At 40.5% G+C, this 208941-nt stretch overlaps 2 protein-coding genes across 3 annotated transcripts; both read left to right on the forward strand.

Moving 5' to 3' along the window:
- The first annotated feature begins 2272 nt into the window (after nucleotides 1-2272).
- FPGT (fucose-1-phosphate guanylyltransferase) lies at nucleotides 2273-17443 on the forward strand. Its single transcript, XM_075181927.1, has 4 exons — nucleotides 2273-2380; nucleotides 9546-9713; nucleotides 11612-11704; nucleotides 15674-17443. Exons 1-4 carry the CDS (start codon nucleotides 2308-2310, stop codon nucleotides 17104-17106), a joined length of 1767 nt encoding a protein of 588 aa, XP_075038028.1. The 5' UTR covers nucleotides 2273-2307; the 3' UTR covers nucleotides 17107-17443.
- A 13061-nt stretch (nucleotides 17444-30504) lies between these two features.
- Nucleotides 30505-205014, forward strand: TNNI3K (TNNI3 interacting kinase). Of its 2 annotated transcripts, none has more exons than XM_075181918.1 (25): nucleotides 30505-30613; nucleotides 36205-36313; nucleotides 46227-46312; nucleotides 47696-47793; nucleotides 55389-55499; nucleotides 67407-67505; nucleotides 68996-69134; nucleotides 71190-71334; nucleotides 71407-71511; nucleotides 72845-72939; nucleotides 77538-77687; nucleotides 80847-80933; nucleotides 84023-84079; nucleotides 88821-88913; nucleotides 88999-89056; nucleotides 90886-91080; nucleotides 93542-93646; nucleotides 104071-104123; nucleotides 107052-107104; nucleotides 116345-116477; nucleotides 142917-143026; nucleotides 161178-161237; nucleotides 169823-169992; nucleotides 199104-199183; nucleotides 204599-205014. In XM_075181918.1, the coding sequence occupies exons 1-25, from the start codon at nucleotides 30574-30576 to the stop codon at nucleotides 204673-204675; spliced, it is 2508 nt and encodes an 835-aa protein (XP_075038019.1). In that variant the 5' UTR covers nucleotides 30505-30573; the 3' UTR covers nucleotides 204676-205014. The 2 variants fall into 2 exon arrangements, with proteins under 2 accessions (XP_075038019.1, XP_075038020.1); XM_075181919.1 differs by having other exon boundaries at nucleotides 90886-91032.
- The last annotated feature ends 3927 nt before the right edge of the window (nucleotides 205015-208941 follow it).

Below are 208941 nucleotides of genomic sequence, written 5' to 3' on the forward strand. Positions count from 1 at the left end.
AATTTTACATACACATTTGTGAATGTCACAAGTACTTTAGGGTCTTTGAGACGAGGCATTGAAATACCAAAGCAAGAAAACTGCACACAAACCTGGCGATCTGCAATGTGGTGTGTACACTTATAGCTCTCATGTTTGAATACAGGTGCATACCACAGTGTACAAATTAAACATACTGCAGTACAAAAACTGTAAGGGGTAAATAAATGAAGTTGTGAGTTTCCGGCGGGTTTTAAAAGTAGAGATGCCTATAGCAACCAATCAGATTCTAGCTGTCATTTTGTAGAATGTACTAAATAAATGATAGCTAGAATCTGATTGGTTGCTATAGGCAACAATTCCACTTCTCAAACCCACCAGAAACTTGCAGCTTGATACATTTATCCATAAGAATGTCAGTCATATCTGACTGACATTGATATCTGACACCAGCAGCTGAAATAACGGGTCACTTTCTGGAATATTACTATTTTAGATAAATCAACAGGGCAGTACGACCTTATGTTAAAAAAATGAAGTGTTTTGTTAAAAGCAAGAGCTTGATTCCTCTGTTTATCTGTATGGACCCAATACGGAAACTCCATCTACTTCAATAACCTCACTCACTTTTGTTTTGTAGTATTGTTGAATTCATATCTGTTAAGGCACACTGCACATTTAATGGAGCTTTTGTGAGTTAAATACGCCACCCATGTATGGCAGATAGTGTGAGACTACCCCTCCTCCTAACTTCCCCATTACACAGCTGAGATATAGGTCACACTGTAATCCTCAGTTCTGGAACAAGTTCATGAATAGATCTACAATAAAGTTTTATGGAACACAGAACTCTATTGAGAACTATGGAGGTTTCGCAGAAAGTGCAGACTGTTTAGAGATCCAGCTCTCAGCTCCAGGTAAAGGGGGAGGGAGGATGAATGGGTTAACTAAAGGTGAAGTTGTCCTTTAAAGTTGCCTACACAGTTTATGAGCTGAAACTATTCTTGTGAATGCAGTCTATCAAATCACAAAAAACTGAGTGCCTCATGGACAGATTGGCTGTGGCTTCATAAATACATAAATATAGATATAGATCAGCCCACAAAAGGGCTCCCATCAGTGTGTGCATAACACGTATGACCAGCTGAAGGTGGTCTGATCTGACAATGGTCTGCTGTAAAGACACCAGCGGTTTGAATTCAGCGCCCACGTCTGCCTATGTATAAGCACCTTAAGGCTTTACAGTAACCCTAATACTAATGCACCATATACAACTGCACAAATCATCATCATCATCATCACTGTGGGTTTCCTCCGGGTGCTCCAGTTTCCTCCCACACTCCAAAAACATACTGGTAGGTTAATTGGCTGCTATCAAAATTGACCCTAGTCTGTGTGTCTGTGTTAGGGAATTTAGATTATAAACTTCAATGGGGCAGGGACTGATGTGAGTGTGTTCTCTGTAGAGCGCTGAGGAATTAGTGGGGCTATATGAATAATTGATGATGATCCGAGGACCCCATCTACCACAATGCTCTCCCCAAAGGATTGACTGGCATTAGCCCTCAGGGTCAAGTTCAGTGCTTGATACATTTGCCCACGCTGCAGTCCCCATCTAGTATTATGGGGACTACGGTATTATGATATAATTTGTCTGATGCGAGAGATATCACTGACATCTCCTGTGTTATGCTTTTGTTTAATAGTTAATTTACTTAAAAATGCCAAAACCATGCAGAAAAAGCTGTTTCCACATGCTTTAGGGCTTGATAAATAGGCCCCATTATACTGCAGAGAAGAGGATTTGTATCATAGCAAAGCGGTTCCTAACCAGAACAATGTGTTTCTTGGTTAATTATACATATTACAAAAAAGAAAGTTTTTACATTTACTTAGTGACCTATGTGCTAATTCTCTGTGTGCATTACATTGATAAAGATCCTATTTTTTCTGCAAATATCTTTGCAGTCCTTGTATTCACCTTTACTAATTAAGCCAGAGACATTTGGAAATAATTCTACTGCAGAGCCTATTGGAAAGCAGAGCTGTCAGTCAGATATGCATTCTTCTATAGGACTGAAAGCTCTCCTGCCCAGCCTCTCCCATATATATATATCTCCCATTGCAGAGTGTAGTGTAGTCCTGTCTCTATTAGTCACAGAGGGCCCGCCTCCTGCTGCATGACGTCACCCGCTCTCTGCACTGTCTCAATAAATGAGCCTGAAGGCTTTGCCCTTAACAAATATGGCAGCTCCGGAGATAGGGGCGGGGCTGTGACAGCTGCAGGTTCAGAGGTTACACAGCAGAGTGTGACAGATAGGAGTCAGGATGTGTGATACGGGAGCTGCCAGATTGCAGAGAGAAGCCCACCGTAGGCTGGCACAGTACAGCACTCTCAGAGGTACATATATTAGATAAATATATATATATATATATATATATACACACATACATACACACACACACATACACATACATGTTCAGTCTGTAGCTTCTTCCTGGCAGATTAAATGCAAATTGTTAAATGCAAGGTGGTGGTCTATGGCTCACCTATTGCATATATTAGTTATAGAAACATATCAGTGCAATATTATTATTATGTTTGCTTATGACATACTGGTTGCACGCCATCAGTACATTTATTGAGAATAAATATAATTATTTTGTAGTATGACTCCTCACTGATGATACTAACTTACACATCCCATTACCAGTGTCAGTGATTTGGGTGTGAACAGTGTTTTAAACCACCTTGTTTACCAGTTTATGAGACCCTTTGTGCTCTAGATTCCTGAGGATTTATTGTTTTCGTACTTTCGTCACGTTTCATACAAATATGTCATTAAACATTGGTGGTTGGCAGTAGTTTTTTGGAAAAGTATGAGTAAAAAAAAGAATTGAGTGAGTAGTGTGTAAATATAATACACATTTTCCTTAGCAGGTGTGCAAACTCTTGTGGTATGTAACATACCGTATGTTACAGACAAGTTATCAAACTGTATTAGTTTCTCTGGTGTATCTGGCAGTCTGACTCCTCTTCTCTGTGTGCTAATAGACTGATTCTGCTTTATCCCAATTATTTCCAGTTATTGCAATAACCTGGGGTGACTTAATTAACTACTCCACAGTTCAGCTATGAAAATGTGATCTGCCCACTCTCCGCCAGCCTCTCCTATCAGTACAAATCCATATATTATCAGAAATAGAAAAATAATTTGGATACGTTTTAGCATAAATTAATAGATATCAATCCATCTGTAGTGATTCCCTATTTACTGACTGCAGAATAGGTGGACTTGTGGTGTTTGATAAATAGAATCCCATATCTACCCCTTGAAACTGGCTCTACCGCTCCAGAGAACCATCCCTAATACTAGATCGTAATAAATAGACCCTTTAGAGCCTTTTTTGTTTTATGCAAATTCACCTATTTTACTTTATTGCCACCCCCTTAGTTCATTTAAACTTTTCCATTTTTATCCTAAAATATTTATTTCACTTACAGGTTAAATACGTCATGGGTGTGAGTGCACATGGAGAATGTGTCTGACCTGTCACTCTTATGTATTGTAATATTTTGATTACGGTGGTGTTTCTAGGTATAAAAGAGCACGTTCCGGTATAAAATCAGGGGCAAATGCAGCTATTGTATAGAGGGGTTTACACGCCACACCACCAGTGGGTGTGGCCAGCATGCTTCAGGGCGTGGCTATAATTTTAGACAGTGCTTGGCTGCTCTCCAACTCTTCCTATCCCCATCATATATACGGGCAATGCTGCGTGCACTACTGTTAGGGGCACACAGCTCTCCCTTTACGAGCAGAGCCATGTGAAGCGGGACATACCTCCCAACTGTCCCTACAATCAGGACAAAGTCCTGATTGAGTGTGTCAGAACAGTTGGCAGACTGTCCTGCTCTCTCCTACCTGTTCTTGCTGCTTTCAATACTTGTTGGGGAGAGATGGCTGTGAACAGTGCAGACAAAAACTATCTGCACACAAGCTGCAAAGTGGCTGGTCCTGGGGCAGGGTCCAGCCACCTCAAGCATACAGTATCCCAGGCTGGGAGGGGGGTTTCCAGGCACTAGGAAACCCCCTCTCGGTTTGCCTATGAAAATGCACGCAAAATTTGAAGTTTTCCCATGGGAGGTGTAGTCCGAGGCCTGATCTGTCATCTCAGAGGACAAGCAATAATAAAGTTATTATGTTGGCAGGGCAATGCAGCCCCCCCCCCCCCCAGTAACACCCCATCATGTGCATTCTCCATCACTTGAAGCTCACTTATATCTCATTCTTGTATGTGTGCGTTATAAGAGGCAGATACTCTTTCAACAACTGATCCGCCCAGAATCGGAAACCTACTTAGACCTGTATAATGAGGTCTCAGAGATATTCCTTTAATTCTACCATAAATTATAAACAATTATAATAATAAATTAGCACAGTTTTAATTAATCTAATGCCACAAAGGAGCAGATTTATCAAAGGATGAGACCTAATGCTGACTAAAACGGGTGTTCTTACCGCTGATGGGGCTTGTTTTAGCATTCCCAAATATACTAATAGGGTTACCATTATAACATTTGCAGGGAAAGGCTATTTATTAAGTATCTCATGATGGCGATAAGAAAACAAAAACATAAATATGCTTTATTCTCATAAATGATTTTTTCATCCATTAAAGTTATTTATTTATTTTTTTTAAATATTATTGTTTAAAGTAAATACAATCTATTTTTAAACTATGTTTAATTTAACATTTTGCACAGTAGTGAAACTGAAAGCTCAAATCTGCAAAGATTGGCGCGGCGAAGCGGTACGATGGATCTCGCACTGTGACGGTCGTGTATCATTATAGAGACATTTCTACATGGGTAGTTTTTAAAGTGGACAAAATCACAAAGGTCATTTTTAAAGTTTAGGCTTTAGTAAAGGGGTGTTTTAAAAGAAAATGACCGCCCCGCCTCCACCTAAAGCCATCCACTGAAGGGAGGAGCTGCATTGAGGCATGCCCAGTGTCGAATCTAAATCAGATTGTTCGCCTGTAAGTGTCAGTTTATCAGTTATGAGCTCATCAGCTGGAGAGAATTAAATACACTGCATGATTTGCGTGTACAATAAACTCTGCTTTATTAGTTACAAGTCCAATTCTATATAGCAAAAATCACGAATTACAGAAAACTAGGCCCCAAAAGATTTTAACCACTCATGCTCCCTTTACACCAGGGGTGGGCAAACCTGTCCTCAAGGGCCATATACAGTTCATGTTTTTAGGATTTCTTTAATCATGTACAGCTGAGTTAATCTATTTGGCTGGGTCAGTAATTATCCCACCTATTTCTACAGACAGAAATCCTAAAAACATGAACTGGATATGGCCCTTGAGGACAGGTTTGCCCACCCCTGCTTTACACAGAAGTTTTTACATACTCTCGTTTTCACACAGGAATACTCCCCAGGGGGGAGTCGTTTATCTCCTGTCTGCTATGTCCAAGGTTATAACCATAGTCTTGTGCAAACAATGAATAACTCCTAGAAACTAGCTGTATCTAATCTGTCTTTAAGCTATAAGAGAACAAAATGGCTATAACGCAACAAGATGGCGTCAGCTTAGCAAAATCACATTTCTCACCCAGTATACCAAGCCGGCTTTCTATACTCTGGCGTTGGAGAGAAACCGCTTCGGCTACTTCACAAATGCCAAGAAATATTTCTAGGATGGCACTGGAGACCAGGAATTTTCTCAGACTAGTACTTCTTACGGGTTGGTAGCGCTATTTAGTACATTTGGAGCTTTGTAATGCCCCTTTCCTGGGTGACTAGCTGGGGTAGGTAAAGAAATGTTCTAGAATACTCCTTGCTAAAGCCAGTGACTAGATAAAAAAGTGAAAGAAGATAGGTTATAAGTCCACTTTAATATACTATTTTGAATAGTTTCTGGCTCACTTTAAAGAACCACTAAACCACAACATGAATATTTTTAGATCTGAAGGCAAAACACATTGCTTAGTGTTAATCTGGCAGTCATTGCAGTCACTTGTGTCGTTGTCACATCTCTGGCCCCTCCCCTGTGTCTGAATCCACCAATCCACACAGCGCATTTCCGCAAAGGAAGACTGCAAAGGTGTCAGTCACTCAGTATCTGCTCTGTTAAAGAAGCACCTCCCTCACATGCCAAGCGGCTACCGAGGAGTAAGAGAATGTGGTGGATGGCGAGTATAAACACTCTCGTCCATTTCATGAATATTATTCAGCTCGGACACAGCTTTTAAAATACATTAATGTCAAATGGTGGTTTTAAGTTTTGCATTGCAATGAAGGAGTTAATCTTGGATCCCAGCTGTCTTGGCGCACTTGGGTAATAGCAGTACCTGACATATCCTTATACCTCCAGCAATTACATTCACCTATATACCACAGAGAGAACAGTGTGAGAATAGGTTGTAATTAAGTTTCATTTGAATGCATTTAAATATTCAATGACAGCTACTTCAGTCAATTAAAAGTAGTAGGTTTAGATTCGCAATGTGAGGGTTGCTTGACAGGCTCGGACGCGGCTCCAGAGTAGCTGTAGAATCAGTCGATTTTCCGAAAATTTTTAATTAATCTGTATCTCCGCTTTATTTTTCATGCCATGTGACTTGCAGGTCTCCCAGGGTTACTTTGTCAAAATGAATTCTTTCAACAGACTGTTACTGCATGCAAATGGAAACTGTACAGGCTTCTTGTAATATGCAGCCGAGAGCAAATGACAGTGAACTTGTTGGTTTGCCTGGCAATGTTCTTATGTTTCGCCTTTGAAGTAATATCTCCACAGCCCGGCATCTTTGTGTAAAAATGTCATAAGAACATTCATAATCCGTTGTCATAGATAATTATTTGTGAAATGGCCCGGCGCTCCGCATTGGAAGTTCACCCCTGATTTCTACAATATAAGAAACTATTTGAGCAGCGTAATACTTTTTTTTTTTTCTACTTTATTTGCACTATGAACCATTAGAAAAGTCAGAATAATTACGTGGCTTGATGGCCAGTTTGTCAGGTAAGAGAGAGAATTTAGTAAAGGGCAAAGTATTAAGGTGCTCATAGCGGCACTATTTGGCTGGATGTTCCTGAATTATATACCTAGCGTATTCATAGCTCCACGCCCACAATCCAATTTTAGGTACTGCTCCCCAGAATTCAAACTGCTCCTAGTTTATTGGGATTGTGGGGCTGACTGGAATTGCACATGGATGAAAGAGTGAAAATGTCACTTTAAAGTGCATTATGATTATTATTGCAAATTTGTAAGGTGCCACAGTGCTCCGCAGTGCCGGATGGTGAGGACAACAGGGCATACATAAAACAGGGACATACAGGATAGACGAAATAAATGCAGACATGGAAACAAAGGGTAGGGAGGGCTCAGCTGATTAGATAGATTACGTTCTAATGGGAAGAGGGCACCGCTGAGACAAGAGGAGCGAGTGTGTAGATTAGGACAGCTGTGATAAGGGTGCATTAATATGGACAGTATAGGTGGGAGTAGGGTAAGACATGGGTTTTGAGAGAGGGTCTAAAGATTTGAAGGCTGTGGGAGAGTCTGGGCGTGGTTGGAAATTCCATAACTGGGGAGCAGCACGGGAGAAGTCTTGTAGGTGGGAGTGAGAGGTGGTTACCGGAGACGAGATGCAGATCAGAGATAGATCTAAGAGGGCAGTGGGTGGAAGGGGGAATATTTTGAGATGGGGTTTGAGATGTATGAAGGAGTGATGTCGTTGATGCCTTTGCAGGTGAGGATAAGTGATTTTAATTGGAGTCTGGAGGGATTTATAAAGTGGTGTGGCAGTTGTGGAACAACAACAGAAGAAGGTCCTTCCTATTACCACATTGGGACCCCTCCTTCCTTAATTTCATCATGAGATTGCGGCTTGTGATTGTTCCGTATGCCCACCCCCCACCTCCACCGCTAGTTCTGTATTAAATTGTAATATGTAGTTGGCAGTGTAGATCTACTTCATGCGTACGTGGTAGCATCGTCCATTGCACCTCCCTGTGTCACTGTGTGTACAATCTATGTTGTGTAAACATGTACATTAAAGTTGAATATGATGGAAACGGAAGACTAGGCCATGACCAGAAAATACATGTGAGACATGGTTACTGTAACAACGAATCATACATCACCTCTTATACCTGCTTGAGTGTATGAGCATGTTTTGGCTATATTGAGCTTACCCAGAGCATCATTATCGTTTATTTATATAGCGCCACTAATTCCGCAGCGCAGTACAGAGAACTCACATCAGTCCCTGCCCCATTGGAGCTTACAATCTAAGTTCCCTAACATACACACACACAGACAGACTAGGATAAAATTTGATAGCAGCCAATTAACCTACCTGTATGTTTTTGGAGTGTGGGGGGAAACCAGAGCACCCGGAAGAAACCCACGCAAACATGGGGAGAATATACAAACTCCACACAGATAAGGCCATGCCCCATTGGAGCTTACAATCTAAATCCCCTAATACACACAGACACACACACACAGACCGAGAGAGACTAAGGGCAATTTAAAAGAAGGCAATTAACCTACCAGTGTGTTTTTGGAGTGTGGGAGGAAACCGGAGCACCCGGAGGAAACCCACGCAAACACGCCATGGTCGGGACTCAAACTCATGACCCCAGTGCAGTGAGGCAGAAGTGCTAACCACTAAGCCACCGAGCAGCGACTGTATGTCCCAATCATAGGGACACAACAGCACCAAGAAATGCTTGGCCTGATTTCACACAGCCACAGCTACAACATACTGTAACAATGTGGATGTAAGAACAATCACACAAGTGGACAGATCACAGCCTGCCACACTCATCAGCACAGTTACTTCTTTTGAACACTACGGGGCCGATTCAGTTCTTCGCAATGTCCGTCGGTGCCTCGTGCCATGAGCCTTTGCAGGATGTTCAGTAGGCAAAATATTGCAGATTTTTCGGGCACTATATTACCAGGAAGGGTGCTCAGCCGCACATGGCGCAAGGCCCCTACGGGACTTTGCGCTGAATTGAATTCCCCTCCGATGTGAAAACTGAACTTTTTATTAAGGACAAGAACTGGATTTCGGAGTGGAGCGTTCCATGCATACTATATTTAATACCAATAGAGCCACGGAGGGAGAGCTTCGATATGAAATGGAACTGGGTCTCTTCATTAGCAATTTGCCTCCAGAATTAGAATTTTATTGTTTTTTTGAGCATTTTTGTAAACTGGTATCGAGCTGTAAACACTATAAGACCCTTTAAAGTCATCGTTTTTGTAAAATGCCAAATCTTGTTTTTTGAGGTATGTATAATGTATTGTATGTATAGTGTGTGTGCATATATATAATATTTTTATATATTGATTACTAGTTTAGTACAGCCAGAGCAATGCACAGGTCTCTACCATATACGTTTATACGTTTATTGTATGTCTTTAATGTAATAAGTATATTTATTTTCTCTATAGGTTTCTCTATAGGTTAAAATAAAACAGGAACCTCATGTGCTCATTCCATCTGCTTCTGGCTTGTATTATATACGCAGGTAAAGAAGTAGAAGCTGGGGAATTCTGGGACGTGGTTGTCATTACCGCAGCTGACAAGCAACAAGAGCTGGCCTATCAACAGCAGATAGCGGATAAACTCACAAGACAAGAACTTCCTCTCGGAGTTCGTTATCACGTTTTCTCTGATCCACCGGGACCCAAAATAGGTGAGCCCTTCAGCTATTTTTATAATTGGATGTCTTAAGCCTGGAGCGGTGATTCCATCTGCGGCTTTGTGTCTGCTGCCGTTGCACCCGGCTCGCCAATTAGTGTGTGATCTGAGCCTATAAATATCCAACCATTCCTAAACTGTATTGTTAGTTAGAGAAACAAGCCAGCGTCCCCTCTAATCTGCTCTCTGCAACACTTGGCTTCCCAAATAACTGTCTGGCGCACCCACTGGATACTGGCACTTAATGAACTGTCACCAAATATCTCGACTGTATGAACACATCAGATGTTGTGTATTCCTAGCTGATATTCCCTGCACAGGGCTGCAAAGACTACCTTATACTGTGTGTGTGTATATAAATATATATATATATATATATAATGTGTACACGTGTCATGCAAGTGTCTGTTTATTAACATGTGTAGAGAGGCATGGAAGTGGTTATTGCTGTCAGTGCAGGCTTCTGTTGTGTATCCTTGTGTGAATATTACAACGCATGCAGGTCAGTGTTCCGTGGAGCTGGCAGCCGCATTGCACAAACTTTTATATCTATCTATCTATAGCAATATCAATCTGTTCATTCTGCACACCAGACCTGTTTGTTTGCATATCTGCATCTGTTCATGTGACTGAGAGCAGCTCTTGATGAACGTGCATTATGCGCCCTGTCATGGCAAAAATATATATATATATATTTTATATTGTAACTAGGTTAGGGGAACAAGTGCCAAGTCCTGGGGTAGATGTTAGTGTACAGCAGCAGAGAAGTCACACAAGTCCAAGGTTTTGGTACAACTGGCATTAGCCAGTTTTATTAAACAGAAAGAAAACTTCCAAACAAACACCTTGCCTGTACGGCACTAACTAAACACATTTTGTTCCTGACTATCAAACTAAACGAAAACCTAAGAAGTTCTATAGAGACCCTGCAGTTCCTTTCCCCAGGAAGAGGAGAGACTCGGACTGATTACTATTCCTGTGTCTATATCTATCTATCTATCTATCTATATATAAAGACACTGGAATAGTGTTTTTGGGCAGATGTTAGTCCAGGTGTCTGATCTACATGTTTTAAAAATCAACAGGGAGTTTGTTTTGTATGGGAAGGAGCATTCCAAAAGAATGTGTTCAGCTGTAGGAAAAGTTGGTAAGTGTCCCTGGGGTGTAAATGGAGAGAGAAGGGTGGGCTCCATTTACAAGGCCCAGTCCAGGTCTTCTGTTCCGCCGATCTGACAGCAGACTGATTAATGGTTGTACCTGTGAGGTGTGCTTAACATGGATGTTTAACATTTTTATATATAGTGTGTGTGTGTGTGTGTGTGTGTGTGTGTGTGTGTGTATGTATGTGTGTATATATATATATATATATATATATATATATATATATATATATATATATATATATATATATATATATATTATTTATCTATAATGAGAAAGTGCTGTGGCTTCTGGCACTGGTTGCCTAGTAGATGAATTATATCACAAAATTCTGGACACAAATACATTTCACTGTCATGTGCAGCCAGCTTTTTTAGTTCACCTGTTTGTCATCAAGCGACAAATCTAAAAATGAAACACTTTAAAAAAAAAGACTCCAACAACACTGTAGTATGTGAATGTGGAGAGTTTAGGATTCCTGGGACATGATCATCATATCTGCATGCCACAAAGATTAAAAAAATAGGTGCCTTTATCACCACTATCTACTTCAGTGACACAGTAATGTTCCTCCATAATAGGTAGATATCTCAAGAACTCGTGAGAGCCAAATGTATAGGGGTGACTTAGATCAGTGTAAGCATGTTTGCATATAGCATTAAGCTTCCTGCCTGTTGTTGTCTTCTTATCTCTATGGTAGTGTTTTTTTAATGTTGGTATTTGTCTTGTTAGGAAACGGAGGATCCACGTTGTACACTCTGCACCGCCTGCTGCAGTTATATCCCGATGAATTGGATTCCTTTACTGTAATGCTAATCCACGCCGGTACGTTTGTACATTTCCCATTCTGAGCATGAGCATTACTTTGATAATTTTCTCGTTAAACAGGAAATAATTAGTCAGTACAAGATACTTTTTTTTTTTTTTTTTCAGTCGGTCAATAAAACAAAATCTCTGAAGATTATCTAACTTAACTAATTAAACGCAATCAGTGTGCTTAAATTGAATGGGTCTAGCAATGATTTTCAATTATCCAGACATCCTGGGCTAGGTGAAGAGCAATTTGTCTCCTGATCTTCGTTTGGGTCAGTTTCCAATAACTGATTCATTTTCAAACTTTAAACTTCTACTTACAGGGAACTAGTACCGTAGATACGGTGCGTTATTTGCTGTAGTTAAGTAGATCCTGCGCAAAATATATAATATGAATTGCAAATCTGTGAATTTTGGCCTCTTTGAGCCACTGTACAATGTAAAATTGACAAATGTGTCATTTTCATTTAGCAATTAAATACTCATTTGTCACCTGGGCTTTAATATTTTTGTATCTCTCGTTTTTACCATTATCACAAGATATCAGCGTCTGTCTTTGGTAACTCCAAGTTTTCAAGATTCTACATAATTTACCTTTAAAGGAGAGATGCTCAGGCTCGGTTCCTCGAGAACCGAACACACCCGAACTTAGGGGATCCGAGTATCGAGCCCGGCTCGGCACTGTTGCGCGCCCTCGGAACTGAAAGCGAGGCAAAACGTCATTGTGACGTCATCGGATCTCGCGAGTTTTGAATTCCTTTTAAAGATCCAACATCGAGAGGGGTGGGAGGGAGGGTGGACCCCCATTTTTCTTTTCTGCCACTGCTATGTGCCAATGTGTCTTAGATGTGCTAGGAACTGCCATCTGTTTGTGTCATTGCTCTGTCGCTTACCATCCAGCCAGGTCGCTGCAGTATTTGTCCGAAAGGGTAAAAAAATAATATTGTGACCTGTGAGGTGGTCTAAATTGACTGCAAAATGACTTGAAATTAGTGTTATTGAGGTTTTTTTCTAAAAAATCCAAAACCAAAACACATGAGGGCGGTTTTGCCGAAACCAAAACACGAAGCTAATCCAGATCCAAAACCAAAACCAGTTCACGGGGGTCAGTGAGCATCTCTACTTTAAAGTCTAAGGTCTAATTATGTTATATACTTAAACCTTTTGAGGGTGTAGTGTTTTGGTAGTTATATGTTAATACAGTATGTTTCAGATTTGATATTTTCACAGACTTGCATTGAATGCAAAATGGCACTCGTTTGGCTGTAGCAGAGTACTAATGAAATATTCTTAGTAGCACATTTGTGTATACTATATTAAACTTGTATTGGTCAGTTCATAAGTCAGTAAAATGAATTTATGTACCTTGTCACATTCAGAGGCATGAATAAATCTCTTATATTTAAGATTTAATGTAAGTATTTATAGTCTAGTCTTTAGTTTAAGTTTCATTGCTCATCATATTACAGTTTAGATCAATAATTCCCAAGCACCAACTGAACACCAATACCCCATTCACACTGCTCAAAAGACCTGGGTTATTGCCCAAAGCTTAGGGCTAGAGTTACTAAACTGCGGGTTTGAAAAAGTGGAGATGTTGCCCATAACAACCAATCGGATTCTAGCTGTCGTTTTGCAGAATGTACTAAATAAATGACAGCTAGAATCTGATTGGTTGCTATGGGCAACATCTCCACTTTTTCAAACCCGCAGTTTAGTAAATATACCCCTAAATGGGTCCTGGGGCATCCAGCTGGGTCGGATGCAGGGTTATTCCCGGGTCTGATCCGGGTAGCTGCCAGTGTGAACGGTGAGACCCGGGTTTTGCAACCCAGGTCTCACTGAACACCGTTGAAAAATAAAAAGAAATCATCATCACAAGCGGAGCCAATCAGAATTCATCTTGTGATGTTGCCAGGGATACCCGGGCAGACCCGTGGACACGGTCTACCAGGGGATTTGCTAGGGTGGAAGGCTCTGTCCCCCGTCAATATCCCAGGTTCATATACCTGGGATATTGCAGGGATTGGCAATCTGAAAGGGGTATAAGTGGAAGCAGCCATTTTGTGGGCTGAACCAGTGTTTGAGAGTGCAGCCAATCCATTCACTGGGAATTAGTGACTGTCACGGCTTCCTGGGTCATAGAAATGTGACTGGTCTTTAGTAAAATACAGTATCATCAAGTGAAATTCTGGCATGATTGCAATCTGGTCATTTCATAAGTAATTATTTATACACCTTACTTTGTATGGCTATTTGGACATTTTTATAAACTGGTTTCAGGTTGTCATCTCTGTAGTATCACTATAAAAACCACCCCTGTATGTCATGAATATTGGTTCAGACCACAAAATGGCTGCCACCAGTGTGTGCGGGCAACTAAACATTTCTTGTGATATATATTTCAATTTTCAGCAGCTTAGTTTTTAATATTTGATATTTATAAGGCAGGTTTAGTCCTATATTATTTTACTGAGGTGAAATCCGCACTTCTTGACTTTGTTCTTGCCTGTAACTAATGGAATTAAAATGTTCTGGCGCATCCCGCTGTCCCTTCCACAGCTTGGTCGGGGTTGATTCAGAGTGGCACAAGCACAGGCGTACTTCGCATTATCAAGTAATTTAGTAATACAGAAACTACTGCTTTGAAAATGAGTAAAAATTAGGTTTTCACTTAGAAATGAGAACAGCACATCTGAGGCAAAGAGTGGATTTTATTACAATAATAAAGCTATATTTACACTTTTTTTCATATTTAACTGATATGAAACTGAAATAAACTACATATATCAGTATTTTATTGTCTCATGGGGATAATATACCCCCTGGCTATAAAATATAGGTGTATTAGAAGTCACTGAAGTCGGCACTACGGTTAGGTGAGCGTAGGTGGTTGCCTAGTGCGCCAATAGACATTTTGGGCCTGATTCATTAACAAACGTAAAACAAACGTAATGTGTTTTTTTTTTAAAAACGCACGTCCATCGGGCATACACACAACTGTATTCAACAATAAGCGGGTGTAAAGATACGTTTGTTGATGAATATGGGTCTAGGTCCGCTTTGTTGTAACAGAAAAGACACTGCAGGATACGTCCAATACATATGTGGATTATACAGTACCAAAATTAATGTTACATTTTATTAATATCATAGATACTGACAGAACATTAAAAAATAAAAAAAAAGTTGTTGGGTTTGTTTTTCATTCCCCTCCTCCCCATAAAATACACTTATTAGGTTACTAATGTCGACTGTACATAAAATGCAGCCAATTAACCTACCAGTATGTTTTTGGAGTGTGGGAGGAAACTGGAGGAAACCCCTCGCAAACACGGGGGAGAACATACAAACTCCTCATGGATAAGGCCATGGTCGGGAATTGAACTCGTGACCCCAGTGCTGTGAGGCAGAAGTGCTAACCACTGAGCCACCGTGCTACCTATCACTAGTAATCAGCACTTACAAACAACCTGTAGCTGGTACAAGTGATACGACAGAAAATCATGTGCCTTTGAGATGCCCAGAGCTGGAATCCGACCCCGCTGCCACGCTCTTACTAAACATTGACTACTGGCCCCTTCCCTTTCCCGTTACGCCCAAGAAACCATAGGCTGTAGTTATGGTCTTTTGTGCTTGATCTATGGTTTGGGCATTGCTGCATTCTCTGGTGTATGCTCCGCTTCTGGGCCGGCACAGTGCAAAATTCTGCACGCAACGGCTTCTGCGCTCCTTAATGAATCAGGCCCTGAATGAATTTTAGAATTTTGCTGGTGATATCCGGGTCTCTTCCTGCACTGTCAAGGACAAAAACTGACATAATGTTATAAGAACAGTCCACCGGTTTCCCCTTACTTTTATAATTAATCGATACCATAAACCAAGCAGTATTTTAGCAGAAATAAAAGAGAAATGCTGTATATTTTATTTAATTCTGTCACTGAACCGTCATAGTTTTAATGTTTTTGTTTTATTTTGTAGGTGGTTACAGTCAACGACTACCAAATGCAAGTGCCTTAGGAAAGATTTTCACAGCCTTACCGTTCGGAGACCCCATTTATCAAATGCTAGACCTGAAACTGGCTATTTACATAGACTTCCCAGCCAATATGAACCCGGGCGTGCTGGTGACTTGTGCAGATGACATAGAGCTTTACTGCAGTTGGGATTTGCCGGTTAAGTTTGATAGGCCGGGAATAATAGCTTTGGCTCATCCTTCGTCGATAGAAGTAGGTACCACACACGGGGTGTTTGTGTTGGAGAAATGTGATAATGATTATAACGAACTGCAATATAGATCATGCAGGTCTTATCTTCATAAGCCAACCCCTGAGAGAATGCGGGACAAGGGTGCCGTGGTGAACGACCCAATGAGACCTAGTCTTACCGGAAACCAGGATGACGTGCCGAGTTCAGAAGTAGTTTATACAGATAGCCTATTTTACATGTCTCACAGTACCGTGAGAGTGTTACTTGGATTCTATGAAGAATTAGGCATTATTAAATGTGAAATAGATGCGTACGGGGACTTTTTGCAAGCATTAGGCCCCGATGCAACTCTAGACTACACAGAGAACACGGCCAACGTGTCTAAAATAGAATCACAGCTTAGTGAAGTAAGGAAACAAATCTACTTTCTCCTTAGAGGAACGGATTTCACAGTAATAGTTTTAAATAACTCAAAATTCTATCACATCGGAACCTTGCAGGAATACTTATATCATTTCACTTCTGATGCTTGCCTCCGGGCAGAACTTGGATTACAGTCGAAAGTTTTTAGCATCGTTCCAGATCAAGATGAAAATTCTAATAAAAACACATGTGTCATTCAAAGCATATTAGATGCAAAATGCAAAGTTTCACCTCACACGGTGATTGAATATTCCAAGCTGGGCCCTGATGTATCGGTGGGGGAATACTGTATTATCAGCGGCTCATGCATAAGTATTAGATCTGTCGTTCCAGACAAATCTTTTGTGAGTTCATTATGTCTGATGATTGATGGGCGCTTAATGTATGCAACCATCCTGTTTGGGATTGAGGATAACTTAAAAAGGAGTGTGGGTTCGTTGTCGGATGTGAACTCTCTTCAGATATTCGGCAGAAGCCTTCTTCAGTGTTTGGGGCGCTGGGGAATTGAAGTTTCGGAAGAGCTTTTCTCAGGCGACCAGAAGAGTTTATGGAGCGCCCGGATCTTTCCAGGTTGCGCGACTTCGGAAGAGTCTGTTCTGGCGTCTGTGAAAATGCTAAACGCTGTTCGCGGCCGGTCGGCGGTGGAATTTGGAGGTGTTAGGATGCTGTCAATCGAGGAAATGTTGTCACACAAAAACGTGGAAGAAATGTTGGACTTCAGGCATCTCATTTATAAAGAAATCCTGACTCGGAGACAGATGGAAGCCTCCTCTACTAATTAAGGATGGTTCCTTTGTATTTTAAGAATAAGAGTTGACGAAATACTATAGGCACAGATAGGACTTCTGCACAACTATCGAACACAATACAGTAAGCTCTTGTAAATATGTCACTCTCTGTAATAGAACTTTGAACACCGTGAGCTCCGGGTAAAGAAAATTGAATGATAATATGAATTATTATTATTATTATTATTATTATTATTAAGTCTTGGTTTTGGAAGTATAGAAGGCCACTTCTTGCTGCAATAATAAATGAGATTAAATAAGACTATTTTATAATGTGATGATAATGCTAATTAAACCATTGCTTAATACTGTTTATTGCGTAACGTGAAAAATAAAATAACATTTATTAATAGTATTTATTAATAGTATTTATTTCCAGGAATATTCTCCAGCTATGCTTGTTATTTGTTGTAGATCAGGGATAGGCAACCTTTAGCTCTCCAGAACTAAACGTTCCCTTATGTCCTGTCACCCACTGCTCTGAGTGTGATTTAAATTGAACAAAATATTTCGGTATGTGAGCATGATAGAAAATAAACATTAGCAGAATATGCATTTAATTAATTCTACTTGTATCTTTTAAAATTTAAAAACAAAACAGGAATTTGTCTAAAGATACAGGGCCTGAGTCATTAAGGAAAGTAAGGCCAAAAAAAAAAAGGAGTAAATGTTCTCTGGGACAAACCATGTTACAATGCAAGGGGTGCAAATTAGTTTATTATTTGGCACAAAAGTTAAATACTGGCTGTTTTTTCATGTAGCACACAAATACTTGATAGCTTTATTTTTACACTGAAATTTAAGGTTGATCTAGGACATGCGCTATCCCAAATAGAAGTCTGTCCCCACATTTTAAATTTGCCTTCCCCTCCAATGCAAAATGGTTTTGCCCAGGTGCAAAGTTACTGTTTTTTAATGCTTTGCTCACTTTAAGGACTCAGGCCCATAGGAGCTGATGCAGAATTGCTCGGAAATAGCTGTAATTTTTTTTAAAAAAAACATATGCAAAACCGCGCACTTCTCGAGATGTTTCCGGCTCCATCATATGCTCCTGAGTTACACCAAATCACAATCGTCAGGGGGTTTCTGCATGTATGCATGAGCCTTCTTTACCGTACCGGCGTTTTTATGCTCCTTTTGTTCCCCGTTACTCCTCCCCAGACGTAAGGAGGCACAATTGTCAAGTGTGTGCAACACTGCATGTGCGCTTATTTGTGTGCGTGCTCTTTGTGTTGATGTGCAGCGCAAATCTACATCCAGCTCAACATCCGGTCCACAGCGAGAAATTTGAAGCTCTGTTTAATTTGCTGATATTCTTCGGAATTAGGTGCTACAAAAATGGAAATAGCATTTTTTTCACAAATAATTTATTTCAGGTGCAGTTGTAGATCCACACGTGCACGGGAAATAGCACGCGTGTGCTTCATTCTGTGGTTGCCTTATTGTATAATCTTATCGGACCCAGGAACAGATGTGCGCACTTTCCTTTCCTTCATATTAAACATCCAACAAACAGTAGTGATATTTTGCACAATATTGTTGTAATGTTTTGTGAGAGTAAAAATATTTTTAATAATACTAGATTTTAATGGCCACCCCCGAATGTATAAATTTGATCTTATATTCAGGAGCAAGCTATTATTTTTGAAGCTGTTGCTTATATACATATAAACCCAGGCTTAATAGATGTAAAAGCATAACATTATTATTATTATTTTTATGCAGCAACAAGGGGTGAAAGAGATCACTCGTTACCATTAGTAGTGATTATTATTGATCTTGCCCTCTAAGCGAGTGACTACACCGAAACCATGTCATTAAAATACGCTCCACATCATTACCTAACCATTGGTAACAAACACTCGGGGCTGGAGATAGGGTAGAGAGACGGAGCAGTTCAAATCTCAGATTGGTGCCAAATATGCTTTTTTGAGTAGAACGTTGTGAAGGATGATTTTACTGAACTGACAAACGTTCAGTGCCTGGTGTGATGAGTGGTTTATGCACTGCTGCCCGTATCCTGTCCTGTGGTGCTCTCAGCGGAAGGTTTTTTGGATGAAACTGACATCACAGGTTGAAATGCGCAGTCAGTTAATCCTTTCACTTTGAATTAATGCACGGATATCACAGTCCAGGAGAAGGTGCTTCTGCTTTGCCGTGTTTTTCCCTTGGTGTTCCATGCTGGCAACATTTTATCATTCTGAGCTGTCCTGATCACTGAAGTTCCTTCCAAATGTACCATCAACCCTCTTTTCAAACTCAATGAGAAGTCCTCTTGCAACCATGTGAGCAGTGGCCGGACAATACCAGATCACCCTCCCGTGACCTCTGCTCTTCTAAGCATGGGCAGAGACCAGCTTTGGGCTTCACCATGCTTTTGCACACCACCGTGCATGTTTTGAAGAGCACAGCACTGCCTTTGCTGGACATGTGCAAGACCAGCCCATGCGGAGTGAGATTCACTGTACTGGTCCCGCCCATGCTCAGAAGAGCAAACAATTTCATTTGCCAGCTCACCATTATCCCCTCTGTGTGTCATACTGTGTTACACTGTAGCTACTCTAACTAGTAACACCTATATCAAGCTTAGAAACTAAGTGCCTATGATATAATTACAATTCTATAACTATAAACCTAAACTAGATACAATTAAAACACAATCACAAAAGCTAAAAAATAATAGCCAATGATGCTTCTCTACCTACCAACAAAAAAAATAAAGAAAGATCATGTCAACGTTAAATTTATTCACCTTATTCTAACTACTTAATAACCTTTTGATAACATCCCCCTAAACGCAAAAAGTTAACTCACACAATTTTTTAGTATCTAAAACTCCCTAAAAATCATCATCACCATTTATTTATATAGCGCCACTGATTCCGCAGAGCTGTACAGAGAACTCATTCACATCAGTCGCTGCCCTATTGGAGCTTACAGTCTAAATTCCCTAACATACACAGAGAGAGAGAGAGACTAGGGTCAATTTTGATAGCAGCCAATTAACCTACTAATATGTTTTTGGAGTGTGGGAGGAAACCCACGCAAACACGGGGAGAACATACAAACTCCACACATGGTCGGGAATTGACTCATGACCCCAGCACTGTGAGGGAGAAGTGCTAACCACTAGGCCACCGTGCTGCCTTAATACCTTAACTAATAATCATATGAAGCTAAACTTATAACCCTACTAATTCTTACCTTGTCACCAGCTGATTCTCTCTCAGCCGGCTTTTCTGGCATGGTCTCCAGTGTCTCCCTTATTTCTTCTTGCAGAATCTTTTGTTTGCCTCTCCTTGTCTCCCGTGATTCCATATTTTAGTAGTTTTCTTTAGCATGTCTCTCATGCCAGCGGCCTCGTGCTTCAGCTCTGCCCCTGGCCTTGTCCCCACATCACCTGATGGCCCACTTGTCGTGTCTACTGCCTCCCTCACCTCATGTCCGCACCCATTCTCCCGTTGTTACATGGCCACGCCACCATTTTGCCGTGACCCTGCCCCACTGGTGTGGACAGACACAGTTCTGTGGTCTATTCAATGGCAATAAAAAGTGAATAACTGCAATAATGTAAAGCACTTTGTATAGGCATGAGTATCACAGCGTGACAATAGCTTTGATTGGATGGTGGGGCGGTCCCCTAGAATATAGACTGTTCTGCCTAAATCGCCAGAGTGTTGAGGTATGCTTTAAGTGACATTTACAGCACAAATTTACTGTATTCGTCATTAATCGATCATGCATTTCCTTTCATCTTTCTAATGTGCCCTCAACCAATCAAAACTAGTATCTGATTGGTTGGTACGAATCACTGCACCTTTATGGTATTCACGCCATGATTAAAAATGGCCGATACACGTGCAGTCTGGTTAATGTTCTTGGAAGAGCAGAGATCTGAAAGAAGTGTGACTCTTCTACAAATGTATATGCTTCTCAGACCGATTGTGTCAGGCTCAACTTAGTTCTGTGATGGATTTTGCGGAGAGAATAAAGTTCTAATTGGTATAGAATTGTCTGCGCTGTCATGTCAGTTTAATATTATGTGATGGATTACCTGCAGAATGGCATACAGGCTTTTATTAGAAAGGTGTTTGTGCAGATTAGTGGTCTAGGGAAATAGAACACTGATAATTCTAATAGCTAGCGGCAGGTAATTAATTTTTTTTAATCAAGTTAATGGCAGGAATGTAAGAAATAGGGCAGCATATTACAGTCGTCCACATCAATGCAGCCTCTACAAAAAAGTGTTCCCTAGCACCGGATTCACTTCTCACCCTATGGCACAAATTATTGGAGGTAAAATAGATTATTTCTATGATATTTTGAGAGGGTATTGATCATTAACAGAAAATACAAGCACTGCATTAGGTAACATAGTTGATGAGGTTGAAAAAAGACACCAGTCCATCAAGTTCAACCTATTTTGGATCTCCTGCGATTCCTCACTTATATTTGAAATTGATCCAGAGTAAGCAACCGCCAATCTGTTTCAATCTGGAAAAATCCCTCCATACCCAATATTGCAGTTCTAATTCTCCATGGATCCACTACTATCCTTCATTTTAATTAACTGTCGTAAACCTGGATACACATTTTCGCAAAAAATTTGTCTAACCCTTTCTTAAACATATCTATTGAATCTGCCATCACAACCTTCCCTGGCAGTGAATTCCATATCTTGACTGCCCTTACTGTAAAGAACCCCTTCCTTTGCTAGTTGTGAAATTTCCTCTCCTCTAACCTTAGGGGGTGAACACGTGTCCTGTCTACAGTCCTTGGGGTAAAAAGTTCCCATGAAAGTTCTCTGTATTGACCCTCAATGTATTTGTACATAGTAATCATAGCTCCTCTTAGACGCCTCTTTTCTAAAGTAAACATGCCTAAACTGGTTAACCTTTCCTCATAACTTAGTGACTCCATACCCTTTATCAATTTTGTCGCCCTTCTCTGTAACCTTTCTAGTTCCAAAATATCTTTTTTATAGAGTGGTGCCCAGAACTGTACTGCGTATTCAAGATGAGGTCTTACCAACGACTTATACAGTGGCAAAATTACACTGTCTTCCCTTGCATCTATGCCCCTTTTTATGCATGCCAATACTTTACTTGCCCTTGCAGCTGCTGCTTGACATTGAGCACTATTGTTAAGTCTACTGTCTACGAGCACTACCAAATCGTTTTCTGTTATAGATTTCCCTATATTAATCCCATTTATTTATAAATTGCTTGCTTGTTTTTGATCCCTGAATGCATAACCTTACATTTATCTATGTTAAACCTCATATTCCATTTGGCCGCCCAATCCTCCAGTTTATTTAAGTCCCTCTGTAGAGAAGCTACATCTTGCTCTGATTTTACTACCTTACAGAGTTTAGTGTCATCTGCAAAAATGAAAACTTTACTCTCTAACCCATCACCAAGATAATTAATAAATATATCAAAAAGGAGTGGACCCAGCACGGAACCTTGAGGTACTCCACTTAAAACTTTTGACCAATTAGAAAATGTTCCATTTATCACAACTCTCTGTTCCCTATTCTCTAACCAGTTTTCAATCCAAGTACAAAAGTTGTTTCCTAGACCCAGTTCCCTTATGTGTTCATTCCTTACTTAATTAAAAGATTAATTATTGCAGTATTGTAGAATTTTCAGTAATTTATTCCGCCCTTTTTCTCTCTGAGTATAAAGCAAACAGATCTATCGGAGCCAATCAGAGTAATGAGTCGAAGTTTCTTATAGAGCCAAGTGCTGTTTATCATGGCCAGGTTGTGAATTGGTGTTTCAAAGCTGATTGTTCTATCCCATCCCAACCAGGGGCGGAGCTACCATTAGGCAAATGTAGGCGATTGCCTGGGTTGACAATAGTTAGGGGGCACTTAAAATCCAAAATGAATGACATTATGTCACTCATTCCGTGATATTAGTGCCCCCGGCTCCCAAAAATGGAGCACCGGCCACTGATTTGAAGGAGAAGCAGACAACAGTTTTTTACATGTGAAGTTATTAACTACTGCTCCTCTGTGTTACATTGGGAGCGTGGCGCAATGCAATGATGTCACAGCCAAGCTCCTCCCTCCCAGGATGAGGAGACAAAGATGGCACCTTCTGCATGTTAAGGTAAGATGAAGCAGGGTGCAGATGTCTCTTCCAACTGGGGAGGGGAGCACTGTCTAGACCCCCTAGGGCTTGCAAAGTCCCTAATCCTAACTCATTTCTGTGGGAATCAAATGTAAAGTTCAATTACATTGTTGTTTTATGCTTCTTTTTTCCTGAAACGCTTCTTTAATCTGCATGTATTACACACAGATGAAGCAGACACCTTTTGAGTGGAATGCTCTTGGGAATACATGTCGCTAGCAACAAATGAAATCCCTGAAGCATTTGCATTTAAAGAGTGTCGGGGAAATCAGGAAGACAAGAAGTTTCTTTGAATGACCAGAAGTCCTTTATTAAAGCAAGGTATAAATCATTTTAGTTAGAAGGTAATCTTACACAGAGTGACGGTGCCCTCAGCATTCAGATAACTCTCACAACTTAAATCAGCTCTTTCTATAGCATAGTACCTGAAGAATATTACATGCCTGCCCATTGCATGATGTTTTGTATTATTGTGCGCGCGGTAGTGTGCGCACGCGGAGGAGTGTTCATTACGCCAAAGGTGAACAGTTCTGTTGAATTAAAATTAGTGCTTACAGAACTATTACAGTGACCATTTCCTACTAAGCATCGCAAATCACTGTCATAGCAAATTAAACCAGTGGCAGAGGTAGCCGGCTGAAGAGAGGAGGTTTTAGTACAGCCTGTGGCTTTAATCAAATATAGCTTGTCCGCATTATTTCCCCATGTCGTTCTGTCCTTGTCCTTACAAAAGGCCAAGTTGTTATTCATTTAGAAGGGGAGTTAATAATCTAATTTTTAAAGAACTAGGTAACAGTGCTATACCACCTTCACTGTGATTGGACATGAACACAAATCTAACATGCGGGCTAGATTTACTAAGCTGCGGATTTGGAAAAGTGGAGATGTTGCCTATAGCAACCAATCAGATTCTAGCTGTCATTTATTTAGCACATTCTACAAATTGACAGCTAGAGTCTGATTGGTTGCTATAGGCAACATCTCCACTTTTCCAAACCCACAGTTTAGTAAATATACCCCTATGTCTGGTTAAAATCTTTGACATAATTAACATAGTATGCATAACAATAGTTCGATCCTAAGCATGGGCAATACCTAATGACGTTACCAGAAAAAAAGCAAACAACATGTGTTGTAGCCCTATTCTGAATTCCTAGATTACGGTGACTCAGGTGGTCCTGACAATAGGAGAGAATTGCGTCTCACTGTGTCTAGTGCGGCTTACTGCCCTTTGCCCTGGTATTCTCACCTCTTTACATCCAGGTAACAGAGATAGGTCCGTTACACCTTATAGGCTAGTTCAGACAGAAGAATAAATAACATGTAACCAGTGGCCAAAGCATGAATTGCGCTCATTGACGTAATGTCCGTTTCTGAGCATGCCCAGAGTAATTTCACGCAAGATACTGCGCGCGAAGGGACTTACGTCCAAAGATGAATCATAGTCTGTATTTTGATACTAACAACTGAGCTTCTGCTGCAGATAACCTGGAAAACTGCCTGAATCCTGTGGAAAACAAGGTCATTGTGTGTTTTCTGACATTTCACAACTCATCCCATTGTAATAACATATTAAGAAATATTAGTAATTAACCACTAATGGTTTAAAACTAGAGATGCTCGTGCTCGGTTTCCTGAAAATTGAGCCCACTCGAACTTAGGGGATCCGAGTAGGCTCGCGATCTGGCTCGCTACTTTTGCGCGTCCTTGGATCTAAATGGAGGCAAAACGTCATTGTTACGTTGTCGGATCTCCTGGGTTTTGGATTCCATAGGTACCTCCCTCCCCAGGAGATCCAGCGCCATTGCTCACACAGAAACAGGGGTAGCAGTGTTCTTGTCACTCTCCAGTCTCCAGTGACATTGCTCAGTGCCATTGCTCACACAGAAATATGGGTAGCAGTGTTCTTGTCACTCTCCAGTCTCTAGTGACATTGCTCAGTGCCATTGCTCACATAGAAACAGGAGTAGCAGTGTTCTTGTCACTCTCCAGTGACATTGCTCAGTGCCATTGCTCACACAGAAATATGGGTAGCAGTGTTCTTGTCACTCTCCAGTCTCTAGTGACATTGCTCAGTGCCATTGCTCACATAGAAACAGGAGTAGCAGTGTTCTTGTCACTCTCCAGTCTCCAGTGACATTGCTCAGCGCCACTGCTCACACAGAAACAGGAGGGGTAGCAGTGTTCTTGTCACTCTCCAGTCAAGATCCTTGCACCTGATTAGCAGAGTTTTTACAAACAGTTTGTTAAATATTCTCTGCTAGAATGTATCCAATCAATGATAAGAGACAGAAAGGGTTTTTGCTTACAAAATATACCCTTGCTTCCATTATGCCTATCTGTAGGTATGATTAAAGTCTACAGTGTAAACACTTCAGTTTTATGCTCTGCTCTTTAATATCATTAAAATAATAATACCAATAATTACAGAAGTTTTAAAACTAAACTGCTAAAAGTCACATCGTTTTTAAATCTCATAAGCGGTATTAATCACCCCCCTTCCTCTAGACTCCAATATAATACCGCCATCCGGACTGTAGACAATAAATAATGTATAATGTCTGAGTTATGAGCGTTATCATATCACACTACATAATTCACCTGTGTACAGAATTTAGATCTCTTGTATGAATAATCACTGGTAAAATAAACTCTAATCAATTGTAGAATGAAATTTAATGAGCCTGTATTTCTAAATTATTTATGGGATTAGTCCAGCTCTGTTAGAGCAAACATGGTTCCAGATTATTTAATTGGGAAACGTAAATTTGTCACCCCTGACGGCTACTGTCTGGTTGTGCAGTTCATGTGGATGTTGACAACTGTTTGGATGGTGAATTATGCAGGATCAGCTAGATGGTCTTTAAGCATGGCAGGAACATTCCGCGCTCACCAGGGTGCCCTATCAGCCCAACTGCGCTGAAATGGGTGGACAAATTGCACCCAACAAGGTATATGGTAAAGATAAGCAAAGTCGCAGCAACATTTTTTTGCAAATCGATTTTTGCAGTGGAACGTACCGTTTCTTAGAGGGGAGATTCTGGTGATATAATCTTCAAGTTCCACTTTTTGCTTTACTAACTTTTTTTGATAATCCAAAAAGAAAACACCTATTTCATTCACCTTCATTACATTTGTTTTCATTTCAACATGCTAAAAGTTTACATTTAGGAGTAAAGGTTGCTAGTTTGTGAACTGAACCAATATTAATGGAGAAGTAATAAACCAGCGTTCGGTTAATCCCATATTATACATGGTACTAGCTGCTTGGCAATATTAATTCCCTATATATATACAAAACAAAAGACAGTTGTTACCAGCACTTATCCTATGTAGCAGAATGAAAACATGAGGTATTGGTTCATATTTTGATCAAAACATTTAAGCCTGCATCCCAGCGTCAACGGTACCTCATATGCAGGTCCTATACTGACCTATATCCTTCAAACACCATTAAAACCAGATGCACTGATCTCCCAGGTATAGGGGCTTACATCGAGCAAGGGCTGGCTTGTAGGCCACACCCAAAAGGCCTTATATAGGCCTATGACAGCTGCCTGGACAACCTAAGTGTCACAAGCCGCGGCGGTAGTCACAGCCGCCGCGGCTCGCTTCCTGTCTGCCCCAGCGTCCTGGCCATCACCATGACGACCGGGACATCACTTCCCTCCAACTCCCAACCGTTGCCAAGGCAACGGCCGGACGCCTCCTTAGCGCCGCGTCTCGGCAGCCGGGCGCACATGCGCACTAGGGGCAAATAATCAGATTCAGCCTGTGGCTGAATTAGCAGGCATTAGCCTGCAAGTGTGGATTTCAGGGCTAAGCCCTGATTGGTCTTTCTGAGTATCTGGCAATTAGCCTGCAAGTGTGGGGCAGGTTCTGATTGGCTGTTGGCTGTATTTAAGGCAATGAGGTCTGCTGCCTCATTGCCGGTTATAGTTTCTGTATCCAGTCTGCTAGACCTGCTCTCTGCCTTGTTCCTGTCTATTGGACTTGCTGTTGTTTACCAGTGTATGACCCTTGGCTTGGATTTGGACTTTGCTTGTGAATCTCGTGACCCTGACCTCAGCTTGTATACTGGTACTGTTGTCTGCTGCCGGCCCCTGACCTCTGCTTGGATTCCACTCCGCTTGCCTGGGTTCTCCCCAGCCGGTACACACTTCACGACCCTCTGTCAGTCTGCAGCCCAGTCTGTCCCCACCATCAGGGGCTCCAGTGAACACCTGACTGGCAGAGTAGACTCCGGGTTGTGTTGTGCCGGCTGGAGGGGTTCCTAACACTAAAGCAATATTTTGATTCAAAATCAGAGCAGAATTAAGCCAGTGCTCGATTAAACCCATTCTATACACAGTATAAACTGCACAGCAATACAAATGGCCAACATGTATTAAAACAAAAAGACAATTGTCGGCGCATATCCTTAACCCTGCATATCTGTGTATATCTAGCAAAATGACAACATGAGGTATTGGTTCATATTTTGATCAAAACATTTATGCCTGCATCCCAGCATCACAAGTACCTCAATGAGTGTAGGTCCTTAGTGAAACCTATGTAAGCAATGGTATCACTGAATCAGTTTGTAGCTTTTGATTTAAATGATTGCCTCCTCTGTATGTAGGTGACCTTAATATAATATATATCATATATAATATAAATCTAATGTCCTTAATATATATAAAGCCCTTTCTCATGTGTACATACATTCTATGCACACAGTAAAAGACTGGAGAGATGCAGAAAGGAACGGCTAAAGTAGATCCAAATTTGGATTTAAGAATGGTTGCTTCAAAGCCCTGACTTTAACCCAATGGAAATGTTGTGACGTGACCTGAGTGAGCAATACCAGACAGCTCCATGATATCAACGAGCTGAAGCAATTCTGTAAAAAAGAATGTACCAAAAATGCCAACAGGATGACATCAGGATGTTAGGAATCACAGTGTGTGTCTCTGAAGCATAAATTAGCTGAAATCATAGTAAAGTTTTGGGATGATTAACCCAAGTGATGGCAGAATAGCATAACCCTTAGGATGGAGAATAACAAGATGTATTGCACAGCAAACGCGGTGATAGAATAAAAATAATAACAGCCACAAAGACATAAAAAGCAAAATCACTGAGGTCCAGGTAAACTCAACTTAAAAGCAGAATATGGAGTGACAGTCTTACAGGTAAAAAGCTGAAAGGTGCAATGGTGGAATAGTCCAGTGAGACATCAAAGAGCCAGAATCAGGAATATGAAGAGAGGCAGGAAAACAGGAACACACTGCTGGATATTGGACTAAAAAAGTAGATCAAGATGGAGATCAGAGCAATAATCTGTACATGGGCTCAAATAAAGAAAGACGGAACAGAGCCGGGGGCAGGAAATCAGGTGAAGGAGATTAAACCCTCCCAGGTAAAATGTCCACAGGTGAGATACACAAAATCCAGAACAGCAGCCCCTCTGGTGGAACAGAGGAACTGCATGCCTACATGTTCAAGACACATGCCTAACAGAGGGAGTAACAGGTACATTAAGATTTGATTGAATTCATTGTTATCAGGACTGGTTAACATATTATTGTTAAAGCCTCTAAAACCTGTCTGTTGCAATCCCTGTGCTGTGGATAGTATCAGACACCCACTGAATCTCAAAATATGTTCTTACACTCCCTTGAAAAATGTGTTTTCCGATTTCTTTGTTAGGATATTACATTTATTGCAAAACAATTTATTTACTTGAAAAATACATATATGTTATTTTTTAAAATTTTATTTATTTAACTTTTTGATAAATAAAAAAGTTTTTTAAAAAAATAAATAAAATAACCTATAACTAAAAGTAAAGAAATACATATACTATGACAGTCATTAAATACTAATCTATGACATTTAAATATGTATATGGAACTACTAAAAATAAGATAGTACGCCTAAAAATAATGTATCGTCCCAAAACCTCGCGGTGATGTTTGTACGCAGACACGTGCATGTTTCAAGCAGTTTCTCGACGCACTGGGGAGTGCGCAGTGGCAAAAGTAAAGAGGGTAGTAGTGGGGTCATATTGTCGTAGGATTTGCCAGTGTATCATGGTTTCCGTGAGTACATGATACAGTTGAGTGAAATTTATAATTTTATATTACAAATCTAAAAGTTAAAAACCTGTGGTTACCACTCGCATCCCTAGAAATGCTTCCATGCACCCCTGGTTAAGAACCGCTGTTGGGGACAGGTATATGTCATAGCAACCAGATGCTAACTCATTTTTCTTGTATAGTAAAAAAAAACCCAGAAACATATGGTGTATCAGTTTTTATGAATGTCCCCAAATAAATTCTGGAATAACACGTTTAATAAATGCTTGATAGTATATATGCTTTATGTTATTCCATCATAATCTTTATCTGTTACTTTGATTTGCTAAAATTAATGCAAAAATACAGATTATTTTATAGGGTCCCCAAACTCTATCACCAACGTAATCTTATATCCAGTTCTAAAATACAGCTCTCCATTCTCATGTTTAAATCCCAGGCATGTTGTGGCAATCATAAATTCATATGCTTAACTTAGAAAACAAATTGATCTTTTCAGATAGTCTCAGACTATTACCTAGATTCATCATCTAAGTATATGTAAATAGAATATTGGACAGACATTTAAATATATTCAGTGTGGTTTTAGAATGTGTTTCGCATTGCAGGCACAAAACATTTATTGTACCTAGATCAGGCAAGCAAAATAAATATTATTAATATTCTAATGATACAATACCGGCTCTCCAGCTGTGTGATTTATTGTAGGCTGAGATATATGCAGCAAGTTCTCCTGATTGAAAAACAGAAGCCCCTCTCTCTCTCTCTGGTGTATATCACTTTTTCTTGTCATTAAATGAATGTAAAGTAGGTCAGTTATTAAGCTGAATGATGTATAGATTAATTGCAGAGGCTGATGAGAAGTCTTGTTCTGCAGCATCTAAAGTGACAGCCAGTCTGATATTTATTACCCTAAATAAAATTTGTGTTGACAATTCCGTAAGAATACTAATCATTTTTTTTGCTCTCCCTTTTTTCTCGGAAGCCAAAAAGCAGGCAATTGAATCAATTTGAAGTTGCGCTTAGTTTTAGTTTTTACATAAACTGATTAGTTATCGTCATGGCTTCACACTTGATAGCCCACAGCACTTGTTCTGTCATTGTTGTGTGACATTCCATTTACTAAGCAAGGTTTATTTTTAGCTAGGGGACTATCAAAGTGTGCTTTAGCAGTTGGGACATTGTTCTTGCAGCGTGAATCATATTACCGGGAGTTCTTGGCTGAAAGACAGAACGCTAAAAGCATGGGGAATTATAAATCTAGGCCTACCCAGACTTGCACGGGTAATGTACTATATTTTATATTTCAATATCCGTATGGTTTAGTGAACGGTTTCTGTCTTTTTTATTAAGGGAAGTGAATGTAACTTTCTGTAAAACGTGGATCATCCATGATCTATTCTTTTTTTTGCTTTTATAATTTCCAGATGAATGTATTATCCTGCGCTATACATGGCTACTATCAATTAAATCTATTGTCATTATTTTGCCCTCTCCAATAGGATCCCCGTTATTAGCATAGAGAAGACCCCAACATTTGTCTTTATGAAAACTGTTTTAGAAAGGTTGACTTGAGGCTGTGTTGTCTGTTGGACTTGGGGATGATAAATATGATCAGGTAAATTAATTATGATGACAGACAATAGCTGATTCTGTGATTTAAAAGAGGTTGTCCACGGGAGATAACTTTAATTGACTATAGTGTACATGCTCTCCTGCAACATTGCCTAAATATCTTACTTTTATCCTGCCTGTGCTTTTTATCTGTGTATTCATTAAATTAGACAGAGTTGTGTTTGTGATCCTGGTCTCTAGAGATAACAGTGGCCAAGAGTGAAGCAGACTTGTTGCATATTCCGAAACGATGAATATAAACAACTCAATGATATAAACAAATAGCTAAACAGAATTAAGCTGAAAAAGACTAATAATAATAATAATAGTAATAGTAATAATAATAATAATAATAATAATAATTGTATTTATATAATTTTCTCCCAATCGGACTCTAAGAACTTTTTATTTGCAGAATAAAAACACTTGATACAAAATAAAGATAATAAAATGACATCACGTGCCTATATTTTGCATGCACCAGTTGGTACAGGAACTGCATTGATTTATACATCAAGGTGGCATCTGTGAAGGTTGCAAAATATTGCATCCTCTGATAGGAGAAGCTGGGTCGGTTGGGGCTTTTCTAATTAAATGTGGTCTTGGTGCATCTCTGCACCTCAAATTCAGCCAACAAGCAAAAAACAGATATTTAGTTTGCAGGATGAGATATTTAAATGAGAGAGAGCATTTATGAGGGCATTCCATTGTTAGTAGGTGGACCCTGTGCTTCTTTTCTCACAAAAGTCTTTAGGAGATACCAGTATATAAGCAGTCATCCTAAACTGACAATGGGACATCCAGGCACATGTACTATCAATGGAATATCTGGACACATTTCATGTGGGTAATCCTATAATATCAATCGGACATTCAGGCATATTTCGTGTGGGTAATTCTATATTGTCAATGGGACATCTGGGCACATTTCATGTGGATAATCCTATACTGTAAATGGGACATCCGGGCACATTTCATGTGGGTAATCATATACTGTCAATGGGACATCCGGCCACATTTCATATGGGTAATCATATACTGTCAATGGGACATGCAGGCACATTTCATGTGGGTAATCATATACTGTCAATGGGACATGCAGGCACATTTCATATGGGTAATCCTATACTGTAAATGGGACATCCAAGTACATTTCATGTGGGTAATCCCATACTGTCAATTGGACATCCGGGCACATTTCATATAGGTAATCCTATACTGTCAATGGGACATGCAGGCACATTTCATGTGGGTAATCATATACTGTCAATGGGACATGCAGGCACATTTCATATGGGTAATCATATACTGTCAATGGGACATGCAGGCACATTTCATGTTGGTAATCATATACTGTCAATGGGACATCCGGCCACATTTCATGTGGATAATCCTATACTGTAAATGGGACATCCGGGCACATTTCATGTGGGTAATCATATACTGTCAATGGGACATCCGGCCACATTTCATATGGGTAATCATATACTGTCAATGGGACATGCAGGCACATTTCATGTGGGTAATCATATACTGTCAATGGGACATGCAGGCACATTTCATATGGGTAATCCTATACTGTAAATGGGACATCTAAGTACATTTCATGTGGGTAATCCCATACTGTCAATTGGACATCCGGGCACATTTCATATAGGTAATACTATACTGTCAATGGGACATCTGACCACAGTTCATGTGGGTACGTGCATTTATGAGCATACAAATAAATATGTAATAAAGATATTTAAGCACACAAAATTGACAGGTAATAAAGATGCACCAGGTGTCCCTTTGTCAGAGTGCTCAGGAAGGATGAGTGAGATCATGCTGGTATTGGCTAGACTTCACCAAGAGGCGCCGAGTCTAACAGAGTAGAAGGTATTCACCAGGGATCCCCGCAAGGAGATTTGGGCTTAGCCGCTTCCACCCTGCAGGTCACGGCCCTCTGGGGAAGTTCCCAGTGAGACAGAACAGAGATGTAACTTGAGAGTCTCTAGTAGAATACTGGAGAGAATGAGGCGATGACCCAGGATAGGGCTATCCACGGAGGGGTAGATAGGCAGAGGTCAGCGTCACTCAGGATATGCAGCAAACGATGAACCACAGCTATTACCACTAGGGAGTGGAATGGATCAGCGGAGGTCAGCGGTGCATGCAGAATAGGTAATCGGCGTTGCTCACAGCGATTACCGCTAACGAGTGGAACAGGTAAGCAGAGATCAGTGGTACACAGGATCACAATGAGGAGAAGGGAGCTGCTTCCAGGGCAGGTTAGACTTGAACAACCAGCACTGAAAGGTGAGTGGAGGAGCCTTATCAAGGAATACTGACCAATGACCAGATAGGCCAGGTAACACAGGTGAGGCAGTTGCACAGGCGCAGACTGCTGCTGTCAGGACAGCATGCTTAAAGGGAAGAATTAGGATGAGGGATGGCGTGTCGATCCTCGAGTGGAGATAACAGGAGACCGGTGTGACAACCTTTAGTCTCATAAATAATTTAAGACATAAAGGCTAGAGCTGGAATGAGCATTATTTTAGGAGAAAAATAAAAAAGTTGAAGTTCATTGAAGGAGTAGTTCTAGAGTGAGAGTAGGGAGAACATTGTCACGACATTTCCTACCTTGTTTCACCATGTACAGTTCCAGCAGGACCCGCAGAAGCAGATTCAGACTGAGATTACAGAGGCAGCTCCAGAAGCCATAATGTGTGCGTGCACCTAGGTATATTGGAGGCAGGTAAATAGGAAATGTGTTGCAGGGGTTCATTCTTCCAACTTTGTAAGTGACCTTTAAAATCTGTATCATTAGTCAACATCTAAACCACTTTGCAAACTGTCTGAACCTTAGGGTTGAGGTCATTTAGTATAAAGTACACATCTGTTGGTTGCAACGGTGATGCTTTCCAAGACAGAACATTAGTCAATGTCGCCAGCAAATCTACTGGTGATGGAAATGGTCATTAGCAACAGAGAGGAGAGGACCAGTTTTCCAATCCCAGTTTTGAAGGGGAAGTCTAGAATTTAGATCCACACTTGAGCTAAAAATCCCTAAAGAGCAACCTGTACAAGTAAAAGGAACACATTAATATATCAAGGCAACAATGATGCAACTATATATGTATATCTATATATATATATATATATATATATATATATATATATATATATATATATATATGTATGTATATCTATCTATATATATATATATATGGAATATAAACAGCAGAATGCTTATAAGTAACCAATAGAGACACCTATGAACGGGTTCTTTTATAAATGCAGAGGAATGGACAACTGGGCTTAGGAACTTGTGTTTGTTTCTTCCTTTGTACACATGTATGGAGAAAGAGAAGGGTGGGCTCCATACATAAGGCCAATCCGGGTCTTCTGACCCGCCGGTCTCTAAACAGACTGATCAAGAGAGGCACCTGTGAGGTGCCTGTGAAAAGGCAGCTAGAATATGCAATCATTGTTTTAGACCTGGGGAGGAGCTGAGTTGCCTCCTGAGACACTCTGCTGAGGTGAACACTGATATGTTGAGTGTGTTTGGACACAAGGTCCAACACCTGAGAGAGGGTATCGCTAAATTGTATTAGCTAGTAGCCAGATGGCTAGGATTTTGTTTTTGTTTTGTTTGCAAGCTGGTGAATAAACTAGCTGTGTTTTTTAACCTGAAACCTCTGGACTTGTGTGGTTTACTGCTGCTGTTTGTCGCCATCTTCCCCCCCAGGAGATGGTACCTGTTCCCCTGATTATACTACAAAGAACATAGGAAAAGTAACAGAAATGAATGACTTTTGGGAATGTCCTTCAAGGTTACCCTCTGACAACTCTTCCATGTACATAATTGTCTTCACTTTATTTAAGGCCTAATGAGTCAATCAAGTTTTCAGGACTTAGAAAAGTATTATTGAAGCAACTGGGAGGGTGCTCAAAACGTTTGCACACTCTGTTCAGTTCAGCCAATAAATAGCATGGACCTGATTCGGAGTGAGATGTACTCCCGTATGACTAGCGCGTCTTTGCGTGTTTTCTCACACTGAGCGTGCTCAGGAAGAGGAAGTACACAACACTTTTCAGACCTGCAACTTTTTTGCCACTTACGACTCCTTGCAGCTGAAGAAGCAGGATGGGGAGGGAAGATGTGTTTTAATGTAGGCGATAAACAGTAAGACCATGTTCTAGCAAATTGCAGCCTGGGGTGTAGTCACAGATACAACTGAAAAAGCAGTTTAATTTGCGGATGGTCAAAGGCAGGTATAACTAGTGGATGATAATAAACCATACTTGCCTACTTCCAGTAGGCGACGTCCGAGAGAGGGGCGTGGCTAGAGGGCAGGAGGGGGCGGGGCGCCTTGAATCGCGTCATTTTGGCCCAGCCCCCTCGAGTGAAATGCAGATTTTTCGCGGGGGACAGGGCCAAAATGACGCGATTCCCGGTGAATCGCGTCATTTTAGCAAGTTAATTTCGGGATGCGGGAGAAATGCCAGCTCTCCCGGGAGTCCGGAAGACTGACCCGAATTTCGGGAGTCTCCCGGACTTTCTGGGAGAGTTGGCAAGTATGTGATAAACACCCAAACTAACGAAGGTTTGAGAATGATTCGCAGATGCTTATTAAGACTTTAGTAGTCTCTGTCTCTGCCATAGATTAAGATTTGCAGACCTTGATGTAGCAAAAAAAACAAACATTTTTTCAAGTTTAAATGATGCTTTACAGCAATTACGTTTGTAATATATAAAAAAAAAAGGTTTTCCTATATGCTTGCAAGTTAGACGTAAGTGTCTAAGGGACGTGATTGTTGTCAAGCGGACTCATCTAGATTGTAAGCTTGCGAGCAGGGCCTTCTCACCTCTTTGTCTGTTCTACCCAGTTTGCTTATTAGTTTACTGTGTTTGTCCTCAATTGTAATGCGCTACGGATTATGTTGGCGCTATATATATAAATGATGGTGATGATGAGGATGCTACTCTGAATACGACGTACATGTGCATAGACCTGAGTGCGACTTTTTCAATCGGTTCTGCCTTCGCTTGCGTTTCACTCTGGATCAGTTCTTAAGTGTGCATTAAGATGTGCAGAAATACGTCATGTCTATTGTACCCCACAGAGCTTGCGCTAACTTAAATTATTCAGTCAAACATGCAATTGGAAAAGGGGCGCTGAAACTTTTGCAAGCAACTGTAAGCACAAAGCACAGGGAAGTTATTATAGCTATAATTTTCTGTGATCACATCATTAATCTCTCTTTTATTACAGATGAGTGGAAGAAAAAAGTGAGCGAGTCCTATGCAGTTATTGTAGAAAGACTGGAGGACGACCTTCAGATTAAAGAGGTGGAACAAGCAGAGCTGCGATTGGTGTTCAGGTAAGGGGCAAAGCGTAATATCGCCTTCGCCAAACGTTTTTTTTTTATGTTTATTTATGATTAAACCAAATCCCATTGTTTTGGTTCCTGCACTTCTGATGTTAGAAGTATCTGCTCACAAATTAGACTTTGTATCCTGTGGGATAGGTGCATATAAATTTTTAATGCCGCGCAGTATATCGCAGGCACGCAGGAGCAGATTAATTGGCTGGGGATCTTACAAGACAATTCCTCTTCTTATCTCAAGGCTATTGAGTAACAGAGAGGTTAATATGCAGTCTACATACAGACCTTGACATGCCACATTCCAGAGGTCCAGAACAATGGAGCCGATTCTGCAACATCTTTGATGTTTTAAAGGATATATTTCCTTTTTATCTCACTATAAATGTTTAGTAAAACATATTGGCTTAAGGCATTCTAAAAACCAAACGTAATTTATCTGTATGGTTGCATTTATTAAAAGGGATGATTAGCTTCCTACCTATCTTTTAATATAAATATGGTGTCACATGAATGATTTTGAGATTGTGTACAATTATGAACCCTTAACATAGAATTCCAAAAGCTCTTTTGTTGTTGTAAATGCTGCTTTGCTGTAAATTCTGGATTTTTTTTGTTATAAAGCATGATAATGAGTCAGTCAGATAAAATAATCATTATTTTTTTCCTTTTAAAAGTCGGCGCTACCACTAGATATATCAAGACCGTTGCCTAGAGCACCAAGGTTTAGGGGTGTCGTAAAACGTTGAATGGGCGACGTAATGTCAATGATGTGACTATTTTCACTGCAATGTCCCTGCACCGTGCTTCAACGCCCGGGACTTAAATTAAACATACACTCCTTCATTGGCTGACAATGAAGGATCATCGATAGGCTGGCGTTGCGTGGTGACGTCCAAACCTGACATAGAGGGTGTCAGGATTCCCAATAAAAACCACAGAGAGAGGATAGTGAAACGAAGTGGTTGTTATTAACACCGGTTACACAGGTTTCAGGTTGCAGTACGGTAGGGTATGGCAGAAATAGCTAAAGAACACAGTTCATAACAGATGCAGGATGCGGTGGTCCGCAGGACTTTACCACGAAGTAGCGGAGATGGCACACAAGGTGCGATGGTCTGCGGAGCAAGGCGCTGAAGATTCAGACAACTACCAAAGGATAGTGGAGTAGACACAGTGGCTGTGATGATCTGTGGATAGATGTGCTGGAGATTCAGAGAACAGGTAGCAATAATATGCAGAGCGTTACCATAGGATAGTGGAGTAGACAGTGACTGAGATGATCTGCGGATAGATGTGCTGGAAACTCAGAGAACAGGAGCCAGAGAAAAGGAACAGCAACACAGGTAAATGCAACAGACGATCTGGCAAAGGTTGCTGGGACAGGCATGTTTATATAGGCCAGAAGCAGGTGTTTAAGCTTCCAGCAATAACACGGCAGGTAAGAGCAGTCTAAGTAACACAGTGGCCCCTATGGTGGACAGTGGTACTCCAGGCCGGATACAATATATACAAAGGTCCAACAAAGTACCTGCAGACAGGAGCTGCAGGATGCAGGTCGTGACAGAGGGGCAGAAACCGGGCGCACTGACGCTGCCCAACCACCTACTTGCTCCACATAAAGCGAAAGGCATGGGGAGTATGTGGGGTGAGGGCTGTAGAGGGGTGTCTAGGGCACATTGACCTAGATTGTCACTAAAGCTATATTTATAGTTTACCTAACCTACCTTCTTCCACAAGAAAGTCACTCAACTGACGCCTAGTTGAACAAGCTCTCTCAGGCGTGGTTCTAGAATATCCCATAAATGCTCAGTTGGGTTCAGATCTGGTGATTGAGAAGTCACGTTATATGACTAACATCGGTGTCATGCTCATCCAACCACTAAGTGACCACACAGGTTCTTTGGCTAGGGTTATTATAATTAGCATTGACCTTGCCGTGTAATGGAATGATAGCACCCAAACCAGGCTAGGGAAATGCCTTTCATGACATTATGCAGCCACTAGAATTCGTCACTCAGGGCTGTAGAGTTCTTCAGGCTGATGCCACAGGTACACTGATCTGACCATGTCACCTACATCCACCGCTTGGGCGTACATTGCCTCTGCTCTTTGAACCATTAAACTCATCAACATGCATTTCCAGCTGTGATGAACGGTTTATGCGCTGCAAACTGATGATCTCCTGCTCTGTTGAGGTCTCGCCGGTATTTCTTTTGATGAAAGTGGCTGCTCACACCAGCGGTTGAAAATTCCAGTCAACTTATCCGCAGCTACTCACCTGTTTTACTTTGCACTTTCAATTAATGCCTCACTATCAGGCCCACTCTTTGCTGATGATGTTTTTCCCCCTAGTTCCGTGCTGACTACACCTTAGACACCGTCGTTCGTGAAACAACTGAAGCTCTTTCATCACTGAAGCTTCTGCCAAAACTGCCCCAACAATCGCCCCTCTTTTAAACTCCCTAAATTCTCCATGCCGGCCATAATTATCGACAACCAGGGCAATCCAGCATTTTAATACATGACTGTGACTGTGCTAGGACGTTATTTGTTTAATTACCGCATGAGCATCACCTTAGTGTCCCTCATTTAACCATTTTTTTGTTGGTTTTTGTCACTACCTGTAAACACAAATGTAAAAACATCCAAGACACAAATCGTATCTAGCTCATTGGTCTGCAGGGACGTCTCGATTTTAAAAAGCAAAGCAAAAACACAATAAAAAAACAATGTCTGAAGAGAGGTGGAGGTTGTGGACCTCATAGTCAAATGACGGGTCAGTAAGTGATCAGGGTTACAGATGCTTTATGGGGAGGACTTTGAAGGAGCAATCAACTGTCAGCAAGAGAGGTCCGATATACTAAGTGCATACACGCCAACAGGGGGAGAAGTCATGTGACATGGGGGAAGAGGGCGTGGTGACATTGGCGCATCACCATATCCCCGCCCCCATTATAAAAAGCCAAAATTCACGAAAATGCCATAAGCCCCGACCCCTCCATTCACTGTATCGGCAAATACGGGAGCTTTGCCTACTCTTCCGGGAGCCTCCCGGAAATTCCGGGAGAGTAGGCAAGTATGACTAAGTGTTTCATATATGTTTTTTGAATTTTGAAATTTAATGTTCTCTTAACATTATTGAAAGCTGACACCTTGCTTACTTGCCTTCCGTCTATGTCCAGTAGCCAAAGTGTCATGTACCACTTTGCTTTGTTTTATTTATTTTTACATTACCCAACAAAACATTTAGAACAAACAGTCTCTCTAATATCTACATTATACAGCCTTTTTTTTTTTAATGTTTTCGGAACATAAAACTTTAAAATGCAAAAATGAATAAAGATGCAAATAAAAGCAAGACTTTAAAGTTGGAAAACTGATTATTTATTACTTGTATATCTGTTCTCCGCACAAAATTTACTAGAACAGGGCAATATGCAGAAAGGATTTGTGGAATGTCATGGTTAATTAGATTGTAATTATGTCAGTGAGATATTATTTCCATTAGCGCTGATGCAGATTGTGGCTTAACATTATCTAAACAATTCTTCTTGGCAAGCAAATAAATATTGCAAGGAATTTATTAAAGTTTCAATATGAATTTCCTTCAGATCTGGCAACTTGTTTTACTGGGGAAAAATTAAATTATGTTTAATCCATTTAAGAGAGAGAGAATTCAAACTCTGCACAGCAGTATAATTTGATAGCATTCATCTATTATTTTTTTAAACGGTAACATCACCTTTATCAAAATATATCAGAAATATCAAGATTCTTAGGGGTAGATTTATCAAACCTCCTAAGAAGGAAGAGTTGAGGTGTTGCCCATAGCAACCAATCAGGTTCTAGCTATCATCTTCTAGAGTGTGCTAGATAAACGATAGCTAGAATCTGATTGGTCGCTACGGGCAACACCACCACTTTTCTTTTGTCGAAGGTTTGATAAATCTACAAATTATGGTGTGATTTAGAGTTGTACGTTAGTGCATTTGTACAATGTAAAGATGTGTCCTGGTGCAAAATGATGCACTGCACAAGGTCCCTTTCGCTTAGAGGGTCTGATTCATTAAGGAAAGGAAGGCAAAAAAATGAGTAACTGTCATGAATCGGGGTCTTAGTAATGTTTACATCTCGGCGGTACCATATCACTGTGCATTTCCCTTTTGGTCGTATGCAGAATTCTATCCTGGGACAAGCGTGACTTCTGTCTGCAGTACCGGAGGCTGCCATCTTGGGTGAGAGATTTGCTAAACATCCTGCGAAGTCTAAACACCTGGGGGTAAATGTATTAATGTCCGGATTCTTCAACTCCGGCGTGTTCGGCCATTAAATTTAAAGCGGCGCTGCATTGCAAAGGGAAGTTTCCCTTTACAATGCAGCACCGCTTTAAATTTAATCGCCGAAGACGCTGAACACGCCGGAGTTGAAGAATCCGGACATTAATATATTTACCCCCTGATCTCATCCAGCAATTGGCTTCCTCTGCAGACTTTAAGAGTCTCCTGCTACACTCAGCAAATTGCCAGTGCAACACTTTACTAGTTCCAGATTACTACAGGGGCTGTTTGTTTGCTGTTTCAGTCTGCCTGTTGTATACAGATTTCAACCATCAACCCTTTGTGGGAATTCAGCTTCACCCTGTTTGCTGTTCTATGGATTTCTACCATTTACCCTCTGAGTGAGTTGAGTTTCATAGTGTTTTCTGTTATATGGACTTTTACCATTAACCCTCTGAGTGAGTTCAGCTTCACCCTGTTGCTGTTATATCGACTGCTACCATTAACCCCTTGTGTGAATTTAGCTTCATTCTGCCTGCTGAAATAAAGACTTTGCTTATTTATTCCACGTGTGGATTCATCTTCGTTCTATCTGCTTGTGTACAGATTCCAGCTGCTGCCTTCTGTGTGGATCTTCCTTTCACCAATCTATTCCTGTCTCTCCTACTGGCTATCTTGGGTAGTAGGTTGTTGTTCTGAGTCATCCACATTCTGGAGCCATCTCTGTGTCTCGGGGTATCGACTTCCAGTTCCAGGCCTAAGCCAGGTTCTGAGTTCAGAGTTGTCCAGGGCCAGTTCCAGGTTTGTTCAGGAGGTTGCCACCCCTGTATATCCTCTGCCTGAGTTCTGAGTCTTCCCAGTCCCAGTTGTGGTACTATATTTGTCTGAGTCTCTGAGTTCTTTGAGGTACTGAGCAGGGCCGTAACTAGGACTGTGCGACAGGGGCGACCGCCCAGGGCGCAAAGCTGAAGGGGGGCGCAATTTAGGAATATTTTAGGTACATTTGGTAAAATTGAGGGCTAGGGGGGCGGCATTTGCCTTTCTCGCCCCTAGAATTCTAAGTTACGGCTCTGGTACTGAGTCTCTGGTCATGGGTTCAGGTCCTCCCTGTTCCCACGTCCAGGTTCCAGATTCCAGTCATTTATTCCAGTATGGAGTCCAATCTAGCATTCCTCCTCCTGAAATCCAGTATACAGGATTAGATCAAGCTCTATGAGCAAGACATTCTTCTGGCCTCACAGTTTCCTCTACACTCCAGCCACGGCTAGTCTCAAGTGTCCTGAGACGCATTCCAGAAACCCTATTACAGTGACAGTAACTTTTTACCTTGGCAAAACCATGTTGCATTGGAGGGGAGGTAAATTTAAAATGTGGAGACAGATTTATAATTGGGGTAGGACATGTCCTAGATCAACTTTAAATTTCAGTGTGCAAATAAAGCTATAAAGTATTTGTGTGCTACATGAAATTACAGCAAGTATTTAACTTATGTGCAAAATAATAAAGTAATTTGCACCTCTTGCATTGTAACATGGTTTATCCCGGAGAATATTTACTCCTTTTTTTTTGCATTACTTTCCTTAATGAATCAGGCCAGGAGAGTCAGGTCAGGGGTATTAATATGGTGCAAAATCAGTATAGTGAGGGTGTGCCGAAGCAAGTTAACACAAGTTGCGGTATGTAAACTTTGCACCTACATAAACTGGATGCAAGTGAATGATTGCAGCACCTACACTATCTATCTAGATTTAAGGTTACACGTAGCTTAAGATGTGTACAACTCAAAACAGCGATTTATATGTATCTTTGCTCACACAAAAATGGGGAATTTTTACGTACAGTTACGTATCTAAATGGGTCAAAAATTAAATTTCTATCAATAAGTGCATATCATTACTGCATATTTTCCCATTAGTAAATGACCTCCTCTGTCTAATAATAGGCAATTATATCATTTCCTGGTGCAGTGTTCATAAATTTGCAGCCAATAGTAAATAGCAACCAATCAGAAGTTGGTTTTTAGTTTTCACACTGTGCTAGAAAAACAACCGATATAGGCTTTGGGTACGTGAGTTTTTTTTGTTTTTTTTTTGAAACACGCAGAAAAGTTATTGCGGTTTTTTTGTTGTACTTTTTATTCTGTGATATTGTTCCCTGTGCTTTTTATTGTCTTTTTTTTTATTGCAACCAGAATCCATTTGGGTCTTTGGTTACTTAACAAAAAGCCTGCAGAAAACAGGGGGATAAAAACAGAAAAACACTATTTACTTCCTCAAGTGCACCTAAATATCAGCTAAGTGCAAAGCCCTACACTGGCTCCCAAAATCATAATTCTCGGTCTTTGGAAACAGTCTGATAAAAGACGATGCACATATATTTGTGGGTTTGCAGGTGGTCTGGATATAGTAGAAACATCACTGCAAACTCCAATCTACTTAAACATTAGCACCTGCCCCTTCAATTATTTAAACTTTAATGTTTTTCTCCTAAAACACTGCTCAATTTATCCTCTTTTATGTCTTAAATTAATCATAAGACTGAGCGCACATCAGGAGTGTCTTTATTATGTGTCGCTTTTGTGCCTTTGAAGTCTTCATTCTCGATATAGACCTAGAAATGAAATTTGCCATCAAACAAATCCTATTAAACCTGTTTTTTCTTTAAATAGCTACTTAGGTGACTTTTAAGCATGCATCTGTCATTTCTTCAGCTGTTGCCCTACAAATCATTATGTCCTTTTCAGAATCTCTTTGGAGGGTAGACAAGTATGGTTGCCCGTTATACTCACAGGCTCATGGCATGACATGTGATGGCTGAGGGGGAATAAGGAAGGGGGAGGATTTAAAGTGCAGACTGAGCTCAGAGGGGTGTTCCAAAGCCTCTCTGCTCATTATATCATGTGTCACGTGACTGTGGTAGTCACGTGACACTGTGCAAACTGTACAGAGCTATGAATCATTAATAGCAGCCTGAAGAAGTAAACCAATGAAAAATGGTTTGGCTACGTATGTGTCTTTCCAGTTGGCACAGATCTGGTCTTTCAGGTACTGCACCGTGTAGAGTCACCATTTCATCTGCCCACTGTCCCCTACCATCCATTACCTGTTAACCTGGTGGACTCACACACATGTTGAAGGAGGTCATCAACCGACCCTATTTACCACCGTGATGGATCAATTTAAAACCAGCTATACTCAGATTTTTCTCTATCAAAATGGGGCCACAAACAAAATTGTTGAGCAATTTAGTAAAAAATTTCCATACTGGCCAACCAAATCTGCACATGTGTAGGCCAGTTTAAGACGACATGAGTAGGAGATCACTCTTCTAACTGATGGTGCATGGGTGAAGGTTCCTCAAGGATGATTACTGTGACACAGAAATTTAGTGAATAACTAAATATACACCAGTATAAAATACTAGTAAAACTGTTAAACTAACCACACATTTTAAGATCTGAACAATTTACCCAGTCATCGATTATAGGAACGAAAAATGTCATAGGGGGGCAAAAGGCCAAGGACTACTACAGGGCTTGGAGCCCCTTTTTCTTGTGTTTGGTATTTTGCTTTATGACAGTTGTAACAGTGACTGTAGATATACAAAGACTCCCAATCCTACGTTTCAGGGGTTGGCCAAAAATCAATTTATACATTATTAAATAAATATTATTATTAATATTAATTACCAATTAGAACAATTGCTGTTAGAAAGATAGATACATTCAATTGTTTATCTTAAAACTTTATATTTTTGATACTCATTAACCTAGTTTTGATTCAGATTTTGTTGAAAGCCTAATCTCATTTGATTGGGGGTATTTTTAAATCTATAGTCACTGCCTCACTAGTTATGGTATGTGCTATAAATTTAAATTGCTGTAACTCATGTTTGTTACTGGACGCACCGCACGAAATTCAGGGTAAAAATCAAGTGAATAATTGTTCATCGTCAATATAGGTTATTTATTAAATGTGTATGAACACAATACTTGAAGTTTTTTAAATAAACAAATCAATCAATCTAAATTAAATATATACTAAAGCAATCTCTATTAAAGAACATTTGGTATTTATACTAAGACAATCTATAATTTTAAAAGGTTTTACAAGTTTAGAACAGACAAAATGACTTTAGAAAGGAGCATGAGGGCTTTTGTGTAGAAGTCCATGGGGGGGGGGGGCAGGGGCAAACACAGGATTTGTAGAGGGGGGTTTCCACACCACACCGCCAGTGGGCATGACCAGCATGCATGGGGGCATAGCTATAATTTTAGACAGTGCTTGGCTGCTCTCCAAATTTTCCTATCCCCATAATATACATGGGCAATACTGCATGCACTACTGTTAGGTGCATGCAGCTCTCCCTTTTCAAGCAGAGCCGTGTGAAGCGGGAGGAGGGTCCAGCCACCTCAATTATACAGTGCCCCAGGCTTGGAGGGGGGTTTCCAGGCACTAGGAACACCCCCTCCCTTGGTTTGCCTATGGGGCACAGTCTCTGCCCACCCAACACCGCTGAACCCATGTTTTATGGTTCCATTAATGCAGTCGATCAATAAACACACACATATAAAGATCATGAGAACTAACAAACTGCGTTTTCAGCTGCAGAATAAAATCTGGGTAGATTCTGATCTTTCTTGTCTATTTTGGTGGACATTGAAGACCCACACACTTGGCGTTTTTGGGGCCATCTTGGTCTAAATCAGTCAAACTGGCTGAAAAAATTCATCTGGTGAGTTATTTGCTGAGTGTTCAGCTGTCATTGTGAACAGAGTTCTGTCCGTCTGTAGTCTGTGAAAGTTTTCGCCATTTATTTTGCCAGTCAACCAATGTGGTGACTTTCATGTCCTTTGTGCAGAATAACTTATTTTAGGCTTTACTGAAAATAGATAATACATTGAGTTTCCACGATAGGAAATAGGAAACCTTCTCCTTCAACTAAACATGAATGTTTATACTTCATAGAAGTGGTTTGGTTCTAGGTGTTTCGTGAATCCACCGAAACTACTACATCAGCTACATTAAATTGGGCAACCATTTATTTAAAACTTCAAGGACCGTTAAATCTAAAATATAAATTGCCATTTTTTTAGATTAAGAAAGGCCATTCTAAATAGTGAAGATGTGGGTTGTTGCCAGGGTCAGGTTGGGCTGGGGGGCAGGGGGACATCTGCCCACTGGGCCAGTCCGATAGTGGGCTACCTTGAGCTGGATCACTGGGCCACCTGCATTGTTTTCCTTTAAAATGTTCCTAATTGGCTTCTGAGTCGAGTCTTGCCCTCCGGGCTAAAATCTGCTAGCCCTCCCTTGGTTGTCCCTACAATTGCCCCTAATATACGAGCTTCCCGTCAGCAAAAAAAACCGAGACTATAAAATGTATAAAATATATTATAAAATGTCTGTATATTACTTTCCTATAGATGCCTTATGCACGGAGCTTTAAAATGAGTATTTTCATTTCTTTTTAGTTTAATTCTGCTCAACATTATGCTGTCAATCATTTCCCCTCAGTTTAAACCCATCAATGCTTTACTTTTTCTTATACATGTCTGATTAAAATTCACATAACTAAATAAAATAACACAACCGATAAAGCCTGTGTGATCAGCTGTAAAATCTATTTTGCAGTTCAGACGAAGCCTTCGGCAAAGTCAATTTAAACTATCGAACAGAGAATGGCCTATCTCTACTCCACTTGTGCTGTATCTGCGGTGGTAAGTATGCGACTTTGGAATGAAAAATACTACTTTTATTTAAGATATGAATAAAAAAAAAATAAACACATTAAATGGTAGAATAAGCCGAGCAATCTTTTTATTCAAATGAGTTGTGAGAAGCAGATTGCTGTAGAAACTTTTTTCTTCCGACGTAAAGAGGATTTAACTGACAAGTGAGCGTCAGACTGGAATATATAGGAGCTGAGAGTAAGTCCAATTTCAAGAGCTCACCGTGATAGAGACACAATTGTCTACAATATGGACCTACTGGGTTTCAATGTACGTCACCTATACACAAAATGACTGTTTTTAGTGTGTGTAGGTAATGTGTATATATATAATGATTGCATAATGTGGTTAGTATTTCCCATAATTTCCTTGTATCTAACATGCTATAAGGGCCAACCAGAAATTAAATTGGTAACTGAGGCCTACACACCTAATGACTACAGTTAGCGGTGCACCCAGGACCTGATTAAGGGTTTAGGACGACCTAGACTAGTACACTCATAGCGCCTCCCCCAGTCTTCCACGGAGGGTACACACTGGAGGGTGGTGGCATTATATCGGTGCTAGTCAGTTTTCTGATTGCAATTATCCCGAAAATAGTTATACCGACCTAAAAATGGCGATTACTGATATAAATTGCAACTGTAGAAAACGCAGCCAGTGAGATCCTCGTCTTTTAAAATTTGATTTTCCTTGCAAATTGTTATTCTTCTGTTGAATCACTCTTTCAGTCTCTACACTGGCTGCCTGTTTTCTACCGAATCCAATATAAAATACTTTTACTAACCTACAAGGCCATAAACAAAGCTGCACCAACATACATGTAATCTCTTTTCTCAAAATATCTCCCATCTCGGCAACTCCGTTCTGCACAAGATCTGCGTCTCTCATCCACCCTCATTACATCCTCCCATTCCCGTTTACAGGACTTTTTTTCGGGCTGCACCCACTCTATGGAATTCTCTCCCTCGCACAATAAGACTCTCCTCTGGTCTACAAACTTTCAAGCGTTCTCTGTAAACCCACCTCTTCAGACAAGCTTATAATATTCCTCAACCACCCTCTTAACCTCACTACATTACCCCATTACCACCCGTTACACAATTTCACACAAGACAACTACCCCCTGACCAACATTGTTGTGTGACAGGTCCATTTAGCTTACGAGTCACTTTTACCTTTGCAGTCTGCCTGGGCCAAAATGCAAAATGTAGACTTAACCTCTTGTTTGTTTATTAGTTTACTATGTTTGTCCCCAGTTGTAAAGCGCTACGGAATATGTTGGCGCTATATAAATTATTGATGATGATGATGATGATGATGGCCACAATGAGATTGCCGGTTTTATATATAGAGGTGTTTATTTTGCAGGCAATAAATCGCACATTAGAACACTGATGCTGAAAGGCTTACGCCCATCTAGACTCACTAAAAATGGCTTTACTGCTCTACACGTGGCTGCATACAAGGTAAGTCAAATAGGACAGTGTAATTTTATGTGTTGTGTATATAGCAGCACAATAATAATATGTGTTGGTTTCACTTTTAAACTGTACCAGTCATAACGTTTGAAAAAATGTAACATTAATATTGAAGTATATTCTTCACAAAATCCTGATTGCAATGTACGATTAGTAACACACATACTATTTTTGAGAAAGCAAGTTGTGAAACTATACCCTCCTTCTCTGGTACTTTAGTAAGTTAGCTGTTGGTGCGGGCTGTCAAGTGGGCTGAAATTCCCGTGACACTAATATTCTGTGATCATTTAGAGCCAGCAGTAGACTTCCTATCATTTGATGATGTCAGAGATAGTTTCTTAGGAGCACTGTGAGCTTGTTCCTGCCAGTGAATAAGACAGTAACACTCTCATTAATACTAAAATGGCTAATTTTATGCAGACAGGTTAAAAGTTGAATACAGAATAAATTATATGGTTGTATCTCATGGTAAATCATCATCTATTTATCATCATCTATTTATATAGCGCCACTAATTCTGCAGCGCTGTACAGAGAACTCACTCACATCAGTCCCTGCCCCATTGGAGCTTACAATCTAAATCCCCTAACATACACATACACACACAGACCGAGAGAGACTAAGGGCAATTTAAAAGAAGGCAATTAACCTACCAGTGCGTTTTTGGAGTGTGGGAGGAAACCGGAGCACCCGAAGGAAACCCACGCAAACACGCCATGGTCGGGACTCAAACTCATGACCCCAGATCTGTGAGGCAGAAGTGCAAACCACTAATCCACCGCTCTGCCCACAAAATGTAAAATATGCTTATTCTTAAGTCGTCATTTCAGTCGCTGTGTAATATGTAGCTGTGTACATACATATACAATCTGTGGCCTTATTTGCTAACATTACCTATGGGGAAGGATTAGACCATTTCTGATCTGCCCATCATCATCAGCTATTTATTTAGCGCTACTAATTCCGCAGCGCTGTACAGAGAACTCGCTCACATCAGTCCCTGCCCCATTGGAGCTTACAGTCTAAATTCCCTAATGCACACACACACACACACACACACATACACACACACACACACACAGAGAGACTAGGGTCAATTTGATAGCAGCCAATTAACCTACTGGCATGTTTTTGGAATGTGGGAGGAAACCAGAGCACCTGGAGGAAACCCACGCAAACACAGGGAGAACATACAAACTCCACACAGATAAGGCCATGGTCGGGAATTGAACTCATGACCTCAGTGCTGTGAGGCAGAAGTGCTAACCACTAAGCCATCGTGCTGCACATGATCCATTGAAACTATGGCCATTTAAATCAAGCTCACGCACCTTACTGACACATGGAAAACGAGATTGTTGGCAGTTGTGTCTGTCACATACACACAACTAGGTATTAAACAGATATCTAACCTGGCAGATTATAAATAAACATATTTATGTAAATTGTATATGTATATAAATGTATCCAGGATTTCTGAAATCCAGTTCAGGGCGTCTTTTTATTTTATATGTGACCTGTATGTTTGAACGAGTTTCAGCATAGATCCAGTCAGTTCATTTCCCAGGGGACCTTCATTGACTCACTCACACAACACAGAATGCATCGCTGAGCCAGCAAACCAATTACAGCACATTCACTCTTATCACGATCACATCTGACTACTGAGCTGCAGGTTCGCTGTGACATTTTAAATGTTTCTTAGACAGTCTCTCAGACGATTAAGTAGTAGTAGTACGGCAGATCAATGCATCAGCAGAAAAAAAAATCTTTAACAAAACTGTATGCTGTTTTATATAATTAGGTTCCATTCTCTCATTTTAATATTTAATCAAAATCCTTTTAATCCTGTGCATTATGTTTACAAGTTGCAACACACAAGAGGATTGTGACAGGATAGAACAGAGGCAAAATGTTTTTATAAAGTGTTTTTTGTTTTTGTAAATTGAATTAAAAAAACAATATAATAGTTATATGCTGAAATACTTGTGAATCCTGCCTCCTGGTGGTGAAGGTGATACCTGCAGTAAAGGGTTTATGGAAAAACTTAAAGTGGTTCTCTGCTTATATATTTATTATTTATTTAAATATAACCCCCTTTTTAGAATAGTCTATATTAGTTGGGAAAACTAGGCAAACCTACCATACAGCTATTCCAATGACCTCATTTAAATTTGCTCCTACAGTCGGAATCAGTGTCGGCGTGGCAGCGTTGTTTTGGATGGCGCAGCTCTATTTATTTGCATTCACTGCAAGTGAATGAAATTGGTCAATGGAGGACACTCCCCCAACCACAGGTGCAAGCGCAGGTTACCTCCGCATGTCAAATGTTGACACATTTGACATTCGGTGTCATTGAAGTTCTCCTAATGCCAGTGGGTATTAATAATAATAATAATAATAACAACAACATTTATTTACACAGCGTCAACATACTCCGCAGCTCTTTATAATTGGGTACAAACACGGTAATAAAATAAGACTGTGTAGTAACAGATAGGCAAAAATGTAAAAAGGCCCTTACACTTACCCATCCGTCAATCCAATATTCCTATACTTAATGTTGTTCACCTCTCTGCTCCAACTGTACAACTGTATTACCCTGCAAATCCCAGGTATATTACTGCATGCACTCATTCAGTGGCTCTGGGAAGTTTATTGCAAATTGCAGTGGTCATTTTGGGGACCACAGGCTGCACTAGAAGCATGCAGAGACAATTAGACATTGCAACAAGTTACAAAAAGCCTGCAGAAAACAGTGGGCCTTTTGGCACCATATTGTACTAGTAGTCTGTTCTTCGGGAAGCAGCCAAACACGGACTTTTGGAAGCTAGTGGAGGCTAGTGAGAGGATGCTGGTTGCTGGGAGTTGTGCTCTGTTTCTGATCCCTGGGATCATGGCAGATCTACCCACAATAAGCCATTGAGTGCTGTTACTGGCCTATTGCAGGGATGCAGCTAAAGTTCCAGCTTTAAAACCCAGCCCAGAAGGAAGTATCTTTGGAGTAAAGGAAAAGGCCCAGCCCTAAACACTGCTGATCAGATATCAGCAGAACTCATATGAAGACAGATAAGTTTATGGTTTAATTTGCTTTGCTATGTTCAAGTTATTAACGTGAAACAAGTGAGACATTAAGCTGTGTACTTAAAGCCTCTGACCAGGACTGTAACATTGCTTTTGAGAGGTTATGATACTGACTGAAGGTAAGGTTATTACAGCCAAATCTGCTGTATTTAAAGTTTATCAGCAAGCTGACACAAAGTGCTAAGGATCTAAGAATGAAAAAAATTGTCACCAGAGTTTGTCTATATTGCATCAGAAGTTTGATCCTAATGTGAAACTGCCTAAAATGGTTGCTGAGGAGAAAATTGCAAGTTGTTTAACTCTACAGCTGCTGGCGGAGATCTGCTTATTCCATTAGATGGATTACTAAGTGATGATTTTGTTCCTTACACTGGAAATTGTGTATTGTGCAGAATTACTGTTTCTTATACGGAGTTCAGGAGTCACGGATGCCTCAAGTCGATTACCAGCTGAAACATTGCTTTAACCTGTGGCTTACAATTTACCCCTGAGGGTTCTGTCTATTGTAAACTGACCCTAGTCTACAGTAATTTTTTCTAAAGCATCTAACCTGATCAAGTTAGATTAACCCTTGTTGCATCTGTAATTGTCTAACTCTTTAGCAACCCAGTTGTTATTTAAAAGTATGTTTCTAGTGAAACCCATTTCACTGAAGCACTAGTACTTCACTTCCCAGTGAGATATCTTTATTCAGTGACCTATGTGTTGTAGTGATTTATGTTTGCATATTGCTGATATTGTTGACACAAGATTCCTAAATTATATTTATTTTGTGACATGTTGAATAACATTGAAGATCTTGTGGTATTACTTTCCTATACAATTGATACTTATCTGACTGCTGCTGTGGTAAAACCTTACATCCTGTGTGCCTTGTTTCAGTCCAACATAACTGGGGGTACCCTTGCCTCTCTACCATACCACTGGGCCTGTGGAATTCTATCTTACACTACTTCTTGGTTGCCAACCGTCCATCCTTTACACAGCTTTTATGGAAAATGATTTGACAGGTCTGTAGACATTATAATGAAACATAGTTATATTACATATCTATAATATAAATGTCTAGTGACGTGTGTTAGTCTGTCTGTGTGTGTGTGAAAAAAAAAAACAAACCAAGCTGCAGCGCCACCTGCTGGGCAGAGTTATACACTGACCTATATATTTATTGAAGGAGAAGTGACAGTTGGGAGTGGTTGGTGGTTGCCGGAGGTGACAGTGGGGAGTTTTTAACACCTTAAGTAGCTTGATTTGACTAGAATGCATGAGTATCATGCACGGGGTTAACTGACCTACTAAATTCTTAGTGTGTGTGTGGAAAAAAACCCTCAAAAAGGGCTGAAATTTGGTATACTGACATTATTGACGAGTTGAGGGGTCAAACTCATTTTCGTGAGGTAATTTTACCTCATGAACACACATGTGTACAGTGGCGGATCCAGGGGGTGCGATCGGGGCAATCGCCCCCCCCCCCCCTAGCAGGGGTTTGCTGCCGACGGCTGCACAGTATGTGCAGGTCCGTTTGGCAGTGACAGTGTGCTGCCCGGCTGCTCTGATTGTGTTTTAAACACACTGTCCCTGCCTGTCACTGCCGAGCGGACCTGCACATACTGTGCAGCCCCCGGCAGCCTCAGAAGTCGGAAAGGGGGCGGGGCCTAAATCGCCCTAACATCCCCCCGGGGAACAAACATTTTCTAGATCCGCCCCTGCATGTGTAGCGGCGTGTGTTTGTGTGTGTGTGTCTGTGGAAAAAACTATTTTCTCAGAAAAGGCTCATCCGAATGACCTGAAGTTTGGTATACTGACATTATTTGACAAAAAAATGCATGAGTATCATGCACGGGTTAACTTGTGGGTTTATAAGTCAGGAAGGAAAGTTTAAAGGAAACTAAGGTCTTCAGACCTGTCAAATCCATCAGCAGGCATCTGTACGCTATTTGAACAGCACAGGATTGTCAGATAGGTAGTAGTAAATGAAAATGACCATCGTAATAGGGAGTTTTACAAGGGTGGTGAAGGAGGGAACATTTCTAGGTTAACTAGAGAAGTTTGGGGAATATATGATGGGTTGGAATAGTTCATTGGGGATCTTTTTACAAGAGACACGAACACAGGTTTATTTAAAGAGCCAGTATTAAGGACTAGTAAACCCTACATAATATATTTTTTATGCCCACAACCACACACCCCTGCCTACTCTATAAGTATAACCTTGCCCCTTCTAACCCAATTTTGCAGGGCTTCAATGAGAAGTTCAGCTGGAGTAACATTATTACCCCTCAGCAACAGTCCTGAATTCATGCTGGACTGAATAGCATGTGAGTGTACAATAGCCTGTGTGAACTGGAAAACAAAAACTTCTTCCAATCTTTTGACCAGAAGACAGGTAACACGGATTACTTTACGTGATTTATCTGTCGGAGTCCTGCAGACTTTAATATCTGTACCTGATTTCATTTAAAGGATCAATATAAAGGACTAGTAAACCCTACAAAAAGATAGGTTTTTAAGCCCTCCCTCTTTCAGCACTATAAGTATAACCCTGTCCTCTCCCACCCAATTCTAAAGAGCTTCAGTGAGAAGCCCTGATAGAGTTACATTATAATAGCCAATTCTGTAAATGTACAATAGTTTATTGTGTTGGAAAGATCACCCATCTTACAATCTTTTGAACAAAGGGTGAGTTTCTTAGATTACTTTACGTGACTTATCTGTCGGAGCTCTGCAGTGCTTATTGATAGACACATGCTTAAAAGATATTTGGTATGTACTTGTCAATATCAACTACTATATCCTGATGCAATGGTCTTGATCCCAGCTGCCGTGACCTAAAGACTAGCAGGAGACAGGCTTTCCAACTTGACCAGCCTAGCGTGCACTTGAGACTCCTCCTGTTGCTTTGGCGTGACAATATTACTACAGGTGGGAGTTGGAAACTTAAACGTTATGGGAAATTAATCAACGTGAACCTTGAAAAAGATCTTCCATGAAGCTTTATTTCTTCCCTGGCATGGCAACAGCAGAGTATAACAGGCAATTAAATCAGTAGGAAGTCATCATACAAGTTTTTTGATGGAATGAACTTAATACACAACAGCATTATACTAACATACTTTCCAAAATCAATGTGTGTCTGTATTTCTACAAAGTCATTATGGTATGATATGTTTGGTCAAGCTGCTATCTTTAGAATGTTATATTTACTAACCTTAAGCAATTACCTATAAGATTAATGCATGTTTACTAACCTTGTAAGATTTATATTTACTAACTTAAGCAATTATTTGTAAATTTTATATTTTCCTAGCTCTGCTACTGTTTGTTTCCCTTATCTAATTACCCCAAACAACTCCAGTCTTATGTCTCCTCGCAAAACATACACTCTCTAAAACCTTCCTGTGACCTTCTTTTACAGATCTTTCTACTGACTTGATCAAATTAGAATAATATGTAAAAATTAAGTAGACCTATTTAAAACAAAATGTAGATTAATTATCTATCACGGAACCACAGACCTGTAAAATTGCTTAGGGGGACATGGTGTATTTATGGTTATATGTCAGGACTTTAACATCTGTACCTGCATTAATATAAAGTATAAATATAAAAGACTATTAAACCCTTCAAAAATATATGTTTTCAGTCCTATAAGTACAATACTGTCTCTTCCGCCCAATTGTGCAGGGCTTTAGCGAGAAGCCCTGATTGAGTTGGCCAATCGTGTGAATGTTCACTAGTTAACTATGTTGGAAAGATCATTTATCTTCCAATATTTTGTCCAAAAGGTGAGTTGCATAGATTACTTTACATGACTTATCTGATGGAGCCTTGTGCTTAATGACAGACATATGTTAAAAAGTTAGACAAAAATGTTTTATTTTATTTATTTATTTTTTAAAAAAAAAATTTTTTATTAATGGCTAAAGTAGCCTATTATGAGTTGTTAATTATTTTTATAAAGTTTTTTTTTGTGTGTGTGTATGTTGCACTGTGTTCTGTCGGCAAGCACTGTTTACGCAAAGCGCAATTATACCCAGAGTCAAATGGAAACGTATCTTGGATTTGAATATAGGCGCACGTACACTCAAGTTCCATGCTTGTTTTAAAAATGCAACTTGTGTCCGGGTTGCATGGGAAGAGGAATAAGGCCCACATTGTGTAAGTGTGTCATCAGTCACATATACCCAGAGTTTGATTCTGAATTTTGTGTATTTCTCAGTTTGGGTCCTAGAAATATTTCTAACGGTCCCAGCCAACTCCCAGGAACCAGGAGCTGTGGTAAGCCTCAAGTTAAAGAAATAAGCCTAACCGTTAGCCTGGTAGGACATGTGTAGTCCTGAGGAGGTGAAAGGAATATGTAATAGTTAAATATTTAAAAACAAATGGAATATATTTATTTTCAATTCCAGGACTGGAGATAAAGGATGAGCAGTGCAGGGATATACTTGTCTGCCCTTTGCAGGGAATCGGTTAATGAAATATCTTTTACATTTTTTTAGGATAATGCTGAGCTGCTGACTGCGCTGCTGCATGGCGGGGCGGATATTCAACAGGTGGGATATGGCGCTCTCACCGCTCTGCACATTGCCACCATCGCTGGACATCATGAGGTGACTTCCATATTCTGCTATAATAGATAATTCCATAACAATTAAGCTACACTAACAAGTTGTAATTATGCAGTAAATCCAGCCACACCTGGGCTGATCCTGCTGCTCGGGACAAGCGTTAAAATGACTTTCCAATTTAGCCACACATGAGCCAAATGATCCTATTGGAGAACGGGACAATTAGTCAATAGATGACCACACCCATAGGCAGATGAAGGCTGGACTTACATTCTCAGATATTGTGCGGTGATATTGGGTCAATTTGTCTATAGGAGCCAATCAATACTTGGCTTTGATTTTTTTTCAGTGCAATTTAGGCAATGAAAACATCATCATCATCATCCTCATCATCAACATTTATTTATATAGCGCCAGCAAATTCCGTAGCGCTTTACAATTGGGAACAAACATAATAAAACAATACTGGGTAATACATACAGACAGAGAGGTAAGAGAACCCTGCTCGCAAGCTTACAATCTATAGGACAATGGGAGTTTGAAACACAAGGGCATGTGCTACATCATATTGCACAATGGACCAGCTAGAATGCAAAGGTAAAAGTATTGAGTGGGCTGTGTGTGTACCAATGTTGGTCAGAGGGTTGTTGTCTTGTGTTAGCTGTGTAGAGGGTGGTAATAGGGTAATCTAGGGAGATTAAGATGGTGGTTGAGGAATATCATAAGCTTGTCTGAAGAGGTGGGTTTTCAGAGAACGCTTGAAGGTTTGAAGACTAGAGGAAAGTCGTACTGTGCGAGGGAGGGAATTCCACAAAGAGGGTGCAGCGCGTAAAAGTCCTGTAACCGAAAATGGGAGGAAGTGATGATGTTAAGATGTATCCAGAGCAAAGATAGAACAGTCATCATTATCAAATTATGTCAGATGTATCCGAAGCAAATATATGGTATCATCATTAACTACTTCTCCAGGCCATACAAACAGCTCGGTCCTTGGAAGAAGTTGATGATGATGACTGCTGTATCTTTAATTGCAAAAATAAATAAGTATTAAAAAAGAGCATTTTCCACCTCCCTAAAATTCTTAACCAGCACCAGTGCTATACAGCTCTATAGAGGCTCCAGCCCTGCGCTGACCAGACAAATCAAAATCTTTTCTTTTTGGGTGCACATGTATACCCATTTAGCAATGACCCACACTCCGTAAGGAATGCACCTGATCCACCCAGCTCCTCCCATGAAGATGCAAAAGTTTGCAACCCCCCCTCAGACACCACCACCTTGTTGGACAAGTCTTTGCTCTTTCCCATAAAAGCAACTGCAGTTACGCCCAATTTGAATACGGAAGTTTGAATATCAATATAAAGTGTAGAAATTGTTGCTTATCCTCCTAATATACTTGTATATGAGGACAATCCAATCAACAGTCTCAACATCTTTGACATTTGTCATTGGATTGGATAACATTCCCATAGACATATTACAAGTATAAGACCATGGGTCTGGTGATAGTGGTAAAATACCTCTGTTTAATAAGGGATTCATTGTGGGTATTGCTGCGTGTTATGACAATATATACACAATATCCAGTACATGCCTTTCTTTTCCGATGCTGGAGTCTAGAGAGAGTGTTTGTTGCAGGGTCTATGTTCCCCTACCTTTAACTCCCAAAACAAGAATGCCTTTAGTGACACAGGTAAGTTTCCTTCTGGGATACAAGGAAATGGCCAGTGGTAAAAACAGGAAAATGAAATTGGGGATTATCAAAATTTGTTTTATAAAACAACTTTTTTTGTATTTCAATTTTTAAAAATTAAAAACACATTTTACCTTTAGTTAACCTTCAATGATTGCTCAGCTCTGAATTATACAATTTTTTTATTTTTTTTTTAAGTCCAACACAAACATTAAAATCTGTCCAAAATAAATTTACTGCATAGATTGAAATTTTGGACATTAATTGATGGTTAACCATACCAATTGTAGTTTTTTTTTACTCCAAAATAAAAGCGTTTTGGAGAGAGGAGAGTTCATGTTAAAGGTCATCTATTTGCTCATGAAGAAGGAGAATGAGAGGCATCTAATTTGTCAGTATGCAGCGTGTTTGTCTGAGATATACTGAATTTCAGACTGTTGTATTAAATCATGTGGAAATAAAGGAGACCTGAAGTTTGACCCAGGCCTACAATGTTTTGCCACCCATAGAAATTGATATAGACTATTTAAAAGCAAATGTAGAGGTCAGTGCTTTTCCATTCTCTTCTAAAAGGCTTCAGTACACCTCAATATATTTCAGCATCTCAGTTCTCTGGCTGCTGTCTGATTGGCACTACTTTTAAATATAAATCCCTCAACTATTTCCCATCAGGCCACAATTTTGTATCATTTAAATTTTTAGGAGGAATGGTAAATTTGAACAATGTAGAAAAAAAATATATGTAAATATTAATCCTCCAAATTAAATATGTCAAGATTCTCATCCTGTAACACAATGTAAACTTAGAGAACGTAGAGAAATGGAACATTGCCATGCCAGATGATAAGTATACATGTATATATGTCTGGGAAATGTTTTGTTCAAATTGTATTGCAAACTGAAGTAGGGGTGGATCTAGTCTGTTTTTTAGGATGGGGTAGTTAAAAGAGCCACCCCCCCCCCCCCATTCTCTAATCTTGTCAGGAGCCGTGGCGGCCGCGGGCACCGCCACGACTCAATGCCCCTAGTTCCTGGTCCGGTCGTCAATGCGACGGCCGGGCTACAGCGGGACTCCGAAATCGCTGCTATCGCACCCCTGCCACTCAGTACAGCCGGGCGCTCACACTACTGCCTGCAGTCTAATTAGGCCGCTAATGTAGTTAACTCTGGCCTGTGTGTTGTTTCAGGGCAATGCCCTGATTGGTTGGCTTCAGTGTAAAAGGCAGGGAGGGCTTTGCCTCCCTGCCGGTTATAGCGTCCTGTTTCCAGTACTGTTGCCTGCTCCTGAGCTATTGTTTGGTGTTGAACCTTAGATTGATTTCCTGTGTATGACGTCTGCCTGTCCCTGGATTCTGAACCTTTTCCTGTGACCCTGCCCTATTGCCTGTATCTGGATTCTGAACCTTTGCCTGTGACCCTGACCTATTGCCTGTACCCGGATTCTGAACCTTTGCCTGTGACCCTGACCTATTGCCTGTACCCGTAATCTGAACCTTTGCCGGTGACCCTGACCTATTGCCTGTACCCGGAATCTGAACCTTTGCCGGTGACCCTGACCTATTGCCTGTACCCGGAATCTGAACCTTTGACGGTGACCCTGACCTATTGCCTGTACCCAAATTCTGAACCTTTGCCGGTGACCTTGACCCTGCTGGTACATAACATCTCCTCCGGTGCTCCATCCAGTCCGCAGATCTCTGGCCTGCCTCTGCTCCATGTGCTACCTCCTGTACCCGTGCACAGCCGTGTGAGTATAAACTTATACTTCTTTGAGCTTAAGTCCTGGGGACATCTGAGTACCCGTGAGCAAAACCAGTCTCTACGGGAAAGGCGGCTGCTAAAGGTGAAGACCTCTTCTGCTAGTTCTATGAGTTTATGCCGCACTGGTTGCTGTAACAAATCTCTGTTGCAATACAAATATCAGACCAGCAGTCTTGCGTGGCATTATAATGTAGAGCCCAAATTGATCTTTGTAATACTACAAAATCAGACCCCAAATCTATGTTGGCATTATAATACAGCCCCCCTCTACCTAATCTCTATTAGTGTAAAAATCAGACTCAAGATCTATAGGGGCAAACACAAACAAATTACTTACTGCTTTTATGGTTCCTTACGGTCTCTAAGGTTACTGTACATGTCATGTGACACTGTGATTGGTGGACAGTTCCAGTCATTCAACAATCAGAGTGTGGAAACCTGCCACCAATTAGTGTGCTACTGGGTAGTTACTGTCATACCCAGTAACTGTTAAGCTACACATTGATTGGCTGCATCCTTTAAACTTTAAAGATGGCAGCCTTCCTGTGATTCAGTGCTTGTACCAGAGGTGTAGAAGACAATCTGAAAGAAACAATATTTGAAACAGACTTTGCTGTGAGCTGTTTCCTACATGAACTTCTATATGAGATAAGCTGTTTATAACTTGTTTTTATGTATGCATATTTTATTACCTTTATTGAAATGTGTTATATATTTGAATTCCTGCACCATATGGTGTTTGTTGCCCATGTTTTCCTCCTGAGAATTGTTACTTAGTGAACTTAAAGGGGAGCGAACCACAGATCTTATCACAGATGAGCAAATTTAAATTATACCTTTGGTAAATAACTTTATCATGATTTAATTATTGCTAGGTGAGAACTCAAGTAAAAAAATCTTCTAAACATGGACAGATTTCTTTCTTGTTACAAATTTTTTTTAATTTTTTTAGTTAGACATTACAAAAAGAAAAGTTATTAGATACAAGGAGAGTTAAATTTATGTTCCTTCCTGGTAACTTGTCACTGTTCAGGAGGCTGGATCCTACAGTTTGCCCAGGTTTGCACTACTCAAGTAAAGCGCTGAGTCTAACGAGGAGACGGTATTCACCGGGGACCATCCGCAAGGCGGTTTGGCTTTTGCTGCGTCTAGCACGCAGGTCACAGCCCTCACTAGGAGTACCAGGCGAAACCTCATAGTGGAACATGCAAAGACGGTCAGTAATGGCAGACAACACATAGAGGGGAGTAAAAGAGATTGGCGGACGACACAGGAATGGCGGAGGCGGGGCGAGAGAGGTGTCAACTCTGCAGACAGCAGGTTGCCACTGGAATGGCGGTGGGACACTAGGAAGTGTCAGCTCTGAAGTCAGCAGGTTTCACTGGAATGGAGGTATAGCACTGAAATAGAGTGTCAGCTCTGCAATCTAGGAGCCACTTTTAGCACCTTGGAGGTAACTAAAAGAACAGGCACCAAACATCCAGCGGAGCTGCTTTTTCAAGTTTGGAGCCAAAATGGGAGAAGAGTAGAGGAAATTAATAGGATGGTTGTGCGCATGCGCAGACCGGAATCAAAGATGGCGGCGCCCTGGACGGAGAGTACGGCCAGCGGAGGCAGGTCAGATTGCCAGGGATCGGGTGCATAGCCTGATCGCCGGGCGTGTGACAGTACTCCCCCCTTTAAAGGCGGGCACTGCACACCTACTGCTGTGTTACATCCTCACTCTCCCCTTTTGAGCCTCTTTGGCATATGTATATCCATTAAAGCATGCATATATTGTTCACTCTCAATTTCTCTTTGAATTGCTTCAGTATATCTAAAGGTAAATTGTCTTTGCGTATGTGGATTAAGTGGAATTACATCTTCTACCATTTGGTTACATATTTGGTTCATGCAACACTTGACAAATACTGCAAACACACATACAGAAAAGCAAACACAAATTAACATCAATACTCCATATATTACATACAGTACAGAGTTGAATACATTATTCACTTTGTAGGGTTTTTTTTACTGCTTTTTTTTATATTTTTGGCATGGTCAAATATTTCTTGAGAATTATTAGGAATTTACTAAACCATCCTATATTTTCAAAGCTGTGGTTGTGATGGCCGATATTTCCACAGTAATCTTTCCTAATGCATCAATGCATTAATTATTCACCTATTCTGGCACTTTAGCAATTAGATACTATATATTGGGAATATTACACCAAATATCGTTCTACCTCTGTCACTTCCCTGTAATTCCTCATATTGCCTCTGATGATTGCTGGGAGTACATTTCCCAGGAAAAGTGTCCAATTTATTTTAGAAGCTATTTGAAGGCCTTATTTGTTTATTATTTATTACCTTTTACTTATAAAATGCAAACATCTTGAGAGGCTCTTTACAGTGAATGTTTAAAAATTCCTGCCCGTCCCTGCCACAGTGGAGCTTACAGTCTAAATATTTTGAAACACACATTAACCTACTAATATAGGGGATACTGGAACACCTGGAGAAAACCCATGGAGAGAACATATCAATTCCCCACTGATAGTGTCCTGGTATAAAACCCATGGCCCCAGCAATATGATGCGGCAATACTATCCACAGTGCCACTGTTCCATTTCACAGACATAAAAAAAAAAGTGCGGCCAACATATTGCATTTTTGGGGGCATATTCAATTGATGGCGAGATCGCCGAAATACCCGCGCTCAAAAAATATTACCGTTAATACGGTAATTTACTTGCTGTATTTCAGCTCGCAGCTGCTGAAATTCAGCGAGATATTACCGTATTAACGGTAATATTTTTAGAGCGCGGCATTTTTAGCGATCCCGCCGTCAATTGAATACGCCCATTGGAATAGAAAAGCTTGGAATTAAAACAAATAATTCAAATCAGTACTATGAATTTCTGTCCTTTTAAGCTCTTAAAATAAACATGGACCGAAATCCACAATTGTATATACTTCATTTTTGTTTTCAACAGGGCACTAAATTGAATTTTAGGGGTATATTTACTAAACTGTGGGTTTGAAAAAGTGGAGGTGTTGCCTATAGCAACCAATCAGATTCTAGCTGTCATTTTGTAGAATGCACTAAATAAATGAAAGCTAGAGTCTGATTGGTTGCTATAGGCAACATCTCCACTTTTTCAAACCCACAGTTTAGTAAATTTAGTCTTTAGTGTAATTTTCCTTGATAAGGTTGAGATAATGTTAATTATCAACAGCATACTGATGTATTAATAGGAATATTTTAAGACTGTAACTATAGGCCAAAAGAGGCCTGGTGGAAACAAAACACATTTGATCACTGACCTGCATATGTTAGGTCAATTAATGTATTAACATCAACAAGATGAGAAGCAGTAGGTGGAGAAGATGGTAATCTTATAGGTCTGGGCAGTCTTTCTGTTGGTAGTGGCGATAATAGAGCAACTTGGAGCACATCTATCTAAAATAGGATGTCTTGTGTACCTTCCAGGTGGTCTTTTGTGGGATAACACATCTCATTGCACCTCTACATGTAATAAAACATTGAAGCACGCAAAACTGAAGAAGAATAACGACAGTGGTAACATCCAATCACTCTAAGGTTCATTTGTAGACATAAATGAGTTTAATAAAGAACTGGAAGTTGCTCAATCAATTTATAGGCTATAGCAGGTGCTTGTAAGGGCGGGGTTATCCTAAAAGGAACAAACACACAGAGAGATCACCCAGCACACTGCTATAGCCAGCAACAGATCTGCCATTTCTACTGTAGATGAAAATGCAAAAGTCTTAGTTGCACACATTTGCAAATATATGTTAAAGCCACCCGCCATTACACGGCGCTTTTGCTAATAGGGCGGTCCTAACTCTAAACAATGAGAGTTCCATATATTTGGGCAATACATATATGTGTTTTTAAATTGAGAACTAACTTACCAAAGAGGTAACCCAGAAAAAGGAGTCTAAACAGAGTAGTGATATTTTCACTCTGTTCACCAAGTGCTTTGGCAGATAGACCACAAACCCGCAGAAGTAGGCGCAGATTTATTTTCCCAATTCAATTCCAGAGATCGGGACATGGGTCTGCAAATAGCAATGATCTAGGTGGACATCTAGGTGTATTTGAGCACATACAAAAACGTTGTGCTTGTGCGATTAATTTATTTCCTTTTTATGTGTTTAGCGGTGCTGGCTGAGCAGAATATATTTGTAGCACAATTGTATATCCTTTACATGTGCTGTGGCTGTAAACATATTTGTGGTGTGGTTTTCCAGGAGCCTTTCAGCTGAATTTAGCAGCCAATTATGTACCATACAGTACTAGGACATGGATCTTTGTAAGGCAGGATTGATCCATGCTTTGAGAAAACTGCTACAATTACGTAATGCAGAGTGTATATTGTATTTCTCACTGACAGTGAGAGAGGGGATATGTTAAGTGAGGCTGAATCAACAGGATTTTCAAATGTGTCTACAGATGTGTTATAAAAAAAATGGAAATACTGATAAAAAAAAATCCACCAGTACAATTTTACAGGCAACAAGAGTATTTGAGAGTGGATTGTTTTCCTCAGGGATTAAGGAGTCCACTTACTTGTATTTTGAAAAAAGAAGACACTTTGTACATAAGATGGTATGCCTTGGGAAATAGATATTCTCTTGCTTTGATGTTATTGACTGTTGAGCATTTGTAGTTGTCTACAATAAAAAAACACAGTTCAAAGAGGAAAAAAAATTCCAGTGATTTGGAACTTTAGGAATCGATTGCTGCAAAATTACCAAAAAAATTTGCAGACCTTAAACAAACAATCAAACTCTTTGAGGATAGTATTCTTCAAACACAAACTGAAAATGTTAGGTATGTTACTTTGGATTATCCTTTTAATTGTGCTTATATGTAGGCTAAGTAAAGCCGTCAGAGATGGAATGAAAGTGTGGAATAGGTGTGGAATAAGTTAGCTGATTCCTCAGCCTCCACGAACAGCGACACCAGCTTAATAGTTGTCTTGGCAGGAAATTTAAGATCTTCTACCCCAGTGGTCAGCAAAGTTTTTACCTTTTACCCCAAAATATATTTAGATACGCCGACGTTACTCCCTTGATTTGAAAGTAAGGAAATCATATATTATTAATTATTGGAATTCAAAATTTTATTGAATCTATTCAAAATTTCTTTGAAAGCTTCAACTTCAAAACTTCAGGTTTTGGAGAAATGATGTTGCTTCATTTTTGATACGAGAGCATCAATATTGGGGCATTTTGATGTCAGAGCAATTTGGATACAGTCTTCAGCGTCCAACCGATTTCTCTGCATTGTTTTTATGTTCGTTAGAGTGGAAAATACTTGTTCGCAAAGGTAGGTTGTTGCTAAAGGCAGCAACTTTTTGACTGCCTCCTCATGTACAATGAATGCCTTTGCAGCTATTGACATCCAAAAATATGACAGATCTGCTTTGTTTTCAAATGCAATACGTGCTGCATTATTGCATCGAAGCTCAAGAAGTGCCTCTGCCAACCCTTGAGGCTCTTCTGGTACAACAGCAATTTCACATTTAAAGGGGTCTACAATCCAACTGACAGCATGTGAATCAGCAGCATTACCCCCAGGGATTTAATTTTTACCCCATTTGGGGTAATTTACCCCAGTTCCCTGGCCACAGTTCTACCCTTTAATTTTAGGCCAGGGGGAGCAAAAAAGCAGACCTAGGAGGCTCACAGAGTCAGTTATACAGGTCAGAAAATGTCCCCCTGAATGAGCAACTGACTGTTTTGTGTTGAATACATCAAATGGGATTCATTCTTCTGCTGAGACATCTGTTGATGGACTGAGTTTTATTCCCACTAATCATACTACTTCTTTTGACGTCATTCTGGACTTTTTCTCCCACAACATTTTATATAAAAATGCATTATTATGGCAAATCGATGGCAGTTACTGTGAGCAAGCTTACTGCTCCTGATCGCTTGATCTAGATCGTTTGATTACATTTTGTAATAGTTCACATCTTGATACTTTTTTCTAGTGATTTTGTTCTATAGGCTATAATATTGTGAGATAGTGGCAGCAAATTTAAAAATAATTTAACAGCAACTAAAAAACAAGGAGATGATCATCTCTAAAAGGAAATGGTTGATAAAGGTAGGACAATAATGTTGCCAGACCAAGGTTCATATTTACAGAAAACATGTTTACAAGTTAACGACAGAAATGCATATTTTAAGTTTATTGTGGCCCCAATTATTGCATATATTAATAAAGAAAAAGAAGGATGCTGTGTAGAAATGGTTATATGTACTTACTACAGATTAAGTTTTATCTCCCAGAATGACCTGTTGTTTCAGGCATTGGTTCTGTGTCTGTACACTTAGCAATTTACATTGATTCTTGTTTACAGAAAGATTGTCTTTCCATAAGCCTTAAGGATACTACTGATTTTTGTACAAATTTTTGTACAGATGTTACATATTTGTTTTCATTTGTTGTTTTGTGTCTATATACATCTATCTCCCTTACCGATGATCAGTATAATAAGAGACAATGGATTTTGAATCCTACTTTCTGTCATAGTTAGTTTTCATCTTTACTTACATTATTTGAACTCAATTTTACTAAAAATGATTTCTGTTTTGGAAAGGACTTTAATGTACAATTGTAAATGGGGATGGTCAAATTATTCCAGCCAGTTTGACCCACTTTAACGACCTCGAACCTTTGGTTGAACCAATCTGGAAAATATGTATATTCATTTTTAGCTCAACCACTGTATTCTGTATCTTATGACTGCCAAGATGTTGACTCAAAATTCGAAATTTGCATTAGCTGCTCGCAATTCAATTAATTTAAGTAAACTGTGAAATGTGGCACGTTTTGCCTGTCTGAACTTATACTATAAAACTGTGTTTAATAGTATTTTAGTAGTTGTTTTTTTTTAATTTAAAGAGAGAAAATACATACATCAAGCATTCCTTTTATGCACACAAAGACGGTATATCTTCTCTATTCAGAGTATATCAAATAACAGGGAAGTCCTTTTTCATATGTCTGGATGTTGATTCTTCCTAAATAAACTTGTAAACACATAAATCTGACATAGTGAAGTATATCTAAACACATAAGAGAAGACATACAGTTGGCATTCTAGTGGTGTTATGGGGGTCAGACACGCTGTGATATAGCAGCCGACATCTTACAGCTGCCCTGATATTGAGACATGTTTGGGTCGAAAATTATCCCAATGCCCGATAATTATTTGATCTAAATCAACTGGACTATTATCAGGCAGATTTCAGGGCTTATCTTCCAACTACACTAGCAGTTCGTAATGAAGCCACTAGTAACTTGGCCGCCCGGCCTAAAGGTCCGAACGGCTGAATCACCTCCAACCTGGCCACTGGTGTGTGCCCAAAATGGCCGTTGGTCCTGTCGCCGATTGCGGACCAGCTTATGTGTGCCCAGCTTAAGAGGAACGATGGATCCTACCACTGTAGCTCAGAGAGTAGAATGTAAAATCAATTTTATTTTAACACATAACAAAGTACACAAATTGTAATTTGGTAAAACTGCCCACGTAGCTTTATGTGGAGATCACATGTCCAAGTTAAATGACCTCTCTTATTGGAGCTATTGGCGTGTTTCAGTCATGAGCAGTCACGTCTGATCATATCTTTATGCTTTTGGCCCAAAGAACTAGTATATTTTACTCAAATCAACTTGTATAAATCAAACACAGCCATTGTCCGAATCTGTATATAATATAACTGGGCAGCACGGTGGCTTAGTGGTTAGCACTTCTGCCTCACAGCGCTGGGGTCATGAGTTCAATTCCCAACCATGGCCTTATCTGTGTGGAGTTTGTATGTTCTCCCCATGTTTGCGTGGGTTTCCTCCAGGTGCTCCGGTTTCTTCCCACACTCCAAAAACATACTGGTAGGTTAATTGGCTGCTAACAAATTGACCCTAGTCTGTCTGTCGCATATTTTGGCTCCCCCCCCCTGTATAGCAATGTTGCAGACGCATCATTCTGTCATGGCTGGCAGTGCCAATATTAAATGATTTGCGACTAATCGTGTCATGGAGGCCCTCATATCTCGCTCACTTCACTAGGAAGTGGGATGGATGCAGGAGAATTGCCTGCTCTTCCGGGGCAGCACAGCGGCTTACTGGTTAGCACTTCTGCCTCACAGCATTGGGGTCATGAGTTCAATTCCCAACCATGGCCTTATCTGTGTGGAGTTTGTATGTTCTCCCCATGTTTGCGTGGGTTTCCTCCAGGTGCTCCGGTTTCTTCCCACACTCCAAAAACATACTGGTAGGTTAATTGGCTGCTAACAAATTGACCCTAGTCTGTCTGTGTGTGTGTGTGTGTGTGTGTGTCTGTCTCTGTCTTTGTCTGTCTTTTTCTGTGTGTGTTAGGGAATTTAGACTGTAAGCTGATGTTTACGTGCCATTAACTGCCTGTCATTCTCTACTTCCTGCCCTACCTGATGTCTTTATTCTTTCGCACTCAGGCTGTGGACATATTATTACAACACGGAGCATATGTCAATGTGCAAGATGCAGTCTTCTTTACCCCGTTACACATCGCAGCGTACAGTGGCCACGAGCAGGTGAGATACGTTAACCGTGACATATCAATATATTTTATTTTGCTAATTTTACCCACTCTTCCACCTGTTTTTTTTCCAATATGAACTACACCAAACAGTCTTATCTTTGCACCTGCTGCCCATCACTATAACCTTGGTTTGTTATGGATAATTCCTACTATATATAACAAACAAATACTAACCTTTTCCAGTAGGCAACACCCTCATTGTCTGTCGGAAAATGGAATTGACCTTCAAAAATCAGGTCTGTTGACAAGTAAACAAGGGGGACCCAGTAGTGACAGCTAAATATAACGCTATGCAATTGCTTGCAAAAGTTAATCAAATACATTAACATCAAAATACATACATATAAAATAAAATATAATATATTTTTTAAAAAGTTCGGCCTCCGAACTTTGGAGGATCATTAAAGCTTAGGGCCAGTGTTATTCCCATCTCCACATTGTCATAAAAACAGATTAGTTCACACTATGACTGGTAAACAGAAATGGAATGGATGAGTCTTCGTTAGAAGATTTGACACAGAAGATCTTCAACAAACTAACAAACTACAATTGAAACAATCAAACTACAACAGCACGGTGGCTCAGTGGTTAGAATTGATGTCTTACAGCACTGGATCTTGAATTTGCTACCCGACCAAGTACCTATCTGTGTGGAGTTTGTATGTTCTACCTGTGTTTGTGTGGGACTATTCCGGGAGCTCCGATTTCCTCCCAAACTCCAAAAACATACTTTTAGCCTAATTGGCTTCTGAATAGATATGGACCCTAGTGTTTATATTTGCATGTTAGGGAATGTAGACTGTAAGGTCCAATGAACCAGGAACTGATGTGATGGGTTAACAATCTTCTAGGAATCGAAAACGCATGGTACAGGATGGTGGATCCACACAATATAAAAGACAAGGTGTAACATTAAATAAGGACTCCACTTTTACATGATTTAATCCTCTCTCTCCCCCAATTTGTAATACTGTTGTCGGACCAGTCAATTTTCTTGCTGGAGAAAGCATGGAATTTGAAATTCAAGTGTGCTGACACCAATGTACGTCAGGATTGGTCAGCTGCAGCAGCATCCAATCAGTGCTCTCGATGCGAGAGAGCAGTGAGATGCCAACAATTCAAGATTCTCCAGTCTCCTCTGATAGGTAGAATCAACCATTAAAGAGTACAAGGCGGTGAGCATCTGAGAAGCGTCAAGCCAGACAAAGTACCACGCCGTTTCACTAGTTGGGGGGACGGGGGCTTCACTGTGTAATTTATGCTTAGGGAGTTCTTTCACAGCACATAATCTGTTGCAATACTTTAATTTAAAACATTATATTACCTACTGTTAATACGACCCAACTATTATAGCATAGGATATATATGTTTTGATGTACAATATGCCAATAGGCTATAGGTCTATAAAATCAAATTTGTTATATTCTGTACAAAATTGTGGAATTTGTTTCATATATTGTTTCATATTAAAATGTGTGGTAGGTCACTCGCCTGCTTCTGAAATTTGGTGCAGATGTGAACATGAGTGGGGAGGTGGGCGACAGACCCCTGCACCTCGCCTCTGCCAAGGGATACCTCACAATCACAAAGTTATTGCTGGAAGAGGGGAGCAAGGCGGATGGTAAGTCTTATTTAAAGGCGTGTCTTGCTACAGGAAGGAGACACCTCTTGTTCTGTCTTGTCTATCTGTACTCAACCATCAGGCCACACCCCTTTTGTATTACATCACTGATTTTAACTATGCGCTCTATAATGGAATATATAGGAGAGTCAAGTAAAACATTTCCAGATATAAGTTGCACCTCAGATAATTACCTTGATTTGTTTGCATTAATACAAGTAGAGGACAAAAAATGGAAACACCAATATAAAGTCACTTAATAGAGTGTTGGGCCACCACAGTTGGCCAGGACGGCCTGTTATCCAATCGGCATCAAGACTACAATTGTCTGGAATCATCATTTTTCCATAACAAATTCTGATATGATGCCTGGTGGTTCTGTCTTACACTTAATGCACGGAGTGCAAATTAATGCACAGATGTGCATGGAAATATTAACTGAAGCTCCTGCCAAATGCACCCCAACAATCATCCCTCTTTCAAAATCACAGAGGTCTCCTCTTGCAACCCATGCTAGACAGAACTATAGGCGACTATTAACACATCCATCTGTGTGGAAGCCTTTGCTTTCAATATGCTTGGTGTCCTTCATTTACTCAGCTGTTTCTATTGTTTGTCTACTACCTATTTGTCTGCATATTTAGGGTTTAATCAGCTTTTTATTCTTATACCGAAACTACGGAGACAGGGTCAATTTTTTTGATGAATCTATATTTTTTTCCATAGAAGGAGAAAGTGCCAATATACCACAGCGGTACAGATGATTTGTAGCTAAAAAATGTTAATGTCTTGTGGTGATGAATCAAAAGTTACTAATGAAAATCATTTTAAGTACACAGATGGAGCATTGTAGTTTGTGATTGTGCTCTTGTCACTTCACACCAGCCACTCCGCACTCACATACAAGTGAATATAATGATGCAAATTGTATGGTTGCGCAGTGGGGAGCAGATCATCTTGTCTCTTGGCTCTCCCCTCTGGGGATATCCCAGAGAGGACGTCCCAAAGGCAAGCAAGTATAGCGCAACTAGCACTCACCTTGTCCTCTCTCCAACTACCACTAGTCAGGGGGATTTGTGATGGGGCACTCAGGCAGTGGAGCCGTCTGTGATTTCCTGTAATCCCTGTGTCCCCATCCGACACTCTATGATTGTGTGTCATTAAGGCACGAATACTGAGCGTTTGTTATAAACCGCACGTAAATCAGCTCTGTGTACTCCAGAAGTCAACAAGGAACTGATCTAAAGATACGTGTGGTGATGCTCTACTGGATCAGACACAGCAGGATACATACAATACCTATGTGGAATATAACATCTCAAAAGAATGCACAGAAAAAAAATGAATGTTACCTGTCAATCATATAGTCATTTATGATTTTTATATATATATATATATATATATATATATATATATATATATATATAATTTTTTTGAATGCATATGATACTGACATAACTAGGACTCAGGACAGACTAGCCCTGTAGCTGGAGCAAGAGATATGGCAGACAAACAAGTAACTTTGAAACGGCCAGAGCTTGATTTGGGCGTGGCTGCGTGCTCTCGAGCTTGGCACGCCCCTACTGTACATTGATGACGGCCAAACGCCCCTTCCCAGCCCAGTTCATTCCCCCTAAATCGTAGTCTGTAGTAAGTTTCCGTTAAGTCCATATATGCAGTGGCCAGAGCTGTGATCACGGCCGTATGTCCCAGATCTGGTGATGTGCAGAGTGATTTTTGTGCAATACGCTCAAAATCAGCAGATACGTGACTTAATGACTCAGGCCCTACATATGAGTGGGGGGAGCCAGTGTGTTCACTTAGTGCTGAGAGGGACCAGATCATGCAGTGTATCTAAAAGTACATTGTTTTATCTTTTTACTTTTGGTTTAATATTTTTAAATACAGATGAAGACAGTAAATGACCAGATAAAACCATTTTATTGCACAGCTGGAAGGTGTCCGCTTTATATTTTACATAATACATGTTTATCAATGTATATTGTATTAAAAACAAAAAAAACACACAAGAAATAGAACTAATCTTTTCTGCAGTCAACGCCCAAGATAATGAAGACCACGTTCCGCTGCATTTCTGCTCACGGTTTGGACACCATGAAATTGTCCGATTCCTCCTGCAAAATAACTCTGGCGTTCAGCCTCATGTGGTGAACATATACGGAGACACGGCCTTGCACCTGTGAGTAACCCGCGCCCCAGACTGCAGCCTGGGAGCGCAGCCTGTCCATCTAATCGCTGTCTCTCCCAACAGCGCCTGTTACAACGGCAAATACGAAGTGATGAAGGAATTAATTCAGCTGTCGGGGACAGAAAGTCTGACTAAGGAAAATATCTTCAGCGAAACAGCTTTCCATAGGTAAACATTTGTTTTGTTTTTTGTTTGTTGGAACCAAGTTTGTCAATAATACATATATCAATAAATTATATTGATATAAACGTTCAGTTCTGATGTCATCACTTCAGTTTTCATTAGGTACAATTATGTTAAAAGGAATAAGGTACCTTCGTGGACTTTCATTTTCTTTATGGTTTAAACTCTACAGGGTATGATCCCATATACAGTGTAAAATTGTTCCATGTAGCATGTCATAGTTTTTCCAAAACTAAAGATTTAGAAAATCTATGGGGTAGGTTTACTAACGGTTGTAAAAAGGAAAAATGGAGGTGTTGCCCATAGCAACCAATCGGATTCTAGCTATTGTCTTCTAGAATGCACTGGATAAATGAGAGCTAGAATCTGATTGGTTGCTATGGGCAACACCTGTACTTTTAGGATATCTATTCCCATAGAGTGTTTCATAAGTTCCACTGAGGATATATGTGTCTGTGGTACTGCTTACTAGCTATTATTGGGCAGTATGAACTGTGAAATAATCATTGTCATTGCCTGGTTTCATGAGAGGAAATTCTCAGAACTGTGACTATCCTCCAGGAGAATACATATATTGAGCCATCCAGACGAGCTATTTCTGCATTGTTTGCCCTAATAACTTTTTATTGTTTATATTCCTGGTGCTACCATACCAGGAGCCACCTACTTCTGCTTCTGCTTGCCCCTCAGACCAAAAGATGCCATTCCTCCCTTACGGTTGTTTATAATGTAATAAGACGCAAAAACACACAATTAATACTGAAGTGAGGACGTTTAACATATTAATAGTATTTTATAACATATAATGTCACCTGTGCATTATACCATTATAAATTATGTTTACCTGAGAGATCACCTCTTGGCCTAAAGCTGCAGACAGCTGCATTATGGTCCTGGTTCCTAATTGCCTACTAATACACCCAGGGATATATTATTCAATATATAATTGTGCCATTTATATTTTCAGAACTCTTCTTTGTGCAATTTATTAAGCACTAACATCTCTAGAGATTGGCAAAACATTACCGTGCTTCCAATTCAGACTGCCTTTGACAGGTGTATAATGATATATTATATTTTGTAAAGCATCACATAGTAAGAAACTAGGAACATTGGATTAATTTCTCCCCTTACGTTCAGAACAATCTCAGATCATAACGGAGTTATGGCATATTGTTCTCAATAATTTCTTATAAAATCTCAGTCCTTGTCCATTCGCCCTTGCAACTTCTATGTTTGTGAAACGATGAGCGGCCTACCGTTATAGTATAATTGTTTCACGACTTAAACGGTGTGTTTCCTTGTCTGTCTCTGATAGCGCCTGCACGTACGGCAAAAATCTGGAGCTCGTGAAATTTCTTCTTGATCAAAATGTCTTAAACATCAATCACCAAGGAAGAGATGGACATACCGGTAAGTTAGAAACCCTGTGAGTTCATGCATACCTGCCTCTCTCTCCAACAATCCTAATATAAAGTCAGCATAATACTATGTCTGAGTTGTCTCCTGAACATGACAGCCCTAGGCAGGTGCCAAGTTTGCCTGTATAGCAAATAACGCCAGGTGTATAGGAAACTAAGAAAAGGTGGATTTTTCCTATGTTATGTCTCCTTCTCTTCCTCATTCCCTCCTCATGTCTCATTTTTTCAACCTACCAAGGGTTGAGGCCAAGGAAATTGCATAAAAGGGCATCAATCTTGTGCGCAGTTAATCTAGCATATACACTACATGGACAAAAATATTCGGACGCTTGACCATTACACCAACAGGGACTGTGAGGACATTGTATTCAAATACATATACTTTAATATGGAGTTGGTCCCCCTTTTGCAGCGATAACAGCTGCCACTCTTCTTGGAAGGCTTTTCGCAAGATGTTGGAGTGTTTCTGTGGGAATTTGTGCCCATTCATTTTGAAGAGCATTTATGAGGTCCGGAACTGATGTTGGACTAGAAGGCCTGGCTCGCAATCTCCGTTCCAGTTCATCCGAAAGGTGTTTGATGGGGTTGAGGTCAGAGCTCTGTGCGGGCCAGTCTGGTTCTTCCACACCAAACTCATCACACCATGTCTTTGTAGTCCTTGCTTTGTGCAATAGGGCACAGTCATGTTGGAATAGAAAACGGCCTTCCCCAAACTGTTGCCACAAAGTTGGAAGCATAGCATTGTCCAAAATGACTTGGTATGCTGAAGCATTAAGATTGCCCTTTACTGGAGATAAGGGGTCTAGCCCAAACCCTGAAAAACAGCCCCATACCATTATCCCTCCTCTACCAAGCTTCACAGTTGACATAATGCAGCCAAACCCAGATTTGCCCATCTGACTGCCAAACAGAGAAGCATGATTCATCACTCCACAGAACACGTTTCAACTACTCTGCAGTCCAGTGTCGGTGTACTTTATACCACTCCATCCAAAACTTGCCATTGATCTTGGTGATGTGAGGCTTACATGTAGCTTTTCGGCCATGGAAACCCATTCCATTAAGCTCCCGCCGCACAGTTTTTGTACTTACATTACATTTCATTTTACATTACAGCGGAAGTTCGTAACTCTTCAGCTATGGAATCATCAGAGTGTTGTCATTGACCCTGCTCTGTGATTTTACGTGGTCTTCTGCTTTGTGGCTGAGTTGCTGTTGTTCCTAAACGCTTCTACTTTCTAATAATATCACTTACAGTTCATCATCACCACCATTTATTTATATAGCGCCACTAATTCCGCAACGCTGTACAGAGAACTCACTCACATCAGTCCCTGCCCCATTGGGGCTTACTGTCTAAATTCCCTAACATACACACACGTCAATTTGTTAGCAGCCAGTCAACCTACCAGAATGTTTTTGGAGTGTGGGAGGAAACCAGAGCACCTGGAGGAAACCCACGCAAACACAGGGAGATCATACAAACTCTGCACAGATAAGGCCATGGTCGGGAATTGAACTCATGATCCCAGTGCTGTGAGGGATAAGTGCTAACCACTGGGCCACCGTGCTGCCAAGGTTGACCATGAATTATCCAGCAGGGATGAAATTTCACAAACCATCTTATTGCAAAGGTAGCATCCTATCACAGTACCACACATCCTATCACAGTACCACACATCCTATCACAGTACCACACATCCTATCACAGTACCACGCCGCATCCTATCACAGTACCACGCATCCTATCACAGTACCACGCTTGAAGTCACTGATTTCTTCAGAATGACCCATTATGTATCACAAATGTTTGCAAATTGAAACTGCATAGCTAGGTGCTTAATTTTATAAACTTCTGGCAGCGGGTCTGATTGAAACACCTCAATTCAATAATTAACAGGCGTGGCCAAATACTTTTGTCCGTAAACTGAATATGCGTCTGGTGCAAATATGCGGAAATCCACATCATCAACTTCAAAAAATGACTCCTATTTATGTCGGTGCAAATTTTATATCAATGTCCAACTTAAAATAATATGTATCTCTCTCAAAGAACTGTGCTTAACTTGCAAGTGACTGCCCCAGATCTGCCTCTCCAAGCTGTGCAAGGGGCTGCAACTGCAAAATATATGAATCTCTAAATATGGATGCAAGTGTGCATGCTCCGTGAGTCGATCTTTCTACATGACTCATCTTTATGTCGTGCTAACCTATAACCCTAAATCATTACCTAAGGGCTGTTATTCACAAATCTTTCAGTGGTAGCGGCCACACGAAAGGTAATAACTACTTCAGCTGGGGCAGCCGTTTACCTTCTCACCTACTGACCACTCCCTCTGATGAAGTTACGTTCCGTAATGAAACGCGTTAGGAGTTTAGAGACAACATTCTAGTTATCCTTACACGATTTTCACCTACTTGTTGCAGTTTCATTCATTTTTTAATTCTATGCCTAATTGCCGGCTTTCTCTATAAGAACCGATATACTTGGATTCATTCGGCATCACATGGATGACGCTTTGCATTGGACTCTCTCCGTTTTATTGATTCTACGCCTTACCACCCACCCATATCACCACCGTGAAGGGTGTTAGGAGGCCACACAGCTTTGCAAGAATTAAGGCACCTGTCAGCTTGTATATTCAAGCGTACCATTCGGACACTTACTTATAAACTACCCGCTACAATCTGAAGGGCTCTGCTTATCATCTATAGGAGATCTCTATCTACATCACTGAGGATCGTATTCCTATGATCACAATGGATATCTGAGGAGACAGAGAGGATAAATCTTCATTAAGAGCCGTATTTCAAGCGGATATGTGGAGCGGAATACTTTTTCAGCCAAGACAGTGAGTAATTTACATCCATTATCTATGCTTGCAGTCCTTTTCTGACATCGGGATACGGAGCGGACTTCATGTGTATTTGGAATGGACTTTACTAAGCAAGTTTGAGCACTGCGCTCACGAGTATCCATGTTCTATACAGTGATACACATGGACATTATATGAGCACTATACATTGAGAAGCGATTTACCACCATTGGTGGTTTAACGATTGTGGCTATTATTGGCATTATCCGTTTGCTTTTTGGGGAATATGTCTAACAAGTTTTTTCTACATGTTCTGACCACAGTATGAGCTACATTGGAGACAGCTGTCATATTATCTATCCAGTAGCCTGGTGGTTTTTACAACACTCATGAGCAACGTTTTTTTATATTCATCCAAATATATCTTTTATATACTACGTCACTGTGCACGGGGATGCAGTTTATGCCTTGCTTTTTTCCCCTTGAGCATGTTTTAGCAACAGTATTAGTAGGCATCTGTTGATGTGTTTATGATTATATTCATTAAAGCATACCTTATGTGACAACTCGTGATTCTTTTTTTATTTATCATATACATATTCATACGGATAGACCAGTAGCACTGCAAACGTCTCCTTTGGTTTAGTGTTTTCGTTGGTGGACGCAGCCATCTTAGTTTGTGCAGCAGCTTTTTTTGGTCATATTTTTCCTTATTATAGATATCAGATCATATATTTTTATTTAGTATCCATTTATTTTAGTATTACACTAGTTCACTTACTTTTTTGGCACCAAATCAGGCTTAATCTTTTGATTCAATACCAGTTTACTTACTCACCATTGACACCCTTGTGGTGATATGAAGGGTTAAGACTATCTCCATTATCCAAGTACCCACAAGATTAGGGGCTAGATTTACTAAGCTGCGGGTTTGAAAAAGTGGGGATGTTGCCTATAGCAACCAATCAGATTCTAGCTGTCATTTTGTAGAAAGCACTAAATAAATGAAAGCTAGAATCTGATTGGTTGCTATAGGCAACATCTCCACTTTTTCAAACCCGCAGCTTAGTAAATCTAGCCCTAGGACTGTATTTATTTACTTATCCTATATCCCACCGATGTCCCAATGTGCAAGGAGAGGTACGTATTAGGCACGTTCAATAAAGCATATTTGTCATGGACCCCTAAGTCACTCTGAATATTCCCCAGGCTCGTGGGCCCAGAGAATACACAAGCAAAGTTCTGGGGGAGGGGGGGCGTGCATACAGGGTAAACAGCAATGGTCAACTAGATGGAAGGGTGGGGACCTGGATACAATTTTACTGGAGGCTACTTTAAACATAGTTATAGGAATACAATGCATATACTAGGCATACTTCTAAATTATACACAATTATGTAGATAATTTCCCTTTAATTCTGTATTAAGCCTTACTCGTCTCATGCAGGGTAGCAATTAATTTAGATTAGGAAAGTTTAATGTCTTAGAATGATCTACTTTTCTGTCCTTTACACACTCGCAGCGCTCACAATTATTCTTTCCTCTCTTTCCAATGTATTCATTTTTGTTTTGAGGGTATCATTCTTCTCGGCTGGCAGAATAAGTACCAACTTGTTGGCTGTAATAAAATAAAATCATCTTGTCCTTTCAGCACACAGTAATTTTCTGGATAACATATTTCCCCAGAAAGAATATCACTCCTGGCTTTATGATCATTGGGTGTACTTCTATTATGCTCGTCTGATGCTAGTAACTTCGTCTCCCAATCTCCCAGGATTACACTGCGCCTGTTACCACGGGCACATCCGCCTGGTGCAGTTCTTGCTGGACAACGGAGCCGACATGAACCTCGTTGCCTGTGATCCCAGTAGATCCAGCGGTGAAAAGGATGAACAGACTTGTCTAATGTGGGCTTATGAAAAAGGTATTGTCATGCGGGAGCCTCAGAGCGGTTGTGCAGTAGCTCGTATTGTCCAATCAGAAACTGTGAGCTTCTAGTGCAGTGATGGGCAATTGGCGAACCTAGGCCTGCATGCGGCCCCTCCCAGCCTTCTTCTAGGACCCACAGATCCTTTCTGGTATATTGTCAGATTAGCTTGTTATAGCTGGTAACTAGAGATGTTCACTGACCCCCTTGTTTTGGTTTTGGATCTGATTTAACTTTGTGTTAACGATGACGTTTTGCCTCGATTCAGATCCGGGAACGCGCGAAAGTACAGACCCGGCTCGCGAGCCTACTCGGATCCCCTAAGTTCGGGTGGGCTCGGTTTTAAGAAAACCGAGCCCGGGCATCTCTTCTTGTAACACTTGTTTAAACTGCCTGCTGATATGTTATTATAGATAAGTGTCTCGTTTTTTGATTAAAGATATTGTTTTAACTCTTTACTGAGATTAAGGTTTATGTGCGGCCGTTTTGAAGGTTAGGGAGTGAATTGTACCAGGTTGCCCTTTTACTGATTTAGTGCAATTTCGACCAGTGATAGACAATCCGATACACTTCGGGGCCACATGGCTTGGCCCTCTAACCCACAGAAGGGCCACACGTTATCATTAATCTCAGTAATAAATAGAAACAAAAACATTTAATCAAAGAAAGAGACACCTGTCTGTAATAATATATCAACAGGCGTTTTAAAAAAGTACAAAAAGTTATAACAAACAATTCTGACCAAGCAGGAAGGAGCTGGGGCCCGTAGGTGAAGGCCCGGAGAGCCGCCCGTTGCCCATCACTGATTTAGACAATAGAAGCAAATGTCAAATTTGTTCCTATGATTTACTGTGATCTTGAACTTCGTAAGTAAATAACCCCCAGTGTGTAATATATTACGTGTCTTCTGATTGGACCTTTGCATCATGTATACAAAAGCTGCTAATATAAAAATAAAAAAAAACAACTCCCTTGCTTTTAAATTATATTTGTGATACATCTTTCGCAAAGACACAATCATTTTAAAATACCTTACTAAAGCACGATGGGATCATAGAGATGTTGATACAACTATATTCACTCATCGTACTTGGAATAAGATATATTATAGCTGCCAAAGGCAGAATGAAATGTCAGACTATATGAATCACAAAAAAAGTAATATAAACACAATTATTTATATGTCATTCAGTTATGGGAAAGTGATAGTTTTATTAATATTATAATGGAGAAAAAGAAAACTCTGAGCCTTGTATACTACAGAACTTATTATTTTTAAAGAGTTGGCAACCAGCTCTGTGTTAAATACATTACCACTATCAGTGTTCTCTGTTCCAATTTAAAAAAAAAATAATAATTTGATTGTTGAATGCCATTATTTAAATAGTGGTTAAAAAATATAATATTTTAAAAAATACTACTGCAAAAATCGAACTCGTGGTTGATGTGAGGCGCAGATTTTGAAATGCAAATTCGAATCTCAGACTGCCATCCAAAATCTTTACTCACTATACATATTTTACCGTAAGTAACATTCCTGATTAAACCAAACTAAAAGGTTAAAGTTTGAATTGGTTCTTGTAAATATTTTGACCAAACTTGGGACTCCTGAATTTTGGTTAATCCCCCCGGACTCCCAGATCAGTAGGCTACCTTCCCGAATCCTGCCTTTTTCTTGTAAAGAGGGTGGGGCATTGATGGCTCAATTCTCACCATCAGGCCCTGCTGGCCAATTCCTGAAGATATGATTTGTGTCATTATGGTCTCGTCCCATGCAGAACGATGATCCATTCACGCCATTGCAGAGCAGGGGCAAGCCCGGCATGACGTGAATTGCTTATTCACGCCCCCATTTTGAACCTACTGTCTGGGATATCCCAGGCAGTAGGTTCAAAAAGTAGGCAAGCATAGTTTTTCCTGGCTTTGATTACCTTGAAGAAACACGCCTTAAAGGTGACCTGTTTAAAGCTGCTATCCACTTGAACTTTTTGTTGGTTTTTTAAACAGTAAGTGTAGTAGCACCGTAAGGTTTCTTTTGAGGTAGTGTTGCGTTTGTGTTCTGGTTTTGGATGGCATCTTATTCTATTCACATTCATTTACTGTGGGCGTTGTTTGTTTCTTGTGTTTATCCTGTTTAGAGCTACAGAACCCTTTGTGCAAGCAACTAGCTGCCCCCGTTTTAGAATTTAGTAATAGTTATATTAGTATTATAAGGTTATATTTCTCCATTAGACGTATTGTAGAAGCCTAAAGGGTGCTTCCAGTGAGCTCCAAATGATAGTGAAATATGCAACAAACACATGTCAAAAATGCTAGTGCAATATTGGCAGAAACCTGTCCTGAGTCACTCTGTGGTAGTCTATTTATATGTCTGCCACTGCAAAAAAGTCTTTCTCAGCTAGAAGCATTTAGCTTCTGCTCTTTACTGAGGAGAATGTGACCTGATCTCTGAGTCTGAGCCAGTCAGTCAGGAACCTCCTCAGTGGTCACATGACGGCAGAAGATTTATGCTACAAATATGCGTGATATCTTCTTACTGGTAAACACACATAATTTTAAAATTGGAACATTGATATCTACAGTATAAATATACCAGAGTTTAATATAAAGATCTGTCTATTGAACTAGTTATATCTAGAATCATACAAAGAACAAGTCATCATTAGTTGAGAACTGAAGAAAGATGTTTTCATCCTCTGCAAAGGAAAGGGTTCTTTACTGTAAGAGTGGGTAAGTTGTAGAATTTCAAACCACATGAGATTGTAAGACAAATTAATTAACAGAACTGAAGAATAGATTGGATGCCTTCTTTGCAAGAAATGGTGTCTGCAGCTGTAATTTGGAGGACATTATGTGAGTGATTTATCCAAGGAAGTAATCGTATTAACCTACCCTTTTTAAGGTTCAAATGGCATTTTTTGAGACTAAATTGTCAACTATCTTTCAGAATGATTTTTTACTTCCTCTGGATCAACCCAAGACAATTAGCGTTTATAAACTTCATGGACACATTTCTTTTTTCCCAACTTTATTAACAATGTTACTATGACTATGTGGCCCTCAAAGAATCATTAGATGCTTCAAACACAGGCTGTCTATAAGAGTTGTAATAACATGTAAAGATCTCACAGACAATCCGTTCTACTTGTTTTCCAGGGCACGATGGAATTGTAACGCTGCTGAAACATTATAAGCGGCCTCAGGACGAATCTCCTTGTAATGAATATTCTCAGCCCGGTGGAGGTATTTAATATAAATATGTTTTATTAAAGTTCTGAAAGCCCATCCTCAATACTATCCTTAAAAGCTGTAAGTACAGGAATGGCTGCAGGCTTGTGGATATTGTGAATGGAAATATGATGATGGAGGATGATTAGCTTAGGAGCAGAATATGACATTAGTTAATTATTTGATATGCACTAGAAATCACAAGACTCTACCAGAGACGACGTGTCGATGAAAGAAATTCTAGGACCACGTCGGGGAGTCATATAACTAGTTGGATTGTGATGAAAGAAAGCAGAAGAAATCTATAGTGCATGATTACTTCTTGAACTGTATTATAAATAGCTTCTTGTCTAATTCAAGCTAAGGAACATTTATTAAAATTGGTGCACGTGTGAAAAAGGTGTAATTCACAGCAACCAATCAGAGGCTTCTTATGTCTTCTATGGGGTTGACTGTTTGACAACACAGACCAAGAACATGTAAGAAATTACTGAACATTTTTGTAGAGAAGTGGGGCATGGTCCCTGCCCAGTGAGCACTACAATGTCAATTTAAGTGCCCGTGGCAACAAGGAGAGAGAGGGACTCATTTAGGGGTAGGAGTAAGTCGAACCAGCATTTGCAATCTTGCAGTTTGGCAAAACCATGTTGGCCTGCAGGACAGATGTGGGGGCTGAATGTGAATTGAGAAAGGGGGGTGGGGACTTAGCCCAAGTCTATGGAAAGAAATTGCATTGTAGCCCTTGATTGGTTTGTGCAGGTACAAATTTGACACCCTTAAGTTGAATTTGCTCTTAACTCTAAAGGATGGCCACAGTGTCCAAGGTTTCCAAGTCTTCAAAATATTATTTGTTGATAATTTATAAAAATGTACTGACGGACAACATTTTTTACATGGACATCTTTATCCCCCCAGCATTTGAGTTCCCGGAATCCGAACATTGAGTGTAGTCATGGCACAATGGGGACGTTACCACTACTTTGGGGGGGGGTGTCTAGCACTGTGAAGCTGTGCGCTGCCCATTAGCAACCTCCCCTCCTAACACCCAAACACTGCCACACAGCAGTAGCAGCTGCACTCAACACCCGTGCAGTGAACGGAAGATACATCGCTACTTTCCAACCAGACAGCGGGCAGAGCACTAAAATTGGGACTGTCATGCCAAAATCAGGGTGGTGGTATGCACAGTATTTATGTAGTGGTCAAATTGAATGTAGTTAAAATCTAGAGGGAAAATGGGGCCCATGGACTGAACATAGGGGGCTTATAACACTATTCAGGACCAAACAATTTGTGTGGGCAATGCTTCGGGAAGTGTCGTAGTTTGACATTTTTTATTTATCTGTATTTTTATCAGAGGCAGTTGACAACCATGACACAATTTTGTCTTGTTCGAAGTCACATGACAATGTCACATGACGATGTCACAGGGTTTAGAACCAGAAATGCTAATAGGCCTCTCTGTGTCAGCGCTTAACAGTCTATGATGCAACCAATAGGATGTTGACTTTAATATTCTACACTCCATTTGAAAACTGACAGCTAGAATCTGATTGATTGCTGTGTGTAACAAGACTTTTTTGGGCCCAATCACCTGTGCGCTAGATTTCATAATTACTTCCCAGTATGACAGCACAGGCCAGGGAAATGTCATTTCTGTCTCCAGTGTTAGATTAGACATTTAAGTGATTTTCAGAAAACTAATTTATAATGATATATTGAGCACACATTAGTGTAATACATGGTAATGTTTCCTTCATATATTCACTAACAAAAGTGAACCAGTCATTGCCCAGTGTGGAACTAAGTGCAAAGATGCCTGCCCCTATAAGTGTGTGCCTGGTATACCTGCCCCTATACATGTTCGCCAGGTGTACTTGTCCGTGTAACTGTGCGCCTGATGTACCTGTCCGTTTGTGTGCCAAGTGTATCTGCCCCTGCAAATGTGTGCCAAGTGTATCTGCCCCTGCAAATGTGTGCCAAGTGTATCTGCCCCTGTAAGTGTGCGCAGTGTGTCTGCCCCTGTAAGTGTGCGCAGTGTGTCTGCCCCTGTAAGTGTGCGCAGTGTGTCTGCCCCTGTAAGTGTATGCAGTGTGTCTGCCCCTGTAAGTGTGTGCGACATGTACCTGCCCCTGTAAGTGTGGGCAGTGTGTCTGCCCCTGTAAGTGTATGCAGTGTGTCTGCCCCTGTAAGTGTGTGCGACATGTACCTGGCCCTGTAAGTGTGGGCAGTGTGTCTGCCCCTGTAAGTGTATGCAGTGTGTCTGCCCCTGTAAGTGTATGCAGTGTGTCTGCCCCTGTAAGTGTGTGCGACATGTACCTGGCCCTGTAAGTGTGGGCAGTGTGTCTGCCCCTGTAACTGTGGGCAGTGTGTCTGCCCCTGTAAGTGTGAGCAGTGTGTCTGCCCCTGTAAGTGTGAGCAGTGTGTCTGCCCCTGTAACTGTGGGCAGTGTGTCTGCCCCTGTAACTGTGGGCAGTGTGTCTGCCCCTGTAAGTGTGCGCAGTGTGTCTGCCCCTGTAAGTGTGCTCAGGGCTAGAGGGGTGAGCAGAAGAGGACACTGTTTTGGATGGTTGAGTGATGGTCACTAACCTCAGTAACTAACCTATCTTCATCATCACCATTTATTTATATAGCGCCACTAATTCCGCAGCGCTGTACAGAGAACTCATGCACATCAGTCCCTGCCCCATTGAGGCTTACAGTCTAAAATCCCCTAACATACACACACAGACACACAGACACAGACTAGGTTCAATTTGTTAGCAGCCAATTAACCTACCAGTATGTTTTTGGAGTGTGGGAGGAAACCGGAGCACCCGGAGGAAACCCATGCAAACACGGGGAGAATATACAAACTCCTCACAGATAAGGCCATGGTCAGGAATTGAACTCATGACCCCAGTGCTGCAAGGCAGAAGTGCTAACCACGTAGCCACCGTGCTAGCATAGAACCTATATGGTTCTATGCTGGTATCCTGAAGCTACAAGTTTTCATATGCAGAAATATAAATATTCTCAGAAATACAAATGTAATATTCTAACATTACAGCTGTTATATATTCTCTGTGCTGGGTGGTAACAATACTATGTACTTTGTGTTTTAGATGGTTCATATGTGTCTGTTCCATCTCCTCTTGGGAAGATTAAAAGCTTAACTAAAGGTACAGTGAGCTTACGCAACTTATATGTCCATAAGGGTCATTTACAAAAAACGTACTTTATGTAGTTTTAGACTTCACTCGAACTAACGCATTTCACTGCGCATGCCCACTGCAAGTTGCTTGGGGCTACCCCCAGAAAATCAGACTGTGGATACACCAGATAATCCTCATTTTGGAAACAGTAAAAGTATCACATCCAAGTTACCTGCTCCTAGTTTAGGGAACCCCTTATTTAATTTATATTTTTCAGTTTTATCCAGAAATGCAGCTCAATTTATCACTTTTGTTTGCTTGGAGTTAATGTCTAAACTGTTCAAATTGCTCCTAGAAATGCGCTTTCCTGCAAATGCGGGGGGATAAATAGTGGGGGGTCCCCCCACCCACAGGCTGTTACACTATATACCCCTAGCATAGTGGGACACAGTCCCACCATTGACATCTCGCTCCCCCCATAGACGAGGCCATCATGATGCACTAAACTGTACACTTGTAAAAACAGGCGTTTCTAAATGACCTTCTTTGCATTTAGCTGGCTGTATGTGAAAATGAATATACTCTCATTGTCACTTGATCATTTTTTTTAATGTTCTTCTATGCAACCCACTCTACAATATTCAAGTGAGAGAAAGTTGCCCCCGGATTATTCATCTAAGGATGACTCTTCATGTACAAAGGCTTTTAATACTCTGCAGCATAAATATTATATTAGTCCGTTCCAAACAGATTGTCATTAAGAGCTAACTGTAACAGCGACAGATGCAATTAAAAATAAATAGCCGAGCAAACATGTTGGTTGATCTGATGTGGGCAAAGTTCCAGTCTGGGAAACTTACACGAATGATCACGTTTAATGGGAACTTTGTTTTTAAAGAGCCGTTTTTTAGCCATTCTCAGATTTTACAGAAAAGGGCCAAAATATAGTAAGTAGGAACAAATGTATCAGGAGAACATGGAGAAACCAATAGGCCGACTGAAACATTCCATATAATATTGAATATAGACGTAACAATTCAGAGAGAGTATCCAGTTAGTGAGTACGATGGGTCATCTTAATATTTCATGGGAAATGTCAGATAAATAGGTAATGTCAGCATTAGATAAATCAGCTATACTTGGATAACATCTAATATTAATGTAATATATTCTTAAAGTGTTTACAAGTGACTGTTCTGAAATCGTCATGCAGCGGTGCACCGCTATGGCCTGTCTGTATGGTGCACACCTAAGTATCTGTTTTTGGAGATGCCTCAAGTAATTAGAAAAGCTGGGATGAGAATAAATCTGGAGAGACTGTTACGATTTAGTACAGTGTACTGCCTCAAAGTCCAGCTTTCTTCCTCTTACATAAAATTAAACTCCTTTTCTCCTAGATACGGTTTAGCTTTGTTAATGGCTTAAAATAATCGTAAGGGGGCATTGAGAAAAGACTGTGTGCCCCTGTGCACTGCAAGCAAACCACCACCCAACTTTTCACATGGGTCAGTGCAAATGTCTGTTCCTTGGCAAACACTTGTCATCTTCCGCTGCTAATCCACACACTCTAGCCGCACAATCTAGCTGCACCAGATTTTTACCACTGTTCAAAAGACCCAAAACAGGCATTACGTCACTGGGGGCGGAACCAAAATGACGCGGCATCTGCATCTTTGGCCTGGTTCCATAGTGGGCTACTTTGGATTGGGTCACTGGTCTACCTGCATTTTTGTTTCCTTTAAAATGGTCCTAAAAGGCTGCTGAACCGAGTCTCCACACCCATTTGTCAGCCCCTTGTCATATTACCAGAAGTCCATATCTTGGACTATCCTCTTATGATTAATATCCACCACAGTGGTGTAAGGCCTGAGGGAAACGGGACAGACGCACACAGATAACTTACCTTACAAACGATGGTCACCTCCTGTCCGCTTCTGAGTCACCCCAGCCGCTCTCCCATCCCAGCAGACCAGCAATCGAACCTCTGTCACCTCACTCCACTTCCCTCTACGGAAGAAACAGAAATTAAGGCTATGCCTACCAGGAAAGGGCTGTCTGAGACCACGGCAATGAGCAGCGACACTCAAGTCAATCTCGCTTGCGGCCACCTCGTTTTACTCTTGCCAAGGGCGCGGGACTACGAGTACTTGAGACCAGGAACAGTTCTGCGCAGGATACTCAATGTCACTCACCGGACCGTGAGTGCCTCTGCGCTGGTGCGTGGTTCTCTATCCTTCCTGCCGGCGCCTGTCCTGAGCCGCGGCCATCCGCCATCTTGATGGACTGCGCATGCGCAGCACCCATGAACCCTTATGACCTTGCTTTTAACCTAATTGGTGGATCAATCACCTCTCCCTATTTAAGGCACCTGTGGCCATGGTATGGTTGCCTGATCTTGAGTCTCATTCCCTGTGAGTCTCTGAAGGTGTCTCCTGTGTCCTGCTCGTATCTTCAGTTTCCTGCTGGATTACCTGCTCTGCTCATCGGCGGTTCTCATACCCGCTACAGTCTCTCAGCTCTCCTGCTTCGCCTGCATATCCTCGTTGGACAAGCTTCTCTACTCAGCAGCGGTATGCATACTTGTTATTGACTATCAGCTGTTATCCTGCATATCCGCTTTGCACAAGCTTCTCTACTCAGCAGCGGTATACATACCCGCTATAGACTATTAGCTGTGATGCTGCATATCTGTTTGGGACTAGCTCCTCTGCTCTCCAATTGTATTTATACAGTTATAGACTCTTATCACTCCTCCACTTCTCCGCACCTGAACAAGTCCTCACCTCATCACAGCAGTGGTACAACTTGCTATACGCAGACCACTGACTCTCCCGCTACCTACCTGCACCTGGACAAGTCTTCCCTTCACAGCAGTGGTACAACTTGCTATACGCAGACCACTGACTCTCCCGCTACCTACCTGCACCTGGACAAGTCTTCCCTTCACAGCAGTGGTACAACTTGCTATACGCATACCACTGACTCTCCCGCTACCTACCTGCACCTGGACAAGTCTTCTCATCACAGCAGTGGTACAACTTGCTATCCGCAGACCATTGACTCTCCCGTTACCTTCCTTCATCTGTTCACGTCCACTCGACTCTCCTACCAGTATAGCTGCAAGTCACTGACTCTCATCTATTCCATTGGCATTCTCTCTCCATCCTACTATTCACCCTATTGCCCAGAGGACCGCTGTGTAAACCCCGTCCCTCTGGTAAGCATTATCAACTGGTGAATCCTGGGCAGAACTCCTAGTGCCCGTGACACTCAACTTGCTCCCAACGTCTTCTTTTCCGGTTCTTCCAGCTGCTGTCTTCTGGGCAGGGGCGCTCTTAGCCCTTACAAGGGCTCCCCGTCTACATCTCCACTGGTCTCTTCGTGTGGCAGGGTAGCTCCTTGCCCTGACAAGGGCACCCTGCCACCTCTGACGGCGTTTTCTCTGGTGTACTCTCTGGACGTCCTACAACCTCTCTTCTCTGCTCCGCCGGACTTCTGAAGTAATGGTGCCGCCCGGCGGTTTATATAACTGCCGGCACTTCGTCATCACTTGCTGTCGCTGCGAGCGTTCATTGGCTCCCCACGGTGCCACTAATTTAAACGGCCGGAGGTGAGCCAGGATTGGCTCACTCATCTGGTCGCCGATTGGCCAGCAGGGGAAGGTGAGCCCTGATTGGCTTATCCTCCCTCTGCTGCCAAAACCTGCGGAGAAGAAAATATACTTACCGGCGCTGGAACGAAGGGATGGTAAGTAACTATTCTCTTCTTTCTTCACCCTCTTCATGGACACAGCAGCCAGGTCCATCTTCGCCCTCTTCATGGGCACAGTAGGGCACATCTCTACAGTGGCCCCTGCATCGGTGCCTTCTTGCTGCGGAGATTCCATAGGTGTTTGTTCTGACGCCACAAAAAATGGCCTTGTGGCCTCTGTGCTATTTGTGACCCATTTCTTGTCAAGTACAGGTCCATTCGATCAACATCGTAGGTAACCAACTTGAAAGGTAATACGTCAAAACTCATTAATCCCAACAGTTTGTAAAGATCTTTTCTGTCTGATTGTACCAAGTTTTCCCTATTCCATTTACATTAGACGCCACAATTAGACAAGTTCTTTTTATTTAAATCTTGCTCACAATGATTCAGACTCCATTGTGGATACTGCAAAGTTGTTTCTCAGGGAACCACAGTGAAAATTGCGGTGACCACTTGATCCAGTGCCAGTCCTGTCAGTTAATAATCCCATAAAGTTGCGCTATTTCCTGTTATGTTTGTGTTTAGTTGTGCTCCTTCTTTTCTGTGTAGTTTGAACATTTTAGCATTTATTATCACTGAGCAGCCATTAATATTATTATATTTCTTAAATCTATATCGTTATACTTTTTTTTATTTTATACGCTTGTTACTAGTTTTTCCCTGGGCTTTCTACATACTGATACCTGTTTTGTAGAGTATCTCATGCCCAAATTGCTCCAAACTGCATTTACTTTAACGCCATCATTTATTACTTGTTCCACTTCCTAAAAGAACTCTTTTCCTGCAAACAATTTCTTCCGGGAAACCTGGCCCCTAGCTAATGGAAATCATTATTTTTGCATTAGGAGAAAGAGATACTAAGCTATCTTAAGCATGATAATATATTAAGGTAAAGATTATCAAAGTTTTACGGTTATGATAGGTGAGCTTTAAAGTCTTCTCTTTATGATTACAAACATTAACAGTTTATTTCACAAACTCAAACATTTTGGGTTTCTTTGTTTGTTTTTTCCAGAAAAAGCTGACGTCCTTCTCCTGCGTGCCAGTCTGCCCTCGCACTTTCACCTTCAGATGTCCGAAATTGAATTTCATGAAATAATTGGATCAGGTGTGAGATAAGTTATAAGTCTCTGCTTCAGAAGAGCTGTTAATTATTTAGCTAGAATAGTAACCTATTCTTTCATATTTTGTAGGGTCATTTGGAAAAGTATACAAAGGAAGATGCAGAAATAAAATTGTGGCTGTTAAAAGGTAAAAGACCGAGGCCAAGGATCTTTTTATTTCAATTTCATTTTAAGGGCAATGAAGGAAGCGAAGAGGAAAATTATATTTTAGTTACAGATTTTTTTTTTTTCATTAAATATTTATTTTTATTTTAACTATAAATATTCTGGTTTTTTTCTTATATTTATTGAGAGTGGAATATAGTCATTAAATTATGCCATGAATAAAATAGCGTTTTGGCAAAAGCTTAGAGAGGTCCAAAAATGAATTAAATAAGAGATAATGATGATAAGCAAACATTTTTTTTAATACTATTCTGTTGCAATATGGTTAAAAAAAAATCTCTCAGTGGTCCTGCTTGCCAAGTTCTGTTGTAAGTGACAACTTAGATTTGCAAATCACTTGATCCACAAGTAGATCGGTAAGAAATAATTTTAACCCATTTTGAACCACATGTGTTTTGCAATATATGACCAGCCTGATTTTCACATTTTCTGAATAAGTTGCTTTTATTGCGAATAACTTGTTATTCATTTTGCAGTTGAATATTTGAATGTTGGGTTTTTTTCGAGACAAATTTTACTTTACTTTTCTTTATAATTTATTTGGCTATTACAGAGAAAAACTGAGCAACACTTATTTATTTATTTTTTTAAACCACCCCAACTCCCTCCTCTCTGTGTGAAATAAAACATTAACTTAGATGTCAATGACATCTTGGCTCATGTTAGAGAATGTTAACACGCTCTCTGATACTATGGGTGGTGTCTGCAGAGCTTCTCTGAGCCTTCTACATGGAAGCCCTGCTGAGGAAGATACAGAGGTTTCTAAAGGAGGAAGGGGGCAGCGATCATTACCTGGGCAGCCTTCTATTTTGAATGTCGTGCACAAGGAATATAATGTCTGGGACCATTTGTTACGTCCTTCTGCTGTTATAAAAGGGCCAGCGATTGTCAGCAGTGGTATCCAGCCGATGACCACCCATAATCGTCAGGATGTAACTCTACTGCCGAATGCGTGTAGGTCAGTGATGGGCACAGACTGCCCATTGGGCTATGCATCAATTTTTCATAGCGGTTTAGGACATATTTTATGTCAGTATTTGTTTTCAGTGAACAGACACTATTTTTTAGACCAGTATGGTAGTGCATGTTCTTTTACATGCTAAGTGTGTGCAGAACCCATGAAACGCGTGTGCACTTTCTAATACCTCAGTCCTGTACTCCATATGCCAACCCTTTATATTAAATCACTATTACTTCAGGAATCAAGGCGTCTCAATTATTTAATTTTTTTTTACCAACGTGCCCATGTCTGTACCACCAACTATATTTGTCCATTTTTGCCTTTGATCAATAATGGGAAAGTTGATGGTGCAGTTTAGTTGTGTTGATCGCAGTTAGCAACCAATTATTGCCTCCGTCTTTCATCACTTGCCTTTTAGACTTTTCTTTTCTTACCACCAGTTTCGTGTTTAAAGGATAACTCAATGCAAGATTGAATATTTAGCTTTAGGTGTAATTAGGTGAGATAAGTTAAATAAGAACATGTCACTTATCTGGGCTCCCCCAATCCTTGGATCCAACAGGTCCTGTGCTGCCTTTAATAATCCTGAGCAGGATTTCCTCCCGCTGGGGTGGGATTTTTTCGGAGCTGCCGGCAGGTTTATGGAGTGGGTAGGTCATGGGAGGGGCTTTGACAAACCCCCTTGTAGTTTGTAGAACATGAGCTGCCGATTGGAGGATCAGGTGAATGTAGGTGAGATTTTCTTGTTCCCTTATAAATGATTACTATGGTTGTGGTTATTTTTCTTTTGTCTCACTGGTAACTGTGTTTGTTTTACCTGTCCCTGTTAGGTACAGAGCTAACACATATTGCTCCAAGTCAGATGTGGACATGTTCTGCCGGGAGGTCTCCATACTCTGCCGACTCAACCATCCTTGTGTCATCCATTTTGTTGGTGCTTGCTTGGACGACCCGAGTCAGTTTGCCATTGTGACTCAGTACGTCTCAGGGGGGTCTCTCTTTTCTCTCCTTCATGAGCAAAAAAGGTAATTCATATTAAAAAATAAATAATCATAAAGGCATATTATATACTTACCTGCCAACATTCCTGATTAGAAATTCAGGAATAACTAGGCCACACCCATGACTCACCCAAATTATGCCCATACCCACTGTCATGATTAGAGATGTTCAGTGACCCCCGTGTTTTGGTTTTGCATCTGGATTGGTTTTGGTTTTGGATTCCGATTATTTTTTTTTTATTATTATTATTTATTTATTTTTTTCCTTCTAAAATCCCTATTTTTGTTTGCTAAAATCACATAATTTGACTCATTTTTTTAATCCCTACATTATTATTAACCTCAATAACATTGATTTCCAGTCATTTCCAGTAAATTTTTGTGAAGTGACAAGAACACTGCTACCCCTCCTGTTTCTGTATGAGCAATGGCACTGAGCAATGTCACTGGAGACTGGAGAGTGACAAGAACACTGCTACCCCTCCTGTTTCTGTATGAGCAATGGCACTGAGCAATGTCACTGGAGACTGGAGAGTGCCAAGAACACTGCTACCCCTGTTTCTGTGTGAGCAATTGCACTGAGCAATGTCACTGGAGACTGGAGAGTGACAAGAACACTGTTACCCCTGTATCTGTGTGAGCAATGGCACTGAGCAATGTCACTGGAGACTGGAGAGTGACAAGAACACTGTTACCCCTGTATCTGTGTGAGCAATGGCACTGAGCAATGTCACTGGATCTCCTGGGGAGGGAGGTATATATTGAATCCAAAACCCGCGAGATTCAACACCGCAACAATGCCGTTTTGCCTCCATTCAGATCAGAGGACGCACGAAAGTAACGGGCCGGCTCGGGAGCCTACTCGGATCCCCTAAGTTTGGGTGGGCTTGGTTTTCAGAAAACCGAGCCTGAGCATCTCTAGTCACCATAGGCAGATGTGCCTAAACCTCACCTGTCCTAGACAAAACCCATGACCCCTCCTAAGCAAGTGGGTTCATCAAAACAAATGAAAATTTAACCGACTGATTTAATCAGATATGTCTGGAAAACTGATCAAACTATGACCTGATCACTGTGTATAGGGTTACTATTTTACCTGGAAATATAGCTGCCAACGTCTGCTCTGTCTGTTTCTCTGTGCAACAATGCTACATTTAGTTATTTATATGTGTGGCAACATTGACTACTGATCTGGTTATTTTGCTAAGCCAAGCAGCAGGATATTAGGTGGGGGGTAGGGGAGCCTTACACATCAATAATGTGTCGGGCCTTATTTTGTGCACCAAACGTAAATCACATGCATTTATGTCATCATCATCATTTATTTATATAGCGCCACCAATTCCGCAGCGCTGTACAGAGAACTCATTCACATCAGTCCCTGCCCCATTGGAGCTTACAGTCTAAATTCTCCAATATAGACACACACACACAGACAGGGAGAGCCTAGGGTTAATTTTGATAGCAGCCAATTAACCTACCAGTATGTTTTTGGAGTCTGGGAGAAAAGCAGAGCACCTGGAGGAAACCCACGCAAACGCAGGGAGAACATACAAACTCCACACAGATAAGGCCATGGTCAGGAATCAAACTCATGACCCCAGTGCTGTGAGGCAGAAGTGCTAACCACTAGGCCACTGTTCTGCCCAAGTATGTCCATAAAAGCCATCCTTGTTTCTTTTGGGTGCCAAACCCTGTAAGACAATATATAGGAAACATAGTTATAAGCAATATACAATCCAGGTGTTCTAGGAATCTGGATTAAACGGATTAATAAGAAGGGTTTTGGGTGAGAAACAAAAAACATTTCGGTCTCCGTATTGTCTCGGAAATAATGACACCTGGGAGTGCTAATAATTTGTGTATTTGATATAAAAATAAAAATATTTTTTTAAAAGACATTTAAAGAAAACAGCAATTATGATAAATCTATGTGGGTGTTTTCAAAGCCGTAAATAACAATTTGTTTTGATATTAAACTTTTCTTTATTCTCATTAAAACCGCAATGGCCGAAGCAATCTGTCTTTTTACACTAATTAGAGTAGTACTTAATCTCTCTCCTATCTCGCATATACTTACAGATACAGCTGGCAATAAATAGAAAAGGTACAGCTATAAAAAGGCTAATAAATTAAACCACTATTTAAGCATGTAATGTCATTCTGTAATATTAATGACAATATTAAACTGTAATAAATATCAGTTATAGTCGAAAAATAAATATCTGAGTATACAATATTTATAAACATAGATATAAAGTGTGTCGGAAACCGTGTCCCTGGCTTAATAACGAAAGTCCAAAGAAGATTAAACTTTGCTCGATCTAAGTTATGAGTTATTCACAGGTTTTGCTAAAGAATGGCCCAATAACTTTTAATACCATCTGATATATTCTTTTATCGGTGTATACAGCAAGTTATGTACTTTACACGTGTTTTAATACAGAACGTGACCCTTTCATTTGTACACGCATCTTTCCTGCAGAAATCTGGACTTGCAATCAAAGCTGATAATCGCCGTGGATGTCGCCAAAGGGATGGAGTATTTACACAACCTGACCTATCCCATCATCCATCGGGATCTGAACAGGTATTTCTTTGCCTCAAATATGAATAATAATAAATAATATTTCATTATAGTATGTAATTCTGTCTTGAAATGGACACGTTTTGGCATAACATGACAACTTATCAATAAAAATACTGACCGTCACTACATTGCTTACATGCATACGCCCCTTCCCTCCCCCGTTCCGCCAATGAATTCGTAGGCTGCCAGAAGTGTGTTTTGCGTTCGGAGATGAATTGGATGTACTTGCAGTCACTGGCGTACTTAGTCCTTTTCTCAGCATGCGCCTAACAATTTTACATCAAAAAAGGCACATTTACGTTCCTTAATGAATCAGGCCCATAATGTGTGGTCATTGCAGCTAACCATACAATTGCTAAAATAAAAATATAAATATGCAATATCTCATAACAACCAATGAGCAATTAGCTTCAATGGATGTAGCTCAAGTTATATTACAAAAAGCAAATATCTGATTGCTTGGTATGGTTTTTTGCACAGTTGCACATTATTTGATAATACCTCACGCTATGTATTTAAATATGAAATTAACTTTTAGCTGTGATTGGCTGGAACTAATGAAGTGGGTGGAGCTTGGACAGCTTTGTCCGTCTTGTCCTACAGACACTAATAGCCATGTCCCTGAGATTAAGATTTAATCTTTACAGGTAGCAGACCATATTTCTGTCCCATTAACACGCTATACTGGATCACGACCAATCAATTGCTCTGCGCAGTGACCGTTCTGCTCCCCATTAAGAAGCATTTTAAGTTATTGACATATTCTCTAACAACATATGGAACAGTTCCTATAAGCAAATTAAACCCAACAAATGGAGCATACCTTCCTTGTGTTAATTACCTCCACTCCCTATTGCTGCTTGTAGGTTAATTATCTCCCACTGTTTGGAATTAGGTTTTCACATATACATGATATATGGTAATTAATTATTTCTAAATTGAAAGCTCAAGTGGCAGTTGGGTTAAACATCTCCTTAATTAAAAGTTAATGCCTAATTATGTCACTGTTTCCGATTTCAATCTGCGGCACTATATCACTCAATAAAAAGTTGCAAGATTGTCCTGCATTCCAATTAGCTGGGAATACGAGGCTGCACATATATAATGAATTCCTGGAACACAATAAAAGAAAATCAGAGATATGAGAAAAATTAGCTGGGTGCAATCCACTCGAGCATTCACAAATTTTCGAAGCAATTACCATGGTTTACATAAACATATAAAAAGGAAATTTAAGTTTTTTTAGCTGGTGTAAAATTGTAGGAATCAAAACAAATACTTGTAGTTCTATCACCCAAAGTTATGTGCAAATATATAAGCATTTTATTTTAAAATGTGTAATACACACTTAGTGACAGCAGATGTCGCAATTGCTTTCTGTGGATAGTTTCTAGTTAATAAGATCAGAGGATTAACTTGAAAGTACTGGACTCTATGAAAATATTTTTTGGGTGGGCCCGGGTGATGCGTATGGACAGGGGAGCACCGTTTGAGAGTTCAGTTCTGCTATGATAATTATTCCAATTCTTAAGAAATCTCACAGCTGAACTGAAAGCCCACATGGTGCCCATGGTGCATGTGTCTGCCCCTTGGAGGCTCAGCGGAGCAAAGCGGGGGGTCTCGGAAGCAGATGGAGACACATCGCTGGGCTCTTAGTAGCGATGTTGGCTTTCCATACCTTTCCATACCAGCATGGACAATGGTAGTCTCAGCAGTGAGTGCCATGACTGTTGCAAGTCTGAGACAGTATAGAGACTTCCTCACCGCTCCTCCTAGTGACAACGAAGCAGTTTCCGTAATGTCGTGGATACACCAGAAGCCACAGATCACATCCAGGCTGTGACTTCCAACAGAGGCAGCTCTGGTCATGCTAGACCTGGTTGGGGATGCTCCTGCAGTTTTTTTCTACTTCATTGTAACACCCCCACCCATGGCAGCAGCGCCCAACTACACCACGATTCATCCTGTGTTGGAGTGTCTCAGATGAGCACGAAGTTTAAGGCTCCACAGCTGGTATCATCAGCTGTAGATGTGGGCGCTGAGAGGAGGGTTTATGACGGAATCTATTATGATTATATGTAATCTGTGCAGCGCCTTTATGTGGACTGACCAGACACTAAGGTGCGTGAGCACCTCCACCCTCCACCAACATCACTGCAGGGTACCTAGAATAGACATTGGCAAGGTTAGGACTAGCTGAGTGACATCTGCAGAGGTCCCTGTCTGCACTGCTGTGGCTAGCTCTCTGTATAACTGTGAAGTCAGAAGCAGTGGAGCCCTGATGTCATCAAGGCAAAAAAATTAGTTTAGGGTATTGAGGTTCTAAAAAAAAAAAGAAAATACTTGGGTGTTACTGTGTTATAAATTTTTTAGTATAGTTCCTGGAATTTCAAGTAATAAATTTGGATTAGGGATTACTGGTTTTACGAAACTTATAGTAGGTGTCACGACTACTGGTTATAGTCATAAGCTTGTAGAACAGGTGGTAGAGGTCTTTGCCTTTAGCAGCTGCCTTTCCCTTGAGCTTGATGTGGTCACAGGTACTCAGATGCCCCCAGGTCTTATGTTCTGCGTAGTACAAGCTTATGGTTTAAACCGTAGCGCGGCAAGGAAATGGCAGCACGAGGCAAACAAAGTCAGGGACAGGACAAGGTCAAAGGGCACAGGCAGACCGCAAAGTGGGGTCCAGGCAAAGGGTCAGGTCTGGCAGAAAGACAGGATAGCCGAGTCACAGGCAGGAGTCAGGGTCACCAGCAGAGAATCACAATCCATTAAACAAGCCAAAGGTCATACACAGAAAGGTCAATCCAGAGGTACAGCTGTACAGGAACACAGAACAATCAGCAGGTCAGCAGCCAGGAAACTGAACACTATAAGTGACTAAGCCCTCCCGGCCTTAAATACAGATAATGACCAATCAGGACAATGAGCCCGAGCTGTGGTATGTGTAAACTGTGCATGCGACCCGAGCAACAGCTTGCCGGGTCGCAGCGCTAACTGCATTAATTACTGGCACACGCGCCTGGCTGTGTTCGCGTACCAGGACGCATCAGGGGCTGAGGAAGAGTCCAACCGTTGCCCTGACAATGGCCTGGTAGAGGCGGAAGTGATGTCCCGGTCGAGGGGCAGGGAAAAGAAGCGAGCCGCCGCGGCTCGTAGTAAAGCCGCGGCTCGTGACAGTTGGCTTGTGATTTTTTGGTTTCAAAAATATATTTAAAATAGATGAGTTGTTGCTACTGCAAGTGTATTGAACTGAAACAGCAGGGTGTGATGAGGCTTTGCTTTAAGAAATTACTTCCCAAAAACATTGCCATTTTTTTCTCATTATTGCTGTTAGGTTTTCCCTTTCCCAGGGAGGCTGTTTCTGTGAATTTCACAGTATTTTTATCATGATTCTGTTATAAATACACTGATGTATTTTTTCTGATGCACGTTCCCTTAACTTACTCTATAAACAACAGAAGACTTTGTGTAAGCGTTTCTTCACAATCCTAAATCACAGACGCCCGTTCTAATGTGGCAGGATATTCCCACCTATTAGCGTGGATCCAGTAGGTTTACAATGAAATTGCGGTCTCTTTTCTTGATCATTTCAATACGGAGAACCAGGGAAATTATTGGTGATGAAATTTCATGGGGGCAAATCTTAAGTACTTTCTCTGTAAATTGATTACAACTGGGGTCTGAGAAAAATTGTGCAAACTGTTCCGTGGACTGTAATAAGATGCATTCAGATATTTCTGTGGAAAGAAAACCAACGGTCCCGATCTTGTTAATTACCCCAGTGGTCACAGGCCAGTGGAGTCAAGAATAGCCACAGTGCTCTCCAACAGAGGGTTAGTAGCCTCTGATTTCTGTTTCCCCCCCCTATGGTGACCAACCTGGAGCTGGTTTACACTATAGCAGAGGGACCTCACACTCGGGTATATTTACTAAACTGCGGGTTTGGAAAAGTGGAGATGTTGCCTATAGCAACCAAACAGATTCTAGTTATCATTTATTTAGTACATTTTACAAAATGACAGGTAGAATCTGATTAGTTGCTATAGGCAACATCTCCACTTTTTCAAACCCGCAGTTTAGTAAATATAACCCATAGACTGGTGGCGCTATATAAATAGCTGATGATGATAATGATGATGGTCTCTGTCTAGCACCGGGTCTAGTTGAGGATTTGTAGGGAACTGACAGCTAGCAAGAATGGTGATTGGTTGATTCATATACAGGACTAGTGATGTCACAGCAGCTCAGATTCAGCTTTTTGACCTAACTCGGATACCATCAGAACACTATCATAAGATTGTGGGTGGAGTGTGTAATGGAATGGGGAGTTAAGACTCTGCTTTATAACGGATCTGCAGTGGAATGTCAGGTTAACACTGATTATATATTTTACCTTCATGGTTCATATCTGAACATTTAAGTTTTAGGCTTTAGCTGATCTATAAAGATAAAAGTACATTCATACCTCCTAACATTGAGACATGGACAAACTATGACCTACCCCTATCATCATCACCATCAACATTTATTTATATAGCGCCAGCAAATTCGTTAGCGCTTTGCAATCCCAAATCTCACCTGGAACCTCCACAACTCCCAATTTTGTGTAACGCTCCCTCCATTTTTGTGCAAGTTCCGTCCCTTTTGAGTACCGCGATTTGGACAATTTGGGAGGTATGTTCCTGCCAGAGCTAAAGCTTGGTGTTTTGATACCCCATTCCTAAAACCCAAATCACCTTACATACTAGTAGGTTAATTGGCTGCTATCAAATTGACCCTAGTCTCTCTCTGGGTGTATATTAGAGAATTTAGACTGTAAGCTCCAATGGGGCAGGGACCGATGTGAGTGAGTTCTCTGTGCAGCGCTATATAAATATATGATGATGATGATACACTGTCTAAGCATCGGAAACTTGTTTAACATTCTACAAGCTTGTTATATTGAGTCTTTTCAGTGTTTGAACCCAGACAACATGGGGCTACTAGAGGTCCTGGTTGGTGAAGTTTTAAATTCCGTTCTTCCCGGGAAAACCATTACCTAAGAATAAATTTGTGCTCCTCACCCGCCTCTGTTTTCTCTAATAACATTTCAGAAATCTTGTGCATCTGTGTAGAGCAAATGGCGACATCATTTCCAATTTTCATTTGTTGCACGTAAGTGGCCTAAACGCTTCATTTTATTTTTTTTTGTTTTCAACTTTCGGATTCTGTACGGATCAATTCCAGCTGCAGGAACAATTAGAATTTTTCCATTCCTTCTCACTTTATTTGCTGTATCATTTAGTGGTTTATAGGTTTTATTGTTTCCAGAGCTTAGAAAGCACATTTGGTTTATATTCTGTTTTTAGATTATGTACTGGCTAAGCAGTAGCACTCGCTGTGGGACACTTCTCAGGTAATAAACTTCCACGTATGAATCATTTTATGTCCCCATAAGGTTTTGCAGAATACAAGCATGTTATTGGTAACACTACACTTCTGTGATAATAATGTTTCTTCATTGTTGATGGGAGGGAAGGCTTTACAATTACACTTGCAGTAGGCAGCAGTAGGAGAGGTATTAAAGGCTATATTTTTTTCCAAATGACATCTTGTTATTAGAGGACATCAGGGCATCTGTGGGGCAGGCAGTTTGATGCCATGCTTGGCAGCCGTCGTGGCATTTAGAAACAAAAAAAAGTTTCGTATATCAGTAAAATGAAGAGATCAGTAAAAATATGGCATTTTGCTTAACACATATCTTCCAACTTTTCATATACTATAATAAACACACTTCCCATTGTTATTAACATTTATTTACATAGCACCAGCATGTTTCGTGGTGCTTTACAATTGGGAATAAATATAGTGATAAAACGAGACTGGCAGACAAAGACGTAAGAGAGCCCTGCTCCCAAGCTTACAATTTATATAAAAGGAGATTTGTATTATATTTATTTTAAGGATTACTCATAGTCCTTTATAATATAGCGTCTTATTTATTTACGTTTACATTTAATAACTTGAATGGCAGCCACAACGTTGCATGTTCAGTAAGATAGAAGTATAATAATATATATTATATCTAAATATGAGCTATATACTAAACTTTTGAATGAAACACATTCTTCTCCTATACTTAGGGACACTTTGGGTTAAGAAGTGAATCAGACCAGAGACACGGGATATAGACATGTACGAGAGAATAGAAATAAAAATTAAATTAAAAATTAACAATGAAGAAATGGTAAAATTGAGACGGCAGCCCCCACAATCCAGGAACAGTTTTGCAGAAAGGTCTCAGTGATTAATAACATGTTTGTGTTTTGTTGGTATGGTGGTTGTTATCAGAGGTGGGCTAGTAGCCATTGCAGGGGGCGGGGCTTGATTAATTTTGTTATTTTGGCCCCTCCCCATGGCACATTGAGCGGGGGTGGGGCAAAATGCCACGATCTGCATCGAATTATGCCATGGAGTCCCACGTCCCACCTACTTCACTAGGAACAATAATTTATTTAGTATATTCTACAAGATGACAGCTAGTATCTGATTGGTTGCTATAGGCAACATCTCCGCTTTCAAACCCGCCGGAAACTCGCACCTTGATACATTTACCCCTAAATATTTTGGGTACTTTGGACAACCCACCTTACATTCTGCAATGTGGGTCAAAGCATCTTTCCCTCCGCCACTACGTTTCAATAGGGGATAATTTGCATAATCAAAAAAATATTTTTAGCCTGCAATAACAGATGGGATGAGCGTGCCAGTTACTCCTATGTTATTATCCACCCTCTGCCCTATTTGGGGTTACAAAAACAAATCCAATGTTGAAATCAGGCTCCTTTTTATATCTACTAACATCACTGGTACACAGTTTATTTTGATGAAGTTGATGCCCAAATTCTTCTTCGTTTATTAAGATTTCTGTTACCATGACTTCAAAGGCTTGTAATAAAATGAATCATTTTACATATCACAGCGCTGGAAATTTTCTCGCACACATTGATTTGAAAGTCATTTGCATAATCTGATTTCAGATAAGCCCGTTATGTTTAAACCGAGAGGTTTTTTTTATAACATGCAGAAATTCACATTCTACACCCTGCTTATTTAACCCCCTGCAAAATCGTTTTCCCAGGAACTGAATACAATTGCAGATAGGTGGATTCTATCTATTCATCTGTACATTGGTCTTAAGAAGAAGAGATATAGAAATATAGAATTTAGCCTTGGGGAAATACAGATTTTATTTGCATACTGTATTGTGTAATTGTGCTTTATGCATTTTTACTTTTAGACTTTAGAATTAATGGCATAATTAAGAATGGTCATGTACATTGTTTATAGGCTTATTCACATGGTTTGAGTGTATTGTGTTAAATATACATTCATCTTATTATAAGTGTCCTTTGTTTCTAAACAACATAACTCACAATACTTATTTTCCCATAATTTGAATGTTGATGAGCCCAATTTAACAGGACGATTTTCTATATGATCCTAAAACTATTTCACCTTATTTGGGATCATTAAGGAAGGATGGGATGGATGGATGTCATGTGCTGAGCAACATGGGACTCATGGGTATCTCAGTTTTCATCTAAAAATTATCGGGGCCCCAGGTAAGACCTAATTTAAATTAAGCCGTACGTAGAGCTCTATGTTGGCCCCAACACCTGCCCGCGTTACCGTGCTGCCGACGTAATGAATCCAGTATGATAATGGCTGTTGCTGGGATGTTAAACATTAGCGTGATGATGGATAACATTGGCTGACGTAGGGCTCTACTTCAGCCTTAATGAGGTCCTACGTTTGTGGGGACTGATATCCACTGGGAACCTGTAGCACAGAACATGGGGTCCTAGATTAGGGACCCCTGCTGTTAAGGGAAGGGAGAGCAAGGGGGTGGTGTTAACTAGGTGTATTTATCCTTTAAGCTCTTATAAAGCTCCAGGAAGGGGGGGGGGGGCGATCGGGGCGATCGCCCCCCCTGGCAGACACTTGCTGCCGACGGCTGCACAGTATGTGCAGGTCCGTCCAGCCGTGACAGGCAGGGTCTTTAAAACACAGCAGCACACTGTCCCTGCCTGTCACGGCTGGACGGAGCTGCACATAGTGTGCAGCCGTCGGCAGCCTAAGATGTTAGAAAGGGGCGGGGCCTAGATCGCCCCCCCTTAATTGCCCCGGGTACAGCATTTTTCTAGATCCGCCCCTGGTGCCAATGCATCTATTTTACTTCATTCTTTATAAGTCCTTGTTACAGTTACATTTATACCGCCCCTCTCATTAAAATGTTTCCTTTTTCCTCCTAAAGCACTGCTTGTTCTTCTAGCCTCATTCATATCTTAAAGGGGTGATAAGAGTAAATGAACATTGGGACTGTTTTACATATTTTTATTTTATTGTAATAAATAATTTTACCTTTGCATTCTAGCTGGTCCATTGTGCACTATGATGTAGCACATGCCCTTGTGTTTCAAACTCCCATTGTCCTATAGATTGTAAGCTTGCGAGCAGGGTTCTCTTACCTCTCTGTCTGTATGTATTACCCAGTATTGTCTTATTAATGTTTGTTCCCAATTGTAAAGCGCTACGGAATTTGCTGGCGCTATATAAATAAATGTTGATGATGATGATTAGTATTGCCTGAGAATGTGCTTTCCCATATAAAGTGGACTTGGTTGTAGCAAAAGTGTTCTCATTGAAAAGTATAGCGTCCCTCTAGATTATACTCTCTCATGAGCAGGGTCCTGTTTATTTTCTATTTGCATCTCCTATGATTTTTCTTTTATCTTGTACTTATTTATTTGTACTTTTACAATTCCTCTTTGTCGGGGCAACAGCACGTATTGCTGTTGTGCTCTTCTGTATCCCGGTGTTTCATGATGACTATCCAGGGCTACGGAATTTGTGGTGCCCTATAAATAAATTTAAATGATGATGGTGATGATAGTCTCTGATTATGTGCAAAATTCGAGTTGTAGGAATTAGGGTCTATGGCCCGCCACTGAAGTGGGAACATCTAACCCGGTGGATTTAATCGCCGCCCATTAGAGGTTGTATAAAGATCTCATCCTGTGCAACATAAAATCTAAATTCTGCACATGAACACAATGCAAGACTAATTTCTGTGCCTAGACCACATTCAGCAATAAACACTGATCCCTCAAGATCCACGGAAAAAGCTAAATTGTACATCCACATAATTAGCAGTATTATGTCATCATCATCTATTTATATAGCGCCACTAATTCCGCAGCGCTGTACAGAGAACTCATACACATCAGTCCCTGCCCTGTTGGAGCTTACAGTCTACATTCCCTAAGACACACACACACAGTAATAGAGAGAGACTAGGGTCAATTTTGATAGCAGCCAATTAACCTACCAGTATGCTTTTGGAGTCTGGGAGGAAACCGGAGCACCCGGAGGAAACCCACGCAAACACGGAGAGAACATACAAACTCCTCACAGATAAGGCCATGGTCGGGAATCGAACTCATGAACCCAGTGCTGGGAGGCAGAAGTGCTAACCAGTAGGCCACTGTGTGTCAATAAACCATTCATTTAACACACATTTAAAACTATAAACAGGTGTAATTGCACAAAAATAAGCATAGGACATCATTTCATTGTGGTTATGGACCTGCACTTTTTCAGATTCCTTGATGATCTTTCTGTGTTTCTATAGATGGTTATCCAAGGACAAACCTCCCATTTTTAACACTGGAAATCTTTTAATCTGAATCTAGACTCTAGAATAATAGCTCTGGTGGGAAAAAGGTTTCTATACATATTTGATTGCATTTGGGAGCCCACTATTGTATTAATAAAGTAAATTGTGACATTCGTGTCTAGTTTGCATTTATCTCCCTAGATATTAAGAATTTCCTAAAGCACATTATGAATTTCCCAATACTCCTGCAAGTATCTTGCGTATACTTTGATCTGTACCAGCTGAATGAGATTTATATTTTTCCACCATCAAAACTGAATTAAATACTTTTTTTGTGTGTATATTTCTATGTATCTTTTACAACTTGACAAACTAATGCATTCACATGAAAATTAAAATTAAAAGTGTTAATATTTTGTTGCGTAAAGTTTCTTTGCATTGAATGTTGCTATTTATTTCAATAGGAAAATGTGGTTTTGATTATATTGATTGTATTGTTATGATCTTGAAAACTTTTGTAAACTTTGGATTTTACAACAACCTCTTTGTACTTTGGAAATAATATAAAATCTAAGACGAGCATTAAGCAGAATAAGATAATTAAATACAGTGCTGGCTTGGAATAGCTTCCTATGAATTCCTTAGAAGATATCTGAGAACACAGGTTCTCCAGCTGCCCTGGAACTACAAGTCCCAGCCAGCCAGCCTTAGAACATTAGGATGAGTCATTTTCTGGGTAATCCCATTCTTTTTCCCGTTTCAGTCACAACATCCTGCTGTATGAAGATGGTCACGCTGTGGTGGCAGACTTTGGAGGTGAGAATCATGTTTATTATCCTACTTAATAAAATGTAACGCACTCCTCCTCCCCATAATAAGCAGCCAACACTGCCAGTTTTCATGTAACAGTCCCTATATATATGAAAATGGGTGTGGCCTAACAATAAGGGGTGTGGTCTCGTGGTTTGGATGAATCATAGCATGGTTTGGGTGGGTCAGGATCATTGCCAATCAGAACAGTATTCCAGAGTCTCTGTTGATTGGCGGATGGATAAAACAAACCTTCTATGCAGTAAAAGACTGTCAGGATTCATCTGAAGCTAGGGGGCTTATTTATTAATATTCCTAACTTGGGCAGCCCTGTAATCAAAATATAAACTAAATGAACACTTCATTTAGTCTATCTTGCACCAGACTGATCAAATCTTGCTGACGATTAATTGTTGATCAATAACCATTAGCGTAAATTAATTTGAGTTAAAATATTTTGAGAAATTCTCAACATGGGCTTTATTTGACGCACTTTGCACCCTGAACATACACAGTAAATTTCTATAACAAAAAATGCTTACTTGTGCACACACGTCTCAAATCACAGCAGTATTACTACATCATGCATACAAATGCGTGTACTTACGTAGAAATGCGGTTAGACTGTGTTAGCAGTAGAAAAAAAAAACAAGTCACATTAACCTATTTGTACGCAATATAATTTAATGAAGTGTCATATACATAAATAGTAAATAGTGTCTTGGCAGTGTATTCTCCTCATAAAATGTTATGAAATTCAAACACGGACACAAGCGCTGTTCACCACCGACCCTCGCTCCCACTCTCCTATCGGCTTATGTTCCTCCGTGAATGCCGACCGCTGGACCTAAAATGCACATGCACTTTGACGGGCAGGGGCACCAAAGGGGATTTGCCCAAACACCCCCAGTTCCTGGGGACATTATACCCGTTTCCGGTAGGCCACGCATATTTCAGCTGCTTAAAATCTTGCTGGGCCAGGAGGAAATCTGGACTGTTGGTAGGTGTTATGTTATAAGTGTGCTTTTCAATCCTAATGCTGATGCTTTCGAGATAAGGGCAGAAGGTCAGTAACTATTTTTAAATTGTACGTGAATTATATATTCACAAGAAAACCTCTCCCTTCATTTTTAATTCATACAACTTATTATTGCATCATTGGTTTGTTCCTTGTCTAAGAGGAGCCTTTCAACTCTGATTAAGCCTCTATGTCCACATCTGAAACAAAAGTGAGTTCTAAGGCCCCTAAGTGGATAATACGCAGCATAATTAAGGGGTCATAGAGCAATAATTAATGAGCACATGTTGCCGTCTACCAGTGGTTGCAGTCATTTTGCGGACTCAAACAATATTTCTAAAAATCCAGCCTATCTATTCACTAGGAACCAATGAACTGAGGCACTTTGTGTAGGGTGGGCTGCACCAACATTATGTAAATGAAGCCCATCAAATCATACTTGTCACTAGATCCTAGTAAATGGACACTTGGCGCTAGATCAGTTAGGTCACTAGATCCTAATGCGTAGATCGACTGCACCCTCTTCACATACTTGCCTACTCTCCCAAATTTCTGGGAGTCTTCCCTGACTTCCGGGGAAGAAAGCCACCCGCCCAGTTCCCTAGTGGGGACCATGATGACATGATTCGTTGCAAATTGCGCCATCGTGACCACGTCCTCCGCTGCCTGATGTTCATCGCGCAGCTGGGAACGGAGCCATGATGGCGTGAATCACATCGCCACTCCCTCCGGCACTTACCGATTGGATTTTGGGATAACTTGGTGTAAGTATGCTTCAAAAAAATGGCTGCCTTTAGTGCTTGTAGGTAACAGGTCAGCACGGTGGCTCAGTGGTTAGCACTTCTGCCGCAGAGCGCTGAGGTCATGAGTTCAATTTCCGACCATGGCCTTATTTGTGTGGAGTTTGTACGTTCTCCCCGTGTTTGCGTGGGTTTCCTCCGGTTGCTCCCGTTTCCTCCCACACTCCAAAATCATACTGGTAGGTTAATTGGCTGCTATCAAAATTGACCTTAGTCTCTGTCTGTCTGTGTGTGTGTGTTAAGGAATTTAGACTGTAAGCCCCAATGGGGCAGGGACTGATGTGAGTGAGTCTCTGTACAGCGCTGCGGAATTAGTGGCGCTATATAAATAAATTATGATGATGATGACAGGTCCAATATCATGCAACGTATTTTTTTTTAATTGAGTAAATTGCACAGTACAAATATATTTTACTTTATAAAACCCATTGGAGCCTATTTATTAATTAACAGGGCTTTGCTACGTTTTTTTATCATCTGTCATCGCAACAGATGACATTTTGGATTCATTTATTAATAAATCATTCCGGGATAGTGCTTCCGATCGACGCTGTCCCGCCAATGGCTTCACTTACCTTAAATTTCCCGTTGTCTATCTCTCCTCTCTGGTCATTATCGCAAAGTGACTTGACGCTTGATCAGAGACATTTTGCAATAGTAACCGGAGGAGTAAATGGATATCGCCATCTTCAGGTGAAGTCAAGAAATGCACTTACATTATCATAGTCAAGAAATGTATTTACATTATCATATTAATACTAGTGTGTGGTACAACGTGTGACATTTACATAAGAATCGCAGCAGCGCTGTTTGCTTATCAAATCGACCCATCCAGACATTTCCTGGCTCCACCATATAACCCACACTTGTTGATTTTAACCTTGAATATATGTAAACATAAAACATGACCTTTCTTGTGATAAAATGTCATATCCACTCGCCTTCCAACTTGAAGATTAGACATTTCTTTTCATACCGGTGAAATGGATGAAATATGACTGCGTAACCATTGAAAACGCTTCAGTGACTTTTCATTTATTTTCCTAAAATAGTTTTTGATACAGATCTCAGGCATGCTAAAAAAATTGCTGTTGTTTTTTTATTTTCCCTCTCCAGAATCTCGATTTCTCCAGTCGATGGACGAGGACAACATGACGAAGCAGCCTGGGGTTTGTTAAATCTATTACTTTAATTACGATGTCAGCGATATTCTGTAAAAATGACCAGAAAGGAAGTAAATGTGACTTAAAAAATTGCAGGTCATGCTATAAACGTGTACGTTGTTTTAAAGTCATGTAAGTTAACATGTATGCTAATTAGGGAAAGTGGGTGGGGTTTGATTTCTCTAGAGCAGTAGTCAGGGAACAGGGGTAAACTACCCCAAATGGGGTAAAAATAAAATTCCTGGTAAAAATGAAATTCCTGGGGGTAAAGCTGCCGATTCACATGCTGTCAGTTGGTTTGTAGACCCCTTTAAATGTGAAATTGCTGTTGTACCAGAAGAGCCTCAAGGGTTGGCAGAGGCACTTCTTGAGCTTCGATACAATAATGACGCACGTGTTGTATTTGAAAACAAAGCAGATCTGTCATATTTGTGGATGTCAACAGCTGCAAAGGCATCAAAATTGCACATGAGGAGGCCGTCAAAAAGTTGCTGCCTTTTGCAACAACCTACCTTTGCGACCAAGGATTTTCCACTCTAACGAACATAAAAACAAAGCAGAGAAATCGATTGGACGCTGAAGACTGTATCCAAATTGCTCTGACATCAAAATGCCCCAATATTGATGCTCTCGTATAAAAAAGAAAGCAATATAATTTTTCCAAAACCTGAAGTTTTGAAGTTGAAGCTTTCAAAGAAATTTTGAATACATTCAATAAAATTTTGAACTCCAATAATTAATAATATATGATTTCCTTCCTTTCAAATCAAGGGGGTAATGTCGGCGTGTCTAAATATATTTTCGGGTAAAAGGTAAAAAAGTTCCCTGACCCCTGCTCTAGAGGGAGCCATAGCTTATGAGAGCCACTGTTCAAGCAGTCCAACAGTCCTATCAAGACTGCAGAATTGTAGTATCATCGGAAGTCTACTATATCTCCAAACCCTCGGCCCTCCGAGGGGACAGGGAGGAAGTACAGCATACTTGCCAACTTTAGGGTTTCCCTCCTGGAAATCCCGCAGGGGAGGTGATGTAGGAGGACAGAAGGGGCCAGGACGAATCGTGTCCGTTTGACCCCGCCCACGATACACTTACACGAGAGCAAAAATTACGCGTTTCACCCTGAATTGCGTCATGCAGTAGAATGGCCTTCTCTCTCGGGAGACCTACATGGAATTCGGGAGTCTCCCGGACATTATGGGAGAGTGGGCAAGGGTGAAGTGATGTATATTCTCATTCTCGTGCTCTCCCTCCTTCCTATGCAGCCTCCAGACTTAAGGTAAGTTTTTTTAGGCCCTAGTTAGGTTACTAGATTGGCCAGAGAGTGGGGGCATGTGGGGAAGTCTGAGCGGCACGTCTATGTGGGGGGGAGGCATCTGTAAAGGTCTGCGCAGCATATGGGGCAGTTTTGGAGTACAGGTGGGGTTTGAGGGCATATTGGTACTTTTTGTATCAAGTGAAGGACATGTGGGGCCTTTTGAGATTAGTGACGTGGGGCTGCCAAAGTCAGTTTGAGGTTTTCACTACTGAAATTAAGGGTAATGTGACGCCCGTTTCAAGGTTGTGTATTAGTTTGTCCATCACTGATTTAGACCCCAACTAACTCTATTTATACACAGCTACAGCAGCAGTGACATAGAAGGTATATAAGAAAGTGCTACATTAAATAATGCAATAATGTAATGAGTCTGATGCTGAGTTGGGTGTGTGTTGGGTGTAATTAAAGCTAATAATCGCCCATAAAAACTGCGTATTTACACTCATTTGCTTAGTTGGCGGCAACTCAAGATGCGCCCAACTCTGCACCAATCAGCTTCAGTGGTACGTTCACAATCGGCCAATCAGAAGGGGCTAACTAGTGCTAATGACCGTTGGCATTATCACTGTATAGCCGCAAAAGCAGGTAGAGGTGCAAAAGGTAAAACTCCTGACAGGCGTATATGCTTCACCGCGCTGGTCTGTCTCTGCCGCATTTACATGCACATGACCTTGCTGTACTCGGCCTATGTTAGACTGCTCCTTACCTCACGCATTTCACCTCTCAAGTTACAAGGAGGCACAAGTGTTGGATGTCTTCGTGGGCCTGGGCAGTGCAAATTTCTGTAAGTTAGACTGAAGTACGTTGAACTCAGCATCAATCCCTAAATGCTATTAAAATGCACCTACCACCTACATTTTATGCTCTATTTTAGCAATTTTATATATGTTTTTGTACATTTTACAAATACTTTTTCATATAGGATCAACTTTTAAAGTTAGTAATTATTTAGAGTAATTTTGTTTTTTTACTATTAAAATGGAAGCTCACACTTCATTTACATTTAAAATTCCATATTTCATGACAAGTTCATCAGACATTTTCTATTAACTTTATGAGCTGGAGGTTACGGCTGACGTATATCAATTCACTTTCATTAGATAGAAGTCTAAGCTCTGAATACCCCAACCATTCTCACTCTTTACAATAGAACTTGACCTGCGGCCATTGATAATGCAATTTCTTTACTTTATTGGAACAATGCAGGAACTTTCTACAATACACTGCCACAGAGAAGCTAAGTTTACATTTGTCTTACAGCTTCAAGACAGCATAATAACATAAATAACTATGGCAGGCTGTAAGAAGAATGATGGTATTTACCATGTTCGCTTGGTTTGTTTCTTCAGGCTGCTGCTAATGATTTATATTTCCGGACATCGTCACGGACTACCATGGCAACCACAGTCACTTGGCACATGTAGTGAGCAGTGAGGCTTTGGAATGCCCCTCTGAACTATATCTGCTCTGTGTACTGTAAAAGCCTAACCGCCCCTCTGCCTTCACATAACAGGCTGAGAGATGTGAGTCTGTGTGTAACTGTCAGACAGATTTTGTAACCACAGAGATTTTGTAAAGTAGACAATGATTTGTAGACAGATCGCTGCGTACTTTAAAGGTACTTAACCTGCTATTTAAAGAAAATAAACCTTCTGGGTCTGATTCATGTTCGAAAGCAACTTGGACGTAAGTTACATGTTTATAAAGAGTGCGGAATGTCTGCGTAGTTCTGACCTTACTTATTCAGAACCAAGTATGTCTCAAGATTTGAATCTGGGTGTAAGTACGTTCTGCCTAAACTTTCCATACGTACAGACACAGAACAGACTGCAGTATATGCACATGCGTAAGTACAATAAAGGGTCACATCAGAACACATACAAATTTTATTTGCTCTTTAAATAAAATAAAATAACAACTCTTAACAGTATAATAATTTATATAAATATTGCTTTCCAAATATAATCCATTTTTTTTGTTTTTTGTTACATTAGATCATTTCAGTGTGTATTATGCATTATAATAGTATTATACAATGCACCATGGACATTACAATTGTTCTGTGCTAGCTAGTGGCACTCGTGTGTAATTTTTAATTCAAAGGCTATGCCGTGACAGTCATCACTATCGGTCATCATTTACACCTGACCTACAGCTGGGGTAAAAGATACGGCTGAAAACAAACGTACTTACAACAAACACAGGACTTAAATCGCCCTCATCTGCATTGGAGCGCCCTTGCACATGGCCTAGGTTAGTCCACGGCCTTCCCTCCTCCGTTCCACCTCTCACGTCGTAGGCTGTGGTAAGTGTCAGTTGCGTTAAGACATGAATTTGCCTGCAGTTGGTGTAAAGTCCGTTCCTGGGCATGTGCCAGGGCCGGATTAATCCGAAGTCTAACTGGGCTACAGCCCAGGGGCCTCGGGCATCCCCAGGGGGCCCTTGAAAGTGCTCAGCAGCATTATTGATCGCCCACGATCAATGCTGCTGACCCTGTTACTGTAGTCCTTCCGCAGCACTCAGTAATCTCCTTATTGAGGATATCTCGTGAGAGTGTCACGAGAACTCCTCAGTAAGGAGCTTACATCGCGCCACGTAAGGACAACAGTGACAGGAGAAGGAGGTAACCGCTTGGGGGTGGCGCGGCTAACAGGGGGGACATCACGCGGCGGCGGGCGGCTAACAGGGGGGACCTCACAGGTGGGGGGGGGGCAGCTCACAGGGGGGACCTCACTGGGGCCCAGGGGCCTCCATTCCCTTAATCGGCCCTGGCATGCGCAGAGATATTTCACGCAAGATTCACTACGCAAAGGGACAGTCGTCCGAACATGAATGAGGCCCTCTGTGTGGAATTGCGCATTTCAGGTTCTGTAGCAATGCAGGTACATAACAGTTTAGCTTATTAATATACAGTATATTTTTCCTAGAAAAAGCTACAAATGTTTATAATCCCATTATGCGGTGGGTCAAAGTCTGAGTCTACAGTTAAATGTATTTAAGTTCAAATACATTTTAGCAGCAAAACACATACAACATAAGCCAGTGTTAGACAAATCTCATTGTATCCAGGAGCCAAACAGCATTGTACTCTGTTGCCATGGTAGCAGCGAGCATACAAAGTTACAATTACTAGTAGAACCTAATGACAAGCACATGAATAATGATAAGGGAGAAGGTTTTTTAATAATGGAGCATTTCTTTGGGATGCTAATCCATGCAATCCCGCATTTGGCCCAATAAACTGCGGATTTCAGATACAACTGCCAGCTAAGTAGAAACATTGTTTTGTCAAGAGTCTTATTTTCCCAGTTGAGAAGAAAACATGTCTTTAAAATATACTGAAATAGTTATGTCAGCACAAAATGTGTTTTAAGAAGTGGACAAGCATTTGCAAAGTGTTCAAACATGCATGGAGCCGTGCATTTGGAAAAAGGTGCATATCATCATCATCATCAACAGTTATTTATATAGCACCACTAATTCCGCAGCGCTGTACAGAGAACTCATTCACATCAGTCCCTGCCCCATTGGAGCTTACAGTCTAAATCCCCTAACACGCACACACAGACAGACAGACTAGGGTCAATTTGATAGCCGCCAATTAACCTACCAGTATATTTTTGGAGTGGGGGAGGAAACCCACGCAAAGACGGGGAGAACATACAAACTCCCCAGAGATAAGGCCATGGTCGGGAGTCGAACTCATGACCCCAGTGGCAGAAGCGCTAACCACTAGACCACTGTGCATATTGTAATCCACAGGGTCATGCATATGAAGGTGCAGCACGCTGCAACCAGTGTCTAATTTGGTCAATTTGGGTGTAGTGGGACTCCAGTGTAGTGGGAAGGTTTATGACAGCATTTACCAGCAGAGCCAATGATGATCCGACCGATTGTGATTGCCTGAAATAGACAGCCCTGCACAGCTCCGCGTGCCTCTTCCTCAAACATCCTTTGCTGGGGCTAGCATTACAATACAGCCATTGCTGGCACAAAGTGAAGGCAGCTATTTTGTGGACTATTTTGTATCAGCAAATGACTTTGAGACTGATTCGGGAGTAAGTTCATTTACGTACCGGATCTTGCATGAAATAACTCTGCGAATTCTCCGAATTGGGCAAATCATATCTGATGCAAATTAATCTTACAACTGCCTTCGGCTTTAAGGGCAGAAACGGGGGAAGAAAGGGGCAGATGACTGTAGGCAATGTACAGTGTGTGCGTGCCTACGCAGGCGCACTGATTTAAAGTCATGGGCTTCTCAAAAGTAGGTTTTTTTAGCCTTATCATTCGTACTAAAACATCATGTATGCTTGCCACTAGATAGCAAATAAGTAAGTTAGTATAGTAAGCTAGTAAGAGAGAATATAAAAATGCATTATATGTACAGTTCTGTGACTGGATCACTTATAAATAACTTATGGTATAAACTTATTTAAAGGAAATAGTGCAGGCTGCATATTTATATAATTGTAAATGTACTTATTTTTGATATTGTGTGTATTTTAGAAAAGGAAATATCTTTATTTCTGAGACCAGGGAAAGAAATTTGTTTTTTGTTTTAACTTTGCTAGAAGCCTTTGTTGTGGAAGTTTTTTGTGTATTTTGGTAGGGCAGTGGCTTGTTTGGGGTTTTGTAACTTTTCTTTGGGAATGTGTATTCTGCAACTGTCTGAAGAAAGGAACCATGTTGATCTCATGTTAATTAGACATTTTGATGTGTGAGGGTCCAGCACCTGAAGGCACAGGGAGGTTTAATTAGAGTTGCTGTTAGATTTCCTGTGTCTTAAAACAAGATGCAGGAAATCACAGTAAGTTTTAGGATATCACAGATAAGTGTAAATATTGTTAGCTTTGCATTGCATGTAAATCCACAGTTGTGTAAACACATTGCATCCTGATTCTAAAAATAGCTCAGATTTCAGGGGGCTGACTTACCCTGTGAGGCTGTGTCCAAAAACTGTATAAAAAGCAATTTTTGTATTGAAAATTGTTTCTTCTTGTTTCATCTGACCTGCTCACTGGTACCTTCAACCAGGGTGAGCAAATAAACATCACTTGCTTCAAAGACCTGTTCAGGAACTTGTCTATCCCTGTGACCCACAGATTAGACCCAACTCTAATCCGTTCCTGGCTGTTCTGAGGTTTGGACCAAGCTTTCTAGTACCACCCCTCTGCCCGCTACCCAGCAGCTCTAGCCAGTGTGATCGGCCAGGGGGGATCCATCCACAGCAACCATGATCCATAGGACGAGGTCAGGGGTACCAGCCCAGGTACACAGATAATAAGGTACACTAGCAGCTTCAGTTACCCAGAAGAAGCCCAGTACTGGATGTCGGTAAGGAGTCCAGTCGTGGCAGCATTTGTAAGCCCCTCCTACTGCGGTGAGAGGGCGCATTAGGCATAACGAAAGGGAACAATAGCAAAGTAAACCCAGTCGTTTCAAAGCACCAGCAGACAGTGTGGCATAGGTGGTCCATACTGTCACAAATTTGCATTAGGAAGATCCTGATTTATGTATTTAGTTCAAAAGAAAATTTTTATTTTTTTTATTTAAAAAAACAAATTTCTATTAATGTTTATAGTAATATGGTTTGTTAATCTATTTATCATTTTTTTTTATTTTGCATGCTTTCTGACAGGACTTTATGTTCTGTCTGTTAATATACAGCGAGTACCGTTTAGGCAGAGCATACTTACTACCAGTTTCACATTCTAAAGTATTTTGACATCCGCCTGTATTTGAATACGGTCGAAACAACGCTCAGGTTCCGTGCTCGTTATTTAAATGCAAGCTTTCTTCCTTTATTTATATTTGAGTCTTTGCCCACAATTTATTATATATATTGCTTAAGTGTGGTGACATGGTGTGGTTTATTCTACTAAATGGTTTTTGTATGTTGCTCCTGTCTCTTGTAATCCTTGTCATCATTAGATCCCAGCACTCCTAGAGCAGTTTCTTAACAATGTACGCAAGTCACCTTAATGGAGCCCACCGAATATATATATATATATATATATATATATATATATATATATATATATATATATATATATATATATATATATATATATATGTATATGTATGTATACATATATATATATATATATATATATATATATATATGTGTATATATATATATATATATATATATATATATATGTATATATATATATATATATATATATATATATATGTATATATATATATATATATATATATATATATGTATATATATATATATATATATATATATATATATGTGTATATATATATATATATATATATATATATATATATATATAATGTGTATATATGTATATATATATGTGTGTATATATATATATATATATATATATGTGTATATATATATGTGTATATATATATGTGTGTATATATATATATATATATATATATATATATATATATATATATATATATATGCCCTATGACGTCAAAGGTCTTGTACATCATCACCCATCCAGTTATATGCCTTCTGGAGATACTTGAAACAGAGCCTATGTTGGTAGATGGTATACGCAAGTGTGACAGTGCTAATATGAGGGTATGACAACATATTTTATGAACAAATGTTTCTTCACACAATATCAGGGTGGACCCTGACTATTTAAGTCGTACAATAGGGGCTTAGCAATAGGGAAATATAAGGAGCGGTGGCTATGGTCTGCCCCTCTCTTGCTCACCCCTATTTTGTAGGTATTAACACATAAGCAGATGTTCTTAGTAGGCCAATATCTTTATTATCTCTATAAACCTCCATAAATCAGCTATATAACATTTGAACAATTAAAGACTAAAACCACACTGTATAAAATGGTTCTTATAGGGATACAACACAAAACAAAAAAGAGCCAATCACGGGTTTCCTTGATAGCAAAGCCTGTCCAGGGCGTGGTTTGTTCTGCCCCGATCCTCCCTAATTGCCACAGTGGTCCAGCCCAGTTGTCACCTAGCTTTTAGATGGCATACAATGGCACAAAGACGCAAAGCTCTCCTATGACAACTTCACCAACAACAAGTCTTCCTTCTTGTATCTGGATTGTCATCAACGGTCCAGAGGGAACCGTGATCCAAAGCGAAAGACGTCTCAAACCCCCTTGCTATTCAGTACACCGTCTCTCATACAGCTAGTGGATCTCCCTGGGAATCAGAGTAACTGGCCAAAATAAAAAACTATTTATTCACACATCTATCTCTGCAACTCTTTTTAGAAAGGGTGACTTATTACGACTTTGCATTGATTGTAGAGAACTGAACAAAGTAAAGCTTCCAAATTGTTACCTTTGCCTTTGAGGTATCAAGTTTCCTCTTCTCCACATCAGTGGGAAACAACACCCTTATATATTCTTATTTCAGATAGGAAGATCCGTGCTCAACAATCTCCTGGACTTAACCTCCCCAGCCATCTCTATAATGGAAATACTAATATTTTATAGAAACTGTAGATGTTTGGCCAAAGATTTAGAAATAAGAGTCATAGCAGCTGTTCATGCTGATTACAGTATAGGGAAGGTCAAGGTAGATTTACTCTCAAGAGTCCAGGAGATGATTATTATACTGTAGGGAAACATGACTGCAATATTATGTTACATCTACCTTCCTTTACTTAATAGCTTGTTATTGGAAATAAGTGAGTGGATGGTGCAATAATATGATTGTAAGATAGCTTTCGCCTATGGTTAAAGTTCTATATAAGCAGCTTTTTCTTTATATTCCCATTGATCCTGATAACTCAGAGACATCATTGATTTTGGAAAAATAAGATTTCTGGAGTAAAGATTTCTATTGGCAAAATTGTTTGGAAGGTTGTTATTTAAAAGCAAAATTTACCTGTCACCGCTTATATCAGCCAGTGTCTTTAAAAGGATGCTTCTTCTAATTCGTTATAACATTTGTTATTTGTACTTTAGAACCTTCGATGGATGGCGCCAGAAGTCTTCAGCCAGTCCACCCGGTATACAATAAAAGCTGACGTCTTCAGCTACGCCTTGTGTCTCTGGGAGCTGCTTACCGGAGAAATCCCTTTTGCTCATCTCAAACCAGGTACAATTATTATTATTATCGTAGATTTGTAAGGCGTCGCAGTGCTCCGTAGCGCCGTACAGTAGGGAAACCGGTACATACATAAAACAGGGACATACAAGGCAAACAAAATAAATGCAGACATGAAATCAAAGGGTATGGAGGACCCTGCTCATTAGAGAGCTTATATTCTAGGTGGAAGAGGGCACAGCTAAAACAAGAGGAGCGAGTGTGGCTCAGAGTGGAGATTGGGACAGTTGTGAGGGTCTATTAGTGTGAATAGTGTTATCTAGGATAAGGTCACCTCTAAAAAAGAGACGGGTTTTCAAAGAGCATCTAAAGATTTGAAGGCTGTGGGAGAGTCTGACTGAGCGTGGTAGGGAACTCCATAAGTGGGGAGCAGCACGGGAGAAGATTCAATGAAATTCAATTTAAACTATGGCCACAAATTTAAACAGTGGATGGCGATAAATGGTTGTTTTATATAGATGTTCGTTGAGTGGGGGCTGTCATGGTAATGAAGGAGATAATTGAACTTAGTGACTCATTGTAGAGGTTGTTCTTTTACAGAACAATTGCAGCATCCATTGATTAGCTTCTAAGTTGTTTTCACATTCAAGGCCAAGAAATTTAATACCATTAAAGGAATTATCAACACTGAGGCAACCTCGCTCTTTAACTGCTTCCCACCACATTTCTAGCACATCAATGGTGGTCCTTGGACCCTCAATTATTCCCGATAACAGTAAGAAAAGTAGAGACCTTTTGGCACTGGAGTTTGTCCTTGGCTAGAGAATTAAACTGTAGAGGGGAGGTATATTGTACACGTGGCACCTGATTAGATAGAAGCCCTAGCCGGTTTTGTTTCCACGTTAAATTGATAGAAGTAGTAAGCTATGCTCTCTGTAATGGTATTAATGACTGAAGGTATGCCTTAGATATATTTATAGTGTACGTATTTGGAATTATATAAATTTACATGGATATTTATATTTTTTATTTTTTTTTCAAAAAAAAGTTTCTCTCGGAATTTAAAGAAATGGAGGATTGATTGGTGCTTAAGTATAATTATAGTCTTATCACATTTAACCTACAATTACTGCGCTTAATTACATACTCCCACACTGGTATTTACATATGGTATCTTATTTCTTTAAGATACAGATGATAAAACGTTTAAATGCTTCTTTAAAGTTTAATAAGAAGAAGCGCTGAACAGGTATTTAGTTTTTTTTCTTCAAAGTGTTTTGTTTTTTTAAAAGATGCTTTGGGAGGGGGGATCCTCAGATAAGCCCCAAGCCCTTCAGGGGCGCACGGAGGACCCGCCCCAAAAAAACCCCCAAAAAAAACAACCCGAGATAGAGTTGCTGTGCATGCGCAGCAGCTCCGTTTCGTCAGCTCTGTCCTATACAGCAGCCGCGGCGCTGTCTGAGAAGCGTCCGTGGCAGTGCTGTATACACTACAGCAACGCCGCGGACGCTTCTTTGACAGCGCCGCGGCTGCTGTATAGGACAGTGGCCACTTAGTTAGCGCAGGGGGGGTTTCTAGAGACTCAGAAACCCCCCCTGCGTGCGCCACTGCCCTTAATGGGCCTTCTGCAATGCCTGGTGAATGGAAACACATTTTTAATTTCCCTTCACCCCCAAAACAATTCTATATACACCTTGATATTAAATTTAATAAATGTCTGTTACACTGGGTAAAAAGATTGTGCTACATCATAAATTGAAAACATATCTTATACTGTACTGTTGATTTTAAAGATATTATTCGTCATGGAAAAAGTGCCATTATAGTGGTAACAAAAATCCATGATGACTTATATTTTACAGCCCCAGCATTTAGAGCTCTGGGCAATTACCCAGTGCCCCTGGGGAGTTAGAGGTCCCTAGGCTGCAGCCTTCACATACAAACCACAGTAATACTTATAGATTGTTAAACATAGATCTAGTCAGTGTTCCCTCTGTACCAGGCAGTGAGTGAATGACAATCTTGTAGACTCAGATTGTCTGACTGTAAGAGGGGGGATCACATGGACTCCCTACCAATAGCAGTGAACTTTGCTGCCATTATTATCATACTTGCCTACTCTCCCAAATTTTTGGGTAGTTCTGCCGGACCCCCCGGAGAGCAGGCCTTTCTGCCGGGTCCTGCCCACTTCCTAGTGAAATGGACGCAATGGGGAGCCTCAATGATGTTGTTTGGAGTGCAATGGTGCAGAATTTCACAGTGGAAGACGGGGCTAAAAGAGTCCGATTTGCGGTGCCACGCCCCCCTTCATGTATCACTTGAACTGGAGATCCCAGAGGGGAGTTATGTAAAGCTGGCAAGTATAATTATTATATTTGGGGTTAGGGCTGAATTCAAAGCGTCATTACCTTGTGACAACATACACTGCAACAAGCAACCATTCCTAACTCTGCATAACTGGCAGCATCAATTGGTGAACAAAGTAAGGGAACAAAGATGATTAGCTATTATTAGAGGAGGCTGGAGAATTACAGAAGAACAAATAATGAATATAACGAGATTACTTTGCCCTCTGTCATAGAACAATACCTTCCGAAACAGTAGATCATGTGACCAGTTGTCACAGAGTCATACACTACTGTTACATAAAAACCAACCTAGAGTTTTCTCTTATCCTGATTTAAACGGAACAGTCCTGATTTTTGTGTATGTAAATTTGTGCCATAAAAATATTTTACTAAAATTCAGACTGTTCATATATCTGGAAATTGTAGGGTTCACATAATTTATTAAATGAGACCCCTATGTGACTTGACGTTTGCTTAAATCATAAAATCCCCTCATACTTCCTTTAGGTCCCAAACAAATAAAAAAAAAAAAAAAAGTCTATAGGATAATATCCCTAGTTTTCATGTAATATGAGAATATAAGGAGCCTGAATGATGCAATATCAGCATTGTAAGATGATCTGTAGAAGGATAAGATGTGCCTACAGTATACATTGTTTTAGCATCAGAAATATGGAGAAGAGGCCTTCTGCAGTGTTCAGCTGTGGGCCACACATTGATGTATTATCCCGGAGTGGGACACTGTATCCTTGGGCACCATTGCAACATTTTTTGGGAGATACCAGAGGGTAGGTGAAGTGCGAGGATGAAAGGGCACGGGACGCAGTGAAGGGCGTAATTTTGGTCCCGCCCCTGCGACACAATAATCATCATCATTTATTTATTTATATAGCGCCACTAAATCCGCAGCGCTGTACAGAGAACTCATTCACATCAGTCCCTGTCCCATTTGGGCTTACAATCAAAATATCCTAACGCACACACTAGGGTTAATTTTGTCAGCAGCCAATGAACCTACCAGTATGTTTTTGGAGTGTGGGAGGAAACCGGAGCACCCGGAGGAAACCCATGCAAACACAGGAAGAACATACAAACCAACCCCACACAGATAAGGCTAGGAAATTGAACTCATGACCCCAGTGCTGGGAGACAGAAGTTCTAACCACTGAGCCACCGTTTTGCCCCATGACGTGAAAGTGTCATTTTGCCATAATAATGCGACTTGGAGACTCCCATCCCGTCCAATTCACTAGGAAGTGGGCAGAATGTGGGAGAATAGCCTGGTCTCCCGTGAGTCTGGGAGATCTACCCAGAATTTAGGAGTCTCCCGGACATTCCAGGGAGTATATTTACTAAACTGCGAGTTTGAAAAAGTGGAGATATTGCCAATAGCAACCAATTAGACTAGTTTTGTAGACTCTACTAAATAAATGATAACTAGAATCTGATTGGTTGCTATAGGCAACATCTCCGCATTTTAGTAAGTATAGACCCAGGAGAGTGTGTAAGTGACATGTTTACTTGTAAATAAATTGATCAACAGTTGACATATTTCGTTAATTATGACATCAATTATATTATTATACTAAAATATAGAGCTGACTGAAGTTGAAGCCGGGATCACTCATTTACCGGCTAAAGTTATCATTTAAATTCACTAGTTTTATATCTCTGTGGTTCTCTTGTTTAGTTGTCCGGTACAGACCCTCCATTTTTCTCTGACCTTTACCTCGAGCGATAAACCTTCACTATCCACATATTTGATTCCCCTCTGATAAGATTTTGTGAGTCACATGAATAAATTTTGTATTTTATTCCTATATGGTGACTTTGATTTAGTAGGTAATGTTTCTATAATCTGATGGATGACTGATATTTGATTCAATATATATGCCAGCCCCAGCAGCTAATAAATTAGATTCCTTATGTAATGGAGAGAAGCCGCCTTCACAGGATTTATTTTTTATGGGGGTTGAGACAAACTAATATTTTTGGTATGCGTGATGCATGCATCCCCTTCACAGCCTTCTCCCCACAGTTTTAAATATTTGATTTTAACAGCATCTAAGGATTTTTTTGTTGAACTCTGATTATTATGAGGAGAAAAAGGTCAAAGCTTCAAAGTTAAAGCTAAATAGAGACGCTGAATGAGGTAAGCAGAGGTCTCTGAAATCCCCGTCTGAGATGAATTTGAGGACAAATTTGCATATGGAAAACAAATTCTCCTGCAAACTAAACACCAATTGATTTTATCCAGAGAGACAATTCATTAGCTGCTGAGGGTGAAGAGTTAGACAACATGGAAGCAAATTTTATTCATTTTCATGACTAATTTTAGAACTTTTGCTTTTTCAGTCTTAAGTAAATCTTGGATAGGAAAAGATATTCTAGGGGGGGGGGTACGGGGGCTTTGTGCCGCCTGTGAAAAAGATCAGGGTGCGATGGAAAGAAAACGTTTTTAATGATCAAAGTCCTCAGATGACACGCCGAGCACTTTCTTACAGATAAGAGGATGACACCAATTAGCAAATGAACTTATATGAGAGCGAGTTCCAGAGCAATATTATCTGATCACAGGACAGCGTCGTTCACTTTGCTCGGTTTACAAATATATCGATCAGAGGGGAAGAAAGAGAATAAATAAGGTGGTGGCTACAAAGCCATAGCAGAAGTACAGATGTACAGTATTCATGTTCTAACGTGCTACCATCACCTGCACACAGCAACGGCAGCCATTTTGAAGTTTAATATTCATGAGAAATACAGGCTTTCAGATGACTGGGAGCGAGTAACATCACTGCGGCCTGAGGCATTTCATTCAGGCAACCATTTTGACAACAGGTGATATGTAGTATATATGACAACAGGGGATATGTGACAACAGGGGATACATGACAACGGGGAATATGTGATATATGTGACAACAGGGGTTATGAAAAAACAGGGGATAAGTGACAACGGGGAATATATTTGACAAAAAGGGATATGTTTGCATCAGGGTATATGTGACAACAGGAGATATGTGATATATGTGACAACAGGAGATATGTGATATATGTGACAACAGGAGATATGTGATATATGTGACAACAGGAGATATGTGATATATGTGACAACAGGGTTTGTGAGAAAAAGGAATATGTGACAACTGAATATGGGAGATCAGGGCATATATTTGACAACAGGGGATATGTGACATCAGGGGATATATTTGACAACAGGGGATATGTGACATCAGGGGATATATTTGACAAAAAGGGATATGTGACATCAGGGGATATATTTGACATCAGGGGATATATTTAACATCAGGGGATATATTTGACAACAAGGGATATGTGACATCAGGGGATATATTTGACATCAGGGGATATATTTGACATCAGGGGATATATTTGACAACAAGGGATATGTGACATCAGGGGATATATTTGACAACAGGGGATATATTTGACAACAGGGGATATATTTGACAACAGGGGATATGTGACATCAGGGGATATATTTGACCTCAGCGGATATATTTGACAACAGGGGATATATTTGACATCAGGGGATATATTTGACATCAGGGGATATATTTGACAACAGGGGATATGTGACATCAGGGGATATGTGACAACAGGGGATATGTGACAACAGGGGATATGTGACATCAGGGGATATATTTGACATCAGGGGATATGTGACATCAGGGGATATGTGACATCAGGGGATATATTTGACAACATGGAATAAGTGACAACAGGGATACGTGACAACAGGGATACGTGACGACAGGCTCAAAAGGGGATACGTGGTAACAATGGGTAAGTGACAACAGAGGATATGTGACAACGGGATAAGTGACAACAGACCCAACAAGGGATAAGTGACAGCAATGGATATGTGACAACAAGGGTTAGGGGACAACAGACCCAACAGGGGATACGTGACAACAGGGATATGTGAAATGAATACTGCTAACACATTCATTTCACTTATATTTTCTTAAAACAAAATTCCCCACTTTTTCCATGGAGATTATACCCTGGTGTCACTGACAGATAACTGTGTTTGACTATTTGTATTTTAACGTTTGCTCAGATGTATGAACACTTGAAGAGAGAATAGTTATATATAACAAATCTTATACATTCCCCTTTGGCCAATTGAGGTGATAGGAGGTATGAAATTGCTCAGCAATCCAGCTGATAATTGGGGGCCTCACGGGGGAATGGAGGCCCCCTTAGCCCAGGGGCCTCCATTCCCTTAATCCGGCCCTGGCATTTATGAATGAGTTTCTGCCATATGTTTGTCTGATTAGATATGTGCATTAACTACCAGGTGTTCAGGTATACCTAATAAAGTGGACAGTGAATATATATATATATATATATATATATATATATATATATATATATATATATATAGGGAGATTGTTTATGTGTGTGGGAAAAGCTTCCCAAAATGTGTTTCTCAGTTGTAAGGAAAACTGAAAAGGGTCTCTAGGGTTATCAATGGAGAGGGAGGGCAGGCTCCATTTATCAAATGTAGGCTAATTTGCAATTGCACCTGTGGGGGTGTTTAAAAATCAATCAGGCTGGACATGCAATCTCTCAGACCTGGGGAGGAGGTTGGATGTCTACTGAAAGACTCTGAACCAGTTAGTGGTGCACACTTTATATAAGGGAAGATGAGAGGGAGATGTAGGTGGTTGGAAGGAAGTGCAAGCTATGCCCTCCATGGTGCTGGCCACGCCCACACACAGCTGGCCACGCCTGCACATTACTGTCCACACCTTCAGTGAGACGGCTCTTCTCACAATAGGCCCTTAGTAATTTTCAGTGTGGCCCTTCATCTGGCCCTGTCTCCACTCTACCTAATGAGGAAGGGATTGATTATTCTGAGGTGTTCAATAGAAAGTGATGTGAGTGAGCACCTTGCCATGCAGGGAGACAAGCAGATGCACTTGCACATAAAAGGCCTAATTTAAAGCTTGGAGCAAAACAAAAAAATAGGGGCAACATGCTATGGTGCCAATTTGTGCTCTTTTTTGCTTTGCTCCTAACTGTAAATGAAGACCATTAGAAAGCACTGATGGTAGGATGTTTGGGGGCTTGTAAATGACCCTTAGAGTGAACTGGTAATGGGTCCTTGCTGGCAACAGTTATGGATAAATAGAGGCAATTAAGTGCAAATGTTCAGCACATCCTGTATCTTTCTAATTAACATTACAATCTCATTACAGCTATTGATGGAAGTGGTATATTTATATGATACTAATTTATTTGCAGTAATAGAACATTTTTAAGGGGTTTTTTTGCAGTGAAAGATTTGCTGGTTTTGATGGAACATTAATAAGATTTTAGGTTGCACAGGATTAATAAAAACTGATTTCTTTTGTGTCGAAGGTCTTGCCGCTCTGACATGTAGCTTTCAGTCTCATTAAGCCTTTATTCCCAATATAATTTCTCGGATGTTCTGATAGGAATTATACAGCATAGTAATAAAGACATGCCACTTAGAGGAGACACACAGCGAACAAAATTCTATGTTAAATGAAGTTTTAACTCTCTTCACCTGTGACTAAGGGTTCGTAACCTTTAGTCACAGGTTAATTTCATAAATAATTACTCGTTACACCGCACCTGTTGAGCATTTTTGCAAACTGGCCCCACCTTGACAACCTTACAGGACTACCCCCTGACACCACCCCCCCCCCCACCCCCGCCCCCCCAGTCTCCCCGAATTGTATCTATCCCTCTAGTGAGAAAATCTGATTCTTTTGTTAGCCAGTAAAAGAGAGCAGCCTAAGCATTGGAAATCTTTATAGTGCCAAACTTTCCCCTTCATATCCTCTCTAGGTGTAAGCTCCTATACCTGGGAGATGATTGCATCTGATTTTAACTGCATTTTAATGGTGTTTGAAGCACATTGGTTAGTGTCGGACCTGAATACACAGAGGGGCTCTTGACTCTGGGATGCAGGCTTAAATGTTTTGAGCAAAATATGAACCAATACCTCATGTTTTCATTTTGCTACATACACAAGGGTATGCAGTGTTAAGAATAAGCACTGACAACTGTCTTTTGTTTCATCTTAAGTAGCTGTGAACAGTTGAAATAGATTCACCTGGTTGCCAGGGGAAACCACTCATTCGCAAGAAGTTTGAAAAATCTAGGGATCTATTTTTTGAAACAGAAAATGAGGATAAAGTTGTACTATAAAACTTATTCTGATCACAAAATGCAGCCTGTGCATCATTTGAGGCAGTAACTATGGTCAAACTGATTTCATGGGAATCAATAGGACTTTCTACCCTTTAATAAACAGACCACTTAATATTGTAGTAAATGCTAGAAGCACACTATGTTAATGTTGACAATCATAGCATTAGTCTACAAGAGCAAATGGCTCTCCTTTTATCAACACAATTCTAATGAAGAGATCAGTATACTGAATATTGCTCCTGGTAAATAATAGTGTAAACAAGCAAGTACTTGAATTAATGATTCTTAGACACTTTGGGAGCCTTCATCATTTATTGAAAAGATAGACCTTCCCTCCTTTCATCAATAAAATAAACTAGCCCAGGGACATTAGATCATTTCAAGCTCACTTCCATTGTTTAGCTAATTTACTTAGGTTTATTTTTTTATTTTTTTGATTCACTCACCCCCATATATATCCATCTGATCCCGTTTTTGCCAAAAAGCAATATTTTTTTACGTCACATATCACAGTGAAAAAAATATACTTTTGTCACTATGTTAGAAACTCACCGCACCAGGACATTAGTATAATTGTAATTAAAACACTAAAATGCTTTCATTTCTTTGTCATAAAAACACTACTTATGGAATAATGCACCCTGTACTGTGAAATATTTGGATAATAGGAGTCACTTGGTTCTGTGACCTGTATATAAGCACTCGATCTACAGAATTCAGAAGTTCTATTGTCACAACTCCTTAGTAACTTAATATTTAAATGTATATGTCAGGATTGTGTGAAATAGCTGCTCTTTGCTGCTGTACTATATCTTAAACTGATGGTGGAGTTCCGCTGCCTTTCATTCTGCTGGCTATAGTGTGCAGATTTTATACCCGAAGCTAAGTAAAACATTTATTATGTAATTATCTGTTAGTGTGTTGTCTTATTCATCTCCATAGCTTATATTGAGCTGCAACTGAACATCTGGCACACCCATTAGTATAGGTATGTCCTAGTCTAGGGATAAAGAAAATCCCAATAAATATCAATTTCTTGTGCTGTTTATTTTATTGTATGCGTGATTCATATTTTAATACACCTGGGGTGAGGAGCTTGTTGCATGTTCTAATAACAATTAAAACTCAAAAGTTATCCTAATTTTAAATTAAAGAATTCTGAATGTTTTAGTGGATGATGAAGCACAAACAAGTAGGTGACATGGGGTCTGTAGAGTTTAGTACCATCTGGAGACCTTGGTAATTGTAATATGTCACTGATTACAGCCGTAATATTAAGCTGATTGTTCTATAAATAGACTTATGATTATGTCTGGAATTGAACCCTGTTCTGTAATGTAGAGAATAAGAATAAAGAATAATAATAGCGTCTAACTTGCAAGGGGGGAAAACATGAAAAAACAGTCAGTATTTAACTTATGTGCAAAACAGAATACTAATTTGCACCCCTTGCATTGTAACATGGTTTTGTCCAGGAGACTGAAATAAGAAGTTTCTCAAGTTAAGATCCTTAATGAATCAGGCCCCATGACCTTATCTGTGTGGAGTTTGTATGATCTCCTTGTGCTTGCGTGGGTTTCCTCCGGGTGCTCCGGTTTCCTCCCACACTCCAAAAACATACTAGTAGGTTAATTGGCTGCTATCAAATTGACTCGCTCTCTCTCGCTCTGTCTCTCGCTCTCTTTCTTTCGCTCTTGCCCTCTCGCCCTCCCTCTCTCTCTCCCCCTCTCTCTCTCCCCCTCTTTTAGACTGTAAGCTCCAATGGGACAGAGACTGATGTGAATGAGTTCTCTGTACAGCGCCACAGAATTAGTGGCGCTATATAAATAAATGGTGATGATTATATTAGTTTGGTATATGTTCTATTATTTACTGATAACTTTAGAATATATTTTACAGACTGAGGTACCTCTTAAATGTATTTTATTTAGATACCCTTTGTGGTATTTGTATATGGGGCTGAGTGTGTCTCTCTGTGCTCTCCTGTTTGTGTGCATTGCTCTGTTTGTGAACTCTGTTATTGAGGTCAACTGCAATGAATTAACAGCAGCCTCTGGGCCTATATAAGGTCTACTAATACATTGGAGGCTGCTGGTACATTATATACCATTGTCCCTGTCCCTTTAATTACTATTTAGTCCATGTCAGTGAGCTTTGTGCCTTCTCCTTTCTTTGTTTTAGTCATTTTATCTGTCTAATCCTCAATTCAGTCAGTCTTGTGTACACTATTATCCAGTCCAGTCATATATGAGCCCTGTCTTACACGCTTTCTCTGTGCATCCTTCTTCCGTGTCTGGCTGTTACACAGGACTTCCCCAGTCCTGGTCCTATCACCCTGACCTGGTCTGCTGTGGTTCTGAGATTCTCATTCAGCCAAGTCCTGGATGCAGCTGAGTGCTTGAAGGAGCCCAAGGCCACACTGAGACCATGAACTCTGTTCTCCAGCAAGTGGTTCGGGTGTCAGGTCTTTGTCCCTTCCTAGTCTCAATGTTGTTCCTGCATCTGTTTTGCTTTATAACCTTTTTGGTTACTGAGTGCTGCTTGTACTTGTATGGATAATCTTGTTCTCACCTCTGGCCTGTGTGGCAGCAGCTCCCATGCTTTCTGTTGGAGCCGTTACGTTGGATCTCCTGTATACCAGAGAGACCCCCAGCTACTGGTTATAGGTGAGTGACGTTACTCTGCTAAATTGAGTGAATGAAGGAGCCCCCCAATAAAGTACTATTTTTGGTAAAGGATTGGATCCCCCTCCCACCAATCAGAAGCTGCCCCCCCCCCCCCCACATTGCACCCAATCCCGCCACATGTAGTAAGTGGGACAACAGGGAGGTGGTGCTTGGCTGTGGCGTTATAACCATGTGCCACACTCACATGTAAGAAGTTGCTGACTGAGTCTCCTTCATGTCAGTGGCTGGCACTCATTCAGTATTTTAAGCGCCCTGGGCAGTCATCTAGATTCGCCTGTTCCTATACAGTGAAACCACTTTTAGCTTGAAACAATATAACTTAAACACAGTGGGCCTGGTTCATTAAGGAAAGGAAAGCAAAAAAAAAAAGGAGTAACTTTGAACCTTGGCAAAACCATGTTGCACTGGATGGGGAGCTAAATTTAAAATGTGGGGGCAGATTTATAGTTGAGGTAGGGCGCGACCTAGATCAACTTTAAATTTCAGTGTAAAGATAAAGCTATCAAGTATGTGTGTGCTACATGAAAAAACATACAGTATTTATCTTATGTGCAAAATAATAAAGTAATTTGCACCCCTTGCATTGTAATATGAGTTGTCCAGGAGAACATTTGCTCCTCTTTTTTTTTTTACCTTAATGAATGAGGCCCAGTATAGTTATGTGTGATTATAGATAACCATTCTAATCATAGGATCAGACATTATAACTGTGATACTTATCACTTGTACGCACACGGCTTGTTATCACATGGGGAAAATGATTACTATATAAATATATCAGGACATGTTTTTGTTAACACAAGTTTCTCGATCATTCGTACCAGTGTTGTGTTAGTTATAGGCATATATTACTGAGTGTTCTCTTATTACAGACGTCTCGCATGTTTATCACTTTGTAATAGATGCAAATGAACAGTCGTTAGCAATTTTCTCTGCATAGTTAATCTTTAATGCATAAAAGCTGAGAGATAACCTAGTTGTTATTGAGTTAATTAAAAGAATTACTTAGACTAAAGGCATCTTAAATGGAAAATATACTATGTTTACAAACAATTTTGTTTTCACTTTATCTTTATATATTATATATGACTTGACTATGGCTTATATATAACAATCCAACAAACGTTATACACAGCATAAAATTATGTGATTTTACCACAATGTCGGAGGTAGAACGTTCCATTGCTTACATCGGAGTGGCACTGTCCACTGCTTACATTGGAGGTGGCACTATCCACTGCTTACATTGGAGGTGGCACTATCCACTGCTTACATCGGAGGTGGCACTGTACACTGCTTACATCGGAGGTGGCACTGTCCACTGCTTACATCGGAGGTGGCACTGTCCACTGCTTACATCGGAGGTGACACTGTCCACTGCTTACATCGGAGGTGGCACTGTCCACTGCTTACATCGGAGGTGGCACTGTCCACCACTTACATCAGAAGTGACACTGTCTGCTGCTTACATCGGAGGTGGCACTGTCTACTGCTTACATCGGAGGTGGCACTGTCTACTGCTTACATCGGAGGTGGCACTGTCTACTGCTTACATCGGAGGTGGCACTGTCTACTGCTTACAACTGAGGTGGCACTGTCTACTGCTTACAATGGAGGTGGCACTGTCTACTGCTTACAACGAAGGTGGCACTCTCTACTGCTTACAACGAAGGTGGCACTGTCCACTGCTTACAACGAAGGTGGCACTGTCCACCGCTTACAACGAAGGTGGCACTGTCCACCGCTTACAACGGAGGTGGCACTGTCCACCGCTTACAACGGAGGTGGCACTGTCCACTGCTTACAACGGAGGTGGCACTGTACACAGCACTAGGGTCATGAGTTCAATTCCCGACCATGGCCTTATCTGTGAGGAGTTTGTATGTTCTCCCTGTGTTTGCGTGGGTTTCCTCCGGGTGCTCTGGTTTTCTCCTACACTCCAAAAACATACTAGTAGGTTAATTGGCTGGTGATAAAATTAACCCTACTGTGTGTGTTATGGAATTTAGACTGTAAGCTCCTCTGGGGCGACTGATGTGAATGATAAATATCCTCTGTACAGCTCTGCAGAACTGTTGACGCTATGTAAATAAATGATGATGACAAATCATGTTATTAATTGATGGATATTAAATACAGGTCTTCACCTTGTCCAGGCAGAACTGTTTATTTTTGACTCTTGGATACAACAATTATCATTCTGTCTACAGCAGATTTGTTGTATCTAAGGGGATCGAAATTAAACAAATCTTCCTGGACGGTGGAGTTCCCCTTTAAAATTATGCGTAATTTTCTTCCTAAATAATAGTACTTTACTTTATTATATTTACCTGTAACAAAAGTTTTGTTTTCTTAACTTTTTTTGCCGTCGAGGAGTAAAGGTACAGTCACCCTTTATTCTGGTTCATTTAATAGTAGGATTTAGGTGCCAAGCTAGCAATGTCAATTACCGGGTTATCTCTCGGAAGGCTTACCTTTATTAAACCTTGACAAGTCCTGTAAGACGGTTGTGTTCGCACCTACCCGGTGTTTGCGTGGGTTTCCTCCGGGTGCTCTGGTTTCCTCCCACACTCCAAAAACATACTAGTAGGTTAATTGGCTGCTATCAAATTGAACCTAGTATCTGTGTGTGTGTGTGTGTGTGTGTGTGTGTGTTAGGGAATTTAGACTGTAAGCTCCAATGGGGCAGGGACTGATGTGAGTGAGTTCTCTGTACAGTGCTGCGGAATAAGTAGTGCTAAAGAAATAGCTGATGATGATGGGCAGATCAGATATGGTCTAATCCTTCCCCATAGGTAATGTTGGCAAATAAGGCCACAGATGATGTATAATTACAATTTACGTAAATTGTATATGTATGTACACAGCTATGGCCTCATAGTGTGCTGGTGATGGCTACACTTTAAATATATATTTTTCCACAGTATTTTGCATTATATTAATAGAAGAGAGGATTTGAGAGCATTGAGAGTATATATTGCCACTGAACTGGATACATTGTGACTCCATACTACTTCCACATCTGCAGTTCATAAAGGGATTCTGCTTCTGTAAATAAATTCTTGCAGGAAACCAGATTTTTCAGAACTAGGATTAGAGGTTGTTTGGTACAATATGTTTGTGTTCTGTGACAATTTGCTGAGAAAGTCTCTGTACCCAGCAAATTAGTATATTTACATTCCAGCGTCTCCCTTAATTGACTTTAAGAGCCTGTTCCTCGTTTTGTCGGTACATGAGTTTTTAAGACATCACATCGCTCTTGATTGACCTCTCCTGATGTTTGGAACCTACGAAGCTCACTGTGGTTCTTTGTCATCCATGCTAAATAAATCACAGTGACAGCTCGCAATAATCTGCTTCATATTGCGAGATGTTATCATTTTATTCTGTATGAACATTTTAAAGAAAATATTCCTACATCTGAGGGGTCTCTTTGGACCTTCAAGGAAATAATGACTGAAATTATATTAAAAAGATGAAAAAGTGTTGAGTGTTCTGCTCCCAGTTACAACGTTGTTCATTCCTATGGGTGGAACATGGCTCAAAGAAAAATAAATACCTGTACTATGGTAATTAAATGAAACAACATGCAACATGACAGTAGCCCTGTCATACCCTCATACCAACATCACTGGGGATCAAGAACTCAATCAAATGCAGAAGTGTCTGGTTCTTTTGTGACACTAAACAACTATTTTTGCAGTTACATGATTTTTACAGACAAGAGCAATGATCAGATCAGTGTAGAGATACCAATAACATAGAAAGACAGGATTTAATAGCTAATTCAATCCATCTTGTCTGTCCATTGTTGTCCAGAACAACCTAAGACCCAATTTGATCATTATTATTATTATTATTATTATTATGATCATAGATTTGTAAGGTACCACAGTGCTCCGCTGCGCCGTACAGTAGGGAAAACAGGACATACATAAAACAGGGACATACAAGGAAGATATAATAACTGCAGACATGGAAACAAAGGGTATGGAGGACCCTACTCATTAGAGAGCTTACATTCTAAGTGGGAGAGGGCACAGCTGAAACAAGAGGAGCGAGTGTGGTTCAGAGTGGAGATTGGGACAGTTGTGAGGGTGCATTAGTGTGAATAGTGTTATTGGGGATAAGGTCACCTCTAAAAAAGAGATGGGTATTCAGAGAGCTTAAAAAAATTTGAAGGCTGTGGGAAAGTCTGATTGAGCGTGGTAGGGAATTCCATAATTGGGGAGCAGCACGGGAGAAGTCTTGTAGGCAGGAGTGAGAGGTGGTTATCAGAGATGAGACAATGTGCAGATCAAACCTAAGGACGGGAAGGAGAGTATTTTTATAAGAATTTGAGATGTATGCAGGGGTAGAGTTATTGAGGGCTTTGTAGGTATGGGTCCTTAGTTTTTTTCAGATTTAGGATAGCCTTTTTTTTATCTAATAAATGTTTAAATTTCCCTAGTGTATTGGCCCCTCTGTTAGGAGGCTGTTCCACCTACCCACTATCCCAACAGTGGACAAACTGCCCCTCTAAGCCGCACGAGGCTCTTTGAATTTCTGAATGCGGCTACCGACGGTTGCTCCCAATCTGATTTATTTTCTGTTTTATTATGTTCTGATGGGCATATAAGGGGCTTGTGGGCAGATTTGATGGGCATGTGGGCAGGTCTAATAGTCATGTGAAGAGGTCCGAGGGGCTTAGCTGTTTGCAGTATCTATAGATATTTTTGGGCTCTTAGTCTCTGAATGGTTGGCTGCCTCATTTGGTTAAATTAATTTTCCTCTAATTTGCCCTAAACCAACTGCCCTCCATTTTATTGTATGTTCTCTTGTTTCAATATGTGTTCTAATAGTTCTTCCCTCACCTCCCATTCCTTCTCTACTCCAAGCTATACATCATAATCATCATTTATTTATATAGCACCACTAATTCCGCAGAGCTGTACAGAGAACTAATTCACATCAGTCCCTGCCCCATTGGAGCTTACAGTCTAAATTCCCTAATATAGACACAGACGGACAAACAGACAGACAGAGAGGGAGAGACTAGGGTCAATTTTGATAGCAGCCAATTAACCTACCAGTATGTTTTTGGAGTGTGGGAGGAAACCGGAGCACCCGGAGGAAACCCACGCAAACATGGGGAGAACATACAAACTCCTCACAGATAAGGCCATGGTCGGGAATTGAACTCATGACACAAGTCTTTAAATATTTTAGTCTTTCTTGGTAAGCTTTATGATTCAAACTGTGCACCATTTTTGTTTTCTTTGCACCTTTTTAATTTATTTCTGTCCTGCTGGAGATATTACCTCCAGAACTGGACAGAAAGGTGAGGACTCACAAATGAGCTCTTTTAGTGGCTGGCCTCAGTGAATTGTCTACTTTCGGTTTCAATAGTTCTTTTAGGATCTTCTTCTCTGTAAGTGAACTTGTGTCTACCCCCTTTTTATCAATGTTCCTGCTAATTAGCTGTGGTCTCTTTCCTTCTTCGTCTGCTATGAAGCAAAATAATCAATAAGATGATTGCCAATACTCTCAGCAAGTCTCTCCCTTTGTCCTTAGTCTCACTATTCCTACTCTTATTTATCTTCTTCCACTAATGCACCTAAAAGAGGTTATGTGCTGTGTTCCTACTGACTGTGCCATTGTCTCCTTAGCTTGGGCCTTTGCAAATCTGATTGCTTTCTTTTCTACCTTCAGCCTAGCAAGACATACTTCTTTTTCTTCATTCCTCTAAGTCTCCACTAAAAACAATCTTATTTGCTTTTACAATTCTTGCTACTTCTCTTTTGAGAACCAAGTAGTAGCCACAGTTGCAAGCACTTAACCCTGGAGCTGCACTTCCGATATATTTGCAGCAGCCCATCAGTCTCTGGAATAAGAGTTAGATTCCAGATCTAAGCCAAGTCTCTTACTATCTCCTGTAAGCACTCAAATGTCAGCGCTGCAGAATTAGTGGCGCTATATAAATAAATGGTGATGATGATGTCAGGGAAGTGACAGGAATTACAATTGGGTTTGTGTGTATATTTCACAATACAGCATGGGTCTATACCAACACAAGCTTTTCATAGGTATCATTCTGCTCAATGTATAGTGTACGTGAATATTGCAAACAACATTGTATTGTACATATACAGTCTGGTTTGAATTAGAGATGCTCAGGCTCAGTTCCCCCGAGAACTGAACACACTCGAACTTAGCAGATCCGAGTACCGAGCCGGCTCGTGCGCCCTCGGAATTGAAAACGAGGCAAAACGTCATTGTTACGTCGTCAGATCTCGGATCTCGCAAACTTTGGATTCTATAAGTACCGCCCTTCACAGCGATCCAGCGCCATTCAAAGAGGGACACAGAAGGGGTAGCACAGTTCTTGGCAGTCTCTAGAGCATTTGGGCAGCATCATAGGTAGAAAAGAAAGAGGAGAGGTAGCAGTGTTGTTCAAAGTCTACAGTGACATTCAGGAGAGCTCCATTGCTAATTGTCATTGCTGAAATACAAATAATAGGTCTGGCAGACTTGGTCTTCTAAATCTGCAGTCACATTGTACTGTGTTATATAGGTAACACACAAAGAGGAGAGCTCCATTGCTCCATTGCTAATTGTCATTGCTCAATAGGTCTGGCAGGCTTGGTCTTTTAAATCTGCAGTCTTTGTTTGAAAGTGTATGAAAATAATATTGTGACCTGTGATGTGGTCAAAATTGACTGCAAATAGCTTGAAATTAGTGTTATTGAGGTTAATAATAATGCAGGGGGGGGGGAAAAAAGCAAAAATATGTGATTTTAGCAAATGAAAATAGGGATTTTAGAAAAAAAGACAGGATCCAAGACCAAAACCAAAACCAAAACACGCAAGGGTGGTTTTGCCAAAACCAAAACAAATACCAGAACACAAGGGTCAGTGAACATCTCTAGTTGGAATGGAGTGCTCTTGTGGTCACTAGTGGTACTGCAGTTTTTAATTTCTTCGCTAGGGGTTTTCCAAACATTAATAATTTCCTCCTAAATTAACCAGTGAATTTCTATGGTTTTCTTTCAGCTAAAACTTTTATCTACCTGTTGTGTTTTCCTGTAGCTACCGTTATAATTACAAAGAGATATGAGTTTGCTGTTAGGTAAGTGAGTAAAGTTACTACTATAGGAAAGCATAGAAAATGTATGTGATACACACTACTTTGGTGAATTAAGCGCACCCCATGCATTGCAACATGGTTTGTCCCGGAGAACAATTACTACTTTTTTTTGTTTACTTTCCTTAATGAATCAGGCCCTATAAGTCCATCTGGTTTTTTTTGTTTTTTTTTAAAGGGACTGTTCACTCCCATCTGTGGGCCTGATGTAAAGTTGGGTGCAATTTACACTGAAAACATAAGTGTAAATTGCATCCCATGATTTACATAGTATTCCAAGTAGCATGGACTCAGATTACTATGCAAATTGCACAAACACTCTTTATCTGTCTTATGGGCCGGAGCTCAGTCAGAGCGGCCCTGTGGAGCAGATAAATGAAAAAATAAATTAATATGAAAAAAAAAATTGCGCCCCTTCCCCCTCTCAAACAGCTCAAGGGTGGGTTAAGCTGTTGGGAGGGGGTGCACACCTTTTTTTTAAAAAAATGTAATTATTTTTTTACTTCTTTTTTTAACACAGCAAGGTCTGTTGCACCAGCAGAAAGCACCCACAATAGGTATGTCTACTAGAGACCTATCTGTGGCTGCTTTCAACTCAGCATAGCCTGTAAAGTGCGAAAACACACCTTTATATGGCAAGGCTCACCCAGTACCTTCCCCGTTCCCCCTAAGAGCAGAGAGGTGCAAGAGATATATCCGTCTCAATGGGAGTGCAAACTGAAACGGATCCTTGGCTAAAAGTGCTATTTGCTCTGATGAGTTGGACTTGCGTCCGACTTTACAATGGACCCTATATGTGCAATTATATAGGCAGCTACTGCTGCTCACAATTGCGGAGTCCCCAGTCCATTTAGTTAGTCCTATTCAGCAGAGCAGAATTTAATGTACAATATATTATCTGCTAATGTAATTTCTCCTTCTAGCTCAAAATTTCGTATTCAACATTCCCAGTCTTTTAAAAAAATTAAATCTGAACCACAAATGGCTTAATAGGAATGGTTTTATAAATAAGCGATTCCAGGGCACAAGCCAAAATGGATCTATCAACATTTAGCCTAATTAAGGTGACACGTAGGACCTTGCAATCAATGAAAGCAATTAAACTAACAAATACAGTTATAACAATGCGAAACTTATACTTGAGTATAAGGAAGCCTATGTCCATATATTTATATTACAGAAAGCAGGACAATAAAGACGCACTACCCACAATAACACATATCTGTGTATGATGCTCTGTTATATCACTATACAGTAAAATATCTAAAATAAACATGAGGGGCCTAATTCATCAAGGATCTTAAATGAAGAGGATTCTTATTTCAGTCTCCTGGGAAAAACCATGTTACATGCAAGGGGTGCAATGAGTATTCTGTTTTGCACATAAGTTAAATACTGACTGTTTATTCATGTAGCACACACATATCAACTTTAAATTTCAGTGTACAAATAAGCTATCAAGTATTTGTGTGTTACATGAATAAACAGTCAGTATTTAACTTATGTGCAAAACAGAACACTCATTTGCACCCCTTGCAATGTAACATGGTTTTGCCCAGGAGACTGAAATAAGAATCCTCTTCATTTAAGATCCTTAATGAATCAGGCCCAAGGTTCTTAGTGCACATTTTGATCAGATCTATCATGACAGCTAACCTCAGTCAGATGGGTAACTACACATTTTTGGCTGTGGTGTAATTGTATTATATTGTTTCAAATATTATTCCTTTTTTACGGTTGTATTTTTTTTCAAAGAATGAATTAAATAAGGCTGATTATCCTCTGGTGTTGCGGTAAATGCCACTGACACCTGCAGTCAAAAGCAATTGTGTTTAAAATTCGGTGGTTAACCAATGCTTGTACTTGCAGTTGGGAGATGTCAAAATAGGTCAATGCGGGTGAATGCAAATGAATGGCAAGTTAAATTTGGTATGTGATAATTGGAACCAATATGTTCCATTCTCATACCTGTTTACATGCTTTACCAACCATTAAATATTCTAGTAAAAGCCTGTATTTTGGTGCTTGGATTAGGGTGCCTAAGGATCCTATAACCTGCAAATGTCTATTTAACAAATTATGGAAAATGTTGGTACTTTCTTAGTTTAAACTAAATATCTGAACATGTGAATACCCTTATTCTCTTAGTATTAAAAACTCTACATTTTAAATTAATTTTTTTGAAATTTCAATGTAATGTCCCTGAACGGCTAAATAGGTCAGTTAAACATTTTAAAATTCAGGTCAGACCGTCTGTTTTTGACCCACAGCTACTGCGATCTTTGATTGTGCAAATCAGTGCATGATTATTAGTTGCGTGCACATGTATTGTATAAGTTATATTGTTGCTGAAATGGCTGAAAATGTTAGTAATTTGTACATGCTAATAACAAGAGCGATTGCAGCAGCGGAAGCAGTCTCATATTGAGTAAACAAACAATTGCTATGACCTAGAAAATAGTTCTGATTTTATATGTCAGATAGAGAACCAGCCACGGTTGCCCCGGCAACCTTACTTGTTGCTATCTGAATGTGATGTGCAGAATGGTCGGCTCGATGTCAGCTGGGGACAGGGCTTAGACGCAGTGACACATACAACACAATATTTAGTAGTGAGAAACAGGCTATAGAAGCATTAGACAAATACAATATTAAGTATTGTGTTGTCATGATCCAAACCTTTCACTGTACAGCGGCCGTGTCTGTGAAGCTGTCACAAATGATGAATTGATCCACATTCAACTTTTTATAAAGAGGTCTCCTATATGAAATGTAAAGTGGTGCAGCCTCTGTTATAAGGCTGCTGATCACACAGCCCCCCGTCACTCATTATCTAAGAGATACTGACTGTATTCTGGAATATATATATATTAGGCAGCACGATGGCTCAGTGGTTAGCACTTCTGCCTCACAGCACTGAGGTCATGAGTTCAATTCCCGACCATGGGCTTATCTGTGTGGAGTTTGTATGCTCTCCTCGTGTTTGCGGGGGTTTGCTCCGGTTTCTTCCCACACTCCAAAAACATACTAGTAGGTTAATTGGCTTCTATCAAATTGACCCTAGTCTGTCTCTCTTTCTGTCTGTCTGTGTGTTAGGGAATTTAGACTGTAAGCTCCAATGGGGCAGGGACTGATGTGAGTGAGTTCTCTGTACAGCGCTGCGGAATTAGTGGCGCTATATAAATTGATGATGATGATGATGATATCATCTGAAACTATAACTCTCCTCTCTTACCGCTTACGTTACATCACCATTCACTCTGTATTCTGGTTTCTGAATTTTTTGTTTCCCATACGCATTATTTTACATTTTGCTGCATTAAATGTAGATTCGCACTTTAGTCCATTTCTCTGTTCTTTTTAAATCACTACACATTTATTTTAGTCCTTTTGGAGTATCAACCCTGGTACCATTATTATTTGCAAAACAACATCCCATCCCTTGTAAACCACAGGTAATATCACCAATGAATGCATTTAGTAAAACAGGACACAAGACTGACCCTGAAGTTCTCCTCTGGTTACCAGACCTTTATCTGAACCTACACCATGGACTACAACACTCTGTCTCCTGCCCTTTTGGCCATTTCACTATCTTTGAGTCAAACTCGAAAATATTCTAATATTCTCAAATCCATTTATTCTAGGATTCTGGATCAGATGCCCAACCAAAATCCAAATAAAATATATCTACTGATCTATCCTGATCTATCAGGTTAATTATTGAGCCAAAAACATCCACTCGATTTGTTTGACTCTAAACAGTCAACCGTCATTTGTTATTCATTTTTTAACTAATTCAATTAATTTCCCTACTTTTAAAGTGTGAGATTCACAGGTCGATAGTTACCATACTCTGTCCTACTGTTAGGGTTAACCCTAAACCTAACCGTAACCACTAAAATAATACTTACATTACATCAATGACAGCTGGGTCCGTCCATCGCCGCTTTAAGACAACTCGCGCTTTGTTATGATGTCATCTAACACAGTCGGCAGCACAGCGAGTCGTCCCATGAAGACATCTGCATCCTGGTAAGTAGCTTTTTTTTCAGGTCGCTGTAGTATCAAGCCGGTGTCCTCCTGTCGTCCTCTTCTTTATTGGGGTAGTCAGTACCGTTAAACTGACTACCTCCGGTCCTACTGCCTTTTTTTGTGTAGCAAAACTACGTTGGCCATTCTCTTATACTCTTGGATGAACACCTTCTGGACCCTTTAATTTACCTACTTTTAATTTTGAGTAATACCTCTTCTTTAGTAAATATATTTGGTTCTACAGTGCAGTAAGGTTTATCTTTCTACTGTAGTACAGTTGAGCACTTTTAGCTTTAACCAGTAAACACGGAGCAAAAATAGATATATAGGAAATCGTCTCCCTTAACATATCCACCCCCTTCTGTTTTCATGCTTACTATCATTTTATTTCCCTTCATTAATGTATTTAAAGAATGTTTTTCCACCCTTTTTACTGACTGTGCAATCTTTTTTTCTGTTTGCACTTTAACACATTTTATTGTGTGCGTAGGCTATTTTAGACTTGTTTTATGCTTCTTTTAGTCTTCCAATGATGAGCTCTGTCTGGATTTTTTTATGCGCAGTTTTCTAAGCACTCTTAGCGGCTGTCACTTACCTGGAGAAGCGTATTGGCCTTTCCTTCTTTTTGCTTTTATTAACATATATTGCACAGTGTGTTGTTGCATTTTATAATGCGTTTTTAGTTTTTTCCACTGTTCCTGCTCTCCGCCTTTCTTTTATTTAGCTAAAATCGAAAACCTTTGTTTTGCTGCGGCTCTGTTCTACTGCTGCCTGTATAGTAAACCACAATGGAAAAGAGTTGATAAAGCCAAGTACTCTCACATTTGATACTACAGGTAGATTTAGCAAAAATTCTAGGAAAAGTGGAGATATTACCCACAGCAACCAATCAGAATCTACCTATCATTTCTAGAATGATCTGGATAGATGATAGCTGGAAGCTGATTGGTTGTTATGGGCAACACCTCCACTTTAACTCTTTAGAATGTTTGATATCTTTACTTCTACATCTCTATTGTGAGAACTAAATATAGGATTGTTTCCTTGGCTGTTGTTTCCCTGAATAATTACTGGAGAGATCTACACGCAGAATCTCGCTGCTCCTGGCTGAGTGAGCAATTGGCAGATATCAGTGCATCTTAGGGATAGTGAGATCCCCTATAATTATCACCCCACCTTTCATTGACATCTCACTGATTTCCACTATTAATAATCTGTCCACGTCCTGGTGGTCTATAAATTGTTTCTACCCAAAATAATCTTTTTCACCAGTTCATAGAGTTCCACAAATCCTCTCAGTCCTATCTGCTGTGCTTTGTATTAAAACTATTTTTATCTCATCCATTACATATAAACCAATCCTACCTCCCATGTTTCTTATTGTCTTTTTGAAGCAGTTTAATCCTGGGAATCCCAATGTCCCAGTCGTGATAATCATTACTGAGTAATAGCTACAATATGGATGGCACGCAAATTCGCGAAGCGTTCCATATTTTTAAACCTTCAAGCGTTCACTGAAAACCCACCTCTTCAGACAAGGTTATAATATTCCTCAACCACCATATTAATCTCCCTAGATTACCCTACTACCATCCTCTACACAGCTAACGCAAGACAACAACCCTCTGACCAACACTGCCACACACACAGCCCACTCAATACTTTTACCTTTGCATTCTAGCTGGTCCATTGTGTAATATGATGTAGCACATGTCCTTGTGTTTCTAACTCCCATTGTCCCATAGATTGTAAGCTTGCGAGCAGGGGTCTCTTACCTCTCTGTCTGTATGTATTACCCAGTATTGTCTTATCTATTGTTCCCAATTGTAAAGCGCTACGGAATTTGCTGGCGCTATATAAATAAATGTTGATGATGATGAAAGTATCAGTTGACATGACTTAAATCAATTCAAGAAGTTTGTTTATTCAACTACCACCATTTCTATACGTAGCATTATAAACCATACCCCAGTTCATTAACTGGCCGCTGTTACCAATACACTTTTCATCATCTTTAGGGGGACAGAGGGATCATCTCCATTAATTAGTTTAAACAACTACTAAAGACGTTCCTTAAGTTTCAATGTTTGCCATTCACATTTGAGGTTTAAGTTAAAATTTGCATTCTTTAGAAAAAATGTTAAACACTATCAAAATAATATTTTTAATTAATGTAAAGTATTTAAATGTCTGAACTCTTCCTAAGGGCACGTTCTCCTAGTGCCAGGATACAAGCAGTCTCTTTTCTGCTAAACGTTACTGACATGACTGACAGATCCAAATACATCCAGCTTTCATCATTTATTTAACCAAGTGTTAAAGTGTCTGATGCGAAGCTTCCTATTGTGTGGACAGGAGAAACGTCAACTGAGAAGTTCTCTGATAGCGCTGGATCCTTTCCTAGCAGACAAAAAGCTTTCTGCACTGATCCAGCAGCACCGATAGATAAATCATTAGTACAAACATGTACAACTACATCCACCTCTCTGCCTGACTCTCCAGTTCAACAATAAGTTACTCTACACCACACGGTGGTCTATCTTGGGTTGGGTCACGAGACTACCTTCATGTTTTTATTTAAAAGTGATCCTAATAGGCTGTTGAGCATCCCCACCCCTCAGGCTAAAATTTGCCATCCAACCCCTGCCCTACACCTCCTGTCCCCCTGAGAATTAGGTACTGGCAAGCACCTAACCTCTCTATTTGGTTCATACCTAACCCAAGATCCATTCTGACATACAGTGGACTCTTATTGGTGGACAGTTTCCAGAGCCATCAACTATCTGGTAGCTATTAAAATATGCCCCCTTGAACGGAACCACAACTTCAATATCATATTTATGCTCAGTGAGAACAGAAAATGACTTATAAAAAGGGACAGCTGCTGGGTGGAGGTGCTTAAAAATTTCAAACCAGATTAAAAGTCTGTTGATCCCCGAGCATGCCAGCGATACAATTGGCTATGTACTCTGGTTCAAACTCACAGTTCAACATTTGCAGTTCACATTTGCCATTTGCATTCTAGGTGGAAGGCTTTAAAAGTTTTGTGGTTTTAATTGTTTAGAATCGAGCTACAAATATTATTGTGTTCCCATTTTGAGCTTCGCCATTTGCAATCAAAGTTTGTCATTCTTGATTAATTAAAACACTGAAATTCTTCAAATTTAACTTGAAAATGTACGAACCAGCTGAAATGTGTGCAAACCGACTTGAACACCGATGAACAGGTTCGCACTTGTTCAAACCTCTCAATTTTGTTATTAACCAGTTCTAAAACCGAAGAAATTGCGATGTATTTTCGAATGTCAGAACCAAGTCGCTAAACTGATTCTAAAATCAAAACACGACAAGCTCGAGAATCCCTGAGATATGTCTACATTCCGTTGTCCTAACTCTTGTAGATCTTAGGGCTTTAAACTGCTCGTCTCCTAGATGGCCTCTGGGGGACAGGGATAAATTAAGGGGTGACTGAGATATAGAAAGTGTTACAATTTCTAACCGTAAGCTAATATGTACAAATGTGAGAACTGCATACAGATTGGGAGGTGTGTAATTACCCAAATTCTCTCCTTAAGGCTTTCAGAGATGTTTTATTCTTTAATGTCTTCGTCTGAATTGACTTATCCGTTAGTCAACAGAGAGCCTGTTATTTACCTAAGTTTGGGACAGCAACCAGAGGGGAGAGAATATTACTCTTAATATTACAGCACTGTAGAGACTTGATTTTAAGACAACACTTAGATGAATACAATTTGCATTAATTAAAGCCACATTGTGATTTCAATAGTGGAATTCAGGCAATAGCTGTAACCCATAGCAACAATCAGATACAAGCTATCATTAATCTAACTACTGTTAAAAGCCGCTGATTGGTTGCTAGGGATTAAGGTAGATCATTCTTTGTTGCACCATGTTATTGATTAAGCCCAATAGATTATGTCACCATGAAAACAAAACAGTGAACATAATATATTTATTATTTTTGAGTCATTAATGACAAGCACCTAGCTTCTGTCCAATTACTCTGCTTCCGTTTCTTCATCTTCTGTATTATTGAGATGTAATTCTGTCCAATTCCTGCCTAGCTGCGGCAGCCGCGGACATGGCGTACCATCACATCCGACCGCCCATCGGATATTCCATCCCGAAGCCGATATCATCCTTGTTGATGAGAGGATGGAACGTATGTCCTGAAGTAAGTGACTCAAACTTGTTTTCATCTCACAATATTGTAACATATTAGATCGTGGTGTAATGGAAAGAAAATAGCTGTCACGGATCAATGTAGAAATACAGCTAAGGAGCCACAGATAGGTGAAAAAACAAACAATGTTTATTGCTGGAGAGACTGAACAGATAATGTAATAATGGTCTTGTAGAAATTACCAGGTATACACAGTTGCAGGTAAACAGGAGGTGTGGAAAGATTCCAGGCAACAAGTACAGGGAGATGCACAGGAAAGTACCAGGTTCACAGATGAAAACAGGGCAGCAGAATGTATGTTGGGATCCCAATGCAGCATGATCACAGGAGCAAGGCAGGAGGAAGAATCCACAGGGTGCAACAACAGGATATGACATCAATAACCAGCAATGTGTGCTGGGAGTGACAGGTATATAAAGGGAAATGAGAACACACCCAGGTGCATGGAATAATTAGTGAAGCAGAATTAACTCCTAAGTAACTAGGAGCACAACAGGCACAATAGCAGCACCTCTGGTAATCAGAGGTACTGCTGCAAACACATGAAATGAACACCAATGATAAAGTCTGATAGTCCAGGAGGCAGGAGCTGCCAGGCAAAGCAGTATGCCGCAGGCAGATCGTGACAATAGCGACTTTAATCGCATATGTTTACTTCATCGCAAAATATGACCTAATTTATTATGTTTACATGATCACAAAACATTACATCATCATATTTAGTGGTACTGTGCGAACCGTTACAGTTATCTGTATTCTGTATAATTTTCATAGGAAATGTGAACTAAGCTTTATATAAATCCTAATAGATAAAGATAATCTGATTACACACATAACACAAAACAAAATGGTACGTTTCCATGAATTTATTTTAATAAATTGTATAACGATACATATTTTCGGAACTTTGTGAATCTTTAGATGAACGAACTGCTTCAAAATAACCATTTCCTTGGATGTATGTTATACGTTCCTCTCTACAGAAGTGCTTCAACATGATATTTTTGGGTTGTTTTGTATGAATTGCTTTCTTAAAGTTTTATGCTTTAGCTAAAGGGGCTGTTTCTTCCCCTCAACCAAAAAGTTGAACAATAGAATCATCGTTCATTTTGGCCACACACCTTGATCAGATCAAATTTGACGGGATCCTAGCCATTCGCCTATTGGGCCAAACACCCGGATCACACACACAGGGCTGACATCTTCTAACTAAATGTTCCACCCTGCCCAAAAATGGTCCTATTGATCTCTATAAGACCATTATTTAGGTCCATACTGCGACATAAGACTAATAGACTGATATAGATTTATGGTAAAACAGTATTGGCCAACGTAAGTCTTCCACTGAGCTATTCTACAATGGCCACTTGGTGGTAAAATCACTGGTGACATTAGGATCATAGTTGTTGCGTGTGAAGCCATATTTTCTTCAGCTTTGCCTCACGGATGGGTAGCTAGAAATTATCCTGAAGAATTCGCTATAAACTGACTGTTCTTTCATTGATTCAGAGTCATCTGGTCCCTGAGGTTGCAGAGTTATCTCAAACCATGATACTCCCATTGATAAACAAGCATGCTGGTCTCTCCTGGTGGAGAATATCCACCAAGAATGTAAGACCTCCCCCTGAGAGGTGCTGGGTCATCAGTGATCATCAGTGTGAGGTAGGGGACTTTATAAAGAAGTGCCACAAGGCAAGAAAACAAAATTAATTAAGGTACAAACCTTCACAGCTGCCTGTGGTGCACTTTTTAGTATCGTTCATGAGACTATCACCTACTATCACCTCCATCCTACATAGTTGGGATGGGATTTTCATATCTGTCCTTAAAACAGTCTTCCGATATTCCTCTGGAAAACGTAAATTTGATTAAACTTGAGGGCAGGGGGGATTAGTTTCCATTCTTGCCTAAAATGTCTAGCTTTGGCTCTGATATGTAGTAATGCCTTGGTTTGTAACGTTTTCCAGCCTCATAAGCATCAACAACTCTGATTGCATATCTCCAGGTAGATATCTGCGCCCGGGGTGTGATTGGTTGGTCCCCCACTTGAACCCAGGGGTTTGGTTGTTCCCCAGATGATAAAGTCCTAAGGAGATGCTAGGACAGTTGGGTTTTGCCTGGCCCACGTCGGTCTGACTGCTTATTTCACCTCCACCATAGTTAAATAAATCATTTAATTTTGCCACACTCAAGTCTCGTGTCGTTACTCTAAGGCAATAGTTGAATAAGAGGAAGAAGGTAAAAGAGGTTAAGATATCAGACATAAGGCTTTTATTAACCCCTTGATAGAGCTAATTATCCAAGACGCTTGCATTGATTATTAAGGCTTTGATGATAAACAGATTAAAATTTAGCTCAAGGTAATACAGAAATACGGAGAATTCACAAACAAGGGTTAACGTCAATGACCATTGGGTACTAGAAAATAAGGCCGGAGATGGGTAAATCTCTCTCATGAGGTATATCATTATGTAGACATTGATTTCCAGCCTGTTATTCTTTAGCTTCTGCAACAGATGACATGTCCGAGGTTACTCACATGTCACTTCCATATTTTTAAAAAATTATTTGATTTGTGTCTGTTTAAAAAATTGCACTTTCTTATGAGCGCATCCGAGAATCATTAAACTTGGTGTTTACAATACGAAGTAGATATATTATCTCTATCTAAACCTGTATCAGCCTTAAGCAATCTGGGCGTGGACATGCTGAGACTGGTAGTACCACGGCAGCAGCAGAACCACAGATATCACACTTATCTATAAAGGGAACAAACATATGATATTGTGCCTGCTGAGATTTACACTACAATTGACCTATTTGCAACACTCGTTAACAAGGCCCATACATACAAATAATATCATATTTAAAGTGAAGGCACAGATTGGTCTCAATGCAGGAGGTTAAGAACAGAAAAAGTCTTGCATTAATAATAAGAAATCAAATGTCTCCACCTACTGGTCATCTATGGTATCTATTCATCAACTTGAGTTGAAATTAGGTATCTGGAACGTCATTAAGAAAAACTAAAATATTTATTCTACTGGAAATGCTTTTGCTACTGACTCTTGCTTGCCATTCCATTGACAAGCAAGCAAGTAAATATTTCAGATTCGCTCACTGTTAATGAGGAATTTACAGCAGAACAGTCATTTTATTTTTTTGCTAGTTAATTTCGGCCCCCCTGAATCAGATTTTTCAGGGAGAATGAGGCAGATTTTTTTCCGCTGCCTTCCGTCCCCCGAAGTGCTGTCAGTTTCATTACTGGGAGGATTTGTATTCTGCCGGCTCTGATAACTCGTACTTCGTTCAGTCAGATATTTTTGAATGTTGACTGTTTTGTTTAGACTTTCCACTACAATGATGACTTTGGAGCTCTCCGACAAGCTGCGATGTTTCCTTCCGGTCTCTGCGGGCGGTTTGGAGTGATTGTTGTTTGAATTATTTTGCTCGTTGGGTTGCGGACTGGCGGCTGATGTATGAGCCCGTTCGGCGGTCGCTGCCAACTCTGAAGTTTTTAGAGCAGAATTTGAAGACTCGTTATTTTGCCTGTCAGTTAGAAGAGTCTCATTTTGTACTCCGGGGTGAGTCTGGGGTAAATGGTCTGATACAGGGGACGGGTCTCCGCCTATGAATGTAGACTCCCTTATTTGTTTTTGAGAGGTGTTAATTTCATTGTGTTTATTGTCCTGTGGTCCTTGCATAAGAAGCTCATTATCATCAGGATGCACATGCTCATTAGTGCTAACTGGATCGTCGAGATTTCCGCATGTCGATGGTTCTGTTCTTCCAGGGCTGCTTTGTGAATTAATGGCAGCAGACGATTTGTCGTTTATATCCTTCTTCTCATTAGTTTCTAAACTTATATTTTCTTTTTCGCAGCCTTCAAGGAGCTCTGCTTTGCCTTCCACGGAATCCGCAAGCGAGCCGTCCCTGCTCGCTTTAATCCCGCTCTCCTTAGCTCCATTGATTACTTTGTGTTTAATTGAATTATCGGCACTGAGCAAATGACCCACTTCGGTGATATCATCTTTTATATTGCCCTCTAAGTGGCCATTGACCTTATTACCCGGCAATGATGAACCAGCAATATCTATTTCACACACGGCGTTATTTCCACATGATAGAGAGTCCGTTCCTCCACAAATACCGGTGACATTTGACAACTTTGTATCAAGCACATTTCCACTGAGAGTGCAGGCGTTATCTCGGCTTCCACATTGTGTTTGCAATTTGCTCTCTGTTAACTCCTCGCGCCAGCCCTGCGTTTCCAGATCTTTAGGCTCAGCGTGTCCTGGGCTTTGCTCTATTGATTCGTTTCTTTTCCGATCGACTGCAGAGTTCAAAAGCTCATCTTTGCTGAATGCACCGGAACACTGCTCTGCAGAAATGTTTGGTGTCCTACCTTCGGCAGGCCCAGTCTGAAGACATGATATATCATTATCTTTCTCTTTAAGTGTCGTATATGTTTCTTTTGCAGTTGTATTATATGCATAACCCTCCGGTAATGCAGCACGTCCTGAGGTCTTCCCTTTAGACTTTTTATCAAGAGCGTTTTTATTCTTAGAAACCGGGCAGTCTGCCACACTGGTGCCCACCATTACAGAGTCGTCAACATGATTGGGTTTATTATGCTTTGTTGAGGTTTGGCTTGTTGCCTTCCTTGTGGTATAAGATGACGTTGACTTATTACCTTTTAATTTCTTTCTGGGCAACTGTGGTGGGACCTGCTTTGGACTGTGACCACGCTTAGTGGGTTCGGCGCCGACGCCGGTGTTTTGCTGTGGATGGACTCTTATCTTCCGAAACGGTTGTAGGTTAACTTTCACCCTCAAGTAATCTTGTGTCTTCCTTGTATATTTTGTATAACATACTTTGTCGTGGATGTAAATATCCTTCAAAGAATCCACGAGGGTGTCTGTGCAGCTCATCTGTCTGCCTCCACAGTCTTTGTTATTTATAGTTCGGAGATACTTGCTCCCCAGGTGCGGACGGAAGAACTGTTCCTGGCGTGATTGAGATGTGTTTACCGCCATGTCTGTCTCAGGCTGGATGTGTGGTATATAAAAACCAACATTCCTTGGAATATTCACTTGTCTTATCCTCGCTGTCAGCACCGTGCTGTCATTATTCAAAAAACAATTTTCTTCACTGACGCGAGTTTGAATTTTCTGCTCCTCAAACTTCACATTTTGTGTCCCTGGTTCAGTTATTTGTCTTCTAGGTTCCTCTAATTTATCACATTCCATGTATTTACAGATAAGGTCGTTATCTGTCGGTAAAGAAATATCTGTTCTCTCATCCCGGAGAACACCGGGGCCTCCTTTCTGTGATCGATGAGGTTGCAGCGGTGGTCTCCCGGCATGTGTCTTCATTTCCACCGATCCCTTTGTAGTTAAACGACTCATGACATCAGCACTTTGCTTGTAAGAAGCAATCTTTCTCTGTTCGCTCCCTGAAATACTGTCGCATGGATCTGGACTGTGAATAGATCGGACAGCGGTCATGTCATCCTTAGGGAAGAATGATCTTCTGATACTTGTCTCACCTATAGATATAATATATTACGATATAAGTTGTATAATTATACATATTAAAATAGCAAATGATAAACTGTGTATGTACAGAGTAAGAGCAGGGTCTGGCTGCAAATTGTAGCCCGCACGGGGGGGAGAGGGGCGACTTGGATCAACAAGCTATTAGGAGCATTTTACAGGAAAAACAATGCAGGTGACCCAGCCTTAGGTAGCCCACTATGGGACTGGCCCAGGGGGCAAATGCCCCCCAGCTTCGCCAGCCCCTGATTCAGTGGCACGTAATCTGGGGGTTTTCAGCTGTTCCTACTTGATTTTCCATTTTGGAAAGAGTGTAAGGGTTCATTTCTGGCTACAGAGATTCCAGGGGTGTCCTATACAAGAGGTGACTTAGCTTTTATTTGAGGTAGATTTATCAAACCTTTTAAAAAGGAAAAGTGGAGGTGTTGCCCATAGCAACCAATCAGATTCTAGCTCTCATTTGTATAGTACATTCTTGAAAATGATAACTAGAATCGGATTGGTTGCTATAGGCAACACCTCCACTTTCCTTCTTTAGAAGGTTTGCTAAACCTACCTCTTGGTGTACTGAGACTTCAACTGAGTCTGTGCAATCATTTTTTTTTTACTGCTTCTGAAGTTACTTCCAACACTGAAATCCCAGTTTAACACCACCGAGACTCCCCCAGGCCCAAACTTCCACACCGGGGGCGACACAGAACCTTGTGAAACTAGGGCTTAGACTAGGCCTGTCCAACCTGCGGCCCTCCAGGTTTTGTGACACTACAAGTCCCAGCATGCCCTTCCAGCTATCAACTGGTTGTCTACTGGCAAAGCATGCTGGGGCTTGTAGTTTCACATCACCTGGAGGGCCGCAGGTTGGACAGGCCTGCCTTAGACCAAGAGTTAAAGATGGAAAACATTCAATCAAGTTACTATTATTCCCCCTCTCTCTACACATAAAGCTACCAAAATGCGGGTCCACAGCGCAACGGCTGTTTAGCGATGTCTTACGTCTATTTCTGGTCAGTTGCATTGAATAAATACAACAATTTATTGACTACATTTGTGTTTTCAGCACAGAACTCTGAAACTAATAGGGATTTCTCGTAATCATATTTATTTTATGGGGGGGGGATAGTTTATATAATATAAGTTATATTATATGTCTAAAGGTGCGACCACTGTATTTGTATAACAGTGGAACTGAAAGCTAACAGCAGAGATCCATCCATGGATCGGACCCCCACTCGTTAGAACAGGGCGGGTCCTCCAGAGGGATAAGTAACACAATACTCGATGTGAGTCACGATATTCATAAAACTGGGCAAAAAAATATTTTTTTTTATCGCCACAACAAGTATCGTTTTAACAAACCTCATCCCTTGTTTTATGGCAGATTTATCTGTCCACTGGGTTGTTTTACCAAGATGATCCTAATATCTACGCCCTAGGTCAGTGTAATGCGGGAGAGCAGAGGTGACCTCAGGCGTTACCGCGATGCTGCTAGATGCATCCGTCACAGCTGGACCCCTTGTCGTTATAAAGATTGTTCATCTCCATGATACACACGTCCCCGGCACTCACTGAAACCTGCTGCGTCCTCATCAGTGAGCACAGAGGATGCATTTACCATATAGATCAATGATCTCCATAATGACAGCTGTACGAGCAGTATCCACTGCATCCCTTGTGTTACACAGTGCATAGGAGCCCTGACCTGTCCACTGACCTGGATACATTATAATATAATGTTTCGACTCTTTAATACACCACTAGCATTAGCCCAGAGGATAAGAATATATAGTGGAAATTGCATTAAAACAATAAAATCAAGGTTGTATTGTTAAAATTATTATTATTTTCATACTTTTTTTTAGGTGAAATGTGAGGATGGAAGGGAGCAACATGATGACTTCCAAACATTGTTAACAAAAATTTTAAGATATGGTTAATGAGTTATGGTGGAAAAACGGCAGCACTAAGGCGTAACTGTTTTGTAGAGCGCAACAACATTGTTTCAACAAATTAAAAATAGAAGAAGTCAAAGTTCCATTGTAATGAGTATTAGCTTTTTAAACTCACGTCAGCTCAAATCCGCAGTTAGAACCAATTTTAATATAGTGTTATTTTTTGCCAAAAGAGGGCAGAAAGCATAATGGCCAGCATGTTGGCTTAGTGGTTAGCACTTCTGCCTTACAGCACTGGGGTCATGAGTTCAATTCCCAACCAGGCCCTTATCTGTGTGGAGTTTGTATGTTCTCCCCGTGTTTGTGTGGGTTTGCTCCGGATGCTCCGGTTTCCTCCCACACTCCAAAAACATACTGGTAGGTTAATTGGCTGCTGATAAAATTAACCCTACTGTGTGTGTTATGGAATTTAGACTGTAAGCTCCACTGATGTGAATGATAAATATCCTCTCTACATCGATGCGTAATTGGTGATGCTATGTAAATAAATGATGACAAATCATGTTATTATTTGATGTATATGAAATGCAGGTCTTCACCTTGTCCAGGCAGAACTGTTTATTTTTGACTCTTGGATACAGCAATTATCATTCTGTCTACAGCAGATTTGTTGTTGTATCTAAGGGCAACGAAATTAAACAAATCTTCCTGGTCGGTGGAGTTCCCCTTTAAAATTCTGCGGAATTTCCTTCCTAAATAATAGTACTTTACTTTATTATATTTACCTGTAACAAAAGTTTTGTTTTCTTAACTTTTTTTGCCGTCGAGGAGTAAAGGTACAGTCACCCTTTATTCTGGTTCATTTAATAGTAGGATTTAGGTGCAAAGCTAGCAATGTCAAAATCTTAACGGGTTATCTCTCGGAAGGCTTACCTTTATTAAACCTTGACAGTTCCTGTAAGACGGTTGTGTTCGCACCTACCCAGGGAGCAGCCTGCACGCAGTCTTTCGGATTAGCAGAAATCCTTTGAATGCTGTTTGAAATGCATCCTACTTCATCAGAGACAAACATGGCTGAGGGCGAAGGGGGGAGCCACTGTACCAATCGACAATTGATACAGATGTAGTAACTCCCCGGCAGGTTCTCTTTGCCGCTGGCTCTGAGAGACTTGTCTGATCCCCCCGGATTATATCCCAGATGTAATGAACCCGTGTGTTTCTTCATGAAGGGATTACGGATCTTGGCAGGGTCCACGAAAGACATGACATTGCGGTTGTTTTCTGGGGTTAAAGGGACTTTCGGTAGGTGGCTTCTTATTCCAGGGAAGTCTTGGGTCTCTTCACAACAGCACCTGGTTGAACCCTGGGCACTGGGATTGTTTGGCTGCAGATTACATTTCGCGATAATGATGATAATGAATAACACAGCAATAATTCCTGCAATGAAATAAACACTTTTATTACCAGCTGCAACACTTACGCTGCAATCTGCCATATTCAGGGACATTTATGTGTGCAGGAAAAATGTAGTTTTGTCCAGTGTTTTTTTTTTGTGAGGCAACTAGAAAATTGTTCCTTTTATATTCTGGCACGAGCACACTTCTGGTGAAACACACGCAAGCAACTTCTTGCTTTTTACTTAGTTGTAATGTCAGAATGGTAGTGTTTCATCCATAAATACTCCGCACAGTTTCTTGTGACCCTAAACACTAGCTAAACATAGACCAGTTCTCTAACAACCAGCCAGCTTTTCCAGCATTGGTCACCCTGAACAAAGAAATAAATAGTTTTTTACACCTGACACTCCTCCCACAGCCCTAGCTTGATGGGCAGGTGACACTCCCAGTTTCCCTTAAAAAGGAAGTTCTCATTAGCTGCTCTGTTTGATTAAACTTACACAGACACACCCTGTAGCTGTGCAAAGAGGCACTTTCAAAGCATGTATGATAAACCAGATTTTAAACTATTATTCGTCACACATATGTCTTCAACCTGTTTATCTTTAAACTATGTGCATTGCTGCGCAAACATGTTACTCTGCTTGCATATTGCCAGCTAAATGCCTCCCTTTGTTACAAAATGTTTTTGTTAACCTATTTTGAAAGGGAGGTCTTCCTTTCTTTATTCTATGATCTCTCCCCCCCTTCAATAATTGTATTTGAAAAAAAGCCTTAATAAAGTATATTTAAAAGAAATGCGTAAAAATAGACACATGAAGGGTAGATTTATCAAACCTATAAAGGAAAAGTGGAGGTGTTGTCCGTAGCAAATGATTCTAGCTATAATTTTCTATAATGTACTAGATAAATGATAGCTAGAATCTGATTGGTTGCTGTTGGTAACATTTTCACTCTTCCTTTTTAGAAGGTTTGGTAAATCTACCCCGAAGTCTCATAAGAAGACATTACCCCAACATCTCCACGATTTTTTACATTCATTGATGACCATGTACTAAATACCTAGAACAATATGAGGAGGAGCAAATACAGATAAAAGGTGCTAATTTGCACCTGGACAAACAATGTTGTGTTGCAAGGGCTGCAAATGCTTTTGCATGTAGCACTCAAATGCCGGTCAACTTTATTTTTACACTGCAATTTAGAGTTGAGCTAATGCGAGCCCCCTATTAACACTCTAAATCTGTCACGCACATTTCAAACCCCTTCCGCAGCACAACATGATTTTGCCAATGTGCAAAACTGCATCTTCTAGCTCCTAATTGAGACCCAGAGCATTTCTGATCAGTGTTACCTGTGAGGACTAAGATCGATATAAGAATTCCCTCCCTGAAATATCCTCTGTCTCTCTCCTTCGATGCGGCAGTGATATTGTAGGTTTTAGACAGGCAGTTCCTCTCCGTCAGCTGCAGCAGAGATTTCACCCCTGGGTTGCTGGAGTAACTGCACCGCAGACCATTTCCGGTTTTCAGGATCCGCTCTGCGGAATATGTATAATTCCTCAAAAAATCCGCTAGCTGGTGAAGTTCACAGGTGCAGTTCCAGTGGTTCTGGCCCAAGTTTAGGAGGGAAAGATGAGACAACAATGAGAATACTCCTGGAAGTTTCGTCAGTCTGTTCTTAGAGAGGTCCAGCTCCCTCAGATGCCGCAGGCCGAGAAAAGTCTCCTCGTGAATAAAGCTTATAAAATTGCTGGATAAGTCCAAATGTTCAAGACAGTGAAACGCGTTGGGTCCAAAACTGTGATGCGTCAGGTTTGTGATCTGATTCCTGTTTATCTCCAGCTTGATGAGACGCTTTGTGCTTTTAAACCATGTCCCGTTGAGACTGCCAAAATAATTATTGTTTAGCTGCAGAGTTTTCAGATTTGTAAGTGGAAGGAAGGTTTTATTGCTAATTGATGCAGCCGATATTTGGTTGTTGTCCAGCACTAAAGTCCTCAGTTGGGTGAGGTTGGTGAACCCTCCATCCTGGATCTGCTGGATCTTGTTACCGCTCAGTCTAAGCAGAGTTAGGTTTAACAGATATGAGAAGTTGTTGATGCCAATGGACGATATATTTCCATCTGTGACGATTAATTCTTTAGTACCGCTTGGAACAGCTGTAGAAAAAAATGGTGGAAACGAGAAGATAATAATTAAAGCTTTTCCATTATAGACAGCAGAGCAGACATATTGTGGAGTCGATATAACATTTTTATAGGAACTGTTGTATTTAAATTTAACAACACCAATAGCTCAGTCTTATATAAAATGATAAACCCAAATATTTTACTGTGTCCAGTACCTAAAAATAAAATGTTCTTTAATTTCAGTCCCAATAGCTTAGCATTGTATTTATATTGTACAGTACAACTTCTCTTTTTCTGTATGCTGGCTATAATTCTCATGATCTGTCCTTCTACGTGTGGACAATTGCACAGTACCACTCCTCTTGTGCTGCATGTTGGATGTAATTGTTAATGTTTTCTTATTCTGTATGTATGAACCACTGCACAGTACTGCACTACTTAATCTGTCTGTTGTTGGACCTCAATAAGGGTAACTTATCAATCAGTGTTCATCTGAAAGCAGTGTATTAATTCATAAAGCGCCTCAGCGATTACTTTAGATCCTAGTTAATTGATTGGCTGCATTCAAATATTGGTTCATACCAAAAAATGGCGTCCGTTTACAGAGCAAGACTGCAGTGTCTGTGGAGCAGGAGTTGGCACAGGCCAAGTGTTGGAGTTGGGCATAGTGAGGGCATTTCAAAATTGTGCAAAATCAAGGCTTTCAGTGATGTGCACTTTGTAAATAAGGGACACTGTGTACTTCAGTGATATCCTAGTAAGTGGATAATTAGGCTGCATGTTTATAGTCCAGCCTACAGAATGACATACTTACCTGCTCTCCCGGAATGTCCTGGAGACTAACCAATGTCAGGAAGTCCTCCCAGGAGTATCCCAACTTCCCAAATACTGCACCTCCTTCTTGTAAAGAGGATGGGTGGGGCCCTTGTGATGAAATAATCATCATCAGGTCTCAGCAGTCGGGTCTTGATGACATGATTTGCATCATGGGCCTGCAGCCATTGTATAATGACACAATCGCATCATGGAGGGGGGAGGTGCTGTGATGACACGAATCGCGTTGGCACACCCCATTTGGACCCAAAAATTACCAAAGGGGTGGTCCAAACAGTCGACAAGTATGCAGAATGGCTGACTCCGCTAGCTTTTCGCAATGGGCGGGCAGCACAGTGGATCAGTGGTTAGCACTTCTGACTCACAGCACTGGGGTCATGAGTTCGATTCCCAAGCATGGCCTTATCTGTGTGGATGTTCTCCCTGTGTTTGCGTGGGTTTCCTCCGGGTGCTCTGGTTTCCTCCCACACTCCAAAAACATACTGGTAGGTTAATTGACTGCTATTAAATTGCCCTTAGTCTGTCTTGGTATCTGTATGTGTATGTTAGGGGATTTAGACTGTAAGCCCCAATGGGGTAGGGACTGATGGGAGTGAGTTCTCGGTACAGCGCTGCGGAATTAGTGATGATGAATGGGTGCACTTTGAGAGATATCAGTCAGAATCCATTGCATCTTTTGTCACAACAAATTAATTTAATTCTCCAGAACTGTAGAGAAGTGGCATTTACGGAATATCTTACAAATTCAGCATAGTTTGCTTATTTATCAACCATCTTTTATGTCCAGGGATAATCAAATGCTTTCCAGATTTGTCCTTGAGAACTTTAGTCCAAAAAAAAATCCATTTTCCATGCTGACCAACTGTACTGTACAATTCGCCTTATACTGTGTATCAAGTTTCGCACTATCACGGCCTCTCCTTGCTGTGCAATGACGCTAATCACATCTTTAAGGCCCAACCTCTTTATAAAAAGGAGAGGCAGTATCCAGGAGGATAGAGTACTCTCCTAAATTCGGGAGACATCTGGACGTTCCAGAAGAGCAGACAAGTTTGCTTTAAAGTAAAGTTTAGTTAAAATAACTGCAGTTCACCAATGTTGACCTTCTAAACAGTACAGCGTAATGTGCTTAGATAGACCTGTTCTTTAAGACACTTTGAGATGTTGCCAACCATACATTTGTCAACATTACAAATCGGGAAACTAAGGAAGTGAAAACAGAACTCGTTCTTATATTCTTGGATTTTTTTTTTTTATTTGGTTTTGACAAAGGGAAACCGCTAATAGTTTTCAGCTTGTTCTGAAGAAAATGACTTGTAATAACGCAGAAATCACATCTTCTCAGTACGTTCATTTAGAAAATGGCAAAAAATAGACTTACATTAAAAATACAGCTTCGGCTTTAATGCACTCAAACACCAATCTTACAAGCTGTTATACGAACTGTAGTAATGATGCCACAGATTGTTTTTTAAAGCCATAAAAATAAGTCATTAAGTGTAAACTGTGCTATCCCAAAATCATTAACCGTCCATATGTAATTGTTAAAACAGCGTCTCTGGCAAATACGCCGATTGCAACCAACATGTGAGCAGTGCTGGGATTAAAGGGAAACAATCAACAAACTATGATGTTTAAATATGTAGTATAAGTACATGTAGTATAAGTGTACCTAATTCCAACTCAAATCATTTATTTTATGGAACAATATTCATGTAAATGTAGCTATTCCATTGACCACACCAGACTCAAGGGAAAGGTAACTGAGGCAATATCACTGTGGCTCAGTGGTTAGCACTTCTGCCTCACAGCACTGGGGACATGAGTTAGATTTCCGACCATGTGGAGTTTGTATGTTCTCCAGGTGTTTGCTTGGGTTTTCCTCCTGGGGCTCCGGTTTCCTCCCACACTCCAAAAACATACTGGTAGGTTAATTGGCTGCTATTAAATTAACCTTAGTCTTCTTTCTCGGTCTGTGTGTGTGTGTGTTAGGGAATTTAGACTGTAAGCTTCAATGGGGCAGGGACTGATGTGAATGAGTTTTCTGTACAGCGCTGCGGAATTAGTGGCGCTATATAAATAGATAATGATTAAAAATGGGGCCTTAAGCTGAATGCAGATAAACGCATCTGTTTGTCACGAAGCAGGCACTTACCTTACAGGGTTAAGTCTGGTGACATGCTGCTGCCTATTGATGCATGGGGGTGGAGTTAGACTGTGTGTGTGTGTGTGTGTGTGTGTATATATATATATATATATATATATATATATATATATATATATATATATATATATATATATATTAGTGCTTCAATAGGATTTCTTCCTCTAGTCTTCAGGAATTCCCTCCCACCTTCCCGTTTCTGAAGTTATTTAATGGAAGGTAGCTAATTTGTTGAAAAGAGGCACAGTAGGCAGGAGAGCTTTTGCAATCAGCGGCTAATTCACACTGTGCTACCGCTGATTGGCCGCACGTCACTGCTCCTTTCGAAGCACCCTGGCTCTTGGTACCTCTGTGCAAGGGCCTCTTGACCTGCGCTGTGCGCGTACGTCCTTGTAAGCCCAGAGGAGAGTAGTCACGACGACGACAAATTTAGCTTGTAGATTGTAAAGGACTAGGTCCTGGGACCAGTGGTTAGTGCCTGTGGGCCATACACTGTTCGGTTTTGCTATTAGTCGTTAGCTGATTGGATCGCTCTCACCGCCACCCTTTATAATTTGTAATCAATAAAACTGTGACCCTTTGTTTGCCAAAATAAAGTTGTCAGTGTTTTTATTTATAGATAAGAATTTAGAGTGTTAAGTTAACCGTTATTAAGGTATGGTGCAATGAAGAGGGAATCAGCAGTATGCAGTTTATGATACAAGGTGCTAAAGGTCTTAATTAGTATATTAAATTAAATATACCGTGATAGATAGCATAGACTTTGGTTTTTAGTTGTGGAGAGAGGTAGACTGGAGTTGGAGCTGGGTTGGTAAAGGGACCTGCCTATTCATTTTTCCTCATGACATACATTTTGAGCGAGCAATTCCTACTGTTCACAGTGACGTCGATGATGGACAGTGTTTTACAATTTCACATAGGCTTAATTCAGCAGAACGCATAGCTAGAATGCAAGGAGCATTCCGTTGTTTAACCTCCGAGATGGTGCAAAATCAAAGATGTCTAAAGCCTGACAAAATTTAAATGTATCATAATGCTTTTTAACTGTATTCTTATACTATCAGGAGGGTATTGAGTCTTAAAGGTGCAGATATAGTTCTATAAAACAACCTGCAAAGTCCCCATCTAGCTGTCAGCTATAGGCAATAGCCTTCATCTTACATGAATGATCGTCTTCCTGTATTCTGGAAGGTAGCACATAGATCCAGGTAGCTGTACAATGCTCCATCTATATAGAGCTGGCATTATAGCAAGGACTGTGATAAAAAGGGTGACATATCATTAAATCACAGTAGTACACTTCAATGCACTTTTGTGCAGAGAATATACCTGGCGGTAATCAACTGCAGCATTATAAAAGGGGGTGTTATAAAGAGAAGCACTATAATTATTTATTTCACCAAACACAATGAAAACGTAGCTTTGTCTCGTACATGCAAACCTTTGTGACTGCAATTAAAGTTATATATGGCGACAAAGGCCAAACAATAGTATTTACCCCCCCCCCCCCCCATCATACACTCTACTCATTACTATAAAGTGGAGAATATAAGGATGCAATGAATAGAAAGTGAGAAATTAAAAAACTGTATTTAAGATATAATATAGACGCTGAAGCCGGATCAGGCTTGGTATGGCCTTGTGAAAACAGTATTTATTCTACCTGTGTGTTTCTCTCCTGAAAATGTGACATTGGATGATTTCTGCTGTGAGATTCATTACCAGGGGGGATTCTGTGTGTCCAATCATCTAATGTTCTATCAGCAATATCCCTGCAGGTTAGTGACAGGACTCTTACCTGTTATATATGGGAGTCCTTGACAGACAGTTGCCTCTTCCGAGCAAACCGCACAGGAAGAAGGACAGCTTCCCACTAAATAAAAGGATGTGCTGAGCAGGAGACCGATGACACCTGGAACACACATTAGGATAGAAATACCACTTGAGTTATTAGCTGAGAAAGTGCTAATGATTGATTAACACACGGAGGACGCTGTCACTTCTTTCCCCTTTTCAAATGAATCTATGAGGACTCGTTTTTTTTATGACAGTGCTTTGGAGCAGAGAGAATACTAGATCATAGACTCTGATCTCTGTATCATAAGCGGAAGGGCACGCTGGTTCTGTGTAATAGATTATTGCTACAAACCAGGGTCAGTTTAAAGGACAGTGTGGTCAGTGCAGCCTTCAGTGGCACCATCTATCTGATAGTGATATTTTGTGATTGCTTCTTACTTTATATATCTCCTTATGTCTATCCCTACTTCCCCTTTTGTTCATCCCAGGAAAGGTGATAATGTTAAAGGGCTATTGATCTAGCGCTGTACGAAGCCTGATGGAGGAGTTTAGTTTAATGCTGTCCACTGTTTAGGACAGGAGAATTCGGTTTTCCCAACTACGTAAGGGGTCTGCTTGCACGTGCACCCAGTTTTCTGGAAGGTAGCCCAATTTAAAGAGTAGAGATGCTCATGCTCGGTTCCTCGGGAACCGAACACACCGAACTTAGGGGATCTGAGTACAGAGCTGACTGTCACGCGCCCTCGGAATTGAAAACGAGGCAAAACGTCATTGTGACGTCGTCGGATCTCGAGAGTTTTGAATTCCTTTTAAAGATCCAACATCACAGGGGTGGGAAGGAGGGCGGACCCCCATTTATCTTTTCTGCCACTGCTGTGTGCCAATGTGTCCTAGATGTGCTAGGAACTGCCGTGTGTTTGTGTCATTGCTCTGTCGCTTACCATCCAGCCAGGTCGCTGCAGTATTTGTTTGAAAGTGTATGCAAATAATATTGTGACCTGTGAGGTGGCCAAAATTGACTGCAAATGACTTGAAATTAGTGTTATTGAGGTTAATAATAATGTAGGAACAAAAAAGAGCAAAATTATGTGATTTTAGCATATTTTAGGATTTTTTCAAAAAATGGAAAACCAAAATACACGAAGGTGGTTTTGCCAAAATCAAAACCAAACCACGAAGCTAATCCAGATCCAAAACCAAAACCAGAAACTACTGTTATTGCACTGATTGATCTTGAGGTTTAAAAGACAATTGTTAGTTGGTCCTAACCATCGGGGTTTCCGAGCATCGGTGCATTTCTCAACATGTAGAAAACCATAGTTGCATGCTACATGCCTACGTATGGGGCAAGAGTAGTTAGAGGAGGATGCTCACCCACAAGCAGGCTAGCGGGATATATTTAGTTAGCAGGATCTCCTTCAGATGCCATTGATGTTTACCTCCCTACTAAAGAAATTTGTATTGAGACCACATTCAGGTTTTTCTGGGAAGGAGTACTGGATAAGCTGGCTGGTTCTAGCTGAACAATCAGGCTGTGATATATTTCTAAGGGTCCAGTCCTTTCCCTTAGTGTCAGGGTAGTCCTAGGTTTAACAGGAAATGTATATCGGGACCTTGGTTTATGAGCTACTAGGCCTGCCCTGTAGGCGTTTGTTGGGTGGCCTAAACTACATACGTCTTTAAAAGTAACTTGGCGCTAATGAAAGACAAGGGACTATATTTACTAAACTGTGGGTTTGAAAAAGTGGAGATGTTGCCTATAGCAACCAATCAGATTCTAGCTGTTATTTTGTAGAAGACACTAAACAAATGATAACTAGAATCTGATTGGTTGCTATAGGCAACGTCTCCACTTTTCCAAACCTGCAGTTTAGTAAATCTAGCTCAAGAACTCAACAAAATGTGTATTCTCCTGGCTACCACCTGGAATAATGCAAAATATTTTATTATATCTGTTGCTGTTTATTTTTAAACAAAGAAGGAACATAAATGAATCCCATTGACAGTCTGGAGACATCCAAATATGGAACTGGAGCGGCCGTGTGATGCTAGAACATTATTTTCAGAAACCTCTTTCTATGGTGACACATTGTATCACAGCGCCTATTTATACCATATACATTACACATCCTTCTTTGTTCTTCAGTTTTCACTCAGTTTGATCCATTATTTGCAGAAAAATCACAGCAGGCATTTATAAAAAATACATTTCTAATGGGACACGTGTCGGCTGCTTTCGCCGCATGCCGCTAAAGAGAGTGCATTAAATATATCAGCTATTAGATAATGTTCCAGAAAGATTCAGCCGCTGTCATTAGCAAAGCAGAAAATAAAAAAGTGTCGGTATTAACCCGAGCTATGCTCTGTCTTCACAGGGGCGGCCGGAGTTCTCAGAAGTGGTGTCTAAGCTAGAGGAGTGTCTCTGCAATATTGAGGTAATTGGTCTGTATGGCTAGAACGCTTTCTGTAGCATTGTAGGTACTGTTAGTGGGACAGCGGTCCCAGAGACCACAGTCTGTAGTTGTTTTTTAATCAATTTCCTATCTTGTCAGCCCTCCCTAATAAAAGTGGATTTTTTTTTACCAAATGTGCAGTGATTAGCAGATTTATAACGCATCTAGTAAGAAAATAACAGTGGTCTGTCTAAAGATATTGTTTATTTAAAAGGCACAGCAGCTCTTTGGTGTATGAATGTTTCTTGTGAATTATACATTCTGCAAAATGATAAAAGCAAGCACAGTGGCTCAGTAGTTAGCATTGCTGTCCCACAGCACTGGGGTCGTGAGTTCAATGCCGACCAGGGCCCTATCTGTGTGGGGTTTGTATGTTTTCTCCGTGTTTGTATCACTTAAATAACTTGAACATAGCAAAGCAAAAGAAACTTATATGTCTTCATATGAGTCCTGCTGACATCTCCTGGGCAGTGGCAAGTTAGGTCTTTTCTTATACTGCAAAGATGCTTCTTTCTGGGCTGGCTGCAAACATCCCTCAAGGCAACAATTCAGCCATAGCATTGTGTTTCTTTGTGGGAAGATTCTACATTAGCTCAGCCTGCAGTCACACACATCACTTCTCACACTAGCCGGTCTGTTTATGGCACCTCCCCTTTTCCTTCAGGTGTTCTAGTTTCTTCCCACCCTCCAAAAAGATACTGGTATGTTAATTGTCTACTATCTAAATTGGCCCCTATTGTGTGTGTCCGGTAGGGAATTTAGAGTCTAAGCTCCAATGGGGCAGGGACTGATGTGAATGACAAATAATCTCTGTACAGTGCTGAGGAATATGGTGTTTGAAGTGGGAGCGTACACAGTAGTACGCCATACCTCCCCTTCTCCTACTGCCTTCATTGTAAAACTATCAAATTCCATTCACTTACATTTACCATACCGCCACTTCTAAAAATGTCCACTTCGACCACTGGGTGGCGCTATATAAATAAGTGATAATAAAAACTGAGTGACTGTCCTTATTGCACGTGTCACTTTTGTGCTTTGGAAAGTTTTTATTGTTTAAAATACTTAGAAGAACTCCTCCTATGTATAGTGTGACTGTAAATGCAAAACGTGTCTGATTGAAACCATCAGCCACCGCTTGGTTCCCACCATCTCCGAGGAAGTGAAATAAACAATTCCTTTGGCAAGGATGAAAATGCTCTGCGGAGCCCCATTAACAGTGTGTGTTAAAGTCCTCTTTTCCTCCCCTGGAATCATCTTGCAAAACCAAATCTAATTTTTGCATGTGGGCTCATAAGCTGGTGTTCGTTGCTCAGTGTAAATGCACCTAACGCCTCCCAATCAGAAGATGCTAAATATTACTCCCCCCCCCCCCCAGCAGATACTGTCGTTTTCACATGCAAAATTTATGTGCATAGCATATACAATGTGTGCCCAGACAGTGAAGGAGCATTTGTACTACAGTAGACATATTTTGCATATTATGTTCCGTCTCTTACCAGGAGGAATTCCTTCAAGTACAGCAAATAAATACAATATCGCGCATCTAGGGAGAATAGTGCCTCTTAATTAAATGCTCATTGCTTGTTTGGTTTAATTTATTAAAAATAAATTGATTTGTTTCTATAACAACCGCCATCCCTCTTTTTTGCCGGCCTTATTAAGGATTATATATGTAAAACATAATGACATTGACAGCAGACTCGGCTCTAACTAGCACAGTGTCATCGCCAATAAATAATCTCGGGTATCTGCTGCTTATAAATTGTTTATTTGTATGTCTGTGTCCTGTGATAAATGTATTCTGAGGTCACATACATCACCGCGCAGTCACAGGACGCCAGAGCAGTTGAGGGGATATTAATGCCTAGCAAACACCAGGCTTTCCCGTTATAGAAATATAGATATATTGATTTTATGCAGTGAATAGTGTCTAGCTTGTCCTTATGACAATGCCACAAGTTGAAAACATGCAAGGCATAGTTTTATTTTATTTCTGTAGCCACAATAATAAAATGTAGCTTCCTTTTCTCTGTGAACAACCACCCTAGGAAGAGTAATAGATCCCAGTGCCATGGATGCACTCCGATCATCAGATACTCACCCTACGGGATCCCCTATAACAGGACACTTTGAGACACTTTAGGGCTCGGTCTGTCACTCACTATCTAGTGGAAACCGGAGCTGCTGCCCAATGAGCACTATTGACAGAAGATGTATCAGAGCCACCTGCTACAGCGGGATAATTAACTATTACAGTGGTGCTGTTTGGGCAACTGACAACCAGCAGGGGTCCCAGAACCCCACTTTTGGGTTTGAAACATAAATTGATAAACAAAACCCAAGTGCTTAAATTATAATCCACAGGTTTAAGCAAAGTTTAAGCTGACACCTGAAGCTTAGTTACTTGTACAAGGTGAAATCAGTAATCAACTTGACGCTTGTGTGACTCCTAAGCTCCGTAAACAACATTGGCTTCCAAAAGTCAATGTTTGACTCTAACTTTATAATAGCACCCCATGGATGGTCATTTACTATAGGAGGGACATTGTTAATTAGCATGCATAGTATTGTGCAGCTAGGCAGCAATAAAATAACTCTTGAGTATTGTGCCTTGATTGCTGCGCTTCCAAAATGCAGAAATTTTATTATTTTCTTAAAGGCTCAGTTTTTCACTAAGACTTCTCTCCTCATTATTTTAAACTGCTTTCGATTTTCTTGGTACCACTCATCTGACCCTCGTTCAGCAATAATGTGCCAACCATTAGGAGGATGGTTGACACCCCAAAAGTAGTGTAAGAAGGGACTGTTATGAGAGAGAAGCGGTGTATAAATAAAACAAGGATAACAAGGCTAAAACTGCATAAACTTCTGGGTTTATTCTCTTCGCTTGTGGCATAAGGCTTTACCACAGCAGCAGATAAGTAGCCGTAGTGTAGGGAAGTAATACCACTACACCGTCAATATGCAATGTTATTCAACATGTCACAAAATAAATAACACTTTAGTAATCTTGGTTCAACAATTTGCAAACATAAATCAACACAACACATAGGTCACTGAATAAATATATCCCACTTTAAATTTAGGCACTGTGCTTCAGTGAAATGGATTTCACTGGATAGATACTTTAGGAGACAAAGTTAATTAGACGATTACACTAAATGCAGCAGATAATATAGACCAATCAATCACAATACTTTTAGTGCAATTATACAGATCATACTTATCACACAAAAATTAGTAGAGATGCAACAACAAGTAATCCAGCTGGTTCAGGATAGATGCTTTAGAAGAAATGACTGTAGACTAGGGTCACTTTACGATATACAAAATTCAAGGGGGTAAATTATAATCCATAGGTTTAAGCAAAATTTCATCTGACACATTAAGTTTATTTACTTGTACAAGGGGAAATCAGTGATCAACTTGACGCATGCATGTCTCCTGAGCTCTGCAAATAACAGCAATTCTGCACAATAAGCGATTTCCAGTGTAACTGGAATAAGCAACCCTCTCTCAGCAACTGTAGGGTTAAACAATGTGCAATTCTTTCATCGGCAACCTTTTTAGGTAGTTTCACAGTAGAATCAAACTTCTGATGCAACATAGACAAACTGTTGTGATAAATTATTGCTCTCTATGTCCCAGTTAGCTTGCAGATAACTTAAAATACAACAGATTTGGCTGGAACAAACTCTTCCTTTAGACAGTGCTATAACACCTCTCAATAGCAATATTACACTCCCGGTCAGAGGTTTTAATAACACAGTTTGATGTCTCACTTGAACATAGCAAAGCAAAAGAAACTTATCTGTCTTCATATGAGTCCTGCTGACATCTCATGGGCAGTGGAAAGTTAGGTCTTTTCCTATACTGCAAAGGTACTTCTTTCTGGGCTGGCTGCAAACATCCCTCAAGGCAACAATTTAGCCATAGCATTGTGTTTCTTTGTGGGAAGATTATACATTAGCTCAGCCTGCAGTCACACACATCACTTCTCACACTAGCCGGTCTGTTTATGGCACCTCCCCTTTTTCTTCAGGTGTTCTAGTTTCTTCCCATCCTCCAAAAAGATACTGGTATGTTAATTGTCTACTATCTAAATTGGCCCCTATTGTGTGTGTCCGGTAGGGAATTTAGAGTCTAAGCTCCAACCCTCAGGACAACAATTCAGCCACAGCATTTAGTGGCTCTTTGTGGGAAGATCCTCAATTAGCTCAGCCAGCAGTCACACATCACCTCTCTCTTTAGCCAGTCTGTTTTTGGCACCTCTATTTTTTCCAAAGAATCTTCTGGAACCTTCTTGTTCATTCACAGAAGTTTACCTATCCCAAAATGGCAGACGGAATTTGCATATAACTTCCCAAAGGCACTCTGGGGAACTGTAGTTTTCTGAATGAGTGCATGCAGTAATATACCTGTGATTTGCAGGGTATTACAGATGTAAAAAGGGAACATTGAGACAGACTTTTTCTCAATTGGTCTGTGACGCCACATAAATTAGGAAATACCCTCCAATTTGCCCTGTCATTAACACCTTTTTATATATTGCTATATATAATCTTGTAGCAATTCGGGCACACTTGCTGGTAACCACATCGTTGTGAATAAGGGACACCCCAGTCTGTCCATCATACAGCATACCTCCCAAAACCTTTGTTTTTGCTGGAACTTGGACATTTAAAGGAGTGTGCCCTGTGGGGAAGCCAGTTGTAAAATTTTATCTGTCTAGTGCCAGCGAGAAAATTAAAGGAAGAGTTTGATTGGCTATTGTGGTTCAGAGCAGATTTTGCACCCAAGTGTTGCCTTTATAACTCCTATAGTGGTATAGAGGGTGAGAAAGAGGCTGGAGCAGTGTTTATTTTCATCAAAGTCCCAGTTAGAAACATTACCTCTATGGCTTGAAGAAGCCTAATCACAAAGACAAGTGGCAGGTCTGACATCAGGTCCAATTCAGGCCCTTCACAAAGGAGGATTTCCTCAGGGTCCCCTACACAGCAGAGGGTGGAAGTATGTACAGTTAAAGCATTCTTCCCAACTCTTGAGGTCTGGGAATCGGGGTTACCTCTGTGTGCTGCCACAAAGTGGATACAAGGAGAGGTGTGTTCATGTCACATTGGGAAATTAAACATTCACCTAGGTGGGTGTCAAGTGCCTCTGAAGCACAAAGCCGTCCCCAGTCCCCTTCCCCTCTTCTAAAAACACCCCTTCAATGCAGGACACACCTGCTACTGTTACATGGAGCATTGCAAGGGCATACATTAATGGGAAATACCTGCCAACTGTCCCGGAATAAGGACCAAAGTCCAGATCTACCTGGACAGTCCACTCAAAACGGCTAAATCAGGACAGTTAGGTAAGGTTAAGGTAAAGGGAAGCAAGGTAGGTGGAGGTTTCACCCAAAAGCTGGGATTAACCTGAAAAGACAGAACAGCCATCAGTAGACAGAAATTAAACTTGGCTCTGGATGAATAGTTCTTCTGAATGTTAATTCTTTTTTGTACAAATAAATTGTTATCCGAAATTTTTTATTTTCCTGCGCTGGTCAATGCTTAGGTAGAATTTTACTTACAAAGGGGAAAAGGAGAGCTAATTAAAAGTAGGAAAGTTGGAGAGTTATAATATCACCTAAAAAGAATTTGCTTTAAGGGCATAAAAGTGCACAAATAAAAAAAAATATATAGGTCTTAAAATTATGGGGAACTAAAATGATTGGCAACACACAAAAAAACAGATCCTTGCTCATTTAAATGACATATTTACATCTAAATGTTATATACAATACATTATTCACCTGCTGCCGCTGTACATAGTGCACAAAATAAGGACAGGGGGGTGGAGGGGGGGCCTGGCAGGAACATTCAAGTGATAGACAGAAACATCAAGATACATTATTGCAGCAGGCTGTAATTTATAACATTCGTTGCACAATGTCCCCGGCGTAAACAGGTGAATGGAAGTGAGCCATAAAAATGAATGGCGCTCTCTCTCATGAAGTGTGGCGACAATGAGAGCAGCAATGTTAAATTAAGGAACACAGGAACTGGCTCGTGGTCAAATTAGGTGAGCTGAAAAATATCTTTAATTTTCTTCATCGTTTTTTTTTTTTTTCATGGCCACTCTTCCCGGATTGATTTTTAGTTCTGTTTTGGCCAAATCATCTGTTTATTTATTCAGGTCGTCGATCGTCAGGCAATAATACTTTATCACTGTTATGATTATTATTTTATCTGAGACAGAAGATCAGCTGTACAACCTGAGGCGGAGAACACTCATCTGTTCTGAATGCTAAGATAAATCTGCTTAAAGGAATTTGAGGTTTTTTTTTCTACTTAAAAACACTCTTTGTTTAGTGCTTAGCATTGGATTTCTGGTTTTTTTTGCACATTTGTCCTTCAACGTAGAGTCCCTTTAGAGGTTTTTTAGCTTTATGGTTGCCAAACCTCAGTAAATTAAACCGTTAGTAAAATATAAGTATAATTTGTGTGTCAGTAAACTTATAAATGTCCTATAACATGCACAACAGCAGAGGTTTAAGGCTAAGTAGCACAGAGAGTGTATTTATATCCTGAACTCGAATATGTCCCATTAGTGGACACTTTGGTAGAAAGGGAAAAGGTAGTGTTGCCCATAGCAACCGATCAGATGTTCACTTTTATTTTGTAACGTGCACTAGAAATATGACAGAAGATAAAGGGCATTGGAAAAGATCCCCCTTTGACAGAGAAGGCGTATTTAGAGGGGCATTCTGGGATTAACAAGGGCTGTACAACATTTTAAACCCTGCAAATGCTATCAGTATTCAGGGGGTGGCGGAGATGACGGAGGGGATGTTGGAGGAGCAAGTGGAGGGGAAGGGTGATGATGTGATTTGCACAAGTGCATCGCATCCACCGCCAGCGGAGTTAGGGCCCAATGACTCAAATTGTGTTATCGAGGTTTCACCACTGCCCACGTCAAAAGACAGAGAAGCAGGATCCCGGAAGGTGGCCTACTGTCACTGGTGTCCAGGGGGTAAATGTATCATACTCCGGTTTCTTCAACTCGTGGAAGTTCGGCGAGATGACAGCTAAAATTTAAAGCGGCGCTGCCTTGTAAAGGTAAGTTTCCCTTTACAAGGCAGCGCCGCTTGAAATTTTAGCCGTCATCTCGCCGAACATTCGCGAGTTGAAGAAACTGGAGTATGATACATTTACCCCCAGGACTCCCTGAAATAGTCTAAAGAACATTTCGGGAAAGTAGGCAAGTATGATTGCCATCTACTTCTACGAAATCAGACAGCCGCAGCACCGTGGCAGTTAAGGTTTAATATAGCAAAAAGGATTTCCATAAGGCATGGTCTGCACCACAATTCAGTTTCAGCAGAGCTGCAATGTCAGAGAAGCAGAGACAGAGAAGAGATGCCATCTTAATAATAAACCATGTATATTACCTCCATTGTCCATATTTGAATATTTACATTTTAGGGTTCATCATCATCATTTATTTATATAGCACCACTAATTCCGCAGCGCTGTACAGAGAACTCACTCACATCAGTCTCTGCCCCACTAGAGCTTGCAGTCTAAATTCCCTAACACACACGCACACACAGACTAGGGTCAATTTGATTGCAGTCAATTAAATACTTTCTTAATTAAATGTTTTTGGAGTGTGGGAGGAAAACCCGGAGCACCTGGAGGAAACCCACGCAAACACGGGGAGAACATACAAACTCTACACAGATAGTGCCATGGTCGGGAATCAAACTCATGACCCTATATGTATTTTAGAAAACAAGCAATCTCTCAGACAAATTTAAAAATGATAGGATGTAATAGTGTGGACCCACTTCAACCAGCTTGATACACAGGATGTAGACGGAAACCACTGAAAAACTTCATATCTGCATTAAGAGTAAATGGTTGCTGGTTATGTCAGTCACTCTATAACCTAAGCCCAACAAACAATGTAAGGGTCAAAAAAGTGGAAATTACAAGAAAAGAAGAAAAGTGAAGATTTTATCCTATATCAAGTTAAATAGTGGAACTGGTGGAGTAATTTTTCTTTTGCATTGTCTTCCTATTTCATCAGTGCCTGGCCATTACTGAGCTTTAGTATATAACGTCGAACACTTGGATATGTTTTTTTTGTGGGTTTTTTAACAGATAAACAGTGGAAGAGGTGACTGGAGTTTTGGCTAAAAACGTAGTGGCCCTCTTTCTTGTGAAGTTGGGTTGGGTTAGTTGTTGATCAAAGCTACCATTGGTCATTTCCAGTTCTAACACGGAGCCCTCACCCTGTTTTCTGTTTTAAGCCAGATCTGTGTCTGATTTCCATCTACCGCACTAATTTTGGCTCAAATACGCTCTTGAAAACTCTTGTGTATTCAATTCATATGTTTCCTACACATGCACATTACCCCACATTCATTAAAATACAGCAGACTCTTAAACAAGCAATGCTACTGAAAATGCTACTTGTACGACTGGGGATTGATGGGCCAATACTAGTCAGTAGCGTCATCTCTTTCTTATTTATCCCACCTGTCTGTAAATAATCCCTGTTGTATCTTCTCTTTGCAGTTGATGTCTCCAGCCTCTAGTAATAGCAGTGGCTCTCTTTCACCTTCTGCCTCGTCAGACTGCCTGGTCGCCCGTGGGGGCCCCGGTCGTAGCCACGTTGCAGCTTTGCGTACCCGCTTTGAGTTGGAGTATGCTTTAAATTCAAGAGCTTATGAAGGCTGGTCTCAGAGGTGAGTGGACAAACATGCATATTTCGTAGTAGAGTGTTAATTTACAGGTAATGTATATATATCCGTAAATCCAGGCACTTAACCCAAATGCCAAGAAGATAAACCCGGCCGAGCCCTAGAGGATACAACTAGTGCCGGCAGACACTGACCACATATTCAGTGAAATAACAGTCATATGCATTTTCTGCCATCCCCAATTTCTAGCTAATCGTTCCTGACTAGATGTTGATCAGAATTGGCAAAGTGATGTACGATAATATAGGGCAAATACGCCGCAATATCACTGGCCAAGTGGTCAAAATTGCAACACCTATGGCCTTAAATAAGCCTAGAGCTATTGAGTCTGATTTTCTGGTACATAACCCCAGTTCCTCGGGTTCCTGACTATCCTGTTAGTTTCCTCACCATCGGCTCATCTCTTGTTTTCAAATCTGCTCTGCCTGCCCTGACCTGAAGACTTTTCCTGGATTATGGATTCGCCTTCTCCTCATCTGAATTTCGTTTTCCCGGTATAGGATCCACAGTAGTATTATAATGTCACATCAAAGCTTTCTGCCTTCTTTTAAAGTTGAACTTGATCAAGTGCACGATGGATCTCCATTCACTCACTCTCAAGAGGAAAGCAATACTCAATAGAAAGAGATTAGATATAAGAAATTAATGAAACCTTCTAACATCAGAGAAAACTATGAATCTACAAAGGAAGAGTTGTCAGGGAATGAAGTAGGCCTGTGGAACAAAGCTTTACATTGAATTTGTTGTCACTGATGGTATTCATGATTCAGAATCATTGAATGATGCTTCCAGATGCCTCATTACTGGCTATGAATACTGCCAAAGACTGTATACAATATAATCTTCCTTGCTAAGGTATACTAATAAAGAGGAATGATTGTCAGTGGTAAATAAAGTTTGTTACTTATCCAACAAAAATATTTTAGTGTTTTAGACAACAGACTGTTAATCTCCTCCTGGACTACATGGAAAGCTGTCTGCAGAAATTTATAATCTAAAAAGTTATCATTCCCTGTTTTTGCTAATTTTGTTTTGCATTCCAAAATGGGGCTGCCTCCTACCCTTCCTCCTCATTGCATAATATGGGAATTAAGACTGTTTGTTCTCTGGTGATGAGGGAACGTAAGCCTTTGACTGTTGCCCAGTGGTTATGGATGCTCATCAACTTCCTGAAACACATAGAATTGCGTCTCTCCAAGCTAAGAATGATTCCATACAGATATCTAAATACCTATCTCCTAACGGGTCCAATGATTTAGATTCCCTTTTAACTAAACCTTTAAGTGGACGAGGGGTTATTTTCCTACATTATTGTTCTTCGGTTTTCTTTTGACCATAATAGAGTTAAATCAGGCCTCTTCCAATGGCTAACGTTTTTTTTTCCAGGAAGCACTCTAGAGGGGCTCCTAAAAACCCCTTTCCTATTCTTGTTCTGTGCTCACAGCGAGTTCATATTGGGAGATGTTTCTTAATATATTCCATCGTGGTTACGTATGTCCTCAGCTTCGTCACATAATAGGCCTGTCTGATAGTGACATCTGCCCCAAGTGCCGATCTCTTGGAGCTTTCTTCGTGCACTGTATGTGGGAATGCCCCTAGGTTCAAGCAATTTTGGAGACAAATTCAAATGTATGCCATCTGCTAAACTATGCTCCACTCTCTCTTGAATGGGCCATATTGGGCATTATAGACTTCTCTCTGAAATTGGAAAAGGTGGCAGGAAACTATTGTTGATTATTTTGGATGTAGCCTGAAAGTGTATTTTACATGTGCGTTTTACAGATGTGGATATATGACCTTTTATCATCACACTTCATCCTTATTTATAAGATGCTTTTTTGTTTTCCGAATCTATTGGCCGGAGGTATCATTACACAACAAACATACACAGCAAAACTCTTTACAATATGGGAACGCTTTGTTGATTGTTTGCTTCAGACTACCCAACAACGTATTCCTAATTGCGCGCAACTTGGTATAAAACTAGGATGTTATTAGAAGACTCCCCAATAGTGTCTGATCTTCACAACTAGTTAAGAGACTATTCATACTTGTTCTGTATCCCTCTCCATATTATCAGTCCTACTGCTGAGTAACGTTGTTGTTACGTAATAGAACTATGGCCGCACCTGGACATCCGCTGTGGTTTATTTTTCAAGCATTGTATTGTTATTTATTTTGTTTTTTTTGTATTGTTATTTGTTTTGTTTTTTGATAGTAATGTGTTTCTCAACACATGCTGTTTTTCATATGTACCCAGATTTATTTAGTCATTTACTTAGTGTTTTATATTCCACCAAATTATGCGTCTTCATTTGTATTATCTGTTTCTCCAATAAAACGTTATGTAAAATAATAATATTTTAGTGATTGAGACTATGTCAGGATTACACACTTGAATATTCCAGATCTTAAAAATTGTCCAAACGATCCTCTATGGCTTCAGACTTATAGAATTCAAAGTCTAAGTGATCAGACTTATCTGATATCCAGGGCTGATTAAGGCTTCAGGTCGCCCTAGGCTAACATGCTCGTAGTTTCCGCTCAGCTTTTTAAAAGGGTCACGCCAATCTTCGTCGCTCATTTCATTTTCATTAAAATGTATAGCAAAGCAGAGGCATGAGCGAGCGCTACTGAGGGTGAAGGTAGAGGGGGCTGTCATGCCTGTGGCTGTCACCATCCTTGTGTCTCCTACTCGTTTATCCTCAAACACCCATCCAACTTGAAGCATCAGCCTTTACCATGGGAGTAAGTCAAGATTAAAACCTTACTACATTTTCCTTTTTCCTTTCATGTTTTTTTTTACTTTGGAGCACAACTCTTCTCTTATATTTTAAAATTAATTTCAGTTTATACCTCTCCCTGTACAATTTTGCATCCCCAAAAATGTTGCACCCCCAGAGGTCTTGCTGCCTAGACTGCAGCCTAGTCAGCCTGTTGGATAATCAGGCTCTGCTGATATCCAACTGGGATAATCAGGAGCTTCAGAAGCGACGTCCTATTTGTTCTAAAATTAGCTAAAGCAGGCCCACGCTTACCAGGTCTCAGTTACGTGGGCACTGGTCATGGTGTAAACCCAGTGGCGGAACTTTCAAAAGAAATTGGCAACACTGTGTTCATGATAGAAGAGGGAGTATCAAGTCTTATTTCCATCAGACTACCTCTGGTAATTAACTGAAGACATAGCTAGGGCTAACAATGATCCTAGCTTCACATTAAGTACAAGGTCTTAACGAGGAATATTCATATTTGGAGAATTTTCCGCTGATGGGCACATAGTAGCTTATTCCATTGTTTGCTAAGTATCAATTGGATACTGCGGCTCACCATACGTTAGGTGTTTAGTCTATATGCCCAAGTGGGTACTAAGAGGGGGTCATTTTAAGTTGACCAGGAACCCCCCCACCCCATCCCCACCTCCACCTCCAGCTCATGAATGGGCTAAAGGACAAGTGAAGAGGACCGGTCCCTCCAACAGTACCAGCCACTTCAATAACTGCAGCCACGGATCTTATGGATTGCAGAAGACCTGTGGTATTCAGGAGAAGCAGACGGGAGTACCTCTGACAGTGCCGAATGCAAGAAGGGAAGTATGTGTGTGTGGGGGGTGCTCTTATTGTAATGTGGGTGGGGGTTTGGGCTATAAATGTAATTGTGGTGGTGGGGGTTAATTTATTATTGGATTGGCAATATCAATGTATTGGTAGGGGTAGTTGATTTGATGGTGGGGGCTATTTAATGTAATAGTAGACTTATTGTAGTGCCTATTACTTTAAGGTTGTAATGATAATAATTAATTAAATGCTAAGTTCGTATTGGGGCTATTAATTAAATTTGGGTCTGAGTTTGGGGCTTGGGAGGGCTATTTGTTAAATGGGAATATTAATCATTTAATATCAGGGCTATTTGGGGGGAAATAGGTGTATTTTTTTAAATATGAATACTATTAATGTAATGTGTAATTTCTGGTATTGATGTAACGTTGGGGCTGGTTGATGGGAGTGAGGACTTTTCATATTCCATGTAACTATCTTTTTTTCCAAACAGGGCCCCAACATTCCAGGATCCAGACAAGCAGCAACTGAACTTATGACACCAGCAGCTGCAGGTAGTGAAAACTGCAAGAACAGGTAGCAGAGAGCAGAATAGGCTGACAAATGTCCTAATTCTGGTGGGGCTGATTTTGGGTGACTGCCCTGCTCAGTCAGGACTTTAGCCAATCAGAAGGGACAGTCGGGAGGTATGTTCTGCTTCACACTGTTTGGGAAGAAGGATCTGCATGCACCTAACACTGGTGTATGCAGCATTGCCCGTGTATTTGAAGTGGACGGTAAGGGGTTGGAGAGGGGCCTAACAAAATTATAACCACGGCCCCTCGCATAATGGTCACACATACTCTGGTGGCGTGCCGTGGAAACCTCCCCTCTAGAAATCCCCGTTTGCCTCTGATGCTAGTGGCCTTCAAGTGAACTGTGTTACAATGATTCCTTCCTTCTATATTATATAACATGCACAATTGCCTTGTGAAAAACAAGACTGTTGCAATTATGTAATACATTTATTTATCCCGCTGCTGGGAAATTTTTATGCCTGCTGTATTTTTCAACGGAGGATCATATTATCTGATTAAGAAAAAAAAAAAGGAAACTTTTTTTTTTTTTAATTAATTTTCATTTTGCCACAGTTAACCTTAAAAAGATCAAACATTTGAGTGAAAGCGAGAGAATACAGAGTGCGCAGACAAACCACAGGGTTATTTGGAGGTAATGTCTCTTGGGTCACTCAATTTCCTGCGAATGATCCTGTTAATAATTCCTACCTGCAGTGTTTTGGTACTCATATAATATCAATTATTCACATTGTACGTTCAGTTGCTTCTGTTTATTCTCTCCACGTAATTAAAAATGAAATTCCCCAGACGATTTCTGTTTTAATCTAAAAAAAAACAAAAAAAACAAAATCCTTTATCACTGAACGCAGCAGACTGACAGCGAAATTATTACCGTACTAATTTATCAGCCTGTTGTATGACAACAGAACAAGGATCACAGGATTTTCATCCTGTCCTGTCTCAGTCTATATCAGTATATTAGTGTTTGTCTGGAGGGTTTTATCATTTTATTCATGTTGTGTGGCTCTGCTTACCTGTTATTTTCTGCTTTGTTGCTTGTACCTAAGTATTATTATTATTATTATTATTATTATTATTATTTTTAGTTCATATTGCTCTCCCTGCTCCCCTTTTTTCATTGAGTTTTGCCAAAGGCTAGAGTCACAGCCGGATTAAAAATTCCATGGGGCCCTAGGTTCGGGACCCTTATCCCCACTATGTTCATAAAAAGCAAAGAAATATAAAAACTGGTTAGAGTAAATGCAGTTCCTCAGAAAACTAAAACAAAAGAAACAAAAATATTAAAACTAGTTAGGGTAATCTGGGCCCCTCAGTGCCCACAGGTTCCTAATAAGGAGCCTAGGTGCCTTTTTGAATGATGTGGCTTTGGCAAGAGACTGTTGCCTGTGTTCTGCGATATAGTGCATGCCAAAAGATAAAACAGACTTACTGGGAGTCAGTGCCAGTTGAAGGCACGATCGAAAAACTGTTTGCTAAAGGGGCACACTGTGATGAAAGGTCACACTGTGATAAAGGGGCACAATGTGATAAAGGGGTAATGTGTGATAAAGGGGGAGTAGTGTCATGACAGGGAACAGTGAAATGAAGGGGAAACAGTGAGATGAAGGAGGGGAACAGTGTGATGAAGGGGGAACAGTGTGAGAAGGGAGGGAAACAGTGTCATGAAGGGGAACAGAGTCATGAAGGGGAACAGTGTAATGGAGGGGAAACTGTGAGAAAGGATGAAATCTGTTTGATGAAGGGAAACATTGTAAGAATGCAGGGAAACAGTGTGATGAAGGGGGAGCAGTGTGATGAAGGTGAAACAGTGTTATGAAGGAAGGACTTAGTGTGATGAAAGGGAAACAGTGAGATGAAGGAGGGGATCAGTGTGATGAAGGGGGCAAAGTGTGATGTAGGGGGTACAGTGTGATGTAGGGGGTACAGTGTGATGAAGGGGGCAAAGTGTGATGTAGGGGGCACAGTGTGATGTAGGGGGTACAGTGTGATGAAGGGGGCAAAGTGTGATGTAGGGGGCAAAGTGTGATGTAGGGGGCACAGTGTGATGTAGGGGGTACAGTGTGATGAAGGGGGCAAAGTGTGATGTAGGGGGCACAGTGTGATGTAGGGGGTACAGTGTGATGAAGGGGGCAAAGTGTGATGTAGGGGGCAAAGTGTGATGTAGGGGGCACAGTGTGATGTAGGGGGTACAGTGTGATGAAGGGGGCAAAGTGTGATGTAGGGGGCACAGTGTGATGTAGGGGGTACAGTGTGATGAAGGGGGCAAAGTGTGATGTAGGGGGCACAGTGTGATGTAGGGGGTACAGTGTGATGAAGGGGGCAAAGTGTGATGTAGGGGGCAAAGTGTGATGTAGGGGGCACAGTGTGATGTAGGGGGTACAGTGTGATGAAGGGGGCAAAGTGTGATGTAGGGGGTACAGTGTGATGTAGGGGGTACAGTGTGATGAAGGGGGCAAAGTGTGATGTAGGGGGCAAAGTGTGATGTAGGGGGCACAGTGTGATGTAGGGGGTACAGTGTGATGAAGGGGGCAAAGTGTGATGTAGGGGGCACAGTGTGATGAAGGTGAAACTGTGACGAAGGAGGAACAGTGTGAAGAATGGGCACAGTGTGATAAATATAAAACTGCAAATATGTGTTTGTGAAGTAATTCCTAGTAATAGCTTGATATGGCTCAGAGGAGCTGTGTACAGCCAGGAGTTAAAACCTTAACAATCATGTAGTCCTCACTAAGTCATATTACTTGATGTATCTAATCTCATTTGACAAATAACATATAACACCTATGACCCTGTAATTATTCAGTTAACAAAATAAACAAACCAACATGAAGACGCGATGTGTGAAAAAGTAATTTGTACATTTACTGATGTGCTGAGGATCATTGTTCTGTTGCATGATCCAATATATACCAAACTGGTATAGATAACTGTGGCATAAAGAGGAGTTCATGGTGGACTCAATGACTGTCAGGAATCCAGGTGCTGTAGGTGCAAAACACCACCAAACCATTATCCCTTCGCCATAGTGCTTGATGGTTGGATATGAGGTTCCTGGGTTTGATTGTCTCTGAGCATAGCGTTGTGCATTAATACTAACCAACTCCCCTCTGGTCTCAGCTGTCCTAGAGGACAGTGTTCCAGAAGTCCTGTCTTTTGTTCAGATGCAACTTTTCAAACATAAGCCATACTGCAATGTTTTGGGGGGGTTTTTTTGGAGAGAAACATTTTCTCCTGGCTCCTCTTCCATGAAGGCCATACTACTGATGATCGCGTCATGGGGGTAGATTTACTAAACTGCGGGTTTGAAAAAGTGGAGATGTTGCCTATAGCAACCAATCAGATTCTAGTTATCATTTATTTAGTGCATTCTACAAAGTGACATCTAGAATCTGATTGGTTGCTATAGGCAACATTTCCAGTTTTTCAAACCTGCAGTTTAATAAATATACTCCCATGGACTTTAACATTTACTATCTTGACAGACGCCTGTAGATCCCTGGATGTAGCTTTTTGTTCTTTGTGATTTCTCCCAACATAAGGTGCCTTTTCTTTTTGGCGACTTTGCTAGGACACCAGCTCCTGGAAAGATTGTCTACTGTCTTTATAACCCTTTCCAATCAATTTCAGAAGCATGGGACTGAAGAGCAATTTATAAAATAGAAATAATGCTGACATATCTATTGTGCTCCAATAGATGATGATAATTTGGCTATGCAATTAGGGTATAAAATGCTAAAAACAAAATACATCAGTCAATGCCGCAGTACTGTCTACACAGTTATGTAGCAAATGTGTAGTACAGTTCTCTGTTTTGAACGCTCCAATAGACGATTTACTGGTATCAAGTGCATGGGGTGAAAGTTTTCTGCCCAAATGTGGACAAATCGATTTTCCAGGATTTTTAGATATCTATAGTATATTGCTACTTTACATTGTTTTATGCCCTGGAGCTCTGAATTTCTATCTCTGACCCTTTCTGTTCAACCTACTTTCTTTGCTTTCAGAGATTCCAGGACATTTCCCTCTTATTGGTTTCTAAAACTTTTCCTCGCTGCATAAATTGAAGTGAGCCGCATCAAATTTAGAAATGACCTAAAACTGCTATATTTATTTAGGCAGTAGAATCCACTAGGCGCTGGCTGGGTAATTGGAATGGAGGGACAGTTGTACGAAATATGCAACAAAAGAGGCATTGTAGATTTAATTGTATTATTATATGATGCATACACTTCACAATACTTTACCTGAGCTTATAAGAAGTCAAAGAAGAGACATTAGCATAGTAATAGCAGTTAGAAGAGAACTTTAGATAGCCTGGAGGAGTTTTAAAGTGTCTTTCATCAATGTCTTTAAAGCCTTTTTGTATTATAAATAACGTCTGTAATTTATTGAAATACTCTGTATTTTTTATGGTGAAAGAGAAATATTTAATACACGCATTGTGCTCTTCATTCAAAGCCCTCGCTCAGTGTTCCCGGCATTGGAATGAATGCTGACTGATAGTCTGGGATGGTTAGACTGCGTCTGTGTTGTGGACTCTTCTGAATGAATTCAGATCAATCTTCTGCAGCTTAAATTACACTTTTGGGGGTTATTTTTTGAAAAAGTGAACACGCAGTAAATTACAGTTAGCAATCAGATATCTACTTTCATTGTCATGGGCCACATTCCCGTTAATTCCGGGAGATTTACTAATCCTCGTTTATTCTCGCAGCTCCAGGGAACGTTCCTATTTTCACATGTCAGGTGGGGAGTTTGACTGGGGTGGTACACCTGTCAAACCGTAAGGCAGGTGACCTAAGGTGAGCTCAGGGAGGACAGAAACCTCCTGTGGAGCGGAAGGGGAATTTATGACAACTCCTAACATGCAAGCATCATTCTCGTTCTTAAGAATCCCTCTCTTGACCCAGCCCTGCTCTCTAGCCTACTTCTTTACTCCCATTTGTCTCTACACTCCTGTGCGGAAAAGTACCTTTTTTTACAGTAGACTGACCATTCTTCTCACCTCTGGCACCCAACTAGACATCCCGAGGAAGGGTTAGAGCCCCCTAAAATATTGTACACTTTGGTTCTGGAATAAAATACAGTTAAACTCAGTGGAGAGATACAAGTTGCCTATTCACCAATATCAGAATAAACTGTCATGTAACGTTAAAGTAAAGACTCCTTTTTTGTGTATACACTTGGTTTCTATTAGAGATGTTCATTGAATCCGGTATTTTGGTTTTGGATTTGGATCCAGATTAACTTCGTGTTTTGGCTTTGGTTTTGGTTTTGGCAAAACCGCCCTCACGTGTTTTGGTTTTGGTTTTGGTTTTAGATCCTTTTTTTTCTTTCTAAAATCACTATTTTTTTTGCTAAAATCACATAATTTTTTTGTTCCTACATTATTAGTAACCTCAATAACATTAATTTCCAGTAATTTCCAGTCAATTTTTGTGACAAGAACACTGCTACCCCTCCTGTTTCTGTGTGAGCAATGGCACTGAGCAATGGAACTGGAGACTGGAGAGTGACAAGAACACTGTTACCCCTGTTTCTATGTGAGCAATGGCACTGAGCAATGTCACTGGAGACTGGAGAGTGACAAGAACACTGCTACCCCTGTTTCTGTGTGAGCAATGAGGCTGGATCTCCTGTAGAGGGAGATACTTATGGAATCCAAAACCTGCGAGATCCGACAACGCAACAATGACGTTTTGCCTTGATTCAAGTCCGAGGACGCGTGAAAGTACCGAATCGGCTCGCGAGCCTTCTCGGATCCCCTAAGTTCGGGTGAGTTTGATTTTTAGAAAACCGAGCCCGAGCACCTCTAGTTTCTATGACTGTATTTTGTGTTGCACTTATATTGCGATATGTGCAGTCTTATAGCTAGCGTATAGATATGTCTGAAATAAGATGGGACAATCTTCATTCACTCACACTTGATGTTCGCACAAAATTTACATCTCAACGTTTTTAAAGATATGTGCATACCTGAAAAAGACACATGTCAAAAGGGTGTGCTTAACCTGTGTCTGTGTGCCCTTACTATGACAGCATTGTATGTGATATTGTCGTGAAATATAAATAAAAGGTAATAAATACTACACAAGCATATTAATGCCGCTGATTTGCCTCTCCTGGGCAAGGGATATTTATTTGCAACTCATTCACCTAGGGTCAGATTTATCAAGCTATGAAATGTTTTTTCACCCTCAATTATGTTTTTTGCCTACAATACTGTAAAATAGAAGCACTTTTCAAGGAACCATCTTATTTTGCACCATTCTTTTTTGTACTGGGATTGAATTCAGTACAGAAGATATATCACATGTGTTTATAAGGGAGTGAAGTTCCCATTGCACTGAAAATGAGGCAGAAAATTATGCAATAAAATGACACCTCCTCCGACCAGGGATAAACTATCACTTTCAGTTGAGCATCATTCCCACTAATCCATTACTTTATTTCCTGTGAAATTTAGCCTGTGCCTTGATTGTGCTTACACCAGATTTCACACCACATATTGCGTTTGTGCAACTTTTTACACCGGACGTCATTTTCATAAAACAAGTTTTCACTGTTTTGTATACAGCCTGGGAAAGGTAGCACAGACCAGACACGTACAGTACAGCTTGATAAATATGGCTCTTATTGACATCTTATTTGTAGACACAAATGGAAAATTCAATTTGGCTCCTCAGACCAGGCCACATCCATCTTTAATTAACATCATTTTACATTTTTTACAGCTTTTAATAAGTTTTTTTACTTTTTTGTAAAAAACAAATTGTTTGCAACACATTCTCGCTTTTGTGGATTGTTACTTGTAGCTCATCCCATGCTGGGACTTCATAACCACCTGGCATATTATGCAATATGTTTGATATTATCTCTGTGTGCAACTGGGTTGAATAGCAAGTTTCTTGAATTAACTTAATTTCATACAGAGTTGCACTATATAACTCTCAGTCTGTGGCTTCCTGCTGCCTCCATTCCCCTCCTCACATCATGTCACTGCCCCTGTTACATGCAGCCCTCACCACACTAACACATCACTCATCTCCTGATATACTCTGTGCTGCTGGAGACCCAGCTCCTTCCACTATATAACTCTCAGTCTGTGGCTTCCTGCTGCCTCCATTCCCCTCCTCACATCATGTCACTGCCCCTGTTACATGCAGCCCTCACCACACTAACACATCACTCATCTCCTGATATACTCTGTGCTTCTGGATGACCCTGCTCCTTCCACTATATAACTCTCAGTCTGTGGCCTCCTGCTGCCTCCATTCCCCTCCTCACATCATGTCACTGCCCCTGTCACATGCAGCCCTGTCCTCACTAACACATCACTCATCTCCTGATATACTCTGTGCTGCTGGGGGACCCTGCTCCTTTCACTATATAACTATCAGTCTGTGGCTTCCTGCTGCCTCCATTACCCCCCTTACATCATGTCACTGCCCCTGTCACATGCAGCCCTGTCCTCGCTAACACATAACTTATCTCCTGATATACTCTGTGCTGCTGGGGACCCAGCTCCTTTCACTATATAACTTAGTCTGTGACATCCTGCTGCCTCCATCCCCCTCCCCCCTTCATGAGACTACCCCTGTCACATGCAACCCTGTCCTCACTAATACAATCGCTCAAGTGGACAGGTCACTGCCTCCCACAAGATCAGCTCCATCATTTATTGTGCTGTTCTGTGATTGGCTGATAAGCAGGGTACACAGAGATAAATAAGAGAGGAATATTGAATACAATAAAGTGCTGAGACCTCCAGTCAAATTCTCCTTAAAATCTGGTATATCTGCAGGGATGTACAACAAAGCAAATTGTTAAATTACTGGGGACTCACTTTGATTAATAGGTCCTTAGTGTGAGATCACATTTTCCCGCTGTAGAGGGTGAGTCTCACCTGAAAATGGTGACCATACTTGTCTACTCTCCCGGAATTTCCCAGAATTTCGGGGAGTCCTCCCGGACTCCTGGAAGAGTAGGCACGCCTCCCAGATCCTAAAATATGCTGATATACACTGCATTGAATATTGGGGTCGGGGCTCAATTGGGTCGTTAAGCCCCACCCCGCTATTCAGTGGCATGAATTTATTCGGCATTTCATAGTGGAGGCGGATCTATGGTAGCTGAAGACGTCACCACGCCCTCTCCTACCCCTGTCACGTAACCTGTCAGAGTCAGAAAGTGGGCAAATATGATGGTGACACTTATGCTAGTCGCAGTAGACAAGAAGTCTGTACCATAAATCAGGGATTGAATCTCCATTGGCTTCTTCCATTCTTACCAATGAGGAATTTGTAAACGCCTCACATCCACCAGTCACTAAAAAGCCCTGACACATACAAAATGCTCTGTGATAGGTCAGCCCCTACCACACAGCACAGAACATCCATAGAAATAATAATACAATTATACTGCCATTACATGTGCTGTAGGTATAATGATGTTTAACATATTGGTGCTTTATAAAGAAAGTGCAAAAATAATAAAGTTATATATAAATAAAATTATTCAAACACTGGTAAAAATACCAACAAACAACGGTATGTCCTTAGAGGTATAAGGTCGGTCAACAAGATGTGTGAGTAACTAATTGACATTTATATTGGGACATACAGTATAATATTTTTGGATTAGTTTGGAAGCATTCCCATTATTAAATAACGTCACCGTCCCCATGTATTATCCAGAATATATTATTACTATAAATGTGAATGATAGTCACTAATGGAAAATACATAATTCTGTGGGAAGTGTTTATGTGTTTATATTTTCCTTAATGTATTATGTAATTAATTTGTGCAGCAGTTACAGTGTACAGTATTTATGAATATCACATCAAGTTCCTGTGTTATTAAGGGCAGCAATGACATCTTCTTGGGAATCTTTTGCTTTGTTCCCCAGAGGGGGACAGAACGGCGGCCTACGCCCCCCCCCCCCCCCCCACCCTATCTACCTCAGAGGTGGTCATGTGACGTCGTCATGTATGCCAGTAGTCCCGATTTTTGTGACTATTCTGATTTTTGGGTGAAGCCTGCAGAAACATTCACTTATTCTGCATATCACTTATGTATTTTGCCAGTTTCACACAGAAAAAAAAAATATACGCCTATCACACAAAATGAAAGTGAGTTTAAACCCCCCCCCCAAAAAAAAATATGGCACCAGACCCACAGCTTCTTTGCTGTCGCTCTAACCAAAGTTTTCCTTATTCCTACCCTAATGATTTATTTACTTACACCTATCTGCAAACCTATATAGGTCCATCATCCCTCCACGTAACCTCACTGTTGTACCACATAGCGTCATAATGTCACCACATAACGTCACAATATGGCTCATAAGTCCACCATTGCCTTATATGCCACCATATATACCCTCATAAGGTCCTCATATACAATAGCCTTATAACTTTATCCCTATGGAGGTTCATGTGTTCATATAAGTCTCTACTCTCATCACATCATCTCACACTACAACCTGTCCCCTCGACCCTATTCCCTCCCAACTTCTCCGCTCCCTCTCCCCCACTGCATGCCCACCTCTAATTCACCTCTTCAACCTGTCTCTCTCCACTGGCACATTTAGACTCTATTTTAAACAAGTGTTCATCTTACCTATTCTAAAGAAACCTTCTCTCAATCCAGCCTCTCTCTCCAACTACCGCCCTCAATCTCTTTTCCCCTTTGCCTCCAAACTACTTGAGCAATCAGTGTACAAACGCCTGTCTCACTTTCTCTCTTCTTATTCCATTCTCGACTCTTTACAATCAGCCTTCCGTCCCCAACATTCCACTGGAACTGCTCTCACAAAAGTGACCTATGATCTACTTACTGCAAAATCTAAGGGTCATTTCTCCATACTCATTCTCCTAGACCTCTCTGCTGCTTTTGATACTGTTGATCACCCTCTTCTCCTACACACCCTTCACTCTATTGGCCTTCGTGACACAGTTCTTTCCTGATTCACTTCCTACCTATCAAACCACTCCTTTAGTGTTTCTACCTCCGATCCACTCTCACTATCTGTTGGGGTCCCACAATGCTATGGTCTTGGCCCTTTACTTTTTTCATTGTACACCACTTCTCTTGGGACACTAATTTGCTCATTCAGCCTCCAAAACCACCTCTACGCTGATAACACCAAAATCGATGTCTATTCCCCTGACCTCTCTCCCTCTGTACTATCTCGTGTAACCAACTGTTTTTTGCTATCTCCACATGGATGTCCCACCGCTACCTGAAGCTCAACATGTCCAAAACAGAACTTATTATCGACCCTCCTACCAGAAACACCACCTGCCCTCAAATCTCCTTCATTGTCAATAACACCACAATTTCCTCAGTCCTTGACTCCACCCTCTGCTTTATTCCTCACATTCAGACTCTCTCCCAGTCCTGTCGACTCCCTTAAAAACATTGCCAGAATACTCCCTTTTCTTAACATGCTACTAAAACTCTTTTCCATTCTCTCATCTCCTGTCTTGACTATTGCAACCTCCTGCTATCTGGCATTCCTGACACCCATATATCCACACTTCAATCCATCCTAAATGCTGCTGCAAGACTGACCTTACTCTCTCACCGCTCCACATCTGCTACTCCACTTTGCAAATCCCTACACTGGCTCCCTGTGTCCTCCATAATCAAATTCAAATTACTCACCCTTACCTACAAAGCCCTCAACAACACCATCCCTACATACATCTCAAATCTCATATCAAAATACTCTCACTCCTGTCCACTTAGATCTACCTCTGACCTGCACCTTGTCTCGTCTCTGGTAACCACCTCTTACTCCCGCCTACAAGACTTCTCCCGTGCTGCTCCCCACTTATGGAATTCCCTACCACGCTCAATCAGACTTTCCCACAGCCTTCAAATCTTTAGACTTTTTAAAAAACCCATCTCTATTTTAGAGGTGACCTTATCCTCGATAACACTATTCACACTAATACACACACTCACAGCCGGCCCAATCTCCAGTCTGAACCACATTTGCTCCTTTCTAATGAGCAGGATCCTTCATACCCTTTGTTTTCATGTCTGCATTTGTTTTGTCTGCCTTGTATGTCCCTGTTTTATGTATGTCCTGTTTTCCCTCCTGTACGGTGCTGCAGAGCACTGTGGCACCTTACAAATCTACTATAATAATAACATGCAAACATATATAACATCATAAGACCGCCCCACACTCCAGATCGCTCACCCAGCTCTGCTTCCTCCTTTTCATGGATCAGCTTTCTCTCCAAGACACCAGCAGTGCTATGATTGGTTGCAGAGCTGTTCTTCCTACTGAATTCCATTGGACTGGACTTCAGTAGGAGCAGCCAGTCTGTACCTAATGACAGTGGTGCTCTGTAGATTGGCATCTGTCACTCAGTTTTCCCAGTAAGGGATCGCATCGGGGTGATGCAGTGACCTTGTGACACTGCCCCTTCAGTTATTTGTTATGTCCGTCTCAGGCTTATTCTCTCCAGTGTATTAAGGAGCGGTGATGGGCTGATACAATACTTTCTGAGCACATAGAATACTTTCCCGAGGCTGCTGCTTAGAATTCTGTTATCTGGGTTAGCACTTGTTGAACAGGTCTGAATGATTACATGTAGTCAGTTGAAATTAATGAATCTCTAATCTTCTGGAGTAGGAGGAAAGCGGCTTCACACCAAGCTGTGTAGGAGCCTGAGAAGAAGAGATAACTGGCAATGTACTGTATACGTCAACTGTTTAATAATAGACATCTGAGTGTTTATTGCTTAGTCTACAGGGAACATTAAACTTAATTTTATTTTAAGTGAGGAAACAGAAGACATAACTCTACCGGAGAAAAATACCTGCAGAATATTTACTGCCAGAGGGCCCATCATCTATAATAGGGCTGAAGTCTGCCTATAATGAGCCATATTGGGGCAGATTTTTGAGACATTTGGGGGGGGGGGGGGCAGGAATAATATGGATATTTAAAGTGATTGGAGTCTTTCTGACCAAACGCATTATTATTGCTGGCCGAGACCAAAGCAGAGGACGTTATTGGTAGAGGAGAGTGTCACTTGCATTGGTGTCAGATTACTAGACACTCACGTCCAATCATACGTCATCCTCTTTGGACAGGACTGTCCCCTTCTTCAATCTCTACTGGCCAATGGCAATTCCAGTGACGCGATAGAGCAAGGTCAGGTAGGGGCCACCACTTGGGGCTCAGAGCAGGAGGGGTCCATGGTTTCCATACCATCTGCTCTAGAGATGGGCTTTATAAGAGTATTACAGTAATACCACAGAATATTCTTATGTATTAATGGACAAGTTTTCCCCTAATTTTTATATTTTCTCTCATGCCACACTGGGCATTTGAAGGTCTAGTGCCTAGGAGCACCCAGCTGTCACTATACTGCATGGAGAATTGCACAAAGAAGGAGCATGGCACGCTGATCTGATATGCCATCAAGGTTGGCATGTGGGTTGGGTGCACATGGCCTACGTACAGCCTTGGAGCTCTGATCATCTTAATCACCACATGCAGTCCAACCCCTATTAACTAAAAAATGCTGAGCATTGTCTAAATGAGAGGTCTGTAGCTTCTTTTTAGATGTATTAATGATCCTGTACTCCAGACATATGACACAGTGGAGGTCGGGCAGCTGTGGATTAGAGTATAGGAGTTGTGTTGGGGGTGGGTAGCTCTATCTCTCCAGCCCTGACCCCACCCTGGATGTTAGCACTCCCAGTATTGCTCACTGATTTAGAGCCCCAAATCATACATTGAGCGCCTCTATAGTACCATTGATATATTGTCCCTTCTGCATATTTTCTCATGGTTGCAGAAAGATCTACTTGTGCCTACTGCCTCCGCTTTCACTTCATTTAGAGATATGACAATTACCTTACATAAGAAGTTAAACCAAGAGCATCTAAATAAATATGTAAGAACCATTCTTAGCATAGATGTTGCCACACAGATCGCAAACAAATATATATATAGATATATAATATATATACACACACACACACATAGATAGATAGATAGATAAATAGAGATATAGATAGAGAGATATATTATTATTATTATTATTATTATTATCTTTAACTTATAAGGCGCCACAAAGGGTCCGCAGCGCCTTATATTACATATACAGAAAACAGAGACCCAAGACACAACATGATACCGAAAGAACAAAAATATATACAAACACGGTAACGAGGTAAAGCAGATCAGATTATTTCTGGGACAGATAGTGTAAGGGATGGTAGAAATCAGAGAAGTAGGCCGAAGCTTAAGAAAACAGGGCTAGGGAATCAGGCCAAGAGGTACAGAGGGTGATGGAATAGTAGAAGGAGCACACAAGGAAAGAGGGCCCTGCTCCTGAGAGCTTACATCCTAAAGTGAAGGGGGAAGACACAAATAGGGTGGTACTAACTGGGGGAGAGAGTCGGGACAAGGGAGTTAGGAGGAGGACTGATAGACTTGAATAAAGAAATAAGTGTTAAGGGCACGCTTGAAGCATATATATATATATATATATATATATATATATATATATATACACACACACAGTGGTGGAAGTGAAGGCATGCCATACTGCCACTTCTACTGTCTCCATTGTATCACTATCACATTCCAGTCACTTCCACTTCCATTATATATATATATATATATATATATATATATATATATATATATATATAATGGGTAGGTAGGTATACAGTGGTATGCCATACCGCCACTTGTACTGTCCTCATTGTAACACTGCTACATTCCAGTCACTTCCACTTCCATTATTTATATATATATATATATATATATATATATATAATGGGTAGGTAGGTATACAGTGGTATGCCATACCGCCACTTGTACTGTCCTCGTTGTAACACTGCAACATTCCAGTCACTTACATTTTCCATACCACCAGTTCTAAATTTCGACTTCGACCACTGATTATAACATATATTTTTTTAATAGTGTTTAGTCCATGAGCACATATTTGTGACCCTATGGGTATAAATACTTGGACATCAATGCCCTATACCAACAAGTGAGGTTTCCTACAAGTGAAGGTCTGGACTTCCAAGCTCAGATGCCTGGTGTTTAAATATCAACTATAATATTGTTTAATAAAACACTCATCGTTATATCTATTCATGGAGATTACTGCTTCAGATCCTCCTCTAAATATTAATGTGTCAATTCAGTCAGTTGAGCATGACGTTACTTTGTATAATTTTATTGCAACATCAAACAGTTTCCCAGCTGTCAGCTGTGTTACTTTGGATTCTGGCAAAGCCGCTGTATGGAGCCAGATTGTGCTCCAGATTATAATAATGTATCCATGTGATATAGCAGGATCTATTTGCCCAGAAGAGGAATGTAGATATCTCTAATACAGACACTTCAATAAATCAACATTTGCCAGCTGATTATTGAAATAAATGTTTGCTTGTTATTATGGATCCAAAAGACCAGTTTTGCCAATAAGACGTTTCCTGATTTTAGTCAAAATATATCCTGACTTCTAATGTCTGGGTTTTATGGAGAGACACATAATGACAGGATTCTGAGAGCATTAGGTTAAATCGGTTGTTTGTGAAACACACACAAACAACACACACACATCACAATTTTAATATGGCAGAGCAGACTAGACCAACATTTATTCCTGTAAAGATTTCATGAATGCACAGTAATAGTGATTTATTTTTTTAAAACAATGGTTCTAAACTACCCACATCAACCATTTGGGAGTCTATGACATTACAGCACTGGGGTCATGAGTTCAATTCCCGACCATGGCCTTATCTGTGTGGAGTTTGTGTGTTCTCCCCGTGTTTGCGTGGGTTTCCTCCGGGTGCTCCGGTTTCGTCCCATGCTCCAAAAAACATACCGGTAGGTTAATTGGCTGCTAACAAATTGACCCTAGTCTGCGTGTCTGTCTGTGGGTGTGTGTGTGTGTTAGGGAATTTAGACTGTAAGCCCCAATGGGGCAGGGACTGATGTGAGTAAGTCCTCTGTGCAGCGCTGCGGAATTAGTGACACTATATAAATAAATGATAATAATAATAATAATAATAATAGAGATATTTTGAGGTCTATATAAACAACTTAAAATCAATTGTGTAGATAATGATTGATCTTTATTATCACACACTAACCATATGAAGGCAATTGGATAAAAAAGAAAAACAATTGATCTGGATGATTGTAAATTGTTTTTACATGTTAACAGTATAAATATTTGATTTAAAACTATTATAACTACCTGTGGTTCTTGCTTGATAATTGCTGCAAAGATGCTTACATCGTCTTAGAACATCAGGGTCAATCAGACTATTTTGGGCACCGGCAGGATATTGTACAACCCACAAGAGCAGATACTGCCATAATATGGACATATTGCGTTGTAGAGTGTGGACCTGCTTTCTTTTGCAGCATGCGGAACATGTTATCTTTATAAATGAAGGTGACTGATAATAAAAATAAGTGTGATACTATACATGTCTTATAAATCTACAATAATTTGCAATGTAAACAAACATGCAGTCCATAGTGTACAATGTGAATGTGCAATATTTGCAATGCAGGCTATAATATTCTGTATTATGGAATGTGATAATATTCAGTAATCTGTAGTAGGGCTATTATAATGTGCAACATTATTGTATTATTGTCTTTTATATAAAGCCAACCTACTCTGCAGCAGTTTACGACTACAGAAATGCATTCAGCACATCAGTCCTTGCCCCAGTAGAGCTTACAATCTAATTTTCCTGCTCCAGGTATAGAGAAACACATGCACACCAGGGCAAATATAATCAGCAACTAGTTAACCTACCGGTACATTGGACTGTGGGAGAAAACTGGAGCCCCAGGAGGAAACCTAATCAAACACAGAGAACATACAAACACTACACTCATAGAACCATGGTAGGAAACTAGCCCAGGTGCCAATGCTACAATGCAGAAATGATAATCACATACTTACCTACTCTCCCGGAATTCCCGGGAGGCTCCCGAATTTCGGGGAGTCCTCCCGGACTCCCGGAAGAGTAGGCAAAGCACTCGAATTCGCCGAAATTCACGGCATTGAATAGAGGCAGGGCTTACCTCATTAGGTACCACCCCCACTATTCAATGCCGTGAATTTCGGCATTTTAAAGTGGGGAGGCGGGGCTATGGTGACGCAACAATGTCATCACGCCCCCTCCTATACCTTGTCACATGGAGATCCAGGGGAGAAATCTTAAAAGTTGGCATGTATGCATAATCACTGTCAGATATGATACTAGCCATGTTGTTTCCAGAGGCTCACTTCTGAAACCCCACACAAACTACCATAAACATTTGTTGCGTCAGGTGCCATGGCAGATTCAGAGGGTCGCGGGCCCTAGTTCCGCCTCTGTGTCTGAGTGCACTTTAAGAGACAGATATAATATATAATAGAAATAATGTCATTTATAAGCATTGTTACATCTACCAGCAAGGTAAATTCCAATAATTTAGTCTTGCATCACAAAATTATAATTTTTTTATTAATTCACTTAATTTTGCTACCTGAGACCGCTTCTTGTTAGTACAGTAGGGCCATATTATCCAATAGCCTGACTAGGCTGCAGCCTGGGACACGAGGCTTTTGGGGAGGGGGGGGGAAGGGTTACATAAATATTTGAGTTGCAAAATTGTGATGGAGAGGAATAAACTAATATTCGTCCATGCCTCCGTTCTGCTATACAGTTCTGAATTTAATAAAAACTAAATGAGTGACAGAGATTGCTGTGACCCTTTTAAAGTGAAGTGGAGCTGAGTTTTGGAAACAAGGGAACATAAACATTAGTGAAGGAAACTGGATTTTAAATTAAGGATGAGTTTGTTTGTTTACCTAATGCACATTAGTCTGGCATGGAAGGCGAGGTAGAGGGTGCGATGAGTGTACTAGTCTAGGACGGACTGAACCCTTACTCAGCCCTTGATTGTTAGTGTGTGATATTCTGCAATGTCGTTTCATTAAGTATGTAGTGCTATATAATCTGCAGTCTAAGCTGTGAAAGTGTATAAGGTATCTGCAGAGAGACTGCTGTGCTGTTTAGTATAATCTGGGATAGTGTGCAACATTCTGCAGTTATTCCTAGTCTAGGCAGACTGGAGTAATGAGCAATAATCTGCATTCCTTGCTTGGGAATCTGTCCAATATCCTGCAGGTCAGGCTAAGATAACATGCAATACTATCCAATCCACACGGTGATATGGGGTGATATTTTGATGTGCTGACTTGCCATTGTGTGCTTACATTCTGAAAACTTATGTTGATTATCCCAGCTTTTTTTTTGTTATTATTAAAATTTGAAACGAGTGTGAGGACAGTAAAACCATGACTAATGACATTCTATTCTAAAGCTCCACAAGGTTAATGTAAGCATTATCGGGAAAGGCAGACGTGAAAAGTAGCTTCATGAGCACAATATTCACATCAGCTTTATGAAGCTTTTAAAGTCAATAGCCCTCGGTATCTATCCTAACACAAAGCACCGTATATGGTCTGATGAATGTGTCCAAAAGAATAGATTTCTTATACAGTTTTCTGACAAAATTAACTTTCTCATTTATTGCACTTTTTCTCTCTTTGACATTGTGGAAACATTGTGTTTGCAAAGTGTCAATAGCTCTGTAGCAAAATGTACCCAGTTGAGCAATCAACTTTAACATAGTAAAACGAAATTAGGAAATGCATATTCTCACTTGAATACAAACAGTAGGATATGTCATTAAAGAAATTAGGAGATAGTTTGGGCTGGGAGAGAGTTATTGTATAATGTACACCATATGTAGACAATGAACTTGAGGAGCATTGACACCAAACACCAATTGTTCTCTAGCAGGGCCATCTTAACAACATTATGGGCCCCCGGGCAAAGCAGTGCACCGGGGCCCCTACATGTGACATGTGTGTGTATGTATGTATGTATATATATATATATATATATATATATAGATAGATAGAGATAGATGTACTTGCTCAGTGACCCTTGAAGGTTTTTTTTTGCAGGTTTTTTCTTTTGCAGGATTATTTATTCTAATTAAGAGCCCTGCCTATGGGGCCCCCTTGCCCGTGGGGCCCCCGGGCACCTGCCTATCGTGCCCAATGGAAAAGATGGCCCTGTTCTCTAGTGGAGAAACACCAGATTCAGTAATGTTCTCCTCACATGAATCATTAAAAGCCTACAACAGAAGTCCTGACACTATACCCCCAATAACTACAGCCCACTAGACACCCCAAACCCATTGCACTATATCCTAACTACTGCGTGAAGATCCTCAGACTTGTTGAAAATAGTAGACATCAATTCCAGTAGAGAACCGTGGGAGAGAACCTCACAGATAAAAGCTTTCCTCTATGTTCTTGTACAAACTACATTCTCTACTTTATAAGTATATTTCAATTCATCTGAATATGTTTGTGAAACATTTACCGGTAAATCATTTTTATAAAGGTCATGATTCAATTATAATATCCTTATTTAATGAAGGGGTCATATTATGTCCTATATTTTATGTGTTCTGTTTTTCATATTATGTCCTATATTTTATGTGTTCTGTTTATTTTATATTATGTCCTATATTTTATGTGTTCTGTTTTTCATATTATGTCCTATATTTTATGTGTTCTGTTTATTTTATATTATGTCCTATATTTTGTGTGTTCTGTTTTTATATTATGTCCTATATTTTGTGTGTTCTGTTTTTCTGTATTATGTCCTATATTTTGTGTTCTGTTTTTCATATTCTGTCCTATATTTTATGTGTTCTGTTTATTTTATATTATGTCCTAAAATCTATGGGCTTCATTTGAGTTGGACATAAGTCAAATTCTGAGGTGCATTTCCATCCATGCGTATCAGGGCCGGACTGGGACTAAAAATCAGCCCTGGCATTTACAGCACACAGGCCCACCTGCTGTGGGCTCCATGCACTACATTGTTGCACGTGATGTGACGTCGCTGGTGCAGTGCAACATGAAGCACCAGCACAAACTTATGTATGGTCTACTGCCCACATGATCATTTCCCTTGTTCTGCAAACCACCTGGAGCACAATGGAAATGCATAAAACACACTCTTATAATACATCAATAACCCCCCACATTACAGCAACCAACATGATCCCCCCACATTACAGCAACCAGCATCAACTCCCCATTACATCATCTAGCATCAGCCCCACATTACAGCAACCGACATGACCCCCCACATTACAGCAACCAGCATCACCTCCACATTACAGAAATACTCTCTCCTACTTATTAGCAATACTAATCCCCAAACACTACAACATAATCACCACCCTCACACTACAGCAATACCACCAATTATACGGGCGCCACTGTAGGGAACCAATGTTCTGCTTTTTTCAAATCTCCCACAAAATCGCAGCAGGGTAGTTGCACACATATAATTAACAAGTACCCCTTTCTCTCAATTAAGCTGGGATGACAGAATTTTCATGAACCATTCCACACAAAATAAAACACTAACAAATATATCAGAAAAATAACATAACTGTTGAATGATCACCTGACCCTACACGGCCACATTAAAAGTATTTCCATCTACAGCAAAATGTCAGAGGAAAATAATCTTTTTACTACAGTAATTGGATAAGAGTCTTTTCTATTCATTTTAAATAACACAGTATATAAATTAAGGAAGATAGAGGAGGTGGGTGAGAGATAATTGGATGTGAGCCATCAGTTTGATTAGATAGGAAACATTTAGATTATTTACCTGGAGACGTCTACCCCGTTGATTCCCAGGCAGGGCCGACAAGAGGAATTTTGGGCCTCGATACAGCAACTTCTTGGAGCCCCCTCAATAGTTGACAATGACAAAGAATTGTGCGTAAAAAAGCACTAGGCCACCCCCATTTGGCAGAAGTTCATATAATGCCACACCGTAGTGCTCCCAGTTCATATTATGCCACACCGTAGTGCTCCCAGTTCATATTATGTCACACAGTAGTGCCCCCAATTAATATGCCACATAGTAGTGCCCCCAGGTTCAAATTATGCCACAATAGCGCCCCCAGGTTCAAATTATGCCACACACTAGTTCCCCAGGTTCAAATTATGCCACAATAGTGCCAACATGTTCGAATTATGCCACAATAGTGCCAACATGTTCGAATTATGCCACACCGTAGTGCCCCCAATTAATATGCCACATAGTAGCGCCACCAGGTTCAAATTATGCCACAATAGCACCCCCAGGTTCTAACTATGCCACACAGTAGTTCCCTAGGTTCAAATTATGCCACAATAGTGCCCTTATGTTCATATTATGCCACAATAGTGCCCTTATGTTCAAATTATGCCACAATAGTGCCCTTATGTTCAAATTATGCCACAATAGTGCCCTTATGTTCAAACTATGACACAATAGTGCCCTTATGTTCAAATTATGCCACAATAGCACCCCCAGGTTCTAATTAAGCCACACAGTAGTTCCCTAGGTTCAAATTATGCCACAATAGTGCCCTTATGTTCATATTATGCTACAATAGTGCCCTTATGTTCAAATAATGCCACAATAGTGCCCCTATGTTCAAATTATGCCACAATAGTGCCCTTATGTTCAAATTATGCCACAATAGTGTCCTTATGTTCAAATTATGCCACAATAGTGCCCTTATGTTCAAAATATGCAACAATAGTGCCAACATTTTCAATTTATGCCACACAGTAGTGCCCCCATGTTCAAAATATGCCCCACAGTAGTGACCCTCAGGATCAAATTATGCCCCACAGTAGTGCCCCCAGGTTCAATTTATGCCCCACAGTAGCGCCCCCAGGTTCAAATTTTGCCCCACAGTAGTGACCCCAGGTTTAAATTTTGCCTCACAGTAGTGCCCTCTAGGATCAAATTATGCCCCACAGTAGTGCCCCCCAGGTTCAAATTATGTCTCACAGTATTGCCCCCCAGGTTCAAATTATGCCCCACAGTAGTGCCCCCCAGGTTCAAATTATGCCTCACAGTAGTGCCCCCAGGTTCAAAATATGCCCCACAGTAGTGCCCTCCAGGATGTAGTAGTGCCCTCCCACAGTAGTGCACTCCAGGATCAAATTATGCCCCACAGTAGTGCCCCCAGGTTCAAAATAGTGCCAACATAGTAGTAATAAAAAATACATTGCACATAATAAAATGTATACATACCTGATTATGGCGCTGTTCTGGGCGTTGAGCAAGGAGGGACCTGCAGCTGTCAGCTTCTGTGTGATGGCTGGGAGCACCCGCCAGCGAGCAGGAGACAGAAGAGGCTCTGAGGAAATCTGACTGCAGGAGACAGAAGAGGCATCTGGAAAGGGGGAAGAGAGACGAAGCAGCGCTGGGCTGATCCGCGCTCGCAGCACTGTTAGTAAGGTGGCTGGTTCCTGGGGAGAAGCCAGCCACCCAGCAGTCAGTGAATGTCGGGGCCGGTCCCTAATAGGCTAGGGCCGGCCCCTTTAACTCTGCTGTACACACTGCCTTCCGGGACCTGACTGTCGGGTCCTGGAAGGCAGTGATAACGAATTTGAAGTGGCCCTTCTGGTCATCGGCCCTTCTGGCATTTGCCAGAACTGCCAGATAGCCAGTCCGGCCCTGATGCGTATCAAACTCCACCTGTATTCAGAGTTGAGTGCTTCTTAGACCTATGGCCCCTTACGCCTGTAGAGGTGAAGCAGGGTCGTAGAAGCGTTCGTGGAGTACAGTAAGGACGTGTACATGTAATTGTAGCACGCCACCAGGAGATATGGACCTGCTCGCATCTCCATACTCTTCTAAGGATCATGCATAAATCGTGAAACATATAACAATAGGGACATACAAGATAGACATTTTAAAATAATTGCCATGGACACGTTACCGTTGACCAGGTGCATCTAAATATGTCATACACAACACTGTCTGTGGACTACAATGTCCTACGATCCCTATCATCATTATGTCACCGAGCGCAGTTATAATGAATTGTACTTCCATTTTTAACACTGTACTTCAATAAATATTACTTATAAAACCCACAGTATTTGAACAGATAGTGTAGAATTGCATGTTACAGTATATAGAAAATGAGAAGAAAAATAGGGACATTTAAAGGGATAAACCATTAGAGGGACAATTCTTTATATCCTAGGAGTGTCATCGTCATGGTTTATATAATAAGGCCCCACAGATTCCACAGTGCAGGACCCTTAGCAGACAGATACACAAATACAAAGTGACAAATACATGAATATATAGAAGTATAATGGAAAATACAATTAAGTGTAATAATAGCAGATGTGTGGTACAAAACCCAAGTAATTGATTAATGATTGAGAAATTACTGGTAGCACAAAACAAGCTACCTGTGTTTATGTATAAAAGTTGATAGGACTTTGGGTTTCCATTACACTGCCTATGAAAATGCCTAGAATTAGTTCAGTAATTCCTCTATATCTATTTGTATGCAGGTATTAAACTTAACATAAAATTAAACATTTTTGGCTATGTAAATGTGACTTACCTGCCATGTGCTAGAAAAGTACATCTGACATATTACCGAAATGAGTCAGGGAAGTGTTTGCAAATTTATGTGGACAAATTCTATTTCACTGTTAAGAGCTCCAAAGAACACTTGTCAATAGCTAAGTGTCTGCAAAATGATACAGGCGAGCTGTTGTCTAGCTGGGCTACAGGAATTTACATTTTATCTGTAAAATCCCCAGTCAAAGTTCTGCTATCTGAGAGGGTAGGGGAGAATCATTAGGGTTTACCTTACCTGGAAAATGCTGATAAACCTTCCAGGAGACAAGAATGAAACTTCTGCCTCACCACACTGACTGCTTGTCAACCGCAAAGAAATCTAACAGCCACTTGATAGCACAAAGGCTGCTAAAATATTTATACAAGAGGGACTAAGGCTGTGTGTTCCGACTGCTGTTACATTTTTAAACAGGTAAACTACATGGTAGCACAACGTATAAAATCAATAGTATACATTGACGGTTGTTCAACGTGACAGGATGGTCTTTTGTTGTATATTCTTTTGTCTGTCTCCTTGAGTTGTTCACAGAGGTCATACTGTCAGCAGCCTGCAGTCCAGAAAACAGTCATTATCTGTACGACTTCTGTATTTTAGAGGCTCCAGATCAGCCGGCCAATTTTATTGCAGATTAAGGGCTAGATTTACTAAGCTGCGGGTTTGAAAAAGTGGGGATGTTGCTATAGCAACCAATCAGATTCTAGCTTTCATTTATTTAGTACCTTCTACAAAATGATAGCTAGAATCTGATTGGTTGCTATAGGCAACATCCCCACTTTTTCAAACCCGCAGCTTCGTAAATCTAGCCCTAAGGGTTCACACACAATGGTATAGCCAAAACCTTTAACTTTGTCCTTGTTTTAAAAGAGCATTAGAACCCTGTTCATTGACACCTCTCAATACTTCTCTGCAGCATAATGTACCATGCACTTAATGAAAATTCAATTAAAAGTGCATATAATGTGCTTTAGGCACCTAAAATTAAGGCTGGGTTCACACTACAGTGTTTTCAGCTGATCATGGGGCCAACCAAACAATAAACGACCGTCTGGTCTGATACCGTAACATTGTGTAAGCTCCAACGATGAACGTTTATCATTCCAAAGCTCGTTGTATTGTTTCATTTGATTTTTAAACTGGGCTATAAAAACTCTATAAACGATGGAATGATGTCGGGCAAATTCTGCAGCGTAGGCAGATCTCCATAGAGTTTACGGAGTCACAATCTTTTCAGCCGATGGTTATGACAGATGAAGATCACAGATCTGAAGGTAAATTTTGTAAAACTTGTATAGTGTGTACACAGGAATCGGCTGCTGATCGTGACTTTCAGTCGTTAAATCGTTTTCGATATCGCATCGGGAGAACTTTTTTGTAGTGTGTACCCATCCTAATTCATAAACAAAATATATCTTGTTTCTTTTTTTTTTACTCCCAGGGCACACATGCTTCCCAGCCTAAAAATTCTTGCTACATTTTAATTTTATTGACATTATCATTTTTTAAATCATCTTCTAATTTATAGATCAAAAGGTAAAGTGCTAAATAGCATTTATGGCAACAGTCTAAATATTTTGAAGTGTTGAAGGGACGGGGTCACAGTAAAAGTTGAAATATTAAACTGGACCAACTTGATAGCTGTACATAATTAAGGTTAATTGTAAGAAGAATTTTAGGAGAAAAATACAAATCAGGGGCGCACGGAGGATTGTCGGGGGGGGGGGGGTTTCTCCCCGCCGACCGAAGAAAAGAAAAAACACAAGAGAGAGCTGCTGCGCATGCGTAGCAGCTCCGTTTCGCCAGCGCTGTCCTATACAGCAGCCGCGGCGCTGTCAATGAAGCGTCTGCGGCGCTGCTGTATACAATACAGCACCGCCGCGGACGCTTCTTTGACAGCGCCGCGGCTGCTGTATAGGACAGTGGCCACTTAGTTAGCGCGGGGGGGGGGTTTCTAGAGACTCAGAAACCCCCTCTGCGTGTGCCACTGCAAATCATAGCAATAGTCACATAACAATATCGACAGTAAATGTTAATTAAAACATAATTGCTAGTCTGCCGCTCTTCGCTTTTCTCCCTCACAGTACAGCCTAAACAAATTAGTTTATCTTTTTTATGGCTTATGTTTATTATTGTCATCTCTAAAAGTTAAACGCGGGAGAGATAAGTCATTCACCAGTTATTATTTTTACTAACTATTAATAGCAGTTAAACAATACATGAAAACATTAAAACCTTGAGAGTGACGATTTTGGGGTCAACGGGCGAAAAAATCCAGAGAGCGTTGTTATATTTCTCTTGTCAAGTTCCATGAACAGTTTGTATCTCTTTTTTTATAGTTCTCGTTACAAAAGAAACTAAAGTGACTTAAAGTTCAATGTTTTATCTGTTTTTATTTTCTAATCCTATTCCGCAGCGCTGATTCCACCCCCGGCCGCGGTCTGACCTTAGAGGAGATGAAGAAAAGTTTCCAGTATCCACCGATAGACAAAAATGGTACGTACAGATGTACTAGTACCCGTAATAACATAATCACAATATTGTTCTGCAGTCAGACTTTGAAGGATCTGAACATTTATTTTAAGACAAGAACAGCATGTTATTACAGTCACAAGCCAGGACTTACTCTTCAAATAAATAGATTAGGCAGCCATCTGGAAGGTACTGTTTTCAAAACTCATATGAAAAATAATAAATCATCGCATAGGTTGAAAAAAGGGGTGTTGGGTTTGGAAGGGGTGTGGGGTTTGGAAGGGTATGTGGGGGGGGGGGGTGTCTTCTGTTATCAACCATTGTGGGAAGGCTCATTTTATGACAATACAGCCCTTTAATTCACAAAGAACTGTTACATCTCTGGTTGTCACTGGTGATGCTGCTAATTCCTAATAAATTGATAACCTGCATTGTCATGAATATTGTCCAAGCCCAAAGTCTGCCTCCATTGTGTCTATTATTATTATTATTATCGTTTATTTGTAGGGCGCCACAAGGTTTCCGCAGCGCCGCACACAGTACCAACAGTAGACTATACAGTAGACTATACCGGGTAGAACAGTACAGAACAATAAACACACAGTACCAGTACTTCAGAAACTCCGGGAGGGCAGATGCAGTAGAGACGGAGCAGAAGAACAGGTATGGAGACTGGAGGGAAGAGGACCCTGCTCATTCGAGCTTACATCCTAAGGGAGGGTAAACAAAGTCAGGCACAAAAGGGAGCCAGTGAATCAAAGGGGAGAGAGAAGAGGGGTCTAGGGAGGATGAGCAGGTTAAATGGATGGTTGGTAGGCCTTAAGGAACAGGTGAGTTGTAAGTGCCCGTTTAAAGGAGCACAGATTGGGAGAGAGACGGATGGAGCAAGGGAGGTCGTTCCAGTGAAGGGGGGCAGCACGGGAGAAGTCTTGGATTCGAGAGTGGGAAGAGGTTATCAGTGTGGAGGAGAGGCGGCGATCATTGGCCGAGCGCAGGGAGCGAGCAGGAGTGTGAATGGAGAGGAGGTTAGAGATATAAGGGGCAGTAGACTGGGAGAGAGCCTTGTAAGTGGTGGTAAGGAGTTTAAAAAGGATTCTGTAGGGGAAGGGGAGCCAGTGTAAGGCGAGACAAAGTGGAGAGGCGGAGGAGGAGCGGCGTGAGAGGAAGATGAGTCTTGCAGCCGCATTGAGTATAGAGCGGAGGGGGGCAAGTTGGGAGTGGGGGAGGCCAGTAAGGAGAAGGTTGCAGTAATCGAGGCGGGAGATGATGAGAGCGTGGATGATAGTTTTGGTGGCATCCTGAGAGAGAAAGGGACGGATGCGGGCAATGTTACGGAGTTGGAAGCGACAGGCTTGCGCGAGGGATTGAATGTGTCTATTGTCTATATGTGTCTGTCTATTCAGCAGATACACTTTAAATGGATTATCCCATTACCTATTACCCCTAACCATTATTAGTAGTATTATTTATTTATATAGCGCCACTGTACAGAAAATATTTGTCATTCACATCTATATATTGCAGATTTGTTTGGAATAAAATTATCATTTATCTTATTCTTGAGTTATATGTATCCATCTGTAATCTATCACTATTTCTAACAATCTATATAAATAAATCTGTCTTCTGCTTCCTGTACTGATTTGATCAGAGCAGTGCATGGGGCGGGGCTAAACAACCCGGAGAGCCCTATAGGCTCACCGTGGAGCAAAATGCAAATGGCGGAGGTGAGCCCTGATTGGCTCACTGGATGCTGATTGGCTGACAGTAAATCTGTACAGGTATGTGGAATGGCTACAACTCCCCCTCACCCCTGGGCAATGTAGCTGCTGTACTCCCTGAACGGAGGTAATTCAGACACTGTGTGGGGATGGATTGCAGCACTGGGCCATTTGGGAAACCTGCCATATCAGGCTAACACTAAACTACATTTTTTTATCCATTAAATCTGTTATCTTTAAATAGATGTGGTGCAGATCCTCAGAACTGTTGGCATGGAGATCAAACAATCAGTTGTATTCCCTGTCCAGCACCTCTATAAAAATGTACAGGCAACGTTCTCCCTTTTGTTTAACTCTTATTAGAAAAAAACAAAGGAAATAAATGATTTTGTAGCCCTCTAAAAGTACTTTACATAATGAGTACATAATTATGTATGTTACTAGAAACAACTCCCCCTACAGCTTGCTAGTGGTACTCCAAGTATTTACGCTTCATATCATCATCATCATCATCATCAACATTTATTTATATAGCGCCAGCAAATTCTGTAGCGCTTTTCAATTACGAACAAACATTAATAAAACAATACTGGATAATACATACAGACAGAGAGGTAAGATATAATATATTTAAAGATATGTGTATCCCAAAATACTGATGTATCTCAAAGGGTGTTGATAAAGTGACGTACCAACTCCACGCTCCTTATTGTACTCTGTCTGAATACAAAAGGGCCTCATGGATCACATACAGTCAAATGAAAATTCTACCACAAATTGTGCGTTATTGAATTTGCATCCAAATCTAAATGAGGCCCATTTTGTTTCCCAATAAGTTGCAGCATGAACAAAGCTATTAAAGTGAGACATGCAATAAGCCTACAACATGGGGCCGTGCTATCCAGTTTGGGTTACTTTTCGTAGTCCATATTAAAGCCCTGAGAAGCTGTAGGGAAGTGTTTGGTAGGGACGTGGGTGGATTTTCACATACACTAGGGTTGGAAATGACATTTATTGATGTTTGTACTGGAGCGAGGTGTCAGGTGTGATTTCATGGGGCTCTGAAGACCATGCATACAAGGGAAGCTGCCAGGACAATCTCATTAACATCCTTTATCGGCAGTCAGGAGGGATGAGGGAGATTTTATATTGACACTTACTCAACAATGAAAGTGATGAGATATTTTAAATGAAATCTAGGGAAACATTTAGCAGGAGTTGTTCATCTTGTTTGTAAACTGTAGATACAGCCCAAACCAACGTCCCTTTGTTTCCTAAAGAAAATAAATGAGCTGGATGTATGATCTTTGTTTCATAGTGGAGATACATATAACACCACAATCAGCCTGCAGCAGTTGAACAGCAGCCTCATATCACTGTCTGTGCTATGGCTAATGTTTAGATGCTCAGATTGGATACATTGTAGTGGAGCACATTACATTTCATACTGGCCTACACATGGACATCCAGGAGTTGGCTACATTGAAATACTCTGTGCTACTGTTTACATTATAATACTCTGACTGCAGATAGTTCATTCTTGCCAACTTTGGCAATTTGTTTTCCGGGAGGTCCGGGGGACAGGTGGGTGGGTAGGGGCGGGGCTATGAGAATCATGTCATTGGCCCCACCCCTAAGCTGTCATTGTCATTTTTGGCCTATTACAGCAGGGGACTGGGCCGCGGTGACACGTGAAACATGTCACTAAGCTCCGCCCCCTCCATTTTACTTACCGAACTGGCAGCGATCCAGGATTCCAGAAATTCGGGAGTCTCCCGGACATTCCGTGGGAGTAGGCAATTATGACATAGTTGTTTCCCTTCCCATTAAATCTCCTGATTGAGTTTGTGTCCCCAGTTTTGGCAAATGACTAAAATAAGTGCTCTATCCCTAGCCAAACATACCTAAAGCTTGTCAGCTCACTTACATGTAATATAGTTCTGACCACTGGTGGAAGTGGAAATTTAGAATTGCCAATATGGAAGATGTAAGTGAATGTAATTTTATAGTTTTACAGTGAAGGCAGCAGGAGAAGTGGTGGTATACCATACCACCGTATACCATACCATACCACATATACCAACCCACTTCCAATACTAGTTCACACCACAAGAGGGCAGCAAACTCAGCAAAGAGTGGTTTAATCTTACCCCCTCAAAATTCCTGAGAACGGGAGGCATCCATAAGATGTTGTTATATTATTATAAATGCCTTGAGCTATTATTTACCATTTGCTCAGCTTTATCATTAGTCTTATATTATTTTGTATATGATGTATACAGGGGCGCCAAGAGTAATCTCAGGCCCTGGTGCTGCCGCTTCTTGGGCGCCCCTCAGGTTGCGTGTGCAGCTTTGAGATATGTAACCGCAAAGACCCCCCCTCCAGTCTCTCCAAACAGCCCTAAGCAAAAGCCAATACCATTCATTCCTCGGAGAAGTGTGACTGTGTGAACCAATTGGAAGCTGCTGGTCCGCACGGTCTCATTGCCCAATCTTTAATGTGGTTCTGCTGGATGCACCAGAGGTCCATCTACCCCTACCATATCTGCCATCGCCAGACCCACAGTCAAAGAGCCAATGAGAAATACTGGATGTGCCATCTTGGCACCAGTGTGGCCAAGGAGGAATGTGAGAATGAATGTAGGAATAAGGCCAAACGCATTTTACATGTAGCCATTGTGTAGACTAAATCAAAATTCAGGAGAAGGCAACCACCCATTCCCTAGAAATCGGGGAAATACCTACCTACCACAGACTGATAGATAGCTAGTGGAAATAGCAGGGCTCCCCAACAGCACAGAGCAGTGATGTGAAGCTCCTGTAGCACCGATGAAGGACAACTGTGGCTTCATCTAACTTGTCGTCCTGTACTTTTAATGGTATGAATTTGGCACCTTTCAGTTGCAATTTTGCAGAAAAGCGCACTTCAAACAATGTCATAAAAACATTCGAGAAGTGACATCTGTAATATAGACAGACGTCCCTTCACTCTTATCATTGATTTAAGACATTATGGGGCTAAATGGAGCAGTGTTCAGGAGGTTTAATTTAAAGCACAGGGCTCTACGGTGGAAGCAAGTTGAACTTTGTATTGGCATTTACAATGTTTCATCAGAGTTTCCACAAACCTACAAATGTAGGCGCATCCCTCTTTTACAGTTGTGGTTCCAAAGACAGTAAAGTTTCTGGAAAAGTAACGCAAAAAGAGAAGACGTGCCAGTCTGTATTTGTTGTAAAGCCTTGGGGATGTCACTGATTCCAGGGGAATATATATTCTAGGGCCTGGTTCATTAGCAATCTTACCTTGTGCAAAAGTTAAGATGCTTATTTTTAAGAAGAAACGGGGGGGATAAGAGTGAAGTTAAGAAAGATTTTCATCTTAACTTAAGAAATTCTTCACATATGAAGTGGATTTTGCTTCTTATCTCCCTTTTCTGAGCATGCACAGAGTGGATTTGCTTAAGATAAGCAAAAAACGGCAGATAAGATCACTAATGAATCAGGCCCCTCGTGTCTTAAGCTTAAGGGGGGAATCTTTGGGGTGCCCTAAAGTTGTACCAGTCTTGGGCAAGTTATAATCTTGATCTATATAAATTTGCACACATTGTTCATTTATTTCTGATTTACAAAAAGCAAGTTGAGTGCTTATCTAAGAGTCGCCTTTTACGTGACCTGTTTCAAAGACATTGCATTTACCTTATTTCTTTTCATTTAACAGGTTATGTGTCTGATCCCATGAGTACAATGAGATTTCATTCTTGCTGCAGGAGCAGCAGTTTTGAAGACAGTAACTGACAGATGGAGCTTTTACTAGCAGGGATGATATCCCGGTAAAAGGGCGAACACAACGCCACCTGACAGCCCAGAGGAAACCGTTTACACATAAATATCCTCTTTTTTTTATCTATGTCTGATAATTCTTCTCTTTATGTTTTTGTTGTGTTCTTTTTCTATTACAAGATATTGCTGTGAGGTTTGATCTATTTTATACTGCCAGAAATTATAGACTTCCATATGAGAATGTAATGTTGTCTGCTAATACCAACAACCTACTATATCACCTCTCTTAATATGAATCTGTTTGGAAATGCTATTTTTACTTAAGTGCAATAAATGAAATGTCGTTGACACGTTTTAAGTTGTCCATGCATTCAAATAAGTGCCTGATCTGACTTTATATCCCTGCGTTTGATTAATTAAACGCCAACATGAAGATATTTGTGCAGACAGTGCTCACACTTGATTCATCCACAATGATAAATTAAACATTCCCTTTGCTGACAGGTTCATTACCAAAGACAAAAGACAATGAGACACTGTAGGACAAGAAGGATACGGTAAATCCCGTTGCTTTCCCTATCTATTGGAGGGAGAGGGGCTATGGATTAATAAAAAAATTAACTGCATTGACACTGGAGGGAAGTAGGTTCAGAGAAAATTTGAGGAAAAATTGGTTCACAGAAAGGGTAGTGGATAAGTGGAATAGCCTCCCATCAGAGGTGGTAGAGGATAATACAGTAGACCAATATAAACATGCTTGGGATAGACATAAGGATATCCTTACAAAGAGCTAAGGATCAAATAGGGTTTGAGGTTACCATAGGTTACAAAATGGTCAGACTGGATGGGCGAAGCGGTTCTTATCTGCCGTCAAATTCTATGTTCCTATTTTAACTCGTGTATTTTTGGAAAACATCCACACCAAAATAATTCTGTGACTTCCAATTCAAACTTGCATTCTCAGGGGCATATTCAATTCCGATTCCGGTCCGCAGGATCGCACCGGAACGGGCCGCAAACTTAATCCATGGTACCTCAATAACGTTGATTTTCGTTCGCAGCCCATATGGTTGCGTACTAAAATCCGCGTTATTGCGGTACCGTTTTACCGGCAATAGTGCGCACTTTCCGCGGTAACGCGCGCTACCGCAGACCGGAAACCCTAATTGAATATGCCCCTAATTGTCAGGTATGCGTTTAAATAATCACATCCCAACTCTCAATAGTAAGTAAAGCACTGAGTCAGTGGAATGTGTCCACATTCCCTGATAATTATAAAGACTGAAATCTTCAATATAATCCTAATATGGATGTGTGTAGGTCTTTAAGCATGTAAGTGTGTAAGTGTATCTATTCTTCTTTAATCCATCTCATGCATATTGTCACGAAAGCCGGATTATGGGAATGGTCCTGATTGCTGCTAGAGTGACAGCTTACTCCCAGAAAGGTGCAGAGTCTATCGGTGGAGAGGTGTTCACCGGGGATTCCCGCAAGGGAATATGGCCTTGGCTGCTCTCCACTGCAGGTCGCTGTCCTCTAGGGGGCGCAGAGCAGCGAAGAGAAGGAGGAGAATCGTATATGGTGAAATATTATTTGCACAGTTTATTAAAAATGCACTCACATCTAGATGAATGACTAAAGGCTAGTCTGTGTAACTTATACTCCTCGTGCAGCTGGTCCGTAAGTCCTTTTAGCGTCTTCTATTCTAGACTGCTTAACTGCTCCCGCCAATCCCCAATGTGGAAATTCCGTGATAACAGTTATCCAGCAGCATCAAGGGTATTCTGTCTACACCCTACGCATTTTGTTGGGTTGACTTCATCGGCTGATCTTTGCGGTGTTAGTGTACATGTCGTAGTCCCTTTGACCAATCGCATTCGTCCCTAGTAAATTCCATTATTATCAAAGTATAAGTGCACTCTCCGTTGTCTGGTGTGAGTGCCTCTTGGGATTAGAGCAACCCCCTTATCTTTAAAATCAAATACCTATTTTCATATACCCAGCGCACAGCACTCCTTAAACCTCTGTGGTGTTAAATAAATATGCTTAAAAATAATAGCAATAAAATGCAACAATTTTATTAGTATAATAAATAAAACCAGATTAATATAGTCGAAAAAACCACTCACGATTGTATGCAATATTGAGTCTATCAGTTTACTGCGGCGCTTCTATGTGCATTCACAGCAATGACATTCTCCACAAAGGTAATCTAAAGTAAGAAAGAAATTGTTTTAGCCAAATTCACATGTAACCAACACTCTCCCTGGGGCCCACAACTCACCTGCATAGATCTTTCTGCTCCCTGTTTTATGTGCTGAGAGGGTGATTCCTTCATTCAACACCTAACTCTGCAATAATAATTACACCACTTAGTGCACTCATCTATGGGAATCTCATTAAGTAACACCATAGATTATACACAGGGTAAGTATAATATGGTCACTATACGTATATGATTCAAATATATATATATATATATATATATATATATATATATATATATATATAATATTATATATACTGTATTATACTATATATTATATAATTATATTATATATACTGTATAAAACAATTCATCCGGCGGCCCTGTGGCTTTATATGGTGACAGGATTCTTCTAAATCCGTTATAAATGACAGTAAGAGATGTGATATCTCACAATAATCTACGTACAGTATCATAATAATAATAAAACAAATAATTCAGTTATTGTAGAGCGGATTTTTAGAAACACACATGATAAACTCCCATTCATGATTAGGCAACTTCAAAAACTAGACATAAGTGCTTGACATTTCTACTGAGTGCGACAATATGCTCTCCCACACATCCTCCTACTCCCATATGTCAAAATGTATCGAGAGAACGTTAATAATCAGATACCTTCAGGCTTATAATGTACACAGCAACCTCATATATATATATATATATATATATATATATATATATATATATATATATATATATATGCAATTGCATAATGTGTTTAAACGAGCATTACACACAAAATATGAGTTTAATTAACTTCATTTTTTACTAGTATGCAGATTGGTGCACTACAAACTTTAGATTTACAGCTATTTTCCATGGATGTTCATTTATTAGACTCATTGCTGGTTCAGTTGCTGCCAAGCCCAAATATTTACTAAGTGTACTGCTTGTTCTCAATTAGAGTTCATTAGTGTAAGGCCTGGGTTTTGTTCACTTTGCTTCTCTCCATACAGTCGTGGCCAAAACCATTGTCATCCTTGCACTTTCTCAAATAACTCACATTTGCCTATAAATATATATAAGTTATAATTGATAGCATTATTTGGTCTCCACAATTCTTTCTCTGTTAATATCATAAAACTGTTGTTTTTCATTCTGATTTCAATACTTTATGTCCTTTTTAAATCAGCAAATGAAAAGAAATGACAATGACAAAATTATTAACACCCTAGACATAATATTTGTAGCACAGCACTACAACCGCTTCCTATGAGCTTATGGATGAGCTCTCGACTGACAGGTTGGCCCACCTACTGCTCCAGTTCTCCCAGAGTTAAAGGTGCTTTTTCCAAAATGCTGTTTTCAGATCCCTCGACAGATTGTCTGTGGGATTTAGATCTGGACTCATTGCTGGCCACTTCAGACCTGTCCAGCGTCTTGGCTTGAATCATCATTGGGTGCTTCTTGAAGTGTGTTTAAGGTCATTGTCCTGTTGGACGACCCATGACCTTTGAAGGAGATTCTTCTTTCTAACACTGTGTTCACCACTGCGTTCCACAATAGCCTGCTAATCTCCAGATTTCATGAGGTCCCACATACGTTCAAGGAACCCAGTGCCAGATACAGCACAGAATCCAAAAAACATCACTGAACCTCCTCCATGTTTGACTGTAGGGAAGCTGTTCTTTCCTTTGAAAGCTTCATTTTGTTCCTAGGGATGATGTCTCATCTGTCCACAGGACATTCTCTTGGCTTGTTCAGGTGTATATTGATAAATTCCCGTCTGGGATTCTAATGTCTCTCTCTCTCAGAAGTGGGGCCTTATGGGGCTCCAACCATATAACCCCCTTTCATTGAAAGGTTGACGGATGGTGCGAGTTGACACTGTTGTATCTTATGTCTGAAGGTCAACCTAAATCTGTTTGGCGGTGGATTGAGGTGCTTTCAAACAGTCTGTATGTAGCAGAGGAAACGCGTCAGCGATGAGGATGCAGTAGAGGAGAATCAAACCATAATGTCTATTTGACAATTAGAAGGTCCTGTTTTACCCGGACAGCTGAGCGGCAAGA

Source organism: Mixophyes fleayi, chromosome 8 (assembly GCF_038048845.1).
Source record: "Mixophyes fleayi isolate aMixFle1 chromosome 8, aMixFle1.hap1, whole genome shotgun sequence".
NCBI classification, from domain to species: Eukaryota; Metazoa; Chordata; class Amphibia; order Anura; family Limnodynastidae; genus Mixophyes; species Mixophyes fleayi.

Excerpts from the sequence above, each read along its gene's own strand:
- FPGT (XM_075181927.1), top strand. The coding sequence starts at position 2,308 with ATGTGTGATACGGGAGCTGCCAGATTGCAGAGAGAAGCCCACCGTAGG. Across the intron at positions 9,714-11,611 it reads TCCACCGGGACCCAAAATAG|GAAACGGAGGATCCACGTTG; the intron begins GTGAGCCCTTCA and ends TTGTCTTGTTAG. Across the intron at positions 11,705-15,673 it reads TGTAATGCTAATCCACGCCG|GTGGTTACAGTCAACGACTA; the intron begins GTACGTTTGTAC and ends TTTATTTTGTAG.
- TNNI3K (XM_075181918.1), top strand. The coding sequence starts at position 30,574 with ATGGGGAATTATAAATCTAGGCCTACCCAGACTTGCACGG. Across the intron at positions 71,512-72,844 it reads AGCGAAACAGCTTTCCATAG|CGCCTGCACGTACGGCAAAA; the intron begins GTAAACATTTGT and ends TGTCTCTGATAG. Across the intron at positions 72,940-77,537 it reads AGGAAGAGATGGACATACCG|GATTACACTGCGCCTGTTAC; the intron begins GTAAGTTAGAAA and ends CCAATCTCCCAG.